The sequence below is a fragment of the Zootoca vivipara genome, chromosome 4 (genome assembly GCF_963506605.1).
Source record: "Zootoca vivipara chromosome 4, rZooViv1.1, whole genome shotgun sequence".
NCBI classification, from domain to species: Eukaryota; Metazoa; Chordata; class Lepidosauria; order Squamata; family Lacertidae; genus Zootoca; species Zootoca vivipara.
Genome location: NC_083279.1, coordinates 82,593,315 through 82,861,317, shown reverse-complemented (window position 1 = coordinate 82,861,317; position 268,003 = coordinate 82,593,315). Strand labels below are relative to the sequence as shown.

Genomic DNA, 268,003 nt, shown 5'->3' with positions numbered 1-268,003 from the left:
GTCTACCAACTCCAGTAGCTTTAAAAACAGGACTAGAAAAATTCATGGAGAAGAAGGCTACCAGTAGATACTAGCCACAATGGCTGCGATCTGCCTCCACTGTCGGAGGCAATATGCCCCAGAATCCCACCTGACAATCACAAATGGGGAGAGAATTGTGCTTAGGCCCTGCTTTGGGGCTACCTATAGCCTGTGGTGCCCACTGCGAGAACAGGTTGCTGGACTAGATGGGTCGTTGGCCTGATCCAGAAGGCGCTTCTCATCTTCTTAATCACAAATGCACAAAGCCCTGGGTGTAATCCACATCCACGAGAGGAAATGCCCCCAACTGCGTTTTTGCATCAGTGAATGAAGCAGAAAGCCAATCTGTTCGCATTGACTTCCCACCCAGCAGTTCATGGAAAATTGGCTTGATATTTTCGTGGAGGGGGGGATATATATCTGATTCAGTGTTCATTTGAAGAGAACACCTTAGAAAATATAACTGCAGAAACTTTTCCTCCTTCGTCTTGCTCTTGCTTTCATTCTCCCCACCCTCTTGTGCAACCTGTATCTGAGAAAGTGATTTTCCTGTTCAATGCAATCAATCGTAGGCATTTTATTCCTTATTTTTCTCATCTGATAGCCATCTTCTGGTACCCACCTGCCCCTTCTGTTTCAATTCCAGCCTTTCCATGCCTTATGGGTTTTGTTTTCAATCTCTATTCTTCTTCCATTCCAGGTTTCTGTCAACTCCAAACCTTCCCTCTGTCTTTCCTGTTGTCACAGATCTCCGTTATTTGATTTAATCTGTTCCCCCTGGTTTCCCAACTTTTACAGCTCCCCTAATCTTATGTCAGGTCTTTTAAGTGGGAATTTGATTCCATAAGGCTGCTTTGCATTTTTCAAAGTGTCTTGACAAGGGCAGGGTGGAGAGAGACCAGCTTAAATGTGCTGTTCTGCAAAGAAAGTTGTGAATCCAAGAAGTTTCAAATGTTTGCCTCCAGCGGCCACTTCTTTTTGGGGTGGATTCGACTAACTGGGGAGCCCTTCTCCTCTCCCCATGCCCCCCAATACTCCTCCAAATTTGCTCAGGGGGGTTGGGAGAATCTCCAGAACAATGAATGGAGGCGAGTGGAGGCCATTCTGTTGGGCAAGCAGAAATACTTGTGCAGATGAGACCTTTCTAACATTGATTTGCTCCCATGGTATCAACTTGCCTGCTGAGGAACCTTGGACATATTGGTCAAAACTGCATAGACAAATGTGTATATTAAGAGAAATTCACACTAAAAATGCTGACAAATTTCCATGACACTTTTTTTAAAAAAATGTAAATTGCTATTGAAATGTGAAGAGCTGAAATTAAGATGGAAAAAGAGAGGAATGGATAAAAACTGAAATTTACAGATTTGTTCATCCCTGGGCCAGAAGATGGTGAACAAGCAGGATTGCAATGGTCAAGAGGAGGGGCAGGTCTATGGGGCTCTTGTCATAGAATCATAGAATCATAGAGTTGGAAGAGACCACAAGGGCCATCCAGTCCAACCCCCTGCCGAGCAGGAAACACCATCAAAGCATTCTTGACATATGCCTGTCAAGCCTCTGCTTAAAGACCTCCAAAGAAGGAGACTCCACCACACTCCTTGGCAGCAAATTCCACTGCCGAACAGCTCTTACTGTCAGGAAGTTCTTCCTAATGTTTAGGTGGAATCTTCTTTCTTGTAGTTTGAATCCATTGCTCCATGTCCGCTTCTCTGAAGCAACAGAAAACAACCTTTCTCCCTCCTCCATATGACATCCTTTTATATATTTGAACATGGCTATCATATCACCCTTTAACCTTCTCTTCTCCAGGCTAAACATACCCAGCTCCCTAAGCCGTTCCTCATAAGGCATCGTTTCCAGGCCTTTGACCATTTTGGTTGACCTCCTCTGGACACGTTCCAGCTTGTCAGTATCCTTCTTGAACTGTGGTGCCCAGAATAGGACACAATACTCCAGGTGAGGTCTACCAGAGTGGAATACAGTGGTACTATTACTTCCCTTGATCTAGATGCTATACTCATTTTGATGCAGCCCAGAATTGCATTGGCTTTTTTAGCTGCTGCATCACACTGCTGACTCATGTCAAGTTTGTGGTCTACCAAGACTCCTAGATCCGTTAGAAGGACCCAGATTGGGCATCAGGTCCTTAGCAGCACCCCAACTATTCCTGTCTTCTAGGGTGCATTTTCTGATCTGGCAGGGCACACAGTAAGCCTAGTAACAGAATAAATACTTCCAATTCAGCAACTTCCCTTTCCAGTCTGTTCCTGAAATTTCTCTGTAATAAAACAGCTGCTAAATCATTACCAAGCTTAAAACCATGGAAGCACCTGGGATGAATAGAGACATCGGATTCTTATCTCATTATGCATGATCAAGCTTTCTTTAGCACCTCAGCCCAGGACTAATTGCAGCCATCAGCAGCCATTAACATCCATCTACAGGTTTACCACTCCCATCAGCCCATCTCCCATTCCCACCCCCCCACCCTCTGTATATATATATATATAGGGTCTGACACTTCTGTTTCTAGTGTATCTGAAGAAGTGTGCATGCACACGAAAGCTCATACCAAAATATAAACTTAGTTGGTCTTTAAGGTGCTACTGAAGGAATTTTTTTATTTTGCTTCGACTCAGACCAACACGGCTACCTACCTGTCACATAATTTACTTCTTCATGTCTAGAATGTTTCCCATGCCGAGTATGTAGAAGCCGGTTTCTTATTATGAGGTGGCCCCATCTGAGTTTGTTGTTAAGAGGGGGGTGATAAAATGATAACCCATTATGATCATTAATGCTAATGTTGCCACCATAATTCTGTGGCTGCCTGATGATTCTTACTATCCAAATGGTACAATGCGCTCTGTAAGTTTTGTATTTGTATAGCTTCATGGATAATATACGGTACTAGTTTTCTCATTTCCTCTTTGATATCCTGCCCTTAGATATTGACTCACTCATTATTTCAGCATTTTAAAATTCCACATATCTGCTTTCTCCAGTCTGGCAGCCTCTGCTGGATATTGAATTATATTACTACGATACATCAAAGTGTATTGTTAGTGATAAAGCAATAACCTAGAAAGAAATAAACAATTGTGAAGCACAATTGTCCACTATCCAACATCATATTTTTAAATGAACTTGCTTTATCCATTGTGTATTGTATTAACTGTCTCTTAGTTAATTTGCTTCCAGATGAACTTATTGTATCTACTATCAATCATCCCTAGAGAGAGATCATCTAAAGTTCAACCACCATGTATGAATGCCAAGGGATGCATCAGTGCTAGGAGGTTGCTTACAGTTCATTCAACACTTGTGCTCATTCATAAGAACTGAAGAAAAGTCTAGGCTAGAGATAATAATAATAATAATAATAATAATAATAATAATAATAATAATAATAATAATTTATTTATACCCCGTCCATCTGGCTGGGTCTCCCCAGCCACTCTGGGCTGCTTGCAACAGAAGAATAAAACACAGTAATCTACTAAACATTAAAAGCCTCCCTGAACAGGGCTGCCTTCAGATGTCTCCTAAAAGTCTGGTAGTTGTTTTCCTTTTTGACATCTGTTGGGAGGGCGTTCCACAGGGTAGGCGCCACCACTGAGAAGGCCCTCTGCCTAGTTCCCTGCAACTTGGCTTCTCGCAACTAGGGAACCGCCAGAAGGCCCTTGGTGCTGGACCTCAGTGTCCGGGCAGAATGATGGAGGTGGAGACACTCCTTCAGGTATACTGGACCGAGGCCATTTAGGGCTTTAAAGGTCAGCACCAACACTTTGAATTGTGCTCGGAAACGTGCTGGGAGCCAATGTAGATTTTTCAAGACCGGTGTTATGTGGTCTCGGCGGCCGCTCCCGGTCACCAGTCTAGCTGCCGCATTCTGGATTAGTTGTAGTTTCCGAGTCACCTTCAAAGGTAGCCCCACGTAGAGCGCATTGCAGTAGTCCAAGCGGGAGATAACTAGAGCATGCGCCACTCTGGCTAGACAGTCTGCGGGCAGGTAGGGTCTCAGCCTGCATACCAGATGGAGCTGATAGACAGCTGCCCTGGACACAGAATTGACCTGTGCCTCCATGGACAGCTGTGAGTCCAAAATGACTCCCAGGCTGCGCACCTGGTCTTTCAGGGGCACAGTTACCCCATTCAGGACCAGATGGGTACCAAACCTGTGAATCTCCAAGTGCCATCATCTCCTAGCCAGCATGGCCATTAGTCTCAGATGATGGCAGTTGTAATAGTCCAATGACATCTGGAGGACCAAAGCTTCCCCATCTCCAGCCACCAAGTCCTTCATCTCATTTCCAACCACCCACTGTGGGATAAATTTCCCTTTGGGGTTCAAGTATGGAGGCTCATACCAAACTACCAGTTTGTTGGACTTCATTCAGTCCAGAGTCCAGCGAGTCTGTGAGAACTTCCCATTAGAACAAACTCTAGAGAGGAAAAATATATGCCATCTTAGCTGTTTGTCCTCTGCCCAAACACTTTCTGCCCCCCCCCCATCACCTGTCAGGGACAGGACTGAGGAGGAATGGTGGAGACCACCTCCCCATCCTGAACCTTCCAGGGAGGAGGAGGAGGAAGACAGTATAGATTTACAACAGACTTTTAGAAGACACCTGAAGGCAGCCCTGCTTAGGGAAGCTTTGAATGTTTAACAGACTATTGTGTATTAATATATTGTTGGAAGCCTCCCAGAGGTTTGTGGGAGGTCTTAGCTCAGAGTCAGATGAGGGGGAAAGTTGGGAAATAATGGGAGAGGAGAAGCAGGCAGAGCTGGAGCAGCAGCTGGCTGACATGTTGTCACTAGAAAGCATTCCAGACCCTCCATCTCCCAGAACCCGGCGAGCCTTAAAAGCAGGAGAGCAAAGAGCTCAAAGACAGAGGGCACATAGCAGCACCCATAGAAGGGATGAATGAGGAAGTGGGAGAGACAAGGGGGTGGAGATTCATTTGTGACAATGCCATTTCCCAAGACGCTGGGTTCTATAGCCTCTCTCTGTAAAGATTGAAATAAATAAGGATGGTCAGAAACCTTTCCTTGTCTTTATACTTTCCTGACAGCATCCTGACAGCATCCGACTGTCTCTTCATCCCACCAAAATCCTTGAAATGCAACTTTCTCAACCCATTTCCACTGTAGCTGTCAGAGCCCTCCTTGTACCTTATGTTGAGTTGCTTTTCACCCTAACTTTATCAGTTCTTAGGTTCCCCATTTAGTGGCCCTTGCCAGTTTTGTGGTCAGGCCACACTCCTGCACACATAACACTGGTCTTGCTGATAACGAGTTTTACAGAAATTCCACATTGCCAGGCAGATGCTTCTAGTGAGTCCACAGGCATGACATGAATGCATTAATCCTCCAGCTGTTCATCTACCCCAAACCCACTCAGCAGCAGGTACCCTTTAACACGGAGGATGTCAGGAGTATGGGCAGGAGTCAGGCTCTGGGGCCTGTAGTGCTTTGCAGGACTGGGGCATGCCTCAACTTGTGCTGGAGAAGCAAGGCGTGGCCACACAGGTGAAGTCCTCAGCTTGTGCTGGAGAAGCAAGGAGTAATCACCCAGGTGAGGCCACTTGAGATCTCACTGCACCTGGTGGCAGGAGCTGGGAGGGATAAAAGCCCAGCATTTCCCTTCAGCTCTTTGCCACAGCAACGCTATCCCTGCCTGGTTGCATCTGGCCTCCTGTTCCTTGGACCCTTGCCTTGTTGCTGCCGTGCTTCTTGGACCCCTGCCTCGCCTTCGCCTTGCTCCTGCCCCGTGGACCTTCACCTTGCTTCTTGTTCCTGGACCCTCGCTTTGCCTTCGCCCTGCTTCGTGCCCCGTGGACCTTCGCCTCTGCCTTCGACCCTGCTTCTTCACCACCATCTTGCCTCTGGTCCTGACGCCCGCCGACCGGACCGTGACAGAGGATCTGTAAAAACGTGTAAAAGGTAAAGGACCCCTGGACGGTTAAGTCCAGTCAAAGGTGACTATGGGGTGCAGCACTCATCTCACTTTTCAGGCCAAGGGAACTGGCATTTGTCCACAGACAGCTTTCCAGGTCATGGGGCCAGCATGACTAAACTGCTTCTGGCACACGGAGGACCGTGATGAGTGCCAGAGTGCACAGAAACGCCATTTACCTTCCCACCACAGCAGTACCTATTTATCTACTTGCACTGGCGTGCTTTCAAACTGCTAGGCTGGCAGGAGCTGGGACAGAGCAGCAGGAACTCACCCTGTCGCAGGGATTCGAACCACCAACCTTCTGATCGGCAACCCCAAGAGGCTCAGTGGTTTAGACCACAGCGCCACCCGTGTCCCTTCAGAGGATCTGTACCACCATCATGACTAAAAGTCATCCTTTAAATAAATTTTAAAATGTCCCAAACCAGTAAGCCTTTCCTCATAAGGAATGTGTTTCAACCCATAATCTCAAGGACCTTTGAAACTCCCACCCTGGAGAAGCTAGACTGGCTCCCTCCTTGTTGTCCTTCTGCCAGCATGTGAATACTTTCTTGTTCCAACAGACCTTTAGGAATTGATGGCTTTTAATTAAAGGGCTCAAGACAGGAGTGCCTGGCGTGCTCTGGTCCATGGGGTCACGAAGCGTCGGACACGACTAAACGACTAAACAACAACAACAATTAAAGGGCTGGTGCCATGCTGTTTTTTATTGTAGTTATTGGTTTTAATGGACTTTATATATGCATTTAGTTTTAATTTTATCAGTGATTACTTTTTTAAACTTTGGGTTTTTTAAAAAACTTTTTTTGCAGTTTTTATTTTTATCTGTAAGCCTCCTTGAGTCCCGTCAGGGGGGAAAGGCGGGCTTTAAATAAATATGTCATTGCCATCATCATTTTGATCATCTGTTTCTGCATAGCAGCAGATGCCACACTGGTATCTGTGAACATCATAATTAAAAGATCCTTCCCATTTAGAAGCCAAGGCAGATATCCCTGCTTCAATGTTGAAATTAAAACCCAGCTGCATAATTCACGTGTTCAGCAAGAGTCATGCACTGGTTGATTGCATTAATTTATAGTCTCCCTTTTGGCCTAGCCGAGCCCTCTGGGCGGCCCACAATCTTTTTTCATAAAAGCAATTAAAATCTGTTTTAAAGAGCTGATATAAAATAATAGTATCAAAACTCTGAAATCACAGCAGAGCATGGTAAGAGGAACCCTCCGTATATCAACCCACCATCTCAAAAAACCTTCCACACTAAAAGGTTTTCATTAGTCATTGAAGGTCAAAGCATCTGAGATGTACTTTGCTCATACCTATGACCTGGAAATATTAGAGTACCTCTAGTTGATTGCTTCCTAAGCGTCTTTATAGGTTTCAGTCACCACTTCATAATTAGATTGTTTTCACGCAGGTGAGCAAAGCCAACTTGAAGCCAAAAAAGCTTCCTTCCTTATTTCAGAGACATTTTTTTCCCTCCCAAGACTATATTTCTGCTCTTAGCCTCCTTTTATTGTCTCTGCAGGATTTGTTCCTCCCTCCCTCTTTCTTTCTCTTGATAACTTGTGCATGAACTGAAACATTTCCAGACAAATTATCAGTTTAACAGGCGAAAGCCCTGTTGAAACTCGGCACACATCCGTGTCACTGAAACTTGGAAAACCAGGTTTCATATGACTACACAGTTTTCTCTGTTGTGGTCTTCACTTCTGGTTGCAGTGCCCTTGTTGTCCTTGGAGGAAACATTGCATATGAACTTGAAATGAATGAAATAAATAAGGAAACAAATAAACCACACTGTAAGGGGCCATCCACCCAGGACTGGGCTTTAAAGCTCCATGTCCGAGGATTTGTTTGTTTGTCTTGCTTTGTCCCAGAGCTTTCCCCAGGAAAACCCACATTTTACTGCTGGATTGGAGCAAATGGCAAATCGGGTCTTCCCTGCAAGAGAGGGCACGGGTTGTGGTGGGTCCCAGCAATCAGGCCTAGGTGTTGGGGCGAGGACTATTGGAGCAGCCACAACACCCTATTGGTGGTCTCTCTGACGGGGTGCAATTGGGCTAAGGGCATGCCAGTCTTAAGAGTCAGAGAGACCACTATTTAAGCGCTGCATGTGACCTTAGAGATCCTCTTCTCGGGTCACTGTGCACCGAAACACCCGCTCACCTCTCCCTACTTTTAGGGCTTGTGCTTGACCTTACTATGCCGTCGTGTGTCGCCAGCTCTTGGACAGGAATTTTCCCACTTGGCTGATTGGCTGGTGGCACTTGGGTTTTGCCTGCCACATAGCAAATCGTCACAACTTGTAAGGTTGGTGGATAGGCTCTGGTTCATGCTGATTGGGGTGGCAGGATGCCTAGCCAACCCTATCCATGGTATTCCTTTAAGGGGAATCCTAGGACTTCTGGTTGGTCTTCCCCAAGCGGGTTGTGCCCCTCTCCAGAGTTCAGGGGAACATCTGGGGGAACCATGGGCCAGGCTGCGCGAGGGCCCCTGTCCCAGATCTTCACCCAGGTTGACTCATGGTGCGCCCAGAGTCAGCGCTACCTTAGGTAGCTTTGCAACCACTCACTTGATTTGTAATCAATAAAGTTGTGGCCTAAATTCTGCCAAAAACCAAACCAAAATTTGAGTCCTGTTTGAATTTATTTCTAGGCCAGGTTAAAGGGTTTCCACACGCAATTGTGTTGGGTGTGTGTGGGCTATACCACTTCAGTGGCAAAACAGGTTTTCCTGGGGAAGGCGCCATCACACACACACACACACACAAAAAAAATTGTGTGCACACTCTGACATGGAACTTGAAAGCTCAGACATGTGCCTGGAAGTGCAGTGCAAAAGGAAGTCCGGATGAGCCCGAGGTCATAGAATCATAGAATTTTACAGATGGAAGGGACCGTGAAGGTCTTCTAGATCAACCCTCTGCAATGCAGGAATCTTTTGCCCAATGTGGCGCTTGAACTCACGACCCTGAGATTAAGAGTTCCATGCTGTACCAACTGAGCTATCCCACAAAGCTTTATGCAATTTTCCAATCCCAGCGAGCTTGGTAGGAAGACACCCATAGCATATAACACCAACATGCTGCCCTGGGTGCCTTTGGGAGTAATTGGCAGGATATTGATCACTCTATCAATATGCATTACAGCAGGGGTCCCCAAACTACGGCCCCCGGGCCGGATGTGGCCCAATCGGCCTCCCAATCCGGCCCGCGATGACCCCCGCCGCCCGCTGCCGCCGCCCGCTCTTACGGCGCGCGGCGCGGCGACGATCAGAAAAATCGGCAAAAAATCGCCAAAAATCCTTTTTGCGCATGCGTATGGGCCTCTCCCGACCCAGAAGAGGTCATTTCTGATGCACTTCCGGGTCGGGGGAGGCCCATACGCATGCGCACAAGCGATTTTCGGCGATTTTTCCCCCACCCGTGTGCGTGTGCGCATGCGCACGGGCGCGCACTCCCCCGCCCTCCGGCCCGCTGCGCGCGCACTCCCCTGCCCTCCGGCCCGCCGCGCGGTCGGCGCGGCGGGCACCGGCCCACTGCGCGGTAAGTCTGGGGACCCCTGCATTACAGAATGTATGTCAACAGCAGAAATGAAAATATGCCCTGTCAAGTTGTACATCTTCAGAGAAAAAGAAAAATATACCACATTGGAAGTCCTAGTGCCCTCCTGCGTAGCTAGGAGGCAATGGTTGTCCCTTCCTATTTTGGAGGTGGGGCTATCTCTTTTTCATTTGTCCCCATCCTTTGGTGACATCCCTTTGGTGACATCCCTTTCCTTTCATGTAAAAGAACGACGAATTTCACCTAGTCAGTCATTTGAAAGAGGGACACGGCACTCTTGGAATCTGATGGGGTCACAACATTGTAGGTGGCAAGAAGGGTAGCCTGATAACAGCAGAAGCGGCTGTGTTTATTATCTCTGATCCCAATTTGATGTGACTGGAAGCAGCATGGTAACAAGGCTGTCACTGATATCTCCGTTGCCGCTCCCTTGTATAGAGACGAAATTGAATGAGGCATCCAGGGACGGCTTGAGTGCACAACTGCTTTGTATAGCCAACTCCTGGTCTCTTGTCAGAGGATCGTAGAACTAGGAGATTATATATATATATATATATATATATATATATATATATATATATATATATATATAAATATATAAACAGGGGTTAGGTCTGAATAATAGAAAGAAAGAAATGGGCATTGATTTCCAAGTTGGGTTAGCTCACTCATACATATATGCTCATCACTTGATGATTATCAAGCCTGGTGCCAGAGGTTGGCAAGACTAGCTGAGGGCCCCAGGGGCTCAGTCATGGACTGGTTGGATGGTTTGGGGGGGGAAACATAATTAAAGAGCCTACACAGAGTGCTCATAGCAGCTATGGTATCTGACTCTTCACAGAGGCACAGTCTTAGTTACTGATTTACTAGAGTCCTGGAGCCACTCTGTCTGCCTTAGCTTTCCATAGCAACAACAAAAGCACTATTCCATGGACTAATCCCAGGGGCAGACGAAGGCTTTTTGGTGCCCAGGGGCGGCCTCGTGGGCGTGCACCCAGGGATGGGGCATTGCCCACACAGCACGCATCCCCGCATGTGGCGTATGTGCCCGACGCATGTGCAGGGCATGTGTGGAACCGCGAGCAGAGGATCCCAGTGCTAGAGCGGCGGCAGAGACAAGCCACGGAGCGAGGTTTTTAAAAAGCCTCGCTCTGCAGCTTGCTCGCTCACCAGCTCGGCGCACACTTTGCTTGTTCCTAGGCGAGGGTCGGCCAAGGAAGGGTTGTCAGCCGCCACTGATGCCCCTCCCTGGCCCGCTCTTCACCCAGGAACAAGCAAAGCACACGCCAAACAACATCGGGGCCTCTCCGCGATGGCGGACGCGATGGCGGGCACGCCGCGGAAGCAGCGGCCATTGTTGGGGGAGGGGCGCTGCCCCCCCGAGTGGAGCCGGGGTGCCCCCCATCGCCCCCCCTCTTGCCCCTGACTACTCCATACACAATCCATAAAGCTCTCTCACTGAGGCCTATAGAGAGGCTGGCTACTTTTTATAGGGAGAATGAGTCATCACCCAAGATGAGTCACAGTGACTTAGCAGTTTGCTGTTAACAGTTTAGCAGTTAGCAGGCTTAGGTTTGAATGATTGCATAGGCCTTGTAGGGCTTACTGCTTCTTCTGCTCTCAAGAACCTTTGTCTCGTGACAGAAAGCTCCAAGCCAGGGGGGTTGGTGGTGGGACAACAATGAGTGGTCAGAGGGGGAAGAAGGAGCAGACTGGCTTGAGGAGGTGTCAGCAGCAGGAGAGGTGACAGGGTTTAGCAAGCAGGAAGTGTTTGTAACAGGGGGCAGTTCAGACTCTTGACTCTGAGGCTGGAAGGGAGGGTGGCCACGAGGCAGAGTGGAGGCAGGCTGCTGAAGAATCCAGAGAGTCTCTCCCTCCTGCTGCAACCAGCTCCCCACCCCCCCACCCCCGGTCTCCTAGAACTCACAGAGAAATGTTGTTTTCTAAGTGGGGGCACATTAAAAAAAATGGCATCCCTCCCCCCTGCCGCCTGAAGTGGTATAGCCCCCACACACCCAACCTGGTGCCCTGCGGATGTTGTTGGACTCTCAGCAGTCCCATCCAACGTGGTCAACTGTCAGGGATGAGGGAGGTTTTGCCGCCGTCCAAAACATCTAGAGGGCACCAGGTTTGAGGGAGCTTAGAAGAAGAAGAAGAGCTTGGATTTGATATCCCACTTTATCACTACCCTAAAGAGTCTCAAAGCAGCTAACATTCTCCTTTCCCTTCCTCTCCCACAACAAACACTCTGTGAAGTGAGTGGGGCTGAGAGACTTCAGGGAAGTGTGACTAGCCCAAGGTCACCCAGCAGCTGCATGTGGAGGAGCGGAGACACGAACCTGGTTCACCAGATTATGAGTCTACCACTCTGTACACACTTAGTACAGTATAGTCTACTTTGCCATATCTGTACCCTTACTATCACATTTTGCTACACCTCTTCCAGGCAAGAAAGGAAAGCTTGACTAGGAGATACAGTTTGAAAAAGCCTCCAAATAAAAACGGAACTCCTGCTCTCCAGTGAAGTCCTCCCAAACAAGCAGTAGGAAAGGAAAGAGGAACAGCTTCCTCTGGAAGGAGACAGCACAGGCTTGCAAGTGAGTGACTGAGACATTTGTCAAACAAGACACCATTATTCCGGGCCAAATTGCTCTGTAGACCACCAATGATCCATAGACTAAGAATAATTGTGCTGCGTCTGGTTCGCTATTTTGCCAGGAGACTTCAAATCAACCGCAGTGTTTTACTGGGTGGATTCATCTCATGTCTGTTTTTCATCACTGTCAGCTTCTGATGTGTTTCAACCCCCTAGAGTAGAGCCATTATTCCAACCTGCTTTTTCATTTAAGATTTCACAAAAAGCCTTTTATTAATGCCCCCTTCATGCCCAGAAATTCTATACCAACTACATTCTCTCTCCATTCTCTTGTGATTCTATTATAGAAATCAATCCTAAACGGACCTGTCGTGCATCGTTCCATGTGAGCCCTGGCTGTCTATTGCTTCTTCCTCACTCTGTTTACATTGCCCTTTTGTTTTAACTTAAAGGCACAATGAAGCCACAACATTTTGATCAGGCCCTCACATCTCAATCTTCTGCTAATTGAGTCCCTGTTTTCTCCTCTTCACTTACCTGCTCTCTCGGCATATCATTTCTGTAGGCTCTAAATGGATCGGGTCAGGAATACTAGTGCTTTTACTACAGGGAAGTTTGTGAAAATACAACGTATTTTATTTACAGCTTAAATTCCAAAAGGAACTACAGTTCCCAGGATTCTTTGGGGGAAGTCACATGATTGCTGTTTTGTATACGCAGCCTGAACCTCATCCTGTCTGTAGACTGAGGCATATAGTTCCCATTCTCTCTTTGAAAAATGCAATTTATAATTACCTTTCTCACAGGGGTATTCTGAAGAGAATAAAGAAAACGACCTCACACGACAAAAGTGCTGTTTGTCGATAACAGCCATTTCCATTGCTACAAGACCAAGCAAGGAGTAGGCACATTTTGCCAGAAGCCTGGGAGAGACGAGATATTATTTACAGGAGTGAGGGGCTCTCTGTGGAGGTGTGTTGTCGCCTCCGGTCAGCCTCTGTAAACAGAAATGACAGGAATCAATAGTAATGCCTCCACAGTGACTAGCCTGTTACCGTACTTGGTATTTCCAATTCACTGAATGGAAATGGATGATTACATTTTACAATCCCAACAAACACGCCAAGGGTGAGCCGCGCTAAAATAAACAATATCTTACAGAAACAATTCTCCCACCAGAACAGAACCGAGGAGGTAAGTGCAGAGACTGGCGATAAGGCAGCAGCCCTTAAAAACAGGTGTCATCATGGAAACATATTTGGAAAGGGCCGTAGAGATCATCGAGTTCAACCCACTGCTCAATTCAGGAGATGCAACATCCCTAACAGATGGCCGTCCTACTGCTCACCCTGCTCAGGACGTGGTCCAACTTGTCAACACCTGTCTTAAAGTGTTGGGCTCACAACTGGACACACACATACCAAATGCAGCCTGACCACCAGAACAGAACACCACAAAACTAGTCGTTTGCCCCTGCTGCCCAAGGCATTTGGCTCATTTTTCCTGATGGGTAGGAAGACATTGGGGGCTTTGTATTGGGCTCAGGAGCATTTAGGTCTAACTCAGACCCATTGAAATTAATGGCCACGACTAATGTTGGTCTATTAATTTCAATCAGTCTACTCTGTAACTTAGCTGGACACAACCCAATAAAAGCGGCAAGCCAATAATTTGAAAAAGCAGCACCATCAAGGGGAATGGACCAAAACCAAAGAAAAATCAATAGTTGCAAAGGTGAGGAATTGCAGGTAGTGCGAGTTGATTTGCGACTCAATAAACAAACGCTGCCACAAGTTAGGAGGCCATTGTTAATATTCTGCAACAATGGCGGAACCAAAATAACCTTCAGAGACAAACAAGTACACTTTTAATACTAAAATAAGATGTGTTCCCTATAACTGTCCAAGTAACATTTAAGTAGATCATAGGTGAGGAACCCGTGACTCTCCAGGTCATGTTGGCCTCCAAATCCCATCAGCTGTAGCCAATGTTCAAGGGTGATGGGAAATGGTGAACAGGTATAGCTCAGTGCCATTTTCAATCCCTGGCATCTCAGGCAGAGCTGGAATTTAGACAATACTGAGCTAGATGGACCACTGGTCTCACGCAGTCTAAGGCAGCTTCCTAGTCCAACAGCATCTGGGGGGCCACAGGTTGTCCATCTCTACAGCAGATGCTATATTAAACTGGTTCAGGTTTGCAGCCCTACTTTGCAATAGAGGCTTGTTTCCAGGCATGCTGGAATAACTAAGACTGGCCATGGCTAGGAGACCCACAGCGCACACAGGTCAGGAAGCCGTGAGAAAGACAATGTGACTTTCGCGACCATTTTGTCTCAATGGTGCAGAAGCCAGCACATTGTCATGTTTCATTAGATTTGCAAACCCCAGGCCCTAATGGCTTCCTGGAGAGGACTCTTCTGGAATTGGGATAATTAGCTGAAATGTTGATCCTGGAAGAAGACAGCATGACCTTCAGCACCTTTCTCCCAGATACGACAGTGACCATAATAGAGCTTGACTGCTGTTGAAGCAACATGGTAGGCTTCTCACAGAGTTGCAGCAGCGCTTTATTGGAAATCTATGGCCTTCAGTTAGAAACCGGAGGAATCCATGCTGGCTTTGAGTAGGTAATTAGCTAAGAAAATGGGAGGTTTGCATTGGGAACATCCATAAAGCAAGCCACATTTTCAATGGCCTTAAGTCCATTCCTTCTGTCTCCACCCCACCCTGGTCACATTTTGCACCATTTTAATCAATGATCAGATTCTCGTTCATCACAACTTTGCAGCCCCTTAACCTACTTGGTTGGAAGCAGGACAGTCCTTCCCATTGGGCTGACTGGTGCGGTGCTCCAGTCAGCCCGCCCAACAGGGGGTGCAACAATGAGGCACACGGAGCCGCCCACGCCTCCGTCTCGCCCACTTTGCTCCTTTCCCGGCAGCAGCGGCATCGGAGCTGCCTCCATCGAGGGGCGGCAGAGAAGAGGAACAGGGCTACCTTCCGCCCACACTCCTTCAAGTCACAGCGAGCACAGACAGCGCTGCCCCACAATGCTCCGCGGCACCTCATGAGGTGCCACGGAGCATTGTGGGGCAGTGCTGTCTGTGCTCGCTGTGACTTGAAGGAGTGTGGGCAGGCGCTGCCCCACAATGCTGTCGGCAAACCTGTTGGGGCGGCAGCTAGGGCTCCCTGGACTGCAGTGCCACTACGCTGCTTCGGCGGAGCAGGCAGAGGCGGAGCACAGCTGGCAGCGTCCCTCCCTGTCGCGCCACGCCCTCCGGCTGCCCGCCGTGCCTGGCCTTGCCCGGCAGAGTGCGAGGGGCGCCGGAGGGATGATAGCGCCATGGTGCCCGATACACTTAAGACGGCCCTGGTTGGAAGACATATTTTATGGGTGGCCTTGTATTTGAACAGTAGTTGAGGAAAGTAGCATAATCCTATATAAAAACAAAATTAAAGAAAAATCACTCACAGTCTGTCTCGTGTTCCATCTAGCTCTCTATTTGCAGGAAAGAAGAAACGATTTTGAAATAGATCTGTGTACCAACCTTCCATTGCAGTAAAGAAATATATTTCACAATATGGGCCTAAACAACTTCTCTTCTTCTTAGAATCATAGAGTTGGAAGAGACCACAAGGGCCATCCAGTCAAACCCCCTGCCAAGCAGGAAACACCATCTAGCATTCTTGACATATGGCTGTCAAGCCTCTGCTTAAAGACCTCCAAAGAAGGAGACTCCACCACACTTCTTGGCAGCAAATTCCACTGTCGTCGTCTTCTTCTTCTTCTTCTTCTTCTTCTTCTTCTTCTTCTTCTTCTTCTTCTTCTTCTTCTTCTTCTTCTTCTTCTTCTTCTTCTTCTTCTGTTAGCAGATAAAAGTACAGTACTGTGCAATAATTTTCAGATGGGTGCAAATCCAGTTGCACCCAAAAAGATGTCACATAAATTCCTCCCAATATTATAGGAAATCCTTTAATCCTAGACAGATGTGTCTGCATAGTCTAACAATGCTGTCATGAACACTGGAATTATTTGCTCTCCGTGACTTGATACCTTTCCAATATCAGCTGTTGCTTTTATCTGCTGCGGGGAATATATTGCCAGATGAACTGCTCATTAACCACCTACAACTAGAAACCAAGATCATATTAAGAAGGGATTCAGGTGGCGCTCTCTTTCAACTTAAGTAAATTGTGTGATTTCTATCGCTTGAGCTTGCTAAACAGTGTTTGGGATGTTCCATGTTGCCTCCTGCCTCACCACTTTACATCATCCTTTCCCAACCTGGTGCCCTCCAATGTTTTGGACTGCAACTCTCATCAGCGTCGCCCAGCACTGAGTAGTCCAGAGCAGCCTTGGGACCCTGGGCTGGGATAAAGTTCACATCCTTGTAAAGTGTAGCTTCTCATGGAGTCTAGTTCTTTAGCAAAGACTTGGAACACTAGCAAAATACAGTTTTGAGAGATTTTTGAAGCTGGGACCTGTCTATTGGTAAGGCTTTGGGGCTTAATGAAGACCTATGGATATTTTTATTATATCTCTCTCTGTGTTTTTTTAAGATACTGGATTGGAGGTGGAAGAATAATAAATATATTAATGGCAGTTAAAATTTTAATCAGGCTGAACTAGAAGAAGCCTCCAGAGAAATAAATTGGAAGATAGGTGCTGGGAAATGATTAAATTAGCAAAGCTAACGTTTTGGTTTTTAAAAATAGGGAGAAATGAGAAGGAGTGTGTTAGATGGACTGTTCAAATAACTTTTTAAATAATTATAAGAATGTGTATTTTTAGAGAATCTTGATTGGATTAAAACCGACAGAATCTTAAAAATGAGGATTAGTTTTTGTTGCATTATAAGCAATGGAATGGAAGATAATTATTCCATTTAAAATGTATCCTTTATTTACAGAGCTGTAGGTTATATTTAAATACTGATAAACTTGTTAGTTGATTATTTAGTTTCTATAAATTGAATTTAATATATATAGCAGATGAAGGGGAATGGAAGTCATAGGTCCGCTCTTTAAGCCATCATATACAGTATTATACCCTCCACCATGTTGCAACAGGAAACCAGGATGACCATCTTCTGGGAAGTGCATGGGTCACATGACCTACATGAGAGCATGGTGCTACAAACCGAGCATCTTTCAGGGACATGATCTCATGTGTTGTGGGGCTCTTCGCTCTCATGCAAGAGCTTGGCCCCAGAAAATGGGATGTCCTGGTTTAATTGGGACAGACAAAATTTGGGCCAAGAGAAGGTGGAGTGGGGAACCAGCTTTAGGAAAATCTGGGGATAGGGGACATCTGTCAGGGAAGCATTTGAAATGGGTAATTGGTGTTATATGAATCATTTTGTTGTTGTTGTTGTTTAGTTGTTTAGTCATGTCCGACTCTTTGTGACCCCATGGACCAGAGCACGCCAGGCACTCCTGTCTTCCATTGCCTCCTGCAGTTTGGTCAAATTCATGTTAGTAGCTTCGAGAACACTGTCCAACCATCTCGTCCTCTGTTGTCCGCTTCTCCTTGTGCCCTCAATCTTTTCCAACATCAGGGTCTTTTCCAGGGAGTCTTCTAATACCAGCTTGGCTTATATTAACTTAAATTGCCCCATGTCTGGAATGGAAATCAATCCTTCGAATACAATTGTTGTTGATACTTTCAGCCAGCAAGTGATGCATCACTGATTACATTCCCTTCTACATTTGGATTGCATTTCCTTCTCATTGTAATGAATCAGGTGGAACAACACAGTGGCAGTGGTAACTTATACTATTTCGTGGAACTGAAACAGTGCTGCCTGGGACAAATGCAGGGCAGAAGGGAAAACCATGTCTGCTTACATCCCTAGTCTTGAAACAGCCTGCCATTGCTGCAGCATTGAGTAGCTTCACATTTTTGTCCTTGAAAAGGCGCTATCCAAGCACCCATCTGCTCAAACTGATAAGCACTCACCTTTTACTGAAATTCGGGGAAATGAATTGCTTATCTGCCTCTCCCTGGCACCTTCCCAGGACTGCAGGTGTATTATACTACCATTCTTAACCACTACACCACACTGGCTCTCATGTGATTCACATGTGTGTGAGTGCTTCACATGTGTGTGGGGATGTCCACACGAACTCAACACATTTCCTCTCTGTGCAGAGGCTCTGTGCATATTAATACAATCTTTCTTACTGTGTTGGATTTCACAATTCATCTCAATGTTTGCTCGTTTAAACCTGCTTTTTAATTGAGTGGAATAGGAATACAGATTTTAAAATGGCACACACACACCACACGCTTTTTAAAAAACCAGGATATTTGTCATCATGCCCACAAAGCAAAGTCTGACAACATTTAATAGGTTTGGCATAAGATTTATTGATGTAAATATAGTTTAAATAATTGATCATACACTCAAGGGTAAAGAAAATGTATTTTCCCCCCTTCCTTTAAAACATAAAACCGGGATATGGACAGTATAAATAGAACACACAACAGTCATAACCACTTTATATTTTGTTTTAATCATCCGGATTTACTGTCGATGTTTCGATTTTCCTCATATACAAATTCATCTTGTTCTGAAGTTGGTGACCTAGAAATTTTTGCATAATGAAACATGCTATTTACACCGCGTATGACACACACAAAAATATACAAAAGTGTTTAAAAGGCTTTTGCTGTGTGAAAAGCATGGAAGATACATTTCATGTTTTGACTGAGGGCACAAACCAACAAGCACTGCTATTGTGCTTCCTCCATCTACTCCAGAGATCTTTATGTGAGTATCTCCCTGTCAGACCAATAGTCAGCACTGAGAGCTTTGATAATATGGGGAATCGATTCTCAGCTAGTCAACTGTCACTTTTAAGACCAAACAGGGTGGGATATCAATGCTTAGAGCAATCTTTGAAGCTGTTCTCTCTCTCACTGCAGCCATGTTGGAAGATGGGACAAATAGCTTTGGAATTTGACCGGAGGCCATTTCCCCCATCTGGTGGCATCATCGCATTGTCCAATGTCCACCTTTTGAATGTGCCACACCCAATTGTGAGTGGTGTATGGGTATGTGTGGGGAAGCCCGCTTTTGCAAATGGGTCTCTCATGCTGGATCCGACCAATCATCTATTGCTATTTACCTCACAAGCCCCAGCGAGAAAGTGGAAATAGCACAGCAGCAGTGTTTGCTGTGTTGTTCCTCAGCACTATAAATGCATACAGACTGATATAGATTAATTCCAATCTGAAATGGCTATTGACATTATACCTTATGATTCACTCACTTCTGATAGGAAATACCTGGGATGCGAACCAAGTGGAAATTACCAAAGAGAAAACATTGTTGGGAACTGTATATACTTTGAGAGGTGGGTTTAGCTGGGAGGGAAATGTAAACCAAATTATTTCTGACGCTGCAGATTATATTAGCTGTTGAAAAGCACACGCCTCACAGATACTTTTGTATATGGAAGCAATGTGGAATGATGGCATTGCAATTGCTATTTGATATATCTAGTACAGTTTCCAAACAAACAAAAATGCCCATGGCATACTGGTATAATAAAATAGCAGATGTACACTATTATTTACACTGCAAACTAAATAAGAGATAATGACCTTATGAAAATGCATCAAATTGCTCAGAATAGTAAAAATCACAGACCTGATTCATAAAATATATGCATATGTATATGTATATTATATATATTTATATATACTTATATATAGTATATGAACATGTATAAAATTTAATGGAGCAAGAGCATAAGGATTATTTATGTTGCTAAAATACCTACTAGAGATTTTTTTTAAAAAAAACTGGGTTCTCCATTCCACCAGAAATGGACATTTCAGAATTAAACAAAAATCCACATGACCTAGAAGCTCCAGGGCAGAGTTGCAGGATCTTCTGCATACAGTATGTGGAGCTCTGTTTGAAGAGCAGCCACCCCATTCACTTCTATAGGAATTCCCATAAGGTGCTTTCCCCCCTGGTAAAGTCAGGGGAGCAGTTCTCCCTCACACTGAACTCTGTGGGTACAATGCAGCTAAAGTTAAAAAGCCTTTTGGCTGCCACTGATATTAAGCATCCTTAAAATTTTGCTCATTGAAACAAGCGGGGATTAAGGCTGCAGTCCTGAGCACTCTTAACTGAACTTACGAGGGCTTACTTCTGAGTTAACACAGGACTGTGCTCCAAGAGCATTTAAATTTGGGTGGTTGGTGCCCCACAAGTGCAAAAGGGATCAATGGAGTGTTTTTTTTTTTACAACTGTGTGTCACAGGGCTTTTTTTAAAAAAACAAACAAACCTGTCACTGTGAAAAAGCAGCACTGGAATGAAAGAAAGGAAAAAGGAAAGGAAGTCACTGTTACAAACATGCCCCAATCCAGCGCTTTATGCCTGGTTTTGGATCCCCAAACACCATATATATATATATATATATATATATATATATATATATATATATATATATAATGTCACCAATCCCATTCTGCACACACAATGGATGATTATAACATCTAGCTTAAAATGTTATTTAAATTATGTTTAGGCAAGAAGAATGAAATGCAATGACAATCATACATCAAGTGGTATTCGGAAACTTTCCCCGAGAGATGACACGATCAATGGAAGACACCCCATTCTGACATTTTTGTTTGGTCAAATAATTAAAGCATGTTGGCATCTCCACATTCTTAACTGACCTCCAGCAAAGTCACTCCGAAGACATCTATGCCATGATGGAGACTACATGAAGTCTGTCCAATCACAGAAGCATATTGGGCCACTGAATGCCCCTGATAATTTCCCACCGACTTTCCATCTTTGGGCACAAAACCCCCTCAGTTTTGGTAGAATTAGTCACACCATTCAACTCAACACACCATTGTAAGCACTTAAGAGGGCTTACTGAGAAGGCTTCAGTTCTGAAAGCAGAATGCTACATTTTTATTTTTCAAAAAGTTCCTCTTTCTTTTGTGGAGAAGCACATAATAGAATTTTAGCGGGAGAGACAAACGCTCTTCGGTGGAGCACTTTGACGTGCCAAAGATCTGACATTCAATAATAATAATAATAATAATAATAATTTATTTATACCCCGCCCATCTGGCTGGGCTTCCCCTGCCACTCTGGGCATCTTCCAACAAACATTAAAATACATCAATATCACAGATTCAATCCTTGGAAACTCCAGTTGAAAAGATCAGGTAGGAGAAGACATTGCTCTGAGTCTGGGAAAAGCTACTGCCTCTTCTAGTAGAGACTATTCCACGAGAAGGACAGCTAATCTGACCTCATAGAAAGCTGCTTATGCTGTAAATTTACATTAGCCATGTACTGCACCCCGCCTCTTATTGGCAAAGGCTCTGACTCAGCTGTGTCTTCATGGAAACACATGCATATAGCAATAATCACACTGGTTAGTTGATCAGCAAGGGAAATGAAGCATGGCGGACTGAATCCAGGTACTCCCCATTTCTTTAAAAAAAAAATCATTGATTGGATCTCAAATTTTATTTTATAAGGGTCTACATGAGCACAGCAGAAGTCAGAGGGAGTGACAGAAGATGCTGAAAAATAATGACTCAAGAATTGGAGAACAAGTTGAAGAAATGCCCATATCCCTGAGTCTTTACCTAGCAAAGTTTCAGAGACTTTAGCAATCTGAACAGCAGAAATAAAAGTATTGAACTGAGATGCTGAATTATTCCCCCCTCCCCCTTTTTATGAATCAGGTACTGTGTCAACATCACACGTGAGCTGATTAGTTTCCCTTTTCTCTTTAAAAACCCTTTTTTGTCAGCAGTATTATAAAATGTGGCAGATTGGTCAAGGAGTTAGAAAATATGGGTGTGGAAGAAGTAGACGCTGACACTGTTATTTATTGTCGTATTAATAATGTTTGCGGGGAAAAAGCAAGTCGCCTCTGCTTGGTGCAGCGAATATTAGAAAACTGCATTCTGTTTATAAACATGTATAAGAAATAGCTTACCGCTATGGAGGCTTTGATGCAGAGTAGAGTAAATATTGCTTTACTTTTTTTTATTTATTTAAAATAGTGTACTTTAGGCTTACTAATATGGCAACAAACAAGGTTCTTCAAGACAAAGTAAAAACATTGTGTTGTAATACAGACACACACACACAGGCACATACACACACAGCATTGAAGCAAGAGATTTTGTTACAGAAGGCATATGAGGAGTCACAACACACATCAGAGGAGTTATTACAAGGTAAGCTCAAAAGATGTTTTTGTTTAGAAGTGGCACTGCAATTCTCAAGGAAACTGGAGGAGCAAAGTCTTCCTTGGCTGACTGCAGGCTCAGCTTTTATTTACCTCAGTAGCATAAGGGTGGCCATTTTGTGTGACCCAGATCGGCCATGGCTGCCGATTCACTCTTTTTCGTGTGGCAAAGACTACCAATGTTTCCTGTGGTAAAAAGCTGCCAATGTTTGGTGCCGCTGTCAACCAATGCTAATGATGAGAATTGTGTGGTTTTGTGTACTGTAAAATTTCTTTTAAACTGATAGTAACAAAGACAAAATGTCTGGCTGCCACCAGCACAGCAGTTCTGCCATTTTTGTACAGAGATGTCTACACTCGTGGCGCTTCAGGCTGCTTCCTGATGTGAACAATAGAAATTTTCAAGCAACCACAATAAGCATGAAGGAACCAAGTGTTGACATGTGCTATGACTATGACTTCAACTGCCCGCTTCCGCCGTGCTGATGGAAGACAGTGGGACACCAGTAGAAATGCTGTGGGCCAACTTATTTTGGGTCAAGCACCATCTAAGGGACTGCTCAACTGATACTCATGAAATATGGTTGCTTTCTAATGTCTCCCAGACCAAGTTGCTCCTGAAAAAATATTGTATTGTGTGAAACATGTTTGCCAACAGCCTTTCTACAGAAACAAATGCTTCCTAGCGTCTCTTGAGCTTATCTCCCCTTCTGGTTTCCTCTGCTCATTGGTGTTGCCCTCCATTTCAGTTCTTGTCTCCAAGGCATGGAGTTTTTTTGAGGGGGGGAAACACAACACAAGAGGAATGCTCTGAATCAACAACAGCTGCAGAGGTACCCTTTGCAAATGCCCTGTTCTCCCAAAAGGCAACCATCAGCAAAGTTTCATCTCAAGTAATGCAAGCGATGAATTATCTTGTAGGAAAGGGATATTGCTCGGTGATAGAATCCATGCTTTCTATACTGATGGTCCCAACACCAACCCATTCAATCTCATGTAAATCTGGGCTGGGAAAGACCTCTGCCTAAGTCTTTGGAGAGCTGTTTTCAGTTGGCATGGTCATAGGGCCGGCCCTACCATTAGACAAAACACGCAGCATATTCTGTATTTCATAAAAGGCAAGCAAATTATTCTTTTTTCCTCCCAGGCAGATACGTTTCTCAGATATTTTTCAGCCTCAGGTGTCAAAATAATTTGGCCAGCCCTGGGTCTATGCACTTGACTTGGGGTGGGAGCCATATGTTGTTCTACCTCAGACAGCAAAATGTCCTGAACATAGACAGTACAAGGCTAAGTGGATGAATGGTGTGACTCTGTATAAGGCCTGGCAACTCCCTTGCTCTTTCTTGCTCTTGTATGTAGTATTTTGGGCTGCTTCATCCCCTTTCCCCACAGCGTTAAGCATAACAACACAGGCCTAATGGGAAGCGGGAACAAGGGCTCCCAGGACAGAAATGGAAACAGCGAAGAAGCCTCAGCAAAAGACAAGGGTGACTGCTCCAAAAAAAATACATTCAGCTATCCTGGAGAATGGTTCAAAGGTTAAAGTGTTAAGAAAATGAGCAATTTTTACTATGCACAGACAATTGATCTCATGACCTTGTCATATGACAGTGAATTTATTCTATAGACTCGTGCACACCAGTGAAGGAAGTAATTAAGTATTTGTTCCATGCTCTTCTAACATGACTGCTTTCCAGTAATCCCTGGTCAATATTCTCCACTGTTTTGCTATTATGTTTACTGTGTATCTCATATACCACCATCACTCAAGAAACAAGGCCATGATGTATCCCCATATTATGAATGCTTAAGTCCCATTGGCTTCAGTAAGAAAGGTTGAAGTGTGAGCTTAATTCTCCAACAGATCAATGGGAACTTAAATGCAATTCATTGTGGATGGATCATGCCCCAGATTTGGTCTATTCAAGTAGGTAATTTAAATCTTTGGTTAGATGTAAATTCAGTTGTTTTGGGGGAGGCAATCCTAACTCAATCATCACAAAGCAGACACCACTTCCAGAAATGGTGGCTATTTGATGGCCATCCACAAACCAGCTAAACACTAATGCTGGTATCCCCAGTAATGAACGTATGAGCTTTAAATGTAATAAAGTAAACACAACACTTCCATGCATGCCCACCCTTTGCCCCTCTTGTTGCAGCATCTCACACTGTGTCAGATCCTGCCCCCATCCCAAATACCCTCAAGCCCTCATGACTTAGGACCATCTCCATCCCTACCAACCTTCTTGAGCATGAAGATCTGCAGAGTAGGCTTGGTAGTTTTGCCACCCTCAGAAGTAGAGAGAATGTCGGCCTGGGAAGGGGCTTTCTCTACGGAAGCCCAAACTGAGGAACTCTTGCCCTATAGAGGGTATGCCAGGATCTTCACTATACAGCATTCAGGCAAGGTATTTTGATCTGTGAGACCCACCTCTTCTGCTGAATTTATGATGTTGTTTTTACATCTTTTATCATTTTAATGGTTTTATTTGCTTTTATAGTTATATATTCTATTGTCGTAACCTGCCCTGGGACTTTATGGTGAAGGGCAGGCAATAAATTTCATAAACAAATAAAGGCATGGCTTTTCCAGATGCAGAAGAGATTGCTTTTGATTCCTAAACCAGCTGTTAAACTACCTTCAGCCTGTACCTAAGCATGTTTTCTGAGACATAAATCCAGTTGAGTTAAAGTGGACTTCCTTGGCTTTAGGACCATGACCTTAATTTTGCTTTCCCTGCTAGCATAATAACTCTATTTCTAAGAAGCCTAAAATGTTTGGCCATATGCTTACACCACCAGAGGGCACACTGCATGCTTGAAATTATAGGCACCTTTTTTGAGAATACAGCATCAGTGTTTTAATTACTAAATGTTGAGCAATATAACTCGAAAGTCTTCTGTCGGCCATTAATATCAAAAGCATCATTTACTGTCATCATTTTAGCCGAACCTTATTTGACATAGAACTGCTGCAGCTGAAGCATAATAATAATAATAATAATAATAATAATAATAATAATAATAATAATAATAAATACTTATTTTAGGTTCAAGTTGCTCTTGCTTTGAAATAAATAAATGCTATTTGATGTCGTGACAGAAAAAGGGTATTTTGCAGTCCCAGTTGCCTAGACAAAGCACATCTGTTTCCAAACAACACCTTCTAGTGCTAGGCCAAAGTGCTGTGTAACAGTTGATTTTTATCTGCACCTACAGAGTTGAGATGGTGAATAATTTACCCAGGCTTTTGCACTGCCCCTTGTCTCAGAACAAAAGAGCAGCCCTACTTGATCAGGACAAAGGCCCACCAAATCCATCCTGTTTTCATAGTGGCTAACAAGAGGCCTTTGCATTCAGCTCCGACAAACAGGACTTGAATGCAACAGCACTCTCCCCACAAGTTGAATCCTGGCAACTAGTATTCAAAGGCATATCGCCTCCAGCAGTGGTAGAAGAGTACAGCCATTATATCTAACAGTCACCAATAGCTTTATCCGTGAATTTGGCTGGTTCTCTTTTAAAGTCATCCAAGTTGGTCACTCTCTGTTGACATCATTTTTTCCTTCCCCTAGGCAAGTTGGTGCTCAGCTCCAAATTACAGATAATGGCACACTACCCCATTGGCTGGGGGCATTAACATGAATCGGTGAGCTGTAATGTGTGCAGGTTATGCCCAGGGCAACAGTAGGTGGCACCTCTGAACAGACCCTGATGAAAAACAACATCGTCTGGTTGTTCTTCCGGGATGCTGAAAGCTACCATCCACCTTTGGGTTGCTGCTCCATGGCTGTCAAGGACTATCAAGGGCACTGAAGTGGTCAAGTGGCAAGGGATGGGCAAGTGACAATAGTAGCACCACCACCAACAACAACAACAGCAACAGATTTCAAATCTCCATGATGACCTACTTTTTCAAGACCCACGTCCTAGGAGAATACTGACAAACTTGGATCACTGATAGCTGTAGGTGCTTGACACAGACTGTGCCAGTGATTGCCTGGAACTTTTCCCACTTTCTCTACTTTTTGGGCACATTCTCAATACTAATCAATTGTCATTTAAACACCCTTTGCCCAAATGTTCAGACTTATGATCAGGGGTTAAAGGCTGGTGTTTTTTTGGCGATGAGTTCAATTTTGCATTATTATCAACGGCTTTGCATGAAAGGGACATGATGTGTTAGTGACACAGGCTCCAATCTCACCATTAACCAAAGCAATGATAGAACTAACCCTGTGACAGTCTTGCTGATTCTTGTGTGACTATATGACAGCACAGTAAGTGTATATTGCCTCCTGCAACCTTATTTGTAGCTAAAAATACAGTTGCACGCTCAAGCTCACAAGATAAGCTAGCTACTCCTTCATAGTTTTTGACTACCTATTTATCCTTATAAACAATTAAAGGCAGCTTATTATAAACATAATGTAGTCTCTCTCCGCCTCCTCTCTAATGCTGTTTATTGATGAGAATGAATAATATGGGATTATTCTTGATTAATTAATAAAAGAAGTTGGGCAACAGTTTGTTGGATAATGGCTGTATGAATCCTTAATTTTGAAATGAAAATGTGGAAAATAAAGTACAGGTGGATTTAAGGCAATGCTTTGTATGTGCCAGAGAGGTGGCGAAACCATAGCTGCCAAGTACCCCGTTTTCCCCGGGATACCCCTGTATTTTCTTACCATTTCCCGCAGGTGTCCCGAATGGCAAAATACCCCATATTCCCCCGGATTACAGAGCTCCTGCCGGTGGCCATGTTCTTCTGGTGCCGTGCCGACACCGGAAGTCGCTTCTACGCACTTCCGGACATGTGTCAAAGCGACTTCTTATATTGCTGTGCCCATTTCCAAAATGTCTGCAGTGCCAGAAGTCACTTCTATGCACTTCCGGACATGTGTAGAAGCGACTTTCAATGCCCCCGGATTTTTCAATCTGGAACTTGGCACCTATGGACCAAACACTTTCTGTTCTACACTTCCGTTAATGAACGGACTCATTTTTTCTGTGACCTTAATGGAGGGACTTGATGAAACCTCCATGCAGCAACACAGCTAATTAAGCCACACTGAAGCAATTTTGCACTGTTTATTACCTTGGATACTATATTTCCTCCAAGGAACTGAGAATTAGGGCAGGGAGTGTTCTCAGATGGATTCCTATTTCAGGCAATAGCCCAACCCAGACCTTCTAAGTTACAGAGATGGAGCTACATTGTACAGCTTCTGACTGACCTCTGGTCAGACATCAGCTGGGAGACTTCCAGCTTTAGTTTTATTTATTTCATTTATAGCCCAACTTTCTTAACAACAACAACAACTGAAGGCAGTATATGATTGGTTTCCAGATGGTCTCCCATTCTGCCACTGACCAACCAGTTCCAGGCGTAGATAGCACTGCTTCAAAGAACTCTCATGTAAAAGAAGTCAATACTGCTATTCTCGAGGATTATTTTAACTGGAGTGCACAGCAGTGTGCCACTGTATGCCAGATGGGAACAGCATTGGCTGCTAGGCACTGCTGAGTATGTGCTGAAGGGAAACATCAGCTGTGAATTCTGAAAAACAGTCTAGGCAATAGTAGTAAAGCAATGGCTGAAATGTGAACCTTGCAAAAGATACACTTTGGAGACTGGCTGCGTAAGTCCCAAATTCAAACCCATAATTTGGTGGCCATGGGCAAATACTTCTCTTCCAAACCTCACTTATCTCACACTTCCAATGGGAAGATAAAATGGAACAAGAGTTGGAAAGCTCCTTGCACAAAGCAAAGAGTGCTTTCTTGCCATAGCTGCCAAGTATCCCGTATCCGCCGGGAAAACCCCTTTTTTCTTACCGTTTAGGTTAAAATCCCGGTATTGTCCCTTAAATCGGCTTCGGCCCGGCGGCCATTTTTCTGGTGCCACTTTGCCCTTCTATGGGCACCAGAAAATGGCGGCGCCGGAAGTCGCTTCCGCGCATGACCGGAAGTTGCGCTTCGCCCTTCTATGGGCATTAGAAAATGGCGCCGGCGGCGCCGGAAGTCGCTTTTACGTGTTTCCGGTCATGCGCGGAAGCGACTTCCGGCGCTAGCGCCGCCATTTTCTGGTGCCCATAGAAGGGCGAAGCGCCACCGGAAGTTGCGTCACGCAACTTCCGGTCATGCACGTGCTGCCGATCCCGGATCTTTACGTCCGGAACTTGGCAGCTATGTTTCTTGCTTCATCAACCATCTAGTAGCCTGTGATAGAAAGACACATGATGCTACGGTATCCTACGTAGAAATTTCTTACATCAAACAACCACACTTCTTGGATGCCTCTAATCAATAAAAGCTGCCTGGACAAATGCTGGCAGAAGCTTTGAGGTGGCATAACAGTGTTTCCATGCTTTTATTGTGGGCCAGTTTTGTTCTTACCTTATCTATAAGTTTTGCAAGGAACAAATATAATTTCCTTGAATTTTTATACCAGCAAGTTGCAGATAGGACTTAAGCCAATCTCAAAGCTCTGCAAAATCCGTGGCTACCTCAACCTGCCAACCAGCAGGTACCTTTTTACGCTTTCCCTAGGTTTTTAAGCACTAGCTCTTGTCCTATCTCCTATCTCCCGTTGTTAAATATTCTCACCCGCAACCTTGCAGGCAATGCATGTGAGAAAATGACCTTGAAGTGAAATGCACTCGGAAAGAACGAGATAATGGCTTGGTCGCACAAGATGGATGCTGAGAGACATTAAATGTTGCCATGTTTTCTATAGCCATCGCTCCAACTCAGAAGCCACTTATTGCTTTGTATGCCAGGGAGGCTAATTTTCAAGGTATGACTTACTGGTTTATTGCTTATATTCAGTTTAACTGCCACAAGCACAAATAATTTGGTACGCCGTATGTACCCACACCAATGTGATCATGGCTTTTTCTTTTATTGCTTTGTACTTGTAAGTTATTGCTAGGAGCTAATTCTCGCAAGCGCACATGCACAATTCGTAATGGGCCGCTATGCAAGTACAATATGAATTTTCAGTGCAGATTCGCAGCTTGGTCCTAGCAAAAGATCTCTCTGCTTTCTTTGCATTTACACAACTTGTTAATCGCCTTTGTTTTCTTTGCCTACTTGTTGATTAATAATATCACATCTGGGAAGGATTTAGGAAAGCTGCCTAAAAGCCGAACTAGGCTAAGAGCTGAGAACACATGGGCATCATACCTTTGGACTGTATCCAACTAAGTTCTACAGGCTGGGTGTAATGTTACCAAGCAATAAACATACATGCATAAAGTGATGTTTAAATAAGTGAATTCAAGAGCTGTGGGATGAGAGCACTTAAATGACTGTGCTGGCCAAACAGTGTTATTTCTGATCCTAAGGATGACTTAGATCCTTAGAAGGTGGGATGTTTGAGGAATTCATCCTTTGCAAATTCTGATATGAACTGACCTGATCCCCAACTTCCTAGACTAATGCGTTGATCTGAACTTAAGTTATCCACCAGCATTCCCGCTTCCCAAATGTTCTGATGAAGTTCTCAGTTTTTTTTTAAAAAAAACCCCAGAACAAAATAAATTTTAAAAGCACATATTTAAATGCATTCTTTTTGTGCAAATATTATTTTAACTTGCAGAATGATGTGGAAACATGGCAGAATGGACAGATAGGAGAACACATACAAAAATGACAAGGAATGGATTATGTCAAGCCCTACTAAAAAGCACATATTTGTTTTCAATGGGATACTTTTACTCATCTCGCAACGTTTATTCAACTGCATTTGCTTTGCTTTGTAAATGGCGGTTGAGTCTCTTAGTAATGTTTGGCAGATTTGCTGAATGTTGAGTACTTGATATATTAGGAAGAATTACTAGAATGGCTAGAGAGTGACCCATAAATATGTAAGTGATTATAACAAAGCTGGAAGTGATCAAAATAATGGCACTGACCTAAAATGGATGCACTGCTTAAATTTCCTTCTTCTCAATTCTGGCAGGTGTAACATACCACTTACTAGTGGTAAATGTTGTATGGCAATCCTAGTGCCATCTGCCAATGATCCATTCTTGATACTGTATAATTTATTTTCTGGCACAAGTAGGGACTGGAGAAGGCTCTGAAACCTACTGGCCATTGTGAAATAAGATAGGATATACTGGGAAGGGCCATAGCTTAGTGGTAGAGCATCTGCCTTGCATGTAAAAGATCCCAGGTTCAATCCCTGGCACCTCCAGTTTGGGCTGGGAGAGCCTCCTGCCTGAAACCCTGGAGAGCTGCTGCCAGTCAGTGTAGACAAAACTGAGCTAGATGGACCAGTGGTCTGCCACTAATATAAAGGCAGCTTCCTATGTTCCTGTACATTAAGAGGTATGGGACAGCAGAGGAGATTCAGTAGAGCTTGCAAATACTCAGTGGGTCTAGTTTGGACCCATGCTTTAAGACAAAACACTGTATTTAGTAAGCATTCTAAAATAACACCTGTTCAACGTTTTTCGAAAAATCTCCATGGAAGCCAATCCTGCAATTTATAAACAGATCTCTCCAATTATTTACAGCACAGTTACTTGGTGCATGTGAGTAATGAGTGTGTGGAGATATTAAATCCTTCGGTTTGCTACCAATTTAGAAATATAATTTAACAGATAGCCTAAAATCCACGGCAATCTAGAGTGTAGTGCCTGGGGATTGTATAAATGTCCCTCCCCACATAGTCTCTGCCTGGAGACGTACTGGCTTGTTTGAAGGGCATCATCTGTGTGTTGAGTTCTAGGATTTGTAAGAATGTCATAGGGATGTCTTAGGTAAATTAAGATTTAATATAGAACTGCAAGTGACATACATGCCATCCGCAGTGTAAGATGTAGATGTTCAGATAGTTCAGAAGATGAGAGGCACCATCAGAAGTTAAAAGATGCAACCCTGCCAGTTAGGCATGGCTAAATCCCACTAAGAGCAATGCAGAGGGACTAACCAAAATGCTATGGATGCCCATATGCAATGAGGCTTTCTCCCATGTAAGTCTGCATAGGCGCAGCCTTATTGACTTCTGCTTGACTGCACCCTGGCAAGGGCTTTGTGTAAGTAACACGTGAAAAGCTTGAGGGCACCAGAGCGTGCCTTGGCAAAACTTACTTTGTAAGTTTGCAGTTCAATTTAGTTTTAAAACATTCTGAATGAGATGATTTGGTTAGGAAGACTTGGAATATTCTGAGAGGGAACACTACTAGCGGTTTTGATCTGTGGAGGATCAAAGTTCAAATCCTTGCTTGAATATAAATCTCTCTGAGTGCCCCCACAGGGTCTAACGTGGATAGCCAATGTGGTGCTCTGCAAATGTTGGACTGCATCTCCCATCCGCCCCATCCAGCATGGCTAATGGTCAGGAATGATGGGAGTTGTAGTCCAACAGCATCTACAGGCCACCGTGTTGGCTACACCTGCCCTACAAGGTTGCTGAGATGACGACGGTACAGCATTCTGTACACTCTGAGTCCTGTAGAAATAATCAACAATAAACCGTAATATCTATTTCAGCCTAAGGGGTACATTTCATGGGTATGCACGAAGACGTCCTATTGAAGCACATGCTATAGAAATGGTCTGCTGTGTTGGAAACATGAAAATCAGATAGTATTATTGTCATGTATGACTGAAATATGATTATGCTGCAACAAGTTCTGAGAATTAGTTTTCTCAAGCGTGGGTCTTGATTAGACTGCCTGGCCAACTTTTTTTTAAAGCCCCTAGATCCATGGAGTTAGTGATCTAACCTCTACTCCACTCATAGGTCCCAAAGGCAAGACCAACAAGCCTATAATTCAGAACTTGGATAGTGTGCCACTGAAAGGTGCTAACTTAGCATGTCTCTCATTTGGATCACTGCATTCATTTACATTCTAAAATGTTGCCTTAGTTCCTTTTGACAAGTTTTGCAAAAGACTGTCTGCTCACACCTTGCAATTTGCACAGCCTTCCAACACTTAGAAAGCCGCAGTGCTTTGCTGAATCCGAAATGTCTCTCTCAACGAGGGGCAACTGGGCCATATGGTCCACAGCATCTGTTGAGTTAAAGCTGGGGGGCGGGAAGGTCATTCTTGATTTAATGAAAAATGCCCATGCTTTTCTCTTCAAGATATTAAATAATCTGGCCATTGCAGCAGTATGAAAAGGCAAGACTGGCAATACACTCAAGCTTCCCTCACACAATGAGCTAGAGAAAGGTGCCCCCAAAGGAACTTTAGTTGTCATAATATGGAAGCACATCACTGGGTACAATGCACTGAAAATGGGTGTCTGGGAGGTGTCGCATTTGAACATGCTTATATATGAAAAGCACTGTCTGCAGGCTCTTTGTGGGAAGCTATTCTTTCTTTTGAGAGAGAGTTGATTTATTTGCAAACACAGCAATTATCTCCATGGAGATGATGACATCCAATTGTTTAGGTTTTGCACTGATCTCTGTGATTATAGTGGTTCTGCTTTTTTCCCCCATTCAGGACCATCACTCCTACCTCCTGGACACTATTGTTCAAAGGAATTAGTATTCCTAGTCTCTCTACCTGTCTAGAAACAATGGGAACAATTCACCAAGCAATGTTGCCATGCAACGTCCCTTAATTATAACTGAGGTTGAACAGAAGGCCCCTGCAAATCCTAATGCAATGAATGGAAGAGATTACATAGCCATAATGCTTGGTAGATTTCACTCCCACTGTCCCTATGATTTCCATAATCATAATGATTTCCATTGTTGGGACCATGTGTGTGTTGGAAGCTCAGTACTCAGAAGCAAATTTTCAAAGTTCCTATCTAAATGAAGCTATTTCACTGCAAAATTGTTTCCATGATGACTCCAGTTTAGAGATTCAAATGTAGTATAAGATGCCAAACCCCCCACCACCACCCAAAAAATCTATCTGCTAACAGCTTGCATCTTGCTGGATAAAGCAGCAACCAATAGCTTTCTCAGAGTAATCTGCTGTGCTAAAAGTGAATAAACAAAAATGTGATAGTAACTTGAGACTGCTATGATTGGCTACAATGTATGGGAAAATGTACAACCTTTGACACTGGAATACTTCAAGCCCTGCCTTGCACCCTATGAAAACAGATTTTGAACCAAAGGTAATATGGCTAATTTTGCTCAGTTAGAGGGTGGACACCAATGAAGAACCTCTAATTTTTAATAATGTCCTTAGGTAATGGGGGTGGGGGTGGGGGTGGGGAGAGTTAGCATGTTCTGAGAAAAATGACCGATATTGATAGAGCATCATCTGTGGCCAGTTTACAAAAAGAGACTTCTAACAATGCAATCCTATGCATGTCTACTCAAAAGTAAGTTGAACTGGGTTCCATGGGACTTGTTTCCAAGCAAGTGTGTAAATGACTTTTTATTATCTTATTATCTTATCCCTAGTTATTACTTATTTTATTATTCCTATCATCAGGGGTTCACTCTCAACCGCTATTAATCACAATATATTTTAAGGCAGAACTCCCCATCATGACGCTATCTGGATGTTTCAGACTAAAATTCCTATCCTTCCTGACCATTGACCACATTGGCTGAAACGTCTGGAAAGCCCCAGCCCTGGGAAAGGGATATCAAACTTGCAATGAATATGTTACCCTCACTGATGTCCTGAGTGAATGGTCCAGTCATGAGGATGGATTAGGAAAACTGCCTGCTGCTGGACCAAACAATCCACATGGGGACCTGAACCCATCAACAGGGGAAGGGGGTCTGGGAGATGGCTGTACCCGCAACTCACTGCTTGAGAACCTTTGCTGTAAATGAATGAATCTAGAGAAACAACTTTGTTCTCAGAAGCAACACACTCTTTGCAGTGAAGAGCACAGCATCCTCCAAAACCTTTGACTTCAGATTAAATTCCAGTTCTGCTTTTAAACTTCAGAACCGCTGTACAAACATGCACTTCGAGTGTTCAGCTGTAAGACACGGGCAACGTTCACCTTCGAATTAGCATTCTACTCAAGGTACCATTGCAGAAGTAATATGCCAGTCAACTCTTTAACTGTCAAGAAAGCTCCAGGGATGCAATACTAGAGAAATACAGTATGTTCTATGCTTCACCTTCGGGTATCAAGGATCACACAGGGCATAAATCACCAAGATTCCACTGGAATTGTGTTGAGTTGCTTCTGTGCAAGTTAGCCAAGAGTTTTGTGGCACATTAAAGACTAACAAGATGTATCGTGGCATCAGCTTTTGTAGACTAGAGAGCACTTTGTTGGATGCATGAAACATAATCTTGTGCATGTATATCTCTGCCTATCCATCCATAAGTATTGAGGAAAAATGGAAACGTTCGGTTTCAAATCCCAGGGGGGATGCAGAGCCCACATGTTCCAGAAAGCACCAGTTTTTATCGTGTATACACTTTTGCCCTGCACAGCAATCTCAGAAGCATAATGCTCCCTCTTGCATGGCTGGCTATTTATTGACATTTTTACCCCACGTTTTCCTCCAAGGAGCTCAAGGCATTGTACACAGTTCAACATCCCCCACTCAGCTTTGGTTCCAAAAAAAGCCAAAAGCCGCCAACAGCAAAACAGTACTACCACCCCAGTTCTTGTTAACACAAAATATCTGAAGGAATGTCATTATAACAAAACACAGCATATATCAGAATGTAAAACAAGTCAAACCCAAATCATGTCAAAACAATGTAAAACACAATCGATCAAATCCAATAATTAATTCAACAAAGGTCCTCCATCTGGCCTTTATGTTCCCAACCCATACTTGGCCAATGATGGGAGCTGCTTCTCCATGGAGCAATTTATTTTATTTTATTGCAAAACAGTGGCAACAGATATATGTTGCTCCCCCCCCCTCCCCAGAAGCTGGCCTTGGCTTGAAGTTGGGCATCAATGTCCAAGGGGGAAGGGCTTGAGGATCTTCCTGTTAGCTCAGCTCTCCACGCATCACTATGTGGCAGCAACCTATGTGCCAACAAAAGATAATACTCTATGCATCCAATGAAGTGGAGCCTAGTCTACGAAAGCTCAAGCTCAGGCCTAGTGCAAGGGGTTGTGCCACCTGAGGCAGGCAGTGGCTGTGCCATCACCACTTCCCCTCTTCATTGAGGTTTTGATGATGGCATCCTTGTCTTCCCTCCTGCCATCCTTCCTTCCTTCTCGTCCTTTCTCTTTGCTCCTAAGTAAGTGTTGGTGCTGTTGTCTTTCCCACTGTTCCCTCTCCACCCTTCCTTCCTTCCTCACCTCACCCAAGGGGGCCCTCAGTGGCATTCCACATTTATAACAGTCTCTTTAGCCACTGTGATTTGCCTTAGGCAGTCTCCTGCCTACCTCACCCAAAAGGCCTTGCCCTGAGGGACACTGAGAGCAGGATGAGGCGCGGGGGGGGGGGGAGGAGTAGGACGCCAAGACTCTTGCCTTGTTGGGTGGAGGGAGAGGGGCTGATGGGCAGCCAACCCAGCTAATAACAAAAGTGAACAGGGGGTCCAATTGCAAATTCTCTGCCCCTTGTGCTGACCACTTGAGACAACTGTCTCCATCTCCTTTGTAACTGGGCCAGCCCTGCTTATGCCACAATAAATCTTCTAATGTGCAATTCTGTACAAGTCTTCCCAAAAGTAAATCCCACTGAATTCAATCCAAGTTACGTGTGTATAGGATTACAGCCTAATTTTTTAAGATGGCACAAGATCTTTGTTGTTTTTGCTGCAACAAGCTAAATGGGCCATTTTTAAAGAATCCGTCCCTTTACCAGTTCTGAGTTCTGATTTCACGACAAAAGCCCCATGCGTGGTTTTATTGTTCTTCAGAGTATATTAAAGTTTGGCTTGGCATGACGCACCACTGATGCAAAGGAACACTACAATTTTGTAAATGAAAATCTCTTACTGAATTAGTCTGCATGAAAAAATGAACGTGAAATTATCTACATATACAAGTGAAATTTTACTGCTGATCAAAGCAGTAGCTGGACCACAGTCCTCAAACTGCTTACTCTAGAGTAGTCTCAAGGATATTAATGGCACCAGGACTTTTGAAGCTCTAGAATATGAAAGGTATTTTGAGGGGATACTTCTAAAAATATATTAAATCTTGAGAAACTGAATGGATTGTCCCCACCCCGTCAACATTAATAACTGGATATTCTACCCATGTTAGTAACTGGAAATGCAAAGCCAGTGGCGATAGGTATATTATTGCGCCCCCCCCCCCAAGTGATAGCTGGAAGCTTGGGAGAAGTTCAGAGCACAATGAGGTCATGATGTTGGACCGCCTACTTTTAGGCACGTTTCATTACAAAGGACAATTACTTTACTCTGGGGCTTTAGGATTTCCAATAATATACCAATCACTGAGTATGAAAATAACTGCTTTGCTTGCATTGTTCTGGTGCCAGGACACAACACCACCAGCGGGACAAATATTGAACATCAGTTTAAATATGCAAGACATAAACATCTACTAAACAGAAAATGAAAATGATCAAAGTGTAGCTCTTGCAAACCCCCAGCAAAATGGCATTTCTTATATGAAGAAGAAGAAGAAGAAGAAGAAGAAGAAGAAGAAGAAGAAGAAGAAGAAGAAGAAACTTTGACAGATAGATGGCAGAAAATATACAGGAGCAGTCTAGCCTCACATCTGATACAGCAGGGGTCAGCAAACTTTTTCAGCAAGGGGCCAGTTCAGTGTCCCTCAGATCTCATGTGGGGCTAGGCTATGGGGGGGGGGGAGAGAACGAATTCCTATGCCCCACAAATAACCCAGAGATGCATTTATAATAAAAGGACACATTCTACTCATGTAAAAACACGCTGATTCCCAGACCATCTGCGGGCCGGATTTGGAAGGCGATTGGGCCGGATCTGGCCCCCAGGCCTTAGTTTGCCTACCCATGTGATACAGCATGTGAAATATTGTCCAGATAGTGAAATGTATAAAAAGTAGACAAAACCCCTATGATATTATATGCAGAATTATAATTCCTCCTGCTGAAATGATTATAAATGATCTCTACAGTATTTGTATGAAGTGTTGTTTTTTTAAAATAAAAAAAAGAATACCGAGAAGCATATTTAGGTAACCTCCCTTTCAATGCAGGAATGCATCATAATCTGTTTAGCTGGTGCAACTTATGAGAGCAATTCACCAAGTACCGCTACCGTGACTCTTACATGTATTTCGCAGATGTATGTGAAGGGGGCCTACGCCAATTCTGTTGGCGTGAATGCTGGATGTTTAAAGAAGTAGCAGGGGTACTACATCTTCAGATAAAAGGAAATGCCCACCTGTTTCTGAACAGAACAAAGCAATATACCAAAAGCTCCATTTATTTCAATGGGCCTTGCAGAAGAGGCCCAATGCTTTGTGGAATGCCTCCCCCATTAATAGCAACTTAACCTGGATTCTTCTTCTTTCTTTCTTTTACCACTTTGATATTTATGGCCAACAGTAGCTCTGGCAACAGAAAGGTATTTTGTTTTAATTTGATTTTAAAATAAAAATAAAAATCCCTGCTCCCTCCCTTGACCCTTTTCCCAGTTTGTTTATGGACTGCAGCCACCCACCTTTAAAAAGAATTATTGCCTGACATTTCACGGAGCTTTTACTGCTTGCTTGGAACAATGCAGTGAAACAGAAAGAATCTCCTCTCTCCTGTCATGACCCAGTTCTGGGTTTGTGCTTTTTTGATGAGTCTTTGATCTGCAGCAGGCCTCATAGGCTCGTTTCCCGGAGGAACATGGTGCCAATGTTGTAGGAAATCTTTCTCACTCTGGCAGATGTGACAGAAGATTTTGGCTGCTTCTGACCAGTTCTGACCTCCAGGAAATAACAAATCCCAGGGATTTCCTTTGGAAAGTTGTCTGGAAGCTCTTCACGGGATCGAGGAATGAAGATAAAGTTTTCTTCCTTTTTCAGGAGCCTGGGAGTGGATGGGGTGGGGAGGAGAGATTAAACAAAAAGTCAGTGTTGAATTGCAGTTCTCAAACTACAATGCAGACCAACTTTACAAGGCTCAGAAGATTAAGGACAAATAAACTTTCTCATAATTTCTGCACAAAATATAGCGTCGGTTGGCCACTTTGATATTGTGGCCAATTGGCAACAGCAGATTGAGCAATCCATGTTCATATATTTATTCATTCAATACTGTTCTTCAAATCTCCTAATGACTGTCACCAATGGCTTCATATAGATGTCAAGTAGCACTGGGGGCAGAATACTGCCCTGCGCAACCCCACAGCTCAGTTAGAGGGGGACCCAAAGGCAATGTTATTCACTGAAATTGACTCTGAAGGTAGGAGCAGAACCACAGTGCCTCCAACTCCTAACATGGAGGTGATCCAAGAGCATACCATGGCCTGGCCAATGATATCCAAATCCTCTGTGTGATCAAGGAGAAACAATGATGTCACACACTCTGTTTCTGTCCTAATAAAGGTCATCCACCAGGGCCAATTTGATCCTCCAACCAATTTGGGGGACCCAGACTGAAATGGGTCTAGATAATCAGTCTCACCCAAGAGTGTGAGTAGCTGCACCATTATACCCTTAGTGATAAGAGAACATAGCTAAATCTGGAAATCTCACCTCTCCTTTCCCTGCCAAAGTGTGGAACTCAATTAGGAAAGACTGCCTAAAAGCTAACACATTAAACTACGTGGATTTGTGCTATGTGTGCTTTGGATTCAGAATAGTTCCGTTTGCCACCTGTGCTTTAGAAATAGAAATTTAGGAGCTATGCCCGAGCCAATGGCCCAACTCTGTTTTGGCGAGAGAGAACCAATATGGCTGATTGAACTGAAGAGACACCCCTCCCCAATCTTTCCGACTCACAACTTGTCTGTATTTTTCAATACAATATTGGTAAAAGTATCCTTTTTGTTCGTTCAGACGTTTTGAGCAGGTTTTATTCTTACGACAAGAAATAAAGGAGCTTACGGCACAGTTTCCACTGCTGGCAGTGGATTCTGTGCTACCATAAGGCACAGTCAATATGTTATCCATACAGAGGCCAGACAGATCCTGTAAGGGTATGAGAGGCAATGCAAAGACTGTGCCAAAAGTAGAAATGCACACACACACTATCTCAAGAGGAGCTGTGTGGGATAAATAAGTATCTGCTTGGGGATTAAGTGTTTTGGAACCAGCCGTCCCTGCCAGGGACCTTGCAAGTCTCAGACCATTATACTGAGCCCAAGCAGGTCCCTTGAGCTTGATAGCAAAATCCATTCTTTCAGCTGTAAAAATTATATGGAAGCTTACATTTCTGCAAAAAGCCAGTATAATCCCCGAATGTTTTCTGTGGGAGTCATATGGCTTCAGCTGATGATATACACCCTCAGCAAACAAGAACTGCGTTTACAAAATATTCAGATGCTAGCCAAATCCATTTCTTGCTGCTTTCCCCTGTTTTCAGAAAAAATGGACCTAATAACTGCTTATACAAAATGGACCTAAAAGCTGTTAGCATTCATTCATGTGTGTGTGTGTGTGTGTGTGTGTGTGTGTGTAAGAGAGAGAGAGAGAGAGAGAGAGAGAGAGAGAGAGAGAGAGAGAGAGAGAGAGATTCTAACTGAAAGAAAATTCAGTTAATATACAATTTAGCCTTAGTAGATTCAGATATTGGGGTATCAAGCTTATGCGATATCTACCATAACAGATGGACATCAGTAAATACAGAAATACATTTGACAGTAGACCTGTTTGCATTTGGCCTGTTTTGAACAATTAATTTACCTGCTAGTCCAACACTCTTTTATTCATGACTCTACCATTGTGAGCACCAGCCACAAAATGGCTGCTGCAAGGATTGACCCATAATGGTTGCCATGAGGTTGTGGGTTGAAGCAAAAATAGGAATATTGCTATATTTAAAAAGCATGAACTGATTGGTTGACCTGAGTGACCAGGGTTCAAAACCCCAGCGGCTCACTTTGTCTTCTGCTGATAAGTGTAGATCAGAGCTTTCCAAACTTTTCATGTTGGTGATACACTTTTGAGACATGCATCACTTCGCAACACACCAATTTGGTTTTACTAGCAAACTGCAGGTTAAACTAACCTCTTTCCAGCCCTGGGAGAAGTGTGGGGAGCCTTCGCACAACACACCTACACACTGCAGCCGACACACTAATGTGTCGCGACACACAGTTTGGAAAGCTCTGGTGTAGATTTTTTGGGCAGATGGTTTACTGTTTATAAAGCTGGATAAATCAACCACACTAGAGAGAGTACCAAATATGCCTTTGGTTAATGCAACCTCCTTGAATTTCCAAGTCCTGTTTATCATGAACAATACAAACAGCTTTAATTTTAGTGCTAGCAATACAGACTAAATATGCCCCCTTAAAGATTTCTACAGAAAATATATGCTCTGCTGTATACACTACTAAAATAAAAATAAAATATCCTTCCAGTAGCACCTTAGAGACCAACCAAGTTTGTCATAGGTATGAGCTTTCGTGTGCATGCACAAGAAAGCTCATACCTATGACAAACTTGGTTGGTCTCTAAGGTGCTACTGGAAGGATTTTTTATTTTTATTTTGACTGCATCAGACCAACACAGCTACCTACCTGTAACTGTATACACTACTGTTAGATATATTGAATTAAACCTGGCATCTGTGGTTTGCTTTATTTTCAGGCCAAGTAGCCAATTTCTTTCTGCTTCAGGCCTTGGCTACTACCAGTTACTACCAGTTAAGAGTAGAAAGTATGTGGCCTATAGAACACTGGTCTAATATATGACAGGACTGTTGACCAAGAAGTTATTTAATAGTCCTCATTATCCAGTTCTCTTCCATCAAGGCTCCTTTTCTCAGTCCTGCTAGCACAAGCTATAAATTCTGATGTGAGGTTTTTATTTCTTCATTTGATGGCCTTCCACAGCCACAACGGTGTTACCTATGACCCTTTCAACAACTTAAGTAGCTTAAAGTGAATTTTCCCCAGGGTTCCGGTTTCCGCCTGCAGGAATGGCGGACCTGTTTTCCATCTCTCTGACCTTCGTAAGGAATTTGGCGGTTGCTAGGGGAGTAAATGGCAACCCCCTACCCTCTCCGGGGGTTACGGAGAGGGGCCGCTGGCCCGCGATGCCCCCAGACCCACTCCGACTGTTTTTGGAGTGGGGGGAGCTTGGGCTGAGCACTTACGAGGGCCAGGACTCCCGGACGCTAATCTGCATGGCGGGGATTTCCATGGTTAAAGAAGATAATTAGGCTTAAATCTATGGACATACTTCAGAAGGAGGGGAAGAAGCGCTGTTTACTGCTGAGAAATTTATGCTGCTGAAAGGAGAGGAGTCAAAGATTGTACTGCATCTGGAAGAAGGATTGATGGGGACGGAGCGATAAGGGAAGCGAGTTTTTATTTTTATTTTCCTTCATATTGTTGCCTCGTACCTTCCCGGACGCGATGTCCTGGCTTGTTTGGAGTGAAAGAGAAGCAAAAGACTGTGTGAGTTGAACTTTATAACTATTGTTACTGAGCATATTTTTTTTTAAAGATGTGGAGTTGCCGATGAGAAAAACCTCCCCCTAGTTGGGCGGAAGGAGTTCTGGACGCGCTCGGAGGATTTATGAGTTGTGACGCACTTTAAATTGGAGCAGCGACCTGAAGCTAAGTTCAGCTATAGGGCAAGGAGATCCATTAATTTACCAAGAGTTTATGGTTTGATGTTTGGGTCTCCTGCCTGAAAAAGCTGTAAATTCTATAATGATCGTGAATCTTCATGACTATGAGAGAAAGCGAAAGTGATTTGAGCTTTTTGAGATGGCGCTGCTTCGGGCTGCTTCGACGCAACAAGGAGCTCCATTAAGAAGATTTATGGGGAGGCTGGACTGATTAACTCACACAGGAGAAAGAACATCTGTGAAACGTTGTTTGATATTTATCTCAGCGGCTGGGAAACAATCGGATGAAAGTGGAAAACATCTATGTGACTGTAAGGGGAAGATCTAGATTATTATGAACTTGGAGGACGATTTGAACTTTAGAAAAAAGACGGCAGTGGACAGTTGCGAGGAATTTCCAATTTCTTGAAGCATGGGAACCCAAATAAAAAAATTCTTTAGATGATTTGGCATAACATTCGGTTTGATTGATATATATATGTGTATAATTTGAAATATTGAATGTGATATAATTGGTTTTAATTGGAAAATTAATAAAAATATTTTTTTAAAAAAAAAAAATAAAGTGAATTTTCCCCTTGTAACAAATACTTCCTTCCCTAAGCCTATTACTGGTATGAAACTCTGGACACCCTTTGTATAGAAAGGGGGTGGTGTCCCAAGTGCTTCTTTTAAGTCCTCCCAAGGGACGTGGGTGGTGAAAGGACGTGGGTGGCGCTGTGGGTTAAACCACAGAGCCTAGGGCTTGCCGATCAGAAGGTCAGCGGTTCAAATCCCCGCGACGGGGTGAGCTCCCATTGCTCGGTCCCAGCTCCTGCCAAACCTAGCAGTTTGAAAGCACGTCAAAGTGCAAGTAGATAAATAGGTACCCCTACAGTGGGAAGGTAAACAGTGTTTCCGTGTGCTGCTCTGGTTCGCCAGAAACGGCTTTGTCATGCTGGCCACATGACCTGGAAGCTGTATGCTGGCTCGCTCGGCCAATAACGCAAGATGAGCGCTGCAACCCCAAAGTCGGTCACAACTGGACCTAATGGTCAGGGGTCCCTTTACCTTTTTAAGGGATTAGCACAGTCAGTAGGGTTTTCTCCCCCTTGAGCAGCATACCACTATGTCCTATATCCTTTTCGATACTCTCCTCAGTTTCCAGAGCAATGTGATATGGAGAGTTAGTATTTGAGACATGGAAGGTAAAAAACACACCACTCTGTACATTGAGCCGAAAGGGACTGGCTTCAAATTAGATCAACAAAGAATTGCTCTGCATATCCCATTCACAACTCTTTCACAGGTGGCGAGCTGCTAAAGATGGCTGGGAGCATACATTTTAGTTATTCAGCAGGAGAAACTTGCAAGACAAGCTAAATTGTTCATGCACTAGTGACCTCTCACTTAAGAAGGATATCAGCACAATTTTATTTTCAATTCCTTTTCTAATGGTCCTCGGCATGGAATTTGTCTTTTTCACAGCTGCTGCACTCTGGGTCAACATCTTCATCAAGCAGTCATCCATTATGACCCCAAGTTTTTATTCCCAGCCACTTACTGCCACTTCAAATCCCACGGCCATATATGTGAAATCAAGGTTCTTAGGCCCTGACGTGCATCACTTTACCCTTTTTAAAAATTGAATTGCATATGCCATTTAAATGCCCATTTACTTAGTTTGGAGAAGTCCTCTTGGAGCTCTAGTCATGCCAAGGCCTGGCTTGGTGCCAGGCAATGAGTCCTTAAAGGCCACACTGGACATCCCAAAAGACAAAGTCCTTGAGGAGCACATGGACCAATGTGAGGATGCCCTGATGAGGAACTCCTAGGACTATTGGAGGAGGTGAAGGAAGGAGGACCTCCTCTGGTCCTCGAGAATGGAGCCACCAAAAAGCTTTGGATCCAGGTCAAAAAGTGATGACATAACACCAGTGTCAAAACCTGACTTATATCAGAGAGAAGATGATTCCACCAATTAAAAAAACCCTTGTGGGGTTTTTTTTGTGTAGGGGGACCCCATACGCTCAAACTGAAAAAATCACATTTGCTCTTTAGATTTTACATAGATTTCTCTATTGCCTACATGCCACACTAAGCCACAGAACAGTTTTCAGAAGCCCAACATAATTGGAAGGGTGAGAGAATTTCTAGCTTTCTATCATTCTTAATCACTTTTGTTGCATATGGCTAACAAAGGTAATTAAGAGACCTTCAGTATGTACCCCAAGCAAATGGAATTGGGGAAGGGGGATTCCATTCTGTTGCCAGACAGGAACACTGCCCCGCCTTGATTTGCCTTGTGCAGCATTCAGAATGGGAAGAAGATTGCAACCCACTGTGAAAATCATGCACACACTGTATATATATATATATCTGTGTATTATTAATTGGTCGAAACATCGCATTTTGTTACAAGCAAAGGTTGTTATGCTCATTATTGTTATGCTGATGATCTGAGATCAAAAGTTCGTTCCCAAATTGCAAGTAAAAGCAAGATAAACCAGCCAAAGTTATTTGTATGATAATAAAGTACCCATTATGATTGCTCCTGTATTTTTTAAAATGTTTCCTATCTCATTAGATTTCTCATGCAACTGAACAATTCATGCACTATTGCCCCTGAATAATACATAAATGTGGATTAGAAAATGCAATACGATAGATAGAGTAATTACTGGCTGGTTGGTTATACAATCATAGCTGCCAAGTTATCCCTTTTTCACAGGGATTTTCCCTTATGCTGAATAGGCTTCCTCGCGAGAAAAGGGAAAACTTGGCAGCTATGTATACAATACAGATATCACAGCTAGCCACTAATTGCCAGGACAAGGGGCAGGGGAGCCGTCTTAATTTCTCTGCAAGATTTTTTCTCCAGTGGGGCAGATTGAAACAGAAAAAATTAATCTCATATTTTATGTAACAAAAATGAGTCAAACAATAATTTTTTTTGCCTGATGCATGGCATAACTAATCAATATTATAATAGCAATCAAAATAACCGTTAAAGTTAGAAGATAATGAGCATATAATGACTTCAGTAAAAAAATGGGTTTTGTATCATTCTGCCCCACCTACGGGGCATTTGATACATTGGACGGGGCACTTTGATACAAAGCGTAAATTTTATGAGAATGGTAATTATTTGCACAAATTTAATGAAAAAACCATTTTTATTGTGAGAGATCATAATCAGCCTTACAATTTGTTACTTAAAATCTAAATTACGTATCAAAACTAACAGTGTTTCACACATATCATAGACTTTATGGCAGGTTTTCTTAACAAAACATCAAAACTTATATTAATCTTTCCTCAAACCCCTATCCATTTAAAAAAAAAAAAAAACTTTGGAAAAACTTAAAAAGAATAAGAACTCACATTAGGTAGCCAAAAAATAGTAATTTAAACAACATGCTTATAAAAAATAAGATAATTACTTAATGTTTAGCTTCTATTGCACATTATATCCACTTAAGTCAATAGAAAAAGTATAAAGAGATGATGTTCAAGATGTGCCCTTTGGGAAATTTGGTTTTGGCAACAGCAAAACAACATCCTTGAAATCAACGCTTGCCTTATCTTCTACAAGGGGAAGACAAACATACAAGATCCTGGGTTTTCCCTGAAATATGACACTTGATAACCAGTCATATTATATTTAGAAATGACTTTGGCCACATAGTAAACAACCGTTTTTTTTCTTTTCAAATTTAATGAGTTTATAGATTTCATGCAAACTTGTACATTGGGGCACTATTGTACACTAGCGGGGCAATTTTATATGCACCAATGTGCTCCGTGTCTTAGTGTAAAAGTGCCCCAACATTTTTTTTTTTAAAAAATCTAACAATTATTAATAAAACCACTGAACTTATTTAAAAATCACGTGTAATCCTGATTACTGAGTGGAATAACTTACCTTTGGTATTTTTAAATCTTAACTAAATGACGTAAAAGTGTGTTGGAACACTTTTACATTTCACGTAATTTTGTAGTTGGCCGTGCTAAAAACACACTCTCGTCAAACGCCATCAGCTAACTGGTGGGTGGCGCGGTCGCAACTCTTGTATAGACATGTATAGACATGTTTTAGTGATGTCGTGACACAAATGACATCAGTGTGCCCCGCTTCCCCCTAAATTCCTGAAGCTTCTGTTTTTGCATTACAGTATATCTATCTGTCTATGCATGCAAGTGTGCAAGTATGTATATAGATATATACAGTGCTTTTTTCTGGGGGTACGTATACTCCTAAACATTTTGTGAATCTAAGTTTGGCCTCATTGAGGGGCAGTATTTCAATATGAGTAGGAAAATGAGAGTACCCCTAAATATTTTTTAGAAAAATAGCACTGGATATATATAGATATAGATAAAAATACAATAATATTTATATAGATGCAGCTGTCTATACGCTCAAGAGAAGATGCATATTTGTGGTTTATATAATAAATAAATAATAGATAAAAGTCATTCTGACACTGTTTTTCTTTCTTCTTTTTACACATTAGATATATTTTGTGTTATAACTTGTGGAAAAAATCCAGAATATAACTTCAGTGTATGCCTATGGTATAGGGTGGTACACAAATCTAATAAATTATAGTTGTCATCGTCATCACAAAGTGTATTCTGAATTTGAGTTGTTCACATTGGGTTCACTCAAGTGGACTATTTCCTCCAAGGGGTCTAGACTGAGTAGAACTTGGTTGTTGTTTAGTTGTTTAGTCGTGTCCGATTCTTCATGACCCCATGGACCAGAGCACACCAGGCACTCCTGTCTTCCACTGCCTCCCACAGTTTGGTCAAACTTATGTTCATAGCTTCGAGAACACTGTCCAACCATCTCGTCCCCTTCTCCTTGTGCCCTCCATCTTTCCCAACATCAGGGTCTTTTCCAGGGAGTCTTCTCTTCTCATGAGGTGGCCAAAGTATTGGAGCCTCAGCTTCAGGATCTGTTTTCCTTAAGAATGGATAGGTTTGATTTTTAGCAGTCCGTGGGACTCTCAAGAGTCTCCTCCAGCACCATAATTCAAAAGCATCAATTCTTCAGCGATCAGCCTTCTTTATGGTCCAGCTCTCACTTCCATACATCACTACTGGGAAAACCATAGCTTTAACTATATGGGCCTTTGTCGGTAAGGTGATGTCTCTGCTTTTTAAGATGCTGTCTAGGTTTGTCATTGCTTTTCTCCCAAGAAGCAGGCGTCTTTTAATTTTGTGACTACTGTCACCATCTGCAGTGATCATGGAGCCCAAGAACTAGAACTTAGTTGGATATAATCTAATAATGATGATGCGTAGATCTTGGCATGCTGAAGTTCTTCTTTTTAGGTCTCTGTGACAAATACATGAACACTGGGCTGACAACATTGGGGATGTAGCCAGCAGGCATGGACCAAGCTCCCCACTCTGCATGAAAACTAAATGTGTGGAGGCAACCATATGAACCATCTTAATGAGGTCTAAGATTAATGAAGTCTAACGAAATGTGACTGCCATTCCTCACAGGGTTGTTTTCTTTTTAAAAAGATAAATATATAATGTTTTACTAATTTTTTCCAATATATCTTAACAAATAAAATAGAACCAATACTGAACACAAAAGATACCTTGCAATGTGCAATGACTAAGATGTGAAGTTTTACCAGTGGGAGACATTAAAGACAAAATAGCATACGAGAGGCAACCAAATTTGGCACTGTCTATGAGAGAGGCAGACAGACACCTGGCAAAATGAAAAGCAAGTGTTAGGACATGCATCTCCCATTTCTGCCTCTATATTGCAGGCTATAATAATAATAATAATAATAATAATAATAATAATAATAATATTATTATTATTATTTATACCCCACCCATCTGGCTAGGCTTCCGCAGCCACTCTGGGCGGCTCCCAACAGAATATTAAAAACACGATAAAACGTCAAACATGAAAAACCTCCCTAAACAGGGCTGCCTTCAGATGTCTTCTAAAAGTCAGATAGTTGTTTATTTCCTTGACATCTGGTGGGAGGGTGTTCCACAGGGTGAGCGCCACTACCGAGAAGGCCCTCTGCCTGGTTCCCTGTAACCTCGCTTCTCACATTGAGGGAACCACCAGAAGGCCCTCTGAGCTGGACCTCAGTGTCCGGGCAGAACGATGGGGGTGGAGATGCTCCTTCAGGTATACTGCGCTGAGGCCGTTTAGGGCTTTAATGGTCAGCACCAAAACTTTGAATTGTGTTCAGAAACATACTGGGAACCAATATAGGTCTTTCAGGACCGGTGTTATATGGTCTCGGCGGCCACTCCCAGTCACCAGTCTAGCTGCCACATTCTGGATTAATTGTAGTTTCCAGGTCACCTTCAAAGGTAGCCCACGTAGAGCGCATTGCGGTAATCCAAGCGGGAGATAACTAGAGCATACACCATTCTAGCGAGACAGTCTGTGGGCAGGTAGGGTCTCAGCCTGCATACCAGATGGAGCTGGTAGACAGCTGCCCTTGACACACCTGGTCCTTCAGGGGCACAGTTACCCCATTCAGGACCAGGGAGTCCTCCACACCTGCCCACCCCCCAAAACGGTACTTCTGCCTTGTCGGGATTCAACCTCAGCCTGTTAACCACCATTCTATGGACAGAGATGTATCCTTTTTTAATGTTGTTGCTGTAAAGCAGCCTCCCCCAACCCTACAGATCGGCTCCCATCTGCCATCAGAACCAGCCACCATAGCTAATGGCCAAAGGATGATGGGAGTTGTGGTCCAGCAACTTTGGGGGGAGGGGCATAAGAGATGAAGAGCCCATCTAGTTCAACATCCTGTTCTCCCAGTGGCCAACCAGCTGCCTGTGGGAACCCTGAAAGCACAAGAACACTCTCCTCTCTTGCTTGAGGAACTGAGGAAAGCTGCTGTGAAGTGCAATGTACACTGAGGCTGATATATATATATATAACACACAATGTGCTGTGTGGGGGAAACCCATGGCAAAGGCAGCATTGATTGCAGCCAACACACACAATTGCATGAACTTTTAATCCCTCAAGGAGCAATAATTATGGCCCCCAAGTGGTAGTGGTATGAATTAGCCTGTAGGAAATTAAGCTCTTTTTTAACCTTGGCAGTCTGCAGAAATTATACTTACTCTGTGTTCTCCTAGGTTTTTCATTTTTACCAGAAGCTCACATTAAAAAAAATGTTTTCTTCCTGTACAAAGCTCTATAATACCACAAGATAAAAAGAGAAATGTAGGTATCTTGTGGATATGCCTGCAGTGCTCCTAGGTAAGTAAACACAATATCTTTGTACTTTGTACAATTAACAAAAGGCTGGTAAATATTTTGAATAATTGCTGGTGTTGGCCTGTAACTCCACACCCCCACACCCCCTTTGTTCTTTCTTGAAATTTAACCTCAGCAGAGATAAAGAAAATGGAGGTCAATACCCATTTTTCAACCCACTTCATACTGCTCACTCAGCCTGATTTTTTTCCTGCACAATGTACAAAAGAGCCAAGAAGGAGCATTATCTGTCAAGAAGTAAAGTGCATTCTGAAAAGGAAATGCACCCAAGGGAGCCTCATTTGAATGTCTGCTACCTCCTCCCACGTTCCATCTTTACGACTGTGATCAGATGCAGACTCCATGACTTCACCATCAGCCAACATTTTCTTCCTCCACCTGCTTGCTCTATTTTCCATCTAGTCCAAGGCTAGCTGACATGGTGCCTTCCAAAAGACGCTGGACTCCAACTCCCATTAGCCCTAGCCACCAGGGCCCTAGATCAAGCAGGAAAAGAGTTATAGTCCAACACCATCTGGTGGGCATCACATTGGTGACTCCTACGTTTCTGAGCACAATTCAAACTGTTGCTGCTGACCTTTAAAGCCCTAAACGGCCTCGGTCCTATATACCTGAAGGAGCGTCTCCACCCGTGCTGCTCAGCCCGGATACTGAGATCCAGCGCAAAAGGGCCTTCTGGCGGTTCCATCACTGCGAGAAGCAAAGCTACAGGGAACCAGGCAGAGGGCCTTCTCGGTAGTGGCACCCGCCCTGTGGAACGCCCTCCCATCGGAGGTCAAGGATATAAACAACTACCTGACATTTAGAAAACACCTAAAGGCAGCCCTGTTTAGGGAAGTTTTTAATCTGTGATATTTTAATGTATTTTGGTATTTGTTGGAAGCCGCCCAGAGTGGTGGGGGAAACCCAGCCAGATGGGCGGGGTATGTATGTATGTATGTATGTATGTATGTATGTATGTATAAATAAATAAAATAATAATAGTAATGAGTTGTTGGTCACTTTTTGTTGCATTTTGTTGACCTAATACAGATCGTTTTCATAAGGGTCAGTGTGGCTACTCTTACTTTTTGTCCATTGAGTTGTCCTCTATGAAAAGCAAGGAAGATCTTGCTGAGGTGTTAAAGTAAACATGGAAAAAAAGAGGGTGCAATGTGTTACTTGCTATAAGAAACAAGGACTGCTACAAAAAACCACAGTCAATCCATATCAAGTTCCGCTCCCTTCCTTTGTCATGTGCAATGCAAAGTCCCCCGAGTCCTGACGTTGTGAGGCAACAAATGATCAGCGCAACAGCACCTGAAGTCCTCCTTTGCGTGCCTCCTGCAGGAGAGGTCCGGAGGGTGGCAATTCGAGAAGAGGCCTTTTCTGCTGTGGTTCCCCATTTGTGGAATGCTCTAATCAAGGAGCTTTGGCTGGCGCCTCCATTATACACCTTTAAGTGCCAGGTGAAAATGTTCCTCTTCAACCAGGGCTTTAGCCAATTGCCATCTGATGCTCTTTTAAATGTGTTGTAGGAGAGGGGGTTATTGGTTTGTTTTTGTTCTCATTTTTACTATGCATGTTTTTTTATATTGTAATTTGATGTTGTGAACCGCCCCGAGATGAAGGACGGTATACAAATTTAATTAAGCAAAGATGCACTCCTCCATGGTCTCCTGAGACAGAAAGATGCAAACAACAACAACAACAACAACAACAACAACAACAACAACAACAACAACAGCACGAGGTAAAGTGCATTACATGATTCAGAGAGGGAGGATGAATGGAACATAGGATTACCTTTTCCTATGTTTCTTATCACAGTGGTTCCGCCACTTCAGACGGAAGGATCCTGGTGTCCATTTTCTGAATCAACTTAAGTGCAGGTGGGTCAGTATTTTAAAACTCTTTTAAACTAGTGCTAGTTTAGTACAGTGGTACCTTGGTTTTCAAACACAATTGGTTCCGGAAGTCTGTACTTAACCTGAAGCGTACTTAACCTGAAGCGAACTTTCCCATTGAAAGTAATGGAAAGTGGATTAATCCGTTCCAGATGGTCCGTGGAGTACTTAACCTGAAGTGTACTTAACCTGAAGTGAACTTTCCCACTGAAAGTAATGGAAAGTGGATTAATCCGTTCCAGACAGGTCCGCGGAGTACTTAAACTGAAAATACTCAAACCGAGGCATACTTAAACCGAGGTATGACTGTAAATTGGTGGTGGTGCAGACAGTATGGGTGAGTGCATGAGCTCTGCTCTCTTCATTGCCTTGTCATCTTCCACAAGTTGGAAGGTGTCTAAAGTCTAGAGTGTTTTGTATCTGCGGCAGCTTCCCACACGTTCTACATATCGTTAATCCCCGCCCCCATTTGTTTAAATTTCCATAAAACCTGAAGAGGGCCAGCGTTGTGCATGTGTATGCTGAGCTGGACATAGAGATCAAACAAGAAAACAGGTGTGAGACACACAGATGTTTCCAGAATAAATAGGACTTTTTTCATTCAGAAAAGATTACAACCCCCCCCCAACAACAACTAATGCAAATCCTCCTATCTTTGCATCTTGACTTTCTTTCCAAGCAGGTTTAGATTGGAGCAGGCCTACCCAAAGTTCAGTGCTGTTGCTAGGTGACAGCAAATCTTATATTTAGATTTGTAAACTCTTACTTCACAGGCAGGCTATGGGTGCTGAACGCTCACAAAGATCATTCCGAAATGCGATTACCATGTGAAAGCTGACGTGAAGACTGCTCACAATGCACATTGGTAAGCCAGCTTCTCATGTGGAAAAAAAATAGTATCTCTGGCTTTGTATAATGTTACATTTATAATCCAAATCGTGGTTATGGTTAGAAATAAACATCCATGCTTTTATAGCCTCAGTCTGCTTGAGTCATAGGTGGGATTGGAAAAATAACAGATCATCTAGAAATACGATTGTGATTTTTCCAGCCCTGCACACAGGGATAAATTGCAAGAAACTAGTAAGATCCCACCAGACCAAAAGTACATTGAATCCATCATCTTGCTTCCTACAGTGGCCAATTAGGTGCCGCTGGGAAGGCCAACAAATAGGATATGAAGGCAAGGGCTCTCTCCCATTGTTGCTTGCCAGTAGCTGGTATCTGGAAGCTGAAACCAGACGTCACGACTAACAGCTACGGATAGACTCACCCAAGTATTTGTCTAATCACCTTTTAGAACCATCAAAACTAGTTGCTGCCACCACATCTTGGGATTTTCTTCTTCTTCTGTCTTTTGGAGGCAACATGTGGGCAAAGATACACCAGCAGTGGGTGAGGATGGAGCCCAAAGTGGTTTGAGTTAGAAGTGCACGGGATACCCCTTTTTCTCTCTTACTGCTCCATCGTAAGGGTGTAAAACATCCCTACTGGATCAGACCAAAGGCCCTTCTAGTCCAGTATCTCACAGGATTCCTCCGAGAAAGCTTGCAGGCATGGCTGCCTTGTCCAGAAACTGGTGTCCCAAGGAATATGCCCTCTAATACTGGAGGCAGCAAACAGCCACCATAACTAGCGGCCATACCAGGGGTCCCCAAACTAAGGCCCGGGGGCCAGATGTGGCCCAATCGCCTTCTCAATCCGGCCCACGGACGGGCCAGGAATCAGCATGTTTTTACATGAGTAGAATGTGTCCTTTAATTTAAAATGCATCTCTGGGTTATTTGTGGGGCCTGCCTGGTGTTTTTACATGAGTAGAATGTGTCCTTTTATTTTAAATGCATCTCTGGGTTATTTGTGGGGCATAGGAATTCGTTCATATTTTTTTTCCAAAATATAGTCCGGCCCCCACAAGGTCTGAGGGACAGTGGACCGGCCCCCTGCTGAAAAAGTTTGCTGACCCCTGGGCCATACCTATGCAGAACTGGGGCCTGGGGAGGAAGTCCCCAGTCGGTTGGGGGGTATGGAGGCCTGGGGTACCTAACTGGCTCCCACTGCAAGGGCCTGCTAGCAGCTACTGATAGCCTCATACCAATATGAAGGAACTTTGTTGATATGGGCTGTTTGCATGAACTCTGCTTTTATAGACTTGTGTATTATATGGGAATGCTAATCTTTTATGTCTGCTTGTTGGAGGGTTTTATTAGGTCACCTGCCCCAGCTGCAACAAAACATGTCTCTCCTGTATTGGTCATAAACTATGCTACTTGGAGAAGCTTCAGGGTGACCCAAGGGAAGCTTTCAGGCTGACTGATAAAGGGCAGCCTTGTTGAAATAAAGTTCCCTTTATATGGTGGCAGAGAGTTCTTACATGGGGAAAGGGTAGGCTGAACTACAACTCCCATCATCCATGGGCATAGGCAATGCTTGCTGGGGCTGATGGGAGTTGTAGTTCAGCAACATTTGGATGGCCAAAGCAAAGCATCCCCAGCCTTGGAAGTGGGAATCATTTAACAATCTCTGTCTAACCAGCTTCACATGTTCAAATGTCCTTCTGAGCAGAATGCGAAACAAATCCTAACTACGGTAACTAATCTAAGTAACTAACCATTTGCTTACCCCCCCCCCCAAAAGTTGGTTATTTAGATTTTTTTAATGTCACACTAATCATGGACCGCCTCCACCGCCTCCCCCCACCACATTATAAAGAGCAAAGTCTTTTTTTTCTATTGGACAAATTCATTATTCATGCAGTTTTCAAAAAACCAGAGAAATTATATCTAAAACAAGCAATTACTTCAGTTTCACAGCTCGCTGGCTGGGCATTTAGTAAAGCTGTTCCTTGCATCATGTCTTCCTTTTTTCATTTTTAATGTTCACAGGAATAGGTTGTTTACAAAGGTAGCCAGAGTATTGCACATATATTGTACACATATTAGTGAAGAGGAGGCATTTCAAAATCAAGTCTTCCAGTGTATCTACCTTAATGAGCTCTGCTCCCTTTGCTTTACAGCAAAATCATTGTTTTCTGTGAAACAAACACTTGAAACAGTTGCAACAACTCAGGCATAGAAGCAAGTCCTTCCTGTTGAATGGTAGCATCAGATTGCACCTCTTAGGAACATAGGATCCTGACTTATGCAAGCCACACTATTTAATCAGCTAGCCCAGAATAATCTAGCCCAGTGTTTCCCAAACTTGGGTCTCCAGCTGTTTTTGGACTACAACTCCCATCATCCCTAGCTACCAGGACCAGTGGTCAGGGTTGATGGGAACTGCAGTCCAAAAACAGCTGGAGACCCAAGTTTTGGAAGCCCTGATCTAGATTGTTGGTGAGCCTCCAGGATTGTAAAAGGTAAAGGTAAAGGGACCCCTGACCGTTAGGTCCAGTCGCAGGCGACTCTGGGGTTGCAGTGCTCAACTTGCCTTGTGTGGCTATGTCCCTCCCTCCCCTTGAGAATAAGACACAAGACACAAATGATAGATTTTAAGTGGGCGAATAAGGCTACAACTTTTATTGGTTACGGATGTTGAGTGGTATTGGCTTAGGCATTGGAACCTAACTGACTATATCTGACACCAACCCGTGTGTTGGAGTCTGGGAGAAATTGACCACCAGTAAGGAGTGATGTACATCTACCGGAACTCCTCCTGTGGCCACCGTTGGGGTGTGCCTTACGGCCCTGCCTCTCCAGGCTCTGGACCAAGCTCCGCCCCCGGAAACCTTTAACGGAATATTTCTCCATTTGCTGGGCGGGTGATGACGTAACCTGCCCCCCCTTCTGAACAAGCCCCGCCCCCTGGCCAACCTCATTGGTCGGCCTGGGACTGACGGAGATGGGAACAGCCAATCGCGAGGGGGCTGAGCTCTCAGCCTCCATTGCGAGATTTCGGTCGGGCCTGCCCACAACACCACCTCCGCCCCAGGCATGACTAAGCTGCTTCTGGCGAACCAGGGAGAGATAATTCCCCACCAGCTACTACCAAATCCTTAAAAAACAAAAACAAAAACCCCAGGGATTGAACCTGGGGCCCTCTTCATGTTAACCATGGGGTTAGGAATGCTAAAAAGTACTGCGATGAAAAACAGAACTGTTGTACAGACCTTGGAGTCAGTGCTGATTCTGCTTCATGAGACCACATCTCCTGCCATCATCACCAAGATGGTGTTTGTCTGTTGGGTGAGGTGGTCCAAATGGGTCTTTTCTCCTTTCCAAATGACTAACATTTCTTCGTTTAAACTATTTCTATACTGTACTGCACAATTTCCACCGAGGTCAGGTTCAGAGTCTCAGCGTTTAAGGGACTAAAGCTGCCACACAATGTGTCAAAAGTCAAAATCTGTGTTTCAGGTTTTGCCAGTGGATTGTTAACGCCAACAGATGCCGAAAGCGTGCCAGAATTCGCCAGATGGCTCGTGCCACATGACTCATGGGTTTTGTACAGAAATAATGAAGGCGTCCTGGCTGGGTTGTTGGGTCTCGGTTGGCTTCTGATCTTGCATGCTGGCAAGAATGTTCTTGCCCTATCCTTGGAGGACAGTGGGGACGGGTGAAGGAAGGGTCATAGCTCAGGAGCAGAACATGCAATCCTGGCACCTCCAGTCAAAGGATCCCAGGTGGCTTCTGATTAACTGACAGTTTCTTTAACCAGGTGACAAGCTATAGTTTAATTTCCCCCCCCCCACATTGTAAGCCACATTCCAATATCCTAAATCACATTCTGATTTCTAGGGACCAGCTGTTGAATACCAATCTACACAGGGAGTTTGAGTATCAAAGCAACAATTAAAAAAAACAAAGCAAAAACGGAACAAAAGCAGCCTGTACCAGAACTGCATTAGGGAAATTAGACCCCGATTATTCTCCTTCGGATATACTGTCAAGTCAGTACTGCAGCGGATTCTGACAACAGCATTTGCAGAGATGGGCTTCGCTTTCTCCTGACCGTGTCCATAACTACTTTGTATTCCCAAGTCTCTGCTCTGCCGCTCTTCATCCATCACCATCCGTCCCTGCCTATTTGGCCGTCAAAAGTCTGCTCAACATGCCTGCCTTTTGTACAAGCAACCGCCCTTCCTCCCCAGTTGCATGATTTTTATCTGAAGTGAGCTTGCTTCATTTCTTTCGCCTGTATTTAATGAGTTTTTAAAAAACGCCCAGTCTCTAGCTGCTTTGTATTCTAGCGTGGTGAATGCCTCACGTCCTGAGTGCAGACAATTACATAAAATTTTCTTTACGTAGAGGCTTACAGGGAAGTATAAATACAGTGTAAGCCCTGGTGCTGCTTAAAAAGAGAAATCATATGAACAATGCTGAAGGCTGAGAAAGCCGCATGCCTCCAAATTGCTGTCAAATTTTTTAAAAAAAATGGAGAAGAAAAAGCCAATGTCCTCACCTGAAAGCAAGTGCACAAAGCAGAAGCGTTGGTGCTCTAGATGTTGCTGAACAACGTTTCCCAGCATTCCTGGCCATCAGGCATGTTGACTGGGACTGATAGGAGATGTAGTTCAGCAATATCTGTAAGGCCTCAGGTTCCTCACACTCAAAGGTAGAAATCTTTATACAGTGGACCCTCGGGTTACGTTACCTTCGGGTAACGTAACTTTCGGGTTGCGAACGTGGCAAACCCGGAAGTGTATTCTTCCGGGTTTTGCCATGCGCGCATGCGCAGAAGCACTCTATTGTGCAACGCACATACGCAGAAGCAGCACTTCTGCTTGCGGATTTTTTGGGATACGTACAGACCCCTGGAATGAATTACCTTCATATCCAGAGGGCCCACTGTAATTAAATCAATAAAAAATCTAAACAGAAACACCTGGAAGTTATGGATCGCCTGCCAACTCCCTGTCCGTACCATCCAGCTACAAATCCTCTATTGGTTAATTTAACATCTTCTTAATTTATCCTTCAGCTAACCTTTTATCCTTCAGAAATATGTAACAATTTCTCTCTTTTTTTGGTATTTTGGGACATATTGTTTTATTTCCAGACGTTTATGTATTTCTCTCATAATAATACATTTAGGAATAAAAACATAGTTAAAAGAAGATCATGGGATGCATAGAGCAGACTGTGCAAAGAAAGGCTGTTGAGTACTTACTGGTATGTTGTCGGGCTGACGTTGATGCGACGAGGATGACTTCCTGACTCAAATTTGCTTGCTAGGGTGACATTATTGCCAAAGAGACAGTATCTTGGCATTCTCACACCAACTACTCCAGCCAGAACAGATCCTGAGTGAATCCCTATCCTCATCTGTTAAGGGAAAGGGGAAAAAAAATCAAACCTCTTACATTGAATCTTCTGTTATTTTCCCTAGCAAATGAATAGATGCTCAGAATCCAGCGCAATGTTAATTTAAACTGATATCAACAGCCACAGATTCAGATGGTCAGGAATATTCTGGTTTGCATTTCTGAAGAAGACAGATAAAGATGTGAAAGAGGGTTGTGTGCGCGTGCATGCGCATAGGCATGAGCCCACGTTTCCTTGTAGTAAAACACATCTCATTTCATTTGGGTTAACGCCAGAATATTTCATTCTGCTAACTTTCATAATCACAAAAAACACACACACCAACAGATGCAATGGTATGCAACTTTGTGGCCACTGACAGAGTATAAGAAAACATGGCCAATTAATATACACTCATGGCATATTCAAAATCAGTAGTATAGTTATATACATATTACATATACATATGCATATACATAGTATATGCATGTACTAGGGTGATGACTTTTTTACAACCTCATTTCCCTGTATCATAATTTGATGAGCTTTCATTAAAGGTTAGATAAAATCTTACTTTCAAAGAGATTTGATTAAAAAACCTCACGCACAAAATGATTTTAGAAATTTTATTTATCCATTTTTTGACCATTTTTGAAATCACTGTAAGCAGATATAAAATTGAACCCAAGCTTTAGAGTCACATATATAAAACATTATATAGGGTCATCAAACACACAAGGAAGCTTTTTTTAAGCTGCAGTAACAGTATAGACGCTGCTAGAGGACGATGTTTTGCTACCTTTCCTGTAGGTTCTTTTCCCAGCATGGCTGGGAGGGTCTGCTGGCTGAGTTTTGAGGTCCCAAAAAGGGGCTTTTACCTTGCGCAGGTGTGACATTTGTATACCCTACGTTGCTAAGAACACTCCCCATTGTGGAATGTGGTGTTGTGTCCAAATTTGATACGAAATATATATATAGAATTGTTAATACAATTTTATGAAATGGTAAAACGGCATACAAAAAAATTTAAAACGGTTTGTGCGTAACATTTTTATATATTTCAACGGAATATACCAGGCTGCATGGCAAACTGTCAGGGATTATGGGAGCCGTAGTCCAGTAACATCTGGAGGAGCACAAAATTCCCCACTCCTGGGCCTACAGTCTCCTCAACCAGTTGTGTGAATTAATGGGGAAAGCACCATGTATAAAAAAAATCCACTAAGATACACCTTTGGACCTGCCAACAGATTCAAACCAACCAAGCAACTCACTATCAAACTATGGATATTTTCACAAAAGCTCACCGCAGTTGGAGCTGGGGTGACTACAAAACAGTGTGACCTTGATGAGATGTGATGAGATTTTTTTTATCAGGAGTTTCAGCCCAATGGCCTGCTGGTTTTAACAGCTGCATCTTCCCAAGTCTGTTTAATGTGGGAGTGCAAATTAAGTATGGCTGAAAGGGTAAGAAAAATTATATAACCAATGTCTCCTTGCATCTAATCAAATAAATCTGAGAGGTGGGAGAGCCTGAATGATGGCTATGCCTGCTCCCCCCTTTCCCAGACACACACCGGGTCCTTTTTTTGGAAATATTCCATAGCACTTGTGGCCTTTTGGATTTACACAATCTGCACTATGGTCAGGCTCAGGAACAAGGCTGCGGAACCAGCTTGTTGCTTTCCATGTCACTCCTGTTTAAAAGAGAAACCATTCATCTCCCTGAGATTCTTCCGGCCTGAGCTGAAATAAAAGTCTGGCAACCCGTCAGCCTGCATATATTCTTGTAACTGTCAGGCATGAAAGCATATTACATTGGACTGGGGAAACTGGAACGACACCAGAAGTCTTTTTCTTTCTTTTTTTGGCACAAATGCTTATAAAGAGGAATTATACTTTGGTTTTGCTTCGCTTGCCCAGGAAAGAACGTTCAGGTTTGGGAAATAGCTTCCTTACTGGAAGAGCAGCCATCCATGTTTGCCTCCTCCTACAGCTTCTTGGTTTGGTTCGTCCACTCATGTCATTTGGAATGATCTGCTTTGTCAACTCCGTGGAGCCAGTGGTTTGGATTCCACAGCAATCCTGCTTTGGGGCCAAGGAATCAGGCCTTTCAGGTCTCCGAACATTAAATTGCAACACTTGGTATTTAAACTGCAGCACTTGGCATTCCCATTGTTCAAAGCCCTGTATACCTGAAGGAGCATCTCCACTCCCATCGTTCTGCCCAGACACTGAGGTCCAGCTCAGAGGACCTTCTGGTGGTTTCCTCAATGTGAGAAGCGTGGTTACAGGGAACCAGGCAGAGGGCCTTCTCGGTAGTGGCACCCACCCTGTGGAACGCCCTCTCATCAGATGTCAAGGAAATAAACAACTATCTGGCTTTTGGAAGATATCTGAAGGCAGCCTTGTTTAGGGAAGCTTTTAATGTTTGATGTTTTACTATGTTTGATGTTTTAATTTGCTGGAAGTTGCCCCGAGTGGCTGGGGCAACCCAGTAAGATGGGCATCATCATCATCATCATCATCACATTCATACATGGCTTCAGTTCTCTTTACAACAGCCCTGTATTCTCATTTTCAAAACTTTTCACCAATATTTCTGTGGGAGGTTGAAGCAAAAGGGGGACAATGCATTATTTGGGGCATTCTGCAGAAACCAAGTGAAGGCTGCCAGCATCTGGCTATGGAAATCAGCTCTGCTTTTGCTACTGGCACTAAAGGAACAAAGAAAGAAAAACAACGCAGATGAAAACAAATGTAATTAGATGAATGACAACTCAACAAATGAAGAATGCAACCAATATGAATTACCAAAGGAATGACGAAACAAATCAGGTGTTTAGTCATGGAAACAAATGGAAACATGAAAATCTTGCCCAACTGTGCTCAATCTATGCTCAACTGTGGTGCATAGAAGAAAGCCACCTTATATCTGAGAAACTCCATTTTTTAGTTGTGATTCTATGGGGTGAGATAGGACAGAGGGCCAAAAGCAGTCCTATTACCAAATCTAGTAGGTCAGAGCAGGCACCATGCTTGACCTGTAAGTTTTTACAGGGGTCAAGGAATATGGTCTCTGGAATATTTGAGGCATGGAGCATAGCTGTCAACCCTCCCTTTTTTGCAAGAAGCTCCCTTATTCCAAGCCACAGCTGTCAACCTTCCCTTTTTTTGCTGGAAATTGCCTTATTCCAGCACCGTTTCCCGCTGCTATCCTGGACTGTTAGATATACCGTAGACGGCGTAGACTGTCCCCGGAACAGGTGAGGCTGCTGCTGATCCCTTATTTTCAAATCCGAAAGTGGACAGCCATGGCATGGAGGCATCCACGGCTGGTGTGAGGCCAGGCAGTTCCATCCTTTGGCCAGAGTTGGATGGTACAACAGCTGCATCCCCACTTGCCCTCCTTCAGGTCACTAGTGTTCCTTCTGCAACACGGTTTAAACTATGCCTCCGTTAAGGAATACAACAATGTTTAGTGCATCTTGGACCTGGTTTCCTTCAGCGAGACATTTCTTAGCTAATTAACATTAGCAGGACACACGCTCAGCTGAAGGAGACCACATGGCTTAAACCAAATAAGTACGGTATCTAAATCAGTCCGGTTAAATTTGGTCACCAAATCAAATCAGCTTTCTGCAAAACGTCTGCTCAGTGTCCAACCTGCTTGGCAATACATTTTTATTATTAGTTTGCTACTGTGGGCGGAATGAGAAGGTTTCTTTCTTTCCTCATAGGGTTTTTTTATTTTAAGATCACGGTTGGTTGACTTCTGCTTTCCCCTATTTCTTCTCCTTCCTTGGCATATACATGATCCTTTCTAGACATGTTCCCTGCAAAGAGTCCTTGCTTTACAATTTGGTTACTAATACATTTCAGGTTTAAATCCTTGCGCATTGTCTTGGGCTCCGCAAGCTGTAAATGAAGGGAAGTCTGTAATGGACAGTGCTATTTTTCAAAAGGGAGTTAACAAAATGTACTTCAGATCGCTAGCCAAGCATGAAGGGAAGAAAGCCAAAGCCTATTTTTTTTATATAAAAAGACAGGATTTGTGAGAGGAAATATGAGAATATTACTTCACTATCTTGTACGTGAATGTTTTCCAGCTCTCTGAAATATCCTTTTCTCTAGTATTATGAGGCCTTTGGGGACAGAGAATTTAATCAATATTATAGAAACAGCAAAAATAAGAAGCTCTCTGTAAGGAGAAAGGAGGGTAAAAAACAAGGACATAGTATATAGAAGAAATATATAATTTTTTGCAGGATTATTCATAGGTCTTTCAAAAGAGGAGAAAATAACCCAGGGAACTGGGCCTCTGTGAGTATGTGACATATCTTCAAGCGCTGGGGGACTTTGCTGCAGGTCTTATGGTGTCACTGCAGAGAGAGAAATTTGGACACACAGACAACTCCTCTAACAGAGTTTCTCATGGGTGAGTTGTTCTGTGAAACCTGGTGTGTTCTCAGCAACCTTCAAAATAAAACCACCCATTTCGTTCCAGTGTTTTCAGAAAGAGAATTTTTAAACTGCTGTGTGAAAATAAAATCCAAAGGCATTCGCTTTCAGAGGATTTCATCATGTGTTGAGTCAAGATTCTTCCATATGTTCAGGCAAAACAGGCCTGCTTCATAGAATCTATAGAATTAAGCTGCACAACTCAGCTTGTGACCTCTTGCGCATATATCTCAGCACAACCATGACATACCATAGCTGCCAAGTCTCCCGTTTTTCGCGGGAAACGGATTTTAATCCGTTTACCGCTGTTCTCCCGAATGGAAAAAAATCCCGGAAATCCCATGGATTTCCTACTTGCCAGAGGCTCCATTTTGGGTGCCGCTCTGCCCATGTATGGGCACCGGAAATCGGGCAGAGTGGCACCGGAAGTTGCTTCTACGCATGTCCAGGCATGTGTAGAAGCGACTTCCGGTGCCGCGCCGCTGCTGATTCCGCATTTTTCAGCGGGAGACTTGGCAGCTTTGTGACATACCCTTCAACAGCCCCGGAAAAATCGGGACATCCCATGAAAGCACGGCAGCCATTTGGGGCGCCTTGCTCTCACATGATTTCAGGGTGAGATCTCGCCCCAAAAAGCGCTTTTTTGAGGTCCATGATCTCAAGCAGGACTTAAGACCAAGCAGATATTGTCCCAGATATGGCCTGCATTGTGTTGGAGGGTATGGCATGACGAGATACCCAGTGATTTTACAGTTCTTTCCGAAGGGCTCACAGAACTTCACATTTCTCTGTAATTGTTACCATAGTGCTATACAATATGCCAGAATTTATCCGCATTAAAGACTGGGGAAATGTATAATATTTTACTTTTCCAGACTTAGCAAAAAGAAACTTAAGTCACATGGCTTACAAACTAGGAAGAAGCATAGGGCTAGCTGGGCCAAGCGTAGGCCTACTGTTAGCTTTAGTGAGCCATGTAGGATATACCAGTATTAGATGTAGCAAACACCTATAACAACAACCAGGTGTATCATCTTGAAGGTTAACAAACATATATAGCACAAGCTTTCATGGACTAATCTGTTTGTCTTTCAGGTGTCGCAAAACCCTTGTTGGCAATGTATTTTATTGAGCTTTAAATATGGAAAGGTGGGCTATACCTTCAACAATCAAACGAAAAGCCGCAATGTCATAGACCACTTGAATGTCCCATCCACCGTATTGTCTCCACAACCTTTCCTCAGCTAAAGGGGATATAACAAGATGAGAGGTAGAACTAAAGGCCATCCAATGAAGATGAATGATGGAAGATTCGGGACAGTTAAAGAAAGTGCTTATTCACACAGCCCATATATGGTTCAGCAGTAAAATTCTCTACCAGACTAGGTAATGATGGCTACTAGTTTGCATAGGTGCAAAAGAGGATTAGACAAGTTTATGTATTGCAAGGCTACTGGGCATGATGGCTATGTTCTGACTTCACCAGCAGAGGGAGCGTGTCCCTGAATACCAGCTGTTGAGGAAGACAAGTGGAAGAATGCTATGGCCTTCATGACCTGTAGGGGGTTTTGCAATAGAGGACACAGCTAAGCTTTGAATGGGAAAGAGCTGCACAGTCTCTCTCTCTCTCTCTTAAGAAATTGTCAATACTTGCAAATACTGAGTACATGCACTTTCATAGCCCAAGCATGACCAATTAGTGCTGGCATCTCTTCATTTCAATTTTGAATATTTTTAATCATTTCCTTACTTACACTATGCATATTTAAATGTCAGATAATGTTTTATTCATCACTTATTCAATGCTTCAAAAATAAAATAAATATATGAAGGATTTCCTCTCCCAGTCTAACAGAATTATTTTATTAAATCAGAAATCTGTGTTATGTCCTTTGCAGTCTATTAACATTTCCTGTGAGCAGTAAAGTTTATGTCCACATTGAAAGGAAAATGCAATGGTAAAAGATTAAAAATAGATTGTTACACTCTTTTTTCTTTACTACTACTAGTCAATAGCTTTGCTCAGGAAAAGAATTGTTAGTACTTTCAAGAAAGCAGTTGATCTAAAATAGGATTTATTTTCCAGCTTGATCCATAAGATTTCCAAACCTTTACTAGATTCTAAAGTAATACTAGGGTGGACTAGGCTTCAATTTATGCTCTTTCTTGCTGTCAATGGTATTCAAAGTGGTTAACAGGACAGCAAAAATACAATAAAAATAATAATGGTTAAAATGTATATGCATAAAAGAGCAGGGGGGAATCCAAATGTTAAAACATGACAAAAAAGGCATAAACAGCAGACAGTTAAGAATAAAAATCAGAGCCAAGCTGGATCAGCCCAATTGCCCCTCTAGTCCAGCATCCTGTTCCCACAGTGGCCAACCAGATGACTATGAGAAGCTTGCAAGCAGAAGCTGAGTGAAACAGTCCTCTCCTTTACTGGCATTCAGGGGCACATTGTCTTCCACTGTGGAGGTACCGTGTTTCTCATATTATAAGACACGTCTTATATTTATTTTTTCCTGAAAAAAACACACTATGGCTTATTTTCAGGGGATGTCTTATTTTTTCCCTCCTCCTCCTGCCGCGGCCAGCATTGCTGCTGCGCCTATCACTATGTCTTATTTTCAGGGTATGGCTTATATTCCTTGACTGCTTAAAAATCCTGCTATGGCTTATTTTATGGGTATGTCTTAAAATATGAGAAACAGGGTAGAAACAGCTTGCCTTCCATCAAGGACCACCTATTCCCACCTGAAGGAGCATCTCCACCCCCATCATTCTGCCCAGACACCGAGGTCCAGCGCCGAGGGCTACTGGCGGTTCCCTCACTGCGAGAAATGAGGTTACAGGGAACCAGGCAGAGGGCCTTATCGGTAGTGGCACCTGCCCTGTGGATCGCCCTCCCATCAGATGTCAAGGAAATAAGCAACTACAGTCATACCTCGGTTTAAGTACGCCTCAGTTTGAGTATTTTCAGTTTAAGTACTCCGCGGACCCGTCTGGAACAGATTAATCCACTTTCCATTACTTTCAATGGGAATGTTCGCTTCAGGTTAAGTACGCTTCAGGTTAAGTACGGACTTCCGGAACCAATTACACTCATACTTCGGGTTAAGTACGCTTCAGGTTGAGTACTCCGTGGACCCACCTGGAACGGATTAATCCATTTTCCATTACTTTCAATGGGGAAGTTCGCTTCAGCTTAAGTACTCTTCAGGTTAAGTACAGATTTCTGGAACCAATTGTGTACTTAAACCGAGGTACCACTGTATCTTACTTTAAAAAGATATTTTTAATATCTGATGTTTTACATTTTTGTATGCGTTGTAAGCCACCCAGATGGGTGGGGTATAAATAATAAAACGATGATGATGATGATGATGATGATCCGCTCCTCAAGTGGAATCATAGGCCTGCTCTGAATCACACTGGGCGGGTTCAGAGTCTAGGAGACCAGCAGGAGGGCTGAGCGATAAATCAATATATCGTCCAAAATTGGTTTGAAATCCATATCATGATATCGGTTTCATAATTTTTGACCTGGCAATATATTGCAAATCATGATGTGTGTTAAGGCTGGGCGATATATCGTCCAAAACCCACTTGAAGTCCATATTGTGAGATCAGTTGTAGAATTTTTGGCCTGGCAATATACCACGAATCATGATGTGTGTGTGTGCACGCTATGGAAAAATCACAATGTGAGGAAAATAGCAATAATAATAATAATAATAATAATAATAATAATAATTTATTATTTATACCCCGCCTATCTGGCTGGGTTTCCCCAGCTACTCTGGGCGGCTTCCAACAGAAAAGTGAAATAAAATAATCTATTAAACATTAAAAGCCTCCCTAAACAGGGCTGCCTTCAGATGTCTTCTAAAAATCTGGTAGCTGTTTTTCTCTTTGACATCTGATGGGAGGGCGTTCCACAGGGTGGGCGCCACCACCAAGAAGGCCCTCTGCCTGGTTCCCTGTAACTTGGCTTCTCGTAGTGAGGGAACCGCCAGAAGGCCCTCGGAGCTGGACCTCAGTGTCCGGGCAGAACGATGGGGGTGGAGATGCTCCTTCAGGTATACTGGACCGAGGCCGTTTAGGGCTTTGTGAAGCCAGCCAATGCCTCTACATAGCTCTATCCTTATTTCAGACCTTGTGATATATCAGTGTAACGCGATGTATCACGATGCTGAAAACCAGATAACACCCAGTCTTAACCAGTAGCACCTCCTAATCTACAGGGCACTGTAGAGGCAGCACTGGTGGGGCTGCTGAGGAATGTGCCGAAGCCATTTCGGCTACCACAGCAGCAGCAGGAGACCAGCCCACATATTCCTTGGAGGCTGGATCTGCTGTCCTGTGGATCCTGCCCCCTGAGGCAGTCGCCTCACCTTGCCTCATGGGTGGGCCAACAATAACCGTACGTCTGTGTTCAAATGAAGAATGTTGCACCCACTTTGAAAAAAAAAAACACACCATCTTATGAACATTCCCTTCTAAAATATTCACCTGTACCATTTTTTTTGAAGTCATAAATATTTCATTAAAGCACCTGCATACTAAATTAAAGCAGCTGGGGATGCAATAACTTAAATTCCACCATTACTAATGGATTTCCTAACAGCTAGCTTGCCAATCAATTTGTTTTCATGCCAGATACCATCCAGTTAATTGCTGAAAATTCAAAACTCATGAAAACTTGTGTTTCAGACCCCTGCTTGGCGGGGGGGGGGGTCTCCTGATGCAAGCAAGCCACTCTCTGTAAAGGGGGGGGGAGATGCTGCCTATACAAAAAAATAAAAGGAAGAGGGAAATAAAACAGATATAATAATTTCAGGAACCCTGATTTCTCAAACTGTATTACAGCACGGTAGTTTTATGCTTAAAGTTTTGCATTATTGCTTCCTTTCCTTTTCGTTCTGATTGTAAGCTACTTTGGAGGGACATGAACCCAGAAAAGCAAGCTAAAATATTTCCGATAATTAAATAAACCACTGTGGCCAGAACTAACTGTTAGAAGAGTGGCAAATAAACTGTAGTAGGCAAGTCATGCATGGTACCCAAGATCACAGTGAAAACGCAGGAAGGGAAATGCTGGAGAATGGAAGTGTCTATTCATAGACACATAGAATCATAGAGTTGGAAGAGACCACAAGGGCCATCCAGTCCAACCCCCTGCCAAGCAGGAAACACCATCAAAGCATTCCTGACAGATGGCTGTCAAGTCTCTGCTTAAAGACCTCCAAAGAAGGAGACTCCACCACACTCCTTGGCAGCAAATTCCACTGCCGAACAGCTCTTACTGTCAGGAAGTTCTTCCTAATGTTTAGGTGGAATCTTCTTTCTTGTAGCTTGAATCCATTGCTCCGTGTCCGATTCTCTGGAGCAGCAGAAAACAACCTTTCACCCTCTTCTATATGACATCCTTTTATATAGGTATTTGAACATGGCTATCATATCACCCCTTAACCTTCTCTTCTCCAGGCTAAACATACCCAGCTCCCTAAACCGTTCCTCATAAGGCATCGTTTCCAGGCCTTTGACCATTTTGGTTGCCCTCTTCTGGACACGTTCCAGCTTGTCAGTATCCTTCTTGAACTGTGGTGCCCAGAACTGGACAGAGTACTCCAGGTGAGGTCTGACCAGAGTGGAATACAGTGGTACTATTACTTCCCTTGATCTAGATGCTATACTCCTATTGATGCAGCCCAGAATTGCATTGGCTTTTTTAGCTGCTGCATCGCACTGTTGACATATTCCAACTAGCCTTTAAACTGGGGGGAAACCCCCAGCTTCAGTGGTGCTCTTTAAAACAAACTTCAGAGAAAGACCTAGCTATGTCTATGGTCCTCCTTATATGCACCCATAAAACTTTGTTGAGTCATGGCTTATGAATGACAAATTAACTAGTAAAAGATTCATTCATAGTAAAAGATTCATTCATAAGCCAGTAGGCACACGGTGATCTGTGTAGAACAAAAAGCCCAGAGATAGGCGTAGAACAAAAAGCCCTCTGGGAAGTGGGAGATGCAGCAGTGAGAGAAAAGCATTTAAACCAATCTCCTCTCTCTCTTTGCTACACCTCCTTCCTCCCTGAGAGAAACACTGCTGATGTGAACCAAACCACGCCCCTCTCTTCTACTCAAGGGGGTTAGTTCACAGCTGCTGCATTTCTTCACTTTCCCCATTTCTGATGCTAATACTTCCCCCCCCCCCTTATGCAGCAGCTAAACTGGTGACTGGAAACCTTCTGGTATGCGGGCTGAGACCATACCTGCCCGTGGGCTGTCTTGCCAGAGTCGTGCATGCTCTGGTTATCTCCCACATGGACTACTACAATGTGCTCTATGTAGGGCTACCTTTGAAGGTGACCCGGAAAGTACAATTAATCCAGAATGCGGCAGCTAGACTGGTGACTGGGAGGGGCCGCCGAGACCAAATAACAGCAGTCCTGAAAGACCTACATTGGCTCCCAGTACGTTTCCGAACACAGTTCAGTGTTGGTGCTGATCTTTAAAGCCCTAAACGGCATCGGCCCAGTATACCTGAAGGAGCATCTCCACCTCCATTGTTCAACCCGGACACATAGCTGCCAAGTTCCGGACGTAAAGATCCGGGATCGGCAGCGTGCGCATGACCGGAAGTTGCGTGACGCAACTTCCGGTGGCGCTTTGCCCTTCTATGGGCACCAGGAAATGGCGGCGCCAGCGCCGGAAGTCGCTTCCGCGCATGACCGGAAACACGTAAAAGCGACTTCCGGCGCCGGCGGCGCCATTTTCTGATGCCCATAGAAGGGCGAAGCGCAACCGGAAGTTGCGTCACACAACTTCCGGTCATGCGCGGAAGCGACTTCCAGCGCCGCCATTTTCTGGTGCCCATAGAAGGGCAAAGCGGCACCAGAAAAATGGCCGCCGGGCCGAAGCCGATTTAAGGGACAATACCGGGATTTTAACCTAAACGGGAGACCTCCGGGAAACGGTACGAAAAAAGGGGTTTTCCCGGCGGATACGGGATACTTGGCAGCTATGCCCGGACACTGAGGTCCAGCTCTGAGTGCCTTCTGGCGGTTCCCTCACTGCGAGAAGTGAGGTTACAGGGAACCAGGCAGAGGGCTTTTTCGGTGGTGGCGCCCGCCCTGTGGAACGCCCTCCCACCAGATGTCAAGGAAATAAACAACTATCTGACATTTAGAAGACATCTGAAGGCAGCCTTGTTTAGGGAAGTTTTTAATGGTTGATGTTTTATTACTTTTTTATATTATTATTAATATTCTGTCGGGAGCTGCCCAGATGGGCACGGTATAAATAAATAATAATTATTATTAATAGTAATATTTCAGAAGCTGATTTTTTTACTCCCCCCCCCACATTTCCAATGTTCCCCAAGTGGAAACCAGCAAGAGGAGCCAGCTGGAAGCGAGTCCTGGTTTGAAGATTATCTTAGCAAGTGTGTGGCCCACAAAGAACCACAGGAGGGGGAGTTGCTAATGACAATGCCTTATGTAAAGCATGGATTATTTAAATAAGTTAAATAAGTAAATGCTTGCCTGGATACTTCTGCGGTTATATAGCCACTCCACAAAAGTAACTGGGTTGAAATCGAGGAAATGTGAGCCAAACAAAGAGAGGTGGGGTTTGGATAACTGTTAATGCTTGCACATGCGTTGACAGAAGGGTCCCCTGCAGTCCTACCCTGTTTCTCATATTTTAAGACATACCCATAAAATAAGCCATGGCAGGATTTTTAAGCATTCAAGGAATATAAGCCATACCCCGAAAATAAGACATAGTGATAAGCGCAGCAGCAATGCCGGCCGCGGCAGGAGGAGGAGGAGGAAAAAAATAAGACACCCCCTGAAAATAAGCCATAGTGTGTTTTTTTGAGGAAAAAATAAATATAAGACGTGTCTTATAATATGAGAAACACGGTATTATAGGTACATTCTACAGAGGTTCTCATAACATCTTTGGATTTAGTTTCATTTTTCTCACGCACAGCGCTACCCCGTCACACAAAACGGCCTTTCCAGGAGCTGAAGGGTTCCTTAGGCTCTGTCCGACTGTGTACAGTCCAGCCTTTTTCCAACTGGTTTCTTAAGAGGGTACAGAAAAATTGGGCCTGAGGAACCATTCTAAGACCTATCCTCACTCCAGGCCCAATCTAACAACTTTCATAAACTGAAAGACTCCCACTGGCTTCAGTGAGCCCTGTATCAAGTGAAAATAGGAAGCTCACACCAGGGTTGCTTGCAATTCACACCTAAGCTGGTTTCGTTTCAGATGACAGAGGAAAGAAACATGAGCCCCTGTCAGGAATTATCTTCATGATGGTACTTAAGACACCTTTCCATTAACAGAAGTGATTTCAACTTTCCATTAACGTAAAAGTAAATAATTTTAAAACACTTTATTTTATGCTGAAGTTGAATCCTGCAGTAATAATAATAATAATTTATTATTTATACCCCACCCATCTGGCTGGGTTTCCCCAGCCACTCTGGGCGGCTTCCAACAGAAATATTAAAATACAGCAGGCATGTCAAACTTGCGGCCCTCCAGATGTTTTGGCCTACAACTCCCATGATCCCTAGCTAGCAGGACCAGTGGTTGGGGAAGGTGGGAATTGTAGTCCAAAACATCTGGAGGGCCGCAGGTTTGACATGCCTGAAATACAGTAATCTATTAAACATTAAAAGCTTCCCTAAACAGGGCTGCCTTCTGATGTCCTCTAAAAGTCTGGTAGTCTTTTTTCTTTTTGACATCTGATGGGAGGGCATTCCACAGGGTGGGTGCCACTACCGAGAAGTCCCTCTGCCTGGTTCCCTGTAACTTGGCTTCTCGCAGCGAGGGAACTGCCAGAAGGCCCTCGGCACTGGACCTCAGTGTCTGGGCAGAGCGATGGAGGTGGAGACGCTCCTTCAGGTATACTGGCTTAAGGCTTTAAAGGTCAGCACCAACACTTTGAATTGTGCTCGGAAACGTACTGGGAGCCAATGCAGGTCTTTCAAGACCGGTGTTATGTGGTCTCGGCGGCTGCTCCCAGAATAAGGTATGTAAGCCAAGCCGTATAAAACAATAAAACAAAACAATTAAAATAAGCAGAAGGAAGTTGTGGTCTGAGCCACGGCATCCTCAATCCTTGCGCGAGGCAATAGCTATGGTGTAAGGGAACAAACGTGACAAGACAACCATCTGGGATAAAAATTGGCCACAACTTTATCAGTTACAGATCTAGGTGGACTTTGGCTCAGGCACTGGGCATATACCCATTTCAGCCTGAGGCTGGAGGGCTGAAATTTGAAGTGGGTCATGCCAAGGATTGTGGCCTCCTCAAGATGCTAATTTGTCAAGGCAGTTGTTCCCACACAGCCACTGGAAGCTGCCCCACACTTGGGCTTCTGGACAGAGACGTCCACCCTTTTGGACATTTGCTTCCAGTGTTTGGTTTCTGAGGTGGGACATGGGTGGTGCTGTGGGTTAAACCACAGAGGGCCTTGCCGATCAGAAGGTTGGCAGTTCGAATCCCCACAACGGGGTGAGCTCCCGTTGCTCGGTCCCTGCTCCTGCCAACCTAGCAGTTCAAAAGCATGTCAAATTGGAAGTAGATAAATAGGTGGTGGGAAGGTAAATGGCGTTTCCATGTGCTGCTCTGGTTCGCCAGAAGCGGCTTAGTCATGCTGGCCACATGACCCGGAAGCTGTACACTGGCTCCCTCGGCCAATAAAGCAAGATGAGTGCTGCAACCCCAGAGTTGTCTGCAACTGGACCCTATGGTCAGGGGTCCTTTTACCTGTTACCTTTACTTATTTTTAATGTTGAGGGTTGCATCATCAGGAAGAGGGGGGTTTAATCTGCTGGGGGGGGGGCATGCCAGCTATGAGCTGGGCCAGAGCCAAATAAGTGCAGGACATCCCTTTTCTCTTTACTAGGACAAAGTTGAAAAGATGGTGAGACCTGTGTGTTTTTAGAAATGCATATCTTTGTTATTTGTTTCGTTTTCTATTGCACATTTGAGCTGATGTCATATGCTCCTACAATTTGAAGTCAAAATCTGGGGAGCCATCTTCCCGGACACCACCTTCCTGTATTTTACTACAAGAGCATGGTACACACTTTGGTTGCTGTGATCTTGTGCAATTTTGCACCACAATTTCCCCCCAGAAAGTGCCTTCGAGGGCATGTTGCCCAAAAATGCACATTTTGGGGCACCACATGAGATCGAGCACCGCAAAAAAGCACTTATTTCAGGGAGTAATCATGCTGTGAAATTGTGTGAGATCATGGCAATAAAAAAGGCCACAGTTCTCTTGTGATTAAAAAATGGGATGTCCCGGTTTTTCCAGGACAGTTGCAGGGTTTGTGATATAAGTGCTCTTGAAGCAGAAAAGGAGGGTATAACTATTGAAAAAGAGAGGGGGAAAAACCACTGTTTGTTTGCTTGCTTGCTTTAAAAATTAAAACAATAATCAGGAAACCTGAGCCTTTGAATAAGAGAGCTGGACTGGGAGGAAGAAGTAGGAGCTTTACCCACCCAGTTTTTTTAAAAAGAAAATTGTTCAAAATCTGTACCTCCCACTTCCAGATTCCAGATTACCCACCCACTCCACAATGCAAAAAAAAAAAAAAAAAAACTTTGTGGAACCATGCAAAAGGGGAGAGCAAATTTAAGCAGAAAAGTGGTCAGCTGTGAAAGGGCTAAGCACCATCACCAGAAACCATTTTCATGCTTTAATTTCCATCCACCAAATTCTATTTTCTTTAATCCACCTTTGGGGTTTCCTTACATGCAACCGCATATATTTAAAAAAATGTAATTTGCCCCTCAAATAACCTTTCCCCCTCCCAAAAAGCACAAAGGGGAGATGCACAAAGTTAATATACTTGGGCTTCACCCAAAACTATCTTGACCTGATTTCCCAGGCCTTTGATCAGCTACCTTGTTCATCTGTACTCCAGAAGCACAAAATAAATATAGAGATTAGACTGAACACAGCATGTTCTCTGGGGGGTGGTGGTGGTGTGGAAACAGCAAGATGAATGAAAACGCCGATTTGGCAGCAGATACACTGACAGATGATGGTGTGGCATGTCTCTAACTTCCTTGTTTGTTATTGCTCTGCAGCCACCCTTTAATGCCACTAATTGGGCAAAATTGGTAGTTTAAAGGACCCAGATGCCTCTCTCTCCAGTGCGCTGCACTGCCATGATCATTATTAACGTTTATTGCCTGCCTGGGCTCTCGTCTGGGCTTTGCTTTATTTGGAAACGCTGCCTGGCGATTTCTCCTCCTAGAAGTCATTTCCTTCTCATTCTGGGTTGGTGTCAACAAGATACGAGTTTATTTTTAGGAGGAACAAATTGAGGTTTGCCAAGTCGATAACAGGCCCCCTTTTCCATGAGCAGCGTAAGACGCTTCTCAGGGAGCTTCCAGACCAGCTGCGCACGAAGCATCCAAGCAGCTGTGTTTGCACAAAGCTTGCACCGAAGTTATAAAGTGTGCCTGTTCATCCTAATAGGCTTGCATGGAGGCTATATCCAACGTTTCCAGCATTTGCAGACCCTCCAAGTGTCCCTATTTCCCAGGGACAGTCCTGGATTTGCAGAAGCCGTCCCAGTTGCTGAAATGATCCCAGACTATCCTGTTTTTCCTTAGGACACCCCTGTTTTCATCAAAGAAAAGTTGGAAGAAGTTTTCAATGTTTAATGCTTCATTATGTTTTTATATAAGTCGGAAGCTGCCCAGAGTGGATGCGGCAACCCAATCAGATAGGCAGGGTATTATTAATTAATTGATTGATTATAATAATAGTGGAATAGGATGTCCCTATTTTCATTGGATAAATGTTGGGACATTTTAATTGGAGTTAGCTCCCATAAGAACAAGGCCTGCATTTTAAAAGGGTTCAAATAAAGGTGTGCTACAATACATAGCTAGATGATGGCCAGCAATGGGAAGCGTCTTAGTTGGTTTTACATCATACATAAGAAATGAGCATGCCTGTGGGAGCTTTGCCGTTGAGCTCAGCAGAACGCAGCTCGTACACTCAACTGATACTTCTTTTCACAATTCAACTAAAAGTGTGCAAATATCATTTTTAATAGAGAAAATATTTATGACTAATGATGAGTGAACACCACTCACTTCTATTCAAAAATCCGAGAAATTAATTACAAGTGTTGCTGGAAAACTCTGGGGAAGAACACTTTTATTCTTAGACTTCTCTCTCTCTCTCTCTCTCTCTCTCTCTCTCTCAAAAAAAAAAAAAAAGGTTTGCAATTCATTGCACTACATGAAATTGGATTAAAATCTTATTAGTATTGCAATTTGCATTGAGTATCAAGCCAAGGAAGTTCTCTCTCTCTCTCTCTCTCTCTCTCTCTCTCTCTCTCTCTCTCTCTCTCTCTCTCTCTCTCTCTAAAGCTTCTAAAGAGGTCATAAAAACATATGCCGGGGAGAGCTAGCTAAGTCAGTAATAACAAGCTTACTGGCTGACTGGGTATAGAAGCTTATCAGAGCTAGTTAAACAAGCTTTGAGGACTCCAGCTTCATTATTACTTTTCGGAAGACTTGAGTTTGCCCCCTGATCTCTAGAGCCCAGTTAGCCAATATGCAGGGCCGGCTCTAAGGCAAGGCTGGGTGGTGCAAGGGGGCACCGCGCGGCTGCGCCCGGCTCCAAAATGGTATCCAACAGGTATCGATTCAATAGAGGCCCACTTTCTTCAGGAAGGTGAGCGCAGAAGCGGCAGAGAAAATGATTAAACCGCAGGACGGAAAAGTTTCTACCCCAACGTTACAAGTCCTCTTGTTTTCTTAATAGATTTAAATTATTGAAACAAGCAGATGAATCCTAACTTGAGGCCATGGAAGAGCAGAGGAACTTATCTACTGCCGTATTCAAATTATTATTTATATTTGTCACTATGAAAAATTGGTCTCAAAGCGACGTATAGTTTTGTTTTTTAAAACATACAATAACAAATTAAAATATATCCGAAGGTTTAAAGAAAACATTAGCTGAAAGTGCCCATCCTGCAAGAGCACCCTACTCTACTAAAATATCAACACCAATCAAGAACAAAATGGCTGGGTGAATATGAACATCTTCATCTGGCCCCTAAAGGTTGATAGCGATGGCACTAGGCACATCTCTCTGGGGAGATGTTGTCCAAAGCCCAGCCTGGCTGTGCTCTCTCTCTTTCTCTCTCTGTTGTACAGTGGTGCCTCGCTAGACGAATTTAATTCGTTCCACGGGTCAATTCTTATAACGTAAAATTCGTCTAGCGAATCCCATAGGAATGCATTGATTTTTTTTAAAAAAGATTTTTTTTGCCCATAGGAACGCATTAATTGAATTTCAATGCATGCCTATGGGAAACCGCGATTTGCTAGACAAATTTTTCATAAAACGAATTCGTCTAGCGAGGCAACCTCCGCTCGAAAAATCCTTTCGTTCAGCGAAAATTTCGTCTTGCAGGGCGTTCGTTAAGCGAGGCGCCACTGTATAATCATCTACAATGTCAGTTCCAGGTTGCTGAGCTTGAGGATTGGGCCCCGTGGGGATCTCCTGGGGTTTGGATCCTGCCAAGCCAAAGCTACTGTCCTCCAATCCTGTTTGGGGGCTTTCTTAGTATAATAATAATAATAATAATAATAATAATAATAATAATAATAATAATATATCATTTGTACCCCGCCCATCCAGCTGGTTTTCCCCAGCCACTCTGGGCTGCTTCCAACAAATATTAAAATACATTCTTAACAGTGGAGTTCCCCTCCAACCCCTTTAACTTTACTCCTTTTTTTTATTAAGAGGAAAGGCTTGAGAACTGCGATATCTCTAGCTGTGCTCCCAGCGGTTGAGATCATCTCTCTCCTCCCAATCTCACAGGAAAAGAAGCCGAGGCATTTCAATATTCTGCCCGCGTCTTTATTTATAGCAGGAAATGCATTCAACCCTCAGGTTACTAAATCATTCTGAAACATAGGGATGCTTTTCCTCCTGCCAGCTTCAAACCCAAGGCCGAGTGGCACCCTCCTCTCTCCCAAGCCCCTGCTGAACTCCCAGCTAATTCTCAGAACTTGCCGACCTGCGTTCTTAAAGCGGCGAATTTATTTATGGCGCTGTATTAGAAAGGAATATTCCTTCTAGCGTGAGAGGTGATAGCTTTGTAGGCAGAGGACCCTAAAAGCCTTCTGTGAAAACAAACTGCACCTGAAGAAAGATGAGAACGGACAAACTTTCCTTTGGTGCACTGGGGACCCTGGTTTGGAACATCTAATACACTTGACAAGGTATTATTATCAGGATTCATTGCTTCTCAGACCTGGAACCTGGGCTGCACTCCTTTCCACTGAGAAGTTATCTGCACCACCAGCAACCCTGATGAGTTGTTGTATTCATACATTCCTGCCCCAGGAATGGGAGCCTCGCCTCAACAACAGTTGCCTGGGCTCTTGTCAGCTTGACACACACACACACACACACACACACACACACACACACACACTGAGGTCCAGCACCGAGTGCCTTCTGGTGGTTCTCTCGTTGCGAGAAGCCAAGTTTCAGGGAACTAGGCAGAGGGCCTTCTCGGTAGTGGCGCCCGCCCTGTGGAACGCCCTCGCATCTGATGTCAAAGAGAACAACAACTACCAGACTTTTAGAAAACATCTGAAGGCAGCCCTGTTTAGGGAGGCTTTTAATGTTTAATAGATTACCGTCTTTTATTTTTCTGTTGGAAGCCACCCAGAGTGGCTGGGGAAACCCAGCCAGATGGGCGGGGTATAAATAATAAATTATTATTATTATTATTATTATTAGTACAGTCGTACCTCGGGTTGCGAACACCTCGGGTTACGAACAACCCGGGTTACGAACTTCGCAAACCTGGAAGTATTTTCGCCGCGCGCCTTTGCGCATGCGCAAAGCGCAAAAATAGCGAAAATAGCGCTTTGCGCATGCGCAAAACGGCGGTTTGGGCCCTTTTCGGGTTACGAACTTTTCGGGTTACGAACTGCGACCCGGAACGGATCGCGTTTGTAACCCGAGGTACCACTGTAGTAGTATTAACCTTTAGGGCCACAACACCAGATAAGATCACAAGCAAGCTATAAGCTTTGGGGCACTAGAGAAGTTCCTAGATACCTATATGTAAGGCTACTTGAGAGGACAGAGAAGCATGTATAAGTGTGAATCAGCCTGGTGGAGAGCCAAAAAGGACTGGCACCTCCAGCTCCTAGAAAGGTAGGAAGCTGCCTTATACCAAGTCAGACAATTGGCCAATCTAGCTGAGCACTCACTACACTGATTGGCAGAAGCCCTCCAGGATTTCAGACAGGAGTCTCTCCCTGAAGTACCTAGAGATGCTGAAGGTTGAGCCATGCCCACCTGCCCTACACCTAATGTCAGCTGATTTGCTGCACTAGAAGATTGCCACACACACTCCCCCACACCACGTAATTTGATTTCACACTGTGCAGCCACCTGATGTCATTGTGATGCCAGGTAATTGTCGGCTGGACAGCTCTACTGCTTGTCGCACTGGGTGGAAGGTCTGTGTGGAGATCAGGATCTGCCCCGCTGTTTTAAAAAGTATTCTTATCTCGTCATTTCTAACTAGCCTTCTTCTAATCAGGCATCCCCAAACTGCGGCCCTCCAGATGTTTTGGCCTACAACTCCCACGATCCCTAGCTAATAGGACCAGTGGTCAGGGAAGATGGGGATTGTAGTCCAAAACATCTGGAGGGCCGAGGTTTGGGGATGCCTGTTCTAATCAAAAACGCCACGGACAGGTTGGAGGAACCAGCTGGGCAACATCTGGGGGAAGAAGGCTCACAGCCCGGGGATTGGTGGTGGGATGCTGATAAGTGGTCAGAGGGAGGAGAGAGAGACTAGGAAGAGGAGGTGGTGTTGGAAGATGAAGAGATATCAGGGCTTAGTGAGCTGGGAGAGGCTGTGGCAGAGAGAAGTCTAGAATCAGAGGCAGAAACAGAAGCAGGAGAGGAGGAAGAGGCCAAGAGGCAGAGATGAGCCAGGCTGGTGAAGAGTCACGGGTGTCTCCCCTTCTTGCTGCGACAAGCTCCCATCCCCTCCCCTCCCCCAGAACCAGAAGAGGCATAAAAAGGGCAGGGGAGAGGTTGGCTTCATGCAGGCGCAGCCTCTGACTGCTTGGAAAAAACCATGGAGATGAGAGAACTTAAGATGGCTGTGGGGAGGCAGGGACTTTCAGTCTCGACAACTGACCCACTGTGTTCACTAGGCCTGACACTCTGCCAAGTCTGTGCAGATCGTGTTCTTGCTAATAAAGAATTAGCTCCAACTTGAATGTTGTGATTTACTGCTGGCTCGCTCCCCGTCACAAAAGTGCTTCATAGGAAGGTGCCACAAGCTGCGAAAAGTAGGCATTAATGGGGGCTGAACTCTGATTTGTGCATTTCAGCAAAGTGTGAAGATGCTTTGAAACATCACCAAAGCACTGCAGTGTGAACCCGTGGAAATTCCGCTCCCGCAATGCTGGATCAATAGGTGAAGGTCATCTCCCTCTGGCTATATCAGTTACAGGAGTATGTGTGCCCTGTATAACTGCAAAAGGATGAAGTAGGTGTGCTCTCTCTTGGCCCTAAAGCCAGGACATCATCTTCTGCTTCCAAAGGGATTGTACATTTCAGCACCTTCTCCCACACAGTGCTATGATTTAATAGCATCTCTGGCCTTGAGTAAATAAATGCCTTTGCTTCTGAATGCAGACAGGACTGTTATTTATTCCCCCCCCCCATGTTTTCTCCCCCTGGCTCTTACTCATGAAAGAGATGAATAGGGAACTCCTCCTTCCAATACTAACACTGCTGAAGAGAGGACTCTGCAAAGCTCTTTCAAAATAGAAAGCAATTCAAAAGACAGTTGCAAACAGTGTGCCCCTGGAACAGTTACAACTTCTGGGCCCTTTGGGAAGGACCATGATTCAGGGGTAGAACATGGGACAGCTGCATATTCCTGCCTTGCAGGGGGTTCGACTGGATCAGGCATCCCCAACCTTTGGCCCTCCAGATGTTTTGGACTACCATTCCCATCATCCCTGACCACTGGTCCTCTTAGCTAGGGATCATGGGAGTTGTACAATACAATACAATACAACCATGTTGTTGTTGTTTAGTCGTTTAGTCGTGTCCGACTCTTCGTGACCCCATGGACCATAGCACGCCAGGCACTCCTGTCTTGCACTGCCTCCCGCAGTTTGGTCAAACTCATGTTCGTAGCTTCGAGAACACTGTCCAACCATCTCGTCCTCTGTCGTCCTCTTCTCCTAGTGCCCTCCATCTTTCCCAACATCAAGGTCTTTTCCAAGGATTCTTCTCTTCTCATGAGGTGGCCAAAGTATTGGAGCCTCAGCTTCACGATCTGTCCTTCCAGTGAGCACTCAGGGCTGATTTCCTTAAGAATGGATAGGTTTGATCTTCTTGCAGTCCATGGGACTCTCAAGAGTCTCCTCCAGCACCATAATTCAACCATACAATAATATGATTCTATGTGCTTTGCATGCAGAAGTGAGAATTCTGAAAGATGGCTGTGTTTCAGATCTCGTACTGTTTTGGGAAATCCGAACTCAGCAAGTTTGCCTTTAATGTGGACGGAATCAAATCTCTCCCACCGTATCTAGGGCTGGCTTGCCATATTTTGAAGTCCGTCAAGTAAAACACACTGCCTTCTAAGTAGGGGGGCCTTTTTTAAAGTCCAGAGTCTAAAATTAGTTTGAAAGGGTCTCAGAACAGCTCAAAATGAGACGCAGAGGAGTATTTGCAACCTAAAGCCCACCCCAGTTTAAGCTTCCCGCCCTCAATAAGAAGAGCAGAAACAGTATTTTTTGAAAAATAGCTCACTCATCACTACCAGCCTGTACTGCATAGCTACTGGGGAGTGTGCCTGCTCTCAGTTCACAAGAATCATAGAATTGTAGAGTTGGAAGGAATCTCAAGGGTCATCTATTCCAAACCCCTGCAATGCAGGAATCTTTTGCCCAACATGGGACTCAAATCCACAACCCTGAGAGTAAGAGTCCCATGCTCTACTGACTGAACTATCCAGGAGCAAAGCAGCATTCACTCTGTAACATTCTAGAATTCAGTTGATTCCACATTCCAGGGTGGTTTGTTGTTGTTGTTGTTGTTGTTTTGGTATAATGTGCCCCAGAATCCCTTGCAACACACACCATTCCCTCGGCAGTCACATGGCAAATGATTCCTGAAAACAGACTCTTTAAAAAAACCCGCTATGAACTATGTTATGTAAGCATTTATGTCAGTTTTTTTATAGGGGGGGAGAGAGTAATACTCCAGTTTTATTCGAAGAAGGGTTCTGTGTGGATGGAAAACTTGCATCTTTGAACGGACTTGGGTTGGATACCCTCTCACTAATTCTGTGAGCTTGTTTCTGTGGAGAAAAAAATGTTACCACCAACTCTTGGATCGCTAACACCAAGAAAGGAAGCTCCAGAGCGGGGTGGGGGTGGGGATCTGGTTATATAACCACATTGCTGAGGCATTAAAAACATGATTAGTTGTTCCGTATGCAAATGTACTCTTTTGCTGTAATGTTATTGCGCAAAACGACAAATAATTTCTCAGTTCAGGAGAGCCACCCTGAAATAGGCTATTTTGTAGTTTTTGGGGGATGATTTACACATTAGAAAGGAGAAAAAAGAAAGGAGAAAGAAAAAAAGAGAAGTTGCTAGGATACTGGAAGGAAGATTTCCACGTACCAGTGATGGGATTATCAGCAGAAACACAGGGCTCTGCTTTTCTGGAGGAGAGTTATGTTTGGCATAACTGTACACAGCTCAAGTGATTTAAGCATCCTCATGTCAAGTTGACCACCTGCAACCCTAGCAGATGGGAATAAACATTCCAAGAAAGGTACAAGATTATGAAGAATGTTGCTCCGACATAAAAACGTACCTGCGTCTTTTTCTTTTTTTTATCTTAAAATGTACCTGTAGGCAACTAAGCCAGAAGTTCCATCAAGCATCTGAGGAACTATGGGCTCCACAAGATTAAAGAGAGGCGCCATCAAAATTTGACTAGTGTAAAATTCAAGGCAAATTTGGAAGGGTTCGCTGAGACAAGACAGAGCTAACATTTTTCAGGAAAGCTGAATACACACACACACACACACACACACACACACACACACAGACTGAATTCCACAAGGCAGAGGGTTCTAGGTTGGTGGTTTTCAAACTATTTTCTGATATAACTCTGAGTTCCTTAGGGGCTCCTCAACGAAAAGCTCAGATGTAATAGCGAAACAGCTTCCCTGTGTCTACCATTTCCCTGCACTGTGCATTCACAGAGAACTGGAAGGTATGTTTGAGGTCACTTCCTTAATTCATATGGAACACTATTGTTGCACAACAAACCTGCACACTGGCCTATGAGACCTGAATGTGCATACCGAAACATGCTATAATCCACAGGTGGGGAACCTTTTTTTTTTGCTTGAGCATCACACTAGCTCTCAGGATTGGGATGAGCAAAGCCTTTTTTTCAGCCTTGCTGGATGCAGGACGATATTCACCCCACTCCATTTGATAAGGGCCCCTTACATTTTCAAGAGCCTTTTACTGAGTGCTCCAGACATCCACAGTGTATCTGGAGGTTGATGGTGTAACTCAACATCACTCTATGCCAACACAACACCAATTTTCTACAGCACGGAAAAACTAATTGCTGAATGGAAAACTCTATGTTGTGCCTTGTACAGTCAGCAGGTCTACAGGTATCTGGGATTAATGGCAGTCTCAGAGTAGACCCAGGTGGCGCTGTGGGTTAAACCACAGAGTCTAGGGCTTGCTGATCAGAAGGTCAGCAGTTCGAATCCCTGCAACAGGGTGAGCTCCCGTTGCTCGGTCCCAGCTCCTGCCCACCTAGCAGTTTGAAAGCACATCAAAGTGCAAGTAGATAAATAGGGACCGCTCCGGCAGGAAGGTAAACGGTGTTTCCGTGCGCTGCTCTGGTTCGCCAGAAGCAGCTTTGTCATGCTGGCCACATGACCTGGAAGCTATCTGCAGACAAACGCCGGCTCCCTCGGCCTATAGAGCGAGATGAGCGCCGCAACCCCAGAGTCGGACACGACTGGACCTGATGGTCAGGGGCCCCTTTACCTTTACCTATGTTGTGCCTTGTACAGTCAGCAGGTCTACAGGTTACAGGTAGGTAGCCGTGTTGGTCTGACACAGTCAAAATAAAAATAAAAAATCCTTCCAGTAGCACCTTAGAGACCAACTAAGTTTGTCATAGGTATGAGCTTTCGTGTGCATGCACACTTCTTCAGATACCTTCAAAAAAGTGTGGCATAGTTTCCTTGCATATTCCGTAGGATAAGTGGATTGTAGAGGGTTCTTAATTCTAAGACCCTTGGGTATAATGTCCAGGTTCTTGCATTTAGTCAGAAAGAAGATGTCAGTTTGTACCTGTGCAAGTTTCTTAGTGAGGTTGATGGACTTCCATTTCATGCGGCTCAATGTGGTGCCTTCCATAGTACTAGTTACAGGTAGGTAGCCGTGTTGGTCTGACGCAGTCAAAATAAAAATAAAAAATCCTTCCAGTAGCACCTTAGAGACCAACTACGTTTGTCATAGGTATGAGCCTATGACAAACTTAGTTGGTCTCTAAGGTGCTACTGGAAGGATTTTTTAGGTCTACAGGTATCTGGGATTAATGGCAGTCTCAGAGTAGACCTGCTGAAGTTAATCGGATGCAAGTTAGCCCTTAAGTTTGGATCCAACACATTCTATACTGCAATTATTTCCAGTTTTAGACCAGTGTTTTCAATATTACACTTCATTTATTTGGTAGATTTCTTTGGTGCAAGGTAAAAATACTTTTAAAAGTAAAAGAAGGACTAATAGTTTGACAATTCATAAAGAATTTTCATAGACATTTCCCTGTTCATTCTGATTGCCAGTCCCCGTACTATTCAGTGTGAACTTCTCCCACATTAAGAAGCACATTTTAAAGGAGGTTTGCGATAGTTCTGGGTTCTCTTTCATCACTCCATGCCCTGCAAGCTTTCAACAAGGAAGACTGCACACAACAAATCTGCATAATTGCAGTTAATTTTAGCAGCACATGCAAATTGACGTTTGCTTTCCCTCTACGCCTGCTTAGTTCTTCTCCTCCTCACTCCTCAGACCCATTAATGCCACTTTAACACACACTTAAAAAAATAAATAATGCAAATAATTATTGAGAGTGACTTAAAGGGAAAACTCTCTTTAGTCAAGAATCTCATTGACGTAGCCAGCATGACTAGAAACCTCAAGCATAAGCTTCATACGTCAAATGCTCAGTGTCTCCCAGAAAACTGAGGAGGTGACTCGCAAATAGCGTATTTAACAAAATAACTATCATAGCAAGTCCTCGTTTTTTTAAATTTTTCATAGCATTGCACACAATAACAGTGTGTGCAATGACGAAAAACTTTAGAGAGACAGTTAAAACAACGAAATCCCCAAGCCACGGAAAGTCCCACAAATGTCACATACAGGTAAGTTGTATAATGATGCTATATTATTCAGAACCCATTAATGAAACATTCCTTTCTTTTGCCTATTCTTCAGAGGCCCCTCCACAAATTTCCAGGAGTGGTTGGCAGATTCACCGCTTGTTCACTCGTTTTCGTATGGTGCCCCCCAGCCCAGCCCCAACTTGGCATATGGGGCAGTTCAGGAAAAACAACATGGAGTCTGCAGTATATCGATACGTTTTGCTGTGCCATTGCTACAGGTAGCAGAGAAGAGTTCAAAGCAGGTGCCTATGCATTTACTGCTGCCACCCTAGCCAGAAGCTACTTTTAAAATTAAACAAAGAGCCAGAAGACTACCAAAGAAAGACCTCTGTGGGTGGCGCTGTGGTCTAAACCACTGAGCCTTGGGCTTGCCGATCAAAAGGTCAGTGGTTCAAATCCCCGCAACGGGGTGAGCTCCTGTTGCTCGGTCCCAGCTCCTGCCAACCTAGCAGTTCGAAAGCACGTCAAAGTGAAAGTAGATTAATAGGAACCACTCCAAGCGGGAAGGTAAACGGCGTTTCCGTGCGCTGCTCTGGTTCGCCAGAAGCAGCTTAGTCATGCTGGCCACATGACCCGGAAAAACTGTCTGCGGAGCAGACAAACACTGGCTCTCTCGACCCTGTAAAGCGAGATGAGCGCCGCAACCCCAGAGTCGTTCGCGACTGGACTTAACTGTCAGGGGTCCCTTTATCTTTACCTTTAGGGTGAGGTCTAAATTTAATCCTCCTCAAGCTAATATCCCCACAGCCATTGATCACATTTGTATAGTTCCCACCCGTCAATAACATGTGGTTATTGAAGTTATCCATCTAGCAAGATTGTAAGACTAGAGCTATGCAGAATTAAAGAAACACCTCCCTCTCCATTTTTGTTTCACCAGAGCATGAGTTAATTGGGCAATAGTTTAAGCATGCTTTTTAAAATGTACATCAAAAAATTACCTTTAATTCCAACGGGTTAAATATGGTAAATGTGGCAGAAGCATCTCTCTCTTTCACTCTGAAGGTCAACATTCTAGAGAAATCCTATTAGCTCTGCCTATTAACATTTAGCGTTCTGCTAGAGTTCAGGGAAGAAAATTGGGGAGAAATACAGGGTATGGTCATGCCAAAGTTAAGCACTTTAAAAGCCACCGAGTTCAGCTTGAACATCCTTGAACTCTCCTATTGAAATCAATTTAAAACTGCTTTCCTTAGCCTCAATGGTGTTCTAATTTGCTGTTTGAGGATGTACAGGGCAACTTCAGATCAATACTTTCAAGAAACTACAGCTACCTTGTATTTTAGCGCAAGGTCAATCTAATGAAGGCTTCTCCCCAAAATAATAAACATCAATTTTATAGACAAGGACAAATCTCAGTGTTCTTAACTCGGTTTTTCAGTCAATCCCCAGTCAAAACCAGCCAACTATGTGATAATAATGGAATTACTTTTATTCCAACAAACACAACTCCATTACTAGATGTTACAGGCAGGCATTTTCAGCTTACAGTTATGAAAAACCAGGTCCCTGGACAACCAACAAAGGCGATTGTGGATGTGTGTGTCTATACAGACAATGGAGATGCAAATCTGGGCATGCATCCCTTTCCATATTGCAGTGTTCATCAGGAGCCAGTGAACTGGCTGGACACAGAACCACACAGTTGCAGATGGAGATGTCTGTGCACCTGTCATCACGCAACACTGGGAGTGGATCAGGGCCATTATGGCCACTATTTCATCTGTTTGTCCAGTTTCTAGAGTAGGAAGGTACAAAGCTAGGACAAGAGAACTGCATTTACAGTTTTTATCATTATCTCACTTTTTTTCTGAGATGCATTCCATACCCCTCCAAGTGTCCAGGGACAGTTCTGGAATTACAGAATCCATAATGGTTTCTGATTAGATACCGGAATGTCCAGGTTTTCCTGTTTCCTCCCCTCCTCATCTCAGAGGGGAGAACAATTCAAAGTGGTGTGTGTGTGTGTGTGTGTGTGTGTGTGTGTGTGTGTGTGCGCAAAAATGGAGTCCTGTTTATACTGAAAATATAATACCGGCACAAAATGAAGGAAATAGTGAAGCTGAATAGGGAAATTCTCCCCCATTTCTAGATAGTGGTAAACACACACACACACACACACACACACACACACACACACACACACATGCAACTCAAAGTCCAGAGAGAAAAGGCAAGGTATTGGCACTCCTCTGAAGCATTTCCAGACATTTATCATTCTAGCAGAGGAAGTGGAACATCGAATGTGAGAAGCCCCTGTCTGCATTCCTTGCACTTATTCAGCAACATCTTCTTAGCACCATGTTTCTAGTTAAAAGAAGAAGAAGAACTGGAGGCAAAAGTAGGAACCACTTCATCTATATGGTATCTCCTTTTCTGAAACCCAGCACATCAGCCGCACCACTGCATTGTCAGTGGTTGGTTCTTAGCTTTTCAGTCTCCCATCATGACCCCCACAAGAGTCAGTGAAGAGTTACATCTCCGGAGAAGATGGTTCCATTAGTGCCAAAATCATGCAATTATGTCTGTTCTACTGAGTGTTAGGGAGATTTTTTTAAAAAGGAGGGGGGAGCTGGAAAATTATTTTACAATCTGTATTGCAAGCTCCGTAATGAATTCAAACTTTAATGACCTGTATTTTATTATATCTCATGGAATGTCTTGCTAGCAAGTGCTTGCTGTTAAATTAGGTGTTATCATTACCCAAGAAAGGTGCACAAAACATTGCAGCGATTAGCAACTGGGGACGCCAAAGGAAAAGAAAACTAGCTACACCTATGCAACTGAGTTCTCCCAAAGGAAACTTGAACCCGTAGCTGATCCAGCCATGCCTCTACCTGAACCACATCAGGTGACACATATGATGCCTAATGAAAGGCTTTAAATATATCTCCAAGACATTTCAGCATCCAGAAACATTTCCCCAGGCTTAGTGAAAGATATTGCAAACAAAGCACATTGTGTATTTATTTTCCCCAAGAAATGGGTAAGCTAATTTCAGTGCAGATAAGCTCTGTGTTGTCATGCTCCAACGTAGCTGGGAATGAAGCGTCTGCCTGGGGGACGAATGTAACCAGCAATACATCATGTTGGGCTTATCAGAAAATCATGTTCTACTTAGTGGATGCAAAGGGACGCCGCAGCTCTACATTTGGACTGATGCAGTTCAAAGGAAGAAGAGGATATACTATCTCATTTCCATGCTATCTTTATGGCTTGTATTTCAGGTAGGGAGGAGGTAAAGAGATTGGAAAATGGATCACTTGCTTGACATGATAGCCAGCCACTGAGCAGTGGAGATTTCAAAGAGAAAAACTTTGTGCCATATTCCTCTCTCATTTTTTAACCAAGAATGCCCCTGAAAATGACACCACATTGTGATGTAATGTTGTTCCCATTGGACCATTCTCTATTAAGAATGCAACATTGACCTAGGAGCAAAGCTCTTCTTAAAAAACAAACAAACAACAAAAAAGTGTATGAGAAATTTATTCCAAACCCTGAAGAGCATTAACATCTAAGGGAGTGTTCTTGCTTAACCTCCACACCCCAAATGCAAAAAATTAAGAAAAGATGGGGGAAAGAAATGGGGGGGGGGGAGAAAAGCCTGTGCCCAACACTATCATTAAAACATTAGGGGGGTGTATATCCTTACCCCCTAACAGGAGTGCTGCTGTTCAGGGTCCTGGCCAACCATGCTGTCTACTATAAGCTTTCCGTAACTCAAGTAGGCTTCCTTATCCTTTCCATTTCATGCCTTTCCTTCCCAAATACCACAGCATTCTCTGGCACCTCGTGTCCACTGAGCATGCTCAGTCCGCACTGGGCTGTTCGGGCGACAGGCAAATGCTGATACAGTTTCATTTCCCATTGGCTCCATGTTTGTCTCCTTTCTTGTTAGTACAGGGACACTGAGTTTGCCATGAGAGGGAATGTGGGGTTGTTACCAGCTGGTCAAATGGAAAGCACATGGAAAATTGATCTTTCACTCATAGAGTAATAAAGCGAACTGTCATGGATGCTTCAGCTGACATTCCTGCATTGCAGGAGGCTGGACAAGATGACCCTTTGGGGTCCCTTCCAACTCTACAATTCCATGATTCTACGTGGGGCTTGAACCCACAATCTTGAGATTAAGAGTCTCATGCCCTACTGACTGAGCTATATATAAATATGTAGGGCCCATCCTATTCTCTTGATTGTAATCTGTTTGAACTCCTCTTAATATTGTATTTTTAAATTGTTGTAATTTGCCCTGGCACCTTATGGTGAAGGGTGGGTAATAAATTATTATTCTTATTTATTAAAAGATAACTTTGCAGGTTCCTAAAACCAGGGCCCATTGAATCCTGCATCTCATTTCCCACAGCAGCCAGCCAGATGCCTCCAGAAGCAAGGCATGACAGCAACATCCTGTGGTTTTGCTCCCCAGCAAGTGGTATTTACTGGTATACTGCTCTTGGAGATGGGGGTTCCAATCAGCTTTGCCTAACACCTTGCTGACCTGTGCTCTGTAAGGGCTATAAGTTGCACCCAGAGCACTTCAACTGTGCCTGTGCTGCAGGTGCTATACATTCGATTGCTCAGGATGCAGAGCAAGTAGGTTTACCTTAATAGGTCTTCCATCCGGTGTAAGCACCTCCTCCGACAGCTCCATCATCTTCAGGGCCATCAGCGCGATGGGCTTTGCGTGATTTAGGTTCTGTCTGTGGAGCCCTGCTGCAACACAGTACGCATCACCTATTGTTTCCACCTGCAGCAATCAGACAAATCAAATGCAAAAATATATATGATAATGAGCCAGGAACTGGTACCATTAAGTCTCTGCAATCACTAAATGTTGCTTAAAAACATGTCAGCGCAACATCAATAAGATAAGCTATTAGACAACGGAGTATAATTACCCCCAAGTTTGCAAACAAGCACCATCAAATCCTGACATCTCATTGCGCAGTTGTTCATCATTAGTGAGTGCAAAATCATTAGAATTGAGGACAATCAAGTGGGTTGTAACAACACTGAACCATAAGAAAGTGGGTTTTTTTTCCTGGATCAGGGAGCCTACTGCAAATGTGCAGGTGGGGGAGGTGCTTCTGTAGTTTTTCCTCTTGTAGGATAATGATACCCTGTTTCCCTGAAAATAAGACCTCCCCCTAAAATAAGCCGTAGCAGGATTTCTAAGCATTTGCGCATACCCTGAAAATAAGACATAGTGATAGGCACAGTTCTGGAGGCGCCAAGGAAGAGGCTAGGCTGGACATGTAATTAAAAAATAAGACATCCCCTGAAAATAAGCCATACTGTGTCTTCTTGAGGAAAAATTAATATAAGACAGTGTCTTATTTTTGGAAAAACACGGTACCTATACAACCTGTACATCTTCTACACTAAAGCAATCTGACACTTACAAACTGAACATAGATAGAATTTCTCTCTCACAGCACTAAAATTCAGGGTCTCTGGTTAACAAGAACCCACAAATGCAGTTGCCATGAATGCCAGAGGAGCTGCCCCACCGAACTCTGGTGAGGGGCACTTCCCTCATCTCTAGCAACAGCAAGTGAGCTGGCAAGAATGATGCTCTGGTAGCCTTCAATGTTTCCTATTGTTTAGCTCATTGATACAAATTCTAAACATATGGAGATCCACAAAGCAGGAGACATCACTCTGAAGTAATATTTGGGGTGGGTGAATGGGACCAATTAACTTATCTTTGATAGTGAAGGAGAGAGAGAGAGAGAGAGAGAGAGAGAGAGAGAGAGAGAGAGAGAGAGAGAGAGAGAGAGAGAGAGAGAGAAGAGTATCCTGGATTGAACACACATCATATTGATGTTGTGGACTGGCTGGACCAACTGAGGAACCCCCAAGGGATGAAGCCTGGGGAGTGGTAACAAGATGACGATGAGTTGGTGAGAGGGAGAAGAGGGAGGAGGTGGTGTCGGAAGCTGAAGAGGCAACAGGGTTTAGTGAGCAGGGAGACTCTGTGGCAGAGAGAAGTCCAGAATCAGAAGCGGAAGTAGGAGAGGAGGGAAACCAAGAGACAGAGATGAGTCAGGCTGGTGAAGAATCGACAGTGTCTCCCCCTCCTGCTGCTACCAGCTTCCCTCTCCCCTGGTCTCCCAGAACCAGAAGAGGCATGTAGAGGGAGGAGCAAAGACAGTCATCCTGGCAGAGTCTCAGATTGCTTGGGAAGGACTCAGGAGAGGAAGCTGTGGGAAAGCAAGCATCTTCAGTCTCAACTGCCTCATAGGGGCACAACCTACCAAGAAGAGTTGCTGTGCTCATTAGGCCTGGCACTCCTGAGCAGATCTTGTTTCTTCTAATAAAATGTTCAATTCACTTACTCTGTGTGATTTATTGCTGACCCGTGCCAGACATCCCCTTCTAACATCTGAGGGCTTGCCGATTAGAGAGAACAGGGAGGAAAAGAACCATGTAGATGGAGACTAAATATTTATTTTCATTTTTAAAAATCTATTTTTATTAAAGATTTCTTGGTTTACAAATGTATGTGCAATGTCTCTTTTTTCAAGTTACATTTTCTACAGATCAGTTTCATTTGCTGAGACATTAGTGTTACATTTATGAGCGCCTAACTCAGGGCTCTCCAGATTGCTGCTTTTTCTGCAGGTGTATTCGGCAACATATCATTGGCACAATATCAGTGCATTGACGGTAGATAAAGTGGAGCATCCTTACATCATTCCCCTTTATTAGTTTTGCTATAATGCACTCCCACTGTAAACACATTATTGCTGTCTCGAGAGGGAACTCTTGCACAACAGTGGGACAGAACAACATCATCACTAGAACTTTTGATGTACACAAAATTTCAGGATGCCAGCGGGAATCCACGAGGCACACGCTGACTGGAAATGAAACGGGATGCCTATTGCAAAACTTCTGCAGGCACAAACAGTACTGAAAGCAGGTTTGCTCATAAGCGCCCCGATACCATCACCAGCACAAATCCTCGTGAATGCACAAGAAAAGGGGCGGGTTTTTTGGAAGGGTTTAAAACTGCAGACGAACAGAGGAAATGTTTTTGTGAAATGCTAACAATAACATTTGAAAGATCATCCTGCTTGTTCTCAGAGAAATGCAAAACATACATGACAGCTGGCAGAAGAACCACCTTTGTCAAGCAGATGCTTGATGGGTTTTACAGCCCGCTCTGCAAGTTTTGTCCCACTGAGTTCAGGTAACAGATGCTCAGGTAACAGTCTTAGAGGAAGACAACAAGGAGCCGATGTTTGTAGGCAGGAACAGAGGATGTTGCTTTAGAACTGGGGGCTGTCATGAGACATTCACATAGTTGCCTATGTATGCCCTAGGCACGGTTGCCATATCTTGAAGAGAAAAAAGAGAACTCCCTGAGTGACTGCCAGCCCAAGACAGGGAAAGTGGTGTGCGGGCATGTGGGACCGCTGCTGCCAAGCCTGCATGACTGTTTCCCCAGCTCGGATTGGCAGTGGCTATGATGTGCAGAGCAGCTGAAACCCAAAACCCACCCACCCCCAAAGCCCCCTCCAAATAAAATGTTGTTGTTTAGTCGTGTCCGACTCTTCGTGACCCCATAGACCAGAGCATGCCAGGCACTCCTGTCTTGCACTGCCTACCACAGTTTGGTCAGACTCATGCTGGTAGCTTTGAGAACACTGTCCAACCATCTCGTCCTCTGTTGTCCCCTTCTCCTTGTGCCCTCAATCTTTCCCAGCATCAGGATCTTTTCCAGGGAGTCTTCTCTTCTCATGAGGTGGCCAAAGTATTGGGGCCTCAGCTTCGGGATCTGTCCTTCCAGTGAGCACTCAGGGCTGAACAGTAAGAGCTGTTCGGCAGTGGAATTTGCTGTCAAGGAGTGTGGTGAAGTCTCCTTCTTTGGAGGTCTTTAAGCAGAGGCCTGACAGGCATATGTCAGGAATGCTTTGATGGTGTTTCCTGCTTGGCAGGGGGTTGGACTGGATGGCCCTTGTGGTCTCTTCCAACTCTATGATTGTATGATTTCCTTAAGAATGGATAGGTTTGATCTTCTTGCAGTCCATGGGACTAATACTCCCCCCCAAAAAAACCCCAGACTTCCTTTAAAATGTAAAAATCCGCCCAGGTGGGCATGTTGGCCCCACAAAAGAGGACATATCCAGGTTTTCCCGGACATATGGCAACCCTAGTCCTAACTCTCTGTCCCACTGACAGCACAAGACTGCGAGCTGAGTAGTTGAACCCCAATGAATTTTAAAGCACCATCACTTGTTGACCACAGATATATCTGGTGCCCAAGAAAATGAATAAGGGAATTTGTTTTAGAATGAAGGATATGTTGTTTTTCTAATGTTGATGCATAAAAGAAAGATAAAAACAGAAACCTCAGGCATGAGCTAGTGTTATATTAGAGGTGGAAGATAGGAAAATATCTTCTAACAAGCCTTACCAAGTGGCTATCTAGCTTAATACTGTCCACACTGATTGGCAGCCGCTCTCCAGGGTTTCAGACAGGAATCTCTTGCCACCATACTGGAAATGCTGGGGACTGAACCAGGGGCATCACGAACAGGAAATGCTCCACCACTCAGCTATGATCCTTCCACTTGTGGAAGAGATGTCTTGTGTCAAATAGTAGCATTTCCAATTGTTGCTCTCTGGACTCTCTCCTCCGCTTCCCCTCCTTTCTTTTGCTTTAAAACACTGGCTTGAAATAAGCATCAAAATGTGATCACAGGGGGTCACACTTACGGCTTGTCTGATGCATGCCTTTCGCGGGGAAAATCAGACAAGCCCGGTGCACTGAAAAGAGCAGCTGCAGAGGGAATATGCTGCTATTCTGGCCTGGCTTCTCACAGCAGGATCCCTGTAAAAGCTTAATAGGCAATTTGGATTATAACTGTTGCAGCTGAGGACTCGTCACTATTCTCCACCCCCACCCCACCCCAAAATGAACAAGCTTGCAACGTCTCTCTCAATCCAAGCTTAAATCCCACCAATGCTATAAAATTCAACAATGTAAAAGAGGGGAAATCGCCTTTTATTGGAGGAGGGGTAGAGCGGACACACACTGCCCACTTCACAATTCAGTATCTAAGCTTCTTCCGATTACAGGGCAAAGATTTGAGGTTGATTCTAGAACAACGTGGACATTTGACTCCAGGTCGCAAATTTAAGAAATGCTGCATTTTGCATTTCCAGTTAATCTTGAATTATTTTAATTATTGCTCCATCATTGTGCACACTGCTTTACAAAGTAATGTAACCAAAAAGCACAGGAAATGCAAAAATCCATAGTAGGACAATCCCACTACCTTGTTTCTCCAAAAATAAGACACCGTCTTATATTTATTTTTCTTAAAACAAACAAACAAACACAGTGGCTTATTTTCAGGGGATGTCTTATTTTTTATTACATGTCCAGCCTAGCCTCTTCCTTGGAGCCCTCCAGAACTGCGCCTATCACTATGTCTTATTTTTCGGGGTATGGCTTATATTGTGCAAATTCTTAGAAATCCTGCTACGGCTTATTTTATGGTTATGTCTTATGTCTTATGTCTTATTTTCTCCCTAGTGTGTGGTGTGATGCCTAACCAGGCTGCTTCTCGATACCAGCTGTGCCTTTTAGAGGACCTGGAATGGTGGAAGCAAAGAAAGTGAGGAAGCTTAAGGGACTTCAGGTGAGTCTGCAGTCCAAGGTAGGGAAGGCTAGGCTGGGTTGAGCTGAATAATTCCCGGCTGTAACTCAAGATGATTCAGTTGCTGTACAGGAAAGCACACATATGCAAGAGTTACAGCTATAGGGACTAGAAAGCTAAAGAAAGGTGGGGAAGGCAAAGCTGATTTGATACCAGGGAGCTGTCCACAGTGCTGAAGAAGGTTTGCTGGCACTTAGAGCACTTCCTATGTTCTTAATGGAGTGAACTTGAGAGCTGCACCACTAACAGTTATTTCAGTTGCACACACAGCCTGTGGTTTATTGGTTATTCATAAGTGCATGTATTGATTCCTCCCACCCATCAACCCCAGTTTGTTTCCAAGATGGTTGTTGGTATCTACAGTTGTTGCCTAGTGCTGACTTAACAACCCATGGAAGACAATCTCACTCGGCTACAAATGATCACCAAAGGAGGAGGAGGAGAAGAAGAGGAACCCATGAACCCATCGCCCCCCAAACACAGCTTCTGAAAGGCCCATTTTTTAACATAATGGGAGCTCCTCTCTTTTATCACACAAACACATAAGTACCCTTGTAAGAGCCTTTGGTGTCCTTGTGGGGATGTTAGCAGAATCAACTCAATGAATTAGCCAAACCTACATACTGTTGCAAAATTGTTGGCAAGTGTACATCTTTTTTTTATTATTCCACTTCAATAACCTTTGATTAAAATGGATTGGGCAGTGGGAGTAAAGAGAAAGCATTTGTTCTAGTTCACTCTGAGCTGATCAACAAGTTCTATAGTTTCATGAGTATCTGCTAAAATGAATCCACTCGCTGCATTTCAGCTTACAGATATGTGTATGTATTATTGTATTGTTTATACAATATGTTTATGTTAACCGCTCTCAGCCCGGCTCCAGCCAGGGAGGGTGGGGTAAAAATAAAATATTATTATTGTTGTTGTTGTTGTTATTATTATTATTATTATTATTATTATATACAAAGCATATGTTATGTATAATTCTACACACACACACACACACAGAGAGAGAGAGAGAAATGAAGTTTGCATTTAAAGATCAGTATTTATTGCTGCAACTGAGATTGCTCTGCTCTCCCAAATAAAAATATTCAAGAAGCAATGCAAATCCCACACCTCAATAGTCCTCCCTCCAGTTAATGCTGAGAGAAAATGTCCACCCCTGTGCTATGTCATTTGCAAGCTGTAAAAGGGCCCAACCTTTAGCCAGATTTTCTAGACAGGGACTGAATGTGCAGAATGGGGTGTGAAGCTCAATATATCCCAGAGTTGCCATATCCCTTTCCTCACAAGCCCTTTGAAGCAACAATTTAGTGTGTTGCATCCAATATTAGTTCTACTCATGGTAGACCCATTGGAACTGATGGATACAGCTAATTTAGAGCCATTAATTTCAATGGGTCTACTCAGAGTAAGATTTAGTTGGCTACAATCAATTGTTCTTAGGCATTCCCTAAGCCATATCTCAAACCCAGGTAATATACATTTTCTACCCCTCCTCTATCTGTGTTTTATTTTTCTATTCTCACATTCATTTTTATTCACCATATCCATTATTTTTATTGTATTCTGTAGGTGTTTATGCCAATAAACCTTTGACTAAAAAAAAAGAAAGTCAGACCATGGATTTAGACAAAAAACATTCTGGAAACTAGTGAAACTCACAAAAGACCAGTTACAGGTAGGTAGCCGTGTTGGTCTGAGTCGAAGCAAAATGAAAAAAAATTCCTTCAGTAGCACCTTAAAGACCAACTAAGTTTATATTTTAAAATATAAACTTAGTTGGTCTTTAAGGTGCTACTGAAGGAATTTTTTTTATTTTGTCACAAAAGACCAGTTTCACATGTTCCTGGCAACTAGCTAATGCCTGACAGAAGACATGCTGCTGAATTCTGGGCCAACTGTATGTTAGTCTTCTAGGCTGTCACTACAAAGCACATTGCAGCAGCAGCCAAGCCAAGATGTTACCATAGCATCCGTGACAACTGCCACATTAATTTTAAGGCAAAACAGATGGGTGCCAATAACAAAGTTAGTATGAAATCTGACAGATCTTCCTTTCCCCTCCTGCACATTCCTTTCCGTGGCATACAGACCAGACCGAGTAGGGGGCTTCTTCCCCCTTACACCATTGGTTCAAAACTATCCTTAGCCATGCCATGGTTTGGCTTAGCATGAGAGTAGATTGCAGGTCTCTTTCCTGGCTGTTTTGTTGCTGTGCCAAACTGAGCTAAGTCATGATTTGGCTTAGTGTGCAGTCTGAACCTGAGCTTGTGATTTTGTTCTCTCCAGACTAAACGCAAGCTATAAACCAAGAGCAAAATTCTTCCCCCAGAGCCTGCATGCTCACACTAAGCAATGGTTTGTCTTCGCATGATGTGTGAACCAGACCTATAGCAATAGGAACATTTAGCACGTGAATGTAGAGGCGCGCACACACACACACACACACACAACACACATTCCCCATTGAAAAAGAAGAGTATGAACCTCAGCAAAATAAAAAAAAAATAGTTCTAGATGTTGTGATCTTGTATCTTAGGACAACCTTATGCCTGATAGTTTTTATAGACAGGACTGCTGTTTGACGCTGCTGTACCTCTGCTTCCCTGCCAATCAAACTGTAGGAAGCTCTCTGCCTTGATTTCAGAGATTTCTTTAGCCTTTGCTGGAGACTGCCAATAAAACAACCCCTCCCTGCCTTCATCCTGTTGTATCCCTTTTATCTATTTTGTCTAAAAGCAACGTACAGGGGACTGACAGAAAAGCAAAAGTGACTCAGAACATGAAGACTTGTGCTGGCTTTGTGTTGGTGCAGCGATCCTCACCTCTTTGGGAGATTATTATTTTTTAGCCTGGGGTATTTTATCATCCACCTTCCTCCAACCACAGTGAAGAAAAGGCCTCACTAGCCAGAGATTAACTTGCCCCGGTGAGTCCTGAAAATGAGATGAATAGGGCTGGGCAATATATCAATGTTGTTGTTGTTGTTTAGTCGTTTAGTCATGTCCGACTCTTCGTGACCCCATGGACATAGCATGCCAGGCACTCCTGTCTTCCACTGCCTCCCGCAGTTTGGTCAAACTCATGTTCGTAGCTTCGAGAACACTGTCCAACCATCTTGTCCTCTGTCGTCCCCTTCTCCTAGTGCCCTCAATCTTTCCCAACATCAGGGTCTTTTCCAAGGATTCTTCTCTTCTCATGAGGTGGCCAAAGTATTGGAGCCTCAGCTTCACGATCTGTCCTTCCAGGGAGCACTCAGGGCTGATTTCCTTCAGACTGGATAGGTTTGATCTTCTTGCAGTCCATGGGACTCTCAAGAGTCTCCTCCAGCACCATAATTCAAAAGCATCAAGTCTTCGACGATCAGCCTTCTTTATGGTCCAGCTCTCACTTCCATACATCACTACTTTCAATATATCAATATATATCACTATATTGCCCCAAACCGGTTTGCAGTTTATGTCGTGGTATCAGTTTCATAGTTTTTGACCTGGCAATATATTGTGAATCATGGTGTGGGTGGGTGGGTGTGGTGCGCGTTATGAAAAAATCACAAGGTGGGGAAAACCGTGAAGCCATCCAATGTCTAATTAATAATAATAATAATAATAATAATAATAATTCCTTTTAAAAAAGAAGAAGCTATCAGGAGACTTTCACACATATCTCCAGCATGCTACCTAGTTTGGCACTAAAAAGGATGTACTCTTTAACATACTTAACTGGAAGTCCCACAAAAATAAATGGGACCTGCCTTCAAGCAAATGTGCTTAAGACTTGTGTTTAAGTGCTCCTCTGTATTACTGCTTTCATTTAAAATGGATGACAACTGTTACATTCCTTTTAATATGTGCCATTTTTATCTTCTCTCCCAAAATGCTTTATGAATTAAATATAGGGAAGAAGATTAAAAGGGGAGAAATAAAGAGGCAGATTTTTTTTTAATAAAAAAAAAGGTTTCACAAGCAAGGGTAAAAAGAAAGAATTTCCAGGAAGAACTCAGGATAGATTGAGAGTTGATTAGATACAAGAAAGCTATTCCTGGAGAAGAGGAGAAAGATACATTTCTGTTTGAGAGTCTGTCTGGGATTACCTAAAAAACAGATTAGATAAGGGGACAGCTAGGCTAAAGCTCCATCGATCCTCAGAGCTAAATTTAAAATAAAGAAGCACCTTGAAAATATCTCATTCAAGACAGTCCTATGATTTTAACAACAACTTGACAACTTGATTTGGTAAAGATATTTGTGCATGCCCATTTGCAAGGCAAAGCTATGCACCATGTGACCCAACAAGCCAAACCAGGGATACTGCCGTCTTAACAGACCATGAGCTTGAATGTCTTGCGATAGGAAGCCAAAGTTCAATACCTCCATTTCCATATTTGGCAAATGCTTTTAGGGCTTTCAGAATATTTTAGTAGTTCCACTCACTGCTTTATCTTTTGTTGTTTTTGTGGGGTGTTTTTAATTTGATACGCCACTTGCCATGTTCTTTATTCCCGTTTGTTGTGCAATCAGCATTGAGGCACTTCTCAAAAGGCACATTACAAATCCTACAGACAGGGAAGAGTGCAGTGCTTCCCCTTCCCAACCCTTTGATGCTGGTGGCTGTGAAGGGGTTAAGAGTGCGCTGCAAGTGGAAGGCCAGGGTGGAGGCTCTGAGCTCTACTGCAGCAGAAGCCCTGAGCTTTGCCCAAGTGGGCAAGAGGTTACCACTGGTTAGTTCTCCAGTTGACGCCAGCCAGGAGAATGCATCAGACCAGAGTGTTTCAGGGTGCCAGGGGGATTTGGTATCCACTGTCTCCAAACCCTTGGGGGCCCTGATCCTCTAGTCCCTCCGCTGTGCTTACCTGGAGCAGGTGCAGTGAAACCAGAAAGCACTCCACACCTTTCACCACAGGCACTGCAAATGGCAGCCTAGACTTCCTACTCCTGTGTAACAGCGCAACCCTAAGCACATCTCCTCAGAAGCTAGTCCTACTGAGTTCTATAGGGCCTACTTCCAGAAAAACGGGTGCAGAATGTCAGTAAATGTATAAGCCACATCCACATGTGTTTCTACATGCCAAGAAAAATCCAGTCGTGGCCATTACTTGCAAGAGTCTTCATAGCATGCAAACCAGTGGCTAATCGCATCAATTCAACTCTTTGAAAGTTTATACTCGTTTACGTACATTCTCCTTTATTCACACTCAATTATGCTTCATATTCTCATGCTCAGGGAGCTCTAATTATATTCTTTGCCATACTCAGCTTATGCTTCTAATAATACTCAGGCCCAGGAAAGTAGATTAATACTCATATTCAACCACACAAAGAGAAACCTACATCATTTTTACTTCTGTGTTGGTAGTGGGAAAGAGATCTGGATTTGGCTGCTGATCCAAATCTAGAGACAGATATGACTGCTCCCCACATCAAATGGGGTCACACGGAGCCCCCAGATCCCAGTGTGGTTCCCGGTAGTATGGGCTGGCTTTGCCCTCCCCAGGCTGGATACCTGGGGAGGTGTTGCCAGGGGATCAGCCAGGTAGGGGGAAGGACTGCCTTGCCCACACAACCTTTAGTCTATCTTCCTAAACGGGGTGGGGGGGCATGAAGCGGTGACTGAGCCAAGGTCATCTGAAAAACCAAGCACAAGACACCTGAAACTTAATAAAGTTGTGGCCAATTTTAATCCCATAGCACGTTGTATTGAGTCATTATTCCGCTCTGGGGTCGCCTGGGGTTAGGGGGACTCCACCTGTCCATGAAATGCATGTATCTTAAATCTTCTGCAGGCCTTCATTTTCCTGCAGTTTCTTTCTCCGTGCAAAACCTGGTGCTCCTTCTTCCAGCAGCGTAGCAATGCTGCATCCACAAGGGAGCCGGCTTTTGAAAACCAGCCTACGTGAGCAGCACACAGTCCACAGGTTGGTGGGAAACCATTCCCACCCAAGCGAACAGGAAGAGATTCCAAATGGCAACCCATCCATCTGCTTAAATGTGTGCTCTTCTGAGGGCTTCCTCCCCCCTGCAAATCCCAGTTCCTTCCCCAAGAGTCTAATTATGAAGCAATTGCTTTCGTGAGCCCTACAGGCATTTAAACTCTCTCTCTCTCTCCCTCTCTCTCTCTCCCTCTCTCTCTCTCTCTCTCTCTGATCTTTCACACTGGCAAGCCCAGGAAAGCACTGGTACTAACTTCTTTCTACCACCTCTGCTTAGCAGTCAGGGCAGGAAGCCTCGAGAACCCAGGATAAAGGGAAATTCTGACGAGAACAATGTGTTGAGCCATAGACAGCTATTTTCAAGGGAATGGAAAGAAGCAATCAATTCTCGACATGTACTCTCTCTACCTGATATTAAATGACATTTTGTCATTTCCCCCCCCCCTCCAAGTAAAAAAACAAAAACCAAACACAAGACTTTACAGCGCTGGCAGTCTAAAACCTCAACTATATAAAAAACAAAACACATGGGAACAATTTTTCAAAAGTGCACAGGAATCATGAATCAAAGCAAGCGCCTTTGAAATTGACTGGACTTGCTTTTAAGTAGGCATGCATAAGATCGGGCTGCTAGGCTCAGTAGGTTCAACTGAAATATGCAGTTCGGTGCATATGATGAGGGTGTGTGAGCCACAGTTTTATCAGTCATAAATGGAATATGGATCTCCATGTCACCAGAGAGAGAAGCATCAGAGAATCATAGAGTTGGAAGGGACCCTGGAGTCATCTAATCCAACCCCCTGCAATGCAGGAATCTCAACACGTGGGGCCTCATCCAATCCGAAACCATACCATCCCCTGCTTAGCTTTGCAAACATAAAAAAGGTAAAGGGACCCCTGACCTACTAGCCATTTTATTGCTGCACCAGTAGGGTCCATCATACATAAATTCCTTTTAAAACCAAAGAGGCTGCAAGCCTTCCCCCAGGGTGAATCTGTCAATTCCAGATTCTCAATTTTCCAACAGTAAATTCAGTTCTACACGTTTCTGAATCAGTTTATGATAAACGTCCTTTTGGAAATTTATTGGTGTACCAATTCTCCTAGTATATAGTGCACAATTTTATATGTAATGTCCCGTAATATACATGCTTTTGAAAGCAATCTTCCCCTAGCCTATTTTGTATGTGATTTACACCAACACATGCATTTTTATGCACATTACTTGGCTAGAGAACCAACTGCGTTGCAAAATTCGGAGCTGGCTCTTTTCTTGGTAAGGCTTCTAGGTGAATTCCTTTTTTAATCTTTGCAGCAACATGCCGGCTGCTTTGGTGGCATTTCTGCCGATCAAAGGGCTCGTGAAAGCACATAAGCCTTGATGAATATAAAGTAAAACAACTTAAGTTGTCAAGCCTATTTATTCAATCAGATTTGGTTATCAGATTTACATCGTGCCCATTCACTGAGCGGTTTAGAGTGGTATACACAGGATCTTATTACTGTATTCTCAGAAAAGACTGCTTGAGGGAAGATAACCCGAAAGAAAGGGTGATTTGCTCAAAGTCAATCAGTGAATGTCATTGCTGAGCAGGGGTTTGGTCTCTCTAGCTGAAACCTTGGCCTTTTAATTTCCAAGTACAAAATTTGTAATTTTGGTGGGATATAACCCGCCTAAGATTGTGCAAATATTCATCTTTTACAATCCAGCTCAGGTCATTGTCTCCTTGGCTTTGTCTGCTTCTGCACTGACCCACCCCATCAGGTTGTGAAGATGATGCTCAAACTAGCCAGGAATAGAGATATTTGTCTGAGGGCTTATCCACACTTCCTGCTTGCTCCCGGGGAAAACTGCTCTTTAGAGTGCAATTGGAGCAAACAGCAATTCAATTTTTTTCTGGATCAACATTTGCTCCGATTTAGAGCGGAAGTGTGTGTTTTCCCTGGGAAAGGAATGTGGCAAGTGGGGAACCACTTGGGTGTCAAGCAGAAAACCTCTCAGACCTGTACTTTCTAGGCACGGGACAAGTGAAAGTGTGGACCAGCCCTCAGTCAGCACAAGTTGCTTACCTGCCACTATTGAGGTCTAGGAGAGCTGCCGCCACCTTGCTACTGCAGCAAAGCCATTAGCGGCACTCCTACAGGGCTCTCTGGCAGTGGGTCAGCCGCATCCTGGGAGGGTCCTTCTTCAGAGTGGCGCATACTGAGAGAGGCAGCCCCAGAGAGTGCCTGTGCCGCTGCCACTTTGCAAATATTGCTGTTAAACTCTACAAGATTGATAGTTTCCTGCTGTTAAATGGTATTTTCTACCACTGCGGCAAAGCGGAAGCGAAGCAAGCACTCTCCTATCCCGCCATGGCCTGGGAAGACCCTCCGTTCCCCTGGGTCCTCCATCAGAGCAAAACATGATTGTATGTAACGCTCTTGAGAGCCTCGGGAAGCATCAGCTCTCCCTCAAATAGCATCGAAAACTTGTGCCAGCCCCTTTTCTGCTCTATTCCTGCCCATCTAAACACTGTTGCTGCCTCCTCTGCCTTTTTGGCTTAACCATATGGATGATCAAATCAGGTTTCATGTAGTGAATGGGACAGCATTCCTCTCAATCAGCTTTAGCTATGTGATGACCTCACTGAGGACACAAGGTGTACATGAATAAGCAAACACTTCCGTAAGGGATGCTGAGAAGGAATGCCTAAAGGGAATCCTTTCTTTGGCAGAAAACGTGAAGAAGGAGAAAGTTAAGAAGAGCGTCTGCTCAACTCTGGGGCAAGTTAACACAGTAATTCAGAAATGTTCTGTGAAAACTGAAGCTCTCCATTTCTAGTTGCTTCTAGCAACAGTGGATTAAGCAGCAATCCTATGATAATTTACATAGCAAATTCCACTGCACCCAATGGGGCTATCTCCTGAGTAGACCTGTACAGGACTGCATTGCACACGTAATGTTCTGCTTGCCTACATGCATTTTTGTAAAAAGAGAGAGAGAAGAGCGTAGATTATGGCTCATACATGATCTCTCCTCCCCTTTGCTATCACGTAAGCCATCTCCTTTGTGATAATCTAATATCTCTATAGCAACTACACCAATTACTTACACGGGAGAATAACATCAGAGAAGTATATTTTTAGATGCCGTTTAATGTGTAATTTAGCAGCAGGAAACGAAAAAGGCGAGCCACCTCCATGCCAGCAAGTGCTTTAAGACCTACAAACCAGAATCTGAAGATGTCTGATTTAACCTTTGTTTCACACTTGTGCCAATCTCTTTTAATAATTATTTTCAAAGCCATACATTTTCTTGACACAATGTTTTATTTGCTTTTTGGATACACTAACTGCTCTAAATGAAAAAATTCCTTCAGTAGCACCTTAAAGACCAACTAAGTTTATATTTTGGTATGAGCTTTCGTGTGCATGCACACTTCTTCAGTATCTGAAGAATAATATTTCTGACCAGATGCAAGAACCTGGATATTGTTCCTGTTATGTATTCTAAGGGTCTTAGAATTAAGAACCCCCTTCAATCAACGTATCCCACAGAATATGCCAGGAAACTTTGCCACAGGTATCTGAAGAAGTGTGCATGCACACGAAAGCTCATACCAAAATATAAACTTAGTTGGTCTTTAAGGTGCTACTGAAGGAATTTTTTTATTTTGCTTCGACTCAGACCAACACGGCTACCTACCTGTAACTGCTCTAAATGAGTTCTGATCCCCCACCCCCATCCTGAGATCAATCTGATATAAGCCAGGTTATAAATATTTCAATTAATAAATAAAACACATATACAAAACCTGCTCTGCTTCAGCACATTTGAAAAGCTGTACATAACGCTCAGATCACAACTACCTGACATTTAGAGGACATCTGAAGTTTTTAAATGTGTGACATCTTAATGTATTTTAACTTTTTGTTGGAAGCCGCCCAGAGTGGCTGGGGAAACCCAGCCAGATGGGTGGGGTACAAATAAATTATTGTTGTTGTCTCTTCATCAGAGACCAAAGAGTTGATCCCACAAGTGAACCCGAGCTGTGAAAAGGATCAAAGAGGTGGTGTGTCAAGCAAATGTCTGTTTGCTTGACAGGATCACACTTCAAAATGATCGTAACAGATTAGACAACTGGGCCAAAACAAACAAGATGAATTTAAACAGGGAGAAATGTAAAGTACTACACTTGGGCAAAAAAAAAATGAAAGGCACAAATACAGGATGGGAGACACCTGGCTTGAGAGCAGTACATGTGAAAAGGATCTAGGAGTCTTGGTAGACCACAAACTTGACATGAGTCAACAGTGTGATGCAGCAGCTAAAAAAGCCAATGCAATTCTGGGCTGCATCAATAGGAGTATAGCGTCTAGGTCAAGGGAAGTAATAGTACCACTGTATTCCGCTCTGGTCAGACCTCACCTGGAATACTGTGTCCAGTTCTGGGGACCTCAGTTCAAGAAGGATACTGACAAGCTGGAACGTGTCCAGAGGAGGGCAACCAAAATGGTCAAAGGCTTGGAATCAATGCCTTATGAGGAACGGCTTAGGGAGCTGGGTATGTTTAGCCTGGAGAAGAGAAGGTTAAGGGGTGATATGATAGCCATGTTCAAATACCTATATAAAAGGATGTCATATAGAAGAGGGTGAAAGGTTGTTTTCTGCTGCTCCAGAGAAGCGGACACGGAGCAATGGATTCAAGCTACAAGAAATAAGATTCCACCTCAACATTAGGAAGAACTTCCTGACAGTAAGAGCTGTTCGACAGTGGAACTTGCTGACAAGAAGTGTGGTGGAGTCTTCTTCTTTGGAGCCATCTGTCAAGAATGCTTTGATGGTGTTTCCTGCTTGGCAGGGGGTTGGACTGGATGGCCCTTGTGGTCTCTTCCAACTCTATGATTCTATGATTCTGTTTCTATGCCATCCCCCCCCGCCCCCGCCCCCAATTTTGAAGTGCAATGCAGCAATTTCAAGTTTCAATCTCACAGACCTTTCATTTGTTCACATGACTGGCACCAGGAACTTGCTATGGGAACTCATGAGATTGATGCTTCACTGGAACCAGAGCCCTGAGTGATCCTAACACCATCTTAAGACAAGCCTGCTAGATTTAAGCATTAGCCTACCTTGCACAGTGCCTTAAACAAAGCACACCGCAAAGCAGAAGACACCAAAACCTGAAGGACAAGTTTTCAAGGTGAGGCTGCAGAGAGTGATGGATAGCAGCAAATGGATTATTTACAGTGATTTGGGGTCCAGTCGGGCAGCTGCTGATAAATGTGGCCATCCATAGCAGAGAGAGAAATGCCAGTGGCCTTCCCTCTTCGTAGTCACTAGAACGATAAAACCTTGGTTCTCTGTTCAAGAAACTCCCTGCATGAATATGGATTAGGGAGGCTCAACTACAGCTGTGGGAAATCAAAAACACCATAAGGCAAGCATGTAAACAGAATGCATTTAAGCTTCAGTGCGGTTCGGGGATGAAGGGAGCGGATAGCTTGTGATTTATCTATTTATTTTTATGTAGTGTTCAAAGTGTGGCCCCTTGGAGCCAGAAAAAAAGGTTTGCCTCCTTAAAACAGCTTTCTCAAATCCCTCCCTTCTTGTTTATGTTGGACTGGGTACTTAGAAGGCAACATCCAAATATTTTAAATTATAATATCTTAAAATATGCCAAGGCTCATCCTCAATTGGTTTGCGATCATTCCCCCCCCCCTCCCATCACACAAACCTTGAAGGAATTTCCTTGCCTCTTAAGCATGCTGGAACTACGGGCAAAGGAAGCTGATTGATGGATAATTATCTTCCAGAGAAATTCTTTGCATCAAGCTGTCAGGTACTTAGAAATAACAATCACCTGGAAAGTTTGGGGGGTGGGGTGAAAAACATTTGCCTGCTATGACTTGAATTTTTTTTTTAGGGATTAGACAAGCTAATTTTTTATGTACTGAAATCTGACTGGATTTTGAGATGGCTGAACAGATGTAGTTACATGATTGTTAAGTACCCCACTACTACCGGCTCAACATATGTATTAAATAAACAGAAGATAGTACAAGTCTCCAGTCCTCTTTCCTCCAAAGAGGACTGCCTTAAGAAAAATGGTCTCTCATCAACTCCCATGAGGGATCCTGCCACTCAAAAACAATGGACTTGGGCACTTCCACCTCACATGTATGTAACCAGCACCCCAAACACAGCCTCTCTCTACATTTCCTTCTTCCATGTCTCCACGACTGATGGTTTCGTAAGTAAGTACCATACAGCTCCGTGAATCTTCCCAGCATTTAGCCTATTAAGTTCAAAGTTGCCACAATCTCTGGCCCCTCATTCCAGCCTCAATCTGCAGCGAGAGTAACAATCCCAAGTCAGTAGAAATACAATTGCTTATTCCACCTGTGCATACCATACCAAAATTGTCCCGTCCACCCCAAGTCAACTGCCCAGTGATCACCATATAACTACCAGTCACCTAGACCAACCTTTATGTTACTGAGAAAACAATATCCTTACTATGCTATTGTCTAGAGGAGTTTAATAGGGCCAGAGGGAGCGGAAGGGTGTTACCTTATAGATATCCAGGAATCCACACTGATGGTCAAATCGCGTGTAGAGCTCGTTGAGCATGCTGATCACCTGCATGGGAGTGCACTGGGCGCAGACCGCTGTGAAGCCAACTATGTCAGAAAAGAGCATGGTGACGTCATCGAACTTCCTGGCCTGAACTTGCTGCCCTTGCCACAGCTGCTGAGCCACTTCTTCCGGGAAGATGGAAATAAGGAGATCCACCGTTTTCTTCTTCTCTTCTTCCAGGGCTTGGTGTGTTTGTTCCAGCGTTGCCTTCAGTTTGTCCATCCGTTTCTTCAAGCCGTCCTGGGCTTTGGCCTGCTCCCCAACGAGGATGACGTCGCGGGTGGCATCGTGAATTGGTATGTCTGAAAGGTGGAGGCCTCGGCCCATGAGCTCATCCAGCTTGTCCACACAAGGAGAGCCCAGAAACAAAATGGAGTTTGATTCCGGGACGTGAATCATTTGTCCTTTGATTTCCATCACCTGCAAAGTACACAAATGCAGTAATAATATATAGAGAGATATATACATATAAGCAATTATGCATGGCTAGAAATCTCAAAGTAAGCTTTCAAATCTGTCGAAGGTCCAAAGGGGAATTTCAATGTGCTTCCTGGGATGCACAGAACTACAGTTACAAACTATATTGGGAGGTCGTCAAATCCCTGCTCAGTGCAGGATGCAACTGCAGAATCCCTGACAGAAGAACTTCCAAGAATCTGCTTCAATACCTCCAGAGAAGAAGAGTCCGCCACCCAACCAGCCACTGTTTGGGAGGGCTCTATTGTATCATTAACACCAGGAAACACATATAAACATCAGCTTGCAGGTTCAACTAATTTGCCCATTATACATTCTCTGTACATATCTAAAGTCTGTACAGTCGTACCTCGGAAGTCGAACGGAATCCTTTCGACTTCCAAAATGTTCAGAAACCAAGGTGTGGCTTCCGATTGGCTGAAGGAGCTCCTGTAGCCAATCGGAAGCCACGGAAGCCATGACGGACGTTCGGGTTCCAAAGAACTTTCACAAACCAGAACACTCACTTCCGGGTTTGCAGCATTCAGGGGCCAAAATGTTTGACTCACAAGGCATTCGGGATCCAAGGTGTGACTGTATATAGATCTTCCTGGTAGCTAATTCTCAGGACTACCGACAATGCTCAAGAATGCTGATAAATTACACCAGAAGACAGCACCCCCCCCCAAAAAAAACAAAGAAAATACAGAGAAAGAAAATACACGATGAAAATTGCAGATTAAGTAGGGAGTTCATCAAAGTTGCAAGGGAATTAATAAGTTTTCATAAGGTTTTTTTAAATGTAAAGATGTAGTTAGAGAGACACGTGCTAGGCCACAGGGTCACCCCGAAAGCGCAATTGTCTGCTGACTGAAAGCGGGATCCCCAGATGGAGGGCTGATTCACACACTGTCTTCCTAATGAGGGAACTCATGTCTCTGCATCCCATCCCATCTGTTGGGAGTAAAGAGCATATCCAGCATAATTGCATGTAGGTGGTCCTGGATGTAGCAGCTGTTGGTACACCAAGATATTAAAATGCTCACCTCATTTTTTATTTTAAAAACCATATCATACTTGATCTGTAAATAAGTTGAAAAGGCCACATTAGGAGAAGGTTGAAACTCTGCAGAACAGAAGAAACTTGCTCAGCAGTTTGCAATCTGGGTTTTGATGTCTCTCCCAGGCTTACTCATGTTTTGCTGCTCCGTGCACAAAAACGGCTGCTACTTTAAAAGATTTTACATTCATTTGGTTTTGGTAACATGCATCCAGGATTCAGTTATCGGCATGCCACTGCAAAGTTTGTGGCAGACACTCACTAATAGGATGTTGGAGGAGTAAACTTGGCCAGCCCTGTTCATGTCCCAAAGAGTGTTAGTATTAATTATCAGTATTATTTTACTTAATACAGCATTAACATTATTTATGTATTTATCTATTTATTTAGCTGCCACTCTTCTGCTTATTAATATAATTATTATTATTACACCATCAGTGTGCAAGGTATGGAACAGCATAAGAGAAACAAGCTGTAAAAGAAGAAGAAGATAGTGTTCCCCGTACACAAACATCTTTTTAATAACAAATTTAGTTGTATCATAAAAGTTGCACTTGCAACATCTTTTGTCAACCTGGAACTAGAGAGCTTATTAACTCTGGTAACTGTGAACATTTGCTCCACAAGAGTTTGTCCTCACAGGGTTTTTTCTGGTCCTTGACTATAACATTGCAAAATTGTTCCCAGCATGAAATGAAATCCCAAAAGACTCACAAAAAGTAATTTAGGGGAAAGGGAATCAAATAGAAAGAGACCAATTTCAAAGTGTGATGGGGGGAATACAATCATTTAAATTCTTGAGACGTTCACAAAGTTAACCTGTTCAAATATATTGGTGAGGAACCTTCATATTTAGAAAATACCTTGTTAGGCAATGCACTATAAAGATTTGTGATGCTGGGGGTTGCTTCTGATTAAACATGCGTAGGACTGCTCTGTCACAATATTCTGGAATTATTATTATTTAAATGTGTTTAAATGTCTCACATCGACTCCTAAACTGCTGCTAGATATGGACCCAGTGAATTTCCTCTCCTCATACTCTGAGACCAATGTAAGGCCAAAGAGGAAATGAGTTCGTTCTCTCTCAATAAAGGCAACTGCTTGAATCTCTTAAGTGATGGTGGAGCAACCATTTAAAGCAGGGATGTATAACTTCAGCCCCCATGCCCTCAATACAGCCCTGCAGAACTCTTTTTTTGGGCCTTGGGACTCTCTCTATATACCTCCTCCTTAGCCACACAACTTTTCTCTAGACCTCAAACCTCACCATTCCCACTTCACAGCCTGGCTGCAATGTGCACTTGAACTCTGATAATACCTCTTGCTTGCCTTGCTGGAGGTTACAGAGCTCTGTATGTATCGGAACTAGCCTACTGTTGAAAAAGTAAAATTCATCGCTCCATCCACTTTGGCTGCACCCGGAAGGTTGTCCAACCCAAATGTGGCCACCAGAAGGTTGCCCTGATGGAAACATGGTCCTCAGGCTGAAAAAGGTCCGCCCTGGCTTAAAGTGATTTCATGTGCCTTGTGAGAGCAAGCCTTTCATTTGATGCTAACGGGTTTTATCTTTCAGCCTTCTCTAGCATCAGGTCCTGGTTTTCAAACATTTGCAGTCATCATCCTTGCAAGCACGTAATAACCTCACACCTAATTTGAGATAAAAAAAATCTTTCCAGTAGCACCTTAGAGACCAACTAAGTTTGTCACAGGTATGAGCTTCCGTGTGCATGCACACTTCTTCAGATACATGAGCCCCGAGTTTGGACTACATTTAGACCCAAGACTCTAGAATTGTCAAAGCTATCTCCTATTAATTCCTCCTTCATGCTGTATCAAAATCCAAGATGATGATGATGCTATCTAAAGAAGTGTGCATGCACACGAAAGCTCATACCTATGACAAACTTAGTTGGTCTCCAAGGTGCTACTGGAAGGATTTTTTTATTTTGTTTTGACAGCATCAGACCAACACGGCTACCTACCTGTAACTAGTACCTAATTTGAGAGTAAGCAATAGCTGACCTTCGGTGTATGTTAAGGGCCATCTAAACTTATTACGAAAACTAGTTGTTAAGATAGCACTACCAGAGTATTTTCATTGTGCACTTTGCATACATTATATCTGTAAGCACCCAAAACGGGCACCTCTAGCTTGACACATTGGGTCATTTGTATGAAAAATTGCTCTTTGCTTTTAAATTTGTTTAAATTGTTGTAAATTGTTGTAACCTGCCCTAGCATCTTAGGGTAAAAGGTGGCTAACTGATCAGTCATCTAGTTACAGGTAGGTAGCTGTGTTGGTCTGCCGTAGTCGAAACAAACAAAATAAATAAATTCCTTCCAGTAGCACCTTAGAGACCAACTAAGTTTGTCATTGGTATGAGCTTTCGGGTGCATGCACACTTCTTCAGATAGCATCATCATCATCTTGGACTCCGATACAGCATGAAGGAGTAATTCATAGGAGATAGCTTTGACAATCCTAGTGTCTTGGGTCTAAATGTAGTCCAAACTCAGGGGACCAGGAGCAGGATTCATGATAGGAGTTCATGATAAGAGACTTTCACTTCTACCTCCAAGGATATTACAGACCTATTTATCAAATATGATAATCCCTTAAGAGCCCCACACCACACCAAGGATGACAGAGCTGAATAGGGACTCCCATTAAATCCTACAGCAGATATTGGGAACCTAGGAAACCTGTAGACCTCCAGAAGTTGTTGGACCACAATTCCCATCATTCCTTACCACTGGCCATCCCGGCTTTGGCTGATGACAGTTCAACAATATCTGTAGGTAGGGATGAACAAATCTGCTAGTGTGGCACAACCGTTAGAGTAATGGACTAGGACCTGGGAAGCCAGAGTTCAAATCCCCACTCATCCATGAAGATCTCTGGGTGACCTTGGGCCAGTCACTGCATCTCATCCTAACCTACCTCACAGGGTTGTTGTGAGGATTAAATGAAGACACACAGAACCATGTGCACCACCTTGAGGTCCTTGGAGAAAAAAGGTGGGATATAAATGCAATAAATTATAATTTTGGTTTCTCTCAGTTTCAAATTTTTCCAGTCTAAACTTCAGTTCTCCACATTTCCATGTCAGTTTGCAAGTATTTTCTTAAATACTCATGAAAACTCACCAGCTTTTTAGTGTGAATATCTCCTAATATACACAATTCATGTGTAATTTTGCCCTATATGCACATTTTTGCAATTTCCTGTAAAACAATGAATTTTTTTCCACCAATCTATGCATTTTTGTGTACAATTAATCGTAGCATATGTATTTTTTGTAAGTGTGAGGGACAGGAACTATAGACTACCCCCTCCCATCGTGACAACGAGTTCCTCTCCAAGCACCAGTGGGAGTGGGGAGGGAGATGATTCCAGCGGAGAAACAGGAAGCAGAGGGCAGGGGTCTGACAGGGTCACAGAGCCCCTGCGCCGACCAGGAGAGGAAGGAAGGGAAAGGGAAAGAGGGAGGTCGGAAAGCACAGCCAGGAGACCCATCCCTCCAGTTCCGGAGTTGCGCGTGAAGAAGAGGGGGAGGAGATTGGGGATCCCAAGACTACTTTGTTGGAGGAAAACGTGGGAATCCCCATTCTGGGGTACTGACCCAGACTGAGAACATGTATATTGTATAGCTGCCGCACTGTAAATAGTCTGCACATAATAAAAGCATGAAAAGGCAACGTCTTGGCGTCGTTACTCTAGAGTAGCCACCAGCGATCCTGTGACAGTAAGCATCCCTTGCCTGGAGAACTACATTATAAAATATGGAGAAGAGCAAATTAGGAAGGATGGCCATGTTGCCATTCCCTTGCAAACTAGGTAGACACCCTTTTAAGTACAAACTAAATCACATTTCTCCCCATTGCTACCCAGAAGGCACTATGCTGACGATCTTGGCCCTAGAAGACTACTCATGTGTTAAAACCCAATAACATACTTGAACATTGCAATAAACATGGCAACAGAGATAAGCAGCAGTTTTGATCATATGATTAGGACATTGTGCAGTGAGCTTTATAGGGGGGGGCATAAAGATTCTTGGTGCCCCCCCCTCGACCATAAAAAGGTGGCACCTTTTGTCTGATCTCCCCCCATTTGAGCTTCCAGCCGAGTGAATTGTCAAGAGACATTATTCCTCGCCGCAGAAGAGCTACCGTTACAAATTTCAAGTTATTTATAGAAGTCTCCAGGGTGTTATGCAATGTGCAACAGACTTCCAACCCCCGAGACAGCAAATTTAGCCTTTTTGATTTATCTGTGATGCAGGAGAAACAGCATCAGGAATGCAAGCAGCTGTTATTAAGGGAGAGGGAGGAGACATGTGGGATTGATAAACGTCAGCCAATTTGCTGTGAAAAGAAGATAAACGTGGAAGATAAAAGAACACACCCATTAAAGAACTGCAGAGCCAATTAGCCAACAAAGGTTGCCTTCCCAGTGATGCAGCACCCACAAAACAGACACCTGCTTGGCTTTCGGAATATGGAGTTTCAAGCAGGGGTTCTGAAAAGATGCGGGCCCCTTATTGTGTTTCGGAGCACGGAATACGGCATCTAATAAAGAATGCAGCAGCTTGAGCACATTCATGAGAACCTCGAGGCTGAATAAGACATTAGTCCAAATACAGGAGCTATTTCCCAACTCTTCATGTAATAAGGAAAAAAGCACTGCCTGCTTGGATCATATACACTTGGGGGAGGATGAAGAGGTGGTGTATCACTTCAGCTAGCAGATGAGGGATGCCGAAATAAAAATTAAATAAAATTAACATGATAAGATAACAATCCCTCACAACAACATCAACAACAAAATAAGCACAATAGGAGGGAGGGGGGGAGTTTCATTTGGAAACTTGGATTTATGGGTTGTTGTTTTTAAATATTAACTTTTTATATTCACAATAATATTTTATTATAAAAATCTGATGGATGCATGACTCTTTGTTGATGCCCTAAATCTCAGTATGGTTGCATCTGCACCATTCATTTAAAGCACTTATACCACTTTAACAGCCGTGGTTTTTCGCAATGAATTCTGGGAACTGTAGCTCCATGAGTGTTGCCCTAACAACGGTCTAGTTGTTCGGGATAAGTTCCCATGACTGTGACTCAAGGACATGGACAAGATGCTTTAGGGAGTTTGGTTAACCACTTGCCTTCTTGATCCTAGTCTAGAAAGCTAGGAGGACTGGGCTGATGGGGCAACTCCTGGAAGTGGCAAGTGCTTTGTTGAGGGAGGCAGTGTTCCCATTTCACTGGGACATACACTATGGTTCATTTCACATTTTTTTCTAGGGTGGTAACACCACTTGCTCTCTTGTTTACCCTCAGAACCCAGCATCTCCTACCCTGTTGCATTCCTGTCCCACCTGCCTCCCACTTCAGCTGCGAGTCCAGCTTTTCATAGTGGTTGCTTGTAGCAAATTTTGGAGGAGGAGAAGAAGACGAAGACGAGGAGGAGGAGGAGGAGGAGTAGTTTGGATTTGATATCCCGCTTTATCACTACCCGAAGGAGTCTCAAAGCGGCTAACATTCTCCTTTCCCTTCCTCCCCCACAACAAACACTCTGTGAGGTGAGTGGGGCTGAGAGACTTCAAAGAAGTGTGACTAGCCCAAGGTCACCCAGTGGAGGAGCGGAGACGCAAACCCAGTTCCCCAGATTACGAGTCTTAACTCTTAACACTACACCACACTGGCTTTCCACTCAAACACAGATCAACAGCACTGTTGTCTCAATAATTCTGGAACTGTGCTGTGGTAGATGATTAGCTGTTCAACCCTCCCATCATTTTTTTAAAAAAGGTAAAGGACCCCTGGACGGTTAAGTCCAGTCAAAGGCAACTATGGGGTTGTGGCACTCATCTCGCTTTCAGGCCGAGGGAACCGGTGTTTGTCCACAGACAGCTTTGCAGGTCATGTAGCCAGCATGACTAAACTGCTGCTGGTGCATGGAGGACCGTGACAAGTGCGAGAGCACACAGATACGCTGTTAACCTTCCCACCGCAATGGTACCTATTTATCTACTTGCACTGGTATGCTTTTGAACTGCCAGGTTGTCAAGAGCTGGGACCGAGCAACGAGAGCTCACCCTGTCATGGGGATTCAAACCACCAACCTTCCGATCGGCAAGCCCAAGAGGCTCAGTGGTTTAGACCACAGCGCCACCCACGTCATTACCACTGCAATGAGCCACTTAAGGCCAGATACATAACTGCTCTTCCAAAGTTGCCTGGCTTACCTCTTCCATTCTTTCCCTTTGTATGAAGCACTGTGTGCTGCCTTACTCTAACATTGGGGCACACAAGCTGCTTTTTAGGTGGTGGTGGGGAGAGAAGCAACCCCCTCCCTTCTTCCACAACAACAGCAGCTATGGCAACAAAAGTTTTTACAGGGAACTGGGGTGGGTGGATGAGTGTGTCTCCAACAGCTTCAACCAGCAGGTCTTCCAGTTAACAGGAGAGGAACTTTTCCTTTTGAGGGGTGGGGGGATGAAAGTACTGTGTGTGCCAGTGCTGCTGGGCATGTATGTTCCTTTTCCATCTCTGGAGTGAAGGCAGGGCTTTTTTACAGCCAGAACTCACCAGAACTCAGTTCTGGCACCTCTCAGGTGGGCACCTTTTCCATTATAAGAGAACAAGGGAGGCGTTCATGGTGAGTTCTGGCACCTCTTTTTCAAGAAAGATAGCACTGGCCGTGGAGGCAGTAAAAAAACTCTCCCCACTCTAGAGCAGTAGCAAAAGCAGAAACTCTTTACAGGAAGGAGGAACCAAGGAAAGTCCCCGAGAAGCAGGTTGTCTACTGCCCTGGTCCTCAGTTGGTGAGGATTGATCCAAGCTGGGTCGTAACAGGAGCGCTACCCCAAAATTTATGGTAAAAGGTTAAGAAATGGGTCCCCATATGCATATTTGGGATTAGAGTGGGTCCAGGGTATGAAAGACAGCTATATATTGTGTGGAGACCAGATACAGAACTGCACAGTTAGGAAAGAAGAGGCCTAGCACTAGCTACGGGTGCTGTGCTGTTGTTTTAGACTAGTCCTTTGCTACTGTTAAGGGACCCAGGTGGCACTGTGGGTTAAACCACAGAGCCTAGGGCTTGCCGATCAGAAGGTCGGCGGTTCGAATCCCTGCGACGGGGTGAGCTCCTGTTGCTCGGTCCCAGCTCCTGCCAACCTAGCAGTTCAAAAGCACGTCAAAGTGCCAGTAGATAAATAGGTACCGCTACAGCGGGAAGGTAAACAGCGTTTCCATGTGCTGCTCTGGTTCGCCAGAAGCGGCTTTGTCATGCTGGCCACATGACCTGGAAGCTGTATGCCGGCTCCCTCGGCCAATAACACGAGATGAGCGCCGTAACCTGAGTCAGTCACGACTGGACCTAATGGTTAGGGGTCCCTTTGCTACTGTTGTCTGGAAGCTCCTTATGTGTAGATATAAGGAATACTCATTGTACATGATACAAACACAGACAAACAGGTTTTCCCCACAAAAGGAATATTCCTGTATAGGCACAGGGGACCTGTGGCCCTCCAGACTACAACTCCCATAATCCCTGCCCACTGGCCATCCTGGCTGAGGAAGAAGAGAGATGGGAGTCCGACGACGATTGGAGGACCACAGATCTTAGAATCATAGAGTTGGAAGAGCATCCAGTCCAACCCCCTGCCAAGCAGGAAACACCATCAAAACATTCCTGACAGATGGCTGTCAAGCCTCTGCTTAAAGACCTCCAAAGAAGGAGACTCCACCACACTCCTTGGCAGCAAATTCCACTGCCGAACAGCTCTTACTGTCAGGAAGTTCTTCCTAATGTTTAGGTGGAATCTTCTTTCTTGTAGCTTGTACATTGCTCCGTGTCCGCTTCTCTGGACCAGCAGAAAACAACCTTTCACCCTCCTCTATATGACATCCTTTTATATATTTGAACATGGCTATCATATCACCCCTTAACCTTCTCTTCTCCAGGCTAAACATACCCAGCACCTTAAGCCGTTCCTCATAAAGCATCGTTTCCAGGCCTTTGACCATTTTGGTTGCCCTCCTTTGGACACGTTCCAGCTTGTCAGTATCCTTCTTGAACTGTGGTGCCCAGAACTGGACAACTCCTGTTGTAGAGCAATTTGCCGCTTGTGAAGCAGCTCTTAGATAACAGCTTCACTCAGATGGCTCTCTTATGACATCAGTATGGCTGCTTTAAATACAGTTAACTTTCCCATCATCATTGATATAATCAGATAAGTTTTGCTTTAGGGATTTTGCAGGGTTTATTTTTATTTTATTTTTTTTAAAAAAAGGAGAATCAACAGTGGATTATGCTCCATGTGTTTCTTTAACCCACACGCCACCTGTGTTCCTAGTAGCTCCTGCTGTCCCACTCCCCTGGGCCAATACCAGGCCCCGAGGCAAGATCATGTTCCTAATAACTGTATCTTCCCAAGCTCCCTCCTTTGCAAAGAGATCTTTATGGCAGATATTGCTTCTTCCTGCAAGAGACCACAGAAAGTTCTCATATATTCTTGCAGCCAAGCCTGCAATACAAACTGGCACACCATTCCTCTTAGGTTGGGAAAACCCTTTTACGATCGATTGAAAATTCTAGAAATTGTGTCACGATTCCTTCAGATAAGGAGGATTTTGTAAAATGTCCTGTAAGGTGGTTAGAGTGTCAGGCTAGGGTCATGAAGCTCACTAGGTGACCTTGGAGTCAGTCAGATGGCTCTCAACGTAGCCTACCCAACAGGGATGTTGTGGGGATTAAATGAGGTAAAGAACCATGTATGCTACCTTGAGCTCCTTCAAGAAAAATCTGGGATACAAAAGCAGTAAATAAGTAAGTCAAATAAATAAATCAGAAATATTGAAAGCACAGCAGTGGGATTTTTTTGTATTTTATATTTCACTTCATTATAGGTATGAAATCTACCTGCAGTAATAAAAACAACAACACAATTGTCTTGACACCCCTTGCTGAATTACTGAAATCCCTTGCTATGTGAAAATCGTTACAGGAAAGGTCTAGTAGCAAATACTGCAGAAGGTTTTCAGAGATGTGTTGTTGTTTAGTCGTTTAGTCGTGTCCGACTCTTCGTGACCCCATGGACCATAGCACGCCAGGCACTCCTGTCTTGCACTGCCTCCCACAGTTTGGTCAGACTCATGTTGGTAGCTTCGAGAACACTGTCCAACCATCTCATCCTCTGTCGCCCCCTTCTCCTAGTGCCCTCAATCTTTCCTAACATCAGGGTCTTTTCCAAGGATTCTTCTCTTCTCATGAGGTGGCCAAAGTATTGGAGCCTCAGCTTCACAATCTGTCCTTCCAGTGTTAAGAGATGTAGGTATTCTATAAAAAGTGTCACGAGAACCATAGTGAGATTGAACAGTGTGAGTGTGTGAGTGTGTGAGTGTGTGTGTGTGTGTGTGTGTGTTAGTAAGGAAACCCTTAATGTAAGTTTACAGCCACATCCAATTTAGAAATCAGGTCAGGACATTCTACTATAGTGAGTGAATTAATATAGTACGCAGCAGTCAGGTAAGAGCTTTTAGAAGGGAAGAAACTTAGGGCAGTGATAGGGACCCAGTGGCCCGCCAGATATTGTTGAACTACAAGTACAGATGTTGTTGAACTACAACTCCCATCACCATTGACAATTGCCCATACTGACTGGGATTGATAGGAGTTGGGAGTCCAACAAAATCTGGAGGGCCATGGATTTCCCTTTCCCTGATTTAAGCAGTGATTGCTGATGTCAGGACAGAGTGCAAGTACACAACTATGTCACCCATTCTCATCCGCAAAACATTGCAGAATGTGGCTTTCCTAAGACCACATTCTTTGTGGCAAGGGCAAGAAACAAAGTAAGGGCTTTGTAAGTCTCTGGTTGATCACTATGCTTCAACTGTGTTGTTAAATCACATGTTTTGATGCCAGGTGGGCATATTATCTGATATGGTAAAAAAAAAAGCAGATTTTCTCCAAGGTTTTTAGTACTGATATGCCTGTGTTGTCTTGACTTTTCTAGCACTGCATCTTTCCATTCCCCCTATGACAAATAATCAGTATTCACATCAAGGGAAACATAGAATACTGCACACCTATTCCTCCAGATTCAATTTCAGAAATATCGGCATACTTCCTGCAAGAGAATATTTTACAATAAATGCCAGAAATGCACTAGTAGGAATAATTCATACCCAAGTCTCAAAAGCTGGGATTTGTGATTTTGTTCAGGCAAACCATTCTATTTTTACTTGTGATTAAATCAGACCCAGGCGGCATCAAAAGCCCTTGCAGCTTCTTATGAATTATTTAATAAGAAATCTTTTTTTAAAAAAGTCCAGCCAAAACTGAAGCTTGAAGACTGCAACAGCTTCTCTTTATGACACACACCGTAGTAGTCTTTGTGCAAGTCTTTGTGCGAAATTCTTCTTCCTTTCCTTTCCTTGTCAAAAATGGAGCAACCATTTTTGGTGGTAGCCCTGAATTTTTCAAAAGTCCCTGAAAATGTCATTCCACCTCACCTCCAGAAAACCCAGGAAAGGAACTTTTAGCAAACTGAAGAGAGAGTTAACTTTTCTTCCGCAGAGAATCAGTGTAGTGTTTCATACAGCAGTATCACACCACTTTAAAAACCATCATGGCTTCTCACAGAGAACCTTGGGAACTGTAGCTTGTTAAGGGTGCAGAGAGTTGTTAATAAAGCTCTATTCCCTTCACAGAGCTGCAATTCCCAGAGTTCTCTGGAAAGGGGAATTGTTGTACAACACTGAGAACTGCAGCTCTGTTGGGAGAATAAGGATCTCCTAACACCTATCAACACCTTTTAACAAACTGCAGTTCCCAGGATTTTTCCGGGGAAGCCATGGCTATTTGACAGAAGTGCTAAGTGTATAGTGCAGATGGGATGTGTAACTTGCGGAGGGAGCTGTGAAATCTAGAGACAGGGCAATGAGTAGCAGAAGAGAGAAGTTTCACAGTGATGCAGTACTGCCTCCTGCTAGATATAATGTTGTTGTATAACTACGCAGAAAAGGTTAAGCAGAATTATTATTATCATTTTAAATGCCCACTTATTTATTCATGCACAGAGATTTGTGCATTTCCAGTTTTGCAACCAAATTAGCCACAGGATCTTTCCTGAAGCAATGCAGCCTCGCCGTTTGTGAATTAAATACCACAAAGAGATGTAAAGCTCCAAGTGTTGCTCGGAGGAGCGCTTTCATTAGTGCCACGAATTGAGGAACCTCGGCACTCATTACATCTCAATAAAGGTCTTCAGCTCAGGTAACATCACATTACTCAGAGAACAGGGTAAACAAATTGTTTTCAATGTACGCTGGGCAAATGCAGAACGGTGGATGGTTCTTTCATCTCGGGGTCTAAATGCCAATCAGAAGCCAGTCATTGTTGACAATGCGTATTGATAAATGTGCAGTGCTTATAAATGAGAGGAAGCACTTATGAAAGTTTGCCACCACCTCCATGGGCTAAGCAAAGTTCCTCGCAAGACTCTTGTACAGGATAAGGAACCCGTGGCCCTCCAGATGTTGGCAGATTACAACTCCCATCAGATCCGACCCCTGTTTTCCTGCCCTTTCTCTAGCATCTTGTCCACTGTGTAGGAAGAGAAAGGTGATTCAGCAACTGAGTTAGTTCAAAGCAACTGTTTTGCATTCTGCACTTGTTCAGGGACTCTAACCATGCCTTTGTCAAATAAACGTTACCCATGAAGGCATAAGGAAATCAGCCCTGAGTGCACACTGGAAGGACAGATCCTGAAGCTGAGGCTCCAATACTTTGGCCACCTCATGAGAAGAGAAGACTCCCTGGAAAAGACCCTGATGTTGGGAAAGATGGAGGGCACAAGGAGAAGGGGACGACAGAGGACGAGATGGTTGGACAGTGTTCTCGAAGCCACCAACATGAGACAGGGCCAAGCAGGAGACCACTGAGATACCACTATAACCACTGGCCAACACCCACCTTTTCCCAGGTCTAGCTCAGTACTCCCCCACCCAACTAAAAATTGAAACACCTCTGTACCAGCCCCAAATTCCTCTCATCACCTTGTTAGACCTGTCTCCTGGGATCATATCCACAAAATCATGAGCCCGTTTCATACATTATGGCAATGCATACCCATCAACTCTCCCAATCTGAGCAGGACATCCTGCAACTACAGAAGTCATCCCAGATTCTGAGTGGATCACAAAATGTCCTACTTTTGGGTCTAGCACTCTGGCATGAGCCCGTCTTGTGCCAGAGCGTCAGACCAAAAGACACTCATTTTTGAGTCTCGCGCAAATGAACTTATTTGTACCAGAGCAGTGGAACAAAAAAAATGAGCATCCCGATTCTGATCAGTGGGATGTTTGGAAGGTATGGCAATGTGGTGTGGTGGTGATGAGTGCTGAACTGGGGAGACCCAAGTTCAGATCCTCATCCAGCCATCAAGGTCACTGGCAGGCCCGGCTCTAGGTGCAGTCCCGGTGGTGCGGGGTGCCAGGGCACGGGGCCGACAGGGGGGGCGCTGCGCGGCAAAGCCGTGCGGAAGCCATGCTGCGCGCTGCGAGGGCGGGGGCGCCGGAGCAATCTCCGCGCCTCAGTGCCAGGGCGCCCGACCTGGTCACTGAATGACATAACCCTGTCCATCTAACCTACCTTGCAAGGTTGTTGTGAGAAGGTGGAGAGCAGAACCATGTACAGTATGAGATCCTTGGAGGAAGCGTAGGACACAAACATGTAATAAATAGCATGACCTGCTAACTGGCGGCTGAATGTGCAAATTGATTCTGCTGGAAAGCATTGGATTTGTGGTGTGGCGAGCAGATTGGAAAAGTTCTAGTCACACACAGCCGTTTGCAGTTATCAGCAAGCCAGCATAAACCAGCTCTCAAGAAGCATTTTGCAAAGCTCATGGCTTTGGGGAAAACCTTAATTCCTCTTTCAGTGCTGATGACAATCGCTCCCCACCTAGGCCTGGTGTTTAAATGAGTCTTGATTGCTAATCATATCATTACTGCAGGACATAGCTAGGTTCTGAGAAGGAGACTTCCTGTGGCTCATTTTCAGCGTCTCCACTGCACATAGTAACTTCTTTTGCTGAGACCTCCTGTTAGCACTCCTGCCACAGAGAACATAGTCTTTTCTCATCAGGGACGACAGGTCACAGCATCACTTAAGAGAGAGGTACTCTGCATGTCAGTGACTGATACCCCCTCCCCTTGGCCCTTGGGCAAGGTAAGTGGCTCTGCCACCAGCTCTTGTAGGAGAAAGTCACACCCATAAATGTATTCCAGTCGTACGAAGCTGAGACTCTGCACATTCACACTTAAGGTTAGCAGTTAGCCAGAGCAGAACAGCTTGCAGTTGGATTGAAATGAAAACGGGGGAAACGAAACAAGCTGGGGAGAAGGAAGAAGGCACTCTGCACATGGCTATGTGCCTTACATGAAGCAGAAATGGGAAGGAGACACCTTGGACTTTGCTGGGACATTTGAATCATAAGCAGTACATGCGGAGATCTGGGCTTTGCAGGTGCAAGGAACATGAACAGTAAAGGTCATCACGAGGGGGAAAGGGTAGGAAATGTACAGTAGACAGATGCACAACTGTAGAAAAATGGATAAAGCAAGGGGACTTGGGGGCACAATTTTCCTTGGGCTTGTACCGCTGATCTTAGGATCCAGGCTGACAGGTAGCCATCACTATCGCTGCTACCTTGGAATATAATGAATGTATTTTTGTCTTCTTTATAGGTGTGCAATATTTTGTGACTAGGGATGATGGGAACGGTGGATACCTCAAGAGTTACTTATCCCCACACCGAGGCCATAGTCCTCTATGTCCAATGGGATGTGGCAACATCAAAACAGAAGCTTAGAACTCTAGTATCAACTGAGAATCTTTCTTCAACTGTGCTGTGGATGGAGTTTAAATCTGCAAAACAAGAAGCACCCAGAGAGAGGAGCTCTTTATGGCTGTCATGGAATTCCTTCCCTACTTGCATCTTGTAGAAATGGATTAAAACAGATCCCAGTGGCTGAAAGGGAGCTACTATTTGACTGAATAAGGTTGGGATTTTGATCCAGCGTATTGGGGTTGCATTTTAATGATTTGTAAAGTATATATTTTAATGATGGGTTTTTTTATGTATTCGACCTTTAAAGAAAAAAGAAAAAAGCTGCTGCAATACACTGGAAGGGTTGGATGGGAATTGCCAGACTCCTGGCAGCAAGCAGGCAGTGGGATCTGGCTCTTAGCCTAACAAAACAAAAGGCAGCTTTCTTTTTTCTTTTTTTCTTTTTAAATATATTTTTATTAATTTTCCAATTAAAACCAATTATATCACATTCATTATTTCAAATTATACACATATATATATCAATCAAACCGAATGTTATGCCAAATCATCTAGAGAATTTTTTTTTGGGTTCCCATGCTTCAAGAAATTTGGGGATTCCTCGCAACCGTCCACTGCCGTCTTTTTTCTAAAGTTCAAATCGTCTCTCCAAGTTCATAATAATCCAGATCTTCCCCTTACAGTCACATAGATGTTTTCCACTTTCAACCGATTGTTTCCCAGCTGCTGAGATAAATATCAAACAAGGTTTCACAGATGTTCTTTCTCCTGTGTGGGTTAATCAGTCCAGCCTCCCCATAAATCTTCTTAGTCTGGAGCTCCCTGTTGCGTCGAAGCAGCGCCATCTTAAAAAGCTCAAATCACTTTCGTTTTCTCTCATAGCCATGTAGATTAACGATCTTTATAAAATTTACAGCTTTTCCAGGCAGAAGACCCAAACATCAAACCATAAACTCTTGGTAAATTAATGGATCTCCTTGCCCTATAGCTGAACTTAGCTTCAGGTCGCTGCTCCAATTCAAAGTGCGTCACAGCTCATAAATCCTCCGAACGCATCTAGGCACTCCTTCCATCCGACTAGGGGGGGGGGGGCTTTTCTCATCGGCAACTCCACATCTTTAAAAAATATGCTCAGTAACAACAGTTTATAAAGTTCAACTCACACAGTCTTTTGCTTCTCTTTCACTCCAAACAAGCCAGGACATCGCGTCTGGGAAGGTACGAAGTAACTCATATGAAGAAAAATTAAAAAAAACTCACTTCCCTTATCGCTCCGTCCCCATCAATCCTTCTTCCAGATGAAATACAGCCTTTGACTCCTCTCCCTCAGCAGCATAAATTTCTCAGCAGTAAACAGTGCTTCTTCCCCTCCTTCTGAAGTATGTCCATAGATTTAAGCCTAATTATCTTCTTTAACCATGGAAATCCCCGCCATGCAGATTAGCGTCCGGGAGTCCTGGCCCTCGTAAGTGCTTTTCAGCCCAAGCTCCCCCCACTCCATAAACAGTCGGAGTGGGTCTGGGGGCATCGCGGGCCAGCGGCCCCTCTCCGTAACCCCCGGAGAGGGTAGGGGGTTGCCATTTACTCCCCTAGCAACCGCCAAATTCCTTACGAAGGTCAGAGGGATGGAAAACAGGTCCGCCATTCCTGCCGGCGGAAACCGGAACCCCCAACAAAAGGCAGCTTTCCACGGAAACATTTTTAAAAGGTTTGATCCCTCCTTCGCCCTTGCAACAAGTAACTTTGGAGCCCTGCGAGATTTTTATGGATAACCCCGGTCAAATCACTGATTATTACTATTCCCAAGATCAAGCATTCAAAGCAGGTCGGCAGCAAAAAGCAAACGAAGAAACAAAAAAGGAATTATGACTATCGCCAGCAGGGAACAACTGGTGGAGTCAAGCCTTAGATTCCTGGTTGATCCCAAAAATGTAATTAGAATGGTATTTTTTTTAAAAAAATCCAAAGTTGGTTAAATGTTCCCCTCCGAAATCCCAGCTGGAAGCCCTTCTAAAGCTAGAAACTCACAGTGAGTGGGAAAGATTGTAGGGGCACAAAATGCAGCAAAGAAGGCAGAGGTCAATGCCAGGGCAAGAGCCTGTCTGGGAACTACTTTGTGGTCGTTGGAAGAATCGTGGGATATACGATTCAAAGTAAGCCACAGTCCAAAATATACTATGATTGAATGCAGGGATGCAGGAGTGTGGAACTAAATCCAGAGAACAGGTCAGATTCTCCCCCCCCCCCCGGCAAAGTTTGACAGGTGTAAAGTCACAAGGTTTTGCAGGTACCAGAAACAGGGTACCACTAAAAAGCTGATCGGCAATGCCTCCAGGTGAACTGTACCTTTACCTGCCCTACCCCTGATGTCGTACTTGATGTCAAATGTAGGGCAGGCAGATGTGGTTTTGCCAAAGCAGCCTCATGGGCTAAATGGGGAAGCCTGGTGGGTCTAATTAGGCCCACGGACCAGAGTTTTCCCACTACTTAGTTAAATGCAGACATGGTGGTTCATGTGGCTCAATTGTTCCTGTTGATCTGCACTGTGTGAACCAAACTCAGGACAGCAAACAGGTTCATGAGCCAGAATCTGCTGGGTCTCCAAGAGCAAAACCCTTGGCGAAAACAGTATGTCGCAGTATTCTGTCCAGCACCAAGCACAATGCAATAAATGCAATTAGGCAATTCCTATGCAGCTCTATTAGCAGCTCTATTATTTTCTTAGCATTGTGCAATATTGTTATTGGAATGGCAGGTTTTTCTTTTAATTCCGGTTTTTCTTTTAATTCCGGGTTGAATTCTCCTTCATCCGAAACCCATATGGCAATGCCAGGGATATCTGTCACCAGCATAAGTTTATTCAGACTAATGAAAACAAGTCAATTTTTCTGCTAGAAAATTAAATGTCACAAAAGTTAAAAGTTCTTTTTAAAAGGCTATTTGCTTTGGACTAGAGCCAAAACACTCAGCTCAATAGGACCGTTTAGTCTTTGTACAAGCTACAGAAAGAGTGGCAGGAGAAAATATATATGAAGGGTGTTTTTAAAAAGCAAGTAAAAGCTTTAATGGGTTCTTTCTGTAAGCTGTCTCCTGGCACAATAAAAGTAACATACTGAAATAAGCCTTTCTATATCTCCCAGGGTGTTCAGTGTGAAAGAATAACCTCAAAAGGTCAAGTTACTTCCTAGCTTTGTTCCTGTACACTACTACTTGGAACAGACTCATGTCTAGAAAGGAGGAGAAGGAAAAAACCTTCTATTCTATGGCTTTGTTCAGATGTACACGCTTTGGCTGTGACAAGGAGACTGGAAGCACCCACTTCCATTTTCATCTAACCACGGTTTCTCGTTTTGTCCAAAGCAGGACAAACTGTGGTTAGTTTAAACCATGTTTTGTCAAAAAAAAAAAAAAGCCAAGATCAAACCAGGTTTCTGATCCTGCCTTTTTTGGACAAACTATAGTTAACACGGCATAATTCCCTCTGAATTCATTGGGATTTACATCTGAGCAGACATGGATAAGATCAGGCATCCCCAAACTGCGGCCCTCCAGATGTTTTGGCCTACAACCCCCATGATCCCTAGCTAACAGGACCAGTGGTTGGGGAAGATGGGAAATGTAGTCCAAAACATCTGGAGGGACGAGGTTTGGGGATGCCTGGATAAGATTGTACCACTCAAATTATAAAATACAGGCACGCAACATATTTTGATTTAAAAAGAAATGCTTGCCCACTTTATGAGGAAGGGCCATAGCAGAGTGGAAGAGATTGTTCTGCATGCAAAAAGTTCCAGGTTCAATTCCTGGGACCTCCAATAGGGCTGAGAGAGACTTCCTGTCTGAAACTCTGGTATAAGGCAGCACCCTATCTTCCATTTCTAGTTAAAATGTCTCTAGTGCAATTCTCCGACTACCAAGCTGACTAAGAAACAGGAGAAAAACAACAACAAAGAAATCCAAATGCATCCACAAAAAGGATCTACATATGGAACTCTGAATCCTGGGCAAAGAATCCTACTTGAGGAAGGCGTTAGATTAGATGTTGTCTAACTCCTAGATTATGTAATCCATCAATATTCTTAAATGAAATCCAGAACACAGAGAGAGAAAAGATAATAGAAGAAAAGCCCCTATGTCAGAAAATTGTTTTGAGTCAGCACTTTTCATCTGCAACTGCTACATCCAATACTAAAAGCTTTTTGTTGATTTCAACCCATCTATCCAACCAGCTCCGTGGCACACAATTCATTGGGAAATTAATGGGAGTGGTGATTTGCACAACTGAATGATGTTTTTTTCAGATAGGCTTAAATAGTTTTTACTTCATTTATTGCATAATGTAAAATGTAGCATCCCAACCATCGTCCAGTTATATACATTCTTGCAATGAGCAGGCTACTGTATGCTAAATTAATCAATAAGTAATATGGAATTCCCTACTGCATACTCAAAGCGGTGTTTACTTTCCTCCATAAACTTGGGGGAAAAGAAGATTGCGTGTACAGATTCCAGCTCTACTAAAACCATCAATTACAAGGGCAACCTATTGTATCCACAGTACCTAGCAAATATTTTTTGATTAAACTGGGGAGTGGGGTTTTATTTTTTAAAAAATGTAATTATCAGAGGATTGTCCTAAACAAATAACTATTAAAAGATTAAAAGCCTTCCAAATGAAAATTATCAAAATGCGCTTTAGCAATAAACAAAGTACAGTGTTAATGAAAGAACCTTCCTCACCCAATTAATTCTCTCCTCCAAACAACAAAATTCTTCTGCACACACCTTATGAAGAAATCCATTGCTAGCCCAGGCAGATATTTTGTTCCTGTCAAAACGCTTTCTAAAGTCCCCCGCTCCCCGCACTTTTGTCTGTTGAACAGCAAAGTGTAATTCTATTTTCAACATACACAATAAACTGGAAATGAAAAGTCACATTGCTGTTATCATCATTAACCAAGCATTTCCAATTTCATACCAAGTTTCATCACTATAGCAAATCATTGTCCTATAATAAATTAAAGAAACGTACTTAAGATGAGCACACTCTAAATCACTTGCATTGCGCACACTGAAAAAGATGAAGTGTGGGTTTTTTTCATGCAGCTAAAGGGAAGGAAACTGCTTGGAGGAAACGGAATAATGCAATTAAAATACATGACCTCTTACCAATACATGTAGGACATCAAAGTAAGACTCGGATAGTTAATCTATATAATGGCACCAGGCTCCCAGAAACCATTGATTTGCCTTGTTACCATTTTGGATAAACAATGTGTTTGGTTCATGAAACAAATGTTTTCCTAACAAGTGTTCCCAGCACAGATCTTGCTGATGGAAAATGTTTTAACCTCTGTAAAGATTATGTGGCAGTGGGCGGAATCCACAAGGAAATTGTCTCCTGTAAATTATTGTAATTAACGCGAAAGAGCAGGATTCTAATTTACAACAATTAATTGAAATGCAATTTTATATTAACTTTATTTCATGTTTACATGCACCACAATACTGCACATTAAAATGGCACACAAGGGTTTTGATGCAACAGAACGCACACATAACCGCTTAAAAATATTACCTGTTATTTCATGGGGAAGGTAGGCCCCAGATTCACTCCTACTCTGCTATCCTCTTTTAAATGGTTGACTGGTTAAATGGTTGAGATTTTAAAAAGGGAACACTTATGTGTAATGCCGGCTGCTGGGCCTGGCTAGGGAATTGGCCATTCAGCTACTGTTTGTCATCCCGCATCTAACTAGTAACTATGCATGATCAAATCCCAGTCAAAACAAAGAAGATACGATCCAGCTAAACTGACACCACAATCCTGTACAAATCTACTCAGACGTCGGTCCCATTGAGTTCAATGGGGCTTGCTCTCAGCCTAAAGGTGAAGTTTTATTTCAGAGATGGAGAACATGTGGCCCACAAGATGTTGCGAGATTGCAGTTCATAAGGCCCCTCACCATTGACTGCCATGCTAGCTAAAGCTGATGGGATTTGGAGTACAACAACATCTAGAGATCCACAAGTTTCCCTACCCTGCTACAGTCAGTTGATGCAGCGTAGACTAGAGTCAACTTTTTCTGCTGCTGCATCACACTGTAGGCTCATGTTAAGCTTGTGGTCTATCAAGACCCCTAGATCCTTTTCACATGTACTGCTGGCAAGCCAGGTGTCCCCCACCTTATATTTGTGCAGCTGGTTTTTCCTGCCTAAATGTAGAACCTTACATTTGTCCCTATTGAAATTCATTTTGATAGTTTGGGACTAGCTCTCCAATTTGTTGAATCCTTCCCAATTCAGTGTCATTTGCAAGCTGGATGAGCATCCCCTCAATTCCTTCATTCAAGTGATTTATAAAGACGTTCAACAAAAATGGGCCCAGGACAGAACCCTATGGCACCCCACTTGTCACTTTTTCCCCAGTGAGCACTCTTTGGGTTCAGTTAGTCAACCAGCTACAGATCCACCTAACAGTTACCTCATCCAGCCCACATTTTCCCAGTTTTCCCAGAAGGAAAAGCCTTACCGAAATCAAAATACTCTACATTCACAGCATCCCCCTGATCCAACAAACTTGTACGTAGTGCTATCAAAAAAAGAAATGAGATTCGTCTGGCATGACTTGTTCTTGATAAACCCATGTTCGGTCATTTTCTAAGTGCTCACAGACCGACTGTTTAATTATCTGTTCTAGGACCTTTCCTGGTATCGGCATCCAGCTGACCGGTCGGTAGTTATCTGGGTCTTCTTTTTTCACATATTGGAAAATGGAGACAACACTTGCCTGCCTCGAATCCACAAGGACCTCAGCTGTTCTCCAAGATTTCTCAAATATGATGGACAGAGGCTCTGAGATTACATTCGCAAGCTCCTTTAGTACCCTTGGGTGCAGATCATCAGTCCCTGGAGGTTTGATTTCATTTTGTTCCCTTACTGCCTCTTTTTCAATCTTGGGCTGCAGCTCTCTCCTTGTATCATTTATTTTGTTATCACCAGGTTGAGCACTGCTCTCCTTTTGGGTCAAGACAGAGGCCAGGGAGGTCAAGCAGTTCCATCTTCTCTCTGTCACCCAATAGCATTCTTCTCCATGCAAGGGACCTACTACTTGCTGGTTCTTCCTCTTACCTCAAACATCAACGTTTTTTATTATTTTTAACCTCTCTTGCAAGCCTAAGCTCATTCTGAGCTGCAGCCCTCCTGACCTTCTCTCTGCAAATGTTGGCTACTCATGCGTACTCTTCCTTCGCGATTTCCACTTTATTCAATTTCTTATACATGCACTTCTTAAATCTCAGCTCATCTGTAAGCGCCTTATGCAGCCACAACAGTTTCTTCAGATGCCTCTCATTTTCCTGTCTTGTTGGAATTGTATGCATTTGTGCCTTCAATATTTCACCTTTAAGAAACTCCCACCCATCTTGGGCTGCCTTCTCTTTGAGCTGAAAACTAAGAGTTTTCAAGCTCTTTTCTCTCTGCACTCCACCTGGGTAATTTCCAATTAAATTTAACACAAACTCTCAAGAGCTAATCGGGTCATTTGTCAAACTGAGGTATTGCCAGGAGGGGGGTGGGGAAACCACCTGAGTAATAGTGTGTGTGTTTGTGTAGTTTTACAGTACATTGAACAAATGTTGTACACCAACCTCACTTTGGCAGAAAAGAAATATGGCATCCCAACTAACAGCAGAGAGAATTCATTGTGACCTGGACCAGTGCATAGCAGTCGTTAACAGCCATCAACAGGTTCATCACTCCTATCAGCCCATCACCCATTCCCACCCGGGGGATATACCACCCTCTGAATATACATAAGGGTCTGGCTCTTCTGTTTCAGTGTATCTGAAGAAGTGTGCATGCACACGAAAGCTCATACCAAAATAAAAACTTAGTTGGTCTTTAAGGTGCTACTGAAGGAATTTTTTTATTTTGCTTCGACTCAGACCAACACGGCTACCTACCTGTAGCTGGACCAGTGCTATTGAGCATAAATGACATTGCGCAGATGCAACATCAAAACAACAACAACCTCCCAAAACCTGTCAGCATTGACTGTGTTGGTGGGAGAAGTGAAAGATTTTCACATTCTGTGACTCCTATAAAATAGTTGTAAGAGGAAAAATGAACAGCCTATCCATGCTCAAATCTTGCAGACAGAGTGCAGGACTTCCTTTCTTAAAAAACAAACAAACAAACCCAAAAACTTTTATTGAGTATATTGGCTAAGTATTGCAGACAACACAAATGGTCCTCCGCTGAAGAGCTTCCTAGAGAAAGGACAGAATATTCTATCCAGATCTGGTACCTCTGATCCTTAGCAGCTATCTCCAAACCAGGCACAGCGCTGTTTCCGTACATCCCAGTTGAAAATGCATCCTGCACTTTGAGTTTCGATATTGCACTCTTGAGCAAATCTACATGACTGGACAGGCTTCTTTAAACAACAAAACAGAAAGTTTTCAGCAGGTGACAAAAACAGTACAGCACAGAAACCTTCCTAATGTCGAAGGGGCAGGAAGTCCCAAAGTGCAGGTGGTGCCACACTGAAAGATCAATTCCTTGCAAGGAATCTAGCAGCTGTTGGAGTTGTAGCAGCAAACAGTTGTTTCCTTATGTACTGCTGTAGCACAGTGTGGGCAAGCAAGAGTCTGTTCTCCTGCTTAGATGGTGTCTTCAGTGATAGGAACTCATCAGCTGCCAGGAGAAGGTTCAATCTCAGCTTCAACAGATAGAGAAGGACATCTACATGTAAAGGACAATGTTTTCCATTTGGGACACTCACAACAGTCATTTGGGATTGTCAACACTCACACATGAATGCTTTGACATTCAACCACATTGTAGACTGTAAAGCATAGGAACACAGGAAGCAGTCTTATACCAATTTAATCTATTAGCCCATTTAACTGACTGGCATGTGGCTCTCCAGGGTTTCAGGCAGGGTTCCCTGCCCCCAACCCAGCTGGAGATATTGGGGATCGAATCTGACAAGGCAGATACTTTATCAGTGAGTCATGGCCCATGCCTAAAACTGACACTGAAGTTGGAAATAGTAGATGGAAAGAATGTCATTGTGCTGTACAGAACACAGAAATGAAACAGTCTATACTCAAAGCCACTCTTACAACTTCACAGATTGGCAAGCTGGTCTCTGGCAATGAAAGCAGGTTTGCCAATTCGGTTTTAGAACTGGAGTAACTGGGTGGCGCTGTGGGTTAAACCACAGAGCCTAGGGCATGCCGATCAGAAGGTCGGCGGTTCGAATCCCTGTGACGGGATGAGCTCCCATTGCTCGGTCCCAGCTCCTGCCAACCAGCAGTTCGAAAGCACGTCAAAGTGCAAGTAGATAAATAGGTACCACTACAGTGGGAAGGTAAACGGCGTTTCCGTGCGCTGCTCTGGTTCACCAGAAGCGGCTTTGTCATGCTGGCCACATGACCTGGAAGCTGTACACTGGCTCCCTCGGCCAATAATGCGAGATGAGCGCCGCAACCCCAGAGTCGGTCACGTCTAGACCTAATGGTCAGGGGTCCCTTTAATTTTTTTAACCACCTCACGGTTCAAAATGTTTCGAGGGTGGCTGAAAGACAAACCAAGGAGCTGCACTTGGATGCTACTGTTTAGTGAAAACTGTAACTAGGGACTGATTGATTGACCTACATATTACATAAACTTGAAAACGGGGGAGAAAGAAACCCCTGCAGACAGAAAAACAGAGAAGAAACCAGCAGGGTTTGGGAGAAGATGCTCTTCAGTTTACAGTATCCTTTGAAAGGCGTTCAATTAAAAACAGTGGACAAAAGAAAAGGTGGTAAAGACAATTTGGCGTTTCAAAAGCATCCCATCACCTCCCATAAGGGGGGGTTCAAAAGACGTTAATTAAAAACACTAGGTTGCTGAGCTAGCCAAACCTTTGATCTGACTGTCTATGACAATTCACAGTCTCTTAATTAAGCTTCCCTACAACAGCATGCTGAGATACTTTGGTGTTCCTGTAATCATTTTATAGGTGGTAACAGAAACTCTGAAAACCATAAGGATATAAAGATATTGCTTCACATTTATGCTGCACATTTCAAGTATTCAGAAAGCCTCGTATTCAGTATCTCAGTAATCCTTGCAACAGGCCAGTATTAGGACCAGCATGCTCTGTAGATAGGAAGGCACAGGATTTGTGGCTCAGATCCACAGTTCACACTTTTAGGTACAACACTAGGATCTTCAGGTATTTGTCTGAACAAGTGATACTTAAATGCAGAGAGAGGGGCAAGGGGGCACATGCAACTCCTGTCCACAACGTTGCCCCCCACCTATCTGTGTTTAGTGGGGGAGGCCTACAGGGGACTTTTACTGAAGTTTACTGTGCAACATCATTTCTGTGAAAAATGAACATTCACTACTGAGCTGAGAAACATGGTAGGAGGAAACTATTACTACCATTAAAAATGCACTGTATGAGAATACTCCTTTTAGAAAAAACAACAACAACCAACCGGGAAATACATGCACCTCTGAGTGCAACTCAAAGCTTTATGGAGTGGCACATTGCTCTTGGAGAGTATGAGATGGCTCTTAGGAAACACAAGAACCTGCCTAATCCTCACAATGATCCTCACATTCTGCCCCTGTCGGATCAGGCGAAGAATTGGTGGCTGGCCCAAAGCTACCCAGTGAGCTTCATAGAATGCCCTCCCACTAGAGGTCAAAGAGAACAACAATTACCAGACCTTTAGAAGGCATCTCAAGGCAGCCCTGTTTAGAGAAGCTTTTAATGTTTGATGGATCTCTGTATTTTAATGTTTGATGGATTTCTGTATTTTAGAATTTCTGTTTTGTTGGAAGCCGCCCAGAGTGGCTGGGGGAACCCGGCCAGATGGGCGGGGTATAAATAATAAATTATTATTATTATTATTATTATTATTATTATTATTATTATTATAGCCAAATGAGACTTTGAACATGGGGGCAGTATTTAACTAGGTCCTACTCACAGTAGACATATGGAAGTTAATGAACCCAGGTTAGCCCTGCTTATGACTAATGTTGAATACCAGTCCTAGACCAACAATCTAACCCAGGATTGGCCCAAATGGTGTCCACTAGTGTCTGTTTACTGTATTTCTGGTTACAGGTAGGTAGCCGTGTTGGTCTGGCGTAGTCGAAACAAAATAAAAAAATTCCTTCCAGTAGCACCTTGGAGACCAACTAAGTTTCTCATTGGTATGAGCTTTCGTGTGCATGCACACTTCTTCAGATTATCTGAAGATAATTCAGTTATCTGAAGAAGTGTGCATGCACACAAAAGCTCATACCAATGACAAACTTAGTTGGTCTCCAATGTGCTACTGGAAGGAATTTTTTTATTTTGTTTATTTCTGGTATTTCTGGTATTTCTTGCCCATCCTTTTCCCCTAACGTCATCAAAAAAATGATGCATGACCAACAAACCATAAAAAAGCAAAAAATAAAAGCATAAAATAGATAAACCGTGGAACAGTATGAACAAACACATCACTAATTTCCAGAACATGCACACAACAAAGTCTTTGTGTTCATACAAGCTATTGGAAAGTGGATTTGCTTTTTTTCTCTTTTTCCTCCGATCGCTTCTTTCGTAGTTAATGCTAGCCTGTTTCCTCATAGTCTATGAGCCACAGCTTGAACAGAGTGATCAGGCAAACAAACCACGCAGAAGGAATGCTTACTTGCCTCCGGCAAGAGGCTAACTGCATGGCTGCTCCCCGTTGTGCCCTTAGAAAGCCTTGCTAAGTCCATGCAGCTGGGGATTTGTTTTCTTAATGGGTGTTGCAAGGAAACATATGCGCCAGCCTCAGACTCAAGGGAAGATAACTCTTTCTTGGTAAGGAGCCCTTGATCACATTCCAACCCCACGGCTCCAAAAATGTGGTCATGAACCAACTCTAGAAAATATAATTTCTGGTCATACATGGCACGGGTATTAGAAGTATCTGAAAAAGAGGCAATTATTTCAGAAACATAGACCATTTCCATCAGGCTGCATGCATCAAGCAGAGATGCCACTTATAAATCACATCATCAAAAAGAGGGCCTGGGCAACAGACTGTGGCCAGATGACTTAGAATCATAGATTAATAGAACTGTGGAATCATAGAGTTGGAAGGGACCACAAGGGTCATAGTGCAATTCAGGAATCTTTTGGCCCAACGTGGGGCTGAAACCCACTCCCCTACATGTCTCATGCTCTACTGACTGAGCTATCTTGTTGAGTATTAATTAATTAACTAAACAATTAATTAATCAAATCATTTCTATGCTACTTAACTACAATAGCCTTTCTGTTTACAAAGGCACACAGAGACAAATAAAAATCATTTAAATCTATAAAATCAAATTTCAATTAAAATGCCTGCTTTTTTGGGAGGGGTCCTTCAGTAAGTACCGAAAGTACGGGGGGGGGGGAACTGGGCGGTTGCTGTCTGACCTCTGTACATTTGGGTCCACACCACTCTGAAACCACCTGCAGCTTCAGGATCAAATGCAATGGAAGTTTTACATAGAGTACACTGCAGTATTCCAACAACCTTGAAGGCATCATGATGGTGATAAGAGAGCAAGTGGGTACAGCAGACCTATTTACTCACATAAATGATCATGTTCACCAAATGTGGTGGTGTTGCGCATACCGTATTGGCCCGGACATAAGCCGTACTCCCCCCCCCCAATTCTGACTGTGAAAAGTTAAAGTGTGGCTTATATACACGACCTTATGGTATGCAGCCAGGAGTGTGGGGCAAACAGAGCCAGGAGTGCAGCGAAGCGGCACCCGCCCCACATGTTGTCCCATCCTCTCCCCCATGGCTGGGAAGGGAGAGTGAGGAAGTAAAAAGGCCACACTCCCCCCCCCAGTATGCAGCCAGGAGCATAGCTGCCAAGTCTCCCGTATTCCCTGGGAAATCCCCGTTTTTCCAGCTGTTCCTAGCTGGAAAAAATGATTTTTTTTGTTTTTTCCCCGGTTTATTCTGACGCGGCGGCCATTTTGAAACTGGGCGGAGCATGCTCAGAAGTGACTTTTGATGCTGCTCTGCCCAGTTCCAAAATGGCTGCAGTGCGACTTCTGGCGCGGCGGCCATTTTGGAACTGGGCAAAGCAGCATCAAAAGTCACTTCTGAGCATGCTCCGCCCAGTTCCAAAATGGCGGCAGCGCTACTTCCGGTCTGCTACTTCCAGCCCGGTCCCTTATTTCTCGGACAGCAACTTGGCAGGTATGGCCAGGAGTAGAGAGGAAGGGAGCGGCTTATATTCGGGTATTTTTTCCTCCCCCCCCCTCCAATTTTAAAGGTGCAGCTTATATTCAGGTGTGGCTTATATTCAGGCCAATAAGGTAACTCAGTAGTGGAGCACCCAATTTGCACATAGAAGATCCCAGGCTCTCTGTAATGATGTCCCATCAGAAAGAATTCAGCTCATAAGGGAGGATGGAGAAGACCTTTCTCCAAGATCCTGAAAGGCCGCTCCCATTAGAGTAGACCACAGCTTGTGACCCACCAAGTTGCGTGTAGGTCACCAATCACAAAGAGTGGGCCACTGGGAGCTCAAAAATACAAGTGAGTGTCGAGAAGCTGCCAGAACTGCAATATAAGACTTTTACTATTATTTCTATGTAAAGTACTCCGCTTTTCACTGCACCTGGGTCTCAAAGTAGCTTGAGATAAAACCAAGCACTATACAAAATTTAAAAGAGGCATAGGCAAACTCAGCCCTCCAGATGTTTTGGGGCTACAACTCCCATCATCCCTAGCTAACAGGACCAGTGGTCAGGGATGATGGGAGCTGTAGTCCCAAAACATCTGGAGGGCCGAGTTTGCCTATGCCTGATTTAAAACATAAACTAAGCAGCAGAGATTAAATATCAGAACAACATTCATGGTGCAAATAAAACCGTTTTGACCACTTGTAGACTGCGTTTGGGAACCAAGCGCACATCTCAGCCAATTGCATGAGCTACAAAAGAAACACTGGTGAATCCTGGTTTAGTGGGTTATGTATCAAGCAGGACTGGACTATCCTGGGTTAGGTGAACCAACAGCACAAAGACGAAGCTTTATAGAGCTAGACGGACTCAACTCCTGACTTATCTCAAAGAGAATGCTTACGCCAGAAATCAAGAGATACTTCTGAGCACGTTCATGAGGCCAGTGCACCATTTATCATACTTGTCATGGGAAAAGCGCAAGAAGCATGGGGGGGGAATGGGGGAGGGTTATCACCATAGGAACAATTTTGCGATTCTGTACAGAGGGGAAAAATGCATGAGAGAGAAACATTTGGAAGGGAGCAAAGGTCGAAATGAGTAACTCCTGGAATGCAGCTGAATTTGTATGTGGCAAGTGAAGGACCCAAGATAAGAGCAGAACAGGCTGCTTTGGTTCAAAGCACATGCAGCAGAAGAGTTAAGAAAAACACCCACCAAAGCCCAATAAAGAGAAAGAACACACCATGGGGGGAAAGCGAGAGTCTTTGAAACACAAAAGTTGTCAGCAAACTATGCTATGTGAACTATCTTAATATATTAACAGAATACAGCCATGCATAAAGGACAATCAAGTGCTCCTTTCATTACCTAAAAGTACTCTTTGCAAAACCAGAGGCTGATAAATGTTCTACCAAGATGTTGCTTCAATCATGTTTTTATATCAGGTGCTTCGGATTGGTCACATCAGTTTCTTTTCAAAAAGGAGCCCTGAAACAGATTATGATTGCAGCACAAGGAAGAGGAGGGGTCTAATCCCTCAACTGTGTTTCCCCCCTGAAATTCCACTTCCCAGTATCTCATTTTCCCATTTCCACATCAATTTGGAAGTCCTCGTGAAAATTCACCAGCATTTTAGTGTGAATCTTTCACAATACAGTATACAGATTTGTATGCAATTTTGCCCAGCACACATTTTGCAGAGCAATTCCCCATGATATAATGCCTTTTTGTGCACTATTTTCACTAATATAACAACCATTTTTACACACGCTTCGCCCCAGTATATGAATCTTGTACACATTAGTTGGCTGGAGAACTACACCAGAAAATTTGGAGAATTTTGAATTTTAAAAGATGGCTGTGTTTTGGTTCTCATATTGAACTGATAAACCAGCCTCATATAACCAGCATGTTTGAGCCTAACTAATGCATGAAGGGGTTAATGACATAGAGTCAGCTGACCTGCCAGGCGTCATTTCCCCTCACCTTCAGAGAAAATAGGTAACTAAACCTTTGTTCTCTCAGTTCAGACAACAATGCAGGATGAAACTTATCTTTTCCTATACTCTTTTAAATCTGTTTGTTGGAGGGCATGGGTGTGTTGTTTTGTTTTGTTTTGTTTTCATTATGTATTTTGTGTTTTCATGTTGTATTTTTATGCTGTGAAGCACCCTGAGATCTATGGATGAAAGGCGGTATACAATTTTTTTAAAAAAACCAACAACAATAAAATACCGGTAGTTTAGAAACATTTACGGTACTACCTTGTGACCAAGCAAAGTTTTACGGCCTGTGTGATTTTTCTGTCTGCTGTATGGAAATGCATATGAACCTAACCTTTGGAGAGTTTGTGAGTAAACAGTTCTATAACTTACCAAACGTGTGGTCATTTTCTGTGTTGGTGGAAGTGGAAAACTTTGGAATTCACTGAAATGGCCACATTTTAAGGTTTTGCAGACTATATTGCCACACTTTTACTTTGCCGCAAGTTTTGTCATGTTAAATCTCTGCTAGAATTCTGTCGCCAACGAGTATTTGTCTCAAACTTGGATGCTGGCATCCAGCGTCTAGACAGGGCTTGGAAAGACCCTGTTTGAAACTTTGGAGAGCTGTAGCCAGTCAGAATGTAAACAATAGAGTTTGATGGACCAATAATTCAGTATAAGTCAGTTCCCCCTGGTTTCTGCTGGCACATCAGCCACTGCTCTGGGAATCCCACTCTCATACCTTCAGTCTACAGAGGCCTGTCCTTCACTGTTCTGAGCCTGTCCAGTCTCAAACCAGCTCTCTCCAAACATGTCTCCTTCCCTCCCACTTATCTCTAAAAAGCACAGTCAGGTTTTTTATTTTTTATTCTTTACATACTTTTAGGAGTGCTAAAAATAGTTCTTCCCCCGCAACTGTATCCTCCTCACCCCATTTTTAAATGTTTCTTTGCAATTTTATTGGATTTTATTTTATTATTCAAGGCTTAAAGCTTCCCTGTTGCCCAGGAAGTGTGGTCCCATCTCTGAGCCATGGACTGGGCCTATGGAAGGGCGGGATGGCATGAAGCAATCTTTTCTGCAGTTGCAAGGAGGATGCCTTCCTAGACGGCCTGAGATCCGAACAAGGAAACATAAATGCATCTCCCTGAGTGCCTATAGTTTTAATCCAGGGGGGGGGGGAATAGTGCCTGAGGTATCAAACTTTCGGAAGTGCTGTGTTAAAGGATTCTTCAGCCAGTTTATCAAAATCCTAAGGGCTCTTCCAGATGTCCTGTTTACGGAGCATTCATCCTCATTTGCTTCTACAAAGTTTACACGGAGATTAGATTATATCTGGTACTTCATTCTTTGCGGTGAGGTTATATGACATCGAGTATTCACCCTGACTTGCTTTCAGAGCGTCTGTAAGCCTTCCCTTTTATATTCATCTCACACTTTACAATGCATCTCCACGTCGCTTTCCTAACCACAAGAAGTCTGTTTCTTTTTAAAGTGGATTTGATTCACTAGGGAAACAGAGCGCTCCAATCCACTTTAGCTAAGCAAACCCAAGTTTCCCAGTATGTGCTGAAATCCCTCCCACAAAATTCTGACAAACTGGAGGTGCCCTAAATCTTTCTTGATTGGTTGCTCACTATTGCTCGTCTAGCCACTCTTCTTCAAGTGCAAACTATTGGTGCAATCAAACATTGATTTAAGTACCTGCAGGACCACTTTACCCCATATGAGTCCATTTGAGGACTTTGGGATCTACAGACCTGGCATGGTTACAGATGCCAATAAATACTCATTCTGCAGTTGTAATAAACTGATTTTTACCCAGGCCCATGGCTATTAAATAATCTATGACCTGTAAAAATGCATAGCTGCCAAGTCTCCCGTATTCCCCGGGAAACCCCCGTTTTTCTAGCTGTTCTCAGCTGAAAAAACTTTTTTTTTGTTTTTTCCCGGTTTATTCTGGTGCGACGGCCATTTTGGAACTGGGCGGAGCATGCTCAGAAGCAACTTTTGATGCAGCTCTGCCCAGTTCCAAAATGGCTGCAGTGCGACTTCTGGCACGGCAGCCATTTTGGAACTGGGCAAAGCAGCATCAAAAGTCGCTTCTGAGCATGCTCCGCCCGGTTCCAAAATAGCGGCAGCACTACTTCCATTCTGCTACTTCCGGTCCGGTCCCTTATTTCTCCCACAGGAACTTGGTAGCTATGAAAATGTGAGGGAGAGGCCTGATATTATTATGATTATTTTATTATTAGGCTGTCTGCCAGTATGTTGTTGTTTTTTTACTGTTTTTTATCAGTGATGTTCTGTAATGTGTTTTTAATGTTGTACACCACCCTGCATCTTTTGATAAAGGGTCGTATATAAATTGAATAAATAATAATAATAATATAATAGCATTTTTATTTAGAAAAGCCTTTCCAAACATGTAGCTGTTAATGTGCTTTAATCTTTTAACTGTTCATCTTACTTTTAAATGTTTCAGTTACTTGTGTTTAACTGTTTTTATTGGTGGTTTTGATGTTTCTTGTAAACAGCTTGGGAGTTTAATTACAATCAAGCGGTATATCGCTTTTGTTAAATAAATAAATATAAATTATCACCGATGATGCTGTTAATTCCACAGTCTTTTAACCTGACTGGTGGCTGTTCTGGCTTTTGTTGGAAGCACTCTGCGTGCACTCAGTTTTGTGGGATTTCAAAAAAATACAACTCGCTGAGACATATTTATTTAGATGTTTTTATTTCCCCACCCAAATATGTTCTAACAGAACTTCATCAGGAAAGCATTCCCTGGACTTGAAATTGGTACAAAATCTCTGCTGACCATCATTTACTGAGAAACAGCCATTTATGGTTCGGACTGCGAAAATTATATCTGCATAGCAAGCTGGGCTTGTGTTGACCCACAACACATTTGGTCGTGTCATGTTCTACTTATCCAACTACTCTGTACAAAAATAAAAAGCAATGTTGTTTTTGTCAGAGATTCTGGGTACAGTGGCCAAATCAATGACAGCTCGATTTCTAACAACAACAGTTTTTATCATTCTTGTTAGAAATAGTCCGCTAGTAAGCCAGCAATTAATCACAAGGTTTAAATTCATAGGAGCTTTCGGACAACCTAACAGAAACTTATATTTGAATTTGGGTAAAGGAATGTCTACAGAATGTTGGGGGGGGGCTTTCTCCTTCTTACTTACCTTTCAGGCTTTCTCCTTCTTTCTTACTTTCTGCCTCTTACTTACTTACTAAGACAACTTACCTCAACTCAGATGGTGGCAGCAATTGCGGCCCGGTGCGGTTGCCAGGGAACAAAGGAGGAGAGGCAATCTGCCCGCATGGTTGGCCGGCATTGGCATCAATGGGATTGCCCACCAAAAATGTAAATTTGATCAGGCCAATTAGGGCCCCTGCTGGGTGGGTGAAGCTCTGGTGACAGACCTGGAAGGGCCAGTCTTCTGTGGGGTCCGTCCGCCAGTCAAGCATGGAAACCAGCTGCGCTCATAGCTGCCAAGTTATCCCTTTTTTTAAGGGATTTTCCCTTATGCTGAATAGGCTTCCTCGCGAGAAAAGGGAAAACTTGGCAGCTATGGCTGCGCTTCCAGCAAAGAGCACAGTTGGGAAGCAGTTGTCCTACCTGCTCACCATGTTGTGTGGCTGTACTAATGGATAGTGGTACCTCGAGTTACAAATGCTTCAGGTTGTTTCTCAAACCAGCTTCACACTGACTGGAGTCCTTAAGCCATTCCTGATTAGTCCATACAAAGGTGTTAACACCTTTGCACAGGGTACAGGCCTATCAACACCTCTTGGTGTATACACAAACCGAAATTAATCTGACACAAATGAAGCCGTAGGGGAAAAGAGCTGTGAAATGCTTCCCCCCCCCCCCAAATAACTTCACTGCATTTTAAGGTGACAAAGTGAACACACCCTTGCACACACAAAAATGGGTTTTACCATCATCTGTGTTTATCTCCTTTTTTAATACTTCATAAAAACTATAGGTATGTTATGAATATAGGTCAAATAGTCTTGTTTTGTTTTTGAAGCATTACTTATTAAATGCATAGCCTGTGTGCGGTGCAATCTTTTCAACGTTTACTAGGAAGTCTGTCCTCTTATGTTCTATATTACTAGCTCCCAGGTAACTGTGAATAGGGTTGCAGATTTAGCTGTTTATAATAATAGTGATTATTATAGTAGTGATGTATGGAAGTGAGAGCTGGACCATAAAGAAGGCTGATTGCCGAAGAATTCATGCTTTTGAATTATGGTGCCGGAAGAGATGGACTGCAAGAAGATCAAACCTATCCATTCTGAAGGAAATCATCCCTGAGTGCTCACTGGAAGGACAGATCATGAAGCTGAGGCTCCAATACTTTGGCCACCTCATGAGAAGAGAAGACTCCCTGGAAAAGACCCTGATGTTGGGAAAGATGGAGGGCACTAGGAGAAGGGGACGACAGAGGACGAGATGGTTGGACAGTGTTCTTGAAGCCACCAACATGAGTCTGACCAAACTGCGGGAGGCAGTGGAAGACAGGAGTGCCTGGCGTGCTCTGGTCCATGGGGTCACGAAGAGTCGGACACGACTAAATGACTAAACAACAACAACAATAATAGTGTGCAAAACCAGTGAGTTGACCAAATATGTACGTAACTGATTCTTCTTTGGTATACTGTATAGCCTTGTTGTATTCAGGGCCAGGGAGGAATTTGCCAGTAGACCTACTGAGCCTGTTTGGGCTTTTGCCTTCCCCATGCCAACTGCCACAACTTTGGGTGGGGAAAAAGCATTATTTTAACTTACTGTTGGCTCAATACAGTACATTGTTTTCTCTAGCACACTTCAATGGCTTCCCCTCGACATGTTTAATAAATCTGATAAATAATAATAATGTTTAAGGGGCAGATCTAACAAAAGTCCCCAGATACTGCCCTAGTAATAAAGAAGTGAAGTCAGGGCCAAGTGTTCTTTTTAAATATAGTTTTTTATCAGGGGGTTGGGATAGATCCCATTACAGAGTCCATCTGCAAAGTCTCTGTTCATCCTTGTATTGGAGGGCTGTTATTTTTAAAACATTCCCAAGCAAGTTGCAAAATATCTAAATATTGCAATTTCTCTTACATAATCTGAATGTTTTCTGATTCCCCTCCCTCTTTTAATGCTTTTATGTGCTTTAAATTCTGTAACCTTTTGTGGTCGGTAGACAATAACAGCTGTTCGGCAGTAGACTTCCTCAGGAAGTGGTGGCCTTTAGCAGAGGTTGGATGGCCATCTGTCATGGATGCTTTAATTGAGATTCCTGCATTGCACGGGGTTGGACTAGATGACCCTCCGCCAACTCTACAATTCTATGATACTATGACTCTATGATTCCATTTCCTATATATACTTCTTCATCCATTGGCATTCTCTTCCCAGAAAGTCTTGCCCAACATCTTTGCTTACTAGTAAAGGGAAGTAAATGCTTACAGTATTTTCAAACTTTCTCACAAAAATGATCCCTTTCCAACTCCCCTATCCCAACCTTATTCACTACAGACAATAGTTTTTATTGAGTTTTAAAATTTGCTTTTGTTGGCTTCTTGCTCCAAGAATTTCAACACCGATAAACAGAACCCCATTGCCTTTAGTTCTTGGCTTGGGAAGTTGGTTTTCTTTCTCCCTGATTGCAGCCTTACAAAATGCACACAGAGGCTTTGGTAACCTTAGAATATTGTTAAAATACTATTTTCCTGTACTAACACAAGGTGGGCATGATCACAGTTTCAAACTGCAGGTCTAGGTCAGAGAACTACTATTGATTGCGATGTACTCTACGCTGCGTCTTGCTGATTTACAGGAAATTTTATTCAACCCCGGCGCATGCTCTCCATGGCAGAGAGATGCTCATCTCTATTAAATTGCATCTCACCTCAGCGATTTGCAACCTCCGGAATACCAGAGAGTAGACAATGATTTTAAATATCCTCATTAAAACTACTCATTATGAGCACCGAGCATTGATGAACAATAAATCACCTCATTAAAAAACAACCTCAGGTAAAATTATGTCACTAGAACTGGTCTCCATTGCTGATTCCCTCAATGAGGCTTACCGGGGTGGGGGTGGGGGTGCAGCACATTACAAGGCAAACCTAGGAAGACCCAACATCAAATTTGCCTCAGGATATTAATGTGCGAACTGGGTGGGAATTGGGTGGGCAAGAGATAGTGCATAACACTTTCTCACCTGCTAATTCTTCCCTACAAAAGGGCATTTTCGACTGTGTCGGCTGCTCTTTTAATCCCATAGCTGCCAAGTTATCCCTTTTTTTTAAGGGAAATTCCCTTATGCTGAATAGGCTTCCTCGTGAGAAAAGGGTAAACTTGGCAGCTATGTTTTAATCCACAGGTGGGCTCCAGAAGTGGAAATGTGTCCCGCAGGCAAAATGGTAGTGAGAGAAGGAGGGATTTTCAGGAAGAGGGTCAGTGAGTGTGGAGGGTATTAAGGAACCTCTCTCACACCTGCCAATCATGGTCCATGATGCCCCAAGGGTGCTTCCAAACTATCATCATTTTCGGGTAGGGTTCAGTCCTAACCAGGCAAATAAGAGGTGTGCAATTGAAGCTAATTTGGGGCTCTTGTGAAACAAAACCTAATTCCCCAAAAAATATCGGACTTCTTGTGATAAGCAAAGTGAAGTTGCCAATGAATGTGTGAGATAACCCTTGCTTGCTGCAGCCCTGTCTAATTCCCACCACGAACAAATGAGGCTGGATGCTCATTAAATAGCAAACCTGGTCTAATCTCTCTGCAAACAAATCAAGCTGACCCCTACGCCGTTCCATCTTCAGCTATCCTCATGCTGAATCTTAATACTTCTAACAAGCTCCATTCCTGGAATCTGTCTTCTCTGCAGGACATGCACCTTGAACCTAAACTCACCAACTTCTTTAAAAATGAAGTTTGGTGGAACTAAGCCAGTGGCTTTGAACTATGGCTGTAGTTCTTACTTCTCATGCAATCAAATTGGGGGGGGGGGGCAGAATTTGGCTTGTTGTTGTTTTTAAAAAGCTTGTGAATCAAAATTTATATCATAATATTTGGGGGGGGGGGCTAGATGCTCTCCTGGTTGTTAAGCGCTACGTACTGTATTACTTACAGAATGTTTAACGGGAAGCAGTAAGTTGGAGTCACTGCTTACTGTTAATTAGATGGCAAGCTTCTTCCCTAGCACTACATTGACTACAGGAAAGAAGCTTAAAAATTATACACGCAGGAGAAAGATAAAGCTTATAGGATTTTCCAGGTCGTGGCTTTGGCTGAATGGCAAATGAATGCACTGGTAAAGCAACCGTGCAGAAGCTAAGAACTTCAGGTGTAACACTATTTTATTAAGCTCCAGTAAAATTCTTCCAGGGTTTAATCAACCTTGCTTAGTCAAACTCAGTCTGTGTACACACCATACATTTAAAGCACAATATTTTCCCCCAGAGAAGCATGGGAACTGTAGTTTACCCTTCAAAGAGCTACAATTCCAAGCACCTTTAACAGACCTCAGCCTCAGACTTCAAGGATATGTATTGCTCAAGGCACTGTGAGATCAATCAAAGTTAAGTTCCTATGCTGACAGTGCTGGTGAGGTTTTATTTATTTATCTATATATAGAAAGATGAAAAATATTTACACTACAGAATGCAATATGTCCGATCACATATGCAATAAAAAACATTTAAAACAATCATGCTGACAGAAAAATAGAAGAAATAAGAAAAAGTGGCGGGTTGAAAAGGGAAGGAGACAAAAGGGGCAGGAATTTCAATTATCTGTGCATATAACTCTGCATCTTAATTAAGAATTGATTGATCGAGGATGCTAACTTATATCCATGAGAAAAGTACAGTGGTCCCTTGACTTATGAATTTAATCCGTTCCGAATGCACATTCGTAGGTTGAAAAGTTTGTAAGTCGGAAAAAGCGGTTTCCCATAGGAATGCATTGGAAACGGAAAAATTCATAAGTCGAGTAAACCGCATATAAAATTCATAAGTCAAGAAAAACCCATCTAAACCGCAACGGTTTCCCTTTCGGATATCGAAAAAACCGTAAGCGTGCGGCCATTTTTTTTCATTTGTAACTCGAAATTTCGTAAGTCGAATACTTCGTAAGTCGAGGGACCACTGTATAATGGCAATGTATAATCAGAGGAACGGAAAAGACTGATCAGTGGCCAACTTCTCCCGCTACTTATTGGGTTATTTGAGAGTAAGCACCATTGAGATCAATAGGAGAAGACGTAAGATTAGATAGATACCCATTGCAGGTCTATATTCAAGCTTAGCTCTAGTGTGGGCATCCAGATCCATTTTTAGAAACTCACAGTGCAGAGAAAATAGAGGCACAAAGAGAGCAACAGAGTCAGCAATGGAAAAGGAGGTGTGTAATCTCCACATTTCTGCATAATCATCATAGGATTGGGCTCTGCAGCGTAAGATAAACTTTGCGACAGGCACACTGTGCCTCAAATGAATTGCAGTCCAGATCTTACAAGCAAAGGCAAGTCCGAAAGCCCAGTGTTCTGTGAATTCTAATCTTCAGACTTCAGTTGGTTGTTATTGTTTTCCTTCTGAGTAAACATGCACAAGACAGGGTTGCAAAATCTGGAATTATTTGAGTGGCTGCTGTAGCCCTATGCAGACTGATTTAAGTGTAAGTTCATTGCTTTTGAGACACTGTGTTTTGGAGAGTGGGCTCGGGCCCGCTACTGTTTTCGAAAATAATTAAGTAGACTCTGCAAAAGAGCAATTGCTATAATTGGTAGTACCCTGACTTTTGCTGCCTTTCTCATAAATGAATGCTTTAGATGCTCAACAGTTATTTGACGAATTTCAAATCTCTCCCGCTTCTGTTCCTGGTGGAGAAGTACACGAAACGGAGCATTTTGTTTAATTATTTATTTTAACGGTCTGCTTTAGCCAAAAATATGAAACCCCAGAAGCCTGCCAAAGCCTTTCTTATTAGTAACAGCCTGGGCTGGACAGCATGAGATTTCTCCCACCGTTTCGTCCCACCGCCTGCCGTCATTGGACACATCACCCTTAATTATACATACGGTGAACATTTGACACAGTGGGGAGAACTGGGCTGAGCGAAGGCAATGCTTATTTTTGAGAGACTGTTTACGGGTCTGAGAGTGTTCTATTCCCAACATACCCAAGGGCCTCTGTAATTTCAACCCATTTCCCAAATGGCCCACAAAGCACATAGCAGGGGCCTCTCTAAAACTGCCACTGTCGGATCAAAGCAGAGAGATCTCAGATCTTAAGAGCGCTAGTTGGATGGCTAAAGCATCATGTGCCATTTCGTCCCCCATATTCCCAGAGCTCAATGCCAGAAACTCTGTGTTCAAGCGAAGGGACAGAATGTTGGCCCAATCCCGGAGAACTGAATTCTTCGTGATTCACGAGCAGAGACTACAAGGATGAAAGACCTGTCGGCTGAGATGATGGGGAGAGTGAGGGAAATCTGAGGCTCTTTTTAATGTTTAGCATTCCAGCTAAGAGACAAGGACACACATTTGCATGAACGTTAAATGAAATTATGAGTCTGCTCAACGTTGGTTTTGATGGCGGTGCTTCCACCCTCAGCCCTCCGGCTGTGTAATATTTCTCCCCATCATGATTGTACAGCCTTCTAAGAATTTTCATGAAGCTTCTACTGGAAACACTTAACAGTAGATCAAGCTCTTTCCTTTTGGCATTTTAAAAACGAGTAGCAAGGTGTACAAGCTCCCTCGAATCCCCTTTATGGGCCTCTAATATAATATGTAAGATTATCGCTCCAATGCAGCAGTTATTTAAACTCAGGATTCTGCTACTAGGTATGTCAACGTGCTGCACCAATTGTTTTTATTCATGTCTTGCATTAATATCCCACTGCTCTTCAAGGAGATCAAGGCACTACACGTAGCTCGCTTTCCCCAGGTTTAACTCCCAACAAGATAAATCAGGCTGAGAGAGACAGAGAGAAAAGGGCCCTCACGTGTTTTCATGCCTGAGTAGGGATTTGGAAAAGAAAAAAAGCCTCAAAATAAAATGTGAGGAGGGTGTGTGTGTGTGTGCATATATGGAACTTAAATAAAATGCAGAAATGCCCAGCAATTCTAAGAAGCCAAAACAACAACAACAAAGCAGCAAAGTTTTGAAATCAGTGGTTAAAATCAGTGCCGTTCTTAAAAGATTCAACCTGCCATTTTGATTCAAAATGGAGTCAAATCGTACCCAGACACAGACAAAACCTAATTCTTCATTATACACCTTTAGGCGCCAGGCAAAAGCGTTCCTTTTTAACCAAGCCTTTGTTTGATTTGATTGACATCCTACGCCCTTTTAAAATGTGGCAGGGTTTTATTTGGGGGGAGGGGTGTTATTGGGTTGTTGCTTTTATTTTGATTATGTATTTTGTGGTTTTATATTTTGATTTAATTCTGTGAACCGCCCTGAGAACTCCGGGTATAGGGCGGTATATAAATTCAATAAACAATAATAATATCAACAATTCTGGTTGCAATAGTGCAAGAGAACAGAAAGACAAACAACTTTCCAAAATGTAAAGCAGTTTTCTAGTGAGGAAACACCTCTCGGCTTGTTTTTCATCCAAACAGTCTCCTCCGAGGGCAGGTTATTTTGGCTGTATCCTTACACTGGCACGATTCAATCATGCCCTCATGAAGACTCCAGAAGTATATGCCATTCGGAGTATAATGCATCTCCCCGAGAATCCACAGGCCTGTCGCCTTCCAATTGGGAAGCTGAGCCTGAGCAGCTACCCACACAGCCCAAGGCACGTAGCATAAGGAGGTGGCAGAGTCCCTGAACAGAGATGCTCATGCTGGGAGCCGGAAGACTCATCCTCCCTCAGAGGAGGCCCCCTGTGCCTGAGTCTGCAGTACAAGTGCTTCAGAATAAAGTGAAGGAATGGCACACTGGATTGGACTGGCGGCACCAGGGGTATTGTTAAGCAATAACCTACAGGGCCCCTGCTTCTTCTCCCCAGGCCCTAAGCTCTGCAGGCAGCAGAAAGGGTGGGGGTAAAGATGTGTTTCTCTTCTTTTCTTTCTACTTAAATAAGAGCAAGCTGGCTGCTAAGCTGCATTGCCGTCGCTAACAGAGACGGACAAATCAGTCCATTTCAATTTCTCTCTTGGTGTCGTTCTTTCCAATCTTAAATTCAATTTTCCACGCTTCTGCAGCTCTTTGCCATTCTTCTTCTTTTTACAAATGCTCATGAAAACTCACCACCCTTTTACTGTGTGTTTCTCCTAACATACACATTTTTATATGTGGTTTCAACCACAGTGGTACCTCGACTTCCAAATGCCTCAACTTCCAAAGGTTTTGACTTACGAAGTCGGCAAACCTGGAAGTATATTCACCGCGCGTGCGTTTTGCGCCTGTGCAGAAGCGGTGTTCGCGGTCTGCACATGCAAAGAAGCACAACGTCACGCTTCGCGCATGCGCAAAATGGAAGCTTCGACATCCGAAGGTTCCAACTTACGAAGAGCGCCACGGAACAGATCGCAAGCTTATTCCCTAACTAGTATCTTGAAGCCCGTTAAATTAATGGGTGCTAGAACAAGCGATTCCCCCCGCCCATTCCCGCTCTCTCTCCCCCCCTCCCTTCTTTTCTCCACCCACACGCGCCGGGACTCTCCTGGGCTGCGCTCCATCGCTGCTCCGCCTCCTCCGCTGCTGCGGTCCTTGCCTAGGCAGGGGAGGAGGGAAGGTAGGGGTGGCCAGGGCCCTCTTTCCTTCCTGCCCTCCCCCTGGGCTCGAGCCTGCTTTTGCGAAGGGTTGGCAGGGAAGAATGAGCAGCATCCCTCCGCTGCCACCGGCTTCTTGCTGAACGCGGAGGAGGCGCAGGGTAGCGGAGGAGATGCTTCACGGAGCAGGGAAAGAGGGGCGGGTGGCTGCCACTGGCCCCTCCTTCCCTGCTCCCTGTCAAACATCTCCTCCCCCCGGCTGCTGTTCCTCCCCCCATGCGCTGCCCCCACTTCTGTCTGCCTCTCACCCTGCACCGCGAGGGAAACGGTAGGCAGAAGGGGGGGAGAGCGCATGTGCGCAATGCCCGCTTGCTGGTGGTTGCCGGGGGGAGCGTAGGGGGGGGGGAGGAAAAGAAAGCAGCCTCCTCCTCCTCGCGCTTTGAGGCAGTGAGGCGCTTGTCCGGCCGGGAGCGGCGGTTGGCGGCCGCAGGTAAACAATAGGCAGAGGGTTGAGGGGGGGAAGAGCGCACACGTGTGTGCGTCCAGTCTCTGTGTCCAATCCCTGTGTCCGTGGGGCACATGCTCAGTAGCGCGGACACAGGGACTGGACACAGAGACACAGGGACTTTATTATATAGGATACGGTGCTTTTTTAAATGTCATTTTCACTAAATATATGCATTTTTATGTACACTTTCCCCTAATACAATGCAATATTTGCACATTTGTAGATGTTGTCATTAATAGTAATAATAATATTTACCCACCCTTCACCCTAACATCCCAGGGCATGTTACATTTGTTTGGAGACCTGTATTGCACAATTCAGAGAAGCTTGAATTTTTCAAAGGGTGTGCATATTGCTTCGGGAAGGTAGCTTCTTATTGAAATACAAACAAAATCAAATGTCTCTCACATCCCTAGCTGCAAGTTTAGGTTCACTGCTGCTGTGCACAGTGGTGGACTTTGGGCTCTGAAATTTCAGTGACAACCTGTGTGACGCTAAAATTTGACACCTCCTGCCTCTACAGTTTCAGTGCCCCCTGCAACCACAGTGGTTGCACTACCCTAAAATTGCCTCTGCTGCAGCCAACTGAAACCTCAAATGCTCCTGGGAAGGAAAGCAATGTCATTTCAGTTTCCTTTTGAATATACAACATCCCAGAAAAAGAAAAGGAAATGACATCATATCTCTTCCCAGAAGCCCTAATGGTTTCAGTTTCATAACAAGCTATGCAGAGAAGAGAAGCAGCTATCCTTCCTTCTTTGCTGTAATTTAAAGGCAAAGGAGCAGCCACAGCACCCAGTTCAGTTAATAGGAGGAAATACGGCAATAAGTTTCTTCCTCTCCAGTCTTTGCACCTTATTTCTTAGCTTCAGATGGCAAAAGAAAAGAAGAGGCAAACAAAATAGAAAAAAATATACAAACGAAGGTCTTGGTTTTTTGCTACTTCAGATTTTTGAACCAGGCCATGAGTGAATATATAACTTTTATCAATTCTAAACCCAGGAAGGTAAAGACATGATTTGCTCCAAATATACTTCTTTCTGCATTTCACTTCATTTTTGGGTCCTCAGGTTCTAAGTCAGGCATCCCCAAACTTCGGCCCTCCAGATGTTTTGGACTACATTCCCCATCTTCCCCAACCACTGGTCCTGTTAGCTAGGGATCATGGGGATGTAGGCCAAAACATCTGGAGGGCCGCAGTTTGGGGATGCCTGTTCTAAGTTGATCAACAAAATACAGTACAGATCAATCTCGTCGATCTGAGGTTGTTATTATGCACTATTTAATCACAAAAGACTGCTGTGAGGGACAGGGGATATCACGAAGTCCCTCCCCTCCTGAGTTCAAGCCCATCCCCGAGTGCAGGGGAAAGCAGGGAGAGTTCCGATTCCAGTGGGGAAGCAGGAAGTCGTGTCCGAGGCTCAGACAAGGTAGCGGAGCCAGGGTCCCAGGTGGGACAGGAAGGGGCAAGCAAGGGGGGGAGACCCATCCCCCCAACTCCGGAATTGCGCAGAAAGCGGAGAGGGAAGAGGATGGGTCTACCAAAGTTGTTATGTTGGAGAAAAACGCGCCAAACGCCATTCGGAGGTTCTGATTCAAGCTGAGAAGATGTGTCCTTGTAAATAGCATTGCCTTCAGCACTGTAAATACGCAGCACCAATAAAAGATAAAATGCAGAGCTGTGTAGAGTCGTTACTCTGAAGTAGCCCACTCCGGCCACTGTGACAACTGCAAATAACAATAATGTTTTTATTGACGTATCTGGAAAAAAAACCAAATGAAAATAGGGATGGAACAAATTTTGTGATTTCTGTATTCAGAAGCCGTAACTGCATATTTGCATAAAAGTACTGCAGATAAAGAAGAGTTTCTGAACTCCTTTTAATAGTAATTGTAGATCCTTTTAATAGTAATTATAAAGTTGCAAAGAAACAATAACTTTCCACTCGATACAGGTAGGTAGCCGTGTTGGTCTGAGTCAAAACAAAATTTAAAAATTCCTTCAGTAGCACCTTAAAGACCAACTAAGTTTTTATTTCGGCATGAGCTTTCGTGTGCATGCACACTTCTTCAGATACCACTCGATACTTCACAACCGCTTCCAATTACTAGCAACAGAGAAGGGTGTGCAATAGGCATGTCTTTTGTGAAGTAGCTGACATGTTTCTCAAGAGCAAGACATGCAATACATCAATAGGGAATGACAATAAGCAAAGAAAGCAGTTGACATTACACCAGAACATAAGTGAAAGCAAGCCAGTTCTTACTTTGAATGGGGAAACTTTTAATTGCATTTTTCTCCCACGTTTTTCTTAAATGGGCACTCATGCTAGGATGTAAAGTAACATGAAAACGAACCGTTCAAAAAACGTGTTCCCTTGTGAAAAACACATACCTGCTTTCCCAAGTAAATCCAAGCAACATGCAATGTTCGGCATCCTTGGAATTAATAGGGAAAGTTTTGCATATCCCTAATTAAAAATGCTAAGTGGATATCCAAGATGTTATTAAAGTTCAATGAAGCACAACCATTAGTGTGTTGGGTGATTTATTTATTTATTTTTTAAAAAAGCCATGTTGCCATCTATTCTTTCACTTTTCTCATTTACAGCCACTGACAGCTGTCAAATTAGCCAACATAATTCATTTTGGAAACCATCAGTCTCTAAACAAGTTTTGACAACTAAGCGTGAGGAATATTGGCGGGGAGAAGGAAGGGGCAAAACATCCGGAATTTGAATCTGGGATTTTTATACAAAGGCTCCAGACACCAGCCAAGTGTTGTTGTTGTTGTTGTTGTTGTTGTTGTCGTCGTCGTCGTCATTCAGTGATTGTGAATGAAGGAAGAATTAGAGCCCCGAAATTATACCTGGCAGATGTCCCTCATGATCCAATAACCTTCAGGCCATTCCATTTGAATTTTAAATGGGACAAAACAACAACAACAACAACAACAACACCTCCAGGCTATGAGTTATGATATTAAATGACTTGGCTAGCGTCAGACCTGTTGATTTCATAAGGTGAAAAAATACATTTGGATTTAAAAAGATCTCTTGAGCGAAGCAATTTATTAAAAACCTTTCATCAGTGAAAATTAATTTGTTGATATTTAAACTATTTAGGTGAGGTAAAGCACCTGAAGGAGGGGACGGGGTGAGAAGTAACACTCTGTAAAATGACTCCAGCAGTGTAAAGCAGAGACCAGTGCCCATCACCCCAATGTTTTGTCTAATTTGGCCCTTATGAAATGTTGTTTCCCCCTCAGTTTTACAGATCGTGCTTGCTAGAAGACTCCTTGATCTGCCAACACACCTCCTTTTTTAAAAAAAAGCAGGCTAAACATAACGTTATTACCTTGTCTGTATTTTCAGAGGCAGACGCTTCAAGTTTGGTTCGGATCACGAAGGGTGTCGACAGCCTCAGGAGGACTCGCTCAAACGTGGCGCCGATCTTTGGGGAAACGATCTCGAAACAGTCTTGGAACCTCAGCGTCTTGTGAGCATCGCATCTGAGCTGCTTCCGAAGCCCTTCCCCTAACTGCAGCACTAGCATGCTGGGATCAAACATCAGGTGGAAGGGGAAAGCGCGGCAGAAGTTGCTGATGCTTATCCTCAGGTCCGAGGGGGACTGGGAAGAGCCTAGAGGAAGTGCTTTTGTGATGTTTGCATTTTCACGCTCTTTGATGACGAAAGTGAGGCAGCTGCAATTGCCCGGGTTCGAGTCCTCGGGGCACAATTTGTCGTTTGCAATCTGCTCCACTTCGACTTCCAGCTGGTAGATTTTCCTGGCCGCCGCCTTGACCATACCCACCATGGCGAAACCAACAATCTGATGAGGGTGGAAGTAGTGGAGCATCAGGTTGCCTTCGGGGAGCTCTTTGCATAGGAAAGAAGGGGATTCTGAAGTGGCCTGCCTTCCAAACGAAGTCCTGATGTGCTCCAGCAAAGCATCAAAGCCATTGAAGAAATCTTGCAAGGTGCCACCCACGGCCCGGAGGACCCGCTCGTTCTCGTCAAAGCAGATGTTGAAGAATTCGGCCCCAAATTTCTCCTGCAGTTCTTCAAACTTCAAGCCTGCACAGCAACGGATAGCACATATCAGCAAGAGACCACTGTTGCACAGCAGTGGCGTGGGGGGAGGGAAGTGGGCCAGTTTGGGGGGCTACTAAGCCAAGTTTGGCAGGAGTGATAAGACCTATGGGCCACCTATTGAAGAATATGGTTTTAATGGTTGGTCAGCGACTATGTTCCTTGTAGGTTCTGTGAATGGAAAGGGGTAGAGGACCAAAGCCTGAATTCCTTATCCCTCCAACCACAAACAGGGCCGGCCCCAGTACGTTTTTCTGCCTGAAGTGAAGGACGAGGTGGTGCCCTGCCCACATTCCATGTACAGAAGCTGACTGGACTGGCATTTGAATATGACTTCAATGCACCGGAGAGAAACAGGCTAGTTTAAGAGGTGTATGGCAGGCCTGTGGCACACACAGCTAGAGATTTGTGGCACACAGAGATCTAGGAAGGCTAGCACTGGTGCCCTCTAATTCCTGTCACACAAGGCGACTGACTCACCCTGCTATTGGCAGGGCTGGGCCGGACCAGAAAGTAAACTGATTGTTATCACAGACACAACACCCTTCACATATCTCTCTCTCTTTACCAGAGCCACAATCCTAAACCCACTTAACCTGGGAATATGTGCCCCACTGAATTCAATAGGACTGAGTAGACATGGTTAGGATTGCACTGTAAGTTAGCAATTTGGGAAGTCAGGCAGTACTCCATAGGAGGCCAGACTTGATGAGGTCAGCTCTATTGTCTATGTCTGTGAGGTGGACTTCAGACTGAGCTATGGTTACATACTAATTGCTAGAGGACCAATGAAGGAGATGAAATCTCCTACCCACCACCCTTCTCCTGTAATGCTCAGAGAACCGAGAACAGCGGCTTCTACACTGTCCTCAAGCACTGCCTACCTGAAAGACACGCCAGGAAGGTAGTGGTTAGATAGACGACAGTACCAGCAAGCTATAATTTAAAACAAAAATGTATCCAGCCTTTTCAAGCTCTTGCCACAGAAGCTCATGCTTATGATTAAGGAAATGTCAGAATAGGAAGAGCTGACACTGTCAAATAAGAGACCACGGAATGACAACGTGCACCAAATGTTGTCTGGCTTGGGTAGGCTGTTACCTTAAAAGGTGACTGCATAAGGACAGCCTGCTTTAAGATGACTGCTTGTCATTTGCAGTCTGAGGAGTGGCTCTCCTGAACAGTTGACCCTCCGGTCGCTGCTATCTCTTAGGCTGAACAGCTCAGAAGCAGCAAGAAGGGGAAAGGTAACATGGGAAACTGAAGTTTCCTAGGAACCACAAAATATATTTCTAGCAACGGCTTTGACATTTGCAAGTGTTCTGCAGGCAGCCTCTTGCCTAACAGGGCAAGGAATGTTGAGAAGGGTTTCCAAAGGCCCAGTCTCTATGAAGACCGTCCCTCCCACTCTCTGCTAATGCCAGCCTTCCTTTCACTTAGCAAGGATATCCAGGGGCAGGAAAAAATTAAACTACCTGCCAAACAGCACCGGCCCTCAATGCCTCAGAGCTAAAGCCTTTCCTTTGCATGAAGGTCTCAGGTTCAATCCCAGATAGGCCTTAGAAAGACTCCATGTCTGAAACCCTGGAGAGCTGCTGCCAATCAGTGTAGACAGTACTGAACTCAATGGACCGACAACGTGAACCGCTTCATTTTGGAGGAAATTGGGGGGGGGGCATTTACATTAACCAAGTCTTTCATAATCACACAATTATGCGGCCTTGCATTCAAAGGTGATTGGCACAGGTCTTTCATTGGTAGATTTATTTGCGTAAATTAGGAACATCCGCCAATCTGCTAACAATGTCTCTTTCTCTTTCTCTTTTTGTCCTCTGGGAATCTGGAGGCATTGCATAAGTTTCCTTGCAAGTGCAGATTCCCACAGCTTACACCTGGGGCCTTCTACATGCAAGATGGATGATCTACCTCTGAGCCATGGCGAAGGAGTCTCAGAGCGGCTAACATTCTCCTTTCCCTTCCTCCCCCACAACAAACACTCTGTCAGCTGAGTGGGGCTGAGAGACTTCAAAGAAGTGTGACTGGCCCAAGGTCACCCAGCAGCTGCATGTGGAGGAGAGGAGACGCGAACCCGGTTCCCCAGATTAGGAGTCTACCGCTCTTAACCACTACACCACACTGGCTCTCACTGGAATTATATCTCAGTCTGCAACCTGTACTAGAATTGTTTTTAGAGGTTCTATTGTTTTCTCATTCATGTGCTGCTGCCCTGGGGTACTTTTGGAGGAAGTGCAGGATATATATTTAATTAATAAATAGGTTTTTTGTAATTTAACATAGTAGCTTAATATCCTTGTAATCAAATATTTCTCATCTCCACCCCTGTTTCCTAATCTAGGACTTGTGGATGGGATGGACTCCAACTACAAGCTATGGAGAAAGAGATCTATATGTGTGGAAATGTTGCTGGACACTTTCCCCCTGCACCCGTTCCTTTGCACAATACTTTTTTTCAATAAATCTCATGACTCAGCCCAGTTAATCTTTTCCAGCAAGCCACCACTGTGACAATGTTCTACACCTATGGGCAGGATTCGAAAACATGGCCTGTGAAATAGAACAGGCCAGCTCCTAAGGCACAAACACGTGATAGAAAGCTTCAAGGGGTCTTTCCAAGACACGGCTTGGGGCAGGGAGCTATTTGGTGGTTAAATTCGCACCCTTAAAAATACGCATGCGAGAGGCAAAGATATTAGCAAACAGTGAGAATTCCCTTGCACAGCTTTCGACACACTATAATGTTAAAGTGTGAGAATCGCAAAGCACCATTGCGGAGGGGGTGGGGAAAGATGTTTTAGCTGCTTGCAAATTCCTGGAAAGGCACTAAATAAATGAGCAACCTGCCAGGAATTTCTCCCTCAGAAGAGCAGGGGTGATGAACCTGTGGCCCTCTAGAGGTCACTGTGGCATCTAGAGAGCAGAGACTGTGCAATTTGGGAGAAGAAAAGTCTAGTCACTGGAGAGGACAATAAAAGAGGAAGGAGAGGAAGGAAACGGGCTAAGAGACACCAAGGTGAAGAAGGGGCCACACTCAAAGTGAAGCGCAGAAACAGGGTGCCTGGAAGGCAAAAGCAAGAATGCCTGCTTACAGAACTAGAGAGAGGTCCACTTAAAAGGCCTTTAATCATGCAGAATGGAAGTCAGACAACAAGGACTGACAGAGCACAGTTAGGATGGAGTGGGAGTGAGCTTTCCACCACCCACAGTAGCAAAATCCCATAGTTTCTAACTCTGAACATTTCACCAAGGAGAAGCAAAACTCTTCCAGCCCTAGAACATTTCGAGCACATGTATAAGAATCTGAAGGAGGTTTTTAAAATAAGCTCATCTATTATCTGACCCACAACCTCTTGACAATGAGCAACACCATTTACAAGCAGTAGATTGCATCCCCAAAAAATCCTAAATAATCTATCCAAGGCTTTGCAGCTTGTCAGCAGGAAAACAAGAGTGGGAGGCTATGCCCTGATCCAGCAATGCAATGCAGAGCCCCAAAGCATAAGCTGAGGCTGTTGCATTCTCTGCAAAGCCATGGCATGTACACCGTGTGCATAGTGGGGAATGCTCAGATAGCATCCTTTACCAATCAAGGGCTCTTACTCCAATGGGGTCAGGACCCAGTGGATATTTGGACATCAGGCTTGGGATTTTATTAGTGGGGTCAAATATGATGGTATACTTTGAAAAGTGGGGAGATGACGACTGAGGAGGGTGGCTGCTTTTCTGCCCCAATTCTGAGAGGCATCTTGCTAACCATTAACAGTTGGGAACATAAGGTTGGACTATAAGGCAATGATTATAGCTGCATGGAAGCAACCTCAGCATTACCAAGCTGAACTCTGCATATTGGGCCTCCGTGGAAGGGAAAGCTCAGAAATCAAGAAGGGAAACTCAGAAAAATGTCTTCTGCCAATGACACAAATGTACACAAGTACCGAGTATATTTGCTGTACACTGGAGGATTCCTGAGACATCTTCAGTTTCGTCGTTGCCAGGGCGGTCTGCATAGGAGCACCGGTTAGAGAGATTGTGGAAGTTCTTTTCAGCGTCCCTGTAACTAGAAAGAAACACAAAACTGGTGCATGAAAACAAAACAAAAATAAACTAGGCATCTAGAATGACTGAACGCACAGAAGGACAAGCCTTCTCAGGAAGAATCAGCATGGCTTCTGCAAAGGTTAAGTTCTGCCACGTCGACATTTTGAGTTATTAAAGCATGCCAGATGAGAGTACCGGTAATCCAAGAACTTTGGACTTCCAAAACATCCCTCCTCAAAGGCTATGTGTAAACTTAGCAGTCAAGGGATAAGAGGAAATGTGCTCTTATTGATTGGCGACTGGCTAAAGGACTGGGAACAGAAAGTAGCAATAAATGATTAGTTCTCAGAGCCACTGCCCAAGGATCTATACTGGGGCTATACTGGGGCTATATAAATCTCATAAATGACTAGCAGGACCTGCAACATAACATTGTAGTGCATCCAGTCCTCTAAGAGGACTCCAAACAACCTGGAACAGTAATCTTGGGAGTGCTGTTCAGACCTCTTGGAGGAGTTTGAGGAGGAGGGACCGCTCCCCATGACCTCCCCTTGCTAGGCGATACAGCACTAGGAGGCTTCCAGCTCCAAACATGAGCCCTATATGGTGGGGATGACTGGAGGAGACATGCAGTTCTGGAGAGTGGAGAAAATGCGTTTTCACGTCCCTCTTCTTGAAACATGACTGTGGGATGAGTGTGCATGACGGAGGTTCTTAAAGCTCACAGCACACATCCTCCCCCCAACCTTACTCTCCCACTTTTTAGGCTTCTCCCTCCCCTGTTCTCAACTGTAAATTTAATCAATAATCTCCCACAATTTACCTGACCTGGTTTCTTTAGACCTTTGTATTCTCTCTCTCCCTCCCTCCAAACGCTCAATTGCTACCAGCATTCTGTAAGCAAAAGGTTCATGACAGACAGTTTTGGGGGTTTTCAGAAAAGCATATACAGTATCTTTTAATTTACAAGCTTACAGAATTTTGCATGCCTATGGAACCTTCATTTTGAATGGCCCTGTTTTGCTCCAAATTTGACACACACACCCCTGAACCTGCTATTAGATTGAATCACCTACAGTCAGGAGCAAGCACGCTTGTGGAAAAAAACAACACCAAATGGTTTGGGAAGGGGAGAGAAAAAGGGGTGGAGTTCTGCAGGCAGCACAGCCTCGAGTCTTAGGAACACAAGCTTTAAAAGAAGAGCAGCTCTTTTGCCAGAAGGTTTCCACTCCCTTTCTCCCACATCTGTTCTATATCCTGCATCGAGGTATGAGTAAGGATGCACAAACGACTCCCCAAGCAATAGCTCTCTCTCTCTCTCTCTCTCTCTCTCTCTCTCTCTCTCTCTCTCTCCCCCCCCCCCCGAGGGGTTCTCCAGACACACAAGCATTATTAACACCGAGGACAGCACTGCAGCCTAGCTTGACAAAAGAGGCTGTGGGATGCACAAGGGCAAATCCCTAAAGCGTAGAGAGTTTCAGAAGCCTGGGGTGCATTTTTTGCACCTATGAGTACACCTGATCCGACTTGTACAGCATCCCAAAGCTGCCAGGGCACCTGGGTAATTACATAAGAGCCCAAGGCAGCAGTTGGCATTTGCCACTCGTCACTGCTGCTTAACCCATCTTGGCAGAGGCCTCATCCAAACTATATAGTAAAGGTATAGTGGCCAATATAAACAAGGCATAGGCAATTACTCAGGGTTGTTAAGGGATAAACTGGGTAAATCTCTGGAGCATATATAATCTGGTGCTGCTACTTGGGTCCATTTTTAAACCCGAGGGGGGGGGCGGAGTTGTGTTTCTAAATATTGGTGCAAATGATCGACTTTTATGGGCTTGCCAGTCTTATTGTAAAGGCAGTCAAGCCTGGATAGCTCAGTTAGTTAGAGCATGGCACTGATAATGCCAAAGTTGCAGGTTCAATTCCCCGCATGGGACAGCTGCATATTCCTGCATTGTAGGGGGTTGGACTAGATGACCCTCAGGGTCCCTTCCAACTCTACAATTCTATGATTCTAAGGTGATATACGCTCAGCAATTGCTCTAGCATCCCATGGATTTGGTACAATTGCATCAACAATGTGTACTTCAGGCCCCTGGGAATAACATTCAGCTTAGAGGGCAAGACAAAGAAGGCAGGTGTCTTCCTCTGATCTGACCTGCGACACTTGCCATTTTACAGGCGCCGATGTTAGGTTAGAGCCGATAACTAATGAGGCTCAGCTGTCGGACTTGGCTGATAGCCCGGAACTGGAAGGGAGGCTTGCTTTGATAAAGGAACTGGCTGGGAGGGGTGAGCAAATGGCAGAAATAACTCAAACCTCAGAAGAGAGTTTGTCCGAGTCTGTTCCTAGTTCTTTAAAGTTACAGGAACGTAGGAGGGGAGGGTTACAGGATAAGAGGAAATGGCAATTACAGAGAGAGAGGCAGAGGGCGTTGTTCGAGCGTAGGAATAAAAGGAGGTGGACTCACGCTAGAGAGCTAGATGAGTCATCATCTGATTAACTAGTGGTCTTGAGCAGGAAGTTGCAGTCTTTCTTGTGGTTACTTGCCTTTGTTTTGTCTATTTGGAATAAAACTCACTATTTACACACAGACTGTGTGCTAGCCATTGCTGTTGCTTACAGCATGACTCATCTAACTTGCTGCTGAAGGGGAAGCATGTGGATTTAAGCAAGAATGGAAGAAAAGGGGAAGCAGCAACCGGCTGGGGATTTATCAGTCGGCGCAACAGCAATGGAGATGAAGTTAGAAGATAATACTGAAGCTCTCTGGGCAGAGAACCAAGAGTTGAAGGCAAGATTAGCACGGCTGGAAGGAGTGACCTCAGAACAAGCAAGACAACTCTCTGACTTATCTGGCAGGCAAGTGGCAAAGAATTTTGTTCCCCTTCCCCCACGTTTTAGTGGGAGCGGTGCAGAGTATGATTCATTTCGGGCTTCCTGCTTGTATTATTTAAGGCTTAAGGGAGAAGAATACAGAGATGATGATGCCAGAGTGGCCCTGGTGGTGGGGCTTTTGGAAGGGAAGGCGCGGCAGTGTATTGCCCCTTACCTAATGTCTAATGACCGAGTGCTCACCAACTTATCAGCCTTCTTGAAGCTTCTGGATAGCATGTTCAGGAATCCTGCACAAGAAGCAGAGTGGGAACAGGAGTTCTTGAGCCTTAAGCAAGGAAAGGGAACTGTAGCACAGTTCTGGTCCTCTTTTGTGAGACTTGCTAGACAACTAGGCTGGGAAGGAAAGGCCTTGGTTGGATTGTTTAAGGCGGGACTCAGTGAAGAGATTCGGGTGGAGTTGGCAAAAAATCCTGGGTTGAAGACCTTGGAAGAGGTGGCACAAGTCGCCTTGCAACTAGACCTGAGGTTCCAATCGCTGGACAGGTTGCGTAGGGGCCAAGGAAGGTCAGAGAGCCGCAGGACATTTGTGCCCTTAGAGCTGCCGGATTCACGAAGGGTGGAGGAAGAAGCACCCATGCAACGTAGTTCTATCAGAAGGGGTACAACACCTAGTATTACACACGCTGAGAGAGAGAGAAGGTGGAGAGATCGGTTGTGCCTTATCTGCGGCTCCCCCAATCACATGGCTCGTCAGTGTACTGTAGGAAGAAACCGAGGTGCGCTGTCTGGCACAAATGTAACAACACCTGGAGAGGGCATAGTGGAGCAGTCGGGAAACGAGATGACCCAGCCCGTTCTGGAGGCCTCGGGTTGGGGGAAAAGAGACCCAAAGGGCTTCCACCTGGACCGATCTTACCAGTAATTACAGCATTCGCAATGCTACGACTCCCAGATGGAAGGGGCGAGCGTGTGGAAGTTCTTATTGATTCTGGAGCCTCGACTGATTTTATAGACATGGACTTGGTGAGCAGGTTGGGAATAGAGACACAGTCATTGGAAGAACCTTTAGAAGTTAGAACAATTGATGGTAGAGTGTTGCTGTCTGGCTGTGTGTCAGAGGCCACAATGCCAATTGGTCTAGAACTGCCGGGACACCGAGAGGTCATTGCATTCCATATCACCAGGTTGAACTCCTACCCCGTGGTTTTGGGGATGAGTTGGCTATCCCGTCATGATCCGATGATCTCCTGGGGCCAGAGATCGATGACCTTTTCGTCAGTGTATTGCCGACTACATTGTTTGGGAATCAGGGCGGAGAAGAATGGTGAGGCCAATGGTACGCCAGACTGTGGTCCGCTCACTGGGGAAGAGAGACAAATACCCCCACAGTATAAGTCTTTTAGAGACGTATTCTGCGAGAAGGAGGCAGATCGGTTACCACCGCATCGCCAGTACGATTGCAAAATAGATCTGGTGCCAGGGGCTGAGATACCCGCCAGCCGTATCTACGCTATGTCAGAAGTGGAGTTGGCAGAACTGAGGGAGTTCCTGCGAAAAAATTTGGAACGGGGTTTCATACGGCCTACCAAGACTCCGGGAGGAGCTCCAATTTTCTTTGTGGATAAGAAGAACACTTCTGAGAAAAGACTTGTAGTTGATTACAGGAAGATCAACCAGCGCATGATTCCCAGTCGTTACCCGTTGCCACGAATTGGGGATTTGCTGGAAAGATTACGGTCGGCTAAAATTTTTACAAAACTGGACTTGAGGGGGGCATATAATTTGATACGAGTAAGAGAGGGAGATGAATGGAAGACGGCCTTTAACACCAGGTACGGCACATTTGAATATCTTGTCATGCCGTTTGGACTACAGTCGGGCACGGCCACCTTTCAGGCATTTATTAATTACGTGTTGTCCGACTTGTTGGATCGTTCGGTCCTTGCTTATTTAGATGACCTATTAATCTACTCGGAGAGTCTGGAAGAACACGTACAACATGTGAAGGAAGTGTTAGAGCGTCTAAGAGAACATCGATTGTACGCTAAGTTGGAGAAATGCCACTTTCACGTAACAGAAGTGGAGTTCTTAGGCTATAGAATCACCCCAGAGGGGGTGCACATGGATCCAGCAAAGGTTCAGGCAGTAGTGTCATGGCAAAGACCCAAGACTCGAAAAGATGTACAAAGATTCTTGGGGTTTGCCAATTACTATCGGAAGTTTATACCAAGGTACTCAGGCCTTACAGCACCGATAACAGATTGTTTGAAAGGCAAAAAGGCGTTTAAATGGACTGAGGAAGCCCAAAGGGCGTTTGAGAGACTTAAGAACTTGTTTGTGGAGGAAAGATACTTGGCTCATCCAGACCCGTACAAGCCGATGGTCGTGGAAACCGATGCTTCGGACAAAGCCATTGGGGCGGTGCTTCTCCAGGAAGATGACAAAGGGGAACTGAGACCATGTGCCTTTCACTCAAGGAAATTAAACTCGTCAGAACAAAATTATACTATATGGGAGAGAGAGTTGTTGGCAATAAAGGATGCTCTACAAACTTGGCGGCATTTCTTGGAAGGGGCGCAGCATCAGGTGGAGGTACGCACTGATCATAAAAACCTAGAGTACTGGCAGACGGCTCGTCAATTGAACCAACGACAGATTAGGTGGGCGCAATTCTTTGCCAGGTTCAATTTCCGGATTAAGTATGTGTCTAGTGCTCAGAACCAGCGGGCGGACGCATTGTCCCGAAAACCGGAGTATTCCGAAATAGAGACCGGGTTAGAACGGAGATTGATCCTGAGCCCCGAACAACTGCAGCTAGCAACAATGACGGCATTAGAACGGTCAGACTTTCTCCAACAAACGCAGAAGGATGGGTTCGCTCAAGAGAAGAGGAAGGCAATACGTAAGGGGGAAGTCCAAGGGAAGGAGTTTACTGAGAGAGGAGGGCTGCTGTACAAGGGGGAAGCTCTCTATGTGCCAGAGGGAGAGCTTCGTGCGAGGGTGCTGAGACAATGCCATGACAGTCCAACAGCAGGACATTTTGGGCAGTGGAAGACGGAACGTCTGGTATCAAGGGATTTTTGGTGGCCACGGATGCAGGAGGAGGTCAAGGAGTATGTCCGGGCATGTGAAGTGTGCCAACGGTCCAAAAGACCTCGCGAAACACCAGCCGGGCTACTTCAACCACTGCCCACACCACAAGCACCGTGGGAAGGCATTGCTATGGACTTTATCACTGATTTGCCCGAGTCGCAGAAACAGACAGTGGTTTGGGTGGTAGTAGATCTGTTCTCCAAGATGGCACACTTTGTTCCTTGCAAGAAATTACCGTCGGCACAGGAGACCGCGCAACTCTTCATAGAACATGTGTTCAAATTGCATGGATTGCCGCAGAAGATTGTGTCTGATAGGGGAACGCAGTTTACCTCCCAGTTTTGGAGGAGACTGATGCAATTGCTGAAGGTGGAGGTGTGCCTCTCATCGGCTCGGCATCCTCAGACAAACGGAGAGGCCGAACGGACGAACGCGACGTTGCAACAGTACCTACGTTGTTACGTGAATTATCAACAGGATGACTGGGTTGGGAAACTAGCGTTGGCTGAGTTTGCTTATAATAATGCTGTGCATGCTTCTACACAGCAGACGCCATTTTTTGCCTGCCATGGGCGACATCCACGGGTGTTTCCAGGTCAGGGAGATGGACTGGCAGTGCCTGCAGCTGAACAGTTCGCAGAAGAAATGGAAGCGTTGCACAGTATTCTGCGAGAACAGCTAGAAAAAGCGAAGGCTCTGTATAAGGCAGAAGCTGATAAACACCGGCAAGTGGGCAAGGAGATAAGGGTAGGGGACCAAGTTTGGCTATCCACTAAAGATTGGCCGAGCAAGGGACGTTGTAAGAAGTTACTGCCGCAACGGGTAGGGCCATTCGAAGTGTTGGAACAAATAAATCCTGTTTCATATAAGTTACGTTTACCGACTTCAATGAAGATGTATCCGGTGTTCCATCGGTCACTCTTATCGCCAGTAACGCCAAGACACCGGTATCAGAAGAGGAAGGAGCCACCACCTTTGCCCATCTGGGTGGAGGGTGAACCGGAATATGAAGTGGTTCAGCTATTGGACTCTCGTAGAAGGGGCAGGGGGGTACAGTATTTGGTGGCTTGGAAAGGGTACGGACCAGAGGAGAACTCATGGGTGAATGCGAGTGATATACATGCATCTAGGCTGCAGAGAGAGTTTCACCATAGGTACCCTAATAAACCCAAACCCCGGGGTTGGGTAGAGGAGCAGGCAGAACAGGCAGACTGGGAAGCTGAAGTGAATGGTGGGTTTGAAGAGGAGGAAGAAGTAGAAGAGTCGCAACCGGGTTGCAGTTATTGGGGAAGTGAAGAGGGAGAATGGTGGGAGGTATCTCATAACGCCCCAAGTAAGGAAGTGCGGAGGCGGGAGGAAGGAGAGGAGGCCCCTAGAGGGGGGGATGATGTTAGGTTAGAGCCGATAACTAATGAGGCTCAGCTGTTGGACTTGGCTGATAGCCCGGAACTGGAAGGGAGGCTTGCTTTGATAAAGGAACTGGCTGGGAGGGGTGAGCAAATGGCAGAAATAACTCAAACCTCAGAAGAGAGTTTGTCCGAGTCTGTTCCTAGTTCTTTAAAGTTACAGGAACGTAGGAGGGGAGGGTTACAGGATAAGAGGAAATGGCAATTACAGAGAGAGAGGCAGAGGGCGTTGTTCGAGCGTAGGAATAAAAGGAGGTGGACTCACGCTAGAGAGCTAGATGAGTCATCATCTGATTAACTAGTGGTCTTGAGCAGGAAGTTGCAGTCTTTCTTGTGGTTACTTGCCTTTGTTTTGTCTATTTGGAATAAAACTCACTATTTACACACAGACTGTGTGCTAGCCATTGCTGTTGCTTACAGCCACACAATATTAATGCTCCTCATTCGCGAGGAGTCACTCTTTTGGTGTGCGCTGGAACTCCACATCTCATGGCATGAGGCAATTGCCTTTGCTGTGCTTCTTTAGAGGCTGGCTGAAAACCTTCCTATTTCAGCAAGTGTATCCAGACACATGGGACCGTTAGCCAACAAAACAGATCCACTAGCCAAAGAATTTCCATTTGCGCAACAGAACTTCCCCCCTCTCTTCTCTCCGTATGCCCTCACGCTCTCCCCAGATCTGCTCTGTGTAAGAACAACGGCCCCTCTTAGTCCAGCATCCTGTTCTCCCAGTGGCCAACCAGATCGATGAGAAGCCTGGAAGAAAGGACATGAGGGAAACAGCATCCTTCCTACTGGACTAGACGGATCCAGCTCCTGATGACTCCAAGGTGGGCAATGCAAAAGGCACTGTGGGGTAGGGCTGGGTGGTATCTGGTTTTCAACATTGCTCTATACCGAACTACCAGCTAAACATCACAATATAATTCAATACACCACAATGTCTGAAATCAGGATGGAGCTATGTAAAGGCTGGCTTCGCAGTTTCCCCCCGCATCATGATTTTTGCCAGTGCCATGCTCTTGCTATTCGTTGCCCCCTTGCATGAGCTGGGGAGCGCTGACCCAGCAGAGTTAAGAGGGACTGCATCTAGAGAGAGAAATTTGGGCTTCACGGTTTCCCCCACATTGTGATTTCTGCATAGCACGCATCATGATATATTGCCAGGTCAAAAATTATGAAACCAGTATCGCGATGTGGACTTCAAACTGGTTTTGGACGATATATTGGTATACCACCCAGCCGTACTGTGGAGCGGGTCTGAAGAGGGAGGAGGGGCTTGTGGCTCTCACCATAGACAAGGGTGAGGTGAGAACGCAGGCTATGGGGCCCTACCCCAGGATCCTAATTATCAGGCACCCCCAAGTCTGGCAAAGACCTCCCCATCTCACTAGAGACCTTTCCCCAGTTCCCCGGCAAATCATCCATCTGCATCGTGCTAACTCGGCCAGCTCATGCATCCCAGTATCAGAAGCAGTACTGGGAAACACAAACAGGAGAGTGCTGTGGTCCCGTTTGTGGACTTTCCAGAAGCGTTCACAGTTGGCCACTGTGGAAACAGAATGCTGGACAAGAAAGATCTTTTCCAAAGAAAAAATATTATCATAAACAGAGTTTATTGTATTGCTACAACACCACTCCGCTTTGCTTTTTTGGCTATCAACGCCATTTTCCTTTCCTTTCTAACAACACAGTGTCTCACGTATGTAAAGCATTAACTGGAATAGCACACTCTCTCTGGCAAGAACTAGGTGATGTAGTCTTACATTTAGCACAATAGAAAGGCAGTCTGGCCGAGGTCTGAAATCACTTCCACAAGACAAATATATCTGAACTGTTTATAAATAAACCATTACATGATTCATTCTACAGAAAGGTCATAGGACTGTATTTACACTCTGTTAAAAAAAAAAATAGAATCCTGAACCTGGTGTGTGTGTGTGTGTGTGTGTGTGGAATCCAACTACCTTTTCCTTTTTAAAAACAAATAAAGTTAATCCTGTCCCCAGAATTAGTTATGTTATTTGGTGCTGATTTCTTTATTGATCACTTCTGCAAATACTCCAAGAAGTGCGCAACATTAGCATTTAAAACAAAACATTACAGTACAATAAAATTCACAAGCCGCATACAGTTTCTCCATAAAATAGTCCCAAAATTATAAAAAAAACCTAAATGTTAAAAAAACCCTAAGAGCTCAATCCAGACCTTTCCCTTCCCATGCTGTTGAGTGCGCACACAGCATTTCTTTGAGCCAGTAGTACAAAGCTTTCCCTGACTTCTGAAATAAGCTGAGCTACTTCTCCCAAAACCGGGAGGTAGTGCCACAAAGGGCTTTTTTTCTTTTCTTTTTTTGGCTGGAACTCACCGGAACTCAGTTCCGGCACCTCTCAAGGTGGGCGCCGTCACCATTATAAGAGAAAAAGGGAGGTTTTTCTAGAAAAAAAAATCTAGTTCCACATATTCCTGAGGGAATCCAAATTCACCCCTAGTTGAGTCTTAAATCCCATTCCGTTTCTTTCTTACAATGCATCCCACACTAAGGGCTCATCCACACGTCTGTTTGCCCCGTGATTTCTAGGAACTGCTTTCTCTGGGGAAACCCGCTGTTTACTGAATCTAACGTCAATAGGGTTTTCTGCCAGTTAATGTTTGTGGTGATTCAGCGGTAGGCAGCGGGTTTCTCCGGGGAAAGGGGTGGGACAAAAAAAAACAACAACAACCCACCTCTCGCACCCATTCCTTAGAAATCACGGGACAAAGAGAAGGGTGAATGATCCCTAAGAGAAATTCCATGGCTGTGGACAAAACTGCATCAGCAGCTTACAACAAATAAACTTTCTGCACTGAGAAGAAGAAAAAGCTAGCGTAAGCTGAGCAGTTGTGGGCATCCAAATTATATGAACAGCAGCACCACAGCCATTTGAGAATTGGCGTAACAAGCTAGCAGTAAAGAATACACCTGGGGAAGGGCCACAGCTCAGTGGCAAAGCGTCTGCTTTGTATGGCGAAGGTCCCAGGTTCAATCCCCGAGGTCTCCGAGTAAGGGCAACTTCCTATACGCCCATGAGGTGTTCGTGTTAGCAAACATCGTAGAATCATAATGTCAATTGCTTCTCATTGTCACCACCATCTATCTATCCGTTTTTTGAGAAATGAGCTCTACTTACCCAATAACTTGATGCTCGTAATGCTGCAGTGTCCTCTGGAGAGTCTGCCTTATGGTCTGAGGCTATAGAATAAACAAAGAAAGAATGGTGTTGTTGTTTTTATTTTAAAAAAAGCTTATCAGCAGCTCGTCAGCCAGCCTAGCGCTCAGCACGATGTCTGGAGGTGACTACTGATTTTATCACTTAATCTAATGTATGGTATGTTGTTTTTTTCCAATTACACTTTTTCTCTCTCTCCTCACACATCTGTTGTGCTTCCCCCAGAGAAACGGGAAGGAAGCAGCCCAGAAGTAGCAAGCTGTTTTTGTTCTACAAACACATCAATATTTCAAGGCTCTTCCCTGATATTTTAGTCCTCCATTAAATCAGCAGTGGTTTCTTTAGCCAGCGCTGCTTAATACAAAAGGCAGCAAGCAGAAAACACAATGGGCCCCATTCACAAGTCACAGCGCATCATAAACCATAGCTTACCATACACTACGGACTCATACACACTTCGCTCCTCTCCACTCATGCCGAGAGCAATAAACACACACTCCTCTGGCTTAGTGTTACATCTTAACCAGAGATCATGGTTTGTTTCATGTACAACAAACCATAATCTTGCAAACCAAATTTATTCTTGATCATGGCAGAGACATAGCGTTCAAACGTAATACTAAGGCAGGGATTATGGTATGTTTTCTCCTGGCGAGGAGAAAAGTGAGCATGGTTCACTCACGAGCAGTACGCCACATGATAGCTTCCAGCAGCTGATCGGAAGCCACGTCGGATGTTTGGCTTCCAAAAAACGTTCACAAACCAGAACACTCACTTCTAGGTTTGCGACGTTCGGGAGCCGATTTGTTCAACAACTAAGGCGTTCGACTACCAAGGTACGACTGTATTTCTTACCCGCCCTTCACTGTAAGATCCCAGCGCAGGTTAGAAAAATGCAATAAACAATTCTGAAAACCAACTGCTACAATTACATTAAAAAAAATCATAAGGGTTCAAAACAGTACAAATGTGAGGACCACAAAACAAAATACCTCAAATGCCAACTTTAAAAGGTGTATCATCAGCTTATGGTGAGAGCTGTACACTGAATATGATAGACCCAGCTCTGTGGAGCCAGTCACAGGGAAAGCCCTCTCATGGGCCGCTATTCCCTGCACTTTGAGCGGGGAACTACCAAGAAGAAGAGTTTGGATTTGATATCCTGCTTTATCACTACCCAAAGGAGTCTCAAAGCGGCTAACATTCTCCTTTCCCTTCCTCCCCACAACAAACACTCTGTGAGATGAGTGAGGCTGAGAGACTTCAGAGAAGTGTGACTAGCTCAAGGTCACCCAGCAACCGCATGTGGAGGAGCAGGGAAGCGAACCCGGTTCCCCAGATTACGAGTCTACTGCTCTTAACCACTACACCACACTGGCTCCCAAGAGGGCCCGCTTTGCTGATCTCATCACCCGAGAAGGTGGATAGGGATTTAAAGTCTTGTATGCATAAGGTCTATATGCCACCCAACTTGCAATGTCATCACAATTTAAAAATCAACAGAAAACAAATACAGTGGTACCTCAGTTTGAGAACAGTCCTGTTTATGAACGATTTGGTTTGCGAACTTTGCAGAACCGAAAGTAGTGTCCTGGTTTGCGAACTTTACCTCGGTCTAAGAACGGAAACCAAACGGTGGAAGGGCACCAGTGTCAGGAGGCCTAATTAGGGAAAGTGTGCCTCGGTTTAAGAATGGTTTCGGTATAAGAACGGACTTCTGGAACGGATTAAGTTCGTAAACTGAGGTACCACTGTATTATCAAGTAGAACAAGCAATACGAAAGTTGCACCAGCAGAAAAACGACTGTAAAACCAGCATAAAACTACAAAGAAACGCAAAAGCAATAAAGAAACAGCACTAAAAAACAAGAAGGAAAACATAACCATGAGACAGTGGGAAAGTTCTTCAGACACAGGCAGAAGCAAAAGGCTGGAATGGATCTGTAGCTTCTGCCTGCATCTTTCACCAGAAGCAGTCTCCTGCTTTCTGCCATTGCTGGAGCCAATCACCCAAGTGTCACTTGCAGAACCATCCCAGCCTTGTTCTTCTGTCTGCATCTCTCTCTGTTTCATTCCTCCTCCCTTCTGCCTTCATCTCTCCCCATCAATGCTTCCCTGAGTCATGGCAGCCGAGGGAGCCAGGGTTACCACCAGGTACTGTCTCCTCCTCACTGCAATACCTGTAGGAGTTCTTATATGACTGTGATCATACATTTGGCATGCATCTGGATTTGTTTGCAGGATGTTTCTATGTCCCCCATTTACATGCCTTTCTTACATCCCACACTTTTCAATGCATTTCCCTGTCACTTTCCAAATTGCAAAAAGTCCCATCCTTTTTTTCAAGTGGATTTGTTGAGCTAGAGTGACAGACCACTTTAACCTACTTTAATTGTGCAAATCTAAATTTCCAGGCATGTGCTTGAATCCCTCCTTCAAAATAGTGACAGTCTGAAGGCACTTTAATTTCGCCTGGCACATCTGATGTGTGTGTTTGAGCCTGCAAATGCGTGGATAAAATGGTTGCTATTTTATTGCAAAAACAAAACAGGGAAGATTACTCACATATTACTTAATTTTGATAAATGTGACTTTAAAACACACATTAAGAAAATCAGGTTGGCGATAATGATCCCTGCATGGACTCCAAATTGCAGAGGTGAATATAAATTGCTTTTAATTATGTGTACTTCGATGAGGGACCTTGAACTTCAGCTGTATTTTATGTCTTGAATGCTGAGTTCAGTCATCTTTCCCCTGTTCTGTCAATATGCAAGAAAAGGAAGGCCATCATGCCAAGTCAATTTAATAAAAACTGTGATAAATCACAGCTCAATTATTCTTGCTGCAACGGCAGCAAAAATGAAAGATCCATACAATGTCCAATATCAGCCGTAAGTAGAATGAACAACTTTTAGGAGCCTTCTTCTAATAGCAGGAGCTAGCAATTTACCTGCCCTTTTGCATTTAGATGTGCAGCTCAGCATCGACTTGAAAAACAAAGAAGGGAAAGAGGGTTAAGCCTTTGAACAAGTTTGGGATTATTGTGGTTTTTTTAAAAAAAAAAATCAAGTTGGCAATTACATCTACCCTCAGCAGGAGTTAAATTTTACTCTCTCAGGAAAGCATTTAAAAAGAATCCGATATGCTCTAGCAAAATAAAATAAAATAAAAAATCAACAGCAGCTCTATCTAAATGAGACCACACATAAGGAAGCAGCTTCCTCCCATTTGGAGAAGCAGGTGTTTAAAACCTAAGGACCTGATGGAGCAGAAATTCTCTTCAGATGCTGCTTGGGGTGGGGATTTAAGAGCTCCACAGCACAAATTTTTGCTGAGAAGAAAGGGATGAAAGAAGAACACAGTGTTCATTTCCCAAGAATTAAACTCTTTCTCCATTGACTTTTATCTTGAAACCTGAGGTCAATTTGACCAGTTGCCAGATTTTGCACAATTAAAATTTAACAAAGAAAAACTGGCAACTGTATAAAGACAACACACAATTAAATTACGCAAACAGTAACCTGTCTCTTTTTTTAAAGCATTTGTTTTGCTTTGCGTTATTCACCGGCGTCAAGTGCTCTTAACCTACCTACATCCTTATCTTTTTGTTATTGTTATTATTATTCATTAAATTTATCTTCATTTATATCACTTTCATCATCCGATTCCTATTCACAGATACCTGCAGTTACAGGAAAACAGAAAGCCAGGAGAAAAATATTTTCTGTGAGGTTTCGTGGAATATAGAGCTGTCCTGTCTGAAGTGAAGCATCTTAGAAGCATGTCCTTTCTCACGTGACAGAGTCCTACTACTTCTTGTGGGAGAATTTCCATCTAAACCTAATAAGATCCTCCCCTCACTTCTCAGCGAGAAGCTAAGTGACTTCTAGCAGAGCCATTAAGGCCCTTCAACTGTCATGCACTTATGAAGTGCATGCTTAAAATGCCTAAAGCGCACCAAATTTAAAGACCCGAAGCGCACAGCGATGCCCGCCAGAGGGGCCACTTGGCAAGTAGAACTGGCCCAAAATATAAGAAAAGGGGAACTTAAAAGTCCTGAGAATAACTGGCAATCACCAGGAAATGCTTTTCATCTTTTGTCTGGGCTAAAGTGGCCAGGCCCACAACCCCAGAGAGCAGTGGGGAGGCTGGTCGGTTAGGCTGAATGGCACACTAGTCTGTGTTGCCCTTGTAGAACTCAGCAAAGAGATGAGTGGGGGCAAAATTCAAATCGATGGGTTCGGCCATTGGCTCTTGCTCCATCTCCCTGCCTTCCACCCTCCCTGTACTAGTATATAAAGCCCCAAATGACCTGGTGATGCAAGTACCTTTAAAGGCACCTCCCCCAATATCAACAATTTATGACCCTACAATCATCGGCTGAGGCCTTGTTGGTGGTGAAACCCAATTGCGCCTGATCCATGATGGGGCCTTTTCAGTGGTGGCTCCACATTTGCGGAATGCCTTCCTAATGAGGGTTGCCTGATTCCATCGTCATGAACATTCAGGAGGAATTTGAAAACGCTCCTGTATAAGAGATGGAAAGAGGATACAGTCCCTACCAGAGAAGAATGGCAAACCAAGCTGATGGACTATGCTGAAATGGCAAAGCTGACTGGAAAACACAAAAACCAACTGTTGTATAAAAGAATGGGAAAAATTATAAGTTATCTAAGAGACCACTGTAAGCAGATGGAAACATTGGCAGGATTTTGATTTCACTTGTAGTGTATCATGGAAAATATGGATTGATAAAAAATATGCAGTTTTAAATTATTAAAATGGGACTCCAGGGGAGGGGTGGGGGAACACCCTGAGATTCAGAGGAATCTCTTTATATGATATGTAATTGATTTTTTAAATATAATTTTGCATTGCAAATAAAAAGTATTTGAAAAATGGAAACAGAAAGGCATCTTGGTGGTTTCACCATGTCCTCAGCTGCAGTAAAAGCAGTGCCCTGACTTGTCTAGATTGCTGAACATTAGCCGTGTTTTGTAAAGAGTGAATAGCCCCAACAGTGCCAATATGGTTTTTTTAAAAAACAAAACAAAACACACAAACCACACGAAACAACGGATCACAGCAATTTCAAATACTTGTCATAGCACTGAAGTTAAATACAGAAGGACTCTGATATCATAAGTAAAGCAGCAATTCCAAAATGACTTCTGAAGGTTTGAGAAATGGTGCGCTTAATGGTCTCTGCCAACGTATCAAATATACATACACCACAGTGCAGTGAATGATTCACACTAGACTAATCTGTTGCAGAAATGTGTCCAGCCAAGGCTAGATTCTAAGTTCTCTGGTACTATTTATTGAAGTTTCAGGCAAGTTATAAGCTACTAGTCATGAAGCCCGTTAAATTAACGGGTGCTAGAACAGGCCTGTTGCTCTAGCAACCTTGGGGACATGTGCAGAGCTGACATCGCTCGCCCGCCGCCACTTGTAACGGCCGCTGCTGCTTAGAAGTAAGTCCACGCGAGAAGTAAACGGCCTCGCGAGTGTGCCTGCGTGGAGACAGAGCGCGCTCGCTCACGAGCACGGGGCTATCTCGCGCATCCTCTGGATTCTCTCGCGAGAGCTGCTCCAAACGCCGAGAGGCTGAGCTCCCTTACACGCCTGCCAACGCGCTCTGTCCCAACGGCGCAGTAGTGCAATCCCACGGACACAGGGACTGGACGCAGAGACACTTGGACTTTATAGAGGCTTTTTGCCTGCTATTTTTCTAGAAAAAGAGGTGCCAGAACTCACCGCGAACACCTCCCTCATTCTCTTAGAATGGCAACAGCACTCACCTGAGAGGTGCCAGAACTGAGTTCCTGTGAGTTCCAGGTAAAAAGAAGCCTTGGTTAGAAGAAAGCCAAGACCAAGGCCTCAACTTTTATTTAAAAAAAATAACATTTGCATCTTGGGTGAACAGACACCTTTTGCAGTTGTGATCACTGAGCTGCAACTGTCAAAACCCTGCAACTGTCAAAACGTACTAAAGGTTTTAAAAAAGGTAAAGGACCCCTGGACAGTTAAGTCCAGTCAAAGGCAACTATGGGGTTGCGGCGCTCATCTCATTCAGGCCGAGGGGGCCGGCGTTTGTCCACAGACAGCTTTCCGGGTCATGTGGTCAGCATGACTAAACTGCTTCTGGCACAACGGAACACCGTGACGGAAGCCAGAGCGCATGGAAACGCCGTTTACCTTCCTGCCACAGCAGTACCTATTTATCTACTTGCACTGGCGTGCTTTCAAACTGCTAGGTTGGCAGAAGCTGGGACAGAGCAACAGGAGCTCACTCCGTTACGGGGATTCGAACCACCAACCTTCCAATGGGCAAGCCCAAGAGGCTCAGTGGTTTAGACCACAGCGCCACCTGCATCCCAACCTACTGGGCCCCACAGTGCAAATCCACCCCAATGCCATGGGTATTTTGGGGAAGTGATTTCCAGATAGTTGAATGGAAGTCAAAAGAAGATAAATGCTTTGTGATTCAGATCATGTGCTGCTTACTGCCTAGACCAATATAGTTGGAAATAGCCCTTTACCAGCTTTTTGTCCCTTCCTATAACTGCCAGAAATAAAATATACGATACTAACCAAGGAAATATGTGCAAATTAGCTTGATTTGCATCACTTATACCAGTGTGGTTGGGGAGGTTGGGGCTTCTTATTATCTTTATTATGATTTGCAGCATTTACAGCACATTCTTCATTAAATATTTTCAACTGCAGAGCAAGTGGGGAAAGCAATAAAAATAAACAGAGAGAAACAGCAATATACAAACATTGCAAAATCATATAAACAGGTCCAAATAAACAACAAATTAAGAACTCCGTCATAAAGCAAACAAAATCACAGTGGGGAAAAATATTTTATTTTATTTTTAAAAGCTATGCTCCAACCTGGGGCTGAAAAATAAGCTAAAATTCTAAACATGCAGTGCAAACCTGCTCCAAATTAAGTCCCACTGAGTTGAATATATAGCATTACAGCTTCAAACAAATAAATAAACTGTAAATATGTTTATTTGGTTATTTAGGCTGCAATCCTAACTCTACTTTTCTCTGAGTAATCCCCAGTGAATTCAGTATGACTTACTTCAGAGTAGACGTGATTAAGATTGTGCTGTTAGTTAATAACTGAGTTATAATTTTATGCCATCTATCCAGCTATGTTTTCTGTGTCTTTTTTTATTATTTTATTACAGTATTTGTACCCCGCTCATCTGACCCCACTCATACCCCAGTCTCTTTGCAGACAATTTGCTCAAAGCATTTTCACATTGGATGTTTTAAGTTTTATAAATCTGTTGCCTCTCGTACCCACAGACTGGTTTTTCACTCGTTCCATAGTCACAAGGATACATTTCCGATTGGAGTCCATATTTCACTGCCAGTTATGCACACGTCTTTGCAGATTTGATTTGATTTTTGCTTAACCGTGTAATTTCTAACTTTTCGCAAGTGCTGAAAACAACCAGCAACCTGCATCGCTCAGAGGAATAGTTTACAGAACTTTTTCTGTGTTCTGTATAATATTCTACATAAGGATATGGCTCTCCCATATGCTACAGAAAACTCACTTATTTTTCTTTCTTTCTTTGACTTCCTATTTCCAACATCTCCTGCTTTCTTCCATCCATTTCGTACCTGCCAATTACCAAGTGGAAGCACAGCGTGGGAGAGCTCCCCCCTGTGCTAAGACAGCATTGCAAAGAAATTGCAAGGTAGCAGCTTTCAGCTAAACACCGGAGGAGACTTCCTAATGGGAAGAGCCACTCAACAGTGACACAGACTGCCTCAAGAGATGGGGGGAACTGGTGCCCAATGGGACTGGCAGGGCAGAAGGCAGAGAACTCATTGGAGGAAGAGCCAGGGCCAATGACAGGTGGAGCCATAGAATCATAAAATCACAAAATGGAAAAGCTGGAAAGGACCCCGAGGGTCATCTAGCCCAACCCCCTGCAACGCAATGCAGGAATCTCACACTGCAATGGTTGAGGTCCAACTGTTCACAACAACGGGATTCCATACCTGCCAAGTTCCAGTCTGAGAAATAAGGGACTGGACCGGACGTAGCAGACCGGAAGTAGCACTGCCGCCATTTTGGAACTGGGTGGAGCATGCTCAGAAGCGACTTTTGATGCTGCTCTGCCCTGTTGCAAAATGGCTGCTGCACCAGAAGTCGCACTGCAGCCATTTTGGAACTGGGCAAAGCAGCATCAAAAGTCGCTTCTGAGCATGCTCCGCCCAGTTCCAAAATGGCCGTCGTGCCAGAATAAACCAGGGGGAAACAAAAAGATCTGTTTTTTCGGCTGGGGACAGCCAGAAAAACGGGGGTTTCACGGGGAATACGGGAGACATGGCAGCTATGCGGGATTCAAAACCAGGGGATGAGTGGTATGGTGGTTTTTACAGTGGAGCAAGAATACAGATGGGTCATTGGCAATCTTTCCCCATCATGAAAATGGACCATTAGTGAGACTGAAAGAATATGGAGAGTGGGGGGGTGTGTGTGAATCAAATGCTTGTCTGATCCACTGCTGCTGGAAGCCAGGAACAGAGCTGAGCATAAGAGTTCTGGAATCAAAGAACTGTAGAAATGGAAGGGACCCCCAAGGGCCATCTCATCCAAACTCCTGCAATACTAAGGAGGAGGAAGCTGATAGGCAATGCTGCCCCCGAGATTAGCTGTAAGTAAGGCAGGTAAGGTGGGAGCTGGCTGAGGGTAGACTGCTGTTGCTGGGGCCATGCCCCATTAGCCCTCGTACAGCCGCTTCTGCTGGTGGAATGTCCATCAGTGGAGGGTTCAAACTGAAACTGGGTGCCTACTTTTCTGGGATGCTGTAGTTGCACCCTGCATTGTAAAGTCTGCACCGAGCAGGAGCTGGGCTAGATGACTTTGGGGGAATATCTCCCGGTTCCCAAAATTCAATTATTCTAAAGACTCTCTCATTACTGCAGATAATAGTGATCATTCGCTTGGAACCAATTCGCGTATAGCTTGTACATCACTTGATTTCTCGTCTTTTGCATCACAGCTAAATGCATGAGTCAACTCCTTTGAAAATATTTGCGTTTGAGATGATGTGGAAGTTCTATCTGGGGTGTTTGATCTCCAGTTTCAAGTCACCCACTTGATGCCATCGTCATAAAATGATGGGCATGTGTATTATGTGTGAAATCAGCCCACAAAGAATTGTGTTTGACGGATCCTGCCTTAGAATAAAAAGGCTGGGCCGGATAACCTTCAGTTCCTTTCTAAATTTATCCTGTATATACTCCAGTTATCTCTAATAAAAGCAATATAACCCAAGCATTGTCAAATGTGTATCAGGAGCATCTTTAAACTCCTGATCCTATGTAGTGCGATAGAAGGTGAAAAAAGTTGTCCCAGGCATACACAATTCATAATCCATCAATCCAAATGTAAACCACCAGTCATTTATGACAACCACCAAGGGTTTGATAAGCGCCCTAGTTTTTCTGCCTGTCTACAACTAAAAAAAATGAAGTGATTGTCACATATCTGGCAGGCCACAATGCACACTAGGTGGGCTGTACTTGATTTGGTGGGTCACAGGCGCATAATGTGCAAAATCATGACTTACTCCAAATTTAGATAATCCATCTAGCAATCACGATTATTAAGAATTAAGAAATAATTTCTTGAATGTTCCAATACTCTGGCATGTCAGAACAGAAACTTAAGAATTGTACCTGATTTTATATAATATAGGGTTACTATTCTGGGAGAGAAGACTCAGACAAATGGAACTGGCATTGTGCAATGCAGCCACCTGATCAGAATGAAATATTTTGCACCTGAGATTCAGATCTAAACTCCAGGATAACAACACACTGCACCGTGACACTTGCCTCTATTTCCCTTCCTAACACACAGTTTGGAAATGATGATATTATAATGCCAATGAAGTATCGCAATCTGCAATTTAATCGTGAGAGGTAGCCTACCGCCTGAACACTTCTGACCAGGGGAATATCCATGTTTCCCAACGCATCTCCGACTAGGAAATTTGCAATCCAGTTCTAACAGGACTTTCCCCAAAATCTGATGTAGAGGGTCAGGAGACGGAGACACACACACACACAAAGAGCATGTGGGGGGAGATCACTAGCAGACAGAAATGTCTCCACAGATAGAACTGTATTAATGCAAGACTGAATTCCACCTACTCACTCAGAAATCCCACTAAGTTCAATGGGACTCATTTTTCAGTAAAAGTTCTGATAAGAATTAACCTGCTTTTATCAAGCAGAATGAAGCTGCAATCCCATTCTAGCTTCCCATCAATGGAATGTTCTCCCGAACTATAGCATATTGACTGGCCCACTGTAGACTAGGAAATCTGCAGCTCAACGAATTCCTCCGCTATGAACTTGATGCCAAACCACAAGTGAGCATGAGGCTCAGCTCTCTCCTCTTTTAGCCCCCCCTTGTCCTTGCATTTCTCCGGTTTGATTTGTTACCTTCCACAAGCAACAAACCATAATTTGCCATGACATCCAAACTGACAAATTAAAGTTAGCACTTGTCTTTCCAAGCAAGGATCGCAAACCAGGGTTTGATTCTGGTTTACAGTTCTGGTTTGGGTGGGTGCTAGACATGATGATTTAAAAAAAGGTTACCAGGTTTTTTTGTGTTTTTTTCAATGAACACTTTTCAACTTCCTACTAAATAGATGGATTTTGTCATGGAACTGATTTGTAAATCTGGGGACTGTCCCCGGGAAACGGGGACGCCTAGTAACCTTATGATAAAACAGTCATAGGCAAACTTGGCCCTCCAGATGTTTTGGGACTACAACTCCCATGATCCCTAGCTAACAGGACCAGTGGTCAGGGATGGTGGGAATTGTAGTCCCAAAACATCTGGAGGGCCATGTTGCCTATGCCTGTGATAAAACATCACCTGAGCTAAACAAGAATAAATTAGTTGGGTCTGCGGAAACTCAGGAACCCGAAGCACCATTGTTCTGCCCGGACACTGAGGTCCAGTGCCGAGGGCCTTCTGGCGGTTCCCTCGCTGCGAGAAGCCAAGTTACAAGGAACCAGGCAGAGGGGCTTCTCGGTAGTGGCACCTGCCCTGTGGAACGCCCTCCCACCAGATGTCAAAGAGAAAAACAACTACCAGACTTTTAGAGGACATCTGAAGGCAGCCCTGTTTAGGGAAGCTTTTAATGTTTAATAAATTATTGTATTTTAATACTTCTGTTGGAAGCCGCCCAGAATGGCTGGGGAATAAATAATAAATTTATTATTATTATTATTATTATTATTATTATTATTATTATTATTATTATCCCCAATCCTCCAAACCATATTGCTCTGCATATGAACCATCATAGGCAGCCTTTGCTAATTCCCTATCAGTCTACACCAGACCCCCCTCTCCCAATCTGCAAAATAGGAATAGAAATTCCAGGGCGAACTTTGGCCTTTCAAATTTCAGTGGCGCCCTGTGCAAGCCTAAAATTCGGTGTGACCCCTGCCTCACCTGGCGTTCTGCTCAGTTCACTATGTCACAGTTGCAAAGCCCTGCAGCACCCCAGCAGATCATGCAGGGTTGTGATAAAGGTGTGCAATAATTTTGTAAAACAGTTTGAACACTTAGAAGTGCTATATAAATTCTGGTTACAGGTAGGTAGCCGTGTTGGTCTGGGTCAAAGTAAAATAAAAAAATTCCTTCAGTAGCACCTTAAAGACCAACTAAGTTTAAAGACCAACTAAGTTACCAAAATAAAAACTTAGTTGGTCTTTAAGGTGCTACTGAAGGAATTTTTTTATTTTATATAAATTCTGTTGGTCTTATGGGAAACTGCAGGATATTTTGGGGGGCACAGGATTTATTTTTTACATGGAGTCAGTCCATTGGTCCATCTAGATCAGAATTTCTCAAACTTGGGTCTCCAACTGTTTTTGGACTACAGTTCCCATCATCCCTGGCCACTGGTCCTACTAGCTAAGGATGATGGGAGTTGCAGTCCTTTTTTATTATTAACATATAAAACACATACATTTACATTTACACAAAACACATACACGACACACTACCTTATATTCATAGTGTCAGGGGGTTGTTGCGGCTACTCTCGAGTAAAGACACTCCAGTCCGCGCTGTCTTTAAGAGTTTTATTGTGCATACTATTTACAGTGCAGAGATAGCAGAAAACATGACCACCAAGTCACTTTCAGAACCTTCCGTCTGCTTATGGACCAGCATAAAAGCCTGGGCACCTGAAACGCCGCCCCTTCGCCCTACGTGTGGGCACGCACCTCAATTTGGGTGCCGGAAGGAGAGGTCACCCCTCTTGCTGGCTGGGGCGCCTAGGCTCCGGCGTCTCTCTGAGCCCCTCATCTGCTGTCCCTCGACCAGAGCGGTGCCAAGGCTCTGACGCATCTCTGAGCCCTTCCTGCATGCTCTGTTCTCCAGAGCGTAGCCAGGGCTCACCTCACTGAGCCCTCCCTCCATTCCGCTCCATTCCTCATTCCCTCCTCCTGACTCGCTGCTCGTGCTATCGCTGGCCGAAGAGCTGGTCAGGATGACGGGGAAGGCTCCCTGTAGGGAGTCCCCCTGACACAGAGCATATACGTTACTCTATATAATACCTACCTACCTATACTATACATATCAAGGGAGTTGCAGTCCTAAAACAGCTGGAGGCGCAGGTTTGGGAAACCCTGATCTAGCTCAATACTGCCAGCACAGACTGACAGTAGCTCTTCAGGGTTCTGGTTGGTAAGTCTCTCCCGCTGCTTCCTGGAGATGCCAGGGGTTGAAACTGGGACTTTCTACATGCAAAACAGGTGCTCTACCACGGGGCTACAGACCCAGTAAACACTATCCTGCCAAGTTGAGAGGTGATGTGGTGTAGCATCTAAGAGGCTGAGCTAAAAATCGAGAATTCCCCAGCTCAGATCTGTGCTCTGCAATAAACACTCTTAGATGGCTCTCTGCCTCCCCCACCCCCTTTCTAATATGGGGCATAATAATACTGACTTACCTTATTCCAAAATTGATTAGGAGGTTTAGTAGTGCGGTCATACCCCATTTATGTATCCCGCTGATGCCCCCAGTTTTATATTTTTATATTTTTATGTATCCCGCTGATGTCTTCAGTTTTATATTCTTATATTTTTATGTATCCCCCTGATTCCTTCAGTTTTATATGTTTATCTTTGTATTGTGAAATGTTTTTGTTCTGACTATCGGTCGAATAAAGTATATTGATTGACTTACCTTATGACAATATAAAAATGTTAAATTGAAACATTGTTATTAAATATACTGTGAAGAAGTAGAGGCAGAGATGTGTGCAGAGCATCTTATCAGCAGCAGAAATCTGCAGTGATAATTACTGAAGCAACTTGTGAAACCAAAGCAACAAGTAGTCTGTTGGCTCAGCCATGATCTGAAAAATTAATTTACAAATGTATAATCCTCCAAGTGGCCGGGGGACGGAACGACGACCCAGAATGGTCAGAAGGAGCATTCCCCTTAATGTGTGTTTGTTTCCTCAGATTGAACAGTGGCAAATAAATATTCTTTTTATGGTCTGAATGTCTGGACCTACCTTTTAAGCTATCTCATTATGGGAGGGTTAATGAGGCATCAAAATGTGAAAATATAATTGCTAAAATCTGAGGCAGTACCAGTTCTGGATTATCTTGGGGTAGGGAGGGGAATACGAAAATGCACTTTATCAGATCACTTTGAAACATACCGTACAAGAGTTATGAAAATTATGCCACTATCTTATTAGATAGACAAAATATACTGCAGGCTAGCTGGGATGTCTTCGGTTAATTTTGACACCATAGCACCAACTGTTAGGTCTGCTTACTCAAAAAAAAAGGGGGGGAGTTGGAAATCAATGAAAGAAAATGCTAGTTAAACAAACTGTACTACACTTAACCATGTAATATACTACCTATATCTAACCCATTGCTCGTTTGCTTTATCCACTGTTGTCATGATGAATAAAAAGGATGTCAAAAGCAAGGATGAACCATAGCAATTGACAGACCAATAAATCAAGAGCTCGGATAGAAATCTTTTTTTCCCCAAAAAAATGGGAAGGTGGCACACAGACAATAGACTGCCCACTGATTCCTATCATTTACCAACTATAATTTGACTAGAACTGAACATACCACCTGCTACAAGTGTAATGATAACTGCAGCATGTTTTATATTGCAATCTCCACCTCCAACCACTGAACAGATCATTAGCTCTAGCTGTAATATTATAGGTGGAATTGTTTACCCCTTCTTGTGGGGACGGGGACGACGACACAGTTCTGATTCCTAATATCTAGAAATCAGCAATCATCTTTTGCAGGACCACGGTCTAACACAGGATTATTCCAGTTCCCTAGCATCAAAATTCTGCATGACCAACTGCCTTGAATTTTTCCCCCACAACGCGTGTCAAAACCTATTTATCAAAAATCAGAATTGTATGCTGCAATCCTAAACATATAAACCTGGGTGCAAATGCCATGAATTGGAGGGAGAAAGGGGAGAGAATAAACATAATCTAATTTACTGCACTCCTGCCTGACATCAGAAATTATGATTAAGCTACCAACTTGTTCACTCTGGCTTCTGACACAGTACAAGGATCCCTAACATCTCCTGTCCAAGGTTAAGACTTTGAGTAAGATTTGAGTGCTTTCAGCATTTCGTTAACTCCAAAACAAACTATTTCAGCACAGATAAGAGAGTAAAATTTAGCTGGTGCTTTCAGGACACTACAATAGCATTTCAATGAACACTGGTCATTTACAGCAAAAATTGTTGTTTATTACATCCAGTATATGGTAATGTGAAAGCTCTATGCCAGTGGGAATGAGGGAGGAGAGACGCACATCTGCATTTTTAGACACAACTTATGAACATGCCAAATATATACCCCCAACGTTGTGCTGATTGATGAAGTGTAAAAAGCAACAACACTGATGAACTCAATTCACTGATTTCAAGATAGTGTCAATTCCACCCTTATTATTTTGCACGCTTTGTAAAATCGCACCAAAGAGCTCCCACAAAACAGATCAGAGTGGAGGAAGAAGGTTTGCTGCCATGGCTAAACTGCATTCATCCTAAGCACCTGTTTCCTAATAATCTCTCTACCAATTTTAGCTTCTCTCCACAGCGCTGAGAAACAAGAGAGGCATTGCAGTTGCTGTAAAACGACGCTGGTAAGTTCTAGATGTCCATCAAGCCAAACAAACGGGGCTAACAGGTAGAATGCTAAGTGTCCCCCAACTGAAGGCAGATTTCACTTTCACCACAATAGTGACCCAACAGCACCAATTTATCATTCCCCATCAGAGGGAAAGGCAATGATTCACTTTGATGAGAGCCTGTAAAGGGGGAAACGAAGGGATGCAATTAGAGGCGAACTTCACCCCTGTCCCTGCTAATCACAAACATACAAGCACTAGCCTATGTGCAGGAAATGAAGCTCAGTTGGGAGATGACTTGCTTTGAATGAAAATGGTCCCAGGTTCAAGCTGGTAGGGACCATACTGGGCTAGGTGGACTTGGTATAAGGCAAGCAAGACTCCACATAGCCAGTGACAGAAAGTATGTTGGGAACTATATTTTATATATGAGAGGCTCTATTCCAGGGCTGAGTTCTATCACTGAAATCAATTTATGGACCTGAGTGCTGGTGAGCTATTGCAGACATTCGCATACAGGTGTCATATGTAAACCTGCTTCCATCATTTTATATTTAGCTATTATTTCAGCATAGATTTGGAGCAGAGATGCAGCATAAAAAGAGGGCGCTTAACCCTTTCCCCATCGAGTGTTTCACCACTTCCAATCACTCCTGCAAGCTATTTTCACCCCTGCAGAGCATATAAAAGTTTCTCGAGATTCTGTCACACTCTAGTGTGACCCAGAAAGAGAACTCTGGTGTGTGGGAAAGTAAAGCAAAGCAACTGGGAACAAGGATGTGGTGGGGGCAAACTCTACACATGGTGCTTTAGTTATTATCACTGATCACAAACCCAGCAAGGGACACAGAGAGGTCTATGCAATATCCTCTCTTTCACAAAACCACCGTAATGATTGGAATTTTGCTAGTCCTATATATAAATGGCAAACTCGTTCTCCGCAAGGGTCCTTAAGAAGACAAAACAGCGCCATCCACATGCAGGAGAGAAGTATCAGTATGCTTGGGGAAACGGTAAGGGTTGCAGCAAAGCACAAGCTCTTTAGAGGAAAAACCCCCATGATGGAGGACACCCCAAAACAGCCCAATGCAGACTGAATATGATCAGAGGGTGTGGAAAAGGGGAGAATGGGATGGAATATCTTGGAACCACAAACAGGAGCACTCCAAACTGCAATATTTCCCTGCAGATACCAGTTGCGTCTTCTAATTCCAAACCATTGATTTGTTATCTCCAGCCTCCCTGGGAAATGCCCCAGATTTCAGTGTTGTTGAAACACGTGGCTGCTTTCCTTCCTGAAATGCTGTAAACAGGAGATGGGGTTCTTTTTTCCCCTCCTTCAGATTTTTCCTTTCAGCGCTCAGGACAATGGGAACCTAAGAACGTGTACTGCACCCAAGATAAGTGGTCAGTTCATTGTTCTCTGATTGGATTCTCAGCAGCAGTCTTTGAAACTCAGCACATGGGTCCACCTGACATGCACAGAAGTAACTACGTAGGAGCAACAGTTAATAACAGTAGGAAACTTCAGAGGCTTTTCCTCTAAAGGGGCCCAGAATTGTAAGAGCTGAAGTCAAACAGCAAAGCAATAATCACCAGCAGAAATAAGAGCAGCTTCTCTGCACAGATGAGAATCTTCACAAGCAGCCAGTGCAGATCACTGGAGTGCAAGAGGCTAAGCTGGTGTTTTGAGAGCCTGGCTACACCTTACACATTAATCCATGTAACCAAACGACAGCTGCCCATTTCTTTTTAAAGGAAATGACACTTTGGGAATCCAGTGGGATTCAAGCTGCAAAAGCAGCCTCGTTTGAGGAAGCAACAGGCACACACATTCCTCTCCTTTGCTCCAAATTGCCCAAAATCGCTTTTCCTGGGGGTGGACCATCAGAATTCTCATGCTCAGATCCTGCTTGCCAGTTTTCCCACAGGCATCTGGGAGGCCACGGTGAGAACAGGATGCTGGACTAGAAGGGCAGTTGGCCTGATCCAGCAGGCTCTTTCTTAGGTTCTTAATTCGGGTATTTGCGTTTGCATGTTACATATGCATCTAAAACACCCACGCAGGAAGCAGCCTCATACTAAGTCAGACCAATGTTCCATCCAGCTCAGTAATGTCTACTCTGATTGACAGTAGCTCTCCAAGTTTTCAGACAGGCGATATTCCCAGCTCTACCTGCCAGGGATTGAACCTGGGAGCTCCTGCATGCAAGGACAAGCTCTTGACGCTGAGTTACATGGCCCTTCCCTAAGTCCAAAGTCACCACCACCATTTAGGAGAGTAACAAAGGAACCCAGAGCTGGGGAAGCAGGGAAATGTTGGGTTTAGGAGAAACTCTGACCATAGGATCTGGAAATAAAGGGACAGCGCTTTTGAGGACGGAAGCAAGGGGAATAATTAAGGATAACCAAAAACTGAAATACAGTAGTGACAGAAAAGGTGTCACAGAGGAAGCGTCCAACAGTTATTGCGATACAAACTGTTTAAGAAGTGTAAAGAAGATCAACAGGGAGCTTGGCAAGAGACGGATGAGTAAGGGAGAATTCAGAAGAATGAGATCTTACCTTCAAATCTCTTCTTTTGAACCATCCCCTAGATCCTGGGAGACGTTAAAAGGAAATACAGAATGAGGGGGATACAGAGTATTATTGGTGGGAGAGATTGCAGGTGAAACATTGCCCAGTTGAAACTTTGCAGATGAAAAAAGGAACAATTTAAATTGTGCAGATGCTTGGGCTATAAGACATGTTTGCATCCAAACCACTACATGTACAGATTCAGGCTACCATAAGCAGCAAGGAAGGTCAGGCAGCTGACAAAGGTGGAAAGGCTGACACACTTGACCCATACGCTCGCCGGAAAGCTCTTATGGCTTGCACACAAGAGAACATAAAAAGAACCACAGCAGCCAGCCAGGAGCCCAGAGGGAGATAGGAAGCTGCCTTATGTACCAAGTCAGACCCTCACTCCGTCTAGCTCAGTATTGCCTACACTGACCAGCAGCAGCTCTCCAGGGTTTCAAGCAGGAATCTCTCCCGGGAGATGCCAGGGATTGAACCTGGGAAACTTCTGCATGCAAGATGGATGCTGTGCCATTGATCTAAGGTCCTTCCCCCTAAGGACATGAAGACAATAATAGAGCTCTTTGGCCGATGCCCCTCTGTAGCAACTGACATTTATCCAAGGAACCTAGATGTACCAACCAGATGCATGGCTGGGCATCACTCATCCCTTTCAACAGGACTGATGGGAAAACTTTGGATAGACTGTGCACCACGCTAAGGACAGGGGAGAGAAGGCATTATAGGACTGGGTGCTATGGTATTGGAATTTTCTGCCTTAGGCACCTAAATATCCTGAGATGATTCTGTGCATAACGGCAACTCCTCTTGCAGTCCGATTCTCCGTTGTGGTGGCTTAGGAAACGCTAAACGCAGCGGATTTCCCACACTTTCAGCGCAAGCTGCAGCGAGAGAAGCCAAAAGAGGAGTCCCAGATCCCGGCTGAGGATCAGGATAGTGGAACCAGACAACGACACTCGATTTATGTAGGTGAAGCAAGGAGGAGAGGCGCAGGCTGTGGACTGTTACCAGGATGAGACAGGACGGCGCCGAGCAGAAACCGGACCGGGAAGGGGGAGGGCGGCTATACAGCAAAGTTACGCCGAGGCGGGGACCGGGAGCAAGAGGGCTACACTCCGGAGCCGACGGCGCCGCGCTTTCAAACCCCGGATCATGGGTTGTGCGCGCGGCTTTCCGCAGCAAGCGCGTAAGTCGGGACCCGAATGCAGGCGAGGGACGGAGGGCCGCTCCGCGCGTTGCGAAAACCTCTCTACCCGGCAAGCAGAACAGAACGCGCAACCCGCGTGCAGCGCGTCGCGTGTGATGGCGGCGACACGCGCGCCTGGTGTCGCCCGGAGGTTTTGCTGGATTTCGATCCCTTCCCTTTCTGCGGCCGCCTTTGCCTGCGCAACCCTTCCCTTCCCTGCGTTGCATGCATCGAGACCGCCCCTGCACCTGATGGCGGCCCGGGCGCGGCGCAATTACCGTGGGGGCGGTGAGGCGGCTGATGCTCTCGCCCAGCGAGTCCAGGTTGACCCTCCTCCGGCGAGGAGCCCTCCGGGAGCCCGAGGGGGCTGCCGAGACCGCGGCTGGCCCCGCCGCTGCCGCCGCCGCCTCTAACGGAGGGGCTGTGGCGGCGACGGGGGTGGTGGCCCCGGACTGCGAAGGGGGGCTCCGGCTGCCGTTCCACAGCAGCCTGGCCACGGGACATTCGCCTTCCTCCTCCGGGCTGGTCTCCAGGTAGTCCGAGCCGAGCGAGCTGAAGGATTCCGACGAGATCTTGCGCCGGGACATGCTGCGTGGCGTCTGCTCCTGCTGCTTGGCCAGGGGGGCATCAGATGGCGAGCAGCTCCGGCGAGGCGCGGTGGCAGCGGCCAGGGAGTCCCGCAGGGCTGGCGATCGCGCGGCTGGTCATTGCTCGGGAGGGCGCCGAGATCCCTCTCTCGCTGCCCCTGCCTTCCTCGCTCGCGTCCACATGCGCTGCCTTGCTTGCAGCCGGGAGGATTTAAAGGAGACGCCTCCGTCCGCCGCCCACCTCTTCCTCCTGCGTGGATCTGCCAACCGCCCCCCACTCGCCCTCCCGCCTGCCCGCCCCTCTCCTCTCTCCGCCGCCGCCGCCGCCGCTGCCTTCCTCGCTCGCTCCTCCTCCTCTCGCCTCCGCCGGTGTCACGTGCGCGCAACGCGAAAGGCGCGCCTCGCCCATCGCCAGATTTAAACGAGGACGCGGGGGAAGGCATGCAGTGGCAGGACCCTGGCAATCCCAGTTTAGTATTGCTTCGCATCTGATGCTCGGGTCTCCACATTTCCGCATCTCTTTGGGTTTTTTTTTATTTTTTGGGGAAAGCAAGTGCTCTTCATGTGCCAGAAAGGACCCAGCCCTAAGGCAAAGGCTAGCGGGTGGGAAACAAGTCTCTCTAGTTTCAAGACTGTCGGCGCTGGCTGGGGCTCTCCAAAGCATCCCGGGGGTGACGCGCGAGGCAAAAGAGCAGGGCCGGCCCAAGAGGTTTTCGCACCTGAGAGGAAAAGCGAAATTGGTGGCGCCGCCCCTTGCCTGGGAAGAAAGGGCGAGTGAAGATCTCCATCAGGACTGAGAGGGGAATAAAGATCTGCATCATGGAGATGATGAAGAAGAAGAAGAAGAAGAAGAAGAAGAAGAAGAAGAAGAAGAAGAAGAAGAAGAAGAAGAAGAAGAAGAAGAAGAAGAAGAAGAAGAAGAAGAAGAAGAAGAAGAAGAAGAAGAAGAAGAAGAAGAAGAAGAGTTTGGATTTGATATCCCGCTTTATCACTACCCTAAGGAGTCTCCTGCCAACCTAGCAGTTCGAAAGCATGTCAAAGTGCAAGTAGATAAATAAGTGACTTTTAGTGATCACAGTGTTCCTTTCTAGGTGCTCACAGACCGTTTGCTTAATGATCTGCTCCAAAAATCTTTCCTGGTATTGATGTCAGGGAGGGTGTTCCACAGGGCAGGCGCCACTACTGAGAAGGCCCTCTGCCTGGTTCCCTGTAACTTCACTTCTTGCAGTGAGGGAACCACCAAAAGGCCCTCGGAGCTGGACCTCAGTGTCCGGGGCTGGTTTCACCAGATTACGAGTCCATCGCTATTAACCACTACACCACGCTGGCTCACGTGCAGGAGGCAGGGGTGCCAACTTGAATAATGGTAATGGGGCATAATCTGAACATAATCTGAAAATCTCAAACTGAAATCCAGTTTGCCCATCTAGCCCAGTATTGTCTAGTCTCCTGCCTGCTACCTGAGCTTTCATCTTCTTTAGTGATTTCAGGTGTCGGAAATCACATCTTACGCATGCAAAGTGGATGTGTCTCCACCCCCATCGTTCACTGAGGTCCAGCTCCGAGGGCTTTCTGGCGGTTCCCTCACTGCAAGAAGTGAGGTTACAGGGAACCAGGCAGAGTCAAAGCGATATAAAAAAGCTGTGTGTGTGTGTGTGTGTGGTTGTTCATCTGTGACATGATCCAAGTCATGACTATATGCTGCAGTAATTGAATAAGGAATGTGCATGTGTGAATCGGGCCATAACCCCAACCTAATCTAGCTAGATTAGGGTAGCTCACCCTTTTTCTCTTATTTTGGGCTGCATTAATCTTGACCAACATTCCAGGGGTGGGAGGCATATACCAGCAGTGGGTGTGGCCATACACATGCCTGTGTATGTCATGTGACATACACAGGGATTCAACGCTTCTCTGCTGATCAGTGTAGATTATAATGGCAATGATGAATTGTTGAACTTATTGATTGCTCGCTACACAAAAAGCACCCCAAGTAAGTTACAAAAATATTTAAGAGAATAAAGCATAAATAAAGAATACATAATAATAATAGCATAATAACACATTAGTACCTCGGTTTAAGTACGCAATTGGTTCCGGAGGTCTGTACTTAACCTGAAGCGAACTTTCCCATTGAAAGTAATGGAAAGTGGATTAATCCATTCCAGACAGGTCCGCGGAGTACTGAAACTGAAAGTACTCAAACCAAAGTGTACTTAAACTGAGGTATAACTGTAACAGCTCGTGAAAAACCCCACAAACGGCCAACCAAAGGGAGTAAAAGTTTTGGCAGCAACAAACAATAAAAGCCAATGACTCATAGTCCTTCAAACACCAGAAGGAAAGAGGAAAGTTGGTGGCGAACGATGTTAGTGATGGCGTCTGGTGGACCTTACTGGAGAGAGCATTCCATGGATGAGGGACCACCGTTGCAAAAGGCCCTCGGGTCAGTTGAAGCTGGGACTTATGGGCCAACACTGAAGCTACCAGAAAAATGGGGGGGGGGTCCCAAATGGGGTCAACCACCTGTTGTCTACCTGGTTGGCATGGGCTCTGTATGTTGGTGTTGCAAACACATTCTGAGTAGACAAATCCACACTGATAAGTGGGTCTGAGTTCCCTTGCAGTCAATGCACAGGTACAAAAAGCAGAAACACTAAGCAGTGGCATATTCCATAAGGAAAGGTTATAAAATTTGGGTCTTCCTAATTTGGTGGGGAAAGCAACTACTGGTAACCATGGCAGGCATCATGGAGGTTTGTACAATCATGTACGGAGTAGAGAAGGCTAATATACAGATACGTTCTCTCTCTCTCCTTCCCTCTTAACATTCAGACCTGTGGGGTTATTCAGAGAAACATCCTTCTCTTTTTAATTAATGTTTTCCCCCCCATATTTTAATATTTTAGTTGTATACTGTTTGAACTTGCTGTGAACTGCCCGGGGGGCTTTGTCAACTGAGCGGCCGACAAATGTTCTGAATAAATAAAATAAAGTTATTGGCAGGAGATTCAAGGCAGGCAAAAGGAAGCAACACATGTAATTAATTTATGGCACTGACTGTCACAAGATGAGCTGGTGGCCACTAGATTAAATGGCTTTAAAAGGGGACTGGACAAATTTATATACAGTAGGTCTATCTATGGCTGTTAGTCATGAGTCTGCTGAGTCAGCAATAAAATTGTATTGAATAATTTGTTTTATATCATCATTATTACATTGATTACCCCCCTCTTCACCAGGGTGGGCTGCAACAATTTTCATTTTCAGAATGAAAAACAGTTAAAGACAACCACATGAATAGGGTGGGTCTTGAAAGCACACATCTCAGGTGTCAAACATCAGAGTGAAAAGGTGCGTCTTCAGCATTTTCTGGAAGCTGTATAGTGAAGAAGTCAGAGCATGAGACTCCTCATCTCAGGGTCATGTGTTCGAACCCCACATTTGGCAAAAGATTCCTGGAGTGCAGGAGGTTGGACTAGATGACCCTCCTGGCCCCTTCCAATTCTATGAGGCAACTCTGTACATTGCTTTGTTAACTTTTTGTTGTGTAGTGTTTTGATGAATCTGCAAATGAATGAACGACAAAAGCAAATTAAATGAAACGATGACTCTATGCAATTCAGAGTGCCTCTGAAGACCAGTTTGTGGCAAACCTACAAGCCTCTCCGATGGCTGTTATCCTGCAGGACAGCAGCCATGGGAGAAGCTTGTGGGTTACAGAGAAACATCTGGTTGGCCACTATGGGAACTAGGATACTTGGACCAGGAGTGGGGGAACTTTGGCCTTCCATATGTTGCTCAAGGAAATCATTCTTAAGGAAATCAGCCCTGAGTGCTCCCTGGAAGGACAGATCGTGAAGCTGAGGCTCCAATACTTTGGCCACCTCATGAGAAGAGAAGAATCCTTGGAAAAGACCCTGGTGTTGGGAAAGATTGAGGGCACTAGGAGAAGGGGACGACAGAAGACAAGATGGTTGGACAGTGTTCTCGAAGCTATGAAGATGAGTTTGACCAAACTGTGGGAGGCAGTGCAAGACAGGAGTGCCTGGCGTGCTCTGGTCCATGGAGTCACGGAGAGTCGGACACGACTAAACAACTAAACAGCAACATGTTGCTCAACTACATCTCCCATAAGCCCTAGCAAGCATGGCTGGTGGGCAGGGATCAAAGGCACTGAGGTACCCAATTTCAAGCACATACATAAGACCACTGGCAGGTTACCAGCAGAGTAGGCAGTGGCCTATGGGTCCCATGGCTTTTAGGAGCCCCACGACAACAGATCAAAATAATATTGATTTGATCTTGAGAGAAAATTCCAAAAACGTATTAGGAGATAATTTGCGAGAAGCCCCAATCCTGGAGCTTTTGACTGCCTAGGGGCCTCCACAGGGCTTAATCCAAAACTGCACAGCACCCTGTGGGCAGATAATGGTAATAGTCACCAGTTCTCTGAACATCCAAAGCCATCTTAAATGTATTTGCGTGGCACCTCCATTCCCCCACACTCTGCATTTCCCAACCGCCTTGGGCATCCTCTTACAAAAGCACAGCTGCAAATGGTTTGAGGTTCAGCAAACCGTTAGGATGTGGCAATCAAATAATGCATTTCACAGGAGGCAGCGATGCTAATGGCTGCGGGTATTACTTCACTATTTATAGATTAATAATGTTAGTTAATTAGCAGGACTAAAGTACCGCTGTGGCTAAGGGGGAAAGCTGTGAACCGCAACCCCCCCCCCCCAGCTCCCATCTCACCTTGACCACCAACCTACTAGGAAGCTTTAAGCAAACTGCTCCCACTCAGCTTCCTTCTCCCCTGCAATATAGGGAGAAAAACTGACCTACCTGGCAGGATTGTTTTAACAATTACTGAGGCAGTACATGTAGACTTGTCTGAGCACTCCGAGGCATTGCATACATACATACTATTATTGCAAATAATAATATTGTTGCTGTTGAACACAGTCCAAAGCATTACATAAGCTTAGCTCAGTTGAAACTAAATAAAAGAATTCTTTCAGTAGCACCTTAAAGACCAACTAAGTTTTTATTTTGGTATGAGCTTTCGTGTGCATGCACACTTCATCAGATACACTGAAATAGAATCCACCAGACCCTTATGTATATTCAGAGGGTGGGGGGTGGGGGTGATGGGAATGGGTGATGGGCTGATAGGAGTGGTAAACCTGTTGATGACTGTTAACGACTGTTAATGGCTGCAATTGGTCTTGCGGGGGGGGGGAGCAAGGGCTGAGGTGCTAAGGAAAGCTTGATCATGTATAATCAGATAAGAATCCTATGTCTTTGTTCATTCCAGGTGGCTCCATGGTTTTAAGCTTGCTAATGAGTTGCAATTCAGCAACTTCTCTTTCCAGTCTGTTTCTGAAATTTTTCTGTAATAAAACAGCTGCTTTGAGATCTTGTATAGAATGTCCTGGGAGATTGAAGTATTCTCCTACTGGTTTCTCTGTCTTGTGGTTCCTGATGTCAGATTTGTGTCCATTTATCCTTTGGCGTAGGGTTTGGCCTGTTTGTCCAATATAGAGAGCTGAAGGCCAAGAGCTAAGCATCTCTAAGAGCAACTCTTAGCTCAGTTGGTTAAATAAAAAAATTCTTTCAGTAGCACCTTAAAGACCAACTAAGTTTTTATTCTGGTATGAGCTTTCGTGTGCATGCACACTTCTTCAGATACACTGGAAACAGAAGTGTCAGACCCTTATATATATACAGAGGGTGGTGGGGGTGGGTGGGAATGGGTGGTGGGCTGATGGGAGTGGTAAACCTGTGGATGGCTGTTAACGGCTGATGATGACTGCAATTAGTCCGGGGGGGGGGGAGCAAGGGCTGAGGCGCTAAAGAAAGCTTGATCATGCATAATGAGATAAGAATCCGATGTCTCTATTCATCCCAGGTGGCTCCATGGTTTTAAGCTTTGGCGTAGGGTTTGGCCTGTTTGTCCAATATAGAGAGCTGAAGGGCACTGTTGGCATTTGATGGCATACACAATGTTAGAAGATGAGCAATTGAATAGTCCTGAGATGGTATGTTGGATGTTGTTGGGGCCAGTAATGATGTTGTCCGGGTGTATGTGGCAGCAAAGTTGGCATCTGGGTTTATTGCAGGCTCTGGTACCAGTGTCCATGTTAAGTCTGGTGGTTGTATTATTGTGGGTGAGGAGTTGTTTAAGATTGGGTGGCTGTCTGTAGGCAATGAAAGGTCTTCCTCCCAGAGCTTGAGAAAGGGAGCTGTCATTGTCCAGGAGAGGCTGTAGATCTCTGATGATGCGTTGTACTGTTTTAACTTGGGAGCTGTATGTGATGACTAGTGGTGTTCTGTTATTTTCTTTTTTGGGTCTATCTTGCAGCAGGTTCTCTCTAGGTATCAGTCTGGCTCTGTTGATCTGTTGTTTAACTTCATCAGGTGGATATTTTAGTTCTAAAAAGGTTTGCTGTGGATCTCTTAGGTGAGATTCTCTGTCTGTAGAGTTGGAACAGATGCAGTTGTAACGTAGGACCTGGCTGTATACGATGGATTGTTTGGTATGTTTGGGATGGTAGCTGGAGGCATGTAGATGAGGGATGTAGATGAGGCATGTAGATGGAGGCATGGTAGCTGGAGGCATGTAGACCCCCACCACCCTCTGTATATATATATATATATATATATATATATATATATATATATATATATATAAGGGTCTGACACTTCTGTTTCCAGTGTATCTGAAGAAGTGTGCATGCACACGAAAGCTCATACCAAAATAAAAACTTAGTTGGTCTTTAAGGTGCTACTGAAAGAATTTTTTTATTTTGCTTCGACTCAGACCGACACGGCTACCTACCTGTAACTACTCAGTTGGTTAGATGAGCATGGTGCTGGTAGCAGTAAGGTTGCAAGTTTGCAAGTAATAATAATAATTAGTAGCAGCAGAAATATTATATTTACGAATCACTTCCTGTTAAGCATCTCAAAGCATATTCACCTTACAATAAAAACCAAGGGTTTTCAATGCTAGTCATAATCAGAGTAGAGTCATTGCAGTTAATTGACATGAATAGCTTAGGCTCATTCATTTCAATGGGTTTACTTTGAGTGGGACACAAGCGTATATATACAAAACAACTGCCTATTTAATAAAAGTTAAACCTGGGATCAGCCCTGAGTGCTCACTGGAAGGACAGATCCTGAAGCTGAGGCTCCAATACTTTGGCCACCTCATGAGAAGAGAAGACTCCCTGGAAAAGACCCTGATGTTGGGAAAGATGGAGGGCACAAGGAGAAGGGGACGACAGAGGACGAGATGGCTGGACAGTGTTCTTGAGGCTACAAACATGAATTTGACCAAACTGCGGGAGGCAGTGCAAGACAGGAGTGCCTGGCGTGCTATGGTTCATGGGATCACGAAGAGTCGGACATGACTAAACGACTAAACAACAACAACAACAAAACCTGGGATAGCTCAGTCAGTAGAGCATGAGACTCTTGATCTCAGGGTCATGGGTTCGAGCCCCACGTTGTGTGAAAGATTCCTGCATCGCATGGGGGTTGGACTAGATGACCCTTGTGGGCCCTTCCAATGCCACAGTTCTATGATTCTATGATTATTGGACCACATACAGCAAGAGGACAGGAAGCACAATCCATCAAAATCTCGTGGTAATATATAGAATGACTTTTTGGACTATACAGTAATATAGGACCATTATTTGAGCCCCAAGAATGGTGTTGTTGGTGTGTTGTGTTGTTGCAAGTGTGATTAAAAAAAAATTGCAGGGAGGAATTAAATATATATATATATATATATATATATATATATATATATATATGTTAAAGCAATCACAGATATAAAACAATTAAAACAAAAAATGAAAACAATTACATATATAAAAACAGGTATATAAAATGATTTTTTAAAAATAATAATAATTAAATGCCAAGTAGGCTATAAATCTCCGCTTTGAAGTCTACTTGAAAGTCATCAACAGGCACCAAAAAGACAATAGAAACATCACCTGTGTGATATGTAACAGGATTCTGCCTTCTGCTAGTTTGACTTACCAGAAGCAAAGGAAAGGGGAGAGAAGAGAGGATTGTAACAAAATGCAACTCAGACAGCATGACAGAAAGGCTCCTTTCAAGAAGAAAAAGAATGCTGAGCAGTGCTTTGAAAGAGGATGACACCTTTAAAAACAATGAAAGGCAATCTTTCCAAATCCTCAGCCCTTTTCCTTTTCAACCCAGCCTACGCTTTCCTTTTTCAACCTCTTCCCAGAGGCTCATGGAAGTTGTGCTGACAACATCACATATTCCATCAAAGCCCCCACAGCCCCTAGAACACCTTTGGCTAATGTGATGCTTTAATTAGGGTTGCCAGAGGAAGAAAGGGGAAGGGATGGCAGATGGCGAGAAGCGTCACTTCCACGATTATTTGCTGAGAATAGAAACGAAAGCTCAAAAGCACATCCATTCACTCCAGCACTGGTGGGGTGGGGTGGGGGTAGGGGCTTTTGGTCAAAAAGTGGCATTAAAAACACACAACTTTAATGTAAGATTTCTAGCATGCTGGCTAGAAAGAGGGTGAGTAATTTTGATTTCAGTTTTTTGATTCAGCTGGAGACAGAAGCAGCTTGCCAGCTAGCAAGGAGCCGCTATACTAGCTTCTCAGGAGGTGGGTCGCTGTTGCTTACTGGGAGGCGTAAGGAGAGGGGCAAGGCAACAGGGAGGTTGGCATGGTGCAAACACTGGCAGGAGCTAATCCAGTGCTCCCCCCCCATACAAAGCCCTCCCCCCACCGCCTCTCCCTCTCTCAGCAACTCGCCTTTTTGGAAGCTAACACAGTTCTACTGCATTAAGCAAGCTGCTTCTGACAAACATACATTTATCCTTATTTAAGGGAATCATAGAACTGTAGGGTTGGAAAGGACCCCGAGGTTGTCTAGTCCAACCTTCTGCAATGCAAGAATCTCCACATGTGGTCTCCCATCCCATTTGAAACCATACCGGGCCCTGCTTAGCTTTGAAAACGTGCTAGCAGTATTACTGTTGCACCACTAGGTGGTGGAAAAACACGGGATCAGTCCATATTTCTGAATTTGCTTCTATCCATATAAATTAGCAGATGCAAGTTCTCTCTCACTTTCTCTCTCTCTCTGGTGAGGAATAACTGGCCACCCTAGGAAACCCCAATTTTGCTGAAGTACCAAAATATTTAAGAGGGGAAAGCCTGGGTTGGGGGGGCACCACATAAAATAGCCCAATGGGCATTATTTGCTGTGTAGAGTGACCCCAAAATGTTGACTGAAATACGTTACCTTAAATCAGCGGTCGGCAACCTTTTTCAGCCGTGGGCCAGACTATATTGGGGGGGGGAATGAATGAATATGCCCCACAAACAGGGTCGTCTTAAGCATGCCTGGTGCCCTGGCGCGACGGACCCCTCCGGCGCCCCCCGCCCCGTTTCCCGGCGTAGCGGGTGGGCAGGTGGGCACAGTGCGGCAGCCGCCTGGAGGGCCAGCTCCCTGCGCCATCCAGCCTGGCTGCCCCCTGTTGCGATGCCCCTGCGCGCGGCAGAGGTGGCCCCAGGCCCACGCCTCCAGCGAGCGGCCTGAACAGCTGAGAGGTGCGCCTAGGGCTGCATCTGGCGCGCCTGGGGTGGCCTCCACCGCACCTCTTAGCGGGCGCAGTGGCATCCCTGGTGGCCTGGCGGTCTGGTGCCCCGCCCCACCGGACCCGGGCCTAGAGACGGCCCTGCCCACAAATAACCCGGAGATGCATTTTAAATAAAAGCACACATTCTACTCATGTAAAAACACCAGGCAGGGCCCACAAATAACCCAGAGATGCATTTTAAATAAAAGCGCACATTCTACTGATGTAAAAACACGCTGATTCCTGGACCATTCGTGGGGCGGATTGAGAAGGCAATTGGGCCACATCCAGCCCACGGGCCTGAGGTTGCCTACCCCTGCCTTAAATACTATACCCGTCAGTGAAGGTGTAATCGCTCTTCTGTGATACCTTTCCAAAGCTAACATACTTATGCCCTTGCTCTTTTTTTGCAAGAGTACAGAATGACCTGGTGTTTCTGCTTCAGTCTTTTAGGTCACCACTCCCTTGTTCAAGCAACATTAAGGCATTAAACAAGCTTTTTAGAGATTGCAAACCACAAATGCGTTCCTTAAGAATTAAGATAATGTCGGCCTGCCAATGTAACTTTGTATAATGCAAGGTGTTGCTTCTCCCCCCCCCCCCGTTTTTGAAGGTTGATCCAGCAAACTTTTGTAGTGTGAGCACATACCAATAGAGGCATTCTGTAGGGATATTTTATTGTCCTGCTATGTTTTTACTGTCATGTAGATGTTTACTGAGGTTTCAATCATTTTACAGCATTTCAGCTGTTATTGTTAATTTCTGTTCTACGCCACCTTGGGATGGTGCATGGAAGGTGGTATTCAAATGCTTTAATTAAATAAATATACTGTAGTATGTACAGTTGTACCTTGGAAGTTGAATGGAATCAGTTCCGGAAGTCTGTTTGACTTCCAAAAACGTTAGGAAATCAAAGTGCGGCTTCTGATTGGCTGCAGGAAGCTCCTACAGCAAATCGGAAGCCACGGAAGTCCCGTCGGACGTTCAGCTTCCAAAAATAGTTCACAAACCGGAATAGTCACTTCCAGGTTTGCAGCATTCGGGAGCCAAAACATTTGAGAACTAAGCTGTTTGAAAACCAAGGTACAACTGTATCACAAAAGATGGTCCGTCAACACAGCTTATATTTACTTATTTTAAATATATATGCACACCCTTTTTTGTTTCAAAATTAAACACTTGGGACTCAGCTATACAGCTGCAAATAAAACATTTTAAATGTGTTGTAAAGTGCATTTGTAATGTACAAATGTGACACTAGTTGGCAACAGTGAGCTATGTCAAATTCAATGTCTTTTCCAAAACGTTTTTTAAAAAAGCATTTTCACAGCCTTTTTTTATATGTGTGTAGATTCCATCAAAGTGGCTTACAATAAAATACAATAAAACCAGATCCACATTGGGAAGAAACACTATTTTCCTTGCATCTTAATGAGAAACTAATTCACACTTTTTGAACCAATTTCAGCCATCTCCTGATATTCAGACTTCTCCAAATTTTGTGTTCCAGCTCTTCAGACAAACAGTGTGTACAAAATGTATATATTATGGGGAAATGTGTATAAATAAGTGAACTTAACATAACTGCATTATATTGGGGAAATTGCTTGCAAAATCTGTATACAGTGGTACCTCTACTTACGAATAACACACATTTGTAAGTCGAAAAAAATTGTAAGTCGAATCCCATAGGAATGCATTGGGAGAAAAAAATCGTAAGTAGAAACAACCCTATCTAAAAATTCGTAAGCAGAAAAATTCCTATCTAAACTGCATCCAAGATGGCGGACGGAGCTCCATTCGTAAGTAGAAACATTCGTAAGTAGAATTATTCATAAGTAGAGGTACCACTGTACGTTTGTCAGCAGCTGATTTTTTACACAATATCCGTGCCATAAAATAGTCTGTACTGTGCATTTGAATTATGAATTGGATACCTGGCTATCTCAATTTATTTTTGGTATACAATCTCAAAATCCCTGCAGTGCTTTTCATAACTCTCGCTTGGCTTTTCTTCTTCTTTAGAAAGCATCATGTTCCCCCTTCAGATGATGGCAGTTTACTGCATTTTATGAGTCAACATGATGAGTGACAACATATCTGAAATGTTTTTTTTAAATGCAGTTTTATTGGGTCAGTTATTATTATTATTATTATTATTATTATTATTATTATTATTATTCAGCAGAAGGGAGAAGGAACTGGGTAAACCAGGCTGTCAAGTTGGTGGTGTGAAGCTCTATAGGGGATTGATGTGATTTGGTTATTTTGTATATTCTCTACACTGCCCTGGGATTCTATGTAATGAAGGGCAGTCTAAAAGTGCCTGAAAATATCAATTATTATTTATATCAGTTGTATCCAATGATAATCCTGATCAGAGTAGACCCTTTGAACTTAATGGACATGGGGAACTTAGCTCAACCAATTCCAGCAAGTCTCCTCTGAGTATTATTAGTTAGACTTGTCAGTTGCTTGTTACCTGGTGCTCGTCAGGCTACTTACAACACCTTTCAAAACATTAATTTAAATATATTACGGCATCAAAACAAAGCCCGTGACAGCCACAGAAAGCACTGGCAGCATACCAGTAGCAGGATACTATCATCTCAACCTATCAAAAGGTCCCGAGTAAAAGGTAAGTCTTTACCTGGTGCCAAAAATGTCAATGAAGCTTCCAAGTGGACCTTGCTGAGGAAAGCATTCCACAGACGAGGAGCAGCATTTAGTTGGAATCGTTATGGATATCTGCACAATCTTCTTCAGGACATCCATTTCCTTCTTCTTCCAGCTTCATTAGACACTTGGTTGATTCTACACAATCAGTCAGAGATCACACCAAGTGTCTGGGTAAATGTCTACAGTGTATGCAACCAATCAGATATGGTGGTGTGATGAAGTCACTATGGGCAGAGGAAGCGTGAAGGCAAGTTTTGTTAAAACGCAAGCATTTTTTGAATGAAGGGCCAAAAATGTTCTGGAAAAATGTATGGAATTTCATCTCAACTCTCGAAGCATCTGAAGCAGGCACCCCTAAACTTCGGCCCTCCAGATGTTTTGGACTACAATTCCCATCATCCCTGACCACTGGTCCTCTTAGCTAGGGATCATGGGAGTTGTAGGCCAAAACATCTGGAGGGCCGCAGTTTGGGGATGCCTGATCTGAAGTATGCTAAATCCATATCTCCCTCATCCTTCCCTCATTTGAAAAAGGGATAAATGTCCAAATCACAAAAGATGTCAAAGTTGTGGTTTCTCTGCCTGCTGTCTGTTGTTCTTGTTTTTAATGCAGGCAGCAAATTGAGAGAATGCAATTAATCAAGCAATATATTTTGCTCCTGGTATACTCTCTCATTAGCAGTGTCACCATCCGCTGAGACTGAATCACACATCCAGCATCTGCTGTGCCATAAATTGGGCCCAGCTCTTCCTTCCTCCATGAGAATCAGATGCCCTTGCGTTGGTGCCTGCCTGCCAAATATCAGCAATGAAAGCAACACCTAAAACAGATTGATCTAGGTTTTGCCTGGAGCAGTTAAAGAAAAAATCCCCTCTAGGAAGATTCTAGAAGCAGGCCTATGAATCACAAAGAACTCTCTCTAGCAGAAAAGGGAAGATGAAGTATCTTCCTTGCAGCTGCCTATTTTATTTGCACTTGCCATATATAGTCTCGTTTCTGATTATAAAAAATGCCCCTCTTTAGTTAAACAAAGCTTTTAATGAGATAAGATGTGATAAATGCTTGCCATTAAGGAGAAAGCTATTGTCATATAGCTCAGTGCGGCACGTTTAAATGAGCCTATCTTCTTTTCAGGGTAAGAGAGGGCCAAATGAAAATAAAGCCCTCTGCTCCCAACGTGGGGCATGCAGTCATGCAGAGAGCGGCTTCATCACGGTTAACAATCTGCTTGGCATTGCTTAAATTAAGGTAGTTAAAATGGGGTGCAGGATGACCTATGATGGGGTGAGCTCTCGTGACAAAGAGGTGGCCCCTTAAGGCAGGCATTCCCAAACTATGGCCCAAAGGACTCATTTATCTGGCCTGTGGCAACCCCCGCTGCCACTGCCCACTCTTATCGGCGTGGCACGGTGCGGCATGGCGCAGCTGCCCACTTCCGGGTCGCAGGAGCACCGGAAATAGCTTGCACGCATGCGCAAGCATCATTTCTGGTGCACTTCCAGGTCAGAGGAGGCCCGTGCAGGGCCGGCCCTACGGCCAGGCTGGGTGGCGCAGGGCACCATGGCGCTGACCCACCAGGGGGTCGCCACGAGCTGCGCCCGCCCTCTGGTTGGCCGGTCTGCCGCACAGCTGCGCTCATGGCAACTGCGCTGTGCCTGCCTGCCCGCCCACCATGCAGCAGCGCCTGTGGTAGCCGCGCTGCGCCCGCCCGCCCACCGCGCTGGGAAACGGGGTGGGGGCGCTGGAGGGATCTGTCGCACCACGGCGCCAGGGGCGCTTAAGACGGCCCTGGGCCCATGCGCATGTGCACAAGCTATTTCCAGTGCTCCTGCGACCCGGAAGTGCGTCGGAAATTGTGTGCGTGCACGCGTATGGGTGCATGCTTCCCCCGCCCTCTGGCCCACCGCACAATCGGCGCTGCAGGCACCGGCCCGAAGCGTGGTAAGTTTAGTGACCCCTGCCTTAAGGCATTCTCTCTCTTCTAGTGCAGAAAATTGTGAACATAATAGAGCTCAGCCACATGGTTGGTTGGTTGGTTATTTGTTTGTTTATTACTGAGCCTTTCAAAGGCCATTGTCAGTGTAATCTCTGGGATCAGGAATCCTGACCTTTCAAACATGCTATCTTACTGGGTTATTGTTAATTGTTTAATTGACACTGAAATGGAGAATGCCCGAGAATGTGTATTGCTAACATTGGGGGTTTTCTTCCGTGGCAGCATTCCGAGCTTTAACCGGTCGATAATTAACTGTTGAATATTCTCTGCTCTAATACTGAATGTTTACTTTGGAACAAGTGATATTTGGTTGCAAATCTCCATTTTGAAAAGGATTTCTCTTTAGTCTTCATCCTCAAGATGTATGAATGGGTCTCCCGAAGGGAGAGAAAAAACAGCTCCAGGCTATTGGACACTGTAAGACCTTTGCTTCTAGGTCTGCTTGGAAATATCTTGTATTTCTTATAAGATGCTGAGACTGTGCTGGACATGCACAAGATATTGTATGGAATGATTTGGATATATATATATTTGATGCTTTTGTTCTGTTTTGAAGAAAGTTCTGAGAGTAAAGCCTCAATCAAATGTATGGGTCTGGGCAATGTTTTTATTCGGAAAAGAATCAGTTTTTATTCTTCCAGTTGCTTCAAGCTGTGCAATATTATTATCTGAGGTATCTATTTGCTTTCAAAACATTTAAATGAACAATCAAACATATCAAACTACCCTTTCTCCATTTTTCTGATTTTTGCTTGGAGGAAGTCATTGATTCCATGCTGCAATGCAATATTTACCAAAGCTCTTTCTTGCTAACACTGTGGTGACCCGTATCAATGGAATACAAGTGGAAGGGGCCTTAAAGGCCATTCAGCCCAAACCCCTGCTCAGTGCAGGCTCTGCAATGCAGAATGCAACTATGGTATCCCAAAAATATGGTTGCCTAGTTCCTGCTTAAATGCTGCCAACAAAGAAGAGATCACCACCTCCTGAGGCAATCTATTCTATGGTTGAACAGCTCTCACCTCACAATTTCCTCTTTCTCCTCTCAAATTCTGCCAATTGGTGCTAGTTCTTGGTTGCAACAGAACCTCTCAGGTGTTAAGATCAGCAAAGTGTATTCAAAGTAATTCAACCACCCTCAGAAATTCAGAGATGGCAGCATTCTTGGGGCAGTTCAGCGAGAGAGAATGTTCATTGTGGCAGCTCTTAAGTTGTGGGATTCCTTCCCTACAGAGGTGTACCTTCAGTATGTGGTTTCTATTGTAAGCTGAAGAAACACCACTTTGTTCTGGTCTTTGACACTAATCTATCATCTATCTATCTATCATCTTTAATATATTTGAAGATGGCTATCATATCACCCCTTAACCTTCTCTTCTCCAGCTGGGTATGTTTAGCCTGGAGAAGAGAAATTTAAGGGGGTGATATGATAGCCATCTTCAAATATATTAAAGGATGCCATATAGAGGAGGGAGAAAGGTTGTTTTCTGCTGCTCCAGAGAAGCGGACACAGAGCAATGGAATCAAACTACAAGAAAGAAGATCCCACCTAAACATTAGGAAGAACTTCCTGACAGTAAGAGCTGTTCGGCAGTGGAATTTGCTGCCAAGGAGTGTGGTGGAGTTTCGTTCTTTGGAGGTCTTTAAGCAGAGGCTTGACGGCCATCTGTCAGGAATGCTTTGATGGTGTTTCCTGCTTGGCAGGTGGTTGGACTGGATGACCCTTGTGGGCTCTTCCAACTCTATGATTCTATGATCTATCTATCTATCTATCTATCTATCTATCTATCTATCTATCTATCTATAGGGACCCACTCTATCCTCTTGTTTGTAATTGTTTTAAACTGATTTTAATATTGTTTTTAAATTGCTGTGACCCATCATGGGACCTTAGGGAGAAAGGCAAGTGAGAAATCAAAACATCGTCGTCGTCATCAAAATTTCTATCCTGTTCTTCTTCCCAAAGGACAGCAAGCATACAAGTGATAAAAGGCTTCTTAAAAGAGGAAGGTTTATAGTAGAAGCCGAAAAGCGAACACAGTCTAATATTAAATAGAAGAAGAATAAGAGGAAGAAGCTGTTCTGCCCTCTGGGGCAACAGAATACACACAGCATTCTGCATATGACCTGTCTAAAGTAAAGTGAGGCAACTCGTGTTCCAAACACACAGTGTGAGGTGTTCAATGAATGATCTAGTTCAATATTTTAAAACTCTTTTAAACATTTTAACACACTGAAATATAGATATATACTCCACCACTGGCACTTTGTGAGTGTTTGCGGTGGGTTTTTCCACTGCTTAGTATTGGCAAGTTAATAACTATAATACAAAATTACAGCTATAATTATGCTGAAAAATATGTACTGAACACTGTACGCTTTGCCTTGTCAAGCTTCCTCATAACCTTCAGGTTCTATTGGTGCTAAATATGAACTTAATTAGTAATCAGAGCTTGAGGTCTTCCTTTGTAATTCTACGCCATCAGCTCAAAATATTTTTTACAAAATACTTTTATTCGCAATAGCGCTTAAATGAGCCAGTGAGAAACCAACTTTTTGTACTTCCTTTTAAATACTTCGAAGCTGTTCTTGAAAAACCTTCCAAAGCAGCTATAATTATTTAAATTCCAGTTGATAAGTATTTGAACTACAGGCAGAGAAAGGGGAAAGAACCTAATTAGTGTTATTTTATGCTAAGAAAGTATTGCAAGATGACATTCCTGGCATCTTCGTGCAAATGAATGGAGTGATAATTTACAGAGATAAACGGGTAATGATAAATGGCCAGTGTATGAAACACATAGCTGCCAAGTTATCCCTTTTTTAAAGGGATTTTCCCTTATGCTGAATAGGCTTCCTCGCGAGAAAAGGGAAAACTTGGCAGCTATGACGAAACAAGCATTGTCATTATTATTGCTATTGATTTATTGATCATCTTCTACACCACCATGTCAAGGTGATTTCCATAAAGGAAGTTGGTTTATACTCAGCCAGACCATTGGTTTGTCTGGCTCCATATTGTCTACTCTGGAATGGCATAAACTATCCAAAGTCTCAGGCAGAGAAATATCCTTCCCATCTCCTGCTACCTGAGCCTTTTAAATTGGAGAATGGAGCATATGCTCTACCACTGAGCTACAGCTAGCTCCTCTCTAAATGTCCACCATGATGATGGATAAGAAAGTAGGTTAGGTGGAGTCAGGAGGTGCTGGCCTAGATCTTGGAGCTTCCAGGTTTGTTCAAGGATGTTGTGTTCCGACAATATCTGGAGGATACCACATGGCTAGCCCTGCCCTAAAGAGGAAAGCAGGGTTGGCAAGCCTACAACTCCTTGACCTCTGACCATGCTGGCTGGGGCTGATGGTAGTTTTGATCCAAAATACCTGGAGAGCCATGTCATCATGTCACCCAGACCCCGCAAGGAGGACCCATGATTGGAAGTTTAGTTCTTTATCGGCAAAGGTCTCAATTACATCAGCTCCAAAGGTGCAAGAATCACACACAGAGCTCCTGCTAAATAGCTAGCTGGGCATCTCCTTCTTCAGATCTCTACTCCATCCCAACAGTTGGCACAACAGAGCAACAAACCTCCTCCAGCCCATTGTCTTCTCACGTGGAGTGTGTAAGCAAGCAGTGGCTTTTCCTGCATGGCATCCCCATCTGCTTCTGTTGCTTTAAGCCCCTCCTTGTCCTTGGAGGTAGTTGAGGAGGGGACAGAAGTGATTCTAATCCATCTCTGCTCTCAGGAGTGAGCCAGCGGTAAATCACACTGTGCAAGTTGGACTTAACTCTTCATTAGCAAGAACACAATCTGCAGAGACTTGGTGGAGTGTCAGCAGTGCTTTCCCCCCTGGAAAAATAGGTGCCGGTACTCACCATGAAGTTGTTACAGTAAGTGTCACACTTTTAACAACCAAAAAAAAGGTGCCGGCACTGCATACCATTGAGTACCTCCTGGGAAAAAAGCACTGAGTGCCTGGCCTAATAAGCACAGCAGCTCATCCCTGATAGGTCTGGCCCCATGAATCAGCTGCCAAGACTGAAAGTCCCATCCTGTCTAGGGTTTTCCCCAAGCAATTGGAGACTGTGTCTGTGTGAAGCCAACCTCTCCTCCGCCCTTTTCACGCCTCTTCTAGTTCTGGGGAACAAGAGGGGAGGGGAGCTTGTGGCAGCAGCAGGAGGACACACCTGTGACTCTTCACCAGCCTGACTCATCTCTTCCTCTTGGCCATTGGTTCTCATGAACAGGAAGGGTGATAAAAGCTTTCTTTTTAGGGTGGGGCTTTAAACTGAGCAATGAAGGTCAATTCTAGCTCTGGCTTGGGTCCCTGTTTCACCTCCCATCAGTTGGGTCCCATCATTTGCTACCTGTTCCTTTTTATGCTAGTTTTTGAAGACACTAGGATGAAGTAAGATGGGGAGCACTTGAAACAAATGTAAGCATTTGGGAATCATTGTGTTTTGTTGCAATTCATCCTAACGCATGGATAGTTGAAGCCTGCTCCATGAGTACAGGTTCCTTCTGATTTTCTTCACCAATGGTGTGTAGTTTAATGAATATAATTCATTTAAATTTCGTGGAATCCGAACACTTAAATATCTAAAAATCCTTGCAGCATTGCGGAATAGTAACTAATTCTTTTAATTTCAATTGTTCACTTGGAGCTATGTTATAGTATATAATTAAAGATTTATCCGAGTTAGTTCAAAGGCCTATCATTTCAAATTTGGAAAACTCAGCTTCTAAAGCTTGCAGGGCTTCCCTTGGGTTACGTTTCACACTAATAATATAATCCACATAAAGATTTTAAAGGTGCTCTTCACACACACACACACACTGATAACATTCCTACTTGTTCCTTTTTGACTGACTGATTGATTGAAATCAGTTGTATACTGCTTTTCATTTGGAGAATCCTGAAGCAGTTTACAGAACAACAACAAAAACTGCAATAAACTCAATAATAAAACATCCCCATCCTAATAAAACATTTAACACTAAATGCAAATGTGAAGATTGCTGAACATTACACATGAATAAGGCCCCCTATGCACTCCCATTTAGCATCATGGAATTGTAGAGTTGCGAGTTTTAATTGCATCACCATCGTCTGGGCATCGTCTGGGCAGCATATATTAAATATGTTTCATAAAAACTAAATGCAAAATAACCATAGAAACAAATGCTATTTAGAAGCAGCAAGAGCAAAACCCCTGTTGTCTTCTGAAGGTTGTATAGTTACTTATCTCCTTGGCTCGGGGGTTTGCATAACTCCATTCCCTCCAACGTTTCTCCGATGAAAACAGGGATGTCCTAAGGGAAAGCGGGACATTCCAGGATCAGATCAGAACCTGGGAAATCCAGGACTGACCCTGGAAAATAGGGTCACTTGGAGGGTTTGCAGTTGTTCAGGTAACCTGCTCCCAGGCTTTGGTGCTTAAAAGCAGAACTGTAAACTGGGCCTGGAAATTGGGCAAATAATTGTCCATTTTCTTACCTTTAAATAGTACCTCTCAATCTATTGCTCATTCTGTCACTTGACAGAGCCCGGCTTTCCATATTACTGAAGAAAATGTGTACAAGTTAGAAGAAAGCTATTCTTTCTTCTGTCAAGAAGAAGGGGAGCTGGGCAAATGTGCTGTAATATGAAAGAACTCTGTGAAATGCCTTTTCCCATTCTCTATTAATAATGTTAAAGCAATATAAGAATGGAGTGGCCTCAGTGCCCAGGAGAAGGTCAAACAGCGTGTTTTCATGTTGACTCAGAAGCCAATTGCGTAGACCTTTACGCCAATCAGTAGAAATGCCCCTTTTAACACTGACATGCATAAATAGCCAGAACAAATAGCTGGTGATAACCGGGACCTTTAAGTAAAGAAGAGTTGTGTTTTGAGAAAAAGCAACGCACATAAAAACACCGCAAAAAGTAAATTTTAAAAGTGAATTGCTGACGGTGCCTTGTCTGTTTACCTTATGCAGTCTCCCAGCACCAATTTACCGCTTTCAGGAACCGCAGCGAAGCTTATTAAATTATACAATCACCACCACTGCTGCTAGTACTACTATTCTTTTCTACTGCAGCCTGCTATAACAAATATAAAGATCAGAATCTAAAGGGCGACTGCCAAAAATAGAAACATAATTTCTAGCCAGCAAGGCTGGGAGTGTTACCCAATACATTTTATTCTTGTGACAGTTTAATTTTCTAATTTATCACCCATGAGTAATACAACCTGATGGTGTGCCCTTATATTTCTGCTTGATGCTGGTAAGATGGCATCCGTGCTCAATTCTGGGCACCAGAGTTCAAACAGACGCTGGCAAAGCACTGGAAAGGACTCTGATAAGATCACAGATATGATGAATTGGCTGAATTTGAGCAACGGCTGAAGGAACTGGGCATGTTAGATTAGAAAAGGAAGGAAATGGAGGAGCAACCACCAAGGAAGATAGCTGAATGGTAAAGAACGAAATATATATTTCCTTCTAAGTAAAGATGCTTGGTCCACATGACCCGGAAGCTGTCTGCGGACAAACGCTGGCTCCCTCGGCCTATAGAGCGAGATGAGCGCCGCAACCCCAGTCGGACACGGCTGAACCTGATGGTCAGGGGCCCCTTTACCTTTACCTAAAGATGCTTGGTATGTTATGTGTGATATGGGCTTTGCTATTTTTCTAGAAAATGATTGTGGCAACTCACCAGGAACACCTCCCAGTGTGGTGTAGTGGTTAAGATCTGGGAAAGTGGGTTTGCGTCTCCGCTCCTCCACATGCAGCTGCTGGGTGACCTTGGGCTAGTTACACTTCTCTGAAGTCTCTCAGCTTCACTCACCTCACAGAGTGCTTGTTGTGGGGGAGGAAGGGAAAGGAGAATGTTAGCTGCTTTGAGACTCCTTCGGGTAGTGATAAAGCGGGATATCAAATCCAAACTACTACTCCTCCTCCTCTTCTTCTTCTTCTTCTTCTTCTTCTTCTTCTTCTTCTTCTTCTTCTTCTTTCTCGTAGAATGGCAATGGTGCCCACCTGAGTGATGCCGCAACTCACCTGAGAGGTTCTGGAACCCACCTGAGAAGTACCAGAATTGAGTTCCAGTCCAGTGAGTTCCCCCAGGGAAAAAAAGTCCTGGATAGGAAAGATTTATATCCACAACAATGGCTAATTTATACCTAGCCATTCTGGGGAGGACTACAGCATAATGGCAAAGCAGAAGGCCAAGGTGTTGCAGAACAGGTTCCTCATCTCACCTCAAAGAAGGCAGGCATGACTATAACATTTCAACTGAATCTTTACTTAACACCCTAATACATTTCTGGTTACAGCAAAAGAGAGCAGGAAAGGTGAAAGGGAAAATAAACTCACATCTCAGGCAGTTCACTTAATATCCTGTTCCTTATATACACCAACCCTCTATTGACTTTTTCATCTCATTACTGTGTTATTAATTAAAGGCCTCGTTCCTATATACCTGAAGAGGCACCTCCACCGCCATTATTCAGCCCGGACACTGAGATCCAGCGCCGAGGGCCTTTTGGCGGTTCCCTCACTGCGAGAAGCAAAGCTACAGGGAACCAGGCAGAGGGCCTTCTTGGTAGTGGCGCCCGCCCTGTGGAATGCCCTTCCATCGGAGGTCAGGGAGATGAACAACTACCTGACATTTAGAAAACACCTAAAGGCAGCCCTGTTTAGGGGAGTTTTTAATCTGTGATACTTTAATGTATTTTTATATTTGTTGGAAGCTGCCCAGAGTGGCCGGGGAAACCCAGCCAGATGGGCGGGGTATAAATAATAATAATAATAGGCTGTTGTTTATCCCAACACCCAATTCAATCTCCAGCATCTACAGGTAGGACTGGAAAAAAACCCAATCTGAAACCATGGAGAGCTGCTATGAGTCAGTGTAGCGAGATGAACCAATGGTCTGTCTGGCTCAGTATAAGCCAGCTTCCTCTATTCCTGTGTACCTGCTGCAAATGAAAACCGGAGAATACTTCACTGTTTCTCTCTCCTTAGAGATGTAAAATGTCCGTCTGAGGCGGTCTACCTCAAACAGCCCATCTGTTCCCAAGGTCAACAGAATTTGATCAGTACATAAATTCAGAGCTTCCCCCCCCCCTACTGAATCCACTGCTATATTTCTTCTATTTTCCACTTCTACCAGAAAGAATGGCCTTGTGAGAGTCAAAGGAAAGCTGCTATATTATTCCAGCCATGGATGTCTGTCCAATAAAAAACAATTACATTGCTTGCTTGTATTTTCTGGAACCAGCACAGCCACAGTTCACGACACAAACTGTTCTTTTTGTCATATCTATTACACTGTCAGAGGCCTGCTTTATAGAAATACAGAATTTGTAAGGGAGGGAAAGCGGGTAATTAATGGGGGCCTTTGCCATTTCTCTGCTGTCTTATTGGCACAGCTGCTTTTGGTAATTAATTATGATATTTTTTGAGAAACACAGTATGACTCAAGAACCCCACCCCCACCCCCCGTTCTCTGAAAACCAGTCATTTCCCCTAAAAGAACACAAATGACAAGTTGACTGATGACATACACTTTTCCTTTTTTAATGCGGAATTACATTTTCTTGGTGGGGAATGAATCAATCAGCAATTAATTCTCTTGTTGGAGGGCCTGGAATTGTGTAAAGCAGCCTATATTAGCAATCTATGGAACAAGGACTTCTCAATCCTTTTATCAATGCACTTTATGCCACCTTCAGCCAGCCCTCCTTAGCTCTATATAGTGCTCGAACATTTCCTTTTGCATTGTGAGGAACTATATATGTCAGAGAAGAAAACACTGAATAATGTCATTTTTTTTAAAAAAAAAAATTTCTTCGCACACTTATACCCTGCCTTTCTTCCATGGTGGAACTCAAGGAACTGAAAACATGGTTAGAGTCTCTAACGAAATGCATACCTTGCCATGTGGACCTTCTCTTAACATGAAACTGTAAATATGGAACAATAATGCATTTATATAAAGCAATAACGGAAAAAAATGAAAGGCACAAATACAGGATGGGAGACACCTGGCATACTGACAAGCTGGAATGTGTCCAGAGGAGGGCAACCCAAATGGTCAAAGGCCTGGAAACAATGCCTTATGAAGAAGGGCTTAGGGAGCTGGGTATGTTTAGCCTGGAGAAGAGAAAGTTAAGGGGTGATATGATAGCCATGTTCAAATATATAAAAGAATGTCATATAGAAGAGGGTGAAAGGTTGTTTTCTGTTGCTCCAGAGAAGCGGACACAGAGCAATGGATTCAAGCTACAAGAAAGAAGATTCCACCTAAACATTAGGACGACCTTCCTGACAGTAAGAGCTGTTCGGCAGTGGAATTTGCTGCCAAGGAGTGTGGTGGAGTCTCCTTCTTTAAAGGTCTTTAGGCAGAGACTTGACAGCCATCTGTCAGGAATGCTTCGATGGTGTTTCCTGCTTGGCAGGGGGTTGGACTGGATGGCCCTTGTGGTCTCTTCCAACTCTATGATTCTATAATGCAAATGCATTGCAATGTGATCTACAAACCATAAGACAAAGTGGAGGATGGGACATTAAATGGGGCACTGCCTCAGCAGAACCACAATAGAGCATCTGCTTTGCATGCAGAAGGTCACAGGTTCAATCTCTGGCATCCCTTCCTGAAACCCTGAAACCAGCTTCTGCTGGTCAGCGTGGACAGCACTCTGGAGCAATGTTGTGACTCAGTATAAGGGAGCTTCCTACACTCAAGTCCAGCTCCAAGGGCCTTCTGGTGCTTCTCTCACTGCAAGAAGCAAGGTTACAGCGAACCAGGCAGAGGGCCTTCTCGGTAGTGGCGCCCTCCCTGCGGAACGCACTCCCATCAGATGCCAAGGAGATAAGCAACTATACAACCTTTAGAAGACATCTGAAGGCATCCCTGTAGAAGGAAGTCTTGAATGGTTCATGCTTCAATGGGTTTTTTAATATTTTGTTGGAATCAGCCTGGAGTGGCTGGGGCAACTCAGTCAGATGAGCAGCAGCTGATGATGATGATGATGATGTTCTGTAGACCTCTCAGAAGACCCTACCTGCATACTTACTTACATATTACCAGTCCAAAGGCCTGTAGAGATATTCGGACTGATGGAAAGTACTCCATGAAGCACCCAGGAGTCCAGTTGTATTTCCTTTCATGCATTCATCTGAACACAAGGGGCATGAGCTCATGCTGGCCTCTAGGGTGTGGCTAGCCAGTACAACCCCGCTCCCCTGTCCATTTTTTTCATGATCCTATGAGTGATTCCTCTGAAAAGGGCTAGTTTCCCCCTATAATATGCTAGCCCTCCCTCCCCACAGACTCTGTGTGCTAGCCCTCCCTCTCCCCACAGACAATCTTCCTCTAGTAAGAAATAATGAACTCTGGTGAACATTGTCTGTGTGCTCCAGATCTTGCAGCGGGAAAGTCTCTGTGAATTATTGCAGGATTGCTTGCCAGTAACACATATTTTTACTTACTGAAAAAAAACGTGGCTTGGTTGTGCCTGCTGTAATCCTGGCCTGGCCACATTTCAGTTGTGATAGGAGAGCAGTTAACTTCTGACACCCTCTGCTTTGCAATTTGCAGCTATGTTATCAACTGGAGGGAAGCCAAGGCTAAAACATCAAAAGGCTGTCTGCAGAAGGCTTTTCTGATCTAAGAGGGTGAACCAGTTAGACCAGGTTTATGCTGTTTCCTCCATGCCTCCCCACCCCCACTCCCCATAACATGGAAATCTACAGGCCAGAGGCTACTAACGGAACTTAGGCTTAACAACATCTGGCAAGTCCAATTGTTTATTGAAGTTGCTGGAAGAGATGGAGAAGGTTTGACACCTGGGGCAACGAACCAGCTTGAGCTTCCATCTGTTAGAAACTGCATGCCCACAATTATTATACAAGGAGGTGCACAGTTCACGTCTGAGTTGGACTTCAGGTGCAGGAGAAGGGAGGGAATAAAAAAGGGGGGAGAATCCTTGATGTGCCTTTCAGAAATATTGACAGCAGACGCTGTCAAAAGGAAGGCAAACAGAATCTACAAGGACTCTGGTAATACTGAACGAGCAATTACTAGCATAAACTGAACATTAGAAGAAGCTGCTGGATAGGACTAAAGGCTCATCTTGCCCAGCATCCTAGTCTCACAGAGGCCAGCCAGATGCCCATGGTATTGCAGATATTCATATTGTGCGGCTTGAAGCCATTGGATACATCAAAATTGAATCCTTCTAGAATAAAAATTGTCCCGACCCATAAATATTATTCAAAGCTTTACTAACCAGAATTTCTTCAAAAACAGACACCAAATCATTGACGATACACTCAGAAAGTTGTATAAAGCAGTTCTTGTATATTTTGTCATATCCCAGCAGCTGTTGTTGACCTGGTGGCTGAAGTTAGGTACTCAAGCTGATCCGTTTTCACATTAAGTTCATTTATAATTATATTGTTACCAGGTAACACACAGCAACAACAAAAGCTCGTTGTTTTGCCAACACTCTTCAACGTCCTTTTCCAAGTATGTAAGATTAATTAATTTCTCAGCCATAGTACATTTCCTGAGACTTTTAAAAGTCTGCAAAATCCAGGCAGTACACCCCAGGGTTTTTATTGCAGAACTTGTTAAGAAGTGCCCTTCTTTATTTCTGGTCTACCACATTTTCCCTCTATACTTAAACCCTTTCGGGTGAAGTACAGAACGGAACAGATCTTTGAATGTACAGTTGTGTTGTTCTGAAAAGACAAAGTGGCATTCTGTTTACATGTCTCCATCGCTCTCCAGGTTCAGAAGCAAACAGAGTTCCGGCTGAGAAAGAAAAGCCTTCACTGGGGTCAAGCAAGATACACACAGCAAGGGCTGGAAGGGAAAGGAATACTTGAGATGTGGAAGACATCTCTGGGTAGGTCATGCCTGCCTCCATGACAGCGCTACAGTTTTGATAGGCCCTCTAGGTCTGTCTCCTGCATGAGTGTCTTATCTCCTTGACTCAGTGGCATGGTTTTGCTGCTTCAGAAGTGGGAGAATAGCAGCATGCCAAATCCTAGAGCAGAGGTAGGCAACCTAAGGCCCGTGGGCCGGATGCGGCGTAATCACCTTCTCAATCCGGCCCATGGATGGTCCAGGAATCAGCATGTTTTTACACGAGTAGAATGTGTCCTTTTATTTAAAATGCATCTCTGGGTTATTTGTGGGACCTGCCTGGTGTTTTTACATGAGTAGAATGTGTGCTTTTATTTAAAATGCATCTCTGGGTTATTTGTGGGGCATAGGAAAAATTTTCAATTTTTTTTTTGAAAATATACTTCGGCCCACCACATGGTCTGAGGGATGGTGGACCGGCCCACGGCTGAAAAAGGTTGCTGACCCCTTTCCTAGAGTATATTGGACTAGAACAACAAGAAGAAGTGGGCTCCTGAGGGGTGTGTCTTGTCCACTTTATTTGGCAGGGAATAATTCCCCCCAGCAAAACTGTTGCCTCTCCTGTTCAGTGGCTGTCTGCTGTAGCTGCAATGAGTCTTTTTGGCATGCCTTCCCTCTCTTCAGACATGCTAGAATCAAGGAAAGGAGCTGTGCTCCACCATGTCTATCAGCGATGTTATTTAGATGTACACTTCACCAGTTTCACATGCGTAAGACTTGTTTCCAAACAGATCTTTCCAAAGGTTTGCTGCCTTTATGAGGAACCTTATTGAACTCCTTGGGCAAAGTAATTTTAAAGAGGGGGACAGCTAACATTTCGCATGCTGCTCACCACAATTTTTAATACCCACTCTTACTTTGCCTGCCTTCAAATTTTAGCAGTGCAGCAATAAAAGTGTGACGATCGACAGGATGCCCTCCGTAGGTACTGGAACAGCTGTTAAGCCCTTTGCTAAGAATGGGCAGTATGAAAGTCTTAAGCAGGAAGCTCTGCATGTCTGTTGGCAGATGGTAGTTAAACTTCTGTGCAAGCTTAGAGTCTCAAGGGCACATTTTCATCCCACACTCTACAAGATGAACGGAAGTAATAAAGCCCGAAGAGCGAGAGAGAGAGAGAATGGGGAAGAAAGTATTGTTCCAAGTGTTGCTGGTGCTTAGAGAAATAGCTAACACAGATTCACTTCATTTTTTGTTGGTCATATATTGCAGGTAAAATTGGATGTCATACATTGCCCAAAGGAGACAGGGGCAACATACAACAGATGTCGTGCAACTTTATTCCATTCCACAAGCAAAATGATGCTCAGTGTGTGTGCATGCAGTACAGTCGTACCTTGTTTTGTGGCCGGGATCCATTCCGGAGCCCCGGCCACTAGCTGAAAAGGAGGCAGGGCAAAGCATTGCATCTGCGCACGTGTGCGGAGCAGTTTGTGTTTCTGCGCATGCACAAGCAGCAAACCCAGAAGTAACCCATTTCGGTACTTCCGGATTTGCCATGGACGTTCGCCGGAATGGACGCTAGACAAGGCGGACGTTTGCGGAGGTATTACTGTATGTGTGACTAGGAATGAAAAGGCAGCTGCTTAGGTTGTGGAAGTGCAAATATGGTGACGTCTGGTCACATATACCGCATGCACACACACTGAGCATCATTTTGTGAGAGAGCCATGGATCTGCATTGGCCTGTGTGTCTACCAATAATGTGTTGCCTGGGACAAAGACTGAATGCGGGGAATGTTCATATGTGAGGGACCAAAAAAAAATCCATTGCATTACTTCCTCACAACAATGGGAACAAAACAGATACCAGACTGAGGCAGGAGAATTCTGCACTTCAGATTGCTGTTTGGGGAGGGCATTATTTTAGTGCATTGCCGTGTAAAAAACACCTCACTTCAGGTAGTAAGCTGGCAGTTTGGGAAGAATGGTTCAGAACAGGCCTCTGCCAGATGTACTAGTTTACTGCATGCATGGAATGTTTACAGGAAAGACCAATTAAAAAATAAGACTGACTCATCCACCTTGCAATCCGTACAGCCCAGACGGGGCTTTTTTCAGCCAGAACTCACTGGAACTCAGTTCCAACACCTGCCAGGTGGGTGCCATTGACTTTATAAGAGGTGTTCATGGTGAGTTCCAGCACCTCTTTTTCTAGAAAAATAGCACTGAGTCCAGGGTACTACCACCTCAGTCTGCAAAATGTGAAGACCAACTCAAGAGATGCGAACATCCACCCACTTCTCCATGCAGACTATTGCTTCTTCCTCCCCTGCCCCATTCAGCGGTCTCCAGGGACTCTTCACAACAGGGTCACGGGTTATACCTCTGTTGCTGCACCATTCTTGCCTTAGGCTCTATGGAGGTTGTTAGTATTCTGCATATGGAAGCAATTTTGATGAATAAAAACTGACTCTTCTTTGAAATAAGAAATTATTTGCTCCAAAAATATGGTTCAAAAGCTTTACAACAGAACGTTGCTCCACAGCAACTTAAAATAATAAAGTAACATTCAGATACATGCATAAGATCCTATGCTGATCTCACATAGGTTAACTATCATAGATTATGAATATCTTCCACCCAGAGCTAAAAAACCAAAGTTCTGTCTCTCTTCCTTACCCTGAGGCTGTTTTCCTACAGAGAGAATTAGCACGTCCATTCTTTCCAGTAGCTTAAGAACAAAGACTCACTCCAACCAAGATGGAAGCTAAAGAAGAATTGCTAAAGAAAGCTAAAGAAAGAATTGTAACACAATTCACCTTGTCAATGAGGCACAGAAATAGTAACACTGGGCTCTCTACTTCAGCACTTCTTTAGCTTCAATGGGAATTTCCACGCCATGCTTTACAATATACACACAGACATATTACAGGCATTTTCCATTTCAATGTGCATTAAACAATTATATTTAATAGGCTCCACCCCGTTCTCTGATCAAATTCTCTTGTGGCTTGGGCAATGTGCCTTACTTTATAAATGAAGTCAGGCAGCTCGTCAATTTTTCTCACCTGGATTGGGAATTCATTGCATATTGTATTGGTTGTGTGGCATCAGCTTGCCATGGGAGAGATTTGCCAGCAAGCCCACAATGCACTGTGTCAGTGAAATGACAGTACAGATTTATGCTCAGGGCAGCGTAATGTGCATGGCCAATTTGCCATGCACACATCGCAGAAGAAGCAACCAGCAAAGAGTAGCAACATCTGCTGAGCACTGATACCTTGGAGATCTCTCAGAAAGCTAGCTCTTTTTTGTATAATGCCAAAACTGCAATCCAAAATTAGACAAATCTTTTTCATAGGTTTTGGGTACATTGACAACTTCTCTCTTTGCAACTCATTTCCTTTGGTTGTTTGGTTGTTTACAGGATTTATTCCCTTCACCATAAGGTCTCAGTGTGGGTTACCGCAAAGCAATGTAAGATCAAATAAAATGAACACTTAAACAAAAACAAAAATAAAAGCAGGTCCTAAACACATATCTCAGCTGTCAAAACCAGGGTAAAATGATGCATTTTCAGCCTACAATGAAAAGCTGTACAATGAGGATGTTAGGTACACCTCTAGGGTGAGGGAATGGGTGTGTGTGTGTGTTGCTGCTTCAGATAAAGACCCATGTACAGCACATTGCAATAATTCTATCTGGAGGTTGTCAGAGCATGGAGCACAGGAAATAAGCAGCACTTTGAGATTGTGCTTCGAAACAAATGGAAAGCCAGTGCAGATGAAAGAAAAGATGATGAAACAGTTGGGGGTTAGAGATGGAGAGTGAAATGTACAGAGATCATCTTTGGGGCTCCCCCCCCCTTTGAGTGACAGCCTCTCGCTGCAGCCACCAGTTTGCCTTTGAAGAAAAGAAGAGAGGCACATCTCCTGACATCATTCAATCTGCTGGAAGCCTTGTGTGTGTCACCATTCCGTTTACGCTCCCGACAAATTAATCATCAGTCAGCTTGAGCATCTGCACACATGCTGAATGTGCAATGGGCTGTCCTCTGCTTGCTTGACGAACAGGGAGCAAGTCTGATTAACATGTAATTGAAAGAGGAGGAAGAGGAGGAAGAGGAAGGGTGAGCAACACGCTCAGTTACTCAGACCTTCTGCTGCAGTCCAAGGTATGCTGAACCAGGAAACGTAAGCCGCATTTGAGCTCAGGGGATCTTATTTTTGAATAAAGTTGTTAGGATGGAGCTAGGGGGTGGGAGTATCTAACACCTTTGGCTTCTCTCCATTTCTTATTTTTCCAATCTTAAATTCAGGTATGGGTCAAACACCAGAATGTTGAAATGAAACTGAACAAGCTGGAGCGTGTCCAGAAGAGGGCAACCAAAATGGTCAAAGGCCTGGAAACGATGCCTTATGAGGAACGGCTTAGGGAGCTGGGTATGTTTAGCCTGGAGAAGAGAAGGTTAAGGGGTGATATGATAGCCATGTTCAAATATATTAAAGGATGTCATATGGAGGAGGGAGAAAGGTTGTTTTCTGCTGCTCCAGAGAAGCAGACATGGAGCAATGGATTCAAACTACAAGAAAGAAGATTCCACTTAAACATTAGGAAGAACTTCCTGACAGTAAGAGCTGTTCGGCAGTGGAATTTGCTACCAAGGAGTGTGGTGGAGTCTCCTTCTCTGGAGGTCTTTAAGCAGAGGCTTGACAGGCATATGTCAAGAATGCTTTGATGGTGTTTCCTGCTTGGCAGGGGGTTGGACTGGATGGCCCTTGTGGTCTCTTCCAACTCTATGATTCTATGAACGTTGGAAGATTCAGGACAGATAGAAGATATTGCTGCACATAGTGAAACTATGGAACACACACACACACACACACACACACACACACACACACACACACAAAAGGCAGTGATGGGCATCAACTAGGATGGTTTTCAAAGAAGATGGGCAACAAGACTATCAACAGCCATTTGCCATAATAGCTGAGCCTCCACATTTGGATGCAGAAATGCTTCCGAATTACCAGTTGCCGGAAACCACAGTGGCAGTGGTGGGAAGAGTGCTCTTGTGCTCGAGTCCTGCAGTGGCCACTGTGAGAACAGAATGCTGGACCATATGGGCCACTGGTCTGACCCAGCAGGACTTGTCTTATGTTCCTATGTTGCCCTCCGCTCTAGCTAAGCCCTGATGCTAGGCGTTCCATATAGAGTTGGAGATATTCAATTCAATTTTCAACTAAAGGCAAACCTACGTAATTTGCACTATCCAAAACAATGTGAAAAGTGATACACAGGCATCCTTTAAAATTCATGCTCCCTTGGGTTTTGCGATGTAGTTCTCCGTAATGCGTACAGAAATGCGTATGCATATCTTGGAGACCACTGTAAGCAGATGAAAACACTGGCAGGATTGCAATAAAATCCTGGCAGGATTGTAATAAAACTCGTAATGTAGCAAGGACTATGGAGATAATGGAGTTATATAAAACATGAACTATTGAAAAAGATGCAGCAGAAAAGGTTTAACAAGGACCCATTGAGGGGAAGGTGGGAAGTCCAGAGAATCGGAGGAATCGTTTAACTGTTGATGTGTATGGTTGTATAGTTATAATTTTATATATGTAAAATCAAATAAAAATATTCCAGAAAAATGCATATGTGTGGGAAAGCATGCACAAAATAACATTTTGAAAAATGCATTGTCTTAGGAAGCATTGCTTTAACAATGTGTATATAGTATTAGGCAAACATTTTCTGCTGACGAAGTATCTGATTAAGTGTGCATGCACACGAAAGCTCATACCAAAATAAAAACTTAGTTGGTCTTTAAGGTGCTACTGAAGGAATGTTTTTATTTTGTTTCGACTCAGACCAACACAGCTACCTACCTGTAACTATTTCCTGCAAGTGTGTGTGTGGGGGGGGGGAGAAATTCACACTAAATGGCTAATGAATTTTCATGAGGACTTTCATGAGGACTTTGAAAAAGACCCTACAAACTTAACGCTGGAAAGATGAGAAACTAAGAGAGAACAAAAATGGGCAAATACCCACTCTGTTGTCATACATTGTCTTTCCAAAGCAATACAATTGTTTTTATTCTTACTACTATTGCTAATACGATCGCTTGGAGAGGAGGCGAGAAATACCACACAGCACTGCTACAGTAGCAGCGAACAACAAAAGTATCTTCAATCCCTGATGTACTTTCAACAGTGGTCTTTCTCAAGGGGAAAATTGCCTCACGAATAAGTAGCCGCCATGACAAGTTCTGAAGTCTATTTGGGCGGTTATAGTGCAGAACAGCACAATTGTAAGCATGTCTACGCAGGAATAGGTCCCACTGAGATCAAGGTCACTTGCTCCAAGGTAAGCATGCATCTGACTACAGCCTTATCTCATAATAAGTGACAGGAAAACACCCAACAGAGGAACAGATTTAACTGCCTTACCCATTTGTTAAGCAAAATTTCCCTCGAGAAAGACTGGCTTTTGAAATGCATTGGGAACTTAAAGGTACTTTTGTTGTTTACACAGCTGACACTGTTACCGTTTTCCATCCAGAATTTTTCACAGCTGTTAGATCCTTTTTTCCTTTTTTTTTGCTGCAGATTCCCTTGACAACCCTTCCCACATTCAATTTCCCATCGTTTGCTATAACTTTCCTAGTATGTTCTGAACCTTGAAATGGATGAGTCTTCTTCCGATGGGAACTTTCTCTCCAAACAATGTAACCATCTGCAATTCTCATAAAGTTCAACGGGACTTGAAATACATGAGAAGGCTTTGTGCTCTGAAGTCCATCTTGGATTGTGATTTGTGTGTCTAAATGGTGAACTGGAGGCTCTGAAGTCTAATCACCTTTACAATGCCCACTCTATGCTTTATTTGTTTTATTTTTCATTTATTAATATATTCATACACTTCCTTCCTGTGGGAAAATGCTCACGGCAGCTTCCACTGAAAGCATTTAAGGCACGCATCAAAGATAACAAAACAGATAATAATAAATCAAGGCCACATTAAAGGGATTTCCTCAAAAGCCAACTTATGGTTGTATGCTGGAAAGACTACAGTCCAGTCCTGTGGCTACTGAATGAAGCATAGATCTTTGTTGACAGGTGAGGAAATGGTCATATTTGGTGAGCCAGTCTAATGCCATTGCAGGCACTTGGGCCTTGAGTGGCAATGATGGTTCAATGAGCAGCCTCAGACTACTCACTCCTTAACGGGAAATGCAACTTATCCAGAATAGGAAAACTGTCTAATTCACAATCATGAGAATAACCTGTTCACCAGGCCCCTGACTTGCCAAGATTCAGATTCAGCTTTATGTAGTGGCATGTCAGGCTTCCACTTAAAACTTTTATGAGGGCCATTTTAAAACACTGTTGAGTTTTCTTCTAAAATGGAAAAAAACAACCCATGGCTTTCTTATTCTTAAAATGGAAGGTGGTGTTTTGCATTCACTATCCATCACCTTGTCCAATAAAGGTAAAGGGACCCCTGACGTCCAGTCATGACCAACTCTGGGGTTATGGCACTCATCTCGCATTATTGGCCGAGGGAGCCGGCATACAGCTTGCAGGTCATGTGGCCAGCATGACAAAGCCACTTCTGGCGAACCAGAGCAGCACACAGAAATGCCGTTTACCTTCCCGCTGTAGCAGTACCTATTTATCTACTTGCACTTTGACGTGCTTTCGAACTGCTAGGTTGGCAGGAGCTGGGACCGAGCAACGGGAGCTCACCCCATTGCAGGGATTCGAACCGCCGACCTTCTGATCGGCAAGCTCTAGGCTCTGTGGTTTAACCCACAGTGGCTTTCTCATTCCTAAAATGGAAGGTGGTGTTTTGCATTCACTATCCATCACCTTGTCCAATTAGATTTCTTTAAATTAATAGGCAAGCAGGTACAACCATATTTGAAGGGAAATGTAAAAACAAACAAACCTTGACCTCTCTTCCTTTCCTCAATAGCTCCTGCCATGCAGGTGGACCTCTGGAAGCTTTATGCATTCTATTCCCATCCCAATTCCCTTGACTGGCGAAAGGGAATATAAGCAACAGAAATTTGGCTTGCCTTAACGCCTCTGCGCTTCCTTGAGAAATGTGACATCTCATCTGATGTGCATTACCTCCAGCAGCACCCCGTCCCCCTGGTACAATGAATGTGTCCAGATTTCTCAGCCAGTCTATTACCTTTGGGCTCAGGAGCAAAAGAGTGGTTGACTGACATCTCTGCAGCACCAGCAAAGAAATGCACCCCTTTGCTGTAACTCTGGAAATAGCTGTTAAGCCTCTGCGCTGGGAATCCATCCAGCAACTAAATATTTAGTTGTGACTGGTGTTTTCTCATAGGCCATTATGCCAAAGACAGAGCTTTTGTCCAGAGAACACTAGACTTAAAAATGTGGGTGTCCACTTCCACGTTGCTGAAGAAAGGGGAAACCAACAAAGAGGATGCAGTTGCTAACTTATGTGTATAGATGCAAATTTAGAAATATCGTACTGTGTTTCTTTAGAAAATAGTCGTCTCACTACAGCAGGGGAGACTGGCCAGTTGACCCTAGATGCCTGCTCAGCCTGCTCTCCAGACACTAATTGATGATGGAGAAGTAACAGAAGGTATGTTCACTGGCAAGCCCTTCCACCACTCCCATTTCTCAGGGTTCTTTATTTCTAAATTGGACTTCTGAAGCAACCTTCCCCAACCTGGTGCCCTCCAGACATTTTGGACTATAATGCCCACCAGCCCAGCTAGAAGGATCAAAGGTCAGGGATGGCGAAAGTTGTGGTTTGGCAATGGAGCCAATTTCCTGAGGGATGGGGGTGGGCTTTCCTGCCGGAGGTCTTCAGGATAGTCATCTAGCACTGTTTTTCTTGCATTGATCAAGAAACGGGTTGGACTATATCAGGGTGGAGAATCTGTGGCCCTCTAGGTATTATTTGTCACCAACTTCCTCTGCCCCATCCAGCATGACCAATGGCCGGGGATGATGGGACTTTTAGTCCATCAACAACTGGAAGACTATAGGTTCCCCATTTCTAGACTAGATGGTCTACAAGGCCCCTTCCACCATTTGCAGGCCACATCTGCAATGTGAAGTGGTACTACAGTATCTGGAGTGCTGCTGACATAATAGGGAATAGTATGGGGTCTTGAATGGGGTAACTGTGCCCCTGAAGGACCAGGTGCACAGCCTGGGAGTCATCTTGGACTCACAGCTGTCCATGGAGGCATAGGTTAATTCTGTGCCCAGGGCGGCTGTCTACCAGCTCCATCTGGTACACAGGCTGAGACCCTACCTGCCCGCAGACTGTCTCACCAGAGTGGTGCATGCTCTGGTTATCTCCCGCTTGGACTACTGCAATGCGCTCTACATGGGGCTACCTTTGAAAGTGACCCGGAAACAGCAATTAATCCAGAATGCGGCAGCTAGACTAGTGACTGGGAGTGGCCGCTGGGACCACATAACACCGGTCCTGAGAGATCTACACTGGCTCCCAGTACGTTTCCGAGCACAATTCAAAGTGTTGGTACTGACCTTTAAAGCCCTAAATGGCCTCGGACCTATATACCTGAAGGAGCGTCTCCACCCCCAACATTCAGCCCGGACACTGAGATCCAGCACTGAGGGCCTTCTGGCGGTTCCCTCATTGCGAGAAGTGAGGTTACAGGGAATCAGACAGAGGGCCTTCTCGGTAGTGGCACCCGCGCTGTGGAACGCCCTCCCAGCAGATGTCAAGGCAATAAGTAACTATTTTACTTTTAGAAGACAACTGAAGGCGGCCCTGTTTAGGGAAGTTTTTAATGTTTATGCTGTATTGTTTTTAATATTCGGTTGGAAGCCGCCTAGAGTGGCTGGGGAAACCCAGCCAGATTGGCGGGGTATAAATAATGAATTTTTTATTATTATAGTACAAGAGACTAGACCTTGGTAATAATTCCTCTGTCCCTGCTTTTATCCCCTGCAGTATCTAGGAACAAAAAGTATCAAGAATCTGGAGCCACTATGAGGAAAGATGGAAATAACCTTGCAGCGCCTAACCCCTTGCACATCTTTGGAATGGGAAAAACAGTGCTCACCTTTGCATGGGAATGTGAAGTGAGCATTCAGCAAAGCATGAATGGATAAACAGTTCTTACTCTCTGGCGTCTTCATTTCTGTGGAAGTGTTTTCAGTTAAATGAAAATTAAAAGGCACTATAGTAAGTAATGTCTCCACCAGCACAGATAATTTAAGAGAGAAATTATCCTTAAAAAAAAGTATTGGACAAAGTAAAGGTATCTTGAGTGGAATTAGCAAAAGAAAATGCATTGTCCCAGCAGTGGAACAAAATCAGCACCATGGACAAAGCACTCCTATTACTTTGAGTCAGGAGACAGGGAAGAAAGTAGTGTACAGTGGTACCTCTACTTACAAATAACTCTACTTACGAATTTTTCTACTTACAAATGGAGCTCCGTCCGCCATCTTGGATGCGGTTTAGATAGGATTTTTTCTACTTACGAATTTTTAGATAGGGTTGCTTCGACTTACGAATGTTTGCTCCCAATGCATTCCTATGGGATTCGACTTACAATTTTTTTCGACTTATAAATGTGTGTTCGGAACGCATTAAATTCGTAAGTAGAGGTACCACTGTATTAGATGTCATGAACCCTGCAGCAGAGTCGGAACTGGGCAATGGATTGGCAAGCCCGAACGGAAGAGGAGGAGGCTGAAGAAACAGAGGCAAGGATGGAAACCTTGATTGGAGGAGAGCAGGTATCCCATTTCCACCCCAACTTCAGTCACTTTGGAAAAGGAAACCTCTCCCCCTGACTCTCCTGCAGAGAAGAGAGCCTCATGGGTGGCTGGGGAGAGTGAACAGGTGGCAGCAGTTCAGTCAGTATGTTCTGATTTAGGTCCACGACCAGTAAATTACATTCGTTTGCTTTAACATATGGGCTGAACAAAAATCTCTTCCATTCCTTGTGGCAATGTCTTCACTTGATTGTTGTTTAACTAATAAAATTTCTGCTGTCAACATCAGTTGATTCTTTTCGAACTCTAGGTAGATCTACCTACATATTTTTGGCATATGAGGCAAAAATAATAAATAAATAAATGATGCCCTCCCTAGGGTTAAAAAAATTGTGATCATAAATTAAATAACTGTCAACTTGTCATCTTTTGATAGCATTCAGAATCTATTGCCTGTGGCTCTTTGTCTCACAGCAGAACCACCTGAGGTTTAACTATTACTTCACAGTATCTGTTGAAAGTGAGAATGAAAGCTCAGTGAGATCTTCCAGGGACCAAAGGTGTTATAAAAATGCATTGACATTCCTTTAAATACGTTTATTTATACAGTTATGTTTCGACTCATTGTACAGATAGGTCCAGTTTGGTAAATATTCCAACAGTTCCCCACCACCACCAACCTTCACTGAAATATTTTTACATTGTTCCTAATATACATATGCATATATATTATTGATTGATCTGCTATCATCATCATTGCTTCTGTTTTTGCTTTCCTTGTCTCCTTTGGGAAAGAGAATGGGATATGAATGTATTAAGTAAATAACCCTATAACCCTAATTGTGGATCCCCCCCTTTCTGTTCTAGGAGGGAAAAGACACCCTTTAAGATATAGATAGGGAACCTGTGGCCCTCCAGATATCAGTGGACTACAATATCCATCACCCCTGACCATTGGCGGTGCCAGGTGGAGCTGATGGGAGTTGAAGTCCCACAGTACCTGGAGGTTTTACAGGTTCTCTACTGTGCTTTGAAGGAAAAATGTCTGCCCTCAAGCTTTTCAAAATTCCAGTACCCATCTGTCTCCATTGCTTCCTGTGGGCATAATTAAATTCCACTCCCCTTGAAATCCATGTCATTTCAAAGGGTGTTGAATGTGCCAACCCCCTCGGCCATGGCCTGGTCCAGGAGCGCACGCAGGTGTCCAGCGACCCACCTCCAGTGGAGCTGTGGGCACGCTAATGCATCAGCAGAGTAACAGCAAGAAGCGAGGCTGTGGAGGCATTGGCATGGCAAAAGCTTCCTTTATTTACAAATCAAAACAACAAACATGGCTAGAGTGAGCAGCAGCTTCACACATCTGCTCTGTCCGAAAGCAACGAACAAAGAGAAAGAACAAAAGCACGTAGGACGGAAGTACAGTGTCTAGTTCCGTTCTCATACTCCTATCACAAAGGAATGTAAACAGTGGATCACAAGATCCAACAGCAATGGAGGATGAAACTACTAACAGGTGTGTGCACACCTTCCCTGGAATTTGATGAAAGAAAGTTCAACTGGGGTATTGAGCCTCAAGCACATACAGAACACCCTGTGGATAGAGAATGGCAAAAGCAAGCTTATTTGCACTCGATATCCTGGATAAATGCTCAGAAACCCTCCCGGCCACACCTGTGGCATGTAAATTGTCAAGATCACACATACTGGGGGGGTGGGGTAAAAGATGTTTGAAATACAAGTTGAGAGACTTGTATTATTGTATTATCGCACAAGGCAGAACCTCTCAGACACATGAATAGATGATGATAGAGATAGATGATAGATAGATAGATATAGATAGATAGATAGATAGATAGATGATAGATAGATAGATGAAAGATATAGATGGAAGCTATTATAGAGATAGATAGATGATAGATTAGATAGATAGATAGATAGAATGATAGATAGATAGATAGATAGATAGATAGATAGATAGATAGATAGATGATAGATAGATAGATAGATGATAGATAGATAGATAGATGATAGATAGATGATAGATAGATGATAGATTAGATAGATAGATGTTAGATAGATAGATAGATAGATAGATAGATATAGATAGATAGATATGCATGCACACAAACATACGCAGTTGACGACAATTCCACCTTCATCGATGGAGTGCATATAAGCATGCACCGCCCCCATTCCACCATTTTCAAGACCTTTTTGTGACCTTTATAGTTTCAAGCTGCTAAGGGCTTTATATATTAAATAGTAAAAACCTTGGACCCATAAAGTGGTGAATACAAAAAGATTCCATCCAATTACTTATGGAGACACAAGTTACATATGTCTGAGAGGTTCTGCTTCAGTCATGATAGGTTATAACAAACTAAAAACCATAATATTGTCATAAAACAACAGTATCCCCCCACCCCACCCCCCAAAAAACAGTAGAGAGGAAGGAGGAACCCAACAAATGTCAGTCACTCGTCTTGGTGTCCTGTGTTTTGATATACACTCAGGGAAAGACAGAATGAGATAGCTGCTCCTATGAGGCTTTTCGAAGTCAGGAATCAGACAGCCAGGAAAAGTTATGGATAAATCTTTAATGGGAAGAAACATACACACCATTCTTGGCTACCTCACATGGGCATATCTGTCCATTTCAGTTTCTCCCAGTTTCTAATATTTGCATTCTTAAGTTTTGCATTCTCCACATTTGCACATCAGTTCTTTTTTTTAAGTCATGAAAATTCACCAGACTTTTCATATGAATTTCTCGTAATAAACACATGTTTGCTTTACAATTCAGAATATACCCTTCCTTAATATAATACACCCCCCCCCCAAAAAATATGCATTTGTATGCACACTTTACCCTAGTGCATGCATTCCTGTACACATTACATGGTTGAAGGGCTGCCTTGCAAAATTCATTGAAGTTCAAATTTCAAAGGACTGCTGTGTTTGGGTACACATATTGTTTCAGAAAATGTGAAGGGTCACATTGAATGAAAACAGAATCTAATTTCTCCCTCATCCCTACCTTACACTCATTGCAGTTCAAAAGAGGCAGAAAAAAATGAGAAAGAGGCAGGGGGGGAAATGAACACTGTAAATAGTTGTATCTGTAGAAATACTCTGTGCTACACACACACACACACACACACACACACACACACACACCTCTTTCAAGCAGGTTTGCTATATTATTTCTACAGCCACTTATAAGTATTTACAGTGCTTTTTGCCAACTTGTAGAGGCTGGTGTACTATAATTCCTCATACGGTCAGTGTTCATACAAATAAAAATGAAATGACTTGTCTCCATTTGTCCTTGAGGAGATAACTGGAATGGAGAGATAACATAAAAGTTAATGGAAAGCCAGTGTCCCAGATACACAATATGGCATTCAGTTCAATTTCCTTCTGTAAAGAAATAAAACCCAGTCTTTCTCAGTAATTATTAGAATTGTTCCACTTGCTAGCCGAGAGGACGGATAAGGATGGGAAGGTTAAAAAAGAAAACACAAGTGTCGCTTGCCTAACACTCAATGTGCTGATCCATTATCTGCTGTAAAATATTGCCTGTGTATTGATGCAATAGGTTCAGACTTGTGAAAAAGGACGTTGAGATGCCACATAGCATGAAACCAACACAGCATGTACCACATGGTAACACAAACTTTCAAAAATGCATAGTATAAAAGACTAACAGTGCAATTTCCCCTAACACAATGCACGTTTGTATGCTATTTTCACTAATTTATGGATTTTTTTAAAAAAAGCACATGCTAAGTATATGCATTAGCAATGTCTCAACAAATGAAACTGATTTGTAAAAACGTTACGAGAGACATTGCATATATTTTTGTAAATCAAGAAAGTCTTTAATAATAATTTTAAAAAGGTAAATGCATTAGAACATGTTTCTTGGCTAGAGAACCGCACCGCAAAATTTATCCCGCATCCCTTGGTGTGAGATGGCGTGTTCCCTACAAAATTAAACAATCAATCACCTCCCAGAATTGAGAAACCTTGTGAAACATTGAACCAGCCTTCTCTCTCCCAGTAGATGAGTCATAACATCTTCCTGAGGAGAACCAGTTAAGGATGTATCTGACTGTCCTGATATGCTACAGCTGACAGCTGCTGGGAAATCCCCCAAACATCACCATTGACCGGAAAGCATGGTCCCAGATCTGAGCTGCAAGTGGGCAAAAAGACGGGTAGGACATTTGGAGGATATACCAAGTGGGTTGTCCTACCTCTGCAAGGAGCAACCATCATAACTTTGCCTAGTTGTTCTGAATGCTGATCAATGAGTAATGGTGCTTGTTGCTTCCTCACGAGTAAGCAGCTCCAAATTCTGTGGCTGGTTTTTACAAAGTTTTATTATATACATATGTACAAGACAGAGCAACAAAAAGCATGACCTTTCTATCCCGAATCAGAATCCGGAAGCACTGCCCTCCGGGAGTTTCGCCAACAGAACATGCTGGGTGTTCTGAATCTCCTCCTCTCTGCACGCCTCTTTTCACCCCTCCGTTGTTAGGGTGATGGGGCTGCTGGAGAACCCTCCCCACTGGAGGGCTGGGGCTGTCTCCTCTGGCACCTCCCCCTCCTGGGCGCTCTGGTCTGACCCTCCAACGCTTCCCTCTGGGAACCTTCCCCTCTCAGCATCCTCAAGGCTCTGCACTGCTTCCTGAGGGTCAGCACCACCTTCTGCAGACTGCTCCAAAGCATACCTGCCAAGTTGCTGTCTGAGAAATAAGGGACCGGACCGGAAGTAGCAGACCGGAAGTAGCGCTGCTGCCATTTTGGAACTGGGCGGAGCATGCTCAGAAGCGACTTTTGATGCTGCTTTGCCCAGATCCAAAATGGCCGCCGCACCAGAAGTCGCACTGCAGCCATTTTGGAACTGGGCAGAGCTGCATTAAAAGTCACTTCTGAGCATGCTCCGCCCAGTTCCAAAATGGCCGCTGCACCAGAATAAACTGGGGGGAAACAAAAAAATCTGTTTTTTCAGCTGGGAACAGCAGGAAAAATGGGGGTTTCCCGGGGAATATGGGAGACTTGGCAGCTATGCTCCGAAGCGCTGCCACCCCGGGCTCCTCCTGCATCAGAGAGCCCCTTTCCCCACTTCCTGGACTCTCCGCTGACCCCTGGTGGTCTCCTGACACCCACACATCTTGTTGAGTGTAGCATGGTGTGCCTTCATTTTTAATCTAGGAGGGGGAAGAGAATTACACCCCCAGGTTTATTGGGGGCGGGGGTAAACTGCAGGATAGTTGAATCACTCTGTGATTGCTTTGCTTTTACCCTCCCCTCTCATGCATCTACTGTTGGTGTTGGCTAGGGTTGGACATACTGTATTGTGCAAGTGAGACCGCTGGCTAGCTCAAGAACACAGCACTGGTGTTCATTCATCAATGCATTCAGCATCTTTGTTGCCACTATTCAATGCCAGTACCTTTGCGAGGTGAACGCAAAGCAGCTGTTCACTTGGCCTCTTTAGTATTAAATCCTCTTTTGAAAGTAAAGCATTTAATTAATAATTCTCCTTTTATTTGGTTATCACGGACAACCAGCTTGAACGTTATGCTGCCAGCGCACTCTCTCAGCGCTAACCATCCTCTGCACCAAAGAAGGCTCTGAAATCCTGTGGACAAAGCCCAGAGGAGATCATGCCATTAATGGCCATATCACAAAAGCCTCTGTACAAATGGGATGAATTAAGGACGCGCTGACTGGCTCAGATCCACAATTTCCCTAACCTGAGCTTACTGCTGCTGCTGCATCCCCCCCCCCAAATAAAATAAATAAATCCCCATTTAATGTAGACCAAAGACATATTTAAAAGCTTAGATTTCCCCACTGGGTTTACTGAAACATTTCAGATACAGAACTGCATTATAGAAACATACAGTCTGCAACGTACTCTAGCAAGGGGACTTGTGCGAAAACAAAATGACGAGAATGGTGGTAAAATATAACGATCAATGAACTGCATCCACATTATCTAAAGTGTATGCCATGTGGTATTCTAGGTCGATCAATCCCCTGATCCTTACAGAGAACTTCAGGTCATGTTTTCAGAAGAACGCATTTGATAATCTATCAAACACCTCAAATGTCCTTGAAGGTACAGCTGCCTGCCTTGCCTTTTTTCTCTCTCTCATGTTTTTCACTTCTTTGCTCCTGCATTTGCCCAGCCTGTTGAATTCCATTTTGTCACAAACTCTTGAATATTGTTGTGGTGAATGTTCTGAGCGTTTATCCTCAGCATCTAGGAGGTGTGGCCTTTCATATTTTCATAGAATCATAGAGTTGGAAGAGACCACAAGGGCCATCCAGTCCAACCCCCTGCCAAGCAGGAAACACCATCAAAGCATTCTTGACATATGCCTGTCAAGCCTCTGCTTAAAGACCTCCAAAGAAGGAGACTCCACCACACTCCTTGGTAGCAAATTCCACTGCCGAACAGCTCTTACTGTCAGGAAGTTCTTCCTAATGTTTAGGTGGAATCTTCTTTCTTGAAGTTTGAATCCATTGCTCCCTGTCTGCTTCTCTGGAGCAGCAGGAAAAAAAATATTTCTCCCCCCTCCATATGACATCCTTTCATATATTTGAACATGGCTATCATATCACCCCTTAACCTTCTCTTCTCCAGGCTAAACATACCCAGCTCCCTAAGCCGTTCCTCATAAGGCATCGTTTCCAGGCCCTTGACCATCTTGTTGGACTACAACTCCAATCACTGCTGGCAATTGGCAATGCTTATTGGGGCTGATGGGAACAACATCTGGAGGGACAGAGGTTTTCCGCACCTACTCTAGGATGTTTGCAATCCCTTTTTAATCTGTGCCATTATTGAAAATGATGAATAAATTGCTCACTGCTTCATTAGTGATGGGGGATAAATTCAATTCAGTTCACATTTAAAGATGAATCTACCTAATTCACACTTTCCTGAACAATATGAGAACAGAAACACAGCCATCCATTGAAATTTGCATGTCTCTGAATTTTTCAGTGTGTATACTGGGGTAGAATATGTATTAAAATGCACATATTAGTGCTAATGACATACAAAATGGGGATACTTTGGCAAAACTTGAATACAAACGTGTTTATTAGGAGACATTCACACAAAAATGCTGGCGAATTCTCACAAGGGCTTTAAAAATAAATTAATCATGATATGATGAGGGGGAAATGTGGTCCTGAGCTTAGGATATGAAAAACAAGCAACTGAGGGAAACCCACACTGACACCCATCCATATTCTTCATCTGGGATAATGGTGATGTTATTGATTCGCACCAGTACTGATGTCAGAGGATCTCTCTTAGTATTGCTGATTCATTCATGCAACATTTTAAAAGCAATTCAATATCCAGCCAGTCTATTTTCCATTTCCTAATAAGTCTGTCACATCATACATCTAGATATGATTCTTTTTATATTATAGTTTTATTACATAATTTTGTACTGTTGGCCACCTTGAACAGCATATGTAAAGAAGGAAATTAGATAGATGAGATGATAGATAGATAGATAGATAGATAGATGATTGATTGATTGATAGATAGATAGATTAGATAGATAGATAATAGATAGATAGATGATAGGTAGGTAGGTAGGTAGGTAGGTAGGTAGATAGATAGGGTTGCCAGACTAGAGGACAGGACTTCTGTGACTTTAATTGCCCTGCTCTCTTTTGAGTCTGGACACCTTAAAGAGAAACCAGCAGACCCTTTGTTTAATTTCCAAGCAAAGGGTCTTCTGGTTTCTCTTTAAGGTGTCCAGACTCAAAAGAGAGCAGGGCAATTAAAGGCACAGAAGTCCTATCCTCTATTGAGTCTGGCAACCCTATAGATAGATGATAGATGATAGATAGATGATAGATTTAATAAAAAAATTCCTTCAGTAGCACCTTAAAGACCAACTAAGTTTTTATTTTGGTATGAGCTTTCGTGTGCATGCACACTTCTTCAGATACAGTGAAATAGGAGTCCCCAGGCACTTATGTAGAGAAGGGGTGGGGAGGGGGTGGGGAGGGGGAGGAGAGGGGGGATCACTCAGAAGGGTGGTAGAAGTGGGTGATTGACTGACTGATAGCTGTTGATGACCGAAAACGACTGCAAATGGTTTTGCATGAAAAAGCAAGGGTGGAGATGGCTGAAGATCGCTTATCATGTATAATGAGATAAGAATCCGATATCTCTGTTCAAACCAGGTCACTCCATGGTTTTGAGCTTGGTGATAAGTTGTAATTCAGCAACTTCTCTTTCCAGTCTATTTCTGAAATTCTTTTGTAGTAAGACAGCTACTTTGAGATCTTGTATAGAATGTCCTGGGAGATTGAAGTGTTCTCCTACTGGTTTTTCTGTCTTCTGGTTCCTGATGTCAGATTTATGTCCATTTATCCTTTGGCGTAGGGTTTGGCCTGTTTGTCCAATATAGAGAGCTGAAGGGCACTGTTGGCATTTGATGGCATACACAATGTTAGAAGATGAGCAATTAAATAGTCCTGAGATGGTATGTTGGATGTTGTTGGGGCCAGTAATGATGTTGTCCGGGTGTATGTGGCAGCAAAGTTGGCATCTGGGTTTATTGCAGGCTCTGGTACCAGTGTCCATGTTAAGTCTGGTGGTTGTATTATTGTGGGTGAGGAGTTGTTTAAGATCTAGATTTAATATCACATCACAAGGAATTGGGGGATCAAAGATATGTGTATCACCAGCATCTCATATCTTTTATATCTATTTTCACCCTTTGCTTCAGTAAGTGCTTCTCTCTACCACCCCCCTCAAAGTCCTTTTATACTGCAGCTGTTTCAAATTAGTAGAGTGGACAGTTGTAGCAGGTGCTGCTCATGAAACAATGAGCCAAAAATAATAATACTAAAATCCAGGAGACTTTGAGGGTACTTGGCACCTTGTCGAATTTAGAGTGGCCTGTTTTCAGAAAGCATCTGATGCCCCTGGTCACTTGTTGCTTCAAAGTCCATTTAAATTATGGATCACCTCCAGTTGCACAGAAAACAGTCCAGCATCTAACCAGGAAACTTCTTAAAAACCATCTGGACCTAGTATACATGCATTTACAGTTTAATATCAATATCAATGTAAGCCAAGAGTGGCTTACATTTTAAGAGTAAGGGGGGACGGGACCTTAGCCTCTGTTTAATTCTATCCAGACTTAACCAGCAGTTGTGATTGCATGGGGTAGCACATATCAATTCTGTGTTACACAGAAACTTAGAAAGTTGTCTTCTGCTGAGTCAGACCAGTGGCCCATCTAGTTCAGTATTGCCAACAGGGGCATTCTCGACCCTACTTGGAGATACCAGGAATTGAACATGGGACCTTCACAGAATGGCCTGCGCGTCACATTGGCTCCCCTTGTTTTATAACATTTAAAGGCATCTTGGAAGCACTTTTCAAATCACTCTGCACAGCCACTTACAGAGCAATCCTAACCCACAATTCATAGTTACTGGGTGAGGATAGGATGCTGCAAACATGTTCCTCCACCTGGTTCCAGGGATTCCAAGGGAAACCCCTCTGAGCAGCCCTAATGTAACTGCAGAGGGGAAACTATTCAATATTGATTACTCCACGACACTTTGGATAAGTAGGTTTTTGCCTATATACAATGGCAGGAAGTTATTGACCTTGAAGGTCAGGCAGAAAGGGGATGTCCTCTGGGTATTAATCACCTCCAACAACCCATGAAAATCTAAACCCAAAACAAGCTGCCTCCCCAAATCTAAAACTTTATTTTCCCCTTGCCTTAAAAAAGAAATCAGTTGAAAATCCTATCATGGCTACCTTCTTAATACAGCCACTGTCTGAAATGCTAATCCGTGCTAATGTGAAAATATCTGTCTATTTCCATAAAACATTTTAAGAGCCAGCATGTTGCCCTCAATCTGGATGCTGGGGAACCTCCCATTCATTCCCATGAGAATCATCCCCCGCCTACACAAATGGTATGGCTGGGGGGCTAATCTGGACTGGGACTGCAGGGGTGTGTACAAAGGGCTAAAGCTCCCTGCTTTTGTGCTGTACTGGGGCCCACACACTGACTCTTTGTGAAAGAAAAATACGGTGCTCATGAGCAAGCCACATGAGTACAAAGAGGGGGGAACCACTTGGAAGGGTAGTACAACAACAACAAAATAACATATACAGTGGTACCTCGACTTACGAAGATGATCCGTTCCGCGGCCACCTTCGTAAGTCGAAGTCTTCGGTTGTTGAAGCACCCGTTCTGCGCATGTGCGAAGCTTCTGCACATGCGCTGACCGCGCGTGCCACTTCTGCGCGGGGCACGTATGGCGAAAAGACTTCTGGGGTTGTCGACTTTGGAAGTCGAAACCTTCAGAAGTTGAGTTGTTCGGATCTCGAGGTACCACTGTATTATAATCTACAAATCATATGCAGTTGCCTTATACCATTTTGGGGCCATTGGTCTAGCAAGTTCCGTATTGTCTACTCTCCTGACGGGGAGCAGCCTTCCAAGCTTTCAGGCAGGATTTTTCTCCAGCCCCACCTGGAGATGCAAAGTGAGCCTGTGACCTTCTGCACGCAGAACTTGTGCTCTGTCCCTGAGCTCCGGCCCTTCTCTCATCAGGGATTCACTTTCTCTTGTATTACCATATCTGCCTCCTTTGTTGTTCTGTGTGTCTCCTTGCTCTCTCAGACTCATTAAAAAGAGAAGTTAATTTACCTGCAACGACGACTAATGTTTTCTTATAAAACCCAGCAATGATTCCATCTGGTCCGGGATGCGATTGCATTGGCATTTACATAATTGCTTCTTTAATTTACTTGGGCTTTATTGGCTTCTTTTGTGTTTTTTGGACCACTCAGTCCTCAGCTCGTGCTTGAAATCTTGGTTTTTCACAGATCCTGAACACACTGACTCAGAAGTAGGTCCTATTAGCTTGGTGGGAATTATTCCCAAGAAACATGCTTCAGATCATAGCGGTAGTCTCCACAGCTTTCATGGGAGCCCAGAAGTTTTAAATGAGGTTGGGTCCTCATGGGACACAGTCTGCTGGCTGCTTTGTTGTTGTTGTTGTTGTTGTTGTTGTTGTTGTTGTTGTTGTTGTTGAAGAGGGTCCCAGACCCAATCCCAGGCACCTCAGGGAAGACAACTCTGAAACCCTAGAGAGTCACTGCCTTTCTCAACCTGTCATTATTTAGTTATTGAATTTATATCCCGTCCTTCCTCCCAGAGGAACCCAGGGAGGCAAGCAAATTCGCATTTTAAAAAGAAAAGCACTATAAAAGAAGTTAAGACATTTTGGAAACAGGTTCAGTTTAAAACAATATAAAATGTTTTAAATTATAAATGTTTTAATTTAATAATAAAAAGATGTTTTGGACCTTCCCCATCAGCCCCAGCCAGCTTGGTCTACTTTATTTGGAATTCTTGCATTGCGGGAGGTGGGGCTAGATGACTCTCCAGTTCCTTCCAACTCTGTTATTCTATGATTCTATGAACTGTCAGGGATGATGAGAGTTGTAATAATAATAATAATAATTTATTATTTATACCCCGCCCATCTGGCCGGGTTCCCCCAGCCACTCTGGGCGGCTTCCAACAAAATATTAAAATACAGAAATCCATCAAACATTAAAAGCTTCCCTAAACAGGGCTGCCTTGAGATGCCTTCTAGAGGTCTGGTAATTGTTATTCTCTTTGACCTCTGGTGGGAGGGCATTCCACAGGGTGGGTGCCACTACCGAGAAGGCCCTCTGCCTGGTTCCCTGTAACTTGGCTTCTCATAGCGAGGGAACCGCCAGAAGGCCCTCAGCGCTGGACCTCAGTGTCCGGGCAGAACGATGGGGGAGGAGACGCTCTTTCAGGTATACTGGACTTCAGGTATACTGTTTGTAGTCTGAAACATTTGGTGGGCTTGATATGATAAGCTTAGTCTCCTCCTTACCCACCTCTGGAAAGGCAGTGCAAGGGCTGGGGGAGGGTGCCAAATTTTGGGTTCCACAGGGAGCCATAGTACCCAAGTCTGCCACTGTCCTTGGCCATTTGGAAGGCATATGTCAAACTGGAGAGACCAAACTACCAAGCTTCCTGGTTTTATTCCTTGCATGAAAAGCACCCACTCAAAAGCTTCCTTTATTAGTTGAAAGAGTGGCACCTCTGAGCAAAACACATTGCCTGGCAGTAGCCAAGGCCTTTACCAAAGGTTAGTGTGGGATGGCTAGGCTTGGGCAGCAACAATATTGAATTTGCTCTTTTGTACATATTGTTGGTGAGCACTTTAGGTTGTTTTTATTCTTGCTTTTACAAGAACACGGTATTTGTAGACCTCTGAAAATGCACATGCAATTCTCAATAGGCTTAACAGGTTAAGGACCATAAAAACTGAGCTAATATGGAACAATAACTTCTGTTGGTCAAGGTTGCTAAAGTAATGGTATATACTACATTGTGACAAGCTTCATTCTGGAGGACCTGCCAAAGGCTTTAAGTGAGAGAAGCTTTTTGAGGAGAGACAGAGACAGTACTTTTTTCTTTAAAATTGTTTAGGCCTAGTTTCATTTTGACTCAAGAAAAAACACCATTTTATAGTTCAAATTGGGGACAGAAAATACAGTAAATGGACAAAAGTACAAAAAACATGCATTGCCTCATATTACACAGCTGACAGCTGACAGTAACTTCCATATTAAATGCTCACTTCCATCTGAGACTCGGAAAACACTGGGAAAGGAAACGAAGCTGCCATCGGAGGTGGTAACAACAAAACTGACCAATCACCATGTTAGATTCCAACTCTTACTTCACACATTAAACGCTCACTTCCATCTGAGACTCAGGAAACACCGTGACAGGAAATGAGGCCGCCATCAGAGGTGGTAACAATGGAACTGACGATTCACAGTGCTAAATAAACTAATTTTTTTTTAAAAAAATAGTTTATTCTCCTGTTAGATTCACAAAATGTTTAGGGGTATGTGTACCCCTGCATCCCCCCAGAAAAAAAAGCACTGGACATAGTGAGAGGAAGCAACCAAGTGATGGAGAGCGACCCAGTGACCAACCAGCCAGCTGATCAACCAGGAGTGGCCAACTGGAGTCTGACTGAGTGACCAACTGAGTAGTGAAGTGACCAGTTACTAAACCATATTCCACAGATTATGACTGGTACATGCATGTCACATGAGGGGAAAGGAAGGTTGGGAAGTTCCACTTACAAACTACAGAAACAAAGGAGGCAAGCCTCAGAAATTGCTTATGAAAATGGGGAGTTATATTCATAAAGTCTCTCCAGTTTCAGTATGTCCAAGTCTACCAGCTATGGATGCAAGCAACAACGTCTTCTGGAGCTCTGTCATTGCTCCACATCCTTGTTTTGTCTTTGATCCTGTCTCTTGGCCTTCTCCTGTATTTTTGTTTGGCCTCTGGTCCTGATTGCTCTTCAGTCTTGACTATTTTCTGGTTTCTACTGTTCTTGGATTGGCAGTCCACAGCCCTGCCCTTTCCTGGTTCCTATGGGGAAATTAATTTTAAAAATACTTAGGGTGGAATTCCTCACTGCACTATGACAAACTTCCTGTCACTGCAAGCATTCCAGTTTACCAGAATGATCTCTCCTCTTCTCTCCTTTCCCTGCAGGCTATTCTTGGGGGTCTTCTGCCACACACACCCCTGCCAATTTCAGGGTGGTAATGGTGGTGAGAGGAGCAGAGAGGGAAAAGCCAAGCCGAAGTCCTTTTGCAGGGCTTTCACTGGCAACCATCATTAGGTGAATCTCACCCTTAGCATTGGTCAAAGTGTTCCACAAACATGGTCTCCATAATGGCGCTGGAGAGAGCATCATCCCCTTAGCTTTTGCTTAAATTAGTGGGGAAATAAAGAGCACATTATTTTAAAGGCAGAGACTGAGTGGGCAATATTTAAGCAGCGGAGGCTTGAGAGCACATAATTATGATCTGTGAATACCTGGCAGGTAACAACAACGTGTAGAGAAGAAAAGGAATTATTCATAGGCTTAGTAACTGGGAGGAATATTAATGGTCTCAAAAGGAGGAGAAAAATCTTGATGTAAAAGTTGGTTGGTTGGGGCGGGGGGAGGTTAAGTGTGTTTGGAAAACATTTTGGCAGCTGGTGTAATTAGACAGCAGAGCTGACTCCTATGGGAAATGAATGATGCCGTGCCATTTGCATATGCTAAGGAACAGCCAGCCTCGGTGGGAATAAATCAACGTTAATGGGTCTCAAATATTTTATGGTACTGACACACCGAGAAGAAGGCAGACCCTCCCACCATCCGCATTTAAACCACGGAATGGGCAATGTCAGTTTGTGAAGGCAGGAACATCCTCTTTGCCCACAAATAAATATCACCTTGCATTTATTAGATAAACAGCAAGCCAACCCTTCTGTTTGTGTGGTAAATAATGAATTGTTCTCAAATTATTCACACTGCTTCAGTTATGCATTGTGTCCTGTCCAGAGACTTCAGTCTGATTTATATGCCAGAGTTTGTAACGTAATGGGACCCTCAGAGTTTACCAGCAGGGCTATCTTTAGCATATGTGCCACCAGGGTGCAAAGATCCACTCCCAAATTTAATTTAGCCCCCAAATTAACTTTCATTATGCTTATGTCAGACACCACGCTTCTGCCTTATCTCTTGTTTACGAAAGAAGGGAGGAAAAAGAAACAAACTTTTTTATTTGCTCATTTATTTACAATACACTTATACTTAAGTATACAACACCACTACACTTAAATTATAAGTATTGCTTATGCACCTACTTTGGAGAAATACCTGTTGTGTCAAAGGTGCCGCTGACCCAGCCGTCGCATAGCAGATCAATACAATACGTAACATAATATTTCGATCTAAGAGTTAATTTTGCATGCACGGTGCCATTGTGAATGACAAGCGCCTCCGCTGGCGTGGCGTGTCTTTGGTAAGTGAGCGCACAAAGTCAGAAGTCCTTTAGTGAAACAGTAGGTATACATTTCGGTAATACCTAGTGTCACAGATGGGGTGTTGGCTACTCCCGAGTAAGCACTCCACACATCCTCTGGATTTTCATTGTTTTATTGTGCATGCTATATACAGTGGTGAGATGTCTCAAATCATGTCTGCTCTGCATGGGGCAGAAGCCCACAATGGCGTCTCGTGGGCTCTGACCCCCCTTTTAAGACTGGGCATCCAAACGCCCCTCCTCCTTGCTCTATGGGTCCTCCGTGGTCCCAAACCAGGCTCCTGAGGTGCCGGTCTACCTCCTTCCCAGCCCCTGCTGAAGCTAGCTCCTCCCCTGCTTCCCTGCTACCAACCTGGAGCTGAGCCACCAGGACTCTGCAGAGCCCTGGACCCGTCTTAACCCTTCCTGTTCCTGATTTAAACTCCCAGACCTGCTGCTGCTCTCCCATCTGATGGAAGTAAGCAGAGTGGGCTGCTCTCTGCAAGCCCTCTCTCTTACATCCACTCCCCCTCCAGGCTCCCCCCTCCCCCTTTCTGAGGCCTGGGTTGCCTGGTCTGATGTCTGTAAAGAGGGCTGGAAGCCTGACAGGTCTTCCTCCTCTGCTGTAGTGTGTGTAAAATCCTGTTCCCAGTTGGTGCTGGGTGGCTGGTCCGTGTAGTTCCCTCCGTTGTCATCCTCCTCCTCCCTCTGGACAATTGCTTCCGATTCCCGGAGGGCTCCTTGGGTCTGCGTCTCCCAAGCTCCCCACCTGGGATCGCCCTCCCCCTCTGTGTCCCCTGTGCTACTGACGTGTGGTGGTTTGGGTCTGTGGGAGAAAGGAGCGTGCAGTTCCAGTGTGCGGTCCTCCCCTTGCATGGTGTGCATGGGGGCCTTCGCGTTTTGGGAAGTGCCCTGCCTGGCCATCAGACATTTTAACCCCCCTCCCCCCACCGGGAGCCCGGGCTCGCTGTGGCACTGTAGACCTCCTCCTCTTCCTTTCTTTCTGGAACCTCTTGGCTGCCTTCTCCCTCCACCCTTCTGTCTAGTGTCTTTTGTGTGATTTCCTCCCCCTCCCTCCTGTCAGCGTCTTGTGTTGGATGTGTGTCACGTCCTCTGAACCTTGGGCTTTCCCGAAAGTGCGAGAGCAAAGACCTTTGACCCACGGGATGGACCTTCCTCGCTGTAGGTACTTCCCCCCTGAAGGTGACAGGGTTGATCTGTGTCAGAACCTTGAAGGGCCCCAGCCTTCTGGGTGCCAGCTTCTTCCCCCTTCCCCCCATGGGAAGGCCTTCTGACCACAGCCAGACCCTGTCCCCTCCGTGGAAGACCTTCTCCAGTCCCCTGTGATGGTCTGCCCCCTCCTTGTAAGCCTCATTGCCCCTTGCCACGTCTCCATCCAGTTGTTGGTGTACTGTCTCCCTCCTCTCACCCCATGCCTCAATGGGTGGTCCCCCAATCTCCCCCTCTCCCTGCTCTGGGAAGGCTCTGGGGTTTCGCCCAAGACTGGCCTTACTGGGTGTGAGCCTCGTGAAGACGTGTACTGCATGCCCCTCCGTGGGGTTGTCATGATATTGCTTGAGAATTTTCCCTCTGAGGGAGTTTTGGGGCATATCCAAGGCTCCATTGCTAAAGAGTAAGCCCTCTTTCTCTGCAAGCCCTTCCCCTGCCCCCTTTCCCTCCCTCAAGTCCCTCCGTATGTTCTGGGTAAAAGTGTCCTCTTTGGTGAGTTTGCTCAGTTCCTCTTCCTTCATCCCCGTCTCTGAGGATTCGGCTTCTTTCATTTTCACGATGGCCACAGTGGCTGCGCTCTCTCGGTGTTCTCCTCCTTTCCTGCAGTGCTCCTTGCCGTCTGCACCTCCAAAGGTGAGATCTCCCCGGCGCTGGCTGCCCACAGGGTCATTGTCCATTAAGTCCAAAGCTAGCACTTCTGCGTGCTTGTTCACTGTCATCTTCCGAGAGGGGGTCTGTTGCGTGACCTCACCCTCCTGCAATTCCCGGCCGCCTACGGTCAAGACGCTCATGGGCAGCTCCCTTGGGAAAATGGGAATCTGATTCTGCTTAGCCAAGTCCACCGATAGGAAATCGTTGCTGCTGCCCCTGCGGAGAAGCCCGACTGTCTCCTGGGTCTGGCCTCTTGGCAGCTGCAGACTCACTTCCATCTCTTTGTCGTGCTGTGGGGTGTTACCGGAGGGCTCAGTTGTTGGTGCTCCGCCTGGCCCCAAACCAGGCTCCTGAGGTGCCGGTCTACCTCCTTCCCAGCCCCTGCTGAAGCTAGCTCCTCCCCTGCTTCCCTGCTACCAACCTGGAGCTGAGCCACCAGGACTCTGCAGAGCCCTGGACCCGTCTTAACCCTTCCTGTTCCTGATTTAAACTCCCAGACTTGCTGCTGCTCTCCCATCTGATGGAAGTAAGCAGAGTGGGCTGCTCTCTGCAAGCCCTCTCTCTTACACCTAGGTATATACTTTGTTTTTCTAGCTTGATCAAAATTATTTATTATTTCATAATAGATAGATAGCTAAGAGCTTAGGCGGCTTCAGCAGTGGGCAGCAGGTGCCCCCCAGAATTCAGCACCCAGGTGCCCTGCACCCCTTGCACCCCCAGGTAAAGATGGCCCTGTTTACCAGGTAACTTTTCTATGAACCCAGGGTTGTGTCTGCACCACTGCAGCTCTCATGAAGCCTCTTAACACTTTCCCCTATTCTCAGCATAGAGCTTCTCTGCTACACACTGAAAAGCAGTGGAAAATTTATCAATGATGCATTTTGCAAGCGACTCGCTTCCCAAGTGCTACTGTTTCACAATTTCTCCTGTTAAGCAGGCTTTATTTCACACACACATACAGACAAACTGGTTTCCATGGAAACAAAACTAAATCTTGCCTCTAATATCATTCATAAGGTCTCTGCAGAACCGAGGTTGGGGGGGGGGAGACCACAAATTGTCAAACCATTTTTATCCTGACATAGAGAGTAACACGCCTGTTACTTAACAGAGTTTGCCACCTAGGGATGACGTATGCAGTGTAACCTAGCTAAAAAAGCACATTCTAAAATTATACTTGCCACAGTGTTCCCCCACCCCTTTTCTGCTCCCTTAGAGTTCTGCATTAGTTACCCAGGACTCAGAATAAATCACAGATCCTACTCACGCAAATGGCCCATTAATTAATTCACTGAAAATGTGGTCTGGTGTATTCTTCTCTTACTGTCCTTAGGATTAAGAATTGGAGAAATTCAGTATGGAAGCTGGCTCAGAGGCATAATACTAACCAAATTAACATTTTTAAATAACCCATCCGCGATAATAACATGTGTTGTGGGAGGGGGGATTATTGGTTGTTTATGCTCTTATTTTTATTATGTATTTTGTGCTTTTTAAATATTGGAATTTTATGTTGTAAACCACCCTGAGATCTATGGCATACAAGGGCGGTATACAAATTCAATAAATAAGAATCTTCTTATAACAGCTGGGCCTAATACAGGAGCCCACAATGGGAATCGCCCAGTGAAAATAACAACGGAATTTTAAAAATGTCTGACAGTCCCGATACTCAATTTCTCCTCATTTTTCAGTATCATGCACAGGCTGCAGGAGAGAAAATAAATGCGAAAACCAGAGGAGAACTTTTGTCAATGTGTAAAGGAAGAAAGAACCCACAAACCTTGACCTGATTGTCTAAGGCCTGGCTCACACCACACGATAAGACAAAATAGGTTTACCAGAACTACCCAAACATGCGGTAGTCAAAAATAAACCTTGGTTACAGCTTGTGGTTGATGAGAAGAGTATTTAACCATGAGCTGAGCCATTGCCTGCATGATTTGTTGTTAAACCCCACAGGCAAAAACGGTTCGTCTGATGTCATCATTATATCATTATATGCCTAAACGGCCTTGGCCCAGTATACCTGTAGCAGCATCTCCACTCCCATCATTCAGCCCGGACACTGAGGTCCAGCGCTGAGGGCCTTCTGGCAGTTCCACCACTGCAAGAAACGAGGTTACAGGGAACCAGGCAGAGGGCCTTCTCGGTAGTGGCGCCTGCCCAGTGTAACGCCCTCCCTTCAGATGTCAAGAAAACAAACAACTATCTGACTTTTAGAAGACATTTGAAGGCAGCCCTGTTTAGGGAATTTTTAAAAATGTTTAGCGATTTATTGTGCTTTTAATTCTGTTGGGAGCCGCCAAGAGTGGCTGAGGAAACCCCGCCGGATGGGCAGGGTATAAATATATTATTACTTTCATCATCAGATGATGATGGTCAGTTGGGCAGATCCACCCACCTGTCAAAGCTGGCCTGTGAGAGACATAAGCTGGATCAAGATCCCCATCCCTGCCCTGAGCCATAGCTTAGTATTACATCTGAATGCAGCCATTGTGTTACTTCCAAATGCTAAGTATAATCTTCCCTGAGAAACCAACAGGCCAACAACCACGATCAAAGCTTGATTTGCAGCAAGCCCAGAAAAATGTGTTTTCACTGGCAAACAGGCAAGGCCTCCATGGGCCTCTTAATACTAAATATATGAGCTCAGGGATCTGAAGTGTCCTCCCCCCCCCCTTCTTCTTCCTGTGAAGTAACAGAAATGAATATATCAGAGTTCTTTAAGCATTCTGTGTAGGGCTTGACGGAGCTATAAAAAGCTGTAACTCACCGAAGCCACACCATCTTTGTATCTCCAAATGTAGTCTCAAATGGTGATGTGGTGAAATTAAATAAATAAAGCATTTCCTGTAAAATTGTACGTGCTGCAGACTTGCCATACTTGAGGAGCGAGAGGGGTTAATTAGTAAAATAGCCTTGCAGGATACTGGGAATGGGGGAGGGCGGGGGCCCATGGAGAGATAAGCTTATCCCCCTTTGATATTAAATCACTGTAAGCCATGTACATTACAAAATTAGAGGTATCAGATTATGCTGGTTGAGTATATTTAATAAAATACATATTATTGTGTGTGACCGGGTGGGGGAGTAAATAAACAGCAAAACCCTATGCATGATTATTTAGAAGTAAATCCCGCAACACTCAGTGGGGATTGCTCCTGTGTAAGGACGGGGAAGGAATTGGATTTTGTTTGCATTTAAGTGAGAAACTACCTAATTCACATGTCTCAAAGCAATACCAATACTTGAACCAATCACAGCTATCCTTTGAGAGTCACACTCCTCTGAATTTTGTGATGCACCTCTCCGAAAATGCATATATTAAGGCAGTGTTTGTTTGTTTTCTGGGGGGACACTGGGGCACGCATACCCCTAAACATTTTGTGAATCTTTGTACAGTGGTACCTCTGGTTATGAACTTAATTCGTTCTGGAGGTCCGTTCTTAACCTGAAACCGTTCTTAACCTGAAGCACCACTTTAGCTAATGGGGGCCTCCCACTGCCGCCGCGCCTTTACTCATCCCGAGGTAAAGTTCTTAACCCAAGGTACTACTTCCGGGTTAGCGGAGTCTGTAACCCGAAGTGTTTGTAACCCGAGGTGTTTGTAACCCGAGGTACCACTGTATTTATTTTTCCTGATTTCAACTATAAAAATGGTGATTTTCTTGAGTCAAAATGGGAAGATTTTTTAAGGGGGGAAAAAAGCACTGTATTAAGGGGAAGTGCATAAAATGCATATGTTCGTGAAAAGAACATACACAAATTCATTATGTTGGGGGGGAAATTGCTTGCAAACATGTGCATATTAGGCAGAGTTGTGTGGACCCATCTGATGATTGCTGCTTCATGTATGGTAGAGGGAACGGCATTCCACAGCACAGGGGCAACAGCAGAAAATGCCAATTACAATATTACAATATTCTGTGGGTTGTAGTGCTATGAGTAGAATTTATCCAGGCGATTTCAGTGATCTTACAGGTCTATACAGGGGCTGTCTGTCTTTCAGGTAACCTAGTCCTGAGTTGCTCAGGGCTTTATATATTAACCACAAGATCTTGACTGTGGCCTGGCAGCTGATCATCAGCACAAGTGTTAGTGTGTGTGTGTTGGTGAGAATGATTATTTATTTATTTATTTATTTATTTATTTATTTATACATACCTCGCCCATTTGGCTGGGTTTCCCCAGCCACTCTGGGCGGCTCCCAGCAGAATATTAAAAACACGATAAAACATCAAACATTAAAAACTTCCCTAAACAGTTACAGGTAGGTAGCCGTGTTGGTCTGACGTAGTTGAAACAAATAATAATAATTTTTTATTTTTACTTTTTGTTTCCCTAAACAGGGCTGCCTTCAGGTGTACGGTATCTAAAAGTCAGAGAGTTGTGTATTTCCTTGACATCTGATGGGAGGGCGTTCCACAGGGCGGCCACCACTGCCAAGAAAGCCCTCTGCCTGGTTTCCTGTTAATACACGGAAGTCCTTTGTGAAAATTCATCAGCAGATTTCTCTTAATATACACGTTTGCATGCAATTTTCCCCAGCATACACAATTTTGCAAAGCATTTCCCCCTAGTATTTTGCACGTTCATATGCAAGTTTCACATTATTTGGCTGGGTGTACGTTCCCTGGCTGGGGAACCGCATTGCAAAATCAGAGAAGTGTAAATTTCTAAGGATGGCCGTGTTTCAGTTCTCATATCCTGCGGGAAAGTGCAAACTGGGTAGATTCACCTTTAAATGTGAACTGAATCAAATTCATCCCCAATCCTGAAAAGGTCAAAGATGACCTGACGATATCACTTGAGAGGAACTTCTCTGTTGAAAGAGAAAAAAGTCAGGTCTAAGAGAATAAAGCCTGGCAAGTATAGCAAGAAAGGAGAACACAAAAACTGTATGAACAGCAATGACACAGAAGTGTATTTTTATGCCAGATATTTCGAGAAGCCATTTCGTTTGTAAAGCCCAAAGGCTATAAACTGGAAAAAACAACCTCTAAAAAGCAGGGGGTTTATTTTACTATTTGCAGCCTGTAAAGTATTGGAGCAAAACAACTGAACAGTAATAACCTTTGGACACTTCTAATATCAAGCTGTTACATGCAGCGATTACACACAGCTGGGGAGGTTCAGCGTGCAGTTATACTAGGGAAATTCCAGATACAGTGGAACCTCGGTTTATGAACACCTCGGTTTACGAATTTTCGGTTTACGAACGCCGCGGACCCATCTGGAACGGATGAATTCACTTTCCATTACTTTCAATGGGAAAGGTCGCTTCAGTTTATGAACAGACTTCCGGAACAAATTACACCCATGCTTCGGGTTAAGTACGCTTCAGGTTGGGTACTCCGCAGACCCGTCTGGAACGGATTAATCCACTTTCCATTACTTTCAATGGGAAAGTTCGCTTCAGTTTATGAACTCTTCAGTTTATGAACAGACTTCCGGAACCAATTGTGTTCATAAACCGAGGTACCACTGTAATTTGGCAGGACATGTGGTATAATATAGAATTAAGGAGATTCACATCTAGATGAACTAAACCACAACAAGAAGAGTTAAACTCAGCAGAATGAATGTTCTGTTCAAGTTGAAGATAGGGTTGCCAGACTCAATAGAGGACAGGACTTCTGTGCCTTTAATCGCCCTGCTCTCTTTTGAGTCTGGAAACCTTAAAGAGAAACCAGCAGACCCTTTGTTTAATTTTCAAAAGCAAAGGGTCTGCTGGTTTCTCTTTAAGGTTTCCAGACTCAAAAGAGAGCAGGGCGATTAAAGGCACCGAAGTCCTGTCCTCTATTGAGTCTGGCAACCCTAGTTGAAGAGTTAGGGAGCAACCCCCCCCCCTCTCTCTCAGACACACACACCTGAAGTGTGCATGCACACGAAAGCTTATACCCAGAACAAATTTAGTTGGTCTCTAAGGTGCTACTGGACGATTCTTTAATTTTTAAAAAATTATTTCAACAGAGAGTGTGTGTGTCCAGTATGGCTTTTCATGCACAGCAGCCAGATTTAGAAGATTGGTGGGGCAGGAAACTTGCTGTGGCAGCCTGGAGCCAGCGCAATGATGCAGTCCAGATCTGGCCTGATGCTGTCTTGTGGCAGCAGCAGGGGTGACTTGGGATTCAATGGTGACGGCTGCTAACTTAAAATTGACCAGCGCCTACTGATTCTAATACAAAATCTATACTCTTCCAATACCTGTCAAGTCAGACTTAACACCAAAGGTCACCTCTCATCAGACATTCCAAACTCGAAAGGGGTAAAACAAGGGTGTATTCGTGCAACCTTTCTATTTAACTTATTTTTTATCAGACTTACTTGCCAGATCACCTCCAAAAAATAGAATCACATGCCCCCAAACTTAACCAGAAACCAGTTCCTCTCTTATTATACGCAGATGATGCTGTTTTACTATCATTAACAAGCTTGGGTCTGAAACGTCTTCTATCTTCTCCGATCCTTTACTGCGAATCTAACAAACGTTCTATAAATCATGAGAAGAGAAAAATGTTGGTCTTCTCGAATGGTTGGAAATTAGAGAAATGGAAAATAAGAGGGCAAGAAATCCAACAAGTGAAAATCTATACAGTGGTGCCTCGCTTAACGAATGCCCTGCTTAACGAAAGGATTTTTCAAGCAGAGGTTGCCTCGCTAGACGAATCCGTTTTATGAAAAATTCGTCTAGCGAATCATGGTTTCCCATAGGAATGCATTGAAATTCAATTAATGTGTTCCTATGGGCAAAAAAAAAAAATTCAAAAAAAATTCAATGCATTCCTATGGGATTCACTAGACAAATTTTTCGTTATAAGAAAAGACCCGTGGAACGAATTAAGTTCATCTAGCGAGGCACCACTGTAGGTATCTGGGAATCTTATTCCAGAACAACTTCGGGTGGGCAAATCATCATACAAATGCCATAAAACTTAAAAAGCAACCAAGTGAGGGCTCACCATATCTAATTTGGCCCTTTGTTGAGGAGACCGCAGGCCATTCAGCACTTGACACCCCTTCCACCAGGTAAAATTATGCACAGATGAAAGAGTGATGACATTATCATCTTGGCACAATCCTTCAAATGCGGGACACACCATTTGGGTTGGATTCGACACAAATAAGGTGCCCCTTTCAGTGAAGCGCTATTCCCAGCCCTCTCAAATCCCTACGCTCTTCTGTGAAGCTGGCATCAGACACTTGACAATGACCTCTGGTGGCATCCAAGAGGTTGCTCCTGTGGTTAACAAGGAAAGTCAATGAAACTATAAAAGGCAAGAAGGGAAGACCATTTAAGTACTTTTCAAAGGAAGAAAATGTGAAATACCTCATATTCAGGCAAGACAAATGGAAACCACATAATACGATGGAATAAAATGAAAACGAGGATCATATCGCTAAAGATCCTGATGCAAGCGATAAGAACGTTAAGGTATGAAAAGCCTTGCTGGATCATTTAATCTAACACCCTCTTCTCACAGCGGCGAACTAAATGCCAATGGGAAGCCAGGAAGCAACAGTGTTCTCCCCATTTCAGATTCTCAGTGACTGGTGTTTTGAAGCAGAGTGTCTCCAACAGTGGAGGCAGAACATAGCCATTGTGGCCTGTAGCCAATGAAAGCCTTATCCATTCCATTGTATCGGAATATAATATCAGAGGTGGGAAATTAGCTGTGAGTGGGGGGAGACAGGACTGTTGGATCTGGAGATGACATCAGGAGAGTCTTGCTGGATCAGACCAAAAGCCTATAATCTAGACCAGCGTTCTGCTCCCCAAGTTGCCAACCAGAAATGGGGCATGAACACAATAACACTTTCCAGCTCATTAGAGTCATCAACTAGTATATCAGAGACACTGGAGAAATATAATCACTACGGCCAGCAGCCACTGACAGCTTTATCCTCCACAAATTTGTCTAATCCCTTTTTAAAGCTGTCCGAGGGTTACTGACGCAGGATTGGGCAACTGGAAAGATGTTGAACAAATTATTTGCATCAGTCTTCACAGCAGATGTTGGACAGATGCTTATGCCCCGATCACTAAGTTTCTAGGAGGAGACTGGAAGAAACCAATCAAGTAGGCACGATGAAGTCACTTCTGTTCAATCTGAAATTTTAGGACAAATTGCAAATTTAAAAATTGGCATCACTGTGTCTAGATAATCTGCAACCGAGAGTTCTGAAATTACCGAAATGTAAGAATATTGATCTTCTAAGAAAAATATGCAAGTGATCACTAATGCCAGCACCTGTATTGGAAGACTAGAAAGTAGCCAACCTAACATCAAATCACTAATAAGAGATCCAAGCGAGCTAGGAAATTGCATGCCCATTAGCCTAACATCTTTCCTTTGTGAATTGGTGGAAAGCATAATTGAAACTAGAATGTAGATTCAAGTAGGTAGCCGTGTTGGTCTTACACAGTCTCTCTCTCTCTCTCTCTCTCTCTCTCTCTCTCTCTCTCTCGTCCAGTAGCACGTTAAAGTAAAGGCAAAGGGACCCCTGACCATTAGGTCCAGTCGTGACTGACTCTGGGGTTGCGGCACTCATCTTGTGTTATTGGCCGAGCTTCTGGGTCATGTGGCCAGCATGACAAAGCTGCTTCTGGCGAACCAGAGCAGTACACGGAAACGGCGTTTACCTTCCCGCCGAAGCGGTACCTATTTATCTATTTGCACTTTGATGTGCTTTCGAACTGCTAGGTGGCCAGGAGCTGGGACCGAGCAACGGGAGCTCACCCCGCCGCGGGGATTCGAACCACTGACCTTCTGATCGGCAAGCCCTAGGCTCAGTGGTTTAACCCACAGGCGCTGTAGCACCTTAGAGACCGAATAAGTTTGTTCTTGGTATAAGCTTTCGTGTGCACGCACATTTATCTGAAGAACACTTATCTGTATTTTTATCAGACAATGTATCTGTATCAGACACTTATCTGTATCTGAAGAAGTGTGCATGCACACGAAAGTTTATACCAAGAATAAACTTAGTTGGTCTCTAAGGTGATATTGAAATGAGAATGGTTAAATATTGGAGAATACTTGCTGAGTCAGAATAATCCTAACTTCCGCAAAAGGAATCACAGAATTGGAAATCTTCCTTCACCTATCTTTTAAAATTTTTGAGAGTATTAACATGTAGATAATCTGCCCACCTGCCACATTTGGCCCACATTGGGGGGGGGGAGAGTAATGTCATGGCTTGCCAGCTGCATCTAGTTCCCCAACCCTGCAACAGACATTGTATACTTGGAACTTCAAAAAGCATTTAACCAACTTGCTTTTAACCAAACAAGCTTGTTTCCTACTGTTCTGGAGGGCAAGACTCAAACCAATGGCTTCAAGTTCCAAGAAAGGAGATTCCAACTGAGCATCAGGAAAAACTTTCTGACAGTAAAAGCTGTTCGACAGTGGCACAGACTCCCTCGAGAGGAGGTAGATTCTCCTTTACTGTAGGTTTTAAAGCAGAGGTTGGATGACCACCTGTCATGGATGCTTTAGCTGAGATTCCTGCATTGTAGTGGGTTGGACTAGATGACCCTCGGGGTCACTTCCAACTCTTAATTCTATGATTCTATGAACTCTGGTCTTCATAAGTTATCATAATTCATGGATGATAAGACTATCAGTGGGTACTGATACCCACATTCTACCTGCACTGCTAGGAGCTCTAAGATTCTGAATGCCACTTGCTGGAAGCTGAGTGCTGTTACTTCCAGGTGCTACATGCAGGCTTCTCAAAGGCACCTGACTGACCACTGTGAGAAAAGGATGTTGGACTAGGTAGGCCACTGGCCTGATCCAGCCAGTTCTTCTGTTCTTATGGATCAACAACTAGTAGAAGAACAGAACACACAGAGTGAAAATAAATGGATAGTTTGTGCAATGGAAAGAAGTAATAATGAGACTCCCACTCCCAATGATTTCTATTGTGACCAGTGATACTCAATTTAGTCACAAGTCATCTGGAGTCGAGTGTGTGTGTGTGTGTGTGCGTGTGTGCGTGCAAGGTAACCAGCTTTGCAGATGACACATTAGGGCAAAAATATTAACTTTGTATTGTTGTTGTTGTTAAGTCATTTAGTCGTGTCCGACTCTTCATGACCCCATGGACCATAGCACGCCAGGCACTCCTGTCTTCCACTGCATCCCGCAGTTTGGTCAAACTTGTGTTGGTAGCTTCGAGAACACTGTCCAACCATCTCGTCCTCTGTCGTCCCCTTCTCCTAGTGCCCTCAATCTTTCCTAACATCAGGATCTTTTCCAGGAAGTCTTCTCTTCTCATGAGGTGGCCAAAGTATTGGAGCCTCAGCTTCACAATCTGTCCTTCCAGTGAGCACTCAGGGCTGATTTCCTTCAGAATGGATAGGTTTGATCTTCTAGCAGTCCATGGGACTCTCAAGAGTCTCCTCCAGCACCATAATTCAAAAGCATCAATTCTTCGGCGATCAGCCTTCTTTATGGTCCAGCTCTCACTTCCATACATCACTACTGGGAAAACCATAGCTTTAACTATACAGACCTTTGTCGGCAAGGTGATGTCTCTCTCCCCTTCATGGATCAATGCCCCTTCATGGATCAATGCCTTGTCGTGGCGAAGGGGCTTGAATAACTCAGAGAAGCTATGAGCTATGTCGTGCAGGGCCACCCAAGATGGACAGGTCATAGTGGAGAGTTTTGACTAAACGTGATCCACCTGGAGAAGGAACTGGCAAGCCACTCCAGTATCCCTGCCAAGAAAACTCCATGGACAAAGACTTCATATTATATTGATGGGTATATAAATTGATGCAGACTGACCAAAATAGATCTTGGGGTCAAGATGGATAGCTCAGTCAGTGAAGATATCTGCTTAGTTGTACTGCGACAGTGAAGAAGGCAAACTCCATGCTGGGTATTATTAGGAGAGGGATTGAAAATGGAATGCCTAATATAATGATGGTTTTATATAACAGTGTTTCCCAACCTTGTGCCTCCAGCTGTTTTCGGACTACAATTCCCATCATTCCTGACCACTGGTCTTGCTAGCTAGGGATGATGGGAGTTGTAGTCCCAAAGCACCTGGAGGCACAAGGTTGGGAAACACTGTTATATAACTCCATGGTGTGCAACCCTGGTCAGTCAGCACAGGACTAGGAAAAAGTGCAGAAAGAAAAAACTTAAATAATCAAGAACTGGAGCATTTTTCATCCGAGGGATGTAGCTTCGGAGGCGGGAAGACCGGGGGTGTTTATGATAGAAGTTTATAACATTTTGCACTGTGTACATTCTCTTCCCTCTGCCTTGATAAGGATTTGCCGGTAAGGAGTTCAGGCTCTTGACTGGAAGTAGATATGGGGCAATCAAAAGCAAGCAGTTCTTCACCAACGAATAACAAGTGGAGCAGACTGCCAGAGGTTCAGATAGTTAAAATGAAATCAGACAAATTTATGCCGAGCATTGAAGGATTGAAGGATTCTCCAGATCCTCAAGGCACTGTTCAGGCATTCACCTGAACACACAAAAGCTCAAAGCAGCAACAGGGGCACGCACCCAAGTCGAGCCCCCAGTGTCCTTGAGCCCAACACCCCCTCAGTCCCCAACCTTCTTTGTGCTGTCCAGAGAAGATTAGAATGTATGTGAGGAAAATTCTCTGTGCAATCAGGGAGTCTGGAAAAGCTAACATCAGCAGACGCCCCCTGTATACTTATTTCCTATCCAACAAAGTGAAGGTCAGGGACTGGGGTGAGGGGGCAACATATGTGAGCATGTTGGGAGCAGGACTTCCACAACTGTCATTGCGCTTCGAGCATTCCTGTGTTTGGCTTCTGCGTGTTTCTTTAATAAAGTTGCACCCCGCCTCTGCACCGTTTAGATCTCCAGAGGGGCTTACAAATATCTTTGAATAATTTCCAGAGGGGCAGCCCTCTTAGTCTCTTGCTGCAAAAAAAAAAAAAAAAAAAACATGCGGAAGCCCACTCAGGCTGAGACTCAAAACAACTTCATTATGCTTTATTGAGCCTGCTTAATTGACTATGGCGTAAGCTTTAACCAGGTGGCGCTGTGGTTAAACCACTGAGCCTAGGGCTGCTGATCAGAAGGTCGGCAGTTCGAATCCCTGTGACGGGGTGAGCTCCCGTCGCTTGGTCCCAGCTCCTGCCAACCTAGCAGTTCGAAAGCACATCAAAGTGCTAGTAGATAAATAGGAACCGCTACAGCGGGAAGGTAAACGGCGTTTCCATGTGCTGCTCTGGTTTGCCAGAAGCGGCTTTGCCATGCTGGCCACATGACCTGGAAGCTATATGCCGGCTCCCTCGGCCAATAATGCGAGATGAGCGCGCAACCCCAGAGTCGGTCACGACTGGACCTAATGGTCAGGGGTCCCTTTACCTTTACCTTTAATTGACTATGGCGTAAGCTTTAACCAACGCCAGCTTGTATGTGTTGTCAGCAACTGTTTTGTGGGTTAATTAACCGTTTTCTTTTTTCTTTTTGCATTTCATTTGCTTCTGACCTCACATAACAAACCAGTTTTAACAAAGAGCAGTAACAGAGATGGGTACAACACAGGAGCTTACACCGAAAGCTAACACAGCAGAACTTTCCCCCTCAGTTCCCTTTTCACTGTACCCACAGCACATCCATTGTGTTCTACTTGTACAGGATGTTGTCCTAGGGCCAGTTTCTGCATGTGCTTTATTCATAACACACACACACACACACGGATCTTAATCAATCTAAGAAAAGTTACAAATTAATCACGAAGCAGTACAAGATGTTACAGTATGATACAAAGGAGTACAGCAGAACATAAAAGGGCTCAGGATAGAATCACAATTGCCCCCCAATCAAATGGCTGAAGTTCTTAACAGCAGCTCAAACCATGCCAAAAATTATCTATATTCATATTAAAATGAAATGGGACTCCCCCCCCCTTTTTCCCTCCTTTTGGCACGGTTGCGTGCGTAACCTGGGCAGGACTGGCAGACAATTTCTATCACAAAAGTTTTTTTTCATTTTTTTTTAAGGTACAGACTGAAATTACTAAAGTCAAGCAATGCAACTCTGTTCTCAATTATGCTGGGTGAAAGGACATAGGTTATTGTCAGGCAGAGCAATCCTATATGGAAAGTGGTGGTGGGCAAAGAAATGGATGAGCCATCACTTCCTAATAATAATAATAATAATAATAATAATAATAATAATAATAATAATTTATTATTTATACCCTGACCACCTGGCTGGGTTTCCCCAGCCACTCTGGGAGGCTTCCAACAGAAGAATAAAATAATTGATTAAAGATTAAAAGCCTCTCTAAACAGGGCTGCCTTCAGATGTCTTCTAAAAATCTGGTAGCTGTTTTTCTCTTTGACATCTGATGGGAGGGCGTTCCACAGGCCGGGTGCCAATACTGAGAAGGCCCTCTGCCTGGTTCCCTGCATTTTGGCTTCTCGCAACGAGGGAACCACCAGAAGGCCTCGGTGCTGGACCTCAGTGTCCGGGCAGAATGATGGGGGTGGAGACGCTCCTTCAGGTATACTGGACCGAGGCCATTTAGGGTTTTAAAGGTCAGCACCAACACTTTGACCAAGACCGGCTGGGTATTCTTTTGAATAGGAAACCACCCCAAATGCATTGGCAGAAAGGTTCCTGTCAGGCACTGGGCAGAGGAGAGGGAGGAATGGTGAATACTGCTTCCTTAGCCTGAACCTGCCAGAAAAGAGAGAGACAGTATAGATTTACAACAGTGGTTTGCGGAAGGTCACAGCTCAGAGGCTGCAGAGGGGAGAAGCTGGGAAATATTGGGAGAGGAGCAGGAAGAAGAGGAAGCACCAGGAGAGAGACAGCTGATAGACTCAGTGTCTTTAGAAAGCATTCCTGACCCGCCCCCTCCCAGAACACAGCAGGCATTGGAAGTAGAACAGAAAGCTCAGGGGCAGATTGCACAGATCAGCCAGCATAGGGATGGTGTATAATAGGAGAGATGGAGGGGGTGGGCTTTACTCAGAGCAACACCATTACTGCAAGAGAGGCACTTTTCAAAGCCTCTCTCTGTGAATATTGAATAAAAGACTTGGTACGAACTCTTCTTGTTTATCTAATTATTGACTGCCCACCTGGAAGTTGCATATAAATGTAGGGGCAGTGGAGAAACAAACCCATAGATCACTCCCCTGCCCCCCACCATAGGGGAAATATTGGAATGGCATCCTGGGTATGTCAAGGTACACTGTGTTCCATGTGCTCTTTGCACATCTTCCCACCCCACTCGCTGAACAGGGTTCTCCAAACAGCATTATGTTCCAGTTTTGAGAACATTCCTTCCTTAGCAAGTGCTGGCCTTCATTGCCATCTTGATCGGGAAGCTTCCATATTTATTTTGATTGAAACACATCATCCTGGTGCCAGCCAAACTTATGGGGAAGTGGAATGCCAAGTAAGGTCTGAGAGCCTGGCTATACATTATACTCACTGCCCGATAACTTGATGGAGGCTGGTGAAGACTAGCCCACCAACCAGCAGAGAAAGCCACAGGCTGCCTTCGTCCTTCTGTCTGTACCACAAGTCTCTTGGTCAGGGCTTTTTTCCAGCTGGAACTCAATTCCAGCCCTCCCAGGGGGGCGCCATTGCCATTATAAGAGAACAAGGGAGGTATTCATGGTGAGCTTTCTAGAAAAATAGTACCACCCTTGGTTAGTTATTTCCACTTATTGCTCTCCTTCGTAGGCTAATTTCCCCTAGGAGTTGGGAGAGAGGAGGAAGAAAAGGACTGTTACGTGTCCCTTTCATAATGACGTATGTAAAGGAATGCCCCCCCCCAAAAAACAGAGTACTCCTCTGCAATATGAATGATTAATATCTATGATAATTACTTTGGTACTTAAACTGGGAACAATTACACCAGAACACAAGATACTTATTTCTTGGAAGCTTGTTTTAGCTAGAATCCTGTATGCAGAATATTGAAAATATTCTGCCCGCGGACTGTCTCGCCAGAGTGGTGCATGCTCTGGTTATCTCCCGCTTGGATTACTGCAATGCGGTCAACATGGGGCTACCTTTGAAGGTGACCCGGAAACTACAACTAATCCAGAATGCGGCAGCTAGACTGGTGACTGGGAGCGGCCACTGGGACCTCATAACACCGGTCCTGAGAGATCTACACTGGCTCCCAGTACGTTTCTGAGCACAAAGGTGTTGACCTTTAAAGCCTTTAAATGGCCTCGGTCCTGTATACCTGAAGGAGCGTATCCACCCCCATTGTTCCGCCCGGACACTGAGATCCAGCGCTGAGGGCCTTCTGGTGGTTCCCTCATTGCAAGAAGTGAGGTTACAGGGAATCAGACAGAGGGCCTTCTCGGTAGTGGCACCCACCCTGTGAAACACCCTTCCATCAGATGTCAAGGAAATAAGCAGCTATCTTAATTTTAAAAGACATCTGAAGGCAGCCCTGTTTAGGGAAGCTTTTAATCTATATTCGATTGGGAGCCGCCCAGAGTGGCTGGGGAGACTCAGCCAGATGAGCGTGGTATAAATAAATTATTATTATTATTATTATTATTATTATTATTATTATTATTATATAATGGCAGTTGACACCTAAACATTAAAAGGATAGGACTTTGCAGCTATTGCTAAGTTAGCACACTTTTTATGGTAACAAGAAAGAAGATATGAAAGATATTCAGCATTCTCTGACTGCTGGTGCAAGGGCTGCTGTGCTAGTGTAAGGGTGAAAATAAGCAATAATTATCCAAGTGGAATACAAAACCTTTTTCTTCCTTTGGAAATTGCTCTTGAAATTGAGCTTTTGGGAGAAGCACTTGTCGTGCTGCTTTCTCCTGTTGTAATCAGCAGTTTTATTTCAAATTTACTTAATTTCTTGTTATGGCATCATATATGTTTCCCCAACAATTAAAGCGACTTTAATAAGAGGAAGTAAAAGTGGACCATCTTGGGTTGGCTCTTTGAGAAACGGGATTATTCTGCACCTCTCTCTTAGCTATGTGAATAATCTTACTCTCTCCACATCCAGGGAACACCAGGCCGTTTCCAATGGATGTGATGGTGAAGGGAAAAGGATGCGTAGATATAAAACTTTAGTTTTCTGGAGGGGGGTAGAAGAATGGCTTGGGAAACAATTTTTAGATTTGTATTAATATGATTCTGTTCAGATAAGTGTCTGGATGGAGAGCCGCCTTTCCCCCTCTCTTTGCTCAGAAGCACCTGGTGGCAGAGGGTGCTCTGGGGGGGAGAGGAGGGGGTGGAGGGAAGCCCAAACACAAAAATGGAACCTTGGAAGTGCTGTGCCTCGCAGGTTCCACTTGTGGCAGGAGGGGACTTGTGGGGGGGCAGCATGAAGAAGGAGGAGGATTAAGTTAATATTATAAGGATAAGATTTGTAACTGGATTAGAAAACACGCCATAATCAATTAGAGAAGCTAAGAAAACCAGGAAGAGGAGATCTGAGGAAGTCATAATTACAATGTGATGAATTTAAGAATGGGGAATTTTCTTTTTAAATTTTTATCTGTTTTTTCTCTTTTTTATTTTTTTATTTTTTATTTTTTATTTTTTCGTTTGTATTCTTTATGGGTACTGTGTTTAAAGGAGCAGCTGAGGGGAAACCTGCCCCCAGAACCCCTCCGTCCTTGTCCTCTCAGTGGCGGGGGGGGGGGATGGGGGGAGGGGGGGAGGCCAAACCCAGTCTTATAATGGACCCCTTTGATTCTCAACACCAGCGGGTGCCTCAGGTGGCAGAGGTGGACTCGTGGGTGGGGGGTATTTGAAGGGACAGAAAATATACTGTATGCCTTGTTTGTTTTGTTTGTATAAAAATCCAATAAAAATTATTTTTTTAAAAAAGGAAAAGGATGCCTGTGGGAAAAGGAATGTACCTTGGGGGTACAAGGTGGGTGTTCTTAGAACCATTCTATCACTATGGAAAACACGGAGATGCTGAGCCAGTGAGAGTGCCAAAAGATCAGGCACACACTGTGTGGTGTGGTTATTGCCAACAGAAAAAAAGCACTTCATGTGAAATAATTTTCAAGGACACAGCATTCAGCAGCTCAAAATGATGTTTTCATAAAGCCTTCAGGCCTCTGTGCCGGTCCCAGGATGTGCATCTATGAACAACCAGTGGAGACATGAGAGACACTAATCTCAAACCTTTTTACTAATGGATAGACTCCCAAAGGATGAAAGGTAGTGCATGAAACCAATATTGATGAAATCGTCAAACATGGCTGGGCAAAGACCCATGGACAGCCCATCTTGCAGGAATACAAGAAGATGCCTTTCAAGGATTCATACTATTGGTCCATCTTGCTGAGTATTGTCTGTGCCAATTGGCAGCAGCTGCCCAGGGATTCCGAGCAAAGGAGATGCCAAGGACCAAACCTTCAGTATAAAAGGCACAAATGCTCCCACTTGCGTCTTCACCTGGCCAGTGGCTGTACAATAAACTTGTTGCTGCGTTTCTGACACACACAGTCCCATGTCTGTTCTTAGTATATAAGATGTGGGGGTTATTTGTTACTACAAAGTGGATTGGGGGTGCCATAGAAGGTAATGAAGGTGGAATGACCCTACCTGCCACATCTGGAGATGTGGGGGATGCCACAGATGAGTGGTTGGCCATCACTGATGACATCAGCAGTCTGTGCGTACACCACGACAGCCATCTGCTCAGTGACCACACACAGGGTGGAACAGAATATGGAGATCAGTATAATTAGCAATGTGAAATTGGAGCCCTTTTCCCCCAGTAGCAGGGATATTTACTTGTGAGAAACTATTTTACTTTTAGAAGACAACTGAAGGCGGCCCTGTTTAGGGAAGTTTTTAATGTTTAATGCTGTACTGTTTTAATATTCGGTTGGAAGCCGCCCAGAGTGGCTGGGGAAACCCAGCCAGATGGGCGGGGTATAAATAATAAATTATTATTATTGTTATTATTATTATTATTTGAGTCACGTGCAACTGAGGTAAAGCCTACGGGGTGGACGCCCTATTTGATAAAAACAGAGAAAGTTGTAAAAGTGCAAAAAGGGTTAAAAGTACAAAAGGGGAGGGAAAAGGGAAAAATAAACCTGCATGAAAGCCTGCAACCCAACAATTGCACAAGATTTTAATAAATAATTCTTCCAAACTAAAAGAAAGGAAGGTCAAAGAACTTTCGAAAAGCAGAGATCATACATTTTGGGGAGGGAAGAAATGAAGTTGCAAGGAAGGGGGACGTCTGATGAAATTGTAGCCATATAAGGAAAGTGGGGAAAGCTTTGAAGTTTTGAAAATACATTTCTTCTTTTTTAGGTCATAGCATTTCCCTCCGATGATAACGTTTTATTAACATTACATACAGTAATACACAGGATATTCTGGAAAATAAGGTTTTGCTTGTTCTTAAATCATTATTTTTTTAGCTTTATAACCCAACAACAAAGAAGCCTATTTTTCATGAAATGCATTTCAACATATTATTGCAGCTGGCTGTCAGTTTCAATAATATTTGGAATTTGCTACAATTTCAACACTTATTCATCTAGTCCTAAGTAAACCTTTAATATAAGTTCTCCTTCATTTGAATTTAAATGATAAAAATATGATACCATATTTCCACCCTTGCTTCATTAAGTAATTAAAGCCATGATGCATTTTAGTTAATTATAAACTATCATCAAAAAGGGCGGGGGGGGGAGAAAAGAACTTCTTATCAGCATCGGCAAGTGAGGAATATCACTCCTCTCCCTGCCAACCACACAATATTTTATTAAAGTAATTTCTTTAAAGTGTTGATGGTTTGAACAAACTCATTATAACACAACATGGGCTAATTGCTATGATCTTGAACATAGATCTCTGGGAAAGGCAACATATATTAAAAAATAGAGTTGTATCCAATGCATTGCTAAGTTGAATTCCCTTATCTGTATACTTGTTCCACAGGGGAAAGGTTTTATGTCAGTGGAAACTATAAGCAGGTTGCCAGTAACTTTGACTTAGAATGGAGGTGGGGGCACAAAATTTTGGTGACACACACAGGGTGCCAGTGAAATTTGAAACCCCAAGGTCTGCTAGATGCAAGCCATAGATGCGAGCCAGACTCATAATCTGCAGCAGCAGTGGCACAAAGGAGAAAGGGGTGTCCTGTGCTGCCCCTTTCAACCTCCGATGTCTGTGGACTTTGCAAGCCTTCCTGTGCTCCCCCTGCCAACACAGGCAGAAGGGAGGAGACCAAAGGGAAGAACGTTGTTTCCTCACCCCCACCCACCCCCACTGTTGCTTTGCTGCAAGAACCAAAAGGGGGGAAAGCTTGATTTTTATAATGCAGACTTCTTTCCCAAGTTTCCCTCAGTGGCAGCATGTATCTGGAGTGGGGGAAGGAGGGTTGGTGGCCAGAGCAAGCAGGGCACAGCTCCTAGTACTTCTATACACATTGATCTGTGGTCGCCTACAGTTCTGAACAATAAATATTTCTTCTGCAGGACCAATTGCAGTCATCAGCAGTCGTTAACAGCCATCAACAGGTTCACCACTCCTATCAGCCCATCATCCATTCCCACCCACCCTCTGAGGGTCTGGTTGATTCTGTTTCAGTGTATCTGATGAAGTGTGCATGCACACGAAAGCTCATACCAAAATAAAAACTTAGTTGGTCTTTAAGGTGCTACTGAAGGATTTTTTTTATTTTATTTCTTCAGTATTCACTATAAGAATACTGTGACAGTACAGGGAGTGGGTCTAAACCACTGAGCCTCTTGAGTTTGCCAATCAGAAGGCTGGCAGTTCGAATCCGCACTGGCATAGGAAGGGGGTGCGGGCCGCCCCAGGTGTCATCACCGAGGGGGTGACCGCGGGCAGAGCGCCCAAGCCACATGTCTCTCCTGGGGAGTGACGCGCTGGCTCAGGCACCTGCAGGCTCCGCGCTGCCTAAAACGTCAATGTCGTGCTTGCAGACTCCATGGAGGTTCCGCACAGCATGTTCTGCAGGGTGCAGGGCATTTGCACCACCCCAGACGCCCGAGCCGCTAGCTACGCCACTGGAGGTAAGCTCCTGTTGCTCTGTCCCAGCTCCTGCCAACCTAGCAGTTTGAAAGCACACCAGTGCAAGTAGATAAACAGGTACCGCTGTGGCAGGAAGGTAAAGGGCATTTCCATGCGCCCTGGCTTCCCTCACAGTGTCCCGTTGCACCCAAAGTGGTTTAGACAATGCTGGCTACATGAGCTGGACAAACGGCCTGTTCGGCCTGAAGTAAGATGTGTGCTGCACCCCATAGTCAAGTTCGACTGGACTTAACCGCCCAGCGGTCCTTTACCATTACCTTTTTATTGTGCCAGTGCTGAGTTTGGACCTTACGAACTGACTAGGGCTGTACCTCCCTGAGGGGCTAAAGAGCATGACTTCCCCGCTGTCTCCAAATCTGACAATCAGCGCCTATATATTTCTGCCCCCCCCTTTATGTCTCTGCCCTCCTTAGGTTCTCCCCCCATCAGAGGGCTGAAAAATGCAGTCTACTGCATCAGATTTTTTTATTAAAAAGACACAGGTCTCCAGTTAAAGGTAAGGTTTAATAGAGGACAAATTCATAAGCTAGCAAATCTGCAGGAATGTTAATGAAACAAGCCCAAATTTCCTTTACAGCAATAGAACCTAACGTCATTAAGTGCTGTGTCATCTTCAGCCCCTTGTGACGTCTCTACTTTTGTCTGGATGCCACATATATAGGAACCGACTTTGCAAGGTGCGCTCCATGAGCCAAAGGTTCCCCATTCATGCGAGTTGCCTTTTAGCTTGGACTTATCGCTACACTTGAACTCGATGTTGTTGGCTGCAGTGTCGTCCCCAATTCCTTGAGGTACTTCCACTCTCAGGGAGAAGGCCACAAGCTTGTATGGTACAGGGCAATACTTCATCTCGGACCAGGCTCCCCATCTGACAAAGATGACAAAGTTGGCTTCAGAAATATATTCAGATTTATTTATTTTTAATTTTAAAGTTTGTAAAATGTGTATTTCGAAATGCAAAATTAATTTTAAAATATATTAAAAAAGAGAACTATATTCAGATTTTTATATCAGCTGTACCAGTGGAATAGACTTCCCTTCTGTTTCCTCTGTCTATACCCACCCACACCTCATCCCCTCAGATCTGCTCTAGAGAGTTGGATGGGGCTGCAGGAGGAGGAAGAAGAAGGGGCGGTCCCATTGCTCATAAGATATTGAATGTTCTCACAAATTCCTGATACAGTCATACCTCGGTTGAAGTACGCCTCGGTTTGAGTATTTTCAGTTTAAATACTCTGCGGACCCGTCTGGAACAGATTAATCCAATTTCCATTACTTTCAATGGGAAAGTTCACTTCAGGTTAAGTACGCTTCAGGTTAAGTACAGACTTCCGGAACCAATTGTGTTTGTAAACCGACGTACCACTGTACCTCGAATGTAATTAATGAGAACGTACAATTGAAGAACAGCAGATCAAGACCAAGGAAAACTGAAGCTATTTTTTTGGGGGGAGGGTGATATCTGCTTCCTCTTGAGTCAAAGCACAAGGTCAATACCACCACACCAAGTCAGATGAGAGCCTCCACATAGTTTTGTGTTCATCTGTTTCTCTACTTTTCTGTATAGCTTTATGTTTTCCAATGTACAGTGGTACCTCAGGTTACAGACACTTCAGGTTACAGACTCCGCTAACCCAGAAATAGTACCTCGGGTTAAGAAATTTGCTTCAGGATGAGAACAGAAATCACATGGTGGCAGCGGTGTGGCGGCAGCTGGAGGCCCCATTAGCTAAAGTGGTACCTCAGGTTAAGAAGAGTTTCAGGTTAAGAATGGACCCCCAGAACAAATTAAGTTCTTAACCCAAGGTACCACTGTAATAAGGGACACGCGTGGCGCTGTGGTCTAAACCACTGAGCCTACGGCTTGCCGATCAGAAGGTCAGTGGTTCGAATCCCCGCGACAGGGAGAGCTCCTGTTGCTCGGTCCAGCTCCTGGCCACCTAGCAGTTCGAAAGCACGTCAAAGTGCAAATAGATAAATAGGTACCGCTCCGGCGGGAAGGTAAACGCCGTTTCTGTGCACTGCTCTGGTTCGCCAGAAGCGGCTTTGTCATGCTGGCCACATGACCTGGAAGTCGTATACTGGCTCCCTTGGCCAGTAAAGCGAGATGAGCGCTGCAACCCCAGAGTCGTCTGCGGCTGGACCTAATGGTCAGGGGTACCTTTATCTTTACCTTTTACCACTGTAATATCTCTGGTTCTCTTTGATTAAAAAGGAAAGCGAATCCCTATTACTCCCCCCCCCCCAAAGGCCCTGAATCCATTTGTCTGTAATTTGGCAGGCTTAATAAACCCTCTTGTGTTTGAGTATTTCATCCACTTGTCCAAAAGGGGACAAAGGTATAGCCGTCTTTATATTTCCCATTTCAATGAATGCAGAAACAAAAGAGCTTTGTTTTATACAGAGCGGTTTAGCGGTTCAGCCTAAAACATAGGCTGGGGAGGAAAAAATGGGGGGGGGGGAACAGAGTGACTCAGATACAGATTTTTTTAGTAGGGAAATAATCTAGGCTAGGTTTGCCTGGATGCATTTTTCCTATATTTTCATTTTCTCCTGGGTTATTTGTCCTACTTTTCTAAAACAAATGGGGGAGGTTTTTCCTACGAATATCTTCACAATGAATGCTTAAAACTGCTGCTTTACAAAAACAAAAACAAAACCTTGAGTGAAAGCTATTTTTTAAATTTAACTTTGTCCAAGGCTTTGTTATTCATGCAGTGTCTGGCTGCTTTACCACACTACTGAGTACAAAGAGTTATCTGAGCCATTCCATAAATTATGGGACTGTTTTCATCCTGCCTTTCTGAAGCTGAGTCACTGTGCTTCCCAGTATGGGAGAGAGTTGGGGCAAGGCAGAGGGGAAGTTGCCCTGGCACAACAGTCTGGGACCCCTGGTAGCATGGCTGCACCATGCCATTGTCCCTGCCTCCTCACCCTTCCTCTCTCACTCCTGGTGAGAGCGGCAGCACACCTGCCTGGAAGATGGCATTGTATCTCCATTGCACCAGGCAAGCCACTTCTGGGTGTAACTCTCAATAAGGGAGGAATGTGAGGTGAAGTTATTTCTGGTTTGCTAGGTCATGGCAAGCCTAAGTTCTTTTGGACCTAAGAAGAAGAGAGGCCAAAGTGTCTCTCAGTGGAGTTGATTGATCCTAAGGCAACTTCCAAATGTTGGCTTTGTCCAGGTATCGTAACCCTGTGGTTGGTGACGAGCATGTAGTCATCCACACATAAGCAGAGGAAGTGGACTTGTCATCTACTAGCCACAGAATTTATGAACCCTCATTCCCACTGCTACTAAAATAAAAAGCGAAGAGGGAGCAACTTCTATATAATTTTTTTAAAAAACCAAAGTAACAAGATTGGCACAGGGGGGGGGAGCCTAAATTATGGTGGCAGCTCAAAAGAAAGAGAGATGCTCACTGCCCAACAGCGGACGAAATATATGAATCATCACTGCAGAACAATCGGATGCCATTTAGGGATGTATCATCGCGTTTCTTCCCACCTCCTTGATATGGTTCCACCTGGTGTCAAAAAGGAAGAGAGACTATTATAAAGTAAGGATCATGCGGCTGTGTGGATGAACATTTCACCATTTCACCATTTCTTAGCCATTTCACCCACGCCAAAATTGTCTGCTTTGTTTCAGCCATATTTTGAAGGTGAGGTTAATTTTGTTGGGCACGGTGAGAATCTGAGCACCCACTGTTGCGATTTATTCTCCTCAGAAAGTCTGGCTCTGAGGTGTTTTGTTTTGTTTTTTTTAATTTTGGGAAATTCAAAATGGATGCCTACATAAGAAAAAAACGGCCATCTCCTTTGGCACTCACTTGGGCTGCCAACATGGTGGGGAATTGAATATAATCAAAAAGGGGGAAAACTCAAAGTGAACAAAAAGTTCCCTCAAGCACCTCGTTTATTTGAGAGATGCATTGGTAAATAACCCTCCAAAGGAAGAGGACTGAGTGAAATAGGCTTGTTGAAGATATAAAGTCAAAGTGGGAGCCCTTTCATGTAAGCCTGAAATACTAAGAAACTTAAAAGAAACTGGGCTCACAAACTGAACTCTGTATTATAGGTCTAGAACAGACCTGAACAGGTTAGAGAGACTCACAGGACTGCCATAGAAAAATGTTCTACAAGACAGATAATCAAATTATTATTATTATTATTATTATTATTATTATTATTATTACCCCACCCATCTGGCTGGGTTTCCCCAGCCACTCTGGACGAACGCCTTCCAGCAGAATATTAAAATACAACATTTCATCCAATATTAAAAGCTTCCCTAAACAGGCTGCCTTCAAATGTCTTCTAAAAGTCTGATAGTTGTTTATTTCCTTGACATCTGATGGGAGGGCATTCCACAGGGCGGGTGCCACTACTGAGAAGGCCCTCTGCCTTGTTCCCTGTAATCTCACTTATCGCAAAAGGCCCTTGGAGCTGGACCTCAGTGTCCAGGCTGAACGATGGGAATGGAGACGCTCCTTCAGGTATACTGGGCCGAGGCCATTTAGGGCTTTTAAGGGCAGCACCAACACTTTGAATTGTGCCCAGAAATGTACTGGGAGCCAATGTAGATCTTTCAGGACCGGTGTTATGTAAGAAAGGATTGTGAGCAATTCTGAGGGGGAAAGATTCTAAGAAGATTCAGAATTGAGCTGAAGAACATTGCTTGATGCCAGTACATTGAAATAAGGCCATAAATGATCGTTGTAACGCTCCCCACGCCTTGACTGTTTTATATGCTGGTCTAGGAGCCTGGTATGTTTTGAGTTTATTGGACTTGGGGAATCTGAAGTGATTTCACCTTGGACTTCCTTGCTAGCTGATGCTTCTTTCCAAAAATCAAGGACTGACTGGACTGGTAACTGCCTCAATTTGCCCTGGCCCTGCCTGCCATTCCTAAATGAACACAATTTCTTCCTGCCACCACCAGATAGCACCTGGGATGGGCTGTAGCTCAGGGGCAGGGCATATGTTTTGCATGCAAAAGGTCTCAGATTCAGTCATTGGCATCTTAAGCCTGGAAGAGTCTCCTGTCTGACACTCTGGACAGATGTTGCTAGTCACGGGAGAACTGACCTGTGGCAGGTAACATGTGACATTCACCAGCATTTCTCTGATGAAAATAGGGGCATCCTAAGGGAAAGCCGGACATTCCGGGATCAAGTCAGAAACCGGGACGGCTTCTGTAAATTGAGAACTTTCACTGGAAAATAGGGGCACTTGGAGGGTCTGCACCGCTAGCTCCTTCACAAACTACAGTTCCCAGGATGCACTGACAAAAGCCATGCACCTTAAAGCGGCATGCAGCCAATGTAAGTTTGCATTGTTGATTAATGTTTTGCCAATTCTGGGCCTGTTTTCTGGTTCACGCTAAGACACTTTCCTGGAGATGAATATAAATTTGTGGGAGGAAAGGAGGGCAGAAACATCAGAGATAACCAGTTGTGAGGTTGCCTGGAAAGCAGGATACAAGTCAAGTTTTACCTTCAGTGAGAAACCAGTAGCAAAACCAAAGGAACAAAATTCTTTTCCCCCCCAAACACCCCATGGTGCTCCATTTAGCACGGAGATGACGGAGTCATAACCTCGGCCCTCTACTTCCCAGAGGTAGCAGAAAAGGATTGAGAAGACCACAGCAGTGATGGAAACATCCATATTGAGGAGTCCTCCTTTGTCCTAGATGTGGAAACATGGTGGAAGAAAGGTAGCCATGAGAACATGTAGTCTGAGAATTTGGGCAGGGTGTCTTCATGAATCTAGTATCAAACATGCGCCAGGCAACAATTGGTCTTTACTATCAGTGATATAGTCACCATGTGCACATTAAGGGCATCAGCAGACGGTAGCATGCTGGGACGCAGAAGCTTCGCTGACCTCCTTGCAGATGGGTCGCTGCTGCTTATCAGGAGGAAGAGGAGTGAGGCAGCATGGAAGATGTTGCAGTGCAAACACTTCAGCAGAGCTAATCTTGTACTCCTTGTCAGTCCATTTGACCTGCACCCTCCTCCCTCTTTCCTCTTTCCTCTTCCTCCTGCTTCTTGTAAGTTATTTCTGTTTTATCCTTTAGAACAAGGGTGGGAAAATTTTTCTTCAGCATGAGACCCTGATCCAAAACTGCCCCACCCTCTGCAGGCCATTTTTTGAGAGTTAGGCAGGGTGGTTTATCAGTCTCCAGACATCATGAGGTGACAACCTCCTGTCAAAAATAGCCTAGGGAGAGTGAGAGAGGTTCCCAATAGTCAGTCCCTGATGAGGACAATTTCAAAGGGGTTGGCTGTCTGGCACTGGCATTGAACCCCACTTTGTCCATTTGCAAGCGGCAAAATGTCTTCCGCCATCCATGGGCTGCCAAAGAGAGAGAAAAGGATTGGCAGAGAGACTTTGTGCTTTGAACCTCAGATCCCACCTTGGCCTTCTGCCCAGATGTCTGAGCAAGTTACCTGTATTTCAGTCTGAATACAGGTAGGTAGCCGTGTTCAGATAGAAGAAGTGTACATGCACATGAAAGCTCATACCAAAATAAAAACTTAGTTGGTCTTTAAGGTGCTACTGAAGGAATTTTTTTATTTTACTTCAGCCTGAATAGTTTGCTTTTCTGCTGAAAGAAGTAGCCTGTTGCAAGAGTAACTTTGGTAATTGCCCAAATTATTATTTGGGAGCTTGCCACATCCACCCACCCAGCACCCATTTTGTGAAAGAGCCCATGACACCATCTCAAAATTCCAAATGTGCCCACGAGCCCAAAAAGGTTGGTGAGGGCAGGGGACAATCTGCTCTAGGTACTTCAATTTTCACCAAAGGAGATTCGGAAAGCTCCACCTTAGGCACTCATTTGCTATGTTCCAGTGCATCCCCCCCCCTTAGGCTTTTATGTTACTGAAATGTTCCATGCTCCTCAGAAGATTTACAACCCCAATTAGTAGAAGCCAGATCAGAAAGGGTCACTACGAGTCTCATAACAGGGAACACTAGGTTCTGTTCCGCCTAATCAAAGAAGCAGGGTGGTTGTTGTCGTTGTTCGCTATTACCAGAAACTGCACTTGTGGCCTCCCCAAGTCTGATATTAGGACGATTTTATATTGCTGCTCATCAGGGCATGTTATCACACAAGCAGTGTTAGAAACTGATCTACGAAAGGTAGGAGCTAAATGGCCCCTTAAACCTAGGTTAGGGTGCAATGGCGGAATGTCTGGGTGCGCTTTTTTTGTAACAAGAATACGAAGCTGGAAATGAATGAGCTGCAGCTAAAATATTGTGTTCATTTTTCACATGGTCTAGTCCTTCCCCTGCCCACCCACCCCCCCAATATTCTTCAGAGGGTCTCTTCTCCAGTCTTCAGAGAGTAGCAGGAAG

At 44.1% G+C, this 268,003-nt stretch overlaps 2 protein-coding genes across 3 annotated transcripts; both read right to left on the bottom strand.

The window, feature by feature from the left end:
• Positions 1-30,336: 30,336 nt before the first annotated feature.
• Positions 30,337-212,527, bottom strand: GUCY1A2 (guanylate cyclase 1 soluble subunit alpha 2). 2 transcript variants are annotated; one of them, XM_060273854.1, is made up of 8 exons: positions 212,413-212,527; positions 167,201-167,262; positions 156,587-156,708; positions 151,900-152,618; positions 105,600-106,085; positions 88,041-88,184; positions 57,271-57,425; positions 30,337-38,298 (listed from the first exon to the last, which is right to left on the bottom strand). In XM_060273854.1, exons 4-8 carry the CDS (start codon positions 152,398-152,400, stop codon positions 38,091-38,093), a joined length of 1,494 nt encoding a protein of 497 aa, XP_060129837.1. In that variant the 5' UTR covers positions 152,401-152,618; positions 156,587-156,708; positions 167,201-167,262; positions 212,413-212,527; the 3' UTR covers positions 30,337-38,090. The 2 variants fall into 2 exon arrangements, with proteins under 2 accessions (XP_060129837.1, XP_034970253.1); XM_035114362.2 differs by lacking the exon at positions 212,413-212,527 and adding an exon at positions 186,497-187,124.
• Positions 212,528-261,181: 48,654 nt separating this feature from the next.
• Positions 261,182-266,305, bottom strand: LOC118085104 (vitelline membrane outer layer protein 1-like). The gene is made up of 3 exons (XM_035115400.2): positions 266,135-266,305; positions 264,059-264,162; positions 261,182-261,503 (listed from the first exon to the last, which is right to left on the bottom strand). The coding sequence occupies exons 1-3, from the start codon at positions 266,303-266,305 to the stop codon at positions 261,182-261,184; spliced, it is 597 nt and encodes a 198-aa protein (XP_034971291.2).
• Between the last annotated feature and the right edge of the window lie 1,698 nt (positions 266,306-268,003).

What these genes read in the sequence shown, in the direction of transcription:
- GUCY1A2 (XM_035114362.2), bottom strand. Translation starts at nt 186,805, where the DNA reads ATGTCCCGGCGCAAGATCTCGTCGGAATCCTTCAGCTCGCTCGGCTCG. An exon ending in GCCGCCTCACCGCCCCCACG is followed by an intron (nt 167,263 to 186,496) that starts GTAATTGCGCCG and finishes TTTATTCTATAG; the next exon opens with CCTCAGACCATAAGGCAGAC. An exon ending in CCTCTGAAAATACAGACAAG is followed by an intron (nt 106,086 to 151,899) that starts GTAATAACGTTA and finishes TGTACTTTGCAG; the next exon opens with GTGATGGAAATCAAAGGACA.
- LOC118085104 (XM_035115400.2), bottom strand. Translation starts at nt 266,305, where the DNA reads ATGGATGTTTCCATCACTGCTGTGGTCTTCTCAATCCTTTTCTGCTAC. An exon ending in CTACTGGTTTCTCACTGAAG is followed by an intron (nt 264,163 to 266,134) that starts GTAAAACTTGAC and finishes TTTTGACACCAG; the next exon opens with GTGGAACCATATCAAGGAGG. An exon ending in ATTTCGTCCGCTGTTGGGCA is followed by an intron (nt 261,504 to 264,058) that starts GTGAGCATCTCT and finishes CATCTTTGTCAG; the next exon opens with ATGGGGAGCCTGGTCCGAGA.